General features: G+C 44.6%; 1 non-coding gene and 1 pseudogene across 1 annotated transcript; one reads left to right on the forward strand and one right to left on the reverse strand.

Moving 5' to 3' along the window:
* The first annotated feature begins 273,695 nt into the window (after positions 1-273,695).
* Positions 273,696-273,767, forward strand: TRNAC-GCA (transfer RNA cysteine (anticodon GCA)). Its single transcript has one exon. It is a non-coding gene; the product is annotated as a tRNA-Cys (tRNA).
* A 4,260-nt stretch (positions 273,768-278,027) lies between these two features.
* On the reverse strand, positions 278,028-278,933 carry LOC147698584 (uncharacterized; annotated as a pseudogene).
* Between the last annotated feature and the right edge of the window lie 9,425 nt (positions 278,934-288,358).

The raw sequence follows: 288,358 nt of genomic DNA on the forward strand, positions 1-288,358 counted from the left end.
AAGAAATTTGGACAACACAGAATCAATGCGACGGAAATATGAGATTGGAATACGAAGTGGGAGCATGGATAATAAGTAAATCAGAATAGGGGCAATCATCATTCTGATGGAGTCAAGACGGCCCCACCAGGAAAGAAATAGTGGATTCCAAGAGGTGAGTAATGAGTCTATTCTAGAGATGACTGCATTCATGTTGAGTTGAATAGAAGAAGAAATAGAGCTAGAAAAAAGAACACCGAGATATTTAATTTTTGTAGAATTCCAAGCAAAGCTAGTGGCTGTGAAAAAGTGGGGGAGACAAAATTTGGTTAAAGGAAGGATCTCTGTTTTGTCAGAATTTATTTTGTAACCTGAGACCAAGGAGAATTTCTGAAATTCGTCTAATAAAGTGGGGACTGAGGTAGTCGGGTCTGAAATAAATAAAAGAATATCGTCAGCATATGCAGACAATTTAAGATGGCATTTACCATACGGGAAGCCAGAGATGGATGGATTATTGCGTATGGAAGTAAGGAAGGGTTCAAGCGCCAAAATAAATAAAAGAGGTGATAAGGGACAGCCCTGACGAACTCCACGTTGGAGTGTGAATGGGGAGGTGAGTTGACCATTAACGAGAACAGAGGCTTTGGGCATAGAATATATCAAAGAAATATAAGATATAAATTTGGGATTAAAGCCGTGCCATTTTAAGGAGGCCATGAGAAAAGACCAGTCAACCCGGTCAAAGGCTTTCTCAGCGTCTACTGAAATGGCTGCAAGGGGAATTGATAGGGAAGGGGCTTTACTTAAAACATTAAGGAAGAGTCTAGAATTGTCCGATGTTAAACGGCCTTTAACAAAGCCGCATTGTGCTTTCCCTATAAGATGTGGTAGGAGCGGGTCAAGGCGAAGAGCTAATAATTTCGCAAAAATTTTATAGTCAACATTAACTAGAGATATAGGTCGGTAATTTTTACAGAACTTAGGATCTCTACCATCTTTAGGGATAAGGCATATGGTAGCGTCTTGAAAGGAGCCTTGGGCTGATCCAGTAGAACAAAAAGACTGAAAGAGAGATAGAAGGTTGGGTAAGAGGAGGTCTGAAAAGTGTAGGTAAAATTCAACTGGGAAGCCGTCAGGTCCTGGAGTTTTCCCTTTAGTGAGGGAGGATAGGGCAGAGGATAGTTCCGAAATAGTAAGATCAGAATCAACGGCCGAAATATTAAGGTGGGAAGTATCTGGTTGGGGTATGTTGTCAAAATAAGATTGAATAAGCTCTGGGGTGGGAGGGTTTTCCGGAGTATATAAAGTCTCATAAAAAGAGTGGAATTGTTCCAAAATGTCTGCATCGGTATGAAGAAGAACATTAGAGGGGGAATAAATAGAATCAATATTAGTTCGTTCTTTACGGGATTTTAAATAGTTAGCTAATAATTTACCTGATTTATTTCGACCTCCATAATATCGCGCGCTGCTCCGGAGGAGAAAAGAGGAAGCAGAGTCTGTGGTAAGCTTGTTAAAGGCAATCTTAGCCTTAAGTAATTCAGGAGACATAATCTTAGCAGAGGAAGTATAGAATTGATGTTCCAGCGATTTAATATGTGCAAGGGTGACTTTACGTTTTTGAAGGAATTTTTTCTTCTTTTTAGAGACAAAATCAATAATAAAACCTCGGGCTGTGGCCTTGAAGGAATCCCAAAGAATATGAGGGGGGGTATCAGGTGTAGAGTTAAGATGAAAAAATTCAGAAGCAAAAGAACGAAAAGAGGAGGAAAAAAGAGGATCAGTAAGAAGAGAGGGGTTGAAGCGCCAGCGAGAAGATTTAGGAGTAGGAGGAAGAAGGTCAAAAACAGTAATAATAGGAGCATGGTCAGAGATAACAATCGGTTCAATAGAAGAAGATATAAGGTGTTGAGAAAGAGATGAAGATAGAAAGATATAGTCTAAGCGGGAGAAAGAAGCATGAGGAGGAGAGAAAAAGGAGAAATCCATAACATCTGGGTGAGTGAGTCTCCATGAGTCTACAAGATGAGTTTGAGTGATAGTGTCAAGGAATTGCTTATGTGGTTTATGAGGAGAAAAACGAACAGAGGATCTACGGTCTAAAAATGGGTCAATGATCTGGTTACAATCTCCACCTAACAGAAAAGCATCATCTTTATATTGAATACATTTTGCTGTAATGGAGGGCCAAAAAGAGGAGTCAAAACATGTAGGACCATAAACATTGAATATCGTAAGTGGGATATTGTTAATTATTAGTTTAGCTAAAACCCAGCGCCCCTCGTCATCCTTTTCTTCTAGAACTACTTTACACTGGAGTCGCTTATGAATCAAAATGGCCACCCCATTCTTTTTTTGAGAAGCAGGAGAAAATAAAACAGTTCCAACCCACAATCGCTTTAGCTTTAAAGATTCAATATCAGATAGGTGGATTTCTTGAATAAGGACAATATCTGGATTGTAAGAGGAAAGGTGGGAGAGTACTCTTTGCCTTTTGATAGGGTGATTAAATCCTTTCACATTCCATGAAACAACTTTGAAGGTGAAAGCTTATTAAACTGATCTAAACCGAGAATTGCAAGAGCATACTGTACATGTAGTAATTCAAACTGTAGAAAAATATTAACCATAAAACTCTTCAAAAAGGAAGAAGGAAGAACAGGTAGAAAAGGAAGAAGAAAAAGAAAAAGGGAGGGGGAGAGGGGTGGGAACAGGGAAAGAAGATCAGTGGGGAAGGAAGAAGGAAGGAAAGAGAGAATGCATAGAAGACAGTACAAATCCAAAAGGATGACTGTATTAAACATACCTGAAAGGGAAAATATACACATAGGGAAGGTGGGGAGGTGGTGATGCTTTACAAGACGTACGGACCAGGATCAGGAGGAAAACCACATCGAGACCGCACAAAAGGAACATGGAATGGGACAAGGTGTTGAAAGGAGTATCCGATACATATCCGTCTGGGGAGGAAAAAGGAAAAAATTGTTAACATACAGAACATGTGACGGAAAAGCACAGGCCCAGAAAGTAGAAAAAGAAAGTAGAGATATATATAAGAGATGCCAGAAAAAGATAAAAGAGAAAAGATACACGAAAAGAGAGTGTGAGAACTGAGAGGAGAAGCAAGGAGAATACATGAAGTCAAAGACAAGCCATTAGAAGAACAAACATGTAGACAATAAAAGTCCAATTTCAGCCACTGTTCGAAGCAGAAGAGGAGGCGTCCATCCCTTCTTCACTGTGTAGAAGAAGAAAGTTCCTTAATTCTCCAGGTTCCTGAAATGACCAAGTCTTTTCTCGATAGGTGACTCTGAGAGTACAAGGGTGAAACAAGCCATATCTTGCTCCCAGGGAGCGCAGAAAAGGACGCATAGCCAGAAATTCTTTACGTCTGGAGGCAGTGACATTAGAGACATCCTGAGATAGATATACTCGTTGACCTTGCCAAGACACTTGTTTTTTACTCCTCGCAGCTGAGAGAATCAATAGAAGATCTGTGTATTTCAGAAATAAGATGATGACTCCACGAGGTTTTGAGGAGGAGCCCGTTCTGGCACCTAGTCTATGGGCTCTTTGTATACTAATGGAGGTGGAAGGTGGTAGGTCCAGAAGTTTCGGCAAGAAAGTGGTGAAGAAAGACACTGGATTATCCCCCTCAAGATTTTCCGGCAAATTGTAAATACGGAGGTTATTCCTCCTATTGCGATTTACCAAATCTTCTGTATGCTTTTGGAGTGAGAGGACCGTTTTTTCTAAAGTGTCTATACGTTGTGTATTGGACTGAACTTCAGGAAGGTGCTGTTCAACAGTAGAAAGACGGGCATCCATATTTTCCCATTTATCCTTTAAAAGCTGCATATCTGTACTCGTTTTTTCAATAAATGGGCGCAGCGCGCGCAGTTCCTCTAGAATTTGGTCAGTAGAAGAATTTGAAGGATTGTCTTCTGGCGTAGGAGAATTTTGCTTAAGGCGTTTGCCCGCTGGAGCAGGTGGGGAAGACTTACTAGTGTTGGTATGAGCCAATGATGATTTTTGAGACGTCATTTTCGTAGATGAAGTGGCTCTATTTGTACCAGATGAAGAAGCTCCTGAAGTACTCCCCGATGGTGTGAAGACAAATTGGGGTTTGCGTAATCTGACCATAGAAAGAAATGATCGTGCCACAATGTAGTCTCAATTCCCTGAGAGACAACTAAAGGTGCGTGTGAAATGTTCCAGAAGTATCTCCAAAGATAGGGTGAAGCACCAAGACGTAACTAGTTTGAGAAAGCGTCAGGGAATTAGAGTGAAATAGGTAGTGAGTACAAAAAGGAGGATGACTAAAATGGGAGCATATGGAGGGGCATCCTGAAGTAGCTGAGGCACAGGAGAAATGAGCAGAAAGTCTCAGAGAAAGTTGTTGTCATAGCGCCATGAGGAAGAAATTTAGGAGAAAAAGTATTACAGAGCGTTGAGCATGTTAGGGTGTGAAGAACCCAGCTGTCAGGGGTTGAAGCGCCGTAAAAACTGCGTATTTGGTCGTGTCCTCTAATGTGGAAGAGGAGAGAAAAAAAATGCAATAAAAGAGTCTTGCACAATATATATAATTCTCACCCCTGAAGTGAAGTCGGCGTCTTAAAGGTCGTTGGTGTCCAGTGACACGTCGTGTAGTGACAGCGTCTGTCAGCAGAGGCTCCGAGGCTCGGAAGAGCTTCAAAATGGCGGCTCCGTGAGGGGCAGGGAAATCATCGCGGAGAGGGGCGAAAACGGCTCCACAAGCGCTGAAAAGCTGCTCCGCTGATTCCGCTAATGTTCCGCAAGCCAAATCCGGCGACGGTGCTCAGTAGCGGTCCCGTTTACATCGGGAAAACACGCTGTGAGGTGATCGATGCGGCGGAGCTCCGTACCTAGCCGGCCATCTTGCGCGGCATCCAAGCCACGCCCCCTAAACTAAATATTTTAATATCTGAGTATTTGTTTGGTGTGTACTTATTTTTGTATATTACTGTAGAGTTTAAATCATAGATTTGCTTTGGCCTGGGGTCCCCAGTGTCAAAGAATGACTCAGTGGGAATCCCCGGATTCCAGTAATGTTTCAATGGGAGTCTGTAGAAACCAAAATGTTAAGACCCACTGGTCTAAGTATTAAGGGACTCTGGCACAGATGCATCAAGCTGAAATCTGCTCGCAAAGGGGCAGATTCCCAGAATCTGCCCCTTTGCGACCGGTATTTTTGCATTTGGGATGCATCATCCCAAATGCAAAAATCGCAATTTAAGAAATTGCAAGATTGCGATTACTTGCAGGAATCTCAAATTGAGATTCCTTAAATGCAATGCATTAAAGTTAAAAAAATAGCGATTTCGCTAATAGGGGTCACAAATTACCATGAAGTTGAACTTCATAGTAATTTGCAAAAACTTTGAAAAAGGCACTAAAGTGCATTTTTCAAAGTTCCATTTTACACACAAACATGCCCATAGGGCATGTGTGTGTGCAAGATGTACCCATATGCAGATTTCAGGGGTGCAACAGGGTGTCCTTTTGACGCCCTGGCACGCTTGAAATTGCAATCTGAATTTGCGATTGTCTAATTGAGAATCGCAAATTGAGATTGTCTTCCAATTCATTCCTATGGGCCTCTAGGCCCATAGGAATGAATGGGGAGGTATTCCTTAATTGCGAGTCGCAATTTGCGAGTCGCAATTAAGGAATTTTAAGAAATCGCTATATTTTAAGCGAGTTCTTCTTGCATAGCATTTTGCTATTCCTTATTAGCGAATCGTTATTTTTCTCTAATAAAGAATCACAAAATGGATGCTTGATGCATCTGGGGGTCTGTTCTCTAAGATATGATGTTCTTGCAGTTTTTTTTATACAAAACAAAAAAGGAGTTCTTAGGATCAAATGCTTCATAGGCATCGCCTGTTGAGGTTAGTATAATTTAGAACTGTGAAGTGAATCTTTAATAAAAAAATCATCTTGTCACATTGCTCCTGGCTCTACCCACTCCATGCCACCGGCGGGGAATGTGCCAGTCTCTGTAATTATGGAACAACATCAGTAAGCTTATTTCAAAACGCATTATCAGGAGATTGTTCGTCTAGAACACCGAACCCGGAATCGGATGATAATAAGACAGCTACTTAAATAGTTTTCTGCCTAATTTAGCTTTAATGCAGCTACAAATTGAACCTTCTAATTGGCAGCGCACAAAGATATCCGGAGGAGCAAGAACTGATGGAGCGGCGGCCGGGCGAGTAACATGCGCTGGAAACCGAAGCACCCAAGAGGCCGCTAAAGAGCGCATTTAGGAACCTCTGCGGGCACGCGCGAGCACTTTCCTTTAGACACCAGAACAAGGCTTCCTGAGGAGAAAATCCCCACAGAAACAGTTTGTCACACAAGCGTCGACGTGCAGCCTCGGGGTGGGTACAGCCTGAGTCACATCTCACTGAATAATAGATGACACGGCTTTTATCGCGTCCAAAATCTGTTCTTCTCGTGACCCTTGACTGTAGAAGGGCATGGTTCAAACTCAGGCCCTATGCCTTGCTCCAAATACTCATCTATGTGACTGGGTAATTCGGCGACATAGTGGCCAGTCTGTTGTTTTAGAAAACGTATTCACTACTGTTTACCTCTGCCATTTTGGTTCTGTTAATGTCATTTCCTGTTTATATAACAGACAGTGGACCTGGTGATGGCTTCGCCGAATATTATGTGGCCAGGGATGGACTTTACAAATGGTTCTTTAGAGGTTTCGATCTCAGGCCGCAGTCTGATTTGCTAAGGGTGGATGTGCAATCACTGCAGCGGGTTCCTTTCCTTTTGCGCTCTGCCTAAAGGAATGCATGGATGAGTGTATGAATAATTTAGGACTACTGTAAGTGATGCACATGCTGAACTGCAGGAAAACAACGTGTTCGGAGGCCTGCAATGAGCCCTGCAACTTATCTACTCTAGGAGGGGAGCTGGATGTTTGGCAGGGTCCCACCTTTACCTCTTATAGGAGTCACAGTCCCCTTACTCTAGTGCTTCCTGCCTGAAAGGAAGCACCATCCAGTTTAGGCGCTGAGAGAAGGATGGCCAGGCCCCATGCCTTACCTCGCAGGTTCTCCCTGTCATGGAGCAGTCCACCAAGGGCAAAGGCGCCTGAGACGGGCTGGAGTTCATTGGAGAACAGAGCAGGCCAATCAGCACAAAGTGCTTCCAACACTGTGGGTGAGTTACCGGTTACCACAGGGAGGAGGCACACAACTTAAGGTGGAGTCGCTCCCACACACACAACACTTTGCCATTGCCTCCTACCTTTGTATTCTCAGATCCCTGGAGGGTCGGGGTGACAGAGGCGTCAACAATATTATTCCTACATCTGCATCAAAGACAATTGTTGTGATGCACCATCTCAGGTCACCAGCCAGAGAGATAGAAACAAACAAATTTCTAGGAAAAGTAAGATCATTGCCACTCATGAAGAGCTGAGAGATCCTTGCGGGAGAGATAAGGCAGAGAGAGAATAGTTAACGGGTGTTAGCCCCCCGGCACAAAAGGGACAATTAGTGAGAATGATTATGTGCTTTCTGTGCGAGTGAGAACTGGGCTTTATGAAGAGGCGATGTCATGTTTAATTTTCTTATTATTTTGCACCCTGCTAAGACAGAATACACTGTATTTAAACAATGAGAAGTGTGTGCATTACGAAAAATATTACACAATACAATCAGGTCTATGTGGAATGCCTGAGCTTTGGAATGTGCATAAGTTCTGTCTAGCTTTGTTTTTATTAAATCGTATCCTGAAAAAGATTAGGGGTTATGATATACGAGGAGGTGTAAATAATAGGACCAGTGGAGACCTAGGGTTAATTTTTAACAGTTTTACCTGTTTTCGATTTGTAGCCTTTTATTTGCAACCATGAATGTTATTCAATTTGTGCCTTGTTGACTCCAGTGCAAACCTTTTGAAGGCGCTGAGGGTCAGGGGTTATCAATGACCCTGTCCAAGAAAGGTCTTACTGGACAATTTATCTGATTCTTGAACAAGTGGGTGGCTCCTTGTGGGGGCCTGGCGTTTGGGGTGGTGGAGGAAGGACCACCTTGGCGGTCAGTAGACGCAGAGGATTTTCCTCCGCCTCCTCACAGAGTGGTGGTGATGGTGCTAGCTTCAAGAGGAGGTCATAGTCAGATGCAGCAACCAGCCAGATGACTCCTCAGAGCCATTCTTAGCGCGGAGCAAGGAAGTAATGTGTACACATTCAGTACTCCAGTGGCTCACTCAGATTTAAATTTGTGATCAAAAAGCGGTTTCATTTCGAACCTACTCATGTCTTCATCGTAACAATAAAGACAAATCTAAACTGGAGTGGCCTTTCTGAAAATCACCAGTTTGGTTTCTCAATTACTGGTACCTTTGCTCAAGATAAAGGCTGTAGGGAGTCCTTCTAAAGTAAATTATCACTTTTGTGTGTGGCACTCGCCTCGAAACTTTTAGGATACGGATTATTTTTGGTGTAAACTGAAGCAGAACGTTCTTGTGCATTCTTTAACTTGTCTATGAAAGGCTCTGTTGGTCAAGCAGATTTTTAAGTTCTTATATCAGCTCATCCGGAAACCAGCAGTGGCCTTTAAGGCTAGATTGGCATAGTTCATATTTAGCAACACAATATCAGCTGGCTTCATGACATTGGAAGGCAAGCAGCTATTTGCATTTCCTCTCCTGCACATGCTAAATTTTCCACTTTTAGATGGGAAGGAAAATACAAAAGGAGGAGGACAACGAGCAAAGGTACTAAGCTGTGTTGAGGTCACAAACCATGTGATTCACACAATTTGAGGATTTCACAAAATGTGAGGATTTGCGACTGCAAAATGCCTTTTTGGTATTCACTTAAACCATTTTGTGAGTCAGTATTGGATTAGCAAATAGCAACATTGGTTTAGAAATTGATTATTAATGGTAATTTGGAAGGGCCATGTTTAGGGCTTCACTTCCAAACTGCGATTGAGTGTCAAACAAGTCAATGGTTTGTGATGCATTTCCAATTGTAAACCAGTGAAGGTTTACTGACACCTCAAAGGAGGGGGGTAAGTCATTCACAGAGAAAAGGAAAGGAGTCCCATTGAGATGCCTTCTTCACTGCAAATGGTGAAACAGTGTATGCTGGGGAGTGGGCAATGGTCCAAAAGACAACTGTCAACTCTCAAACTTAAAAAAAGAGTAAACTTTTCTTTTTGAATGCAGCCCAGTTTACCTTAAGAAAACGAGATGCATAAAAATCAAGTTTACATTACAAAACGTGATTGCCAACATGGTGGTCTGCTGACCCTAGCACGCCACCAACCCAGTGATGGCCTCCAGTAGGAGTAAGTCGCAATCTGTGACCTACATCTTGAATATTCATGAAATAGGTTGGATTTGCGACCCATATGGATGGGAATTTTGTGAACCAATCAATTAGAATTTGCAAAATCAGAAAAAGTTGGTGTGAAATTTGCAATCAGTTTTTGACAATTGATTCTTAGTACGTCTGGCCTGATGCTTCTAGGTCTGGCGGTAGTGTTTTTTACCAGTCTCAGTGCTTACCCAATCTATATGAAGAGAGGACAAAGTTACATTTCCATTCCAAAGTGGTCAACCTAAATCCATGAGTCTTACTAGCTGTTTCATTCTAACCAGAATTCATGATGTATGGAGTTTCTTTTGTCAATCAACCAAAGAGTTCTCTGAGGTGGTTTGCCTTTCACAGCGAAGCACGCCCTGCGAAGCATGAATGGTGAACGCTCCATTCACTGAAGGTGAGATGCGTTAATCCATTGCTTTAGTGACCCTGATGCGAATATGCATGTTCTGTTCACTCTTCTACTCCTTTGCTATGACTGCTTTGAGAGACCCAGGGAAAGTATGAGGCCACCAGCACTCAGGACACTTACCTGCACCATTTCACGGCCCCATCCTTTGGTTGCCTCTTTGCCTGTCTCAGCACCTCTGTAAGGCGTAGCCCATGTTTCCACTTCCATTTAAATGGGAGGGAGAAATCAAGCATTGTGCTGTAGTCTGCCATATTAAGCAGCTGAGGTAGCAGAGGCATATCTCAGCCCAGGAGGTGCACCGCCCAATAGACTGCCCAGACATGAGCACGAGGAGCCCAGACTAGCGATAGCCTCCAAGAAGGAGCACATTCACGGAAGACAATGACTGAAGCAGGAACACTGCACTAAGTATTGAGTACCGGCAGTGCCTGCTACAAGAGGGAGATGGAGCTTGCTCTGCGGTGTGGGCAGGACAGGACACTCTTCCAAGGGGGATCAGGAGATGTAACATACTTATCCGGAAGGTGCTCCTGGTTAGGGATCTGAAGCTTCCAGACCATGGATGAAAACAATTGGTGAAACACACTACTGCTAGGATTTCAAAGTTTGCAGGCCCACTTTTTGTCTTTATAAGGTCAAAGGGCATGCTGTGTCACCACCATCCTGGTATCCAACATAGCGCCAGCACAATCTCTCTTTTAGACGTTGTCATTCCCATGGCCCATATGTTGGCCCATAGTTAAGGCCAGCACCTCCTTGAATTGCCATGTGCTTGGGCAGGTTTGTTGCCTGCTCATTATCAACTCCATCTGTTATATTTCCTTTTGCACCCACAACATTCACAGAAATACACTGGGCTATATTTGCATGCCATATGTTCATAAGGCGAACAGCGTATACGACAGACAGGCAGCAGGCTGGGAGTCACGGTGTCACAGAAAACCCATGAAGAGAGCGGTGCAATACGTGCTTTGTTGCAGGGACATTTTTTCCTGAGTGTAGTTGTGAGCTTCTTATTGCTAAAAGTGGATGAGGAGAGAATGTTTGCTACACTGCAACGTTAGGGATTCTCTTCCACATGCTATTTCCTTTCTTACAGTTATCTCTGTGACGCAATAGATCCTAATATTTTTTGTTACAGAGCTGACTGAAAGACTGCAGTACAGGAGTAAATGTTTATATCCATGTAACTGCAGATCTGGAGCCTTGTAATGCACCCAGGTTACTGTTCTCTGGTTAAACAACCACAAACAGGAGGCAATGAGAAATTCCCGCTTACACTGCCCACCTGCCTTCAGCTTAACCTGAAAAGTCTCAAAGGGAAAGTAAGGTCAGCTCTGTCCACAACAGTAATCAGACTGTTTGAAACTTAAGTCAAAGAAGGTAGGATGGGAGACAAGAGTGGGGACCTACAAACATTACAAGACTCAAGACTACAGGAATCCGTCCCAGTCTTTGGATCTGCTGCACATGCAGGACACAGCCTGAGAGAGGAGGAGGCAGGTAGGGCCAGACGGAGACATTTCTGAGATGGTCTCCAATACCAGGCATCAGTTGCGGTCAAAGACACAAAACATTGCAATTCTACTACTGTTGCATATAGAATAAGTTACTTGCTTCCGTCCAGGGCACCGAACCAGGTTGAATGTATGGGGCATACTAATAAAAGGTCAATACAAATGCCATAAATATATAAAAACAAAATAAACAGACCTTAGGAACAAAAAAAATTAGACATTTAAGACTGGGCCTTCGGAAACAGTTCATACAGTAGATGGGGTTCAGGCAGGTAGACAGATTACATGGATTAGAAAAGAAGGAACACATAATTGTGTATGAAGATCTTAACATGGGCGGGGAACTTAGGCTAAATACTCGAGCAGTGAGGAAGCATGATTATAACAAAACAATCAAAATAGAATTACTCGAATGAGGGCTCAAGAGAAGGATAGGGAGCCAATAACCAAAAAGAAATGTTAGTGGGATTAAGCACGGAGAGCACTAACAAAATGTACATGCAATTATTAGGAAATAATGCGGAAAATATCAAGTACAGAAAATAAAATTTAAAGTGACAGCACGTTAGCAGGGAAGCCAGAACAGGGAGCAAACACAGGCAGTTGCAGCAACAGGAGAAAAGGATAGAAGAGGACACACGCCTTTTTCTTAAGGAATTTGGTATGAAGACTGTTGTGATGCTTCTTTCATCCAGGAAAGCAGGAGACAGGAGACGGAGGCCTTGTTCAGGTAAGTTTATTGGAAGAAAGCAACCTGGCATACGGGCACCAGAAACAGAGGGACCATAATCACAACCCAAATCCTGAGTCCGGGGGTCTCTGAAATCAGAGTCAGGCATGAACATAGCACCAGAGCAGCCCTCAGCCCTTGAAGCAGGGATATGAAACGAACCACCCTTCTGATAAAGAGCGACATTCCTAAGGTTCCACCTGTCGCCACCTTCCAGAACAAGAGAAAATTTGCTGATGGAAACAACACGAAAAGGGCCCTTAAACTTATGCAGACCAGCCTTAGTTCTGCCAGACTTAACTTTGACCCAATCGCCAACAGCGATCCTCCCGGAAACAACAACAGGAGAACTCTTGCCATCAGACAGTACCCAATCCTTTAACCAAGCAGGGACAGCTCTAGAACCTGGGGATCGCCCACGCATGACTTGGAAAGGAGACATCTTAGTGACACTGTGGAGGGTGGTCCGGTAAGACCAAACCATGTCTTGAACCAACCGTCTGGGGTCTAAATTGTTGGCCAAAGCAAGTTGGATGGTACCTTTAACAAGACAAACTCAGGGCTGGAGAAGACGTCGCGGAATTACCAGGTTGCTTTTCATACGACGAAGCCGAGTAAAGTAGATCCAAGCATCAGGAAAGCATCGCCAAAAATGTTGTGATGCTTCTTTCATCCAGGAAAGCAGGAGACAGGAGACGGAGGCCTTGTTCAGGTAAGTTTATTGGAAGAAAGCAACCTGGCATCCGACCACCTCGACAGCGCAGGACAACTGTCAACTCTCGAGTGTCGTGTACCAGATGTTCCACACGGAACACAGAGAAAGAGCAGAGCGAGGAGAGAATCTTAAGAACAGGTAAGATTCCAACATAACAAAGACATAATGTGTAAACAAAGGATGAAATACAAGAAGCAAAGGGAAGCAAGGCACTCAAATGAAGCCCTAGATTGTGAGCATAAGTTGTTAAAGAATAAGAATATAACAAGCACTTCTAAAACCAATATGTTTGACTTTTGTATACTGTAAGCGGACGCACAACTTACATGCGAACATAGGTCATATATATTCATATAAAGGCACTCACAGGACGATGGGTGTTGTCTTACATCACTCACCTTCTGCAACACAATCTCCTCCATATACGGCAACCTCACCCCTCAACCAGACCACATCACTGTTGTAATTCAACTTAACATCATGGCCAAAGAAAGAACCCTGAACTTATAACCCTCCATCGCCAAAGTCAAAATCACTGCTTCAACGTATACTATCCATCTGGAGGCCCCATCTGACATTTACCTTCACCAAAGGACTCCTACCTTATCAGTAAAGCACTAATACTCTTCTGCAATACCTCCATTGACTCAGCCATGTTCCCAGTCACCTGGAAACAAACCACCATCGCGCCTTTGCTCAAGAAACTATCAACTGACCCAGTCACGCACTCCAACTTCAGAACCATCTTGCTCCCGCCATACGGGGCCAAGGACTTAGAGAAACTAATCAATCAACACCTCACTTGCCACTGCAGCAACCACCAGCTCCTGCTGTCTGGATTCAGGCCGAACCACAGTATACAAACAGCACTCATCACCATCAAAGACAACATCCCCATAATCATTGATAGAGGAGCCACAGCAGCTCATATTCTTCCAGACCTCTCTGCAGCCTTTGACTTCATCTCATACTCCATCCTCATCAGGTACCTGCACGAGATTGGCATCCAAGAACCCGCTCTCCACTGGATCTGCTCCGTCTAAACTGATAGAGCACAACAAGGCACCTTACTCCTCGGAAGCCCGCAAACTCATATGTGGGGTCCCTCAAAGTTCATCGTTCAGCTACATGCTCCTCAACACAGAAATGATCCCTCTGACCAACACCAACCATTCGCACCTCAACATCCTCTCCTATACTGAGGGCACACAATTCATACTCTTCCTCTCAGACCCCACACAAGAAGCAAGTTTGCTGCCTGCAAAACCAAAGTCGCTAATTGGATGAAAGCCAACTGTCTCAAGCTCAACAAGACAGAAGTAGGGATCTTCAGCAAAAACACCTTGCCATGGGACTCCAAGTAGTGAACGGCAGTACTTGAACTCTGAGATACACCGGGCATCCACACCAGGAACCATGGAAATATAGACTGCAAACTGGACCTGACCTGACCGTCTGGATCTTGTACTCAGCGGCCGCTCCCACTCGCTCCTCCTCGCTCCCTGCCTGTCCAGAGAAAGTGCCTCGGCGATTTCCTAGCGCCTGGTATCGTTTGCATTGATTTATTTATTTATCTGTGCTCAGTGCTCCTGCGTAGCGGTAAAATAATTAATTAATTTGCGCTTGACTGAATTTAGGCATTTCTGAACGACGACTGTGCCCCTGCTTTGTCCCGCGCTACCCTACCGCCATTTGCTGTTGTTGTTGTGTTTACCTTGTCCCCGTGTCTCCTCCCCGCTCCCGCCTCCCAGCGAGACCCTCCCACACTCCGCCCCCCTCCACTATCCATTTATGGACAGATGGACCTACGCGCAGCGACCACGCCGAAGGTGCGCCAAAGGTAAGCCCGTCTACGCCCGTCCGCACCTGGACCGCGCCCAGCGCCATACCCCCTGGCCCTCGCATTGCCCAGCCCTCCCGCATTACCTATGATTCCACCACCCTCCTAGCCCTTAACCCCGGCCGCTCCCCCAACTGCATCCAAGCCGCTCCTGGACACACCCATGGACCTTTCTCATGCTACTCCTGCAAATTCAGCGACACCTACATCTACTCCGCTACGATCACCCCACAGACTCCCGATCCCAACAACCTACAATGCATCTTGCTCAACACCCGTTCGGTCCACAGGCACGCCATTGACCTATGGAATCTACTAGACACCATCTCTCCGGACGTCGCCTTCCTAACAGAAACATGGATGAACGCCTCTTCCGCCCCAGACATCACCATTGCCATCCCAGAAGACTATCGTCCACAAGAAATCCATCCACATCTCAACCAGCTCTGACGTCAATCTCGCCAACTCTGAACACCTTCACTTCCAGATCCACACCGACCCCAAAACCACACTCAGAGGCACCCTCCTTTACAGACCTCCAGGACCCCGCGCACAATTTAGTGAGGACATCACGGATTTCATCACTCCACACGCGCTCCCATCCAAAGATTACATCCTTCTGGGAGACCTCAATTTTCACCTTGAAAAGAACAACGACCATAACTCCACCACCCTTTTGGACAACCTCGCCAACCTCGGACTTAAACAACTGGTCACTTCCTCCACCCACATTGCAGGTCACACACTCGACCCTATCTTCACCTCCAGCAACCATGTCTCCTTCAGCCACACTACGGCTCTCCTCTGGACTGACCACAGCTGCGTCCACTTTACCTACAACAAGCCCAAACCCAACAACCACCCCCAACCAACTCTGCAAAGAAACTGGAACAAAATCACCATCGACCAGATCTCCTCATCGCTTCTTCTAAACGCCCCTACCTACTCCTCAAACCCCGACCAAGCCGCCACCAACCTCACCCTATGGTTATCCAACAGCGCCGACATCCTAGCACCACTGAAAAAATGACAAATCAAACTTGGCAGCAAGAAAGCCTCCTGGTTCAACGATGATCTTAAAAAAATCCAAGAAACTCTGCCGCTCCCTTGAGAAGGCCTGGAAAAAAGACCCAACCACCAGCACCAAGGAAGCCTTCAAAAACGCCACTCGCACACACCACCAACTGATCCGAACAGCCAAGAAAACCGCCTTCAAGGACCGACTTGATAGCAATGCCCACAACAGCAAGGAACTTTTCAACATCGTCAAGGAATTCACCAATCCCTCTGCCAACTCCAACGACATCACCCCCTCTCAAGCCCTCTGCGACTCCCTAGCCTCATTCTTCCACAACAAAACTGCAGACATCCACAACAGCTTCGACAACCAACCCGGAGACCAGCCCACCCAACCATCTGCTGGACCTTCACCACCCTCGAACATCCTTAATGACTGGAACCCAATCTCCACTGAGGACACTATCCGCCTGATGAACTCCATCCACTCAGGATCCCCCACAGACCCATGCCCTCACCACATCTTCAACAAAGCAGACTCCATCATAGCACCGCACCTCAGAGACGTCATCAACTGCCCCCTCAACTCCGCCACCTTCCCGGAAAGCTGGAAACACGCAGAACTCAGCGCCCTTCTGAAAAAACCCACAGCGGACCCCACCGAACTCAAAAACTACCGCCCCATTTCGCTCCTTCCATTCCCGGCTAAAGTCATCGAGAAAGCTGTCAACAAACAGCTCGCCGCCTTCCTCGAAGCCAACAACTCCCTCGACTCCTCACAGTCCGGCTTCCGTGCCAAACACAGCACTGAAACCGCCCTCATCGCAGCAACAGACGACATTCGAACTCTACTGGACAATGGAGACACAGTCGCCCTCATCCTCCTCGACCTCTCCGCAGCCTTCGACACAGTCTGCCATAACACCCTTCTACGGCGCCTCAGAAACATTGGAATCCAAGGAAAAGCACTAGAATGGATCACCTCGTTCCTCACCGGAAGAACCCAGAGAGTCTGCCTTCCACCATTCAAGTCAGAGGCCACTGAAGTCATCTGCGGCGTGCCACAAGGATCTTCACTCAGCCCCACCCTTTTCAACGTATACATGAGCCCCCTCGCGACCATCGCACGCCAACACAACCTCAACATCATCTCCTACGCGGATGACACTCAACTGATCCTATCACTCACCAATGACCCTCGCACCGCCAAAACTAACCTACACGAAGGAATGAAAGAAGTTGCCGAATGGATGAAACATAGCCGTCTGAAACTGAACTCTGATAAAACAGAAGTCCTTATCTTAGGTACCTCCCCCGCTGCATGGGACGATTCTTGGTGGCCAGAAGCCCTTGGAAAAGCACCCATCCCGACAGACCATGCACGGAACCTGGGCGTCATCCTGGATTCCTCACTTTCGATGTACAAACAAGTCAACGCCGTCTCTTCATCCTGCTTCAACATTCTTCGCATGCTCAAAAAAACATTTCGTTGGATCCCCACCGAAACTAGGAAAACGGTCACCCACGCCCTGGTCACGAGCCGACTGAACTATGGAAACACCCTCTACGCCGGTACTACCGCCAAACTCCAGAAAAAACTCCAACGAATCCAAAACGCCTCAGCCAGGCTCATATTAGACATCCCGCGTAAAGAACATATCTCTGGTCACCTGAAAAACCTCCACTGGCTTCCCGTCAATAAGAGGATCACCTTCCGGCTCCTAACCCACGCACACAAAGCACTCTACGAAATCGGACCAGAATGCCTCAACACACGACTGTCCTTCTACTCCCCCTCCCGCCAGCTACGATCATCCAACCAAGCCCTTGCCACTGTACCTCGCATCAACAAAACCACCATGGGAGGTAGATCCTTCTCCTACCTGGCAGCTAAAACCTGGAACTCCCTTCCCACTCACCTTCGCCTTACTCAGAATCACCTAGCATTCAGAAAGCAACTTAAAACGTGGATATTTGACAAGTAATTCCCCTCCCCTCCTCAAGCGCCTTGAGACCCTCTGGGTATGTAGAGCGCTATATAAATTCTTTGACTTGACTTGACTTGACATTGCCATAACTGTATCCTGCTTACATAACCTGAAGATGTAAAAGGAGTTTCAAATGGCTTCCAAGCAACACCAGAAAACTCATCGCTCAAACCCTAGTCACCAGTAAGTTGGACTACTGAAACTTCCTCTATGTTAAGATCACCAAGCAACTCACCATAAGACAACACCCCATCCAGGATTCATTCTCAACCTCCCGCTCAGTACTCACAGCACACCAAACCTCAGGGAGAACCACTGGATCACAATACACAAACACGCTCATTTCAAACTCCTTACACACACACTCAACAACTTAGGCCCCACCTGCTTGAACAGTCGCATCAACCATCCAGACACCTCTGCTCCACAGGACTCCAACATGCACACAACCCACGCATACACAGAACCAGATCAGAAGAACAGGTATTTTCTTATATCACTCCTAAAGTGTGGAATGACCTCCCACTGCCTTCAGAGCCTCCTACATATTATTTTCTTGAATTCTGCAAGTAGCTTTACAGTTAAACAACCTTCCCAAGGCATGGCCAGGCACACACACATGCTGAGTGCCAGGATACATTAGCAGGTGATCGCGCGCTTTACAAAAATACACATAATTGTACACAGCAACAAGACTGGCGTATATATCACAAAAAAACAACAGACTTATAGGCATCCATGCACACAATGACATACAAGCATTAAAGAACACCACACACATATAAATACAGAACCACATACCCACAGACACATAGTCAGACTATAAACAGGACAACACATACACATTCAGACATGGAAGGTGGTATGGATGAGTAGACAAATGGATGTATGGATAAACAGAGGCACAAGGATAGTTTTATAAATACAATTTTGAATGTTTAGCCATTCTGCATACCAGATCACATTTAAGTTGGAGAAAGAAGTGTTGGACAGAGTTGTCAACGCTAAGCAGCACCTTCTTCTAGAATACGAAATGGAGAAAACTCTTAGGTGATAGGAAGATGGTTTTCAGATCCAGTAGTTTTTTTATAAGAAGCACCCTCTCCTTGTGGTCTCAACATAAACAACATGAGTAGACTTGTGTAAGGCACTCTATTTGTAGCCTAAAGTATCAGATGTCGTTGCCATACCTGCATTGAGGCAAGAATAAGTCACTCCAGGATAATGAAATTTCCTTTTGGGAAAGACAGTACAGGTCAGGTCCCATCTGCAGTAAAATCATTAAAACAATCAATGGTCATTCTCATGATTAAAAGGCGAGAAAAGATGAGATTCTGAATTTCTCTGCATAAGAGATCTTGTGACTTAGTGCCAGCTGGAAACAACTAGCCATGGTGGAAAACTATGAGGTAGAGACAACTTTTCTCCTTTAACAATTGCATCCTTTCCAAGACTTAAGTTATCCCTTGGAACGGGCATGAACAACCTGAGATGGTGCTAGCCTACTTTGTACCATGTTCAACAAGCAAAACTCTGGAAAAGAGACACTGCATCCAACGTCTTCACAGGACCACAGCTATTTTCAGGAGGTCATATATTTTCAGCTTCAGTGGCAAAGAAGCTTTGCAGGGCAGGTTACAACCTTTCCTGCATGAAGAACAAGAACGCATCCGGAATCAGGAGCAGCATCTTCAGAGATTGAAAGGGCAAGTCATCAACTCCCTTAAATGCTGCCCTCTGAAGAAGTGAGTGACACTTTAATGTAGAATCTTGTGTTTACAAGAGAGCCTTGTTGTGGTGAGTGGATTTCTAACATTGGAAAAGGGGAAAACATTGTTGCCTGATCTTAAACATAACCATTTGGCATGATTATTTATAATGTATGTACCTTTTCCTCACAGACACTACATTAGGAGTCAAGTCAAAGTCAAAATTCAAAATAAGCTTCATTCGAAAACACATTGTGTATCATAAAAACTGCATAAAACAACATCTCTAATTAAAAACACCTCGTTAAAATAGAAAAACAGATCGCTAAATTGAGGGAATAAAAACAGGCGTAATCCTCCCCAGCAGAAAGTAAAATTCCTACAGCTGCTTCCTACGTCTTATCACAGCCGATAGATATTGTGACAACACAACACTTATGTACAGACTCTGTAGCATTTGCAGATAGGTAAAAGCTGGGCGACATTGGACAAATCCAAGTTGTTTTAGCAGCGGCTTAATTAGACATTTTCGCAGCTCTGTATAAAACAAACAAAAAAACAGAATATAGATAGTGAAGTTCAGAGGCCCAATTATTAGTGTTTGGAAAAGTTGTTAAGTGATGAAAAACGTCTAGCAGGAACCTAGTCAAGACAAATCTGTCCCGATGGTTGATTAGGTTAGCTAGGTACCGTGGAAAATCATAACTTGTCAAAATTACCTATTTTTCCACAAAGAGGATTTCATGATCTCAGTAGATAGCCTCAAAAACTCTAGTAAGGAAAAACATTTTAATTTTAGGGCTTTGCTTTGAATGCTGCTGTTAAGCTCCGGATGGCCAAAAAACTCGGAGTGGCAAGTGTTGACCAAAAAGTCATGCACAAATCTGAGCCAAGGGATTTTCATTGCCGACGTAGATCTGAGACAGTCCTCTATTACAGAGCGATTAAGCGTAGTATGTTCCGAGGACCAGATCTTATGTCAGAGCAAGACTGGCTGGACCTTAATCATATCTGTCAGGTATGAAACTCCCAATTCAGAGTGACACATGTAGGTAGAACTACATTTTGGGAGGGCAAGAAGATTCCTTAAAAATGCATTTTGTACTCTCTGAAATAGTTCGACATTAGCGTATCTCCAAAGCTCGGACCCGTACGCGGCAGCCGGTCTACATTTAGCCTTATAAACGTGCAGCATTTCCCATGGATGTTTTATGCCCAATAGCCTGGCAAAGTCCAAAAGAGATGTGATACTTTTAACAAATTGAGGCCCCCTTGACTTAATTGCATAAGACCAGCTTCCATTTTTACGGAATAAATGCCCAGAGCATTCAAGCATTTTTGGAGGCGCAAACGGTGCGATTCCTTAAAATCGGCTGTTTGCGATTCCAAAAATGCTTTTTGAGATGCATCATTTGTTTTTGTAGAAAATCGCTAATTTTGCGATTTTCTAAAATGCGATTGCATTTAAGGAATCGCAATTTTGCGATTCCTTAAATGCAATGCATCATTTTTAAAAAATTTGCGAATTTTCAAATTGCAAGTGCAAATTACCACGAGGTTGAACCTCGTGGTAATTTGCAAAATTGTTTAAAAATGCACAAAAATGCATTTTTTAAACTGTTAAGTTACAGACACACATGTCCTTAGGACATGTGTGTATGTAACTTTTAGGTAAAAGTGCATTTCATGGGTGCAGAGGGGGGTCATTTGGACCCCCCTCTCCACCCTTGAAATGCTTTGTTGAATTGCGATTTCAAATTGCGAATTCGCAATCCCCCTTCATTCCTACGGGCATTTCAGCCCATAGGAATGAATGGGAATTGCGAATTCGCAATTTGAAAATCGCATTTTTTATGCGATTCGGAAAAAATTGCGATTTTTACCGAATCGCAAAAAAAATGCGAGAAAAATGATGCATACCAAATTGCAATTCCTAATTTGCGATTTGGTAAATTTCGCAAATTAGGAATCGCAAAAACATAGTTTGATGCATCTGGGCATAAATACCTAGGTAGGAAAATGTATGTGTCAATAGTATCTTTGAGCCCTCTATAAAAATGCTGCCCTCTGAAGAAGTGAGTGATACTTTGATTCAGAATCTTGTGTTTACAAGAATTCCAAAGAGCCTTGTTGTGGTGAGCCGATTTCTAGCAATGGAAAAGAGGTAAACCCTGTTGCCTGATCTTATACATAACCATGTGGCATGATTATTCATAATGTATGTTACCTTTACTTCACAGGCACTACATTAGGAGTCATTAAGTCGAGGATATTAACATCGCTAAGTTTTCAGTCTTTTGCTTCACAGGTAAGTGACTTGATAAATGTTTTATGTGACTGACAACAAACGTGTGCGTGGTGTGTGCGTGCGTGCCTGTCTGTCAATGTATTCCTGCTGTAAAAACGCAATGGAATGACTCCCGAAATAAATGCTTGCAAAGTAACAACTGGTATGTTCTGCACATTTCATAGGTTATTTGCCAAGAAGATGCAAGTGGTAAACAGGAACCTTTTAGACCAGCAGCACTTTAACCTTTTGATGTATGTGGCCCCCCTTTGAATCACTACTGGGAACCAGGGACCCCGTCTTAAGCAATGTGTACCATTTAAACCTCAAAATATTATACAAAATACTGAAACAATCATACATGAAATAAATACAAAAATTGCGAAATAGTTAAGTCACAAACAAAAGGATATACAAAAATCGGCATTTTAATAGGAAAACTAGAGCTTTTTAAAACTGTACTTGTATTACTAGAAAACAAAGCAACTTGCTCACACTTAAAACATAACTTTCAGTCTTTGCGCTTGATGTATACTGTCTTTGTGTTGGTGCATACCACTGCTGCAAATTATGCCAACACCTGTCCATAATAGAATCTGTTTGCTGTGTCCTCCTCCCACAAATCAAGATAAGGACACCAGCTTAATGTTTAGCCTCTAATTTTAGATGACGTCACATTTTTTTTAGTTTTCAATTTACTTTTTATGTATATATACTTAATGAATCTGCTAAAATTACTTAATTTTCTGAATAGTCGTGGACCCAAGGTTTAGAGCCGCTGCTTTAGACGATCCCAGAATCCATCCATCACCTGAGTGCTTAAGGCATCTCAATTGAAAATATACAATAGGGTAATAAAGTGCACAAATCAGGCACACAAATTACTGCAACTATTAATCCCCTTGATGTGCTCTCGTCAATAAACTAGAAGCATGATCACTGCAAGCACACAGCGCAAATTTAATTTGTGTGAGGTGTCATGTCGCCCTTGCCTGACCCTGATGTTCATGCTCTCCACACCACTGTAGTCAAGCTATCCTGGCTGAAGACGGCTGATAGCCAGAAACCGGTCCTAGGATGCTTGATTTCGGTCCAGGGAAGACATGGCTTGGCAGTTCAGGCTGGACTGTTCCCATGAGGCACAGGGTCAAGGCTGATTTGCATATGGCCATGTCTGAACTGGGGTGGTGTGGAGTGCAAAAAAACGATGGATTTAGGCCCAGATCTCTGTACTGGGGTGAATGTATGACATTGTTCTGCATTCTGTCCATCAACTGTTGTTTTTGCATTTGTCCCCCCGAGTGGGATGGGTATGCTCAGACGTGAGTCCCATGCTCTCCACACCACTGGAGTCAAGCTATCCTGGCTGAAGACAGCTGATAGCCAGAAACCGGTCCTAGGATGCTTGATTCCGGCCCAGGAAAGACATGGCTTGGCAGTTCGGGCTGGACTGTTCCCACGAGGCACAGGGTCAAGGCTGATTTGCATATGGACATGTCTAAACTGGGGTGGTGTGGTTTGCAAAAAAACGATGGATTTAGGCCCAGATCTCTGTACTGGGGTGAATGTATGACATTGTTCTGCATTCTGTCCATCAACTGTTGTTTTTGCATTTGTTCCCCCGAGTGGGATGGGTATGCTCAGATGTGAGTCCCATGCTCTCCACACCACTGGAGTCAAGCTATCCTGGCTGAAGACGGCTGATAGCCAGAAACCGGTCCTAGGATGCTTGATTCCGGCCCAGGAAAGACATGGCTTGGCAGTTCGGGCTGGACTGTTTCCATGAGGCACAGGGTCAAGGCTGATTTGCATATGGCCATGTCTGAACTGGGGTGGTGTGGAGTGCAAACAAACGATGGATTTAGGCCCAGATCTCCGTACTGGGGTGAATGTATGACATTGTTCTGCATTCTGTCCATCAACTGTTGTTTTTGCATTTGTCCCCCCGAGTGGGATGGGTATGCTCAGAAGTGAGTCCCATGCTCTCCACACCACTGGAGTCAAGCTATCCTGGCTGAAGACGGCTGATAGCCAGAAACCGGTCCTAGTATGCTTGATTCCGGCCCAGGAAAGACATGGCTTGGCAGTTCGGGCTGGACTGTTCCCATGAGGCACAGGGTCAAGGCTGATTTGCATATGGCCATGTCTGAACTGGGGTGGTGTGGAGTGCAAAAAAACGATGGATTTAGGCCCAGATCTCTGTACTGGGGTGAATGTATGACATTGTTCTGCATTCTGTCCATCAACTGTTGTTTTTGCATTTGTCCCCCGAGTGGGATGGGTATGCTCAGACGTGAGTCCCATGCTCTCCACACCACTAGAGTCAAGCTATCCTGGCTGAAGACGGCTGATAGCCAGAAACCGGTCCTAGGATGCTTGATTCCGGCCCAGGAAAGACATGGCTTGGCAGTTCGGGCTGGACTGTTCCCATGAGGCACAGGGTCAAGGCTGATTTGCATATGGCATTGTCTGAACTGGGGTGGTGTCGAGTGCGAAAAATCGATGGATTTAGGCCCAGATCTCTGTACTGGGGTGAATGTATGACATTGTTCTGCATTCTGTCCATCAACTGTTGTTTTTGCATTTGTCTCCCCGAGTGGGATGGGTATGCTCAGATGTGAGTCCCATGCTCTCCACACCACTGGAGTCAAGCTATCCTGGCTGAAGACGGCTGATAGCCAGAAACCATTCCTAGGATGCTTGATTCCGGTCCAGGAAAGACATGGCTTGGCAGTTCGTGTCAGGATTCAGCCTTGATCGCGCCTGCCGAACGTCGGACTACAGTACCCATGATCCTTTGCGCCACATCCAGGAAGTACTTCTGCCGCCTGCACACGCTTCTCGTTGCGTGTTATTCCTGCTTGTATCCTGATTGCCCCTGCTGTTCGTCTTTGGATTTCCCGTGCTGGAGTGTCTCTATCAGTCAGCGATTCCTCGAATCACGGTAGGATTCTCGCCGTATTTCTGTGGCCGCGGAGCGCTTGCCTCTCGCCGCGCTGCCGTTTTGGTATTCCTGTTAAAGACTGTTTCGCTGGAACACAGTAGTACTTGCTACGTGTTGCCGGTATTCTTATCTTCGTCCTGGGAGTTTCGCGAAGTAGCGAGCTCTAGTTTCTTAGCCTGTTAGTGAATTTCCTGATTGGTCTTCCTCGGAGAATTTGATGTCTGCATTTTTGTACTATTGGTGATACACGCAGAGTGCAGTAGTGAGATTAACTACGCATTGCCGTGTTTGCGTTCTTGTGCTTTTTTGACGATCCTTATGAGGAAATAAGGACCTGTGCAGAACGCAGTGGTGGACGCAACTACGCGCTACCGTATGTTGTAGTTACATTCATATATATTCAGGACATTAAAGAAAGGGAAGGAAGCGGAGCAATGTGGTGGACGCAACTACTCGCTACCGTATTTCGTTTTGTTTGTTCATTATAAAACTGTTACCTCTTCTCAGATACTCTTCTTATTTCGTTCTAACAAGAGCGGAGTGTTGTGGTTCTTTCATCCTACGCATTGCTGTATCTGTGAATTACTATAAGGAGTTAAATGGTCATTGGATATACAACTATATAAAGAAGTGGTTTCTTTTCTGCCTTTCCTTTCAGACCCCATGTTACCGTTTTTGTCCACTCCTGCCTGGGGCAGGTTGTCAGCCTTGGGTTAACACATACATGAGACTCTCATAGTTTTCAGCATGCATGTTTGATGAATCTTGTTTGTATCCCAATCAGGTGTCCACAGTGGAAAGTAGAGTGTGACTAGACATTTTGCTTGATGTTATGGTCTTATTTTATGCAGGTATACAAATTTCTTTTAGTGAGAATATCTGAGAGTAGCCTTGCAAGTTGTATGATATTTATGAAGATATCTTTTGTCATTTCAGGTTTTTTTCTCCTTTTCCCTGCTGACCCTTCCCTTTCCCTTCCTTTTTTTTCTATATTTTTTCCCTCACCTAATGGCTCAAATACTTTGTGTATTGACTTCAAAGTGTTTGTGACGTTTGGGGGTGGACCATTGCATGCTACAACCGGATTACGTGGAGCGTAATCTGACAGTTCGGGCTGGACTGTTCCCATGAGGCACAGGGTCAAGTCTCATTTGCATATGGCCATGTCTGAACTGGGGTGGTGTGGAGTGCAAAAAAACGATGGATTTAGGCCCAGATCTCTGTACTGGGGTGAATGTATGACATTGTTCTGCATTCTGTCCATCAACTGTTATTTTTGCATTTGTCACCCTGAGTGGGATGAGTATACTCAGACGTGAGTCCCATGCTCTCCACACCACTGGAGTCAAGCTATCCTGGCTGAAGATGGCTGATAGCCAGAAACAGGTCCTAGGATTCTTGATTCCGGTCCAGGAAAGACATGGCTTGGCAGTTCGGGCTGGACTGTTCCCGTGAGGCACAGGGTCAAGGCTGATTTGCATATGGCCTTGTCTGAACTAGGGTGGTGTGGAGTGCAAAAAACAATGGATTTAGGCCCAGATCTCTGTACTGAGGTGAATGTATGACATTGTTCTGCATTCTGTCCATCAACTGTTGTTTTAGCATTTGTCACCCGAGTGGGATGGGTATGCTCAGACGTGAGTCCCATGCTCTCCACACCACTGGAGTCAAGCTATCCTGGCTGATGACAGCTGATAGCCAGAAACCGGTCCTAGGATGCTTGATTCCGGTCCAGGAAAGACATCGCTTGGCAGTTCGGGCTGGACTGTTCCCATGAGGCACAGGGTCCAGGCTGCTTTGCATATGGCCATGTCTGAACTGGGGTGGTGTGGAGTGCAAAAAAACAATGGATTTAGGCCCAGATCTCTGTACTGGGGTGAATGTATGACATTCTTCTGCATATAAATCAGTTTTTAGGATTCCTAGACAGAGTCCACGTGCCAATTTAAGATTGGAATTCGGCTTAAGGAATCAGTTTTTGGTGCGTCAAGCAACTTCTTAAAAAGATTATTGGCATTATCTCGATCTGATGAGGGCACATTGGCCCACATGTGCTGGCGTGATATCTCGAATGGCAAATATTCTAGAAGCTGGCAGGGTTATTTAGCTGAATGCCTCTTAAAATTTGAATGCTCTAAATTGGAAAATGAAATAAGGAATAAAATGGTTTATAAAAAATGAATTAATTCAACAGTTGCTTTGTTGTCAGAAGTGTTGGATAAAGATGAGTTAAGAAAAAAAACACTTTTGGTCTATAGCCAATTCGTTTGATAAAATGTTGGCTCAACCTTATTTACTCTTTCATCAAAAACCCCTAATTAAAAATAAATTTTTGTTATTAAGGTTTGGAATCTATCCAACAAAAGATGGAACCCCTAAATGGGAGTCCAAATGGGCATCAAATATTTATGGGCTTTGTGGGCAGTATGATGAAACCTTGCTGCATATGGTAACATTATGCCCAAAACGGAGGAACAGAAAAAAAAATTAAAACCTATTTTTAAAGAAATGGGACTCAGAACTTGTAGATCGGCATTAATATTCTGCCTGAGCGGTGTCAACGTTCATATTATTCAGCAATTTGTTCAATTCATTTTTAGAGTCGAAAAGAAATTATGTAAAGTCGACAACCAAAGTAAATGTTAAATTTTGGTATGCCTTTAAAATGAGATGTTGCTGTTTTTAAGCAGTCGATGGATTATTTTTATGGCACTTTTTATCCATGTTATATTAGCTGTTGCTAGAGTATTCTTTTTTATAGAATGTTCCGCTTATTATGTTTACTACTTTTATTCAATGGCAAATATGCACTTTAACCCCATTTTAGTATTGATTCTGTCTTACAAGTGTATTTTAGTCGGTTTTAGTTTTAGATATTTGGGATACTGTTCTTTTGCTTTGTTGCAAATTTTTATTGAATAATTGCCGCTAGCCTATCGTACTTAATGCACTGAAATTTTTGATATTTGAACATTTGCTGCTAACTAATTGCACTTAATGCTCTGTTCACTTTATGATGATAGCATAAGTCACTTTAGCATTGTTTTTGCAATATGACAGTAATAGATATTCTGTAAAAACGTCACCGACCATTTTTGGCTAGTACACTGTATTTTATTCTCTGCTCTGTAAGCACATTGCACTTTATTCTTGAACCTGTAGATTGCTACCTAATCTGTGTAAATATTGGTAGCACTATAATCCCTAACTGGAAATAGTTAATCAACTATGGTCAATTTTTATTTTTGCACTGTATTTCTGTTTGGTCAATTAGTTATTGTGTTTGGTTTATATTTGATGCTTTCTTTTTGTAATGGTTTTAATTAATAAACAAATAAAATACATCATCATCATACTGGGGAAAAAGGGATATGGCGATTGCAGAGCTAGAATAAAGAAGCTGCCAAAAGAGCTCTGAGGTGCGACTCTTCCTTGGGGGTTGGGGGGGGGGGGCAGAGTATATTACACTGGCGATGAGGGTGGGATATTGGCAACCCACCCCTTCTACTCCCTCACTGCGAGCGTGCAGCTGAAGATCAGCCTAATTAGCCGACCATTAAAGTAATGGGATAACCCACAAGGTACTGACCTGGGTATCAATCGGTATTTAACAACAATGGTCCAAGACCTCTATAGTTAGAGAAACTGAATCAATCAGTAATCAATCATTGATTATATAAATTTTGAGCATATACACATTAATCAGCTCTATCCAATGTATGCATATATTCATAAAAACACAAAGGCAACAGCATCAACTTGAGATACAAGAGCAATATTTTAATCTATTGTCTCTGGGTCAAACAAAACACATATTTCAGGTTATAAATCAATACGAAATATTGGTTGCCCCGAACAGAGCGTGCAGCATAGCAAAAGTGTGCAGTAAAATGTGGTGGGGATTAGAAAGAAAAAGAAATTCAAAGAAGTGACATAAAATATTCAAATTGGTTTATACAAAGCAGTAACGGATCCACATTCAACCGTACTGCACAACCTGGCCACTCAATTAATACAAAGAACTCTCTCATAGATTATTCAGGACAAATTATATGTCATTATTATCTGCACATAAATATAGAGAGAAAGGTGGTCCTGGTTTTTAATATATAGAGCGTCAACATTTCGACTCGTCTTAGGGCCTTGCAGTTATTTGAGCCTGGGCCATGCGAGTCTTCATCAGGACATTAGAACCGGGGCAAACAGGGATTATAGATGACCCTACAAAGGAGATGAATAATTTGTGTTTAGGCTGTTGCGGAACATGTATATCTAAAAATGCTGCCCAAAAGTCTAAATTGCTTATCCATAAAGGAGAAAAGGTGGTGATAATTCCCACGTAAAACGGATAGTTTCCAATCCTATAAAACAATGAGCACCGGGATCTCACCAAAATTCAAACAAAAATATAACGGCTATTGATTATTATCAAACAAGGCCAAGGTAAATTCCTTAAGTTCTCATATAGGTGTATGGGCATCACTGTTTGGTTGTTAGAAAATATCTGTAAAATAACGATGGAAAACTTATATTAGGACCCATGTCCACGCTATTATTAGTCAGAGAGTTGAGAGAGCATGTTGATGGGAACTAAAGGGATTGTTACCTGTTTATTAGTACAACTGCTAAGGAAATCCTCTTCTTTACTATCTGTAGCCCATCCCAAAAGGTGTTTGTAAATCCAAATTTCAGACACCCAGAAGCTGGAATATTTAAAAGGGTAAATATTCAAAGCGCTGTCCTGTTATAAAAGCGCTATCATGTTTATAAGGGAATCCAGTATAGAGAGGAGTATCCTCCACCTAGTGCTCACCGTATTTGTCTGTTTTCAATCAGTTCACCATACTCCAGGGACAGCGAGCAACTGAGACCGAACGGCTACTAAGACGCCGATCGAGAAGGTAGAAACCAAAAAGGGACTATGTTACGTGTCCCGTCTGAGCTAAGCCACATCGCTTCTCGTAGTTCTAAACTCACTATGTCCAAAAGATATCACAGTGGTCTAATAAGCAGTTGTATTCGATACCATAAAATTGGGAAACTTAATGTGGTTAAAATCGCCTCTTAGAAGAGTCATAACCGTGTCAGCCATCTTAGATTGGGGTGATACTAGGTATATTTAGTCAATACACCCCCTAGTTATTGTACTAACGCATTACGTGGCTACTAGCGCCGACTTGGATAATTAGCTCACCTATTGACATGCCATCGTTATGCCTTAATCATGAGGCATTCCAAAAGGAATGTCCCAAATTTCATTCGATGGCAGCCATGTTGGAAAGGTACAAATTAGATCAAATAAATTGTGTCCATAGTTATATTCAATTATGCACATAAGGAATTATCCCATTATATATATAATTTCAGTGATTACCAGAAACACAATTTTTCATATCTCACATTATTTGCATCGAATTAGAATTGGCCATGATGTAATTGGACCTAGCCATCTTACAGGAGGGCAACCAGCGATCAAGCCCACATCTTAGGCGTCGTGAATCCAGATATTAAAAAAGCCATTATTAGATTAAAAATCAGGCCATCCCATTGAAAAAGTCATAAAAGGCCATAATCACTTGTAGTCCTTGTAGCACGGACCAAGGTAACTTGAGTTGAAGTATACCTTTCAGGCCAAAACATTATATACATATATACATTTGACATAACATAAAACATTACACATTAGTACACATTTGATTGCAGTCCATCATAACATTAAACAATGAATGGTCATGTAGTACAGGTTACGGCTATGTCACAGCTCATCAGATGTTTATAGGAATGCCACCTGTCTATTAATCTCTTCTAATTCATTCAGCCCCTTATTGACCGTGTCTAGATGGTGTATCCATCTACATTCCCTTTTACTCAATGTGCTGTTTAAGTCACCACCTCTTGGATTGGCTCTCACCTTTTCAATAATCCACCACCTTAGACTATTGGGCTCATGTTCAAAAGTGGTGAAATGCTCCACTAGGGGTGCTCCTTCAGTTTTACAGCATATACGGCTGGTGTGTTGGAGGATACGACATTTGGCTTTTTGGATAGTCTGGCCAATATACATAAAACCACAGGGGCATACGATGGCATAGATCACCCCTGTGGTATTACAGTTCCTGTGTCCCTTCAGCGTATGTACATGGTTGTTATAAGTGAATGTGGTACATTCTGTGGTGAGGGAACATACTTTGCACGAACCACATTTAGTATGACCTATCACTGGGGGGAGACCCCATAATGTGTTTTGGGTAACTGTAGCCACTGTTGGTAAAAGGGATTTTATCAGGTGATCCCTAATGTTCCTACCCTTTCGGAATGCATGGAGTGGGGGCGGCAGTCCCTCTACTTCCTCTTTAACCAAATGCCAATGTTGATTTATCACTTTTTTAATTGCATTTCTTTTGGTGTTAAAGGTAGTAACACACACCAGTCTTTCCTCAACAGGTCCCTTTTCTTGCACATTTAACAGATGTTGCCGATGATTGTGCCAAGCACGTTTACGTGCCTTTTTTAACAGGCGCATTGGGTACCCTCGTTCACTTAGCTTAGCAATGAGAAGTGATGATTCATCGAAAAAATCCTCTTTTTTGGTACAGTTTCTCTGCACCCTCAGGAATTGCCCAAAAGGCAGATTATTCCTGAGATTGCGGGGATGATGACTTGAGTATCTAAGGAGCGTGTTCCGTTTACTGCTCTTCCTGTATAAACTAGTGCAAAGGCACCCAGAGTCAGCCTTTATTTGTATGTCCAAAAAATTAATTATGACATTGTCCGACTCCAAAGTAAATTGGAAATCAACAAGTCGCAAATTCAACCACTCATGAAAATGTGCGAGAACCTCCTTATTCCCTTCCCAAATCAATAGAACATCATTGATGTACCTAGCCCGAAGGGAAATGTGGTTACGATATGGATTGTTCTCATTCAAAACATAGTTGTGTTCATACTCACTCATCTGGATCGTATTGGCGTCCATCTACCAACTGTATCGTCGCCATAGTATCTCGTAGATAGGTGGGAGTCGCAATTGCTGTAGGCTTTAGGAACACATCAATATATTTACACAGCGGTTCAAGCAAGGAACCACACCCTGATATAATGGGTCTCCCCAGGGGGTCTTCCATCCGTTTATGCACTTTAGGGAGGGTACATATTGTAGGCATCGGTGGATGTTTGTTGTTCAAAGAATCATATTTATTTTTAGTGATAAAACCATCCAGCAACGCTTGGCTAGTTATGGCATTAATGGTTTGACTAATCACTTTTGTCGGATCTTTTTTCAATAGCCTGTAATTCCCTTCAACTTGTAACTGTGAAAGAATCTCGGTTTTATATTTGTCAGTACTCTGAACGATAGCCCCGCCCTTATCCGCAGGCTTTATTACAATATTAGTGTTGTTCTTTAAGGTATAAAGAGCAGCTTTTTCTTGTTTGCTCATATTATACGGCACATATTGTCTAACTGCCAGAGCCTGATCCACATCCCGCATAACCACTTGCTCAAATGTTAGGATTTTATTATCAACCAAATGGGAAGGAGGATTAAATTTCGAGGGGGGTCTCAGACCACTTGCTGAAAAAATTGGGTTGTGGGGAACATTATGGAAATAGTGTCTAAGGCGCACTTTTCTAAAGAACTGCTGCAGTTCAATCCTCAAGTTAAAGTTATTAGGCATAGATGTAGGAACAAAGGATAGCCCCTTTGATAGCACACTCTGTTCATCCTGCCTCAACTCATAATCCAATAGATTGATTACAGGATTATCTGGTCTATGCGCTACCATCTGTAGTGCTGGCGTCTCGTCTTGATTTCACCATGGGAGTCTTGCTGGAATTGGGGTTGTTTCTTCCCCCTGCCTGTTCCCTGATTCCAAGTCACACTGCGTGCCCCCCTGGGTCTCCCCCAGGGGCGGCCTCTGCCGCGTGGGCCCCACCATTTGTCCTTTATGTATATTGGCCAGACTATCCAAAAAGCCAAATGTCGTATCCTCCAACACACCAGCCGTATATGCTGTAAAACTGTAGGAGCACCCCTAGTGGAGCATTTCACCACTTTTGAACATGAGCCCAATAGTCTAAGGTGGTGGATTATTGAAAAGGTGAGAGCCAATCAAAGAGGTGGTGACTTAAACAGTACATTGAGTAGAAGGGAATGTAGATGGATACACCATTTAGACACGGTCAATAAGGGGCTGAATGAATTAGAAGAGATTAATAGACAGGTGGCATTCCTATGAACATCTGATGAGCTGTGACAAAGCCGTAACCTGTACTACATGACCATTCATTGTTTAATGTTATGATGGACTGTAATCAAATGTGTACTAATGTGTAATGTTTTATGTTATGTCAAATGTATATATGTATATAATGTTTTGGCCTGAAAGGTATACTTCAACTCAAGTTACCTAGGTCCGTGCTACAATGACTACAAGTGATTATGGTCTTTTATGACTTTTTTAAGGGATGCCTTGATTTTTTATCTAATAATGGCTCTTTAATATCTGGACTCACGACGCCTAAGTTGTGGGCTTGATCGCTGGTTGCCCTCATGTAAGATGGCTAGGTCCAATTACATCATGGCCAATTCTAATTCGATGCAAATAATGTGAGATATGAAAAATGGTGTTTCTGGTAATCACTGACATTATATATATAATGGGATAATTCCTTATGTGCATAATTGAATATAACTATGGACACAATTGAATTGATCTAATTTGTACCTTTCCAACATGGCTGCCATCGAATGAAATTTGGGACATTCCTTTTGGAATGCCTCATGATTAAGGCATAGGGGGAGACTTACTAAATCGGAGGGGGGAGGCGAGGAGGCCCCCACTGCAGCCGCCACTGCCAGGAGTCAATTTTTGCTTCCCACAGCGCCGCCGCCCCGGGACTACATCTCCCGGCAGCCTCAGCGGCGGCGCTGCATTCTGATGACACGAGAGCGCCAGGAGGCGCCTTAAAGCAGCACTCTGCTCGGCGGAGCGGGGGGAGACTTACTAAATCGGAGGGGGGAGGCGAGGAGGCCCCCACTGCAGCCGCCACTGCCAGGAGTCAATTTTTGCTTCCCACAGCGCCGCCGCCCCGGGACTACATCTCCCGGCAGCCTCAGCGGCGGCGCTGCATTCTGACGACACGAGAGCGCCAGGAGGCGCCTTAAAGCAGCGCTCTGCTCGGCGGATTGGCGGAGTGGGGGGAGACTTACTAAATCGGAGGGGGGAGGCGAGGTGGCCCCCACTGCAGCCGCCACTGCCAGGAGTCAATTTTTGCTTCCCACAGCGCCGCCGCCCCGGGACTACATCTCCCGGCAGCCTCAGCGGTGGCGCTGCATTCTGACAACACGAGAGCGCCAGGAGACGCCTTAAAGCAGCGCTCTGCTCCGCTTCGCGGGACGCCAGGCGAAGCCCGGGCAAAGGGCGGGCCCTCTGTGGCCCTCAGAGGACCTGAGGAGGACGGGACCGGCCACCCCATTTGACTCTTTCATAGGAGGAGGTACTGTGATGCTTCTATTTTATTGTGTAATTCTGGCGTTTCCATCACTATCATAGACATTATGTCCATTTGGGAGGAGCTCAACGTCCTGTGTGGCACAAACTACGTCCCTGATACATTAACCCCCCCTATTATGGGCACTAACTGTGTTATTTCTAATGGCTTCCCACGGGACCTAGCTTCTCCTGTAAATAAAGAGCAAAATCAAGTAAACGCTTTGCCCCTGGATCTCAACATTAGAGGGAAGCACGACAGCGAAATTGACAATGAGAACAATGCAAGTACACTAAATCTGTGCACCAGCCCAATATCATCTCCCTCTAACCCAACAACATCAATGGAGGACACGGCTGCGGACAAATTAGACGACCCTGTCTTGTCCCCCCAATCGACTTTATTGGCCCAAATTGAGCAACTGTTGTTAGCTGTCATTTCACCCTTGGTCATAATAATTAACAACTTGGGGGACAGGCTGACTAGCATTGAGGAATTAATCAAAAAGAATTCTCCTCCAACTAATATAATGGCTACATCCGTCTGCCCTAATCCTCCCATCGCCCCCGAAAAGCATAAGTCTGTTATATGTAAGAACGGTGAAACTCAATTACAGCCTCCCAATATACCTACCCCAACAGGCCCTAAAGTAATTCTAAAACCTGCGCTAAAAACTCACACTGTGGCTAGAGCCGCTCCGGTAAGAATGCCACGTATCAACTTACCCCCTGAAGCCGCCCCATATGTGTCTGTCCTCTCTGGGGTCCCTGCACTCAGTCAGGGAACACATGAGTCACAGCATGACCTGCTAAAGACGGTCATTTTCTGGCTACAAAACAATAGACCTTTGCCACCTGAGCTAGATGGTGGTATCCTGAGTGTCAGGAGGGTAGGGTGGTTAGGTACGCTGCCCAAAGACATCGCTGGGGACCTGGTGCTAATTAAATTTAAGAACAGGAATATCGTCCCCTATTTACGATTTTGTCACCCCAAAGAAAGACATGGCACTATTCGCATTTGGGACTTGCCCGATTTTTACCCAAGCTTCCCACATATCCCGTTACTTAGACCAACGATAAAGAAATACCACTCCTGGGGAAGGGGACCCCGTTCCTATAGCGCAACTTACCTTCTAGTCTCTAATGGTTCTGAACTTTTGTCCAAAAATTGTATTTTTAAGACCCCACCACTAAGAGGCCACTCGTGAGTTCGAGTCAAACTGACAGGGTAGTATGTAACTGACAAGTATATAACTGATAGAGGTTTGCTTAATGTTCTTCCCCGGCTCCTCAGTATGTACGTACGACTTTTTGTTTTAGAGCTGTTTTACTGATATTGAAATCTTTCCATATTGATTAGCTGATTCGTTATACCTATTTAATCTTGTTTTATTAATTTTGTTATGAAATGTCAAGGTGTTTATTTATGTATTGTTGGTGCTTTTATGATTTTTAAACTAAAATCGAATAAAGCTTATCTGAACTGAACTGAACTGATTAAGGCATAACGATGGCATGTCAATAAGTGAGCTAATTATCCAAGTGGGCCGTTAGTAGCCACGTAATGCATTTGTTCAATAACTAGGTGGTGTATTGACTAAATATACCTAGTATCGCCCCAATCTAAGATGGCCAACACGGTTATGACTCTTCGAAGAGGCGATTTTAACCACATTAAGTTTCCCAATTTTATGGTATCGAATACAACTGCTTATTAGACCACTGTGATATCTTTTGGACATAGTGAGTTTAGAACTACGAGAAGCGATGTGGCTTAGACCAGACGGGACACGTAACGTAGTCCCTTTTCGGTTTCTACCTTTTCGATTGGCGTCTTAGTAGCCGTTTGGTCTCAGGTGCTCGCTGTCCCTGGAGTATGGTGAACTGATTGAAAAGGTGGAGGATACTCCTCTCTTTACTGGATTCCCTTATAAACATGATAGCGCTTTATAACAGGACAGCGCTTTGAATATTTACCCTTTTAAATATTCCAGCTTCTGGGTGTCTGAAATTTGGAATGACAAAAATCTTTTGGGATGGGCTACAGATAGTAAAGAAGAGGATTTCCTTAGCAGTTGGACTAATAAACAGGTAACAATCCCTTTAGTTCCCATCAACATGCTCTCTCAACTCTCTGACTAATAATAGCGTGGACATGGGTCCTGATATAAGTTTTCCATTGTTATCTTACAGATATTCTCTAAAAACCAAACAGTGATGCCCATACACCTATATGAGAACTTAAAGTATGTACCTTGGCCTTGTTTGATAATAATCGATAGCCATTATATTTTTGTTTGAATTTTGATGAGATCCCGGTGCTCATTGTTTTAAAACTATCCGTTTTACGTGGGAATTATCACCACCTTTACTCCTTTATGTGTAAGCAATTTAGACTTTTGGGCAGCATTTTTAGATATACGTGCCCGGCAACAGCCTAAACAACAATTATTCATCTTCTTTGTATGGTCATCTATAATCCCTGTTTGCCCCGGTTTTAATGTCCTGATGAAGACTCGCATGGCCCAGGCTCAAATAACCGCAAAGCCCTAAGACGAGTTGAAACGTCAACGCTCTATATATAAAAAACCTGGACCACCTTTCTCTCTATGTTTATGTGCAGATATTAATAACATATAATTTGTCCTGAATAACCTATGAGAGAGTTCTTTGTATTAATTGAGTGGCCAGGTTGTGCAGTACGGTTGAATGTGGATCTGTTACTGCTTTGTATAAACCAATTTGAATATTTTATGTCACTTCTTTGAATTTCTTTTTCTTTTTAATCACCACACACATCTTACTGCACCCTTTTGCTATGCTGCACGCTCTGTTCGGGGCAACCAATATTTCGTATTGATTTATAACCTGAAATATGTGTTTTGTTTGATCCAGAGACGATAGATTAAAATATTGCTCTTGTATCTCAAGTTGATGCTGTTGCCTTTATGTTTTTATGAATATATGCATACATTGGATAGAGCTGATTAATGTGTATATGCTCAAAATTTATATAATCAATGATTGATTACTGATTGATTCAGTTTCTCTAACTATAGAGGTTTTGGACCATTGTTGTTTAATACTAATTAGCGCGACAGCGCGAAAAGAGCACAAAATGTGATCAGAATCGCGTGGAGAGTCACACGCTGCCTGAGCGCTGTGCCAAAGACTGAAGACACGAAAGAGGGTGAGTCCAGAGCAGCGACTACCCTTGTGAGAGGCAGTGAGAGAGACTGAGGCAGATATAAAGGATAAAGACCCACGTCCTCCCCCAGCGGCCATCTTTGAGTCAGGCGCCGTCCATAGAATAACACTGGCTCTCACCCCGGCGGCCATTTTGAAGTCAGGAAGTTCCATAAAACATTAAAAAAAACAGTGAATTTCAGCAAATAAAGCCTCGCCTGGCCTGGGGAGCCTGCACCCCTGCCCAGGATGTCAAGTAGAAGCTGACACTTCACATACAGTAGCCATGGGATCCGCCCAGCAAGCCCCGCAACCGCATCCAATGTTGCTAGGAGTGTCATATCTGCGCCCGCCAGAACCCCTAGAGCTGACTTCTGGGAACAGCATGGGGCCCAAATGGAAAAGCTGGGCTGAGGATTTTGAGGACTTCATGACGGGGTCTCAAGTGCAAGACTCCAAGCAAAAACTGATAGCTCTGCGAAACCTGATAGGGAAAGATATCGCACAGATCATCAAAGAATTGCCTGCTGCCAGTGCCGCCTCATACGAAGATGTGAAAGGAGCTCTAGATCGGAAGTTTCTCCACAAATGAAACTTAGACTACGAGCGGTATACGTTCAACCTTGCGTCGCAAGAAAAGGACGAACCAATGTGTGACCTTATTGCTCGCATTTGGCGCCTAGCCCGACATTGCTAATTCGACACGTTCAACACCGAAGACGCGCTGCGACTGCGCATTATTGAAGGGTGCCAGTCAGAATCACTACGCCGCCGATTGCTAAAGAAACACTACATGCTTGAGGAAATAGAGGAACTCACGCGCATCAATGATCAAGCGGAAGACCATGCCAAGAAAATGGAAGCCAGCAAGTCCGAGAAAAAGGAGCAAGCTTTCCGAATGCAGTCTCACACAGACTCGAAGCGCCGATCCGACCGCCGCAAGTCGGGAAGACCGACACAGACCTTCTGTGCGACCTCCTCGAGCACCGGAACCCGAAGCAGTCGGACAAGCAGGCCAGCCTCAAAATGCTACAGATGCGGACAAGATTACCCACACTCCCGACAGTGTCCTGCCATAGGACAGCAGTGTCACAGCTGTGGAAGAGAAAACCACTTCGAAGTAGCCTGTCAAACACGAAGGTCGGAAATGAAGACAGCCAAGTCAAGCTCAGAAACCGGCCACCATGCAAAAGCAGTGAGGGGAAGGAAAAGCCGCTCATCCAGCTCATCAAGGTCAAGCGCCCAGTCAGTTAACTCATACAGATCCCGGAGGTCGACGTCCTGGGAGTCGTCGTCTCCCACACCCGTCTCGCAGGACAACGATGAATATGTGTGCATGGTGTCAGACCCGGACAGATTGAAGAAATACCCTAGATTGAACATCCACATAGGGAGTCACCCCACCAAGTTTGTGCTAGACTCAGGAGCGTCCTTGAACTACATATGTGCCATGGAATACCAAAGCATGAAACCTCGGCCAAAACTGGAACCGGCCGCTGTTCGAGTTTACACCTGGATGTCCAGGAAACCACTACCATGCCTGGGACAATTACGCACGACTCTGACCTATACGGACCGACAGATCCAAGCTCACATCCACGTGATCGAGGGACCAGACGCAGCAGATTGCCTTCTCAGTCTGCCGACAGCAGAACGCCTCAAACTTGTTGAACTTTTATACACTGTAGATGACTCCCCAGACATTGTCAACAAGTTCCCAAATATCTTCAAAGGCCTTGTGACGCTCAATCAGTTCAAAGTCAAACTACACATCAACGAGCAGATATCACAGATAGCGCAACACCACAGGAAGGTGCCGTTTCATCTGCAACAGGCAGTAGATGACAAGCTACAGGACTTGCTGAGGATAGATGTCATTAAATGATCCACCGGGCCCACTCCCTGGGTATCACCAGTAGTGGTAGTGCCCAAGAAGGGACAAGACAACAAAGTACGCTTGTGTGTGGACATGCGTGCCCCGAACACGGCTATTGTGAGGGAACGACATCCCGGACCCCATATCAGTGATATGATTGCTCGCCTCAATGGGGCAACTGTTGTCTCGAAGCTGGATCTGAACAAGGGATACCACTAGCTGGAACTACATGAAAAATCCCGCTACATTACCACCTTTACCACCCATCAAGGCCTGTTCCGCTATAAATGTCTAAACTTCGGAATATCTTCAGCTGCTGAGATATTTCAAGAAGCTATACGGCGGGTAATCCAGGGCATCCTGAATGCCTTTAACTACAGTGAAGATATCCTGGTCTTTGGGGAAAATCAAGCGGAACATGACAAAGCCTTAGACCGAGTGTGTCACGCCTTACTCAGTGCTAACCTCACACTCAACCCGGATAAATGTGAGTTCCACAAGTCCACACTAAAGTTCTATGGACATATCTTTTCAAAAGATGGCATGAAATCAGACCCTGAGAAAGTGGCTGCCCTCGCGGACACTCCACAGCCACAAGACATTAGTGACCTCCGTTCATTCCTTGGGATGGCAAGCTATTGTGCCCGTTACATTAAAGGCTATGCTACCATCAGCTACTCGCTCAGAGAACTCACCCGCCAAGGTCAACAATTCCAGTGGTCACCTGCGTGTGAACATGCGTTCAATAAAATCAAGAAGGCTGTGAGCACTGCTCTCAATTTAGCATACTTGGACACTGAAATCACTGTGGACGCCAGCCCTGTCGGTTTGGGCGCCATCCTGGCACAGTACAACAATGAAGCGGACCAACGTCATGTTGTCGCTTATGCCAGTCGTAGTCTCACTGACAGGGAGAAAGCTTACAACCCAAAAAAGAGAGCCTCGCGGTTGTGTGGGCCTGTGAACATTTCCACCTGTTTGTATAGGGGAAACATTTCTCACTCATCACAGACCACCAAGCGCTTATCACCATCTTTGGCAACCCACGGGCGAAGATGCCCCCACGAATAGAAAGATGGGGTCTACGCTTGTAGGACTACATCGACACCATCGTCCATAAACCTTGAAAGGCAGAAAACCCAGCGGACTACATGTCACGGCACCCACAGTCTCACACCCTAGAACGATGCTCTGTAGCAGAAGAGTACATTCACTTCATCATTGACAATGCATGTCCCCCGGCGGTGCCACTAGAAGCTATTCCTTTTTTTACGCCCGATTTTTTGATGAGGGCTGAATGGCCATACAGAAGTTTCATGCTACTTAGGATTGCTTTGTATTTCTCTTGCATTCCCCCAATCTTGTTGGGCAGCCCTTACCACGGGTACCGCAGAAAAAAAAATCATGTTTTTGAATTCATGAAAGACTGGTTTCCATCATTTTACTTCACGGTTTGCATTGGGCTGTATGGCCTTTACAACTGATCCACATTTGTTATAAGCCTTGTACTCAGCCAGCTACCACAACCACATTATCTTGTTAATTTCAGGCTCGGCCGGTACAGGTAAGAGCGGTGAGGTGGGGGCGAAGCAGAGGAAGGAAGTCGACAGACAACGGGATGGGGAAAATAAATAAATAAATAAAACCACTTACCTTGAGCTCCCTGCATCGCCGACTCTGCGTGATTTTATTTATTTTATTTTCCCTATCCCGTCCTATGTTGACTCCCCCGCCCGCATCACTGCACTTACCTTTACCAGCCTCGCCTGGTTAATTTAATGAAGCCTATGCTCTGTCTTTGTGTGGCGGACCGTAATCAGAGTTGGGCCAAAGTTTTAATTTAAGGAGAGGTGTCTTCTCTTTCACTTCACATGATCTTTAAAGGTGAAAAATGCTAAAAAATAAGTACTTGCATGTTTCACTATACTAATTCAACACTAATCCTCAATGGGTCTGTTGTAAACTATTTGCTTGCTTATCTTGTTTACTCTATGGTCTTTGCTGTACTCTATGCCTTTTCTACCTGGTTCTAGAATTGGTATGTTACTGTGTGATTTAATTTCACATGGAAGGGTATTCCATAACTTATGGGCAATTGAAGAAAAAGCCCTACCGCCCCATTTACTCTTACAGAAACGAGGTACCACCAGGAGGTTCTTTGAGGAAGAGCGTAAGACTCTGCCCGATACATAGGGTAGCAGCAGTTTCTTGACACCCCCGCACCCTTACCAGAGAGTGCACTGTGGGTCAAGCAGAGCGTTTTGAAGATAATCCTCGATTCAATAGGATGCCAGTGTAAGGCCTTCCTGGCTGCCGTTGCTGACGCTAATCTGGGAGCGTCCAGAACAAATTTGGCTGCCGCATTTTGGGCAGTCTGAAGACGCAGTATCAGGCTCTTATTCATGCCGATGTATAAGGAGTTACAATAATCAAGTCGCGAAGCGACAAGTGCTACCACCACTTGCTTCCGCGCCTGAGGGGACTGATAATGTTTTATTTTTCGGAGTATTTTAATGATACCCCAGCAGGTAGCAACAGTTCTGTTAACCTGCAAAGTCATGGAGAGGGCGGGTTCAATCAATACTCCCAAGTTCTGTGCTGACTCCGTAGGAGTAGGACAGGTCCCCAGCGAAGGCGGCCACCATTCAGGTGACCAGATGTTATTGTTATTGTTAGGGCCAAACACCAAGATCTCAGTCTTCTCACCGTTCAACTTTAGTGAATTGTATGAATTGTAGATCATCCACTGGGACACTGCTTCCATGCAGTTCCTAAAGTTGAACGGTGACGAGCCACCCAAATGGGAGAAGGACACCAGGATCTGTGTGTCATCAGCATAAGAGATTACCTCCATCCCACAAGATCTAACCAACCTGGCAAGCGGGGTCACGTAGATGTTAAACAGGGTCGGACTTAATGCCGACCCCTGTGGGACCCCACATTGCACAGGTAGGGATGGAGATAAGAACTCTCCCAGCTTAACCCTCTGTACCCTCTGGTCCAGAAAGGAGGCCAGCAGACTCAGAGCCGCCCCTTCCACTCCTATCTCCCTCAGGCGAGATGTTAAGACCGAAGGGTATAGGGTATCGAAGGCGGCTGTAAGGTCCAAAAGGACCAGGACGGTGGTATGTCCCTGGTCTACCTCCATACGGATGTTATTCAGTACGACCGTAAGGGCTGACTCGGTACTATGGTGTCTCCTGAAGCCGTGTTGGGATTGATCTAAAAGACCCAAGGAGTCAAGAAATGCCGCCAGATGTTGATTGAGGTGAGTCTCCAGCATCTTTGCCAGAGCTGGGAGCAAAGAAATGGGGCAACAATTCTTAAGCACCTCGGGATCTAGTGTGGGCTTCTTTAGGAGGGGCTTGACCACCGCACTCTTCCATTGAGATGGAAAAGTGCCCTCTCTCATAGCCCTATTCATGATGCCCAGCAAAGAGGGGAGTAGGGAGTCTCTGCACTCCTTCAGGACTTTAACGGGGCATGGGTCCAATGGGGACCCCGACCTTGTCTTATTTAAGAGCAGGTCAAGCTCCTGATAGGATAGAGGCGGAAACTCTGACAGACTCTTAGAGGTGGTAGGAAAAACCTCCTTCGAGATCGAAGAAGAGGGGACGGGCGGAGGAGGGGTGACAGATCTTTGAGATTCAAGATTCGAATAGATGTCCACAATCTTCGAGTGGAAAAATCCTGCGATTTTGTCACAGAATTCCTGGGTGCTTACTACAGGGTCCTGCATCTGTAACGTGCAGAGCAAGTCCACTATTTTGAAGAGATCCTTGGGAGAGGAGAGAGCCATTGTCAGGTTAGTAAAGTACTCTTGCTTCACTCTGATGATCTCCATCTTGTACTCCTTAAGGAGTTTCTTGTGTTGATCCCTCTCCTTAACGTTCCAACTCGTCCGCCAAAGCCTTTCTTGCTTCCTGCACCCCTGTCTCATGAGCCTAAGAGGCTCCGAAAACCAGGGTGCAGAGGGTTTCTTTCTCGCAGAATAGCAAGAAGAAAGAGGGGCCAGCACATCTACTGCTGCACTAATGGCTTTGGACAATTACGAAGCGGCTAGATTGATATCCTCGTAAAGGTCAGCTTTGTAATTTTGCATCAGTGGGGCCAACGAGGTGCTCGTGATTTTCTTAAAGTTCCTCCTAAATTTGGTTTGACTAGGGACACTGGTCTTAACAGGCATCAAGGCGACCAAAAGCTCCAAAGGGACAGCAAAGTGGTCGGACCAAGCCAGTGGGATGGGATCGTCTATTTTGAGCCTATCGTCATTAGAAAAAACTGTGTCCAGTATGTGACCCGCCTGATGAGTAGGGTGTTTGACCAGTTGCACGAGATCACATGCAGATAGTGAGTCCAAAAGGTCTAAAGAATCTTTAGAATCAGGGTTGTCTAAATGAAAATTTAAATCACCCAAAACTGTCAAATTGGCAGATCCAAAATAGGGCTCTAGAATATTAAGAAGAGACTGACTAAAGTCTCTGCCTAGTACAAGCACACAGGACACAACTCTCACCATTGAAGTTGATGTAGTAGTAAATGCAATTAAAAATGTGCTTTGGGTAAAGCTCCAGGTCCCGTTGAGGTACCAGCAGAATTTTTAAATCCAAACCAGAACTGTGGGCACCTCTCCTGACAAATGTTTTTAGGAGAGCAATTAAGGGTCAAATTCCTGACTCCTGGAAGACCGCCATAATCATACCATTATATAAAAAGTTGGACAGTCAATTTCCATCTTGTTACAGACCGATATCAATGATCGATTCAAGTATGAAGATTCTCCGAAGGGGGCTTTTGGAACATTTGAAAACATGGTCCACTAATCAAAAAATCCTGTCAAACATCTAATTTGGGTTTAGACCATGGGTGGGCATACTGACCAGTGCCTACATTTTTAGTTACTATTAGGGAACTTTGTACTGGAAAAAAAGGGCTCTCTTCATTGGCATTGAGAGGCCTGTCTAGTGCCTTCGACCTGGTAAACCGCTCCAAACTTTGGTCTCTGATGGAATCCATTGGGGTTGAGCCCAATCTCCTATTGTTGATTAAATGACTGCATGACCTGACAGTAAAAGTTTGTTATGGCTTGCAGGAAAAAAACTGTCCCCAGATAAAATGCACATAGGGGGTAAAACAGGGATGCATCCTTGCTACCTTCCTTTGTTTATTATATATTAATGGAATTTCACATTTTTTAGCAGAGGTATGGATGGACATCTGGGGGTCTGCAATCACAACTCTGCTCTAGAGGGTTGAAAGTCATTTTTTACAGAGATTACTAGTGCCCCCAGGGACCACCACATTGATGTGCCGTGAAGAGCTTGGCCGTACTTACCTAGAAGATACACTGGCTTTGCTCCATTATTGTTGTGGATCAAGACCTGGACAAGTCCAGAGTCAGAGCTGGTCTGTTCATGCATTTTCGATTGACTCGCCCTGAATGGGGCAAGGCGAATCCCCTGGGGCACACACTTGAAGGAGACTTTTGAATTAATCGGTCTGAAAGAGTCGTTCACGAATCCTGATTTGATTACCCCAAAAATTAAAGAGGAAGTCAAAACATGTTATTTTAAGGTTACAAAATGCACAGTCCATGGTAGTAATTGAAAGATACTTCACAATCTCAACGACAGCCAACGTAGAACCATACCTTATCTGGGTCACTAATCCTGTATATTGTTGTTATCTCTCTCTTTGTTGACTTTCTATGATTCATTTTAAATTGGCCTTCCCTGTTCAATGTGTTTGGACACATGATCTACCTCATTGCCGGTGTGACCAAACTACGAAACAAAGTACTTGCAACACCATTTTATTCTGCCCATTATATGCGGACCCTAGAAATGAATTTTTAAGACCTGTTCTACAGACATCCAACCAGAAATCCCATGCGGATGGCCTTCTTTGCAAAATCTTCAAACAACAGATGTGTGTTTTTCCGTTCTCAACTTTATTAGGAAAGCGATAGCAATCAGAAAAAGATATGAGAGGATCCCACTTTGATACCGAGAACACCCTTCCCTCCCCTGTATTAGTACTTTTTTTAGTATTTAATTAGCCTGTTAGCTTTCTAACCTGCTTAATATTTTTAAGATGTTATAAAGGTCAATGATGCATTGCCTTCTTTAATCTGCTCCTTGTATACTAGTATTTTTTAGCTCTCTTTTTATGGAAAAAATGATGTTATAACAATCGTATATTTTATGAAAAGTAATTGCACAGTATATTTTTACTTTTGACTTTCATGGCAAATACAGTTTGATTTGATTTGAGACAAGATAACAAGAAAGGGATCTAGTCTAGAGGTGAGAGAAAACTCAACTCTATACAATAATGGATCACAGCACTTGTGTTATGTGACAATGGATTTTATTCTTAAGGAACTATGAAAAAACATATACACCCATTTTCATCATGTCAGGGGGCACATTTCTCATTTTCAAATTGCCAATCAATAATGCCTTACTTGAGCTTGCCATACACTAAGACATTATAAGCCACACCTCTTACCCTAATAAGGATGTTACATCTAGCAAAAGAGCTTCCATTATTGAGCCTGAGAGAGGCCTGAATGTTTGAGTATCAAAGCTAGCTCAGGAAATGGAAAGAGGATCTAGCAACAGAAATTGACAAAGATACTTGGGGAACCATATGCTTGTGGACAGCTACAACCTCAATTTGTACATAATAGGAAAATGCATTCAAAATCCTTACCAGATGGTATTTTACCCCAGCCACAATGATGGCTATGTTTAGGACCACCCATTTGTGCTGGAAAAATTGCCAACAATGAGGGTTGGTGGTCCTGCCTTCTTGATCATTCGATCTGTGTGGCCCTGTTGAACCTTATAGTGGAAATCACAGAAATACTCTCTACTGGACTTGTTGATCATAATGCTATGACAGAATTTACCCTGTGTCTTCCCCCATAGGCGGCTTGCTCACACACTTCTTACTTGCAGTAGGGTAATGTTGGCACATAATTGGAAAAACACTCCACCCGCTCTCTCTCTTTTCTACCCCCCAAATCATTCATAGTCACTTATGAAAGTCATTAGCATTAGTAATTTGTGTCATTAAACTTATGTTGTGTTTTGTTGCAACTGAATAAGCCATCACTATATGACAAAAAGCAAGAAATAAAGTTTGTAATAAGAAAAGGTACCTCAGGAAGGTTGTGGGTTTTGAGGATCACTGCAGCACTTTCTCTTGTCTTCAAAGATTACTCTAGGCATTCAGAAATGATCTTGATCAGTTCTTAGGACTGGTTTTACAGTACAGTTCTCTACAAGACCTATTGTTACCATTTCTTTAAAAATATACATAGAGTGGGTTTTGGCTTCACCCAGAGGAGTATCTCTCTCTCTCACCTCATGGTATTGGAGGTCTGGGGTTTCCTTCTGCCTCATGTAGAGGAACTATTTTACATTACAAAAATGCATCAAATCACCACATATTAAGATCTTTATCTCAAAAGCCTTGTATGCAGGAAGAAGTCACTTCTACTTTGTTTTTGTTCACTGGAGCAGACTTAGGGCCCGATGTAGGTAAATCTCATCGACATTTAGGCCCTGCGCCAATCAAGATCTCAAGCATTCCCACCAGCAACTCCCCCAAACCCCAAGCCAGATCCTTCCTTCACATTGTGCTCATGGAACATCAGTGGTCTCCAACATAAAATGATCAACCCAGAGACGCACTCCTTCATATTTGGGCACACAGTAATTGTTCTCAAAGAAACATGGGCAACTGGAAATTGGCCTATGACCGGCTTCATTGAATTCTGGAAACCGGCAATTCGAGACTGCCCCAATGGGCACCCTAAAGGGGGCCTGTCGATCTATGTCTCAAACAACTTAAAAGGCCCTATCACGCCATTAAACTTTGACGAAGACTGGCTACTTGGCGTCAAAATCGACTCATGGAGCAAACAACGTCCACTTCTACTCCTCAACATCTACATTAACCCGAGTACGCGTACAAAAAAGGTCCATCTAACTTGCTTAATGAAAATTGTGTGCAACCTGGCCGCGGATCAACCTTATTCTGATTGTATAGTCTCAGGGGACTTTAACACCAACCTCTTTCAGGGCAACACAGCAGACCACAAAGGGCTTTTTCCATACACATTCACTGTGGCAGAGGCACAATCCAATCCACCAAAACAAGCCTACTGTCGTCTGGGAGAATTGTGCGTGCTGCAACTTTATAGTGCTGGATTTCTGGTAATGAATGGCAGATCAACGAATGATACTCCACCAAAATGGACCTAGAAAAATGGTCGCAAACAATCTTATTTAGATTACACCATCTGTAATTTAGCCCTGCTCAAACATCTGAGCGACTTCACTATTCTACCTCGAACGGAAAGCGACCACCGACCCCAGACTGTCACCCTCCATGTAAAGCCAGAGTACCATAAACCAGCCTTAACAACATGTACAGGAACATACACTGAAAACTTGAAGCGCCTAAGATGGAGTGAAGACATAAGCCCTAATGTTATGAAGGCAAGTCTGGCTCTCACAACAGGCGGAATCGACCCGGCGCTCTCACCAACTGTTGCATGGTCGACGCTTTGTTCACAACTGATAACTCTTTTTCCAGCCAAACAGCATCTCCACAAGGCTTCTTCCACTCGCCAGTTCTCAATCTCAAACCAAACGAGGGTGCTGAAGAAATCCAGAAACAACGCCTTGCAGGCTCTTACGAAATCCCCAGGAAACAACGAGCACCTAAATGTGTATAAAACCGCCCAAAAATCATTTAGGCAGGCCACACAAAAAGATAAACAACTCCATCAAAGTCAATTCTGGTGCAAACTTATATGGTAGAGTAAAAACTAAAACGCAAGAAAATTCTGGGCTTTAATCAACCGTCATAACTCCAGCTCACTTAGCTCTGGGTCAGCAAACATTCAAGAAGCCGACAGGTCCGCCTTTCTTATAGACCACTTCAGGTCCCCAGAGGGTACAGTGTCTCTAGAAACATGCGCTCCTAACCCGATGGATATAAGCCAGAGCAAGAGCTGGTGTAGGTCCATTGGCTGTTTAGACCCCCGTAGCGATGTCATGCAGATCACCCAAGAAACGGTTACTAAAGTCCTGTTAAAAGCAAGATCAGACGGAGCCCCGGGCCCAAACGGCCTACCACAGAACCTTTTTAAATCAAATATTGTTCTCTGGTCGGGTTACCTAACTAACCTCTTCAACTTCGCATTAAGAACTTCAAATATTCCGGGTTCTTGGCGCGGCGCAATAATCCATCCAATCTACAAATCAGGCTCTCACGCCTCCCCAAACAATTACAGACTAATTGCTCTCTTAGACATTGAGGCCAAGCATTACGCAGGCATTCTTTTGATGGAGCTGAGATCATGGGCGGAACAGAACAACCTGATTCCAATTAATCAAACCAGTTTCACAGCCAAATCTGGCACCCTAACTAACTTATTGACATTGTCCATAATTGTAGACAAAGCATGTTCAACATCCAGGGCTGTTTTTTGTTGTTTTGTTGATTTTAAAGCCGCTTTCGACCAGGTTCCCATGGAAGTCCTATGGGAAAAGCTAAAAAAATGGGGGATCCCGGACAAACTTTTGGAGGCAAGCATTCAATTACACTCAGGCACATGGGCTCAAGTGAAGTTGGGGTCCGGCACACATCTCTCTCGGAAAATCATGACAACAAGAGGTGTCAAACAGGGATGTGTGCTGGCCCCTCTTCTTTTTAATCTGTTCATAGCAGACTTGTTGGCGCCTCTAAATGAAATAAACAGTCACCCACCCAAGATGGGTGGTTCGCCAATAAGCAATCTCCTGTATGCCGACGACCTGGTTCTCTTTAGCCTCACACGGGTGGGGTTGCAAAGGCTCTTGGAAAAATTATATAACTACACCACCGCGAACAAATTTAGAGGTTAACCTAAAGAAAACCCAAGTGGTCATTTTTGGAAGAAAACGTAAAGTCGACACTGGCTGGTTGTACAGCAACGCGAGCCTTGCGATAGGTTGCACCTACAAGTACTTAGGGGTTAACTTTGACTCTAGGGCTAACTTTGTCAAACAGCGTAGTGAGATATCAGCAAAAGCCATGATCCTACAGGTGACCCTCTTTAAGCTCTCAAAAAACCTGGCTGGCCCAAGTTTATCACCTTTATTGGAGGTCATGAGAGCAAAAATTGGGCCGTCCTTGTCATATGGCATTGAGATTTTTAGGGGTAATTTAAACACCAACCTAAACCAACATGTGACTAAAATTTATAAAAAAAGTCCTCCATTTGCCAAAAAAGGTATAGAGTCAAAATATCGAGTTTTTATTACCGACTAGACATAATATCGAGTAAAAAATAAAGAATAGACATAATATCAAATAGACATAATATAGACTACCAAAATATCGACTAGAAAATGTTAATATCGAATAGAATGGACATAATATCAAATCAAAAATATAGAATGGACATAATATCGACTATACAGAATATAGACAACAAAAATATCGAATTTAAGGTAAGTTAATATTAATTTTTAATTTTTGTGTAATATAATTCTGTAGCGGGTAGTGGGTTTGTAGGAGAATAGGGTGGGAAGTAATTTAATTATAATTAATTAAATATTTTTTTTATTTATTGGTATTTATTTAGAATTAATTGTTAATTGGTAAATAATTAAAATACAATTGGTAATTAATTTTAATTGATTAATTGATAAATATTTTAATTTTAGTAATTTATTTTCTGTAGTGGGTTGTGGGTTTATAGGGGAATAGGGTGGGAAGTAATTTATTATAATTAATTAAATATGTTATTTTATTTATTGGTATTTATTTAGAATTAATTGTTAATTAATTATTAATTGGTAATTAATTAAAATATAATTGGTAATTAATTTTAATTGATTAATTGATAAATATGTTAATTTTAGTAATTTATTTTCTGTAGTGGGTTGTGGGTTTATAGGGGAATAGGGTGGGAAGTAATTTAATTATAATTAATTAAATATGTTATTTTATTTATTGGTATTTATTTAGAATTATTTGTTAATTAATTATTAATTGGTAATTAATTAAAATATAATTGGTAATTAATTTTAATTGATTAATTGATAAATATGTTCCTTTTATTACATTATTTTCTGTAGTGGGTTGTGTGTTTATAGGGGAATAGCTTGGGAAGTGATTTAATTGTAAGTAATTACATTTATAAAATATTGTGTTTGTGTCTAATTTTATATTTATTTATGTATTGTAAATTAATTTATTGGTATTAGTAAGTAATTTTTATTATTAGTTAATTTTTATTTGTAATTTTAATTGATTAATTAATATATTTTATAAAAATGTAAAATATTTTAATTATTTTGTAATTGGTATTAATATTTATGTTATTTATATTTATCTATGAAGTATTTACTTTCCCAACTGTTGCACTCACTGGAGTGGGAATAGTAATTTTCAACCCTACGCTATCCAACGCTTTCCCTACTGTTGCACTCTCTGGAGTAGGAATAGTAATTTTTACCCCTACGCTATCCAACGCTTTCCCTACTATTGAACTCACTGGAGTGGGAATAGTAATCTTTACCCCTATGCTATCCAACGCTTTCCCTACTGTTGCACTCTCTGGAGTTGGAATAGTAATTTTAACCCCTACTCTATCCAACTCTTTCCCTACTGTTGCACTCACTGGAGTGGGAATAGTAATTTTGATCCCTACGCTATCCAACCCTTTCCCTACTGTTGCACTCTCTGGAGTAGGAATAGTAATTTTTATCCCTACGCTATCCAACGCTTTCCCTACTGTTGCACTCACTGGAGTGGGAATAGTAATGTTTACTCCTACGCTATCCAACACTTTCCCTACTGTTGCACTCACTGGAGTGGGAATAGTAATGTTTACCCCTACGCTATCCTTCGCTTTCCCTACTGATGCACTCTCTGGAGTTGGAATAGTATTTCTTACCCCTACGCTATCCAACGGTTTCCCTACTGTTGCACTCACTAGAGTGGGAATAGTAATTTTTACTCCTACGCTATCCAACACTTTCCCTACTGTTGCACTCTCTGGAGTGGGAATAGTTATTTTTACCCCTACGCTATCCAATGCTTTCCTTACTGTTGCGCTCTCTGGAGTGGCAATAGTAATTTTTACCCCTACGCTATCCAACGCTTTCCCTACTGTTGCTCTCTCTGGTGTGGTAATAATAATTTTTACCCTCTCACTATCCAACGCTTGCCCTACTGTTGCGCTCACTGGAGTGGGAATAGTAATTTTTAACCTTACGCTATCCAACGCTTTCCCTACTGTTGCGCTCTCTGGAGTGGGAATAGTAATTTTTACCCCTACGCTATCCAACGCTTTCCCTACTGTTGCACTCTCTGGAGTGTGAATAGTACATTTAACCCTCTCGCTATCCTACTGAAAGAATATTGTATATGTTTTGTTAATAATATGTATATATATATATATATATATATATATATATATATATATATATATATATGTTTTAAAATTACATTTATTTTTTAAAGTTACATTAATTATTTCTCAATTTTACGTTAATTTAAGTATTTTAAATATGTTCACATTAATTTATTATTATATTACTTTTAATTTACTTTTAAGAAATTTAAAAAATTCGATATTTTGACAGTCTATATTTTTTACACTCGATATTTTGGAGTCGATATTTTTGTACTTACCTGTTTGAAGATAGGAAGTCGATATTTTTGCAGTCGATATTTTGACTTTGATAATTTGTCCTCTCGATATTTTGTCTGTCGATGTTCTGTCTATGATCTGCCAAAAAATGCATCTGCTGCCCAGATCAGACTAGAACTGGGGTTACTAAATTATGAAGTCTCTAACATCGGCTCGTATTTAAACCTCTGCCACAAACTTAGACAAGCACACACAGGCTCATTAGAATCACTGTTTTGGTTAGACATCTCCGAGAAAACCCCAGGGGGCTCGTACGGTCGCCTTTTTAAGGACTCCATCTGCGAAATGTCAGCGGGCGACCTATGGGCCCTCAACCCTAGCAAAACAGCCTTAAGAGATGTGTCAGAACGAGCTCTCTTATCATTGACAAAGCCCATTTTGCCAAAAGCAGACATGCATGGGCAGTTATGAAGTCTTATGGGCGGCTATCTCCTGCTATCTACCTGCCCTGTACTTACTCCCTCTATTTAAAACTTAGCTTTACGGCTATTAGACTGGGTGACTGGCAATTTTTAAAAGACTTGCCCTCTTGGCGTCGTACGTCAGAAGTTTTATTGTGCAGAGGGTGTGGCAAGACAGCTGAAACCTTGGAGCGCGTGGTCTGCCTCTGCCCCGCCCTTATATCAGAGCGCAGACGCAAATTGAAAACGGAGTGGAACAGGTTGGGTATTCGGTCCTGTAGACAGGCAATCATTGCAGCACTAAACCCTGAAAACATAGCTTTAAACATGGGCCTCACAACCTACATACACTCTGCATATCGTATCTTTATGCATGCTTCTTCCATTTAAGCAAGAGTTTAAATTATATTGCACTTTATTTCCAAGCTGCTAAATCCGTTTTTTTTGGACCGCATTTTACCACAACCTGCTGCTATTGATGTTTTGCTGCTGAGTTATATCTGATTTTATTTTGTCATAACCTGTATCTATTTGCAGAACATCTGATTGCTTTTACAAGCCCAACATTGCTAATTGTCGGTATCACATTCCTCTTCTGTTTTAATGTCTCGTTTAAACCTACGCTGACTGCGCTTTTTAATCACCCATATGCAACAAGAACCCGCTCAACGCTATTTGGAAGATTCTCTTTTAACCATTGTTGTTTTATTGGTTTGCTTTTTCTTAATAATGTGTACTGTTGTCTGAATTATGGTTGCGCTCTTTTATGGATATATCTTTTTATCCAAATAAATATTATTATTGTTATTTATTCATTTACCGACTCTAGAATACCGAATTTTACCGATTCGGTATTCTAGATTCGGTAAATGAGATGTAGGAATAATTCAGTAATTTTTACCGAATCAGTATGATTCGGTAATTACCGAATCGGTATTTACCAATTCGGTAATTGCCATTGATTCCTATGGGCCTTGAGGCCCATAGGAATCAATGTCAATTACCGAATCGGTAAATAAAGATTCGGTAAAATTACCGAATTGTCAAGGGGGACAGGGTGTCACTTTGATACCCTGTTGCACCCCTGATTCTGGCTTGTGTGCCATGTGACACACATACAGGCCCTTAGGGCATGTATGTTGCCATGTGACACACATACATGCCCTTAGGGCATGTGTGTGTGCCACATGGCACAGGTGTACATGCACAGATGTGCATGTACACTGGAATTCGTTATTTACCACGAAATATTATTTTGTGGTAAATAACGAATTCTTAAGGGCCTGTGGCACTGTTTTCAGTGCCACCTACATCTAGATTTACCGATCGGTAAATTTACTGATTCTGTAAATTTTAGGCCCCCTACATATCAAACACCAAATACCAGTCGGTAACGGCCGAAATCGGCCGTTACCGACCGGTATTTGGTGTCCTACATCTGGCCCTTGGTGTCCTACATCTGGCCCTAGATTCGATAATGATTTAGCCAGTGGTCAAAATTAAAGCTAGACCTACTGGCTTTGCCAATGCTTGTTTGAATGTGCACTACACAGCAAAATCCTGCTGGAAACCTCTATGAAAATCCTGAACACTTTGTCCTTTCTTTGTGCGTTGGTGAAGGGATTAATGCAGCCTTTTTCGTGCTGAATAACAACATCATTCAAAAGTTTAGATACAGCGTCCATTCACAGCATTCTCTAAAACCCTGCTAAGCTCATTTATTAATTCACTATCTTTTCCAGAAGGCAATATGTAGTAAAATGCTGGGGTGCAGAAGCCCTGTGTCACCCTACTTTTCATTTCACTTCTGTAAAGTGTTTGCTATTATTACACTTGCAGTATTTATATAACTCAACTTTGTTGGTATGTTCATATGCCACAGCCATCAAATTATTATATTCGACAACATAGTGAAGTAAAAGTAAATGCTTCTAAAGCTGCCAGAAGCTCTAGGTTATATCATGAATGTACAACAGGAAGGAAAGCATACTTATTATAACTTCATGTTTATTGGCATTTTATCTGCAGCATGTGTAATCATTACAAAATGCTGCTCTTCACGTCTTTCCTTTTAGATTCAATTAGCATTGTAGAAATTGTTTTGATAGGATACATTATGCACAAGAAGTAATTACAAGTACTAGAATGCAGACATATTATTCTTTTTGTATATCCAATTCAATGTAAAGAATTGTGGGTTTAATCCTTACAACAACAGTCTGCCACTGTATCACAGTGGTATTCCAGGAATTGAAAATGGCGGGGGTGGGGTGGGCAATAAAACCTAATACCCAAATTTAGATCAAGCATTCGGCTACGGTTCAAGTCAATATAGTATATCTGACAAATGAACATGTATATGCTGCTTATGGTACTAAGGTGTACTAACATTTAACAGTCATGTACATGATATTTATTTGTTGGGTCCTGCTCTGTAACACATTTCTCTTTGTGTATGCACACACTTTGTCGAATGCAATATACTATGATAGCTGTGGGGTTCCATAATTGGCTCTAGGTGTGGGGTGGGGGGGGGGGGCAATGTTCCATATCTATTAAGCTCACCCACTTGAGCCAATAGTTTGTACCAGTGGTCTGTAGATGTAGTAAAATGGTGTCAGCTTGTTTCCCTTTATGAAGCACTAGTTAACATCCTCTGATAGGGGCCACTGTGAATTTCCACTTCATAGTGACGAAACATTTCACCAATAAGGAAGAGAGGTCCAGAAACCTAGAGATGGCCCTGTCAGTTGCAGATAAAGGACATTAGCCAGTATGCCATATTCAGGATTATACATATTTATACTTCCTGGCATTAGCTTCAGAGTACATGTAATTTGCATCCAATATTCAACTATGGGCATTCCCAAACAATATGCCATAAGCCAGACTTCTCACATGAACCTCTCTGGCATGTTGATGTCATATTGTGGTATATCTTAGGTAGTGTGTCAAGAGGCAAGTAAGTACGTTCTATCCATGATGCATTGTATATATTTTAAAAGGGAGTTTCTAGAGACATTGTGGGAATAAACCTATTGTTCCACTTCTTGTCATTGACACATCTTCCCAGATCATCATTCCATGTATCTATAATTTGGGATGTGTGATCATTCAATCTTCATTACAGCTTCTTGTGAACAAATAATTAAATGTCTCCCCTTTCCTACTGTGTAGATGCTACGCAATATAATTCCAAGTCTAGATCCCCAAATTCTCCTTTGTCCGTGGGGGATTGACTTTAGAAAGTACCCCTCATCTTCTTCCATGTATCCATAACAGTTCTTACAAGGGGCTATCTAATTCCTTAAAGATAGAACATACATTGCGGAGTATGGACATATAGGACCAGCTTCAAGTTATTGTCCTGGATTAGGGAGGTAGAGCGGTGGGGAAATGAGTTGTTAATTAATTCAAAGAGGTGAAATATGGTGGAGAACCAGGATTAAGTAAATAGCTAATTTCTCCATCAAGATATATCTTCATCAGTAAAAAATGGGCACACAGCAGCAATACCTTCTCTCTGTCTGGTGATGTGAACCCTCTTCGAACAGGAAGAAAATAGAGCTGTGATCTAGCAAACAGGTTGCACAGAAAGTTGACTGTCTAAACAAACTTTTAAAATCAGAATCAATGTATTAAATGCTGGCAAAGGTGTAGATAAACCTCCAAGTGGCTACTGTACAAATCTCAAATATTACAGCATTTCTCAAGAGGTCAGCAGTGAAGCACTTAATAGCCCACAGAAAAAAATGGCAGCCTCCATTATCTGCCTGCAAGAAATGCACTTAACAAGAGCAGACCAACACACATTGAGGCACAAACTCTACCCTAACGTAAATTGCTTCTCATCCACTACACAGTATAATGGAGTAGCTCCTTCTGCATTACAAAACACCCTTTCAGATGTTATATTGTGCTCAGGGGCAAATGGGAGACCACACCTATGACCAGAGTAACAGTCTATGCCCCGTACGATTAGTATAATTCCTGCTCGAATATTTTACACGTCTGGCGATTTTGCCACTGGGGAGATAATTGTCACGGAAGACTTCACCATGGTATGGGATAGTAAGAAAGACAGATCTGGGCCAAATCGAAGTGACATTGGCCCTTTTCAAAACAACTCAAAACCACTCAAGCTCCATCGGTCTGCGAGATGCATGGCGTGAAAGACACAAAAAGGACTGCAACTATAGATTTTTCTTCCATGTACATCGCAACTATATACACCTCAGACTGGATATAGGGGAATCCATTGAGGAATACTTTGAGACCAATGATAACACAGAGCCTTCTCCGATGACCCTATGGGACGCCTTTAAGGACACTTTGAGGGGAAATTCGTGTCCATTATTGTCACCATTAAAAAACGTTGCTTAGCCTTAACCCAGACATTGCACTCTGAGATTTGCTCGACAATATAGCAATAGGAACGTAGCCCTACACTTTCCCTCATGATACAACTGACATCACTGAGAGGTCATCTAAGAATTATTGTAACCAATAAGGAATAAGGCAGAACTCACCTTCCTTCACTTGAAACAACACTCCTATTAGACTCACAATCAGATAGTATCCTCTCTCACCAGATTCCTCTGAGAAAAAATAGCAAACTCCTATTTGTGCACGGATGGGACCCTCCTACAAATGGAATCAGACAAGTCGAGGGATTTTTGGAACCTATATGACTGCCTTTACACAGCTGACCGATGCTTTCCCATGGCCCAACATGACTATATAGATCAACCCCACCGTAGTAAAATCCCCACTTCATATGCAGACCAATTGAAGGCCCCTATACTACAGTTTGAAGTGAAAATGGTTATGCAGCAATTGATAGCAGGGAAAGCACTGGGTTCTGATGGCTACAGCAGAGCCACTTACAAAGCTTTCCTACAGAAACTACTCTCCTGACTGACTTCCCTTCTCAATATATTTGCCCACAGGGACTACGTCACACCTTCCATGATGGAAGCAGTGATATCCCTTATCCCAAAATCTGGTAAAGACCCTAAACACTGCACTTCCTATAGGCCGATTGTCTTACTCAACCTAGATGTCAAACTGTACACCAAATTATGCACCCAGAGGTAGACAAATGCATGATAATATCTGTAAATTGTTCATGTTACTGAAAAAGTGGTTTAAAACGCTCCGAGCCACTTTGGACATCGAAAAGGCCTTTGACCGGGTGGACTGGAATTTTCTGAGACAGTTTTTGTACAAAACATGTATGGGACCTCGTTTTAATTCAATGATAACGACCAATTCTGCAACACCCACAGCCAGAATAGCCCTTAAAGGCCAGATCTCTAACCCTTACAAGTTGATGGGAGGCACAAGACAAGGCTGCCCTTGTTAACCTCTCTTTTTTGCTCTCAGTTTAGGGCCATTAGCAGCCCACATTAGAGCAACTGAAGCTATAAAAGGGATATGTTTCAGAGAGGACAAATATAAATTAACCCTGTTCGTAGATGAAGATCTCATCCTCACCTTGAATGATCCCGCAAGTTCTCTAAAACACGCACCCTATCATCTACATACCTTCAAAACTCTTGCAGGATACAAAATAAACATATCCAAATCTGAAGTGCTTCATTTCAACCTTCCCAAAGAACGTGAAGCAGACTTAAAAGTGAAATTGTCACTAAAATGGACTCCCACTCAGATTAAATACCTTGGGATTTATCTGATACCCAGAATCCAGGATATGTGTAGGGCCAATTGCCCTCTACTATTAAACAGAGCCAAACATGACACCTCACTTTCTATCTTGGATGGCAGGATCAAAGTAATTAAAATGAACATGTTGCCCAGAGTCCTGTATTTATTCCAGGCCCTCCCAGTCCTGGTTGAGAACTCTTTCTTCCCCTTCCTATAGACTTCTGTAAATAGGTTCATATGGAGGAACATGAAACCACAGGTCCCCGTGAAATTTCTGCAGCAAAGCAAACAGCAGGGGGACTAGCTTTACCAAATTATAAGTTATATTATTACGCAGCCCAGCTCCGCACCATAGTAGAATGATCTAAACTGGAGACAGAGTTATCATGGCCTCATATGGAAAGAGCAGTTATGACACGCGCACTATGTGAAGTGATATGGCAATGTAATCTCACAGAGCTTGCAATGCATATTTAAGCAAGCCAGTGGGCACGACCCTCTGGATCTGGGGCACGGTTAATAAACATGGAAACTCTAACAACATATCCTCTCCATATGCACCAGTATCTGCAAACCCAGATTTGACTCAAGCATTGGGGAGATCTGTCATTGCACAATGGCACCCTAGGGGGCGGTAGATACAATTCAAACTTATTCCATCACAGCGACATAAAAACCTTTTCACAATGTAAACTAGACTTTCAGCAGGCAAAAATGGAAATACTAAGATACATGAAATTACAACACAGTCTAATGTACCCAACTAATGAATGCACAATGACACCAGACAAAACAGCATTTTGGAAAATTGCTGACCACGCTAACAAAATAGAGAGGACACATATCTAATTATATGTTACATTGAGGAACAGTAGCCCTGCACATAACTGGGTTAACCTAAATAAAAGAAACTGACTACTACACAGAACAATTGAAGATAAGGAAAGAGACCGGTTGTGATCAGACCTAAACAAATGCTAATTTTCCTTCAAAACTAGAGAGATACACTACAAATTGCTCTATAATTGGCACTTCTGTCCTTCAAACTACACAAAATTCTTCTAAGGTCTAGTCGTATGTGCTGGAGAAAGTGTGGTCAAATAGGCACTTTTGAACATATTTGGTGGTAATGCCCTCATATCCGATCATTCAGGAATGAAGTATCCAAAGCTTTGTTGGAGATGAAGAGATTCCCGCTACCCTCCATATCAGCCTTATTTTTACTGGGGCTGATACCCCTGAGCTTAATCGTATAATGCTTAATGACAAAGGAATAAGCTGGAGCTGTCCAGGAGAAGCAAAATGAGCCATAGCATTATTGTTAAAGAGACCAGATCCTCCATTGTTTTGTCAATGGTATGGTAGTCTCTGGGACGCAGTAGAGCTAATTAGCAACATTAAAACATGAGCAATGTGCATTTAGGCCTGTTGGATTCCTACGGTAGACTCTCTCTCGAGGAGCCTTCCCTACACGGTATGCTTACCACGGCAAGAGCTTTGAAGATTTTCCACTGACTGTCTGAGGAGACGAACTGGACTGACTGTAAGTGTATTTACACTGATCCCACGTGCGAGAGAGAACACATGAGATGGATACAAGAGAATGAACAGGAAGGAGGTAAAAGAATGAAGGCGGAAGGGAAAGGAGATGATTGGGAAATGAAAGCAGGTTTAAGAAATGCCAAGTGACCTCACCACAAAAACTGCAAAGGTTTGACTGCCATTCCTCTCAACATCAGGAGGAAACCCTACGCATCATTTCAAATGCCACCAGTGCAATTTCAGCTGCACCGCCAATGCCCTCTTGCATAAACATACAGGTGTCTATTTTTGCATGAGAAAAAGTAACTCACAAAAAGTTATCCTGGAGTACCTACTCCCTGTAAAAGTCGCTGATCTCCAGGCTTAACTGGAAACATTTGTGAACGCGAAAACGCCCAAGTCAGGTGGGAAAACTGTGTTTTTTAAGAGTTAGTCTCTGCAGCACACATGGGTTTTTCTATTTGAATGTATGAGCAGCAACTGCTACGGTACATTTTGAAGCTGTCCTCAACTTAAATGAGAACAAAATATCTGAAAGTTCATGCTGGTATTTCACCTCTTCCAGAGTACTATGTACAACCGGTGGGATAGCTTAGTGAGTCGATGCGCCTGCTGCGGCCACCTGTGGGTGCATTGCTAGTAATCACTTTGAATCCTGCTATGTTCACCTCAGTTGTTCATCGTTCTAAGACTGAATACATAAGAACCACTAAATTGGAATTGTACTAACACTGGACGGTTTCAGCACTTGAGTGCAACACTTCTGTTGATCTAAAACCACACCGTGGATAAGTCAGTTAGGGCCCGATGTAGGATCCCTAATACCGGTCGGAAACGGTCGATTTCGGCCGTTTCCGACCGGTATTAGGGTTTTCTAATGTAGGAGCATGCTTTACAGAATCGGTATTTTACCAAATCTGTATTTACAGAATCGGTAAACACCGAATTTTACAGATTCGATAATTCAGATTTTGAAATTACCTACATCTGCCCCCTTCCCATTTACAGACTCTTAAATACCGAATCGGTAAAATTCGGTATTTAAGAGTCTGTAAATGGGAATTACCTACATCAAGCCCTAAGTCTTCACTGCTGAAACATATGGTGATCCGAGTTTGAAAGCCAACAGAGCTGCCTCACCCTTACATGCTTCCAAGGTTGGTACATGGAGTACTATTAAATTGGTACTTGTATAGCCTGTTATCTAAAGCATATTGAAACATCAGAATTAAAGTATGAAGCGCCAAAAATACAAGTTATTATTAGATAGCTTCATCAGCTTGGCTGGAGGCACCAGAGTATAGTAAAGTTTTTGTCGCAACTCAAAAAAATAAACACATAACCAATATCAGCCTTTAGGAATACCATTTGCGATAAACGCATACTAGGATGTTTACAGGGCCACTCGCTTCACTTAATTGTCACCCTAAATTTGGAGGTCAACAACTTCAAGAAAACTATGATCTCTTTAGTCTAATGACATCCCCTCACATTCACCCTGGCCTTCCAAAAGGATACTCCCCACCCCATCAACTGTGCACCTCACGGCTACATGGTAAAAGCAGCCTTCTTGTAAAGTTGCTCATTCAACAAAACGCAAGCTGATAAATGAAGGTCTTAATTCTCACAATTGAATTATTAATTTGTAATCTCAAATCTCTATCAGCAATTGTGTTGCTTATCTTTTTAAAAAAAACTTTATTTACCTTTTGTTTCATACAGTTAACAAACCATAGGATCATAACAGATATTACATTTCAGACAGCATTGATGATAATTCTCAATCTATTATCAATATTGACACTATCTATTTCTCAACATCAGTCAATTCTGTATCCACTGCTTAAGCAAATATAGGCTAAGGTCGCAAATGTATGTACTTGTAAGGCCAGGGATTCCGTGTGCATGTCTAAGTAGATCACCAAATCGGGAGAGTGGTCAGGGTCGTCTTGTGTTTCTAGAAGATATGTTTGGAGTAGTAGCCAAATGTCTCTCGGGCGTGAGGTAGGTGGTTGAAGTCAATAGTATAGTTCACTATTGGCACTACAATATATCAAACTAGCAGTCCAGCACTTCAGTGTCGGAGGGTGTTTACCACCCTGTGTTGCTTATCTTGATAACAGCATTAAATAAATAGAAAACAACAACATTGCTAACATCAAGGAGAAATGCTGCCACCTGGAAGGCCTATGTGGGAAACTTGGCCCTGAGGAAGACATACTGGCTTACCACATCCATCGACGAGGTAAGAAAAAACCCTTCTGAAAGTCTGAAGACAGCACTACAGTCATGCTGTAGCTAGCATTGGCAAAGCCAATAGTTCTCACCTATGTAAGTGCTACTGGCTTTGACAATAGTGTTTTAGCCATGTTGTAGACCAGCGTGGCTACTGTTCAACATGGTTAACATTTTTTGACACGGTGGAGAGTGCCATGGAGTAGCATAGAGTAACATAAGGTGGTAGTGTGTTGTAGAGTGCAGTGTCATATAGTTTAGTGTCATAGAGTATAGTGTTGCAGCATCATAGAATGCAGTGGAGTAGATTAGAGTGGTGCAGAGTAGACAAAAGTGGCTTAGAGTGCAGTGGCGTAGAGTGCAGTGGTGTAGAGTAGAGTGGCATGGAGTGCAGTGGTGCAGAGTAGAGTGTAGTGGTATTGAGTGATGCAGAGTAGAGTAACACAGAATAGAGTGGCATAGAATAGATTGGTGCAGCGTAGAATGCAGTGGCGTGGAGTGCTGCAGAGTGCAGTGGCATAGAGTAATTCAGAGTAGGGTGACGTACAGTGTAGTGGCATACAGTACAGAAGAGTGGCATAGAGTACAGTGGTGCAGAAAAGAGTGCATTGGCATAAGGTACATTGGCATAGAGTGCAGTTTTGCAGTGTGTAGTGGTGCAGAGTAGAGTGGCATAGAGTACAGTTGTGCAGAGTGGCGTAGAGTGCAGAGACTTATACTGCAATGAAGAAGAGTGGCGTAAGTGCAGTGGCGCAGAGTAGAGTTTGGCAGAGTAGAGTGTAGTGGTGCACAGTAGATTGGCATAGAATGCAGTGGTGTGAAGTGCATTGGTTTTGAGTAGAGTGGTGTAGATTGCATTGGCGTAGAGTACAGTAGTTTAGAGTAGAGTGGAATAGAGTGCAGTGACATAGACTACAGTGGCAGTACCTAGAGTGGAATAGTGCACCATAGAGTGGAGTGGCACAGAGTAGAGTGTTGTAGAGTGAATTGTTTCAGAGTAGAGTAAAGTGGTGTAGAGGGGAGTGGTGCTGGTAGAGTGCATTAGAGAGAGTGGCGTAGAGTGAAGTGGTACAGAGTTGATTAGAATGACATAGAGTGGAATGGTACAGAGTAGTGTGACGTGGAGTGGGGTAGAGTTATGAAAAGTGGAGTAGCATAGAGTGGAGTGGCGTAGAGTGGAGTGGTGTAGAGTTCAGTGGTGTAGAATACAGTGGCGAAGAGTGGCATAGAGTGCATGGATGTAAAGTAGAGTGGCGCACAGTAGAGTAGCGAGGCGTTGCATCAAGTGGCATAGAGTGCAGTGGTGCAGACTAGAGTTCAGTGACACTGTGTGGAGTGGTGTAGAATGGAGTGGCGTAGAGTAGAGAGGTGCAGAGTAAAGTGCAGTGCCATGGAATGGTGAGAAGTAGAGTGGAGTAAATTGGACTATGCATAGTGTAGTAGCACACTGCCACTACAGACAACACATCTTCAATTGAAATGACCATTACATTTGCACAAACATACAGTTTTACTAATAAAAGTATACAGAACACAAATGATAATGGGTGGAAATGTCACCACCTAGTGTACTGATTTGTTTTGATCGTATTGTTTGTTTCCACTACTTTTCAGAATTACAAAAAATTTCCTTTATTTATGCTTTCCTAATTCTGATATACTTGAAATGTCTGCACAGTTCATTACAGGCATTTAAACTTTGTGGTGTGGTAGAAAAAAGCCTTTCAAAGTAAGATTGTCTCATAAATCCTATCATTTTGAAGTCACAGAAAGAAAAGTAAATACCAAGCTCTCACTGAAGACAGAGCCTGGCATTTAAGCTCTAACTTTGAATGCCCAGCAAATGTGACAAGATGAAAACAAGATTGTCTGGGGGTCAAGACCTGCCCTCTAAAAAGCCCCGTAACGGACTTTCACTCTTACCAACAGGACTGGTACGAGCCCTTTAAGGATTGCCTGGACTTCACGGAGGTTGACTCCGCCCCTATGACACCGGGGTTCGTGGGCCTATCAGGATCGGCCCCAGGGGGAAGAAAGGCAGACCAGGAAGATGCCGGTGTGTGCGTGTCCCGAATCGAGTTGGAGTGGAAGACTGGTAGCCGACGGGAACCCACCTTGACCGACGCCACGGACCTGGAGGACGCCGGAGGAGAAAACGAACGTGAAGTCACGGACCTCGAAGACCCCAGCCGAGAGAGAGCTGACCCTGGAGCCCCGACCCAAGAAGAAACAGAAGTCGGGAGAAGCGGTATCCGAGCCCCGAAGCAAGAGACCGTTCCGGAGGTAGCAGCCTAGGAGAAGCCAGGAGGCCTCCGTTCCCACGCACCGCCCAGCCACACGCAGGAAGATGCGTGGCTAATCCAGGTACGGGAACGTTTACGTAGCCTGCTTAGTTTTTAACGGGGAGGTACTGGGTGACCGTGAAAGGAGGGAGGGACGTATCGGGGCACCATTTACTGTTGAGCACTGAACACCGCACTCTCGGGTTGTAGCTAGGTGCTTGTCGAACTGGTGATGGTTGTTGCCTTCTTCACGAATGTTACCCTCACCCCCTTCCCCATAACCGTAACAAATTATTGAGCTGTGAACTAACAGCCACGTCTCCTTTCCTTTGCTTTATTTGGGCGCGAGACGGAGAGAAGTGATCCGACAAGCCAGGAGACAGAAGACCAGAAGATGGACATTAGCCCCTTTCCTAAGTTACTTCATAAATGTCTTGGATCTAAATAGACTAAGCCTGATAAAAACAATTACTGAGCACTTCAGTGTTGGCTCCTTCCCTCCTTGTGAACCTGAAAGGTTACAAAGATTTAAAGGCCTGTTTTGGACAGCCTAAGACAAATAAAGCCAGCAAATAGAAAACAAGCAAATGTGAGTTACAAACCACAAAGCCAACGGTAATCAATGGGTGGGATGCTTTCTCAGGGAAGCTATCCAAATATCCCAAGATATCTTTAGCAAACCAGACAGTTATGCTGTCTAGTAGGCTTTGATGCCAATTAGGGTGTCTCAGGGTGTCGCAGGGAGTTTGTACCCTAACACCTTTCTAGGCAGATTTCCTGCTACATAGCAGGCTCCGAAACGTTCAAAACTTAGCAGCGAGGCTTATTTTTTATTAGAAAACACATGAGCCTTCCACTAGCATGGCATAAAAATAGCTACACATGCTGCCTATGAAAGTTTATATAATTTACCCATTTGAATCATACATAAGGCCATTCAGTCCATTCAGACCTTCATACATCAAGACCATAATCACCAAACACATAGAACCCAGATAACTTAGGTCATCAACCACCAGGCTCAAGGAAATATCACAACTATGCCAACTGTGCTGTCATGGTCAAAGCTTCTCTTTTTCCTTCAACTTTTATGGAAATGCCAAACGGCACCTGGGAGAGTTGACTCTGACTGTTTCAAATTCAGAAAAAAACCTCAAAAACTATCGGCTTTTTTCCGACCTTTTTTCAAGCCTTATTTCCCATTGATACTTACCCATACTTGTTGTCCCCCTTGCTGCCACCCTCCCCCGCACAATTTGAAGCAGTAGTTTCCGACTTAATGAGCATTCTACAAACAACCAATGAATAATAAATTTCCTGTATCCTTTCTTGGATATACTATACAAGTTTACTTGTATCAAATTACAGAGCACAGATCTTGACCGGCCTAGACATCAACCATTTACATCTTAACAGCTTATCCACTGTACATGTATTTTACCCAATTAGGTGGAATTAGGTTGCAAGAGTCGAATGAATTAAACAAAACAGTAAGCATGCATCCAAACAAAAAGAGTTTAAAATGTACAAGTTTCCAATCATTCCATAACATTACTAAACACGTGTTATTTGAAAAATAATATGTTCCTTTATTATACAGGAGGGGGGTGGGCGCACTCTGCCTCACACTCCAGCACTCAGTTTACCCCGATGTATCATAATAAATGCAGTGCATGATAACACTTTCTTAGGTGTCAGGCTTTAGTTTTTCACCCTTGTTGGTGCAGCCAGTGCTGTGTATCTCTAGACACGTGTTTCAGAATAATTGTCCTTCTTCAGTAGAGAGTAACACTATTTTGGGGGTGCTGGAGATGCTGCCCAAAGTCTTCTCAGGTCTTGGTGAGACTGTGTGCTCCCAATCCACATTCCACTTAACTATACACATTTACTACGAATCACAGAATAAATTTGGCAATGCCTTAAAAAACATTTAAACCTCTCTCACATAAATTTGCAACAACCAACTATCCAACAATAAAGTGGTATGCATTTTACCTAGTATTTGGAACAGTTAAATGCTTGCATGTATGCAGCATTAATACGTCTAGGCTTATTAAACTAAAAAATAACAGATATCCCTAAAACGAATGCTGCACATATTTTCCCACCACAGAAGTATTCAAAAACACCACTATGCGTATTGTCTCTAAAGAGCAGCACAACATAACATCCACTTACTAACCACCATTAACGTCTTATGCCCTTTTATCTTGCTTTTCAGCAGGAAACTTGTTACATTTCATCTTAGCTTGCACATCCAATCACATAAATTCTATTGAAGAACCATTCTCCATCAGCTAAAGTTATTTTACTGGTTGTACCGATCCTTGTAAGAATTCAAAAACTGTAATGATGGCCCCTTCTTAAAAATACACAGTAGTGTAGAATCACCTTTTAGTTTGGTGTGTGACATTCACATTTCTGTGAGATCTCCCCTGGCTGAATAAGGTTTAGGAGCTCTGGGCCCTCCAAAAAGTGTCCTACCATCTTGAAAGGCCCTAGACCAGGGAACTGTGAGATAGTAAACAGGGAAAGTAGAAAGGCTGGGCTGTCGTAATTATTTTGAGATTGGGTTAGAGGTTTTCACCAAATTCTACTTAATATGCATTAAAAAATAGTTTCCAACCAACATCCCCTCAGAATATAACAGCAACTGCAGAAGGAACATATTGAGTTTATTTGTGGACCTACCTGAAGGGAGTGTTGTAGTGTGACCTGCTCCTGATTTGTACCCAGGGACTGGAAGTGTTTCCCATGAGTTAGTTAGCTGGCCTCCACGACAGAGAATGCTGAATAATAGCATAGCCAGATTCCCATTTGAGAGTGACTGAACTAAATTCTGCAAGAGCCTTTGTTGGTGTGAGACCTTCTCAAAAGGAGCTGTCCATGGAAGTCTGGGTGCTGAAAGACAGAACAAGAGGATGTTATCCAACACTTGCAGAAAAATGGGACTAAAGGAGGTACAAATTAACCCTGGGCAAAGCTACGCTCGCGTAGTTTGCGAAGTTTGCGCTACTTCGCACTACGCAAACTGCACGTAGCACAGTGCAAACACGCGAAGCGTAGTGCAGCGGTCATTTTGTACTTGCTCGCAGCCCTCAACGTCAAGTTGGTGACAGCGAGCAAGCAAAATTATATCCTGGCGAGACTTTTTCCTCGTTCGCGATCAGCAACATCAAATTGCCAATCTCGAGTGTGGAAAATAAACCTCCCGGTGAGATTCTCAACGCAGGGAGGTCAGGTTTCTCATTGCGAGTGGTCGTGTATGCTCGCGACCGCTCGCGATGAAAACCTACCAGTCCGCATTGAGAAAACTGCAGCTCGAGTAAAAATCTACTTGAGCGGCAGTAAAAGACAGCTTGCACTGTGCAAGATGGTGTTTTCAATGACTGCACAGTGCGGACACGCATCCGGCACTGTGCAATCATCGCGAACAGGGTACTACGCAGTTCACGTAGTGCTACGCGCAGCTCACGTAGTGCGAAGAGTACTTCGGGTAGCTACGCTTAGCGCTACTTTGCGAACTACGCCCAGGGTTAGTCCAAATATGACTCAGTCATATTTGTAACACCAGAGGCCTGGGATAAAGAGCCATGGCTCACCATCGCAGAGTATGCAAGTTCATGAAACCCTTGTCAGCTACATCATCCTACCTTTTACTTTTAAAAACCAAAAAAGTAACTAAATCCGAAAGTACATTTTGGAACATGGAAAACGTCTGCCAAGCAATCACGATGACTACAGAATCTAGCTTTGTCATGCTTGGAGCTTCTGGAGCCAATACTGTCCTTAAGGGACCCTCATCAGCTATAGCTCCCCGCTGTACTACAAAGGAGTCTGATTGCCAGGAAAGTTACCAAGCTTCAAGGTAAAACATTTAACCAGTCCAATCTGCTAAATTTATTTATCAGGGTTATCCTAAACTCATATCTACCTGCACCCTGGTCAACAGAAATCACTATCTTGTGTTGGTGCATTGACTTTTCTAGAGTTTTTTGCCAGAACACTTTAAACATTCATATGACTGATGGTTCCCTTAACCCGATTTTGACCTTTGTTGTGTTATTTTCCTCATTTAATGCTATTCCTTTTTCAATAAATTGTTCAGTGAATTGTATTGTATTATTTGTTTTTCTGTCTAAATTATTGTTTTGTTACATATGTATTACTTAACATTCCTGTCAAAGTGAAAATCCTGCTACTTTAGGCCATGTCTATAAAGGGTTAAATCATAGCGGCATATTGCAATATTGAGTTGGTGGTTGTGTAATACTTTGTTTTCAGGAGAATTAAACTGTATAGTTATGCCATATCAATCACATTTCTCTTTTTTTGGTGTTTTCTCCAAAATTAAAAAAACACAATTTCACACCTAACATGCTGCTTAGCAACACTAATCCCTGGATCTGGATCTTTTTTCATTTCTAACCTACAAAATCATCATAGTCACAGGAGCCAGATAAAAATTAACTTACTTAAAAAGTGCCATTTTCATTTAAAATTTTTTGCAAGGCATATGTAATATATTCTGCAATCTTGAAAACGATATACTTGTTTCTATATCAGGTTGTCCCTCAGCACATTTGGCTGCTATTGTTGGGATCAGTAGCTTTTTTCTTAGGGGTAAGCAAGTATTCAAGAGCAGGAGTATGAGAAGTGAGATTGGAGTGAATTTGAATGGACAATAGAAGGCACAAGTATGTGTGCGGATAGTTGCACGCACTAGTCTCTAAACATATAAAAGATGTTTGTGGAATGTTCCTTTTTCAATTATTGAAAGAAAACCTGTGCTTACTCTGAAAAATGTCAGTCTTCTATTGATGCCATGCCATCTTGTATGAGGGTAAGACTCTTCTGCTACATCATTGCTTACCCTTCGCTAAAGTTCGTGTTTGCTTGTCCGGACATGTCACTGCCTACATAAAATGAGAGCAAAAATTACTATAAAGAAGGTTTGGGATGATTCCACCTCGATTTCCCTTACCACTGCAAGGGCCTCTGGAATCCAACAGATTGGACTGGACTGTTATGAAGCAGTAAGGTCAGTGGTGTGACCTCAGGCATACATGGCTAGGATTCTTGTGGGAGGGCAGTGGCCTGCCGCCTGTTTTGTATTTTATCCTGGCCCACACAGGGTGTCAAGGCTTTCTACCATTTTACCCATGTCCCGTCAAGAGATAGTCCAACAGGAGATTGTCTGCCTTTTGGTGACTACTGGACCATTAAGGGTATTGAGATGCAAGCCCCTCCTAGAAATTGCCCTCTATAAGGTTAGGGAGAGTAGGCAACATTTGCTCTTTTAAAATGTGGCATAGGCTCTGTTCTTCATTCTATCCATCAACTGTTGTTTTTGCATTTGTCACCCCGAGTGGGATGGGTATGCTCAGACGTGAGTCCCATGCTCTCCACACCACTGGAGTCAAGCTATCCTGGCTGATGACAGATGATAGCCAGAAACCAGTCCTAGGATGCTTGATTCCGGTCCAGGAAAGACATGGCTTGGCAGTTCGGGCTGGACTGTTCCCATGAGGCACAGGGTCAGGGCTGATTTGCATATGGCCATTCTGAACTGGGGTGGTGTGGAGTGCAAATAAACGATGGATTTAGGCCCAGATCTCTGTACTGTGGTGAATGTATGACATTGTTCTGCATTCTGTCGATCAACTGTTGTTTTTGCATTTGTCACCCCGAGTGGGATGGGTATGCTCAGACGTGAGTCCCATGCTCTCCACACCACTGGAGTCAAGTTATCCTGGCTGATGACAGCTGATAGCCAGAAACCGGTCCTAGGATGCTTGATTCCGGTCCAGGAAAGACATGGCTTGACAATTCGGGCTGGACTGTTCCCATGAGGCACAGGGTCAAGGCTGATTTGCATATGGCCATGTCTGAACTGGGGTTGTGTGGAGTGCAAAAAAACGATGGATTTAGGCCCAGATCTCTGTACTGGGGTGAATGTATGACATTGTTCTGCATTCTGTCCATCAACTGTTGTTTTTGCACAGGCTCTGTTCATGGCACTAACTGTGATTGCTGTTACAATTGTCATCTCATACATAACCTCACAGAATAATCCTAGCTAGGTAAAGGTGATCAATGAGTACAATGGGTAGGGAAACCTAATGTCTTTGCTTATGAAGAAAGGAAGACCTCACGCACCCTGAGGTGGTATGCTTCATCATAGGAACCATTGTCACATCATCTCCATGACTGTATATCTGTAGGGTGCTAAATGCGCAGAGTAACTTAACTCACACAGAGAGGTTGAATATAAATGAATATTTGGGATGAATTGAACCCACAATGAGAGGTCAACACGTTTCTGCCTGTGTTGCAGCCTCCAAAGAGATGTAAAGGCATTCATCAGGGCCAAAATAGCCCATCTCTGCTCCTGGTTCCAAAAATGATGTAATGGAAAGTGTAGGAATATATGTTTAGATACAGATAGTGTCCAAATCGTCTTCGCAACAGTCCAATGGCTGCAAAACCTACTCTTTATTGGCTATATGTCCCAACTCTGCAGTCAGGCAAACGTTACCTGAAAATATTTATGCCCCTGACATCCGTGCTCCATGGAGTACAGGGAAGGGGTTATGCATTTGATAGGAGGACATACTACCCAGGCTCTTAATCCTCCTTATCTCATACATTTGATGTGAATGGTCACCTGAAACTGAACTCAGAAGAGATGGAGGTCCTCATCCTCGGCTCCACCCCATCCGCCTGGGACGATTCCTGGTGGCCGACTGCGCTGGGAGCTGCACCGACATCCACCGACCACGTATGCAACCTGGGGTTCATCCTCACTATCTATAACCCTGCAAGTCAACGCCGTCTCCTTCTCCAGTTTCAACACCCTCCGCATGCTTCGCAAGATCTACAGATGGATCCCCACCGAAACCCGAAAGATGGTCACCACGGCCCTCGTCAGCAGCAGGCTGTACTACGGCAACGCCCTCTATGCGGCAACCACGGCCAAAAACCAGAAAAGACTTCAACACATACAGAACGCCTCTGCACGCCTCATCCTCGATATCCCCCACCACAGCCACATCACTGCCCACCTGAGAGACCTGCACTGGCTCCCCGTCAACAAGAGGATCACCTTCAAGCTCCTCACCCACGCTCACAAAGCACTTCACAACGCCGGACCAGCATACCTCAGCAAATGACTCACCTTCTGCACACCGAACCGCCAGCCGTGCTCCGCAGACCTTGCCCTCGCCACCGTTCCACGCATCCACCGAACAACCACCGTCAGCAGATCATTCTCCCACCTCGCCGCCAAGACATGGAACACACTCCCCATCCACCTGCGACAAACCCAGGACCTTTTGACCTTCAGAAGACTTCTCAAGACCTGGCTGTTCGAGCAGTAGCAGCACTCTCCTCCCCACCTCCCCCTCCCCCTTCCCATATCCCCCCTTCCCCCCCCCCAGCGCCTTTAGACCCTCACTGGTGAGTAGCGTGCTCTATAAATGGATGGATTGATTGATTGATTGAATGTGTAGCAGGAGGTAGCATTCTTTTAAAGGTTACAAAGGTCTAGCTTATGTCACCATCTAAGTTTCTTGGCTTCAGTGTATTTATGCACGTTTAGCTTAAACACCCGTAGCCCTACTTTGCCCAAGGGCAGGTCGTGCTTTGTATGTAAATCGAATGAAGAAATCAAAGCACTCACCAACAAACACACACACAGAACCTGCATCCAGTACAGATATGCCTTTTACTACCAAGATAAACCACATACAAACATCAAAAAGGGAGCATCCCACAAAATATTGCATGTACACAGACCAAAGATAACACACCCATCCATCAACACTAGGCTTAGACTATCTTTTATTAGCTATATTTGTAGCATAATACTAAACTATTTGACCTCATTAACATTCATACCAACCTACTGTAATTCAACTGAAAACTTCAGAAAGATATTCTAAAAAATAAAGGACTTAATTTCATAAAATGCTTCCCTTCATCTTGCAAAAACTACATTGCACTGAAATGTAAGTACTGTAAACTGACTGCTTACAGCATTTAGTCATCTGTGCTAATACACGGCTGGTACTCGTTAGGTAAAGTGGCATTTCCTTATTAAAAATATCAGTTACCACTTTCAGTCTTTCAAGGCACTCACTGGTAAAGAGCTTTAAACCCAAAGAAGAGAATATACCTGTGTTTTACCTTCTGAATATTCTGTCAGAATGTCTATATTTATTATGTACAAACAGTACAATGCTCCTAAAATGAAATAAATCTGTCCTTTACTTAACCTTGTTTTGTTTAGAATTTTAATTTGGGGCACAGTAAGATAAAACAAGTCAAATACAGAAATAAGAAAATTCTACTTGTAAAATGTTGCTATATTAAAAAGATGTGCCATGTCAATGGCATGTGTGCTAATACATGCATTTCGTATTGCCACATTATTTGTACAATGAAGGTAGGGAAAAACATTACACATTTTGAAGAGAACTCCCTTCAAGTGCAGATTTGGTTTTCGGTTCCAAGTTGAAAAGGCAGCCACTGTTAGCACGCCCTTACTTTGTAGCTCAGAGTAAGGGTCTTACTACAGAGTTACAGACATTGCACTTGCGGGCAATGATAATTGCAAAAAAATAAAAAGGCAGATTTTAAGAGTACAGAAATCTTGTGCATACAATATCGGACCAGTAGCCCTACGCACAGAGTTATAGAAAATTATGTGACTAAAATGGCAGTATGATTATGGCAACTTTCCAAGCATTATATGCTTGACACGGTAAATGTGTTGGTTTGTGTCCTAAATGCGTCCTTTGTATCAAATGAAAAGTAGAGGTTATTGAGTGGTAAGAAAGAACATTGCAGGGACATGTGAAATAGGTTCGATATTTTACAGAAATGGCATAATGACCACAGCGTCTGCAGAGCTTTGCCATTGCCCACCGTTAAATTAGTAAGGAAAAGTGTCAAACATCTTTGAGTTTAGCCACAGTTCCTTGTTTAATCAGTAGTATATTTGTGAGAGTGAAGCAAACCATAACATCATAAATGCAATCAGGTGCGACAGTAGCTCTCCAGGGCCGGGCTGGCCTTCAGGGCAGTCTGAAGGTGCCCTACGAGCTGCTCTGACCGATGAGCCATGGGACGATTTTCAGGCTGTTTTTGGGCCTGTTTTATGTTCTGCTGGGGCGTTTTTTTACCTGTCTATTTCCTTGATATTAAAACAAACATTGCCCAAGGCAAGCTCAAAGCCATACAGTCTTATGTGCATTGCATGTTACTAATAATACTGCCCCAATTTGCAAACGTGGGCTATTTTTTTAGATATCTAATTTACTACCGGGGGAGGGGGATTACTTTTATTCAGGTGCCTGAACCTATTTTCTGTCCCAGTCCACCCCTGACAATCTCCGAGCATTGTCGCTGCCTCTTGTGAAAGCAGCAGTCTAGTCATGAAAGTTGAACATTTCCAGTTGCAATCAGTGTCAGCTGTTAGCTCTACCTAGTGGTCAGCAAACCAAGGGGCATATTAGCAAGGTCCCGCGATAATTATCGCTCAGCGCTTTTAGCGCGAGGATAATGATCGCAGGCTAACGTTGGATTCCATCGCGGAGATAGCGTGCCATCAGCAACGCTTATCTCCCAAGCGATAGGAATCCATGCGTTAGCTGGTAAACAGTATGATTATCGCTGGAAATCCAGCAATATTCACACTGCAACCAGCGAAACCTTGCTGATAGGGCAGGGTGATCTTAGCCATGTAATTCACCTCCTATTGGATTACATGTCTCAGTCTGAAAATTACTTTTACTGACCCAGGTCAGAGAGTTCTTAGGGTATACCCCATTGCAACTCAATAATATAAGTCTGAAAATTAGCAGGCGTAAAAAAGCATTGTTAACCGTGGTTAGTGCTGCTTTTTTTTGTCTCTAACAGGGTTAGCTTGAAGCTTGATAATAGGAGAAATGTCGCTCTCCTAATATTTTGCTCTGGAAAGCCCACTTGCATCTCATTAGAGATGCAAAGAGAAGCGTAGTGGAAAAGGGTGTTAACATGCGATTTTGCATGTTAGCACCTTGTTGTTGATAGGGCGATATTTTTATCTCGGCTTCTTTGGCTTTTAAAGCCAAAAAAGCAGAGATAAAGCACTTCATTATATGCCCCCAAGAAAGGCTCGAGTCTGGCTCAGCCCAAGAGGATTGGCGAGCCAAAATACAGCCCAGTCAGGCATCCATGAAACTACCTTTACCCTCCCTATTAGACTATTAAGTGACAAAATCCCACTATGTGTCAGCTAAGAGCTCAAAATTAAAAAAATTGCTTTTCTGATGTGTGTTTGCAGATTAAGGGAGATTAAATTCTTGTGTCTCAATGATCTACGGGAAACCAGAGGCCTCTTTGTTCGGCTAATCATTGTAATTGCTGTCATTGATGTACAGACCCTCTCCCTATTTGCTGTTTAACTCAAGATAAAGGCTGTGGCCTTAACATTAAAAGCGTCTTCCGCCTACCCTTATGCTTATCTGTGTACTTTTGACCAAGAAACACATTTTGACATTTTATACACAGTATCAGATTAAATGAGCATGTGATATCTGTATTTACTGACAGCATGAAATAATTGAGCACAAAGCAATGCCGTTTAGTGGTAAAAGGAAGATTATAGGGAGATATGTATCCAGTGGCTGAAATGCACAATGCGCAAAATGGAAACTTTAGTTCATAATTCGGCTAACCCGATGAGAAAATTGTGAGATTAAATACAAATCACTTTACTTCACTATGTCACATTTTAATTAAGCACCGTATTGTTTAATAGACCATGTAGCTCCATGTACAAGAATAACAAGGGGCACATAAGGTGCACAAGGCAAACTGACAGATAACTCCTGGGCCGCTCATGCCAGTGTTGTCATGGTGATGAAGTGGAGGAAGACTTTGTGTTTAAACATGTTTGCAATTAGCAGATGTCAACACAGTGATATAATATAATTAAATTAAGTGAAACGTGTTCTAGAAATAACCTACTTTTAATTTGAAAGAGTCTTTACCATATTTTTACTTGACATTGAGCATATCATTTACCAGAGGAATCTTTTGATGGACACGCTCGCCAATTCACACCCCTACCCAGTGGTTAACTTGTAAAAAAAATCATCAGGAGGCAGCTTGCACAAGCCTATTTCTCCTATTAGCACTGCCTAAAACAGAGTCAGCTACTAACTATGAAAGTGGGTAGAGGATATGGTGTAATGGCCAGAGCTTCCGACTTTGGAGCTGGGAACCAGGTTCGAGTCTCGGCGTCGGCTCAACATTCTGTGATTCTGGGCAAATCACGTAATCTCCTCATGCCTACATAAATGAACGTGTGATTAACTTGTGCTCATGATAAGCGGTGGTGTTGATGAGTAAGTGCCGGTGCTGAGCACCTGAGACCACAGGCTCAAATTTAGCACTGGGGGAACAAAAAACTACATTTGCACAATGTATGTTCAGACCTCGCACAGGATGTTCAAGGTGTCATGATAATGTTCTTACTAAGTAGAATTTGTAAGCAATGTAGTTTCAGAGAAACAAATCCTGCATAGTCACGCACATAAATGTGTGTTAAAAGTCATCGTGTGAAAGACACAGCAACTTAGGAAATGTGTACATGTAAAATGGCAGCGTTTCCCCCGGGGCTTAACGAAGACACATGACACCCACTCCTCAGACATAAGTTGACTAATAAGCTATCTAATAATAAGAAAGCTATGGTAAATAGTGTTACAGCATATGCATAAAAAGTCATTATAAAATCTATCTAGAACTCAAATTAAAAAGGCAATCATACTGTTTGAAAGCCAAAGCACACAGAATGCCTTTATTAAAAATGTAAACATATAAAAGCAAATAATTTTTTAAAAAAAATCAATTTGAGATGTTCAAAACAGGCGGAATTAAAAGCACCCACCAAATGGAATTGACAATTATTTGTGTTAAGCAAGGTAGACACAACATTTCTGTTCCTAGCAACAACAGACGATGATCCCAGAGGCACACCTCGGAGCAGGTTTATAGAGCAAATGTGTTCCCATCCAACCCCCACGGCAGCCGCTGAGATAGTCACTACAGCCAGTCGTGGTTTCACCAAACCAGAGCCAAGACCCAACTCACCAGGTGCATAAGCATCCCAGGAAGGCTCACAGAATGCAGCCAGGAGCTAAGGAATACTCAGTGGACAGCTACACAATTGGCCTTTAAAGGGTTGATCAGTACATGTATGTCAAAGGCTCAACCAATTGCATTCCCAGGCACAAGTCCAAGGCATGCTCAAAAGTACACAGCAGACAGCGGAATATGGGCTGCATGCATTGAAGCCAAACAGGCCGAAATGATAAGACCAATGCTCATTCAGTTCTCGAAGAAAAGGTGCGTTAAAGCAATGTACAATGTGTTCACAGTACAGTAACACATGTGGTAGTGACAGCTCCATTTGTTGCTGAAAAGGGACATTCATTGAGGAGCAGAAAAAATAAAATCACAGCCCTGACAATCAGGAGCAGGACCAGTGGAAGACCTCTAAAAATGCTTGGTTCTTCTTTTTATGGTTGTCCTTGTTCTACGGGCTATACGAGGGTTTTCATTCCTCAGTGACATACTGGGACCTGCATTCTCCGCAATTCATATTGCTATCCGGATGGACATGATCACCCAGATCGCACTCTCTCCCCTTGGGGAGCGTGCATATTGCATTGTCATGCCTGTGTTTTGTACTGAAACCAATAAAATAAATTTAAACATAAAAATGCTTCAGAGCATCGAGTGCATAAAGGATGGAATGATTCCGAAAACTATCTGGGAGGTGCTAACCAACCCAGAGCCTATGCTTTTAAAAAGGTGCACAATTCCTGTCGTATCAAACATGTTAAAAATGTGGTGCACCAGCACTCCAAAATGTAGTGAGAAAGTGTGGAGTAGCGACTGTATCTCTGAAGAGGACCTTTCAAACTGAATATCAAATGTCTCCTAGGCAGATGTTTAGGCCAGTTCTTTCTGAAATAGTAAGGCTTTCAGTTTGCTCAGGACATCAAACTGCACGTTGGTACCATTTATCGAAGGCCAAAGCATCGCCTCCTTAACTGTACGGTCAGATGGAAACAGTACTTGTGTACAATAAGTGAAAATGGAAGAAACTGTCTCCAGATAGGCAACCCCTGCTTCATTCCACAGCAACGTTGACTGTTCAGCATCAGGTAACTCCCGTTAGAGAGCAATCCGTAAGCCAGACTTAACACGACTGCCGGGAAACCTTTCAAGTAGCAAGATACGTTTCCCACAGAAGCAATACTGACCTCGTGAAGCAAAATAAACATGCAGACTAAGGATCCTCTTAAAGTATTCTCACCGTCTGATCGGCTGAGAAACACTTCAGTTTTTCCTATTTCGATACCGAAATCTGAAAGGTAGTTCCCAATACTTCTGTACAAACCCTTCCCCCAATGCTTCCTATTTGCCCACTTGGTGGTAATGAAGACAGTAATGAACAGGAAATGTCAAAATTGGCAAAGTGATGTACCCATGAAATATACAATCCATGGATGGTGTTTCGGCAATGGTGAAAGGTAATTTCTCTAGATTTTCTATGTGTAACATAGTGTATTTTGAATCTTAGTGTGCCATAGATATCTGATGTTCTGTAAGGTAGGAAGGGGGAAATAGACTTGTGACATTGATATGACACCATGGCACATGACCAGAACGTAGTGTTTGAAGTGTCCAGATCAATAGTAAAATAGACTGTAGCTATGATTGCCCATGCTGTCTTGTTGAACAATGTCTATTGCCAATGACACTATGTTTCCCAAAGAGTATGTTCTAGAGGATAAGGTGGCCATACTGTTGTCAACCACTGCTAGAGCTTTTACAAAATTGGCCCTGTCAAACTTGTGAAACTTTCCATATTTCAGTGTATATTGCATACAAGAAGCGTTTTTGATGTGGTTTTCGAGGACCTAATAAATGTCCTTAAGTTCCAGGTCATCAGATGAAAGGTACACGTGTTTTTTCACTTGAGACAGTGTTGAGGTCTTTAGCCAGTCAAGGCACAACTTCCCAACACTATAAGTTGTCACCATCCCCGAATGAGTTCAATCAATAAGGGGGATGTAAAGCGCAGCTACTCACCCTTGAAGGTCTAGAGGCGGGGGGGGGGGGCAGCTGATCCATCTGGGTGTGGAGGTTCAGTCCAAGAGCCAGTTCTTGAGGTCCATCCTGAACTGGGTCAATGATGCAGATTGCCTGAGGTGGAGGGGTAGGGTGTTCCAGGTCTTGGTGGTGAGGTAGGAGAAGGATCTTCCTCCTGTTCTGGCCTTGTGAATCTGTGGGATGGAGGCCAGAGCGAGTTTCGCAGAGCAGATTTTTCTGGCGGGTGTGTGGAAAGCGAGGCAGATATTCTGGTCCTGTGTCGTGGAGCTTGAAGGTGATTCTCTTGTTGATAGTTGTCGGAGGTGTTGTGTCATGTGGTTGTGGCGGGGATGTCGAGGACCAGTCTTGCTGTAGTGTTTTGGATGTTCTGTAGTTTTCTTAGATGTTTCTGGGTTCTGCCGGCGTAGAGTGGTTTGCTGTAGTCCAGTCTACTGGTGATAAGTGCATGGGTATCCTTCTATCTGGATTCTGTGGGGCAAATCGAAGGCGGGAGGTTGTTACGTTGGAGCTACGGCTGTGGCTTCTGCTATTTTTAAAATTGAAATTGCTGTGGCTTCTGCTATTTTTAAAATTTTTAAAATTGAAATTGCTGTGTTTTTATCTTGTGTGTGACACGCATCTTGGGGGCACTGATTCTGCTCCTTTAGCATTTTTAGTCAGATCTTGACATTACCTTACTGACGTTCCTAACATCTTGTGCACTCGCTCGGTACTCCTGGGAGCAGAGGGGGTCGGGAACAGAAGCGTTTCACTCGTGCTATCTTCCTCAAGTGGGGGGTCCGTCCGTGCGAGCGGACCCGCCATCTTGGAAGTAGTAGATCAGCAGAGTGGCGGTCTACACTCTAGCATTCACAGGGGCAAAAAAGCTGATGCTGGAGCGAACGCGCTGCTTATGAGGGCAGCTCGAAGGCGTGAGGTTGTTACTTTGGAGCTACGGCTGTGGCTTCTGCTATTTTTAAAATTGAAATTGCTGTGTTTTTATCTTGTGTGTGACACACATCTTGGGGGCACTGATTCTGCTCCTTTAGCATTTTTAGTCAGATTGTGCCATTACCTTACTCACGTTCCTAACATCTTGTGCACTCGCTCGGTACTCCTGAGAGCAGAGGGGGATGGGAACAGCCGCGTTTCACTCGTGCTAATTTCCTCGAGTGGGGGGTCCGTCCGTGCGAGCGGACCCGCCATCTTGGAAGTAGTAGATCAGCAGAGTGGCAGTCTAGTCTCTAGCACTCACGGGGGCACAAAAGCCGATGCTGGAGCAAACGCGCTGCTTATGCGGGCAGCTTGAAGGCGGGAGGTTGTTACGTTGGAGCTACGGCTGTGGCTTCTGCTATTTTTAAAATTGAAATTGCTGTGGCTTCTGCTATTTTTAAAATTGAAATTGCTGTGTTTTTATCTTGTGTGTGACACGCATCTTGGGGGCACTTATTCTGCTCCTTAGCATTTTTAGTCAGATCGTGACATTACCTTACTCACGTTCCTAACATCTTGTGCACTCGCTCGGTATTCCTGAGAGCAGAGGGGGTCGGGAACAGCAGCGTTTCACTCGTGCTATCTTCCTCGAGTGGGGGGTCCGTCCGTGCGACCGGACCCGCCATCTTGGAAGTAGTAGATCAGCAGAGTGGAGGTCTAGTCTCTAGCACTCACGGGGGCACAAAAGCCGATGCTGGAGCGTACGCGCTGCTTATGCGGGCAGCTCGAAGGCGGGAGGTTGTTACGTTGGAGCTACGGCTGTGGCTTCTGCTATTTTTAAAATTGAAATTGCTGTGGCTTCTGCTATTTTTAAAATTGAAATTGCTGTGTTTTTATCTTGTGTGTGACACACATCTTGGGGGCACTGCTCCTTAGCATTTTTTGTCATATAGTGACATTACCTTACTCACATTCCTAACATCTTGTGCACTCGCTCGGTACTAAGTATGGGCGGAAAATCCGTTCCGCTCGCGGATTTTGCGGATTTTCGGTAAATTCGCAATCCGCGAGATTCGCGAATTTCCCGCAAAATCCGCAAATCCGCGAGCAGCGGATTTTATGGCTTGCTCGCACTGTTCGCGTGAGTTCACGGCTTCCCAGTTCAACTTTGCGCCCCGCGAATAAGCACTAAATTGCAGAAATACGATCTTAGCAAAACTGAAACTACTTACCAGGTTCAAAAGTTCAAGCTCATCATTAGTAGCCATTTCCTGTAGTGCTTCATGAGGGGCCCCTCCAGAGTTCAGTTGCCTACTTGCAACTATTATGTGACCCTGCTCTGACCCTCAGAATAGTTACACATATGCCACAAAGATCCTGAATTACAGCTAAGGGAGACTAGCAGGAGCCAGGCTGGAAGTTCAAATCCAGTGACACATTAATCAGCCCCTAATTCATTGTTGTCAGTTGGGGCAGGGCAGGTGTTGTAACTAATTTTGCAACAATGAAAGCACTTAGCAAGTGCAAAAGATCACTAATCAGGAAGCACTAAGGAAGCAGGTGCCAGCTAAAAAAATATTCTGTGACACATTAATCAGCCCCAAATTAATTCAGGTCACTTGAGGCAGGGAAGGTGTGCTTTGCTTTGCCACAATAATGTACACTGGACAACCAGAGGGTGCTGTGATGAAGCAGAGGGTGGCATGGGTGGGCCAGAGGGTGGCATGAGTAGTCAGAGAGTGGCAGTGGTGACAGAGAGTGGCAGTGATGAAGAAGAGTGTCCCAAACAGGCTGGACACGTAGAAACAACAAGTTCGCAAAACTTGCGACCGACAGGTAAGTTCCCGTTTGCGAAATTGTACAAAACCCTCGCGAACTGGCAGAAACCCGCGCAAACACAAAAAAAAAAAAGCCGCAAATTTGCGAGAATTTGCGGATTTTGCGGATTGCGAGTTCGCAAATCCGCAAAATTCGCAAACGCGAGATTCGCAAAATTCGCCCATGCTTACTCGGTACTCCTGAGAGCAGAGGGGGACGGGAACAGCCGCGTTTCACTCGTGCTATCTTCCTTGAGTGGGGGGTCCGTCCGTGCGAGCGGACCCGCCATCTTGGAAGTAGTAGATCAGCAGAGTGGCGGTCTAGTCTCTGGCACTCACGGGGGCACAAAAGCCGATGCTGGAGCGAACGCGCTGCTTGTGCGGGCAGCTCGAAGGCGGGAGGTTGTTACGTTGGAGCTACGGCTGTGGCTTTTGCTATTTTTAAAATTGAAATTGCTGTGGCTTCTGCTATTTTTAAAATTGAAATTGCTGTGTTTTTATCTTGTGTGTGACATGCATCTTGGGGGCACTGATTCTGCTCCTTTAGCATTTTTAGTCAGATCCTGACATTACCTTACTCACGTTCCTAACATCTTGTGCACTCGCTCGGTACTCCTGAGAGCAGAGGGGGTCGGGAACAGCCGCGTTTCAATTGTGCTATCTTCCTCGAGTGAGGGGTCCGTCCATGCAAGCGGACCCGCCATATTGGAAGTAGTAGATTAGAAGAGTGGTGGTCTAGTCTCTAGCACTCACGGGGGCCCAAAAGCCGATGCTGAAGCGAACGTGCGCAGCGGGCGCGCCAAAGGCAAGCCCGTCTGCGCCCGTCCGCGCCAAGGACGCGCCCAGCGCCCGAAATGCTGCTCCTATAGAGTCAGGTCAGGGCCCTGTTGATGAGGGAGGGACAAGACGGTACACCGGTAATGAACTTATTATTATTGGTGAGAGAGGACGTGACAAAGGGACCATCTTGTTGTCTCACATGGCTTCTCCAGTAGCGGACGTCCTGAAGGGTGACTCCTTAGTTGGGGGGCTTTTGAACGTGAGGTCTCTCTCTAAACACTGTGTTGATATTCAACTGGTGTTGGAGACCCACAAACTAGATTTTGTATGCATGACGGAAACCTGGATGGTGCCAGGCTGTGAAGTTGATGCTGGGTATGCCTGCCCACCAGGGTTTAAAATGCAACATAAGCCCAGGATTAGTGGGAGGGGGTGGGGTGGGTGTGATTTTTAGAGATACTATTAATTTGAATGTCATTAACATGGAAGAGTGTAATGGCTGTGAGTTATTTGGCTTCTCTAATAAGATTTCCAGAGACCTGTTTTGACATGTATTATCTGTTATAGACCTCCGGGAGTCTTTGCGCTTGCCCAGCAGCAGGTGCTATTGGAATTATTTTCAAACTTGGCTGTCAGTCATACACATTTGGTGATTCTCGGGGACTTTAACCTTTGGCTGAATGGCGCCCTGAATACAGGCTTTCTTAATTTAATCCACTCGTGTGAGGCTCTTGGTCTTTTCCAGCGTATTTTACAACCTACACACAAAGGAGGCCATCGGTTGGATTTGATCTTTTCCAAGATCAACCTCCTCACTATTTGGGATGTGCTACCCATGGCTTGGACCGATCACTCTTTGATTAAGTTCTTTGTAAAGACTGACGCGCTTATAGCAGGGTCATCTGGTCAAGTAAGGGAATATGTTAGTAGGGACTGGAAGGACCTTGCTCGGAAAAAAGATGTGTCACCTACGTTTATGTTTGAGGAGTGTTTCACCCCGCCTTACAGGCGGAGGGGAATTACGCTGCCTTCTGCGCGAAGATCACTTCAGTGTTGGATACCTCTGCTCCTTTTAAACCTCATACAAGCAGGGGTAGACCCTCTGCTCCTTGGTTTACAGACAGCCTCAAAAAATTGCGGCTGGAATGCAAACAAGCAGAGCGAAAGTGGAGGTATGCGTATCTGGACAGGGACAGGATGAACTGGAAAGCCAAGCGAGGGGAATATAAGAAGGAGATTCATAAAGCCATGGTGGAACACTTCTCAAAGGTTGATTCTTGACGCCCCGAATAGTTCTCGCAGCATTTGTAATATCTTAAATAATCTTACCAGTTCAGAGTGTGTCAAGAACGATTTCCCCCCTTCGCAGGAACTCTGCGAGAACTTAGCTAGGTTCTTCCAGGATAAAATCAGACTGATCATTGATGATTTGGGGGTGAAGCAACAACAACCTCTGGTAATAACTGACTGTGGCAGCTTGTTGACTCCCGGTGCTCTGTCTGCATGGGAGGAGTTGAGCCCCTTGCAGAATTTGCAAAGCTGTCTGCGGAGGAATTCAAGGAAGTGGCTTTTGGCATAACATCTGGATCTCTGCTGGACCCGCTCCCCTTAAAAATCTGGCAGGAGTATGAGTCTGAGCTCTTCCCTACTCTTAGGCGGGTGTGTAACCAATCACTTGCTACGGGTAGGGTTCTACCTCAATGGAAACAATCGATGGTGACCCCTTTATTGAAAAAGCCCTCCCTTGACCCGGACTGCCTTAAGAACTTAAGGCCTATTTCGCTCCTACCCTATCCTGCTAAAATTGTAGAGTGATGTTCAATTTGGCTTTCGTCCAGCTCATGGCACCGAGACGGCCCTTGTGACTGTACTTGATGAGCTTCGTTGGCGGGCTGACAGGGGATAGGCAGGGGTTTTGATCCTGCTTGACCTGTCAGCCGCCTTCGATACGGTGAACCATGATATTCTGCTGGACAGGCTGAGAGATGTTGGAGTGGTGGGGAGTGCCCTTGGGTGGTTTGAATCCTTCCTTCAAGGTAGAGAACAAGCTGTGTCCCTCCCTCCCTTTCAATCTGCCTTTTCCACCATCTCGCATGGCGTTCCACAGGGCTCGGCAGTTAGCCCAATTCTTTTTAACATCTATATGAAGCCCTGTAATGGCAGAGTTTTTGGCTTTATTTAGCAGTGATATAGATCATTAGTCTTGCTCGCATCTAGTATAGGTATTCTTAGCCTGTGTTGGTCTTTTTAAGCCCTTTTTTCCAGATCTAGAAGAGGATAGCTGCTTAAATATGCCTTTATTCTTGACTTTAACCTGTCTATTGCCTATTGGCTTTGACATATTAGACACATTGGTATGGTTTATGTAGGTATTCTGACAGAGCTAAGGAGCATTTCACCCCTTTCAGGCCTACAGGCCTAGAGCTAGAGGGACTCCATCTTGATGAAGCTGAGAGGCTTTTCAGGGCAAAGGCAAAGTTTATAGTTATAACTGTTGTTCGCCCTAAGCGGACCGGAGAGAACCGGCCAGAGCTGAATCTAATCAGGAATTGTTCCCGGGCTCAGGTCTCTAGACGAAACAAGCAGACTGGTCACTGTGGGAGCGTCTAGCGCAAGGAGCCTGGTGCATGGGATTGGTGGGAGGAAGCTGCTGGCTGGAACTTTCCATGAGGAAACAGCATTCTATATCAGTGAAGTGCAGAGGCGGAGTCAGCCAGAGAGTCAAGCAGAGAGGGAGTCGAGCAGAGGGAGTCAAGCAGAGAGTCCAGCAGTGGAGTGGAGTTGGCAGAGAGAGAGAGGGTTCAAGCTGGAGAAGAGCTGAGTTGAATAGTGAGCTGGAACTGAAGGAAGCAGTCAGAAGCAGTTGCTTATCAGGAGGAGGTGTGAATAGCTGGAGTCTGAAGTAATGCCTTTTAGAAGAGACAGAGGAGAGATCGTGGACTAACCTATGGGAGCAGATGGAGTTAATTGGACAGTGGCGCAGAGACAGAGTGAATAAGCTAGTGGAATGAACGGTGATCAGAGCGGCAGGAACCATTAAGATTGAAGATGGAAGGTGGAGACAGTTCGTGTGGGGGAGAGGAGTCCAGAGACAGAGTGATCAGCGCAGAGGTGTACCCAAGAGTGCAGGAGGGAGAGAGAGTCTGAGATGAGCCAAGGCACAGACGAGAGAGGAACCCAGATGACAGCTAGAACAAGACTTCACACTAATCAGGTGATATTGTTTTCATCACATTAGTTACACTTACACTTTATGTCTAATCTTTTCCCTTTCAGCGGAGTGTTCCTGTTATGTTTAATCTTTTCTCTTTCAGCAGTGTGTTCTACCTATAGTCTTTGTCAGTTCTGTGTAAAGGTTTATATTGTACTAATAATAAATGACCCCATTAATTAGTGAATTAGTGTGCATGAGTTCTTTTATGATAAAGTTATCCTGGCTTCAAGCCAGTTGCTGTTGAGCCACTGATGGATCAAAAAGGGGGGTAGGAGCGCTTAAATCAAGAAATAACTCAGTCACATAGTGTGTATATCTTTATCCCCATACAGTGAGGGTAATCACTCCTGATAGGTATTACTGTTTGAACAGATGCTACCCCTGATCAGGTAAGTAATAGTGAGGGAGAGAGGAGACTTGCAACCAAGGGACTAAGTTAGTACACCATCCCATACTATTATTGTAGTAGCAGACCCTTAGTGAAGAGACTTCCCAATATATATATATATATATGTATAGGTGTTCATAGGAATGTGGTCGTCGTTGATATGCGGCGTTAATGAGAGCACTGGGGAGGATTACCAGTGTGGATACCCACTGGATTGTGGCTTGAGTAAATGAGAGCACTGAGTGGGAGATCAGTGTGTAGTTTTGCAGGATTGCAAACAATTTGGAGAAGAGAGCATTGGGTTCTGCAGGCCCGTGTGTAGACGCACCGGATTGTGTGTCATATCTGCCCTAGGGTAGAACGGTCTGGGTCAGGGTGGCCGCGAGACCAACTGATGTGAATAAGTGTGGTGTAGGGTATGGATATCCCTAGTAATCAGTGAGTATTCTTAGTATCCCTATAGATTTAGTGGTGTTTTTATTAATATGAGCTTGTATATTGCGAGTTCCCCATCCTCAGGTAGGTACCAGGTGCCTGGATAGGTGGTCCTGAGGAGGGAAGGTGAGTACGTTCTGGCTGGGTTGGAGGGGCCCCTGGGGGCTGATCCCACCTACTCAGAAAATCCAGACATTACATCTGGCGTAGTCGAACAGTTTACGAACCCTGTGTGCCTGGCCATGTGCTTAGATTGTTTCCCATGTGTTGTGTGGGAGTGCCCTGAGCGCCAGACATTACATCTGGCGTAGTCGTCATCTTACGAATCCTGTGTGATCTGGCCATGTGCTTAGATTGTTTCCCATGTGTTGTGTGGGAGTGCCCTGAGCGCCAGACATTACATCTGGCGTAGTCGTCATCTTACGAATCCTGTGTGACCTTGCCATGTGCTTAGAGAGTTTCCCATGTGTTCTGAGGGAGTGCCCTGAACGCTGGTTCCATCTGGCGTAATGTTGCAGTTTATGTAGCCTGTTAGACCTATGGGCTTGAACAGTTGCAGCGTGAGGAGAGTGCATTACATCATGGCATTTGGCTTATTCAGTGTGGAAGGAATGGTTTTCATCTTGGTGTTTAAAGTGTCAGAGTTGAAGGATGGCATTACATGAGGAAGCCAGTTACATCTTTGTGATGGTTCAATTGTATAAATGTGTGTAAAAAATGCTTTTAAATTGCCCATTAAATTGCTTGCTGCATTTGCTTATGCTGTGCAATGTGAAATGTGTTCATTGTAATATGATCTGTGGAGTTCTTTGAATATAGCTCCTTGTAAATATGACGTGTGAATAGCGCCATGTTAATGTGGCTTGTGAGGTGCATGTTCTCATGTTGATCTATTGTGTTCCTTGTGCATTGCGCCTTGGATATATTGTTTGTGAAAAGCTTGTCTTGTAAATATGGCTTGTGAATAGCGCCATGTGGTCATGGCTTGGACAGGGCATGTTATCATTACGTTTGGCAGGAGAGAGCTGGATCTCTCTCGGGTGCTTGGGGATAACGTTTTTGAAAATATGTGTACGTGTCATCTGTAAACGTGAAGAAATGTGCTCATGATTTTCCCATGTATCCATGGACATTGGGGAATGATTGTGCTTGAGCTGCCAAAGGGTTAATATCTTGAGTTGAGATGGCAGTCTTTATTTTTTTTTTACATGCTGTCAACATGCATGGTTATCTGACCTGACTATAAAAGTCAGTGGATTATTTTAAGGATTATTTGATGGTTTGATTTTGACTTTTTTTTTGATTCCTTGGTCTGCCTATGTGTTTTGTCAGTTTCTTGACGGAAAGGTACCATCTTGTGCTTTGCAAAGGGTTTTGTTCATTTCACATTCTTTTTGAAATGCGTCTACGAATTTGTGTGGGTTTGCCTTGGAACTGATGTGGTTATAAATCAACCAGTCGGATTACGGAGAGAGCTGTGTTTTTTTTAAATGAGTGAAATGTTAAAAAGATGGCCCGTTAGAGTGCACGCTACGGAGCTGTTTTCATTAATTATTTCTTTGAGGGTTTCCATCTAGACAGGAATGTGCTGGTTGCAATGATCACAGGTTGAGTATAATCAATCTTGCCCGACAGTGCATGGTAACATGTGCTTTTAATTAGTGGAAGGCAACCATGTGCCTTTGAAAGAACATTAAATGTAACATTATTATTTTCCCAAATGTAAATTAAAATGTATGCTTTTATAAATGTGTCAGCAAAACCTTAAATTAAATACAATGTTGAAATGTATCTGCATTTTATGTTGTTTTACAAATTATTTCTTTTTCAGCAGCTGACAATGGACCATGTTAATTCGTTTTTTTCCCAAATGCAGAATGTATAATCTTGTGTGCATAAGTTAGTTGCCCCTTTCTAAATAAGTGCCCATATTTTAAATGTCTTGCCTTTAGCTGAATTAGTTGGACAAAAGTCTTTTTAAAAACTGGAGCTTTTAATTGGCAATTACACTGTAACAGAATTGTTTTTTTTTAAAATGCTAGCTTTCGTTGGTTAGCACAAATCAGGCATGAGAACAGGCAAAGGTATTTGTTTGTCAACCTTGGCAGACCAGCTGGTTTGTGCAGACGAGTTTTTTTCCTTCATTCTGCAAGTTTCGATCACGTCCCTGTTCGTTATGATTGGCTACAATCCAATTTTCTTCCGCGGATGGCTTGTTTATTTAAGGGAGGGGCTGGTTTAGAGAGGCTCATCATATGGCAGTGTTTCAAGTAGCTTCATACTGTAGCGTGGCTCCTGCTCTGAAGGGAGGGGCTGGCTTAGTGTGGATTAGGGTATGTTAGGCCCTACGCAATGTTATTAAAAGTTAAATTTTGAATGTTTTTAATTAATTAGGATATTTTCTTTTCAATAATGAAAGGCACCCAGGGTGCTTTTTAAATGGAAAATTTTATTTTGCAAGAATAATGATACTTGTTCTCTTGTTTCTAGGATTGCTGAAGTTGTGGTTGTGCGTGGGTCCCTCCCCCTTCCACTTCTTTTCTTGTTTTAGCTTTTTACTTTCATGTTTTTATTTTAGTTTATTATTTTTGGATGATGGAATCAGACCAGACCAGACCAGACCAGACCGGAAGGGTGATGGATGGCCGCATTGGAGGAAGTGTCCGGATACCGAGGATGCAGGGTGGTGGCCTACACTGAAGACTTTGGACTGAGTTACATAATTGCTTGGCCTGCATTTTTTGTTGACATCACTACGAGCAGGCCCCACTTAAAAAAAAAAACCCACATACATGTTTTATTTGTTACAGAATTTTAAAAGGATTTGATGAATAATCCCTTGGACAAGCAGGCCCCACTTTTAAAGCAAAAAACATGTCACCTATTATAGTTTTTCTGTTTTCTTCAAAACAGTTTTTGCCAATGAAGGACTTTTTTGAATGGTGGTGCGCACATGTGTTCCACAGTATGATGTAAAATGGTTGTTTTGTTGTTCTAAGCTTGATGTTACACCAGCTATCTTGTAGAAATGGGGTTGTTTTTTTTTTTTACTGTTCTTGCATTTTCACCTTGATTGATCAAAGGGTGGTTACCTTAAAATTTGGATTGTTCTGGGTGGTGTGTCTTTTAGTATGATTATGTATTAATGTTTGCCCAGACCTTGAAACTGTACTTCTCAGATTTCACCCACAAACAAGCCCCTACACCAATAGTTTCATGAGTCATCATTAGCTTAAGTTGCCTATAGTACGTAGAGCTCATTTAGGCCCTTTGTTGTTTTCCCATTAGGAGTTGAAACACATTTAGTTCTTAAGTTGACAATAGTAGGTAGGCCTCATTTAGGCTTAAGTTGTCCGAAGTAGGCCCCATTTAGGCCCCTTGCTGTTTTCATTCAACACATAAGTCCCTACATCACTAGATTTCACCAGTTATCATTAGAAGTTGAGGCACATTTAGTTTTAGGATGCTTTGGTTAGTTTCTGTTGTTATCAGATCCAATCTCAGATATGTTTCGGCATTCAAGTCAAGGGTGCTTTGATTTGTTTTTAGGTTTCTATTCCCTACAATTGAGTTTCAGGTGGAATTTCCTTGGGTTGTCATTGTTTTTAGGGAGTTTTTTTTTAGGTTTTGATTTGTTGATAGATTGTGTTGATGTTTGTTTATCTAGATGTTATTGTTTATAAGATGTTCGCAAGATAAGGATCTAAGGGTGGATGGCAGAGATATTTAGCAGTGATATAGATCTTAATCTTGCTCACATCTAGGATAGGTATTCTTAGCCTATGTTGGATAGATTATGTTGATGTTTGTTTAGATGGTTGTTGTTGTTTACTGATGCTCGCAAGATAAGGATCTAGGGGTGCAATGTAATGGCAGAGTTTTTGGCTTTATTTAGCAGTGATATAGATCATTAGTCTTGCTCGCATCTAGTATAGGTATTCTTAGCCTGTGTTGGTCTTTTTAAGCCCTTTTTTCCAGATCTAGAAGAGGATAGCTGCTTAAATATGCCTTTATTCTTGACTTTAACCGGTCTATTGCCTATTGGCTTTGACATATTAGACACATTGGTATGGTTTATGTAGGTATTCTGACAGAGCTAAGGAGCATTTCACCCCTTTCAGGCCTACAGGCCTAGAGCTAGAGGGACTCCATCTTGATGAAGCTGAGAGGCTTTTCAGGGCAAAGGCAAAGTTTATAGTTATAACTGTTGTTCGCCCTAAGCGGACCGGAGAGAACCGGCCAGAGCTGAATCTAATCAGGAATTGTTCCCGGGCTCAGGTCTCTAGACAAAACAAGCAGACTGGTCACTGTGGGAGCGTCTAGCGCAAGGAGCCTGGTGCATGGGATTGGTGGGAGGAAGCTGCTGGCTGGAACTTTCCATGAGGAAACAGCATTCTATATCAGTGAAGTGCAGAGGCGGAGTCAGCCAGAGAGTCAAGCAGAGAGGGAGTCGAGCAGAGGGAGTCAAGCAGAGAGTCCAGCAGTGGAGTGGAGTTGGCAGAGAGAGAGAGAGGGTTCAAGCTGGAGAAGAGCTGAGTTGAATAGTGAGCTGGAACTGAAGGAAGCAGTCAGAAGCAGTTGCTTATCAGGAGGAGGTGTGAATAGCTGGAGTCTGAAGTAATGCCTTTTAGAAGAGACAGAGGAGAGATCGTGGACTAACCTATGGGAGCAGATGGAGTTAATTGGACAGTGGCGCAGAGACAGAGTGAATAAGCTAGTGGAATGAACGGTGATCAGAGCGGCAGGAACCATTAAGATTGAAGATGGAAGGTGGAGACAGTTCGTGTGGGGGAGAGGAGTCCAGAGACAGAGTGATCAGCGCAGAGGTGTACCCAAGAGTGCAGGAGGGAGAGAGAGTCTGAGATGAGCCAAGGCACAGACGAGAGAGGAACCCAGATGACAGCTAGAACAAGACTTCACACTAATCAGGTGATATTGTTTTCATCACATTAGTTACACTTACACTTTATGTCTAATCTTTTCCCTTTCAGCGGAGTGTTCCTGTTATGTTTAATCTTTTCTCTTTCAGCGGTGTGTTCTACCTATAGTCTTTGTCAGTTCTGTGTAAAGGTTTATATTGTACTAATAATAAATGACCCCATTCATTAGTGAATTAGTGTGCATGAGTTCTTTTATGATAAAGTTATCCTGGCTTCAAGCCAGTTGCTGTTGAGCCACTGATGGATCAAAAAGGGGGGTAGGAGCGCTTAAATCAAGAAATAACTCAGTCACATAGTGTGTATATCTTTATCCCCATACAGTGAGGGTAATCACTCCTGATAGGTATTACTGTTTGAACAGATGCTACCCCTGATCAGGTAAGTAATAGTGAGGGAGAGAGGAGACTTGCAACCAAGGGACTAAGTTAGTACACCATCCCATACTATTATTGTAGTAGCAGACCCTAGTGAAGAGACTTCCCAATATATATATATATATGTATAGGTGTTCATAGGAATGTGGTCGTCGTTGATATGCGGCGTTAATGAGAGCACCGGGGAGGATTACCAGTGTGGATACCCACTGGATTGTGGCTTGAGTAAATGAGAGCACTGAGTGGGAGATCAGTGTGTAGTTTTGCAGGATTGCAAACAATTTGGAGAAGAGAGCATTGGGTTCTGCAGGCCCGTGTGTAGACGCACCGGATTGTGTGTCATATCTGCCCTAGGGTAGAACGGTCTGGGTCAGGGTGGCCGCGAGACCAACTGATGTGAATAAGTGTGGTGTAGGGTATGGATATCCCTAGTAATCAGTGAGTATTCTTAGTATCCCTATAGATTTAGTGGTGTTTTTAATAATATGAGCTTGTATATTGCGAGTTCCCCATCCTCAGGTAGGTACCAGGTGCCTGGATAGGTGGTCCTGAGGAGGGAAGGTGAGTACGTTCTGGCTGGGTTGGAGGGGCCCCTGGGGGCTGATCCCACCTACTCAGAAAATCCAGCCATTACAAGCCCTTAATAGCTGTCATCAAACACTTTAAGATCGAAATCGTGAACTATGCTGATGACACGCAGCTGATTCTGTCCTTGGAGGGGAATGATTCTACCTCCCTGGAGGAATTCCACAACTGCATGCGAGCTACTGCAGAATGGCTGGGAGCCAATTCGCTGCAATTTAACTCAGGGAAGACCGAGGTGCTATACTGCCCATCGGCCTAGGATAAGTCCTTCCTTACCTTGTAATTTCTGGCCGGAGGACCTTTCTTCATTGGTCCAGCCGGTGAAGGTAGTTCGGAACCTGGGTGTTATGTTCAACAGTGACCTTTCCCTGGAGGCGCAGGTCTCTAAGGTGGCAGCTAGTTGTATGATCATTATCCGCCTCTTGAGAAAAATCTTGCCACTGCTACCGCCTACTGCTTGGATAGAGGTGGTACGCTGCACCGTGCTCAGTAGGTTAGACTACTGTAACGCGTTATTGCTGGAATCCCCGAGCTACCTCATGGATAGGCTTCAGAGACTCCAGTCTGCAGCAGCTAAACTTGCCTTAGGCTGGCCAACGAGATCCTCCTCTACAGCGGCTCTGGCTCAGCTGCACTGGCTTCCAGTGAGGGAAAGGGTGACCTTTAAGTCCCTATGTATTCAAAGCCCTTCACGGGACGGGCCCAGTCCGACTTCAAAGGATGTTTTTGTGGTATGTACCGGCCCGTAACTTGCGCTCCTCCTCGGCCAGGGTGGTGGCTGTACCCAGGTTTAAAAGATCTAGAGCGGGAGGCAGATCATAGAGTGTGGCTGCGGCCAAGCTTTGGAACTCGCTGCCTACTGAACTTAGGCAGATTAACTGTCTTCTTGCCTTCAGAAGGCAGCTAAAAACTTGGCTTTTTCCCCGTTCCTTTTAACTTTCTTTTAATTCTCTTTCTAATTTTCAGCCTCCTACCAGCCGCCCTTCTTTTTGCTTTTGATGCTGTCAGCGCCAGGATGCCTCTTGAGATGATAGCGCGCTTTACAAAAAAATAAATAAAACCATCTTAATGTCTTACGAAGCAGGCGGAGCATGTGGAAGCAGGATGAGGATACTACAATGACTTGGTGTTTCATTGAGAGGCAGGAGTCCAGAATGATGCCAAGGTTGCGTGCATGGTCCGTAGGGGTAAGAGGGGTTCCAAGTACGGTGGGCCACCAGGAGTCGTCCCAGGCTGAGGGATGGGTCCCAGGATGAGTACTTTGGTTTTGTCCGAGTTGAGCTTGAGGCAGCTGTCTTGGAGCTGTCTTGCATCCAGGTAGCTGCTCCCTTCTTTCTGTTGCTAACGTTGATTCTGGCGGCTGTGGTTTTTTGGTGAGGGAGATGATCAGCTAGGCGTCATCAGCGTAGGAGATCATATTGAGTCCCTGGCTTCTGACGATGGCTGCGAAGGGAGCCATGTAGATCTTGAAGAGTGTGGGGCTCAGGGAGGAGCCTGGAGCACTCCACAGCTGATCTCTGTAGGTTCTGAGAGGAACAGGGGTAGTCTGACTCACTGTGTTCATCCAGTCAGGAAGGAGTGAAACCAGTCCAGTGCCTTGTCGCGGATGCCGGTGTTGTGGTGACTCGTGATTAGGGTGCGGTGGAAGATGGTGTCGGAGGCGGCCAAGAGGTCCAGTAGGATGAGGGTTGTGGTTTCACTCTAGTCGAGGAGGCAGCAGATGTTGTCGGTGGCGGCAAGGAGTGTGGTCTCAGTGCTGTGGTTACTTCAGAAACCGGATTGGGGGGTGTCCAGGACGTGGTTCGCTTTGATGAGCTCGGAGAGTTGAGCGTTGATGGCCTTCTCGATTACTTTGGCTGGGAAGGGGAAGAAGGAGATAGGTCTGAAGTTCTTGAGGTCTGTCGGCTCGGTGAATGGTTTCCACAGCAGGGGGTTGATCTTGGCATGTTTGTAGTCGTCGGGGAAGGTGGCGGTTTCAATGAAGCAGTTGATGGTGCAGCGAAGCTGGTGGGAGTTGGAGGTGGCTGCTCTATGGAAGATGTGGTACGGGCAAGGATCCGATGGGGCTCCTTAGTGAATGCTCTTCATGATCTTGAGTGTGTCGTCTGTGTTGAGCGAAGTCCAGTTGAGCACAATCTGTTGGGGTGCGCATGGTTGCGTGTAGTGGTGGTTGGTGTAGTGGTGGAGTCTTGGGTGTCAAAGCTGTCATAGATATGCCTGATCTTCTGGTGGAAGAAGGTGCTGACTTTATTGCAGAGGTCTTGGGAGGGTGTCTGTGGTCTCGCTGTTGGGCCTGGAAAACTCCTTGACTATGGCAGAGTTCTTTGCTATTGTGTGCGTTGGCATTTAATCTGTCTTGGGCAGTTTTCTTTGTGGTTTTGAGAAGTGTGCGTTGATGGCGGATTTGAAGGTTACGTGGTTTTCCGGGGTTTTCTCGTTTCTCACCTCTTCTCGACTCGTGGATGGTGGAGGTGAATCAGCTAGCTTTCTTAGAGTGTTGCTTGCCTGGTGTCTCCGTGAGGGGTGCCAGACTGTCGGTGCAGTTAGAGATCGATTATAGAAAGTTTCAAGCTGCGGCGCTGGTCTCTGTTGTTGTTGGCGGGGGGGTTGTGCTGAGGAGGTCGACAAGACCTTTTTCCGGTAACGTTGTTCTGGCTGCGACAGCGGCCATGAGGGCGTTGGTGTACGGTGGGTAATGTACGCAGTGGTGGTTGGTCCAGAGGAATTTGGTGGTGTGGCTGTAGGTAATGTTCCCACTGCCGGAGAATACGGGGTTGGGTGTGTTACCAGCTGTGTGGCTCAGTGTGGTCACTAGCTGCTTGAGTCCGATATTGGCGAGGTTCTCTATTAGGGTGGCATTGTTCTGGCCACTGGGGTTGTGTAGGTGTAAGATGAGTGCTCAGACTGTATGTACAGCATGTCCGGCCTGTTTGTCTTAAATCCCTCTATGTCATCTAGGAATATTTCCTGACATCCATTTGTGTCTAGTGGGCGAACTAATCATTCCTTCCAATTGGGGCCTGATGAATTGTATATGCCATTATGTAGCATGGTATCCAATGTATCCTCACTGTATTTGGGAAATTGCTGTCAGTTCTCAAAATGTGCAAATGTGGGAATGAGTGGTGTGTTCAAATCTTTCATATTATCTAATCCAAGACTTGTCGCTTGTTGCATAGTTTTATCCATGAAATAATTTCTTGTGGTATCAGACACACACTATAAACAAGTCCTCGGTTCTCTGAACTTGGCAGTCTTTTGTCCCCAAATTGATTTTACATTTATAGTGTCCCTCCAAAAGTCGAAACCTTGTAGAGACAGCTGGGAAAGAAAAGATGCAGAATATATCAGCTTGGTCTCAGTCAGCATATTTTTCTTTGCAGGTGTAGGTGCAAGCCTATAATAATAAGAGGCAGGGTCAGATGTATCAGACACGTAAAAATAAGCAAACTTCTGTGCAAATGTGTGTGAACTTCCCGTGGCGGTGTTGGGCAATGTTCCCATTGTGCGTAATTGAAAACAGCACTTAGAATACTTGCATTAAGCAGAAAATTATGACTGTAATGTTGAAAACAAAACTTTCCATCATGATTAGATATACCTTCATACAATTCTTTAGAAGAAAACACTGTACAATGCTCTAGATCTTATAGAATGTCATGCTCTGTATAAATGTCCCAATTGTCAGGAACACTACTAGTGGTAATGACATTATTCAATGATATTTTAAACAGGTATTGAATTTGAAAAAATTCAGTGGGGCCATGCACATCATATGATACCCAATCCCAAACAACCCATCAGGAACTGAAATGGCTGAAATGTTCATTAGGGAAAGGTCTCTTCATTCTCTGTATGATGATAGATGTGGTTTAACCCCTTCGCTGCTCATGACGAGCTCAGCTCGTCATGAGGCACAGTGGAGCTGTGCTTATGACGAGCTGAGCTCGTCGTGAACAATGGGGTTCGACGAGGCTCAGCACAGGAGGGGAAAACCATTAGCAGCCAAGGTGTTAAGAACCAAGTTCACCAGTTGTACTACAGAGCATTCTGGGGGATAGTGTCCATTCGGAAGTAGGAAAAAGTCTGTCACAAAACCAATCCAATGGACCAGGAAAAGTAACAACATTGTAATCCAAAGGTGTAACCATGAAGAAACAAAATATGTCCTTTTCAGCCAAAGATAGAAGAAACACACTTGAAAGGTAGAGGTAGCAGTGGGCCATACAAATCTGAAGAGAAATCATCAAAATCGATGAATTATCCAGAGGCAGCCCAATCTATTTTTGGCAGCTCAGCAGGTTTTATAGAACTGGGAGCAGACTTGATCTGTAGTGAATCGATGTTGACCGTATTCTTTTCAGGTTTCCAGATTGAATTCATGTTTCTGTCCTAGTTGACTGTACAGTTGCTGGTAGAAGGCATACTTCATTGTTGTTGATGGTTGTCTCTCATTAGAGAGTAGATGCTTCATTAGTTATTAAAAGTTCCATCCAGACTTCTTGCATGGCAACAAGAGGAGGCAGGTAGCTACCCAAGAGCCCATGTGGCTTACTGTTGAGAATCGGCCACATAGTGTAGTTTGATCAGATCAATGGAGACAAATATTTTGTCTTTGCGGCTGGAAAGAGGCGGAAGAAGTCAGTTCTGGAACTTTCAAGACCCAGGACTGGTACAGGGTAGGATGTTGCAAATTATTTCATGTCCACAATTTCCTCCCTGACCAGATACCCAACCCTCGGGACCCAGGCAGGTCTTGCCAGTACTTCCTTCACTTCCCCAGAACTACACAGAGTTCTCTGCTTCTTTATTTTGTATAATTTTTGTTTCACTCTATGCCTGAAAGGGAATTGTTTTGACTTATAATGGGTGCTCCCTTGTGTCTGGAAAAAGCTGCACCTCTCTGAAGAGCTCTAATGAGAGCAAAACATGTGTCAGGGGTTGCTTTTTTTCATTTCAAATCCAAAGCTGTAAAACTGTGCTTGGAGTGAAAAAAGGCTTTGGCAATTTTATAGCTCAGCAAGAATAGCACTGTGCTAATCCTATGCTTAAAATGTTTGCTATAGAAATGGTAAAAGACTTTGTCCCTTTCTATCTCGGTGTGGATGGCACTGCCCTAATCCTACGCTTAAAGACTTTGATAGGAAAGCAGACAGTGGAGGTGAGCAAACGTATGTGCATATGTACAAGCCCCCATCGCCACGGGAACGTCACTTTTTGTGACATTCCCATTGCGATGGGGCCTTGCCTTATGTATAAGGCAGCGTTAATCCACTTAACGTGGCTTAACGCTGCCTTGTACATAAGGCACCTTTTCACGCTATGTTTAGCATGAAAGGGGCATGCAGTGGGTGTTGCGGTGGGCGTTTCACAACACCCATTGTATTTGACGCTGCCCCCTATGTACAAAGGTGTCGTACATAGGAGGCAGAAGACCAGAAGACCAGGAAAATCTTTAAGTGAGTGTAACAGTAGGGAAAGTGTTGGATAGCGGAGGGGTAAAGATTAATATTCCTACTCCATTCAGTGCAACAGAAGGGAAAGTGTTGGATAGCAGAGGGGTACAAATTACTATTCCCACTCCAATAACTGTACCAGTAGGGAAAGTGTTTGATAGCAGAGGGGTAAAATTACTATTCCCACTCCAGTGAGTGCAACAGTAGAGAAAGTATTGGATTGCGAAGGGGTAACAATTAATATTCTCTTTATAGTCAGTTCAAAACTAAAAACAAAATATTTAAAAAACTAAATAAATAAAGATATAAATATGTTAAAATTTAATATATAAATATATTTAATCTAAAAAAAAACATATCATAATGTTAAATACATATGACAAATACCTATAAATATTATATTAAATAAGATCAAAAAAAATTTCAAACAAATAAATATTTTTCATTACAAATCATTTAGAAACAAAAACATTACTATATAAATTTACTTTTTTTTATTTTCTACCCTATAAGACCACACAATTCACAAACCACATCTAAATTTATAAAAAAACATGTACTTCCATAATTAACATAATTAATTACCAATTTAAGAAATATTATAATTAAAAAACAAATTAAAACTCATAAAATGTAATTAACTTCCCACACTTTGCTCCTATAATCCCCACAATGTACAGCTAAAATAAAACTGTAAACAAATTAATTACAAAATTTAAACTTATTTTCAATTAAAAAACTAATAGTATTTAACAACTAATGATAAAGTACGTAAAATGGATTTACTCTCCTCCCTTTACCCCTATAAAAGTAAAATCCACACAAAAAAATATAAACAAATATCCTAATTAAATATTACTTAATTAATTAATAATATTCAACTAATTATTAATTGATTAAACATAAATTGTTTCCCACCCTTTACCCCTAGATACCCACAACCCACACCTAAGATTAATTAAAAAATTTCCATATTTAATATTCAATTGATTAATTAATATTAATGAATAATAATATTTAATTACAAATAAATTAGTTCCCACCCTTTACCCCTATAAATCCCACAACCCACACATAAAATTAATTACACAATTGCCATAATTAATTTACAATCAATTAAATAATATAAATTATCACTTAATTATTAATTCATTTAAAAAAATGACTTGTCAACCTTCGCCCTTATAAACCTCATAACCCACACCTAAGAGTAATAACACAATTTCCATAAATAATTTTCAATAAATTAATTCATATAAATTAACAACTAATTATTCATTAATCAAAAATGTATTTCTCATTCTTTACCCCTATAAACCTCACAACCCGCACCTAAATAAAATAACACAATTGCCATAATTAATTACCAATTAATTAATGTATTAATGGTAATTAAAAAACAATGAATAATTAATTTCAAATTAATAAATTTATCACTATAAAATTTCAATTAAATCAATATTATTAAATTTTAAAAAATCATTAATTTATTATAATTAAATTCCCTCCCTATTCCCCTATAAACCCAAAACCTGCTACAGAACTAAAAATCGCGACATTTAATTAAAATAAAATTGATAACTACTAAAAATGTAACACATATATTAAAAAACATAAATACTTATACAAAAAAAGGACATCACATACATTTACATAAACCAAACTACATAACACTAATTAAAAAATAGATATTGTAAAGAACTATGGGGCCCATTAGGACGGCGGGCGGATCGCCATTTTCGTCCACCCACCTAACATTTCCTTCCTCCATATTACGATGGCGGTGGGGACCCAGGCGGACGGAAAGACCAGCCCCCAGTTTTCCGCCGGTAGGCAATCAGCCTGATTACCTACTGGGCAAAAAAGACCTGCAATACGGTGGCGATGCCTTGCAGGCACCGCCATCCATATTACGATGATGGCGGTCCCATGCCTTTCCATGGTGGAGACTCCGCCATGGAAAGACATGCAGAGAATGCCTTTGGGGGCCCGGTGCGGGCCCCAGGGTAATTGTTTGCTGTGTGTAAGGAAGTTGGCTCCCTCTCCAGCACTGCCGCTCCTTTGGAAGGCGCTGTGGAATCCTGCGACCGGGTGGCCCAATTCTTTGCAGATAAAGTGGGGAAAATGTATTCCTCATTTCCGGTGGAGGCTAGAACAAAAGGTGTGACAGAAGATGCTACTGTAAAATCTGAAGGAACTGAGTTACTAGTATCCTTCAGTACTCCCCAAGAGGATATCCTAATCGACAGCATCCAAAATTAAAACAGGCTCCCCCAATGATCCGGCGCCCGCAAAAATACTTAGGGAAAGTATAAATACACTGGAACCTCATATACGCCATCTGCTGGATCTATCATTTGGATCAGGGAGTGTCCCGTCAGCATGGAAAGAGGCAGTGGTACTCCCGCTGAAGAAAAAACCTAACATCAGTGCGGAGCAACTAGATAACCGACGGCCAATCTCCCTCCTCCCCTATTTCTCAAAAATCGCAGAGAAAGTTGTCAATAAGCAATTGACAGAGCACATCGAACCCTGCAAACTTCTGCATCCAACTCAATCAGGTTTTCGGGCGTCATATTCGACCTAATCTGCCCTACTCCTGTCAACAGAAACCAGCGCAAGTTGGTGGATGAAGGCCATACCACAGCACTGATGCTTCTGGATTTGAGTCGCAGCTTTCAACACTGTAGCACATCACATCTTGTTGCAGTGTCTGAAAAAAGGGGGAGTGAGTGGCAGAGCTTTGGAGTGGCTAGAATCGTTCCTCCAGGATTGCAGCTTTCGAGTTGCCCAGGGCCCACATCGGTCGAAGGGTGTCAGGCTGAATCAAGGAGTGCCCCAAGAGTCTAGCTTGGGCCCCACCCTTTTTAATTTCTATGTAACACCAATAGCAGAGATCACTGAAAGTTTTGGGGTTCAAGTAGTAACCCATGCAGACGACACCCAACTTGTGGTGTCTCTTGCGCAGTCAGACGGGGTTAGCAGCCAACAACTTCTCGATGTGCCTTCAAGCTACAGCAGCCTGGATGGCCAATAATTGCTTGAAATTAAATGCCAGCAAGACAGAGGTGCTGGTGGTAGGACGTGCACCATCTGTGTGGACATCGGCATGGTGGCCGCAGGTGCTGGGGCCTTTACCCTCGCCGAGCGAACAAGTCAGGAATTTGAGTATCCGGTTAGATAGCAAAATTTCCTTTGAGCAACATACTACTTGTGTGGCTGGTCAATGCTTCGGTATTTTGAGGAACATGCAGAAAACACTGGATTTACTCCCCACTGCGGCCAGGAAGACCCTGGTCCATGCTCTTGTTACCTCGAGATTGGATTATGGGAATGTCTTGTACTTAGGAGCCAATATCAGATGGATCACCAGGCTTCAGCGGATACAGAATATGGCAGCCCGCATGATTTTGAAGCTACCTAAAAGAGCATCATCTAAGAAGGCCCTGGAATCCCTCCACTGGCTTCTGATCAAAGAACGGGTGCTCTATAAAACCCTGCTGATTAGCCATCGCATCATGCAGGGGAAGGGGCCATACTATCTTCTGGAACTGCTGAGCCCATATATCCCTGGCTGCGAGATCTTCCGGGAAAGGGCTGGTGAAGGTTCCTAGGTTTAGAAGAGCTCGGATGGGTGGACGCTCCTTCCGAGTACAAGCTGCTCACCACTAGAATAGACTCCCATCCTAAATGCGTTTAGAGACTTCGGAACGCACTTTCCGGAAACAACTAAAAACCTACCTCTTCCCTCCGGTTAGAGAGTGAGGAGATTAGTAGGAGAGAAACGGGTGGGGATGCATTGTCTGACTGACTGGTGCTAGCCACATTATAGCGCGGGGACACACTGGCCTCAGTGTAACCAGGCTCTCTATAAAACTTATTATTATTGTTATTATTATTATATCAGGCTGAGTGGCAGCACTTCTTCTCTGTAAGTCTTTTGTGTCTTGTTTAAGTTATGGCATCCTTTACACACCGCAATTATTTACAATGTCGGTTACTACATTGTTTACCTACAGGAGTTTCCTGACTTGACACATGTTGGTTTACGTTTTCCGTTTTTTGCCAAAAACACGGGTAAGATAGTTTGCCTTTGAGCACATGCATTTTCACTGTATTGATAATGAGGTTTATTGACACGCACTTTTTTACTTACAGAAAATATATCGCGTTTGGGTAAGCGTTTTTTATAACAATGGTTGATGTAACCCTTTATCATTTTTATTGGGCTATAAGGACTCTGTTTAGGCACTTTATCAGTGACGGACCTCTGGTTATTATTTGGCAGGTCACACTAGGACCCACGCGGATTATTTACATGTCGTTTTATGTATCATTTTCTGTTTTCTTCACTGACACGTTGGGTTTGACCTTTTTTCTTCAGGATCTTATGCTCTTTGTTAATAGAAGCACACTCCTTTAGTTCTAATCTTCGATTTCTGCATTTCAGAATGACAGGTTGGGTTTAACCTCTTTCCTCTTTAGGATTTTATTCTTCTTTCAATAACAGCACATTTCTTCAGCTCTATCTTTCTACTTCGTTATTTTAGAGTGCAAATTCCAGTTGCATCAATATGTAATCAAAATATAATTGTGTTGTAGATCGCTGTGGAGGACTGCAATACTGTTTCAACTTTTACTGCAAGGATTCTATACTTATCCCCTGACGAAGGGTTCAGCAAAGAACCCGAAAAGCATTGGGATTGTTTCTGTTCGCAAAATGCCATGCATTGTATTTAGACTGTTATAGAACCTTATCACATGTATAATGTTTATGTTGTAAGCAAAATTTAAAATCATAGCAGTTTTTGCTGTTACAGATACGGATACTTTGATGAAATTGTTTTGAAATATAAAAACAATATGAATAGTTACAATTTGTGATATATATTTTTATTTAACAATTATGGCACATATTGTGGGAAATTAAAGAGACATTGGTTGTCCAAAAGCTGTGCTCTATCTAGACTGTAGTGTTCCTACAGCCCTCCTTGGCACCTCGAGATCAAGACGAGGTCCCACAGTCTCTCACTTCAGCTAATGGGGTTCACTTTATCCTAGAGGGATTCTTGGCTCTACACCTACATACATGCTAGGTACAATTAGGTACATCTAGTTAGGGTCGTATCGTAGGAGTACGCATTTTACTGTCATGTATTTGCATACTTGCCTAGATTCATCGTTTTAGCAATATGGTAGAAATCTACCATCCTTTTTCTCTGTTGGTCCTTATAATCATTTATATCTGTTTCTGTCTAATGGTTGTTTCCGCACACCTATTTTACACTAGGATGATGATGGATCAATAAATACTTATTGAAAACTTTCCCACTGTTTATTCTGTGTTCTCTCTCTGAGGCAAAGTAAGCACGAGTGACTGAGCGAAAAGTACTGTACTGTTTCCACAATCCCTTGCTGATGGGACAGAGTTTTAATGTACTATAGTTGCCAAGAATTATCCTCTCCTTGTTAAGAGGCACTGAAAGCTAGTTGATATACAGGCTAACATACCCGGTGGGTGTGTCTGGAATCAGTCTATGTTGTCTAAACACGCAGATCCCATACACGTTTATAGGAACTACACAACAATTTAATATTATTTACAGTCATGCTGGAGTACATCCACATTTACTCCTTAATTTAATTGAAAACAATTCCTTCTTCTTTGTATTGTCATTTTACGAGTGTAAAGCAAAGGTCTATTTATTCTCAATAATGAACCCCTTACAGAATAAAATACCTCTTTGTGAGAGCACTCTGTCACTAGTGAAAACACAGCAATGAATTGTGTTTCAATACACTATAAATAAACTGTTATAGTTGTTTTTTATATGCAAAGTGTTCACTGCATACAAAGAAAGCTGATGTTCAGTGTTTATAGTACATTGGTTTGAATCTGTCGGTGTTTATATATACATATGCAAAGCTAACTTTCATTCTATTATGCAAATATGTTTGTAACAAAATGTGGCCAGATTTTGAAAAACTCCAGATAAAGCAAGACGTTGGGCTTAGGGCGGTCTTGCTAAAGTTGGATGTCTGGTGCTAAGATGAATAAAATTAGTTGGGTGATGATTTATTGTCTGAGGCATGTTGATAAAGAATACAATTGTAGTACTGAGTCTAAGAGCATAACCACTGACAGCGGCAGAAAATGTGCAAGTAACATAAAAGGAATGGTGATGAACTTTTCAACACATATAAACATTCCGCATATACACACTCCGGACCAAGGCCTAGATGTATCAAGCCTTTTGCGAATTGCAAAGGCCGAAATTCGCATAATTTCGGCCTTTGCGAATCGCAAATGGTATATTTGCATGTTTTGGCATGCACCAAAAAGTCTCAAATTAAGGAATCGCAATTTTGCGATTCCTTAAATGCTATGTATGTAGCATTTTTCATTTGCGAATTTTGGTTAAGAAATCGTAAATTAACACCAACTTGTAGTTGATGTTAATTTGCGAATTCTTTTAAAAATGCACAATTTGGCATTTTTGAAGGTGGCATGTGATGCACACACATGCCCATAGGGCAAGTATGTGCGCCATATGCACACACACATGTACATTACAGGGGTGCCGCAGGGTGTCCTTGAGACACCCCTGCACCCTTGAAATTATTCTCAAATTGCGATTAGCAAATTGCGAATCGCAAATTGAGATTAATTTCACAATCATTCCTATAGACCTCCTGGCCCATAGGAATGAATGGGAAATTATTCCTTAATTGCGAATTCGCAAATTGCGAATTTGCAAATAAGGAAGATTAAGAAATCGCTAAATAAATAGCAATTTTTAACATACATGCCATTTTGCGATTTCTACATAACGATTCCTTAAAAATTGCTATTTAGAAATCGCAAAGGGGTATGTTGATACATCTACCCCCAAGACCCCAAAGCTGCCCCAGACTGAACTGTGTATAACAAAGTGTTAATACTTATCAAGAGGTATTATATTTATTAATGGTCAAACTACTGCTGCATCTTGATTGCAAGCAGCTGACGCTTGTTGCAGATCGATTGTTTACAAACAAGTAGCTGAAATGTGGTATGGTTGAGAGACCAACGGGTGTGGGGATAAAAAATCCGGAAGTAAGCATACGAATGGATTATTATTATTATTATTACTCATGGTACGAACACACACTTCAGTATCCACCCAGGTTGAAAGTATACATGTATGTAGGGAGCCAAGCTATTCCATGAGGCATTTTTAGCAATTAGCGACTCATGGCAGCTTCCCAGGAAACACGGGTTCGACTGGACACTAGCGTACCCTGATTCTGCTTTCAAAGAGACTGATAGACAAATTAGAGTTCAAGTCAGCTTCAAACAAGAAGATGCTAAGTGCATCTACCTTTTTCACCCCATCCTATTCCCTAATAATTATAAACAAGGTCGTAAACGTGTAAAAATCGGAAAAAACTATATTAGTTCCAGTTTCTTATAGCCTTTGTTCGCTAGTGATGTTTTCTTTAATGCCACCTGCTACAAATTCACATTTAATTTTGACTAGCAGCTCAAAAGGTTGTTATTGTAAGTGTGCTCAAGTGTCAGAGTGCTTTCTCTTAACGATTACTGTGTCCATCGCCCACTCTCCTCTTTCCCGGGTTTTCAGAGAGTTGACAGGCCTAGCATTTTCACACAAAAAGAAAAGAAAGGAGAAACAAACATTAGCTGTACTATATTACTTTTGCATCAACACCCTTCTCACACACGTCAAACACTTTTGTTATAAATGTTGCACATTGCCACTTAAATATACTAATAATGGAACATCTCTGACATACAGTGGCCGAGTATGTTTATGCAAAATATCTCATCTACTTAATGCAAAACAACTACATTTAGAAAATTACATTTGATCTTATCCCTGTGTTTCCATTTCACCAAATTAAGTAAACCTGTGCAAATTACTAATGTATGCTAATCCGTTTACTCAGTTGAACAAATGGTGTGATACTGGACCAATTTTCCATTCATCTCTGTGTTCTTGTGCCCCAATATGTCAACATTTGGAGCTCTTGGACACATGATAATCCCCAGTATCAACCATTATAGATTAACTGAGCAAATGTTCTTGCCTTCCTAATTAGTTCCTAATTAGTTAATACATTAATGATGGTAATTAAAGTGCTCTTATCCTTTTATGCCGCTTTTGCTCTCATATTAGGTGGTTACTCTGTTGTTTTGATTCTAGAACCGTTGGTTTTATGGTTGTATGTCAAAGTTTTGAGCACGAAAATATCTTTGCACTGAAATGTCGTTCTCAAAATATCAAAAACAAACATATCAATTTTAGTTAGATTTAATGTAAAGTTCCTAAATATCAACTACCAGAACACCGTGGTCCTCCATATCAACATTATATTAGTAAGAATATATGTTTAAAAAATATATAAATAACAATTAATTTTATATCCCAAAAACTGGGCAAAGAATGTATGAGAGACTAAATCGCTGGTATGGAGTCGACGGTTTGGTAGTTGTCTACAGGATATCGTCTGCTTATAAGAATGCTTTCACTGGGCCTTCCGATATCTCTATGCCAATAGTATGACATGAAGTGTGGATTGCTACAGATAGTCTCAGTCCCATTTGTCATTGTGTAGAACTCTGTTGATTGTCTTATAAGGTTGCCATTATGTCTTAGTGGTAGACCTCCATATCCGAGTGCTCTACGAAATCAAGGCAGTTAGCCAACTCCTCTCTGCTATCGGACTCTGATCTTGTCCTCATCATTTATTAAGATGGTGGTTGTTCTAAGAATCCAAATTTGATGTCAAGACTGGGTAGATGGGTACACCTTAGAAAAAACACTTCCTTACATATTAGTATCATGGGAGGAGTCTGCCAATATGTGGATCGCATGGCACCCAGGTGTTGCACCCACATATTGTTTCCAAAGTATCGAATAATGCAAATATCATGTCAGAACATCCTGAAGTCAAGAATATTGTGCTAATAATTAAGGTTCGAATATTATTTTTAAGTGCCTTGTAGTATTATAGCGCCAAATGTACGTCTGTTTTAACCACACATATGCCCTTTTTAAGCATGTACTAACCCTATTTTGCTTGTTGGTAACTTATTACCGACTTGCAAAAATAAGGTTTGCAAGTCCGTATTTGGAAGCGGCATGCCAAGGGCGTCCCTTCCTAATATTGAGTCGCAGGGGGATGTATAATTGTTTTGCAACCGGAAGGCAGTCACAAAACAATCACAGGTTACCACCTACTTGTAGTAGGTGGTAAGCCAGTTGCAAACGGGAAGGGGTCCTAAGGGGATCCATTCCCTTTTGTAGGGAAGTAAAAAAAAAAATTGCGAGCAAGCAGTGGTACTCTTAATAAATGAAACAGAAACAGTTAATTTTCTTTTTAAGACACATCACCGGAAAGTATTTTTTAAAAAATTGTGCCCAGCAGGTCTCAATTCCGGTGTTTTAGCAATTCCCAATGGGTCGCAAATTGAGGCCCACCTCATGAATATTGATGAGGTAGGTCAATTGCGACCCCTTTGGGAATTACAAAACGTGTCTGAGATACATTAGTGCATCGCTTTTTTTGACTTCCTAATTGCGTTTCACAACAAGACACAATTAGGAAGTTGCAAAATGCTTCGATCGTACATGTGGCGCTAAGTTGCAATATAGGATAATTTTTTATTATTTTGTTGTGTGGTTGTGTGTTATTGTGGTGGTGCGGTGGCAGTCAGAGACTGCCATTGCGTCAGTCTGACTGCGGTATGACAACTATGGCAGTCGGACTGCCATAAGACTGCTGCAACTGCCAAGGATCCACGAAACCTGGCGGTGGCACGGTGGTCAGAGGCTCCAATATGCTGCCAAGCATATATGGAGTTTCCTACCGCCCACCACAGTTTTCTTGGCAGTGAGGCCACCATGAAAACTGTGGTGGTGAGGAAACAAAGGGAACTCTACAGGGCTCTCTGTTGTCTTAGAGCCATAGGATGCATGCAGGGGGCACATGGTGTGCCCACCTGTCTGCATGCATCCCCTTTCCTGCACAGCATGGACTACACAGTCCATGCCATGCAGAAACGGGTTTTGGCACCCCAATTGTGGTGCCTTTTTAATAGGCACCGCAGTGGGAATACCAAAGAACCTTCCGCAAGACCACAAATTAACTCGTAATCTGGCAGGTGGCCAGCGGTGAGGTTTGGCTGTGTGGAAGCGGGCGGTGGTTCAGTGGCCCACTCCCACACAGCCAAACTCTTAATCAGGCCCTTAGAGTGGGAATAGTAAATCAGATCCCATTCAAAGTCCAACAGTTCCCTACTGTTGCTCAGGTAGAAGTGCTAATAAATGACATCTTCTACTATTGCCTACATTGAAGTGGTAATATTGAACTTGACCCCTCAAAAATCCAACACTTTCCCTACTTTTGTTTATGGTGAAGTGGGAATAGTAAATTTGACTCTCCAAGGTCCAACACTTTCCCTACTGTTGCTTAATTTGGAGGTGGAATGATGCATTTGACCCCTCCAGAGCCCAACACTTTCCTTACTGTTGCTTACGTTAGAGCAGGGTTCTTTAAACTGTGGGGCGCGCCCCCCCTGGGGGGGCGCGGCACCATCCCAGGGGGGGCGCTCGCTCCACTCCGATCTTCCCTTTGTGCCCGTTCCTTTGTCTGGGTGATTCTCCCAGGAGGGGGCCAATTCATGAAGTCAACAGCTTCGGCTGCAGTGCAGGCAAGGAGTCTCCTATGCTAACAAGCACTGGCGTTGCCAATAGGTCTCGCAGTAGGAAAGTTGGAGCTATTACAATTGCAAATAACAGTGCCTTTTTTTTTATTTTGCATGTTTAAAACATAAAGGGCTTTGTGATTTACAAAACCAATATCTCCAACTTTCCTACTGCGAGACCTATTGTGCACTGCACAGTGTGTGTGAAAGTGGCACTGCGTGGGTGTGAGTGGCTTTGAGTGAGTGTTGTTGCGTGGTTGAGTGGCGTTGCATGTGTGAGTGTTGTTGCATGGGTGAGTGTTGTTGCATGGGTGAGTTGCGTGTGTGAGTGGCGTTGTGTGTGTGAGTTGCGTTGCGTGTGTGATTGGCATTGCATGGGTGAGTGTGGCGTTGCGTGTGTGAGAGTGGGCTTGCGTGGGTGTGAGTGGCGTTGTGTGTCTGAAAGTGGTGCTGTGTGGGTAAAAGTGGCACTGTGTGAGTGGCGTTGCGTGTGCGAGTGGTGTTGCGTGTGTGAGTGGCGTTGCATGTGTGAGTGGCGTTGCATGTGTGAGTGGCATTGCATGTGTGAGTGGCGTTGCATATGTGAGTGGCGTTGCATGTGTGAGTGGCGTTGCGTGGTTGAGTGGTGTTGCGTGGTTGAGTGGCATTGCGTGGTTGAGTGGCGTTGCGTTGTTGAGTGGCGTTGCATGTTTGAGTGGCGTTGCATGTGTGAGTGGCGTTGCATGTGTGATTGGTGTTGCATGTGTGAGTGGCGTTGCGTTGTTGAGTGGCGTTGCATGTGTGAGTGGCGTTGCATGTGTGAGTGGCGTTGCGTGTGTGAGTGACGTTGCGTGTGTGAGTGGCATTGCGTGGTTGAGTGGCGTTGAATGTGTGAGTGGCGTTGCATGTGTGAGTGGCGTTGCATGTGTGAGTGGCGTTGCATGTGTGTGTGGCGTTGCATGTGTGTGTGGCGTTGCATGTGTGTGTGGCTTTGCATGTGTGAGTGGCATTGCATGTGTGAGTGGCGTTGCATGTGTGAGTGGCGTTGCATGTGTGAGTGGCGTTGCATGTGTGATTTGCATATGTGAGTGTCTTGCATGTGTTAATTTATATTTTTAATGTAATGTGTGTGTGTATTTGTGTATTTCTATTGGGATTATAAGTGTTTAGTGAATGTTTTTAAACTGTGTTTTTTTTTGTTATGTAAAAATGTCGTACGCTATGTATTTCCTTTACGTTTGTTACGTAAGGGAGATTAGCTTTCTAGTTTTTTTTTTATTGTGATGTAATGTTTAGTGTGACGTAATTTCTAGCCAATCGCAGCGCTACGTTTTGTGACGTAGCGTTGCGTTTGACGTGCGTCACCGGGGAATTTTCCAGATTGGTGCGAATGTTCGTGCAGGAAAGGCGTGTTCTTCTTTCGTTCTTTTTGCTGCGTCGTTTGACAGGTAAGATGTAATTTTTTTTAAATTTTTTTTTTATTTTTGAAAACCTTTATTTAGCACTGGTCATAAGACAAATACGGGCCTACAACCATCCGGCCGGCCTCGACACTTCTTAAGCTTGGTAGCAAATTATACGTCCACTCGGTAGCACGTCAGCACGTAGAAGCATACAATATGTGTTACAGTAAATCCACGTGCACCCAGTGTCAGGAGGTAGTAAGGTTAATTTTAAAATAATTTTTTATATAAGGAGATACAGAAGCTAGAACGGATCAGTGTACAGAACATCCATCTAGGTAATAAACAGGTAACGTCCATCAGGAGATTCCACAAACAGTAAACATATCTAAAATGGCGGCACAGAGCTAGAACCACAGGATGATGAAACATAACGAGTTGTGCCCCAGCCGCTACCCTGCTAACACCAGACCCACCCACCGACCCAGGAAAAAGCACGTAAGAAAGAAGAACAGAAAAAGAGAAAAAGAAGGCCCATAGAAACAAAAAACGAACCGAGGAAGACCCCCCACCCTACACGCATGCCGAGGCTATGGCCTACCCCCCCCCCCTAGCAGTGTGTCTGTCGCCCCAAAAAGAGTACCCGAAATGTAGATACAAGTAAAGAAAGAAAAGAAAGTCCATAAAATCACGTTTGAGCATAGGGAGAGAGAGAAGAATACACTAATCAACTACTCCCAGGAAAAGGAAAAGCGGGGAGGAGCCCACCCAACAACCGAACTCCCGGTCTCCCTCGCCGTCAGTGTCTCCTGCGCCATGCACAACACAGTGCCAAAAAACTATAAACCCGGTAGATCGGAATCGGTAACACCCAGAACCTCAGTTCGGCCCCAGTCCGCCCCCCAACAGCAGAAGTAGACATCAGGAGACTACGACAGTGACATGAAGCAAAAAACAGGACATTAAGACAACTCAGCCAACGTTACAGAATGTTTTTCAGTCCGGGTCTCCGCCAGCCGATCCAACAAAAGCGACGAAAGGCAATCCATCAACCCTGTCCGGACCGGCAGAATTCCTCCAGGCCTGTCCATTGCTGCGAGTCACCTTCAACCAGGACAAAGAAGCAAGATGGCCGTTCACGAGGAAGGGGAACGATGAAGACTCCTATTGCCGCAGGGTCACTAACACTGCAGTAACGTAACACAGGGGCCCCAGTGATAGATGCTGCGAGGGGGACATGTGACAGGGAAAGTGAACAGCCGGGCCACGATGGAAAGCGTGTAGGCAAAGTCAGAGCTTCCGAAGTAGAGGGAGCCTCTGCAACTGTAGCATCGTCGACGGGCAAACACACAACAATGTAGCCAGGAGAACGCCTCACCTCCGTCCCCTTAGTCAGCAACATTGTATCTCCTCCAGGATGAAACAGGGGCGGCGGGGGACCATCCAGCCGGGGTCGCCCCGCGTCGGACATTGCCTCATCAATTTTCTGCACCAGTGCCCGGGCAGAGCTCCGCATTGCAGCTTTCAAATCCACGAGGGCGGCCAGGATATCGCCGCAGGTCAGGTCACCCCGTGTTAAAAGCCGGTCCGCACTATCCCGCTGCACCCTCGATACGGTCCTCGGCACAGGGGCATACGGTTCCACAGTCACTGTAGATACGAGATCAGCCAGCGTCTCGTTAGGAGGAACAGGCGCCATTTCCATCCCCCCGGCAAGCAATCAGTGGTGAAACGGGGGCGACCACGGTGACCAAAGAATCAGTGATGCAGCCGCCGGGGAAACTCCGTTTACAACTCGGAGGCGGCACTGGGTGAGAGCCCTCTACGTCTCCCGCGAGCACCGGCCGTCCACAGCATGAAAGGCGCACCAAAATGGAGTCCGCCCGTATTTCTTCAAAGTGGCAGAGGAGAGCTATTCGTGAGGGGCTTCAGCGTCATCCACTCCACCAGCAGCACGAGAGAGAGTCCGACCCGGATGGAAGGGTCCGACTCCGGTCGCCCGGACAGCGCTCTACTCCCCCGTGGTCGTCAGCTTCACCCCAGCTCTTCTCCCCGTCCACGTCCCTCGGCGTCCAGCGGCGGCCATCTGCGCAGGGTCCGGGGGAAGCGCCGAAGGTCGGAGAAAACACCGATTCTACCGCCAAATCAGCCGGCAAAGGTACCAGAAGAACGCCAATAACTTCAGCGTTAGCATTTCACAGCTGTAGGACGGCGCAGGTCAGGATAAGTGAGCAGGATTGCAAAAAGAAGCCAGACGGCTTGCGAAGCCGGGAGCTCAAGCGTCTGTCCCGTCCGCCATCTTGGCTCCTCCCCCGTAAGATGTAATTTTTAAAACATTTAGTACATGAAGCTGAATGTATTATTACTTGTGTTTATATACTTATTAAAGAAATTATTTATTAGGATGTATTATTGATGTTTTTGTATTGCGACTTGTGTATTTTATACCGTCTGTACTTAGACTATATTTTTGTACTGTTCTAAACGATAGATCTTCTAATAATTGTAATGTTTTAAATGTTATATATAGCAATGTATATTTTCTTATGTGTCATGTTTTTTAAATTTCGAACGTTGTTATATTTTTGTATGTACTTGCTGATTATCTTTGGAAATAGTAGAAGTTCTTGAATGGCAAACTTTTGATTATGTATTTATGTAGTATATGGTTATGTTTATTCCTTTTATTATGTATTTTGGTTATGTATTGGTATTCCTCCCTTAGCGTATGTGCGAGTTGGTGCAACATAGTGTTATTTTCAAATATCCATTTTTATAAAGATGTTGAATGTATTGTGTTTTACTTGGTATTTTCCTTTATATCTTTTATTTTAATTATTATACTTTTTTTTATTAATTTATTAAATGTTCTCTTTGTGTGTTGTTTCTATGATCTCTACATTTCACTGAGTGAGCTGCTACGATTGACATGTAATTGTAATATTTTCGGTCGTCTCTTCGCCCTGCATTGACTTCTGTTTGCGCGTGTCGTTCTGGTATGCGGGTCCTGAAGTCTAGTTTGTCCTCAGCTCGCACCGTGTTTTTTTGTAATTCGCAACAGCCTTGTATTTGGCTCGTGTCTGTCTCGTATCAGGCTATTTTTGGCGCTAAGCATTGTGCTAATTTTTGTGCTGTTTTTATTTTTTGGTTCAACGTATTATGTATGCACTGTGTCTGTTTGTGTGTAGTTTGTCTGATCTGTATACTTCAGTGACTGAGCTGCTACGATCGACAGGTAATTGCCTTTTTTTAAAAAAATATTTAAAGAGTGCCTTTGTTATTTGTTACTCAGAATTGTGTAAGTTTTCATTGCTGTGAATGTAATGTAATTCTGGAGTTAGCAATTTTTTAGGTCGCACTTGCCTTGTGTGTCTCTTTTCTTCTTATTTATGCTATCACTGCCTCGTATTTAAGTTGTCTGTTCGCCATGCATTGACTCATGTTTGCTAGTGTCGTCCTGGTATGCAGTTCCTGTATTTTAGTTTCGCCTGAGCTCGCACTCTGTTTTTTATTTTATGTCGCACTTGGTTTGTCTTTGGGTGGTGTTTGACCCGTATGTGGCTTGTCTCGTCGCTATGCTTTGGCGTTTTTTTGTTGCTGTTTTTTATTGGTTTAGTTAAACGTATTATGTATGCACTGTTTATGTTCTCTTAGTGTGTTAGTTTTGTAATCTCTACATTTCACTGACTGAGCTGCTACGATCGACAGGTAATTACTTTTTTTTTTAATATTAATAAAGAGTGCCTTTGTTAATTTGTACACTTTTTCCTCTGAATTTCCTTTTTGTGATGTGCATGTAATTATGTTCTTGGGTCTTTCTTTGCTCGCACTTGGCTTGTGTCCGGCTCCTTTCTTTTGAGTGTGCTTTTTCATGCTATCAATGGCTGCTATTTAGTTCGTCTCTTCGCCATGCATTGAGTTATGTTTGCGCATGTCGTTCTGGTATGTGGGTCCTGTAGTCTACTTCCGTCTGAGCTCACATCCTGTAAAAAAAATTTTTTATGTCGCTGTTGCTTCGTTTTCTTTTGTGTTTCGCCGTACGTGTTTTGTCTCGCCGCTCTGCATTGTCCTTTGTTGTCTCACATTAAATTTTTTGATAGGTAGTATGTATGCACTGTTTATGTTCCGTTTCTGTGACGTTTGTCTGGTGAGTAATGTTGTAGTGGTGATGAGTGGTGGTGATGAGTGCTGCAGTGTCGCTGTAGAGTGGTGTTCAATGATTACCACCACAGCATAACTCTGCACCACAACAGTAGCACTTCTCCCAGCAACGGCATCAGTGAGCTCCAGCAATGCAACACACAGCAATAGCACCTTATTATTCTGCACCCCCACTGTACCATTGAGCAACAACACGGCACCACTCTGCACCACCACAGGTGTATTTAGCACACCCACAGTCTCATTCATACATACTACAGCATTACTGAACTGCAAATTAGCATGTTTTTATACCTGTAATTGTGTCTGCTATGTTAAAATCTCTGTTGAAAGCGTGCACTTATGGCCGGTGGTGTGTATGCCTGTTGAAAGCGTGGACTGCTGTCTGTGTGTGTATGCCTGGTAAAAGCATGAACTGATGACTGTTGGTGTGTGTGTACGGCTGGTGAAAGCGTCCATTGATAGCTGTTGGTGTGTGTGCCTGTTGAAAGCGTACATGTTCTGTTTGTGTGACATTTGTCTGCTGAGTAATGCTGCTTTGGTGATGAGTGGTGCTGTGGTGGTGATAAGTGCTGGTGTGTTTTTGTTTTGTGATAGTGTGTTGTTGCTGAATGATGCTGTTGTGGTGTTGTAGAGTGATGGTGGTGTGTTGCTGAGTGTTGTTAGTGTGGTGCTTAGTAATGCTGTTGTTGTGATGAGTGGTGCTGTGCTGGTGATGAGTGGTGCTGTGTTGGTGTTCAATGATTACCACCACAGCATAACTCATCACCACAATAGTAGCACTTCTCCCAACAACGGCATCACTGGGCTCCTCCAATGCAACACGCAGCAAGACCACATTATCATTCTGCACCCCCACTGTACCATTGAGCAACAACACGGCATCACTCTGCACCACCACAGGTGTATTTAGCACACCAACAGTCTCATTCATACATACTACAGCATTACTGAACTGCAAATTAGCATGTTTTTATACCTGTAATTGTGTCTGCTATGTTAAAATCTGTGTTGAAAGCGTGCACTTACGACCGGTGGTGTGTATGCCTGTTGAAAGCGTGGACTGCTGTCTGTGTGTGTGTGTATGCCTGGTGAAAGCATGCACTGATGACTGTTGGTGTGTGAGTACGCCTGGTGAAAGCGTCCATTGATAGCTGTTGGTGTGTGTGCCTGTTGAAAGCGTACATGTTCTGTTTGTGTGACATTTGTCTGCTGAGTAATGCTGCTTTGGTGATGAGTGGTGCTGTGGTGGTGATAAGTGCTGGTGTGTTTTTGTTTTGTGATAGTGTGTTGTTGCTGAACGATGCTGTTGTGGTATTGTAGAGTGATGGTGGTGTGTTGCTGAGTGTTGTTAGTGTGGTGCTTAGTAATGCTGTTGTTGTGATGAGTGTTGCTGTGCTGGTGATGAGTGGTGCTGTGTTGGTGTTCAATGATTACCACCACAGCATAACTCATCACCACAATAGTAGCACTTCTCCCAACAACGGCATCACTGGGCTCCTCCAATGCAACACGCAGCAAGACCACATTATCATTCTGCACCCCCACTGTACCATTGAGCAACAACACGGCATCACTCTGCACCACCACAGGTGTATTTAGCACACCAACAGTCTCATTCATACATACTACAGCATTACTGAACTGCAAATTAGCATGTTTTTATACCTGTAATTGTGTCTGCTATGTTAAAATCTCTGTTGAAAGCGTGCACTTATGGCCGGTGGTGTGTATGCCTGTTGAAAGCGTGGACTGCTGTCTGTGTGTGTATGCCTGGTGAAAGCATGAACTGATGACTGTTGGTGTGTGTGTACGGTTGGTGAAAGCGTCCATTGATAGCTGTTGGTGTGTGTGCCTGTTGAAAGCGTACATGTTCTGTTTGTGTGACATTTGTCTGCTGAAGAATGCTGCTTTGGTGATGAGTGGTGCTGTGGTGGTGATAAGTGCTGGTGTGTTTTTGTTTTGTGATAGTGTGTTGTTGCTGAATGATGCTGTTGTGGTGTTGTAGAGTGATGGTGGTGTGTTGCTGAGTGTTGTTAGTGTGGTGCTTAGTAATGCTGTTGTTGTGATGAGTGTTGCTGTGCTGGTGATGAGTGGTGCTGTGTTGGTGTTCAATGATTACCACCACAGCATAACTCATCACCACAATAGTAGCACTTCTCCCAACAACGGCATCACTGGGCTCCTCCAATGCAACACGCAGCAAGACCACATTATCATTCTGCACCCCCACTGTACCATTGAGCAACAACACGGCATCACTCTGCACCACCACAGCCGTATTTAGCACACCAACAGTCTCATTCATACATACTACAGCATTACTGAACTGCAAATTAGCATGTTTTTATACCTGTAATTGTGTCTGCTATGTTAAAATCTGTGTTGAAAGCGTGCACTTACGGCACATTGTTTCTAAAGTTGTTTCTAAAGTTGCTTCCCTTGCTTTCTTGTTTGCCGGAAAAAGGCGCCTTTCGGTCTCTTTAGTTAACATTTGCATTTCCCAGCGGATGGCCGACAACAGATTAGAATCTTTACGACTGTGATGAAAGCAATTCAGTCTCCTGGGGTGGTTAGGCCCCAGACGTTTGGCTCTGGCCCCCTCCCCACCTTACAGAGGGGAAATGAAAGCAGAAAAAAAAGAACTTGTCGTGCATGAATGTGAAAGAGTCTAGAGTGTTTGTTCTTTTAGTGCGTATTTGCGCGAGTGAAAGGCAGAAACGTGCAGATGAATGAATGAGACTGAAGTTTAATAAACAGGGGGGGATAGGGTAAGGCAGGGTGGGTATGCTTCCAAGATGCACGTCTAAATGTTGTGAACGTGTGCGTGTTTCCCTGGGTGAATGGAAGAAAAATGATAGAGTCTGAGGGCTGTTTGTGACTGTTGTGCGTGTGGACGGGCCTGATTGGGATAGGATAAGCAAGAACCACGACCAGAGAGATGTTTTTGGTGGACTGTTTGAGCATGTTGCCTTGCATGGTGAATGGAACAGAGAGATGATTTGGTGTAATTGTTTCAGCAATTGAAAGACAGGGTGTTATGCTTTAAATGAAAAAAAAGTGCACGTCTGAATATGAAAGGCAGAAACGTGGAGATGAATGAATGAGACACAAGGCAGGGGGTGTTTGCTTGCAAGATGCACGTCTAGAGTGGGTGCAAGGGAGAGGGGAGAGGCATGGTGAGCTGTGCTTGGTGTTTACTCAGAAGGACCCTGCAGGACGTTGTAAGTGACAGCGCAAGTCACCTCCAAATATATATTTAAAGAAGATGCGAGGGCGCCATTACTTAATGTTAAAAGAAAGACAAAGATGTGTCGGAAACACGGTGCCACTGCACCTGCTGCACGAACAGAAAGCGTGTCTCTGAAAGAGTGTGTGCAAGGGAGAGGGGAGAGGCATGGTGAGCTGTGCTTGGTGTTTACTCAGAAGGACCCTGTAGGACGTTGTATGTCACCACCAAATATATATTTAAAGAAGATGCGAGGCCGCCATTACTTAATGTTAAAATAAAGACAAAGATGTGTCGGGGGGAGAGGCATGGTGAGCTGTGCTTGGTGTTTACTCAGTAGGACCCTGCAGGACGTTGTAAGTGACAGCGCAAGTCACCTCCAAATATATATTTAAAGAAGATGCGAGGGCGCCATTACTTAATGTTAAAAGAAACACAAAGATGTGTCGGAAACACGGTGCCACTGCACCTGCTGCACGAACGGAAAGCGTGTCTCTGAAAGAGTGGGTGCAAGGGAGAGGGGAGAGGCATGGTGAGCTGTGCTTGGTGTTTATTTCGTGTTTGCGTGGAGAGAGAGGGGAGGTGCTGGTGTGGGAGGGGGGAGTTGCTGTTGTGGGAGGAGTGCTGAGTGCTGCTACGGCAAGGCTGTGTTTGCGGGGAGAGAGAGTAGAAGTGCTGGTGTGGGAGGGGGGAGTTGCTGGTGTGGGAGGAGTGCTGCTACAGCAAAGCTGTGTTTGCGGGGAGAGAGAGGGGAGGTGCTGGTGTGGGAGGGGGGAGTTGTGGGAGGGGGGAGTTGCTGGTGTGGGAGGAGTGCTGCTACGGCAAGGCTGTGTTTGCGGGGAGAGAGAGGGGAGGTGCTGGTGTGGGAGGGGGGAGTTGCTGGTGTGGGAGGAGTTGCTGGTGTGGGAGGAGTGCTGCTACGGCAAGGCTGTGTTTGCGGGGAGAGAGAGGGGAGGTGCTGGTGTGGGAGGGGGGAGTTGCTGGTGTGGGAGGTGTGCTGCTAGGGGAGGAGAAGCCCTGGCCGTGAATGCTCGTGCATGTTTGCTCACGTGATTCACGTGAACTGCAAGAAAACCGCGGCTGAAAGCCCTTAGTTTGAAGAGAAAATAGCCAACTTGAATTCTCCCCATTTCCCATTCCTGCGGAATGGTAAAGGCGAGACCTAGGAAAGCAAACAAACAGACACGCTTTCAGCTTTAGCAGAGGAGACCCCTTGCCTCCCACTGCAGCTGAAGCTGTCGACTCCGTGAATTGGCCCCCTCCTGGGAGAGTTAGCTCTTCCCAGAAGGGAGAGAAGGTTTCCCTAGAGCAGCGATTGCCAATCTGTGCACCGTGAATGCAAGCCAAGGGCGCCGTGAACAGATGCACACCAAGATAGTTTTCGGTAAAAGAACAGACGCATGTATTGTAATTTATAGTGCTACAATTAGGCTAAAGTGTGTACAAAAGACTTGTAGATAAAGGCATACCGAATTTAGAAGTGATAGGGGGCACGAGACGGCACCCTGATGACACGTGGAGCAGGAGACGTGAAAAGAACACCAGGCTGCTTTGATGTAATTGAAGTGTCTGTCCCGTGAGGATCAGCAGAGTGTGCTATACAGGGAACTTGAGAGGAGAACAGATAGAGCGTGGACAGAGGCGCCAATAAACTCTCTCTGAATATGCAGGTAAAAAACGAGAGTGGGCTTACCCCTCTACCTGCAGAGGTGAGCGCAGACCTGCTCTGAGACTCCTCTACCTCTGGCACTCAGAGAGGTGACGGTGCTAGCTTCTGTGGCTTAAGTTACTGCGGGGAATGAGATTTTAATATCTTTTCTGATTACTTAGATACCTATCTCATTCTTCCTTTTTGGATCGATTATTATCTGTCATTGAGTAAAAGACAAACCCCGCATAAGTTAGATCAACCCCATAGACTGACGCAACTCTGAAGAACCACTTACGACTGATAAAGTTTTAAAAGTTTAATATAAAATCAAGATCAGTTGCATATACAATCCTCTCAGGATAAGATTCAACAAGTATACAGGAACTAAAAGGAACATGAATTCCCTAAAGAACCTAAGTCTACAAAAGAATACAATCAATATCAATTCCAGAATCAGCAGATTAAAAAGCATAGACACAAAGTGGATCCGTTGTGTCATCTACAAAAAGAGAATAAACAAGTTAAATCTGTCCCTACTCTATACTAGGTGACATCCCTACTTCGCAAGTTCCTTACCTAAAAAGGTGTCAGCAGTTTGACTTCCAAAGAAGTTCAAACTCTCTTAGCCTCTAATGGTAACTTATGTCGAGAAGCAGTACCCTCTCTGCCTACCCATCCGCTCTCTAAGGGTCCTCGGCCTACTGCTCTCTTGCGCTCTGCTCTTTTCTCTCAGGCCATCTGCTCATGCCATCTGCGCTATCTTCTCCCCGGGGTGCTGTCCCTAAATACACAATCACAGTATGGGTGGAACGCCCCTTTGACGCCCACCACGTACACATTCACATGATGTCATTTCTGGTTCTTTCCATAGCTTCATCTCTTCGCGTCGTTCGTTAAGTTGACCTTGCTTCTTAGGCACCATCTTCGTCTTCGTGCTGGTGACTTCATTGACATTCCATTTGACACTTTCAGAGCAAAGCCTTTCACCTCAACAGAACTCTATTCTTTACGATTGTGATCATAACCTCCTTTGGTCCTGTGAACGGTCATTTCTAAACAAGACCCCAAATTCCAAGCGTCTCTTATCTCACTTAGGCCATAAACTTCGTCCAGCATTGTCACCTTAAATCTAACAAGACCTTTGACTCTTGGCTCGCACGTTCAGATCAAGGCTATCCCCTATTCCTGTGAGCCCACTAAATTACATGCAGCAGACTACACTCTTGCGAACCCTTGGTCAGCTAGGTTAAAATCACATATGACCACACTATTCTAACATTCCTACAAACTCTTCTACACAGTATAACCTTTAACACACATTTATATATAATCGAATTTAGCAAATCATTGGTTATACTTGAATACATGTTACATAAAATACATCGTTTATATTCTCGTGTTCTTACACCGTGCTATATACTCTGCACATTTCTTCGCTTTACATTTCGCCGCTTTCTCCGTTTAATAATTACATACGTGAATTCTGTTTTGCACGTTCTACTGTTCGTAAGCATTTCTATACATTTCTATATTAGCCCACTATGTATACGGGCCTTTCTAATTCTAATGCATATTCTAGAGTAAATGCAAATATTTCCTATTACTTTGGTTACATCGGCTAAGTTTACGCTATAAGTGCTACTTCACGTTACAAGTTCTACGTTTGCGTTATATGCTTGTGAATATGGTACAGATATACTTTTCATTCAAATTGCGCTCTCTCATTACCTAGTAACTATTGAAACAATATTGTGAGATTTAGGCAAAAAGTATGTGGCGAGAAGAGCAGAGGGGCTTTCCTCAAGAAGTCTGTTGAAAGTCAGGCACTTTCACTCAATTTTTTAATAAGCACTTTGTTCCTTTTCTGAAACAAAAGCTTTGAGAAGCAAGCACATAGTGTCAGGCTGCACCCATTTGATGTAACTCTCTACATACCACTGAACACTGCTTCAGCATTCTCTGCTCCATAATCTCCAACACAATGTTCGACCCTGGTGCCTCCCTTACACCTCCCTTGCAATCAGAGTCCTTCAGCTATGCGACCTTAATACAATTATCTTCTTTCATTTTCATAACTGCACCCTCATTCCCATTTTCCTTCTGCACATTTCCAATTCCAAGTAATTGTCTCATCCCTACTATTTTATAAAGACCTTGAACTAGGATAATCCTACCCCTACTCACCCTGACTTTAAATTCACCCAATCATCTTACACAATCCACCCTCGCATTCTTCATTTTTGCACATCCTGTCCCACCTTTTTCATCAACCACTTTTTTACTAACTTTGAATTAGTCTCTCTTTGTCTCAATATGCACTGTATTTGCACAAAATCTATCTACTACATCTTTCTCTACATTTAGCCTGTTTTTCCATGCCATCTTTATGCAAAAGCACAGCATGTTTTGAAACCCAGTTGATTGTAAGAAAGCTGCTTTTAATATATTCTAGTGGTATTTAAAGTAAAATCAATTTCCTTTCCTTGATCTGGAAGATCTCTGTCATATTTAACAGCAGTGACTTTTTGACATCTCTTTGCACTGTGGGTCATTCGGTTTTACTGACATAGTATACTGGGGATAACATCTATGATTATAATACCTTCATCCCAATAATTTTCACAGAGAAAAATGAAAGTACTCCAGAGGCCGGATATGTATCACCGCACCCGCCAAAAAAATGTAACATAGTGGGGAGCCGCAGCCAAAGGCCCATATGTCAAGGGAGCCGCTGGTTGAAAAAGTTTGGGAACCACTTCCCTAGAGGGTTTAAAACACGGGCGGGGTGGGCTCTGGCTCAGGGCCCCTGCCTTTCAAGGGGGGTGGGAGTGAGGGGGAGGGGGTGGGGGCGGGAGTCCTTCAGTTATTTTGGGAATGGAGGGAGAGGTTGCAATCCGGGTTTGGGCCATGAATCGGGAAGGTGGGCTCTGGTCTGCGGTCATCAACTCATGAGGATCTTTGTGTGGGGCACCGAAGTGTCTGTGTTTAGGGATGTTGGTCTGCAGATTCGAATTTGAATCATCAAATGTGTGAGGGATGTCGGGTGGAGCCGGCCACCAGACATTCGTTATGTTGCCATGTGGGTGAATAGATGTATGGGTGGAGTGGTGGATGTATGGGTGGAGTGATGGGTGGAATGGTGGATGTGTGGGTGACATGGTGGATGTATGGGTGGGGGGGTGGATGGATGAGTGAGGGGATGGATGGTTGGGTGAAGGGGTGGATGGATGGTGGGAGAGAGGATGGATGCATGAGTGGAGGGATGGATGGATGGGAGTGGATGGATGTGTTTATGGTTGAAGGGTATATGGATGGGTGGAGGGATGGATGGATCAGTGAAATGGTGGATAGATCGATGGGGGGTGGATGCTGGACGAGTCGGTGGGTGGATGGATGAGAGAGGTGATGGATGGATGGATTGATGTATTGATGGACGAAGGGGTGAATGAATGAACGGATGGATGAGTGAAGAGGTGGATGTGGGGATGGATGGGTGATTGAGGAGGGTGGATGGACGGGGGGATGGATGGAGGAGTGAAGGGGTGGGTGAGAGGTCAATGGATGGATTCATGAGTGGATGAGTGGATGGATGAGTTGATGGATGAGTGGGTGGATGGGGGAAGGGTGGATGGAGGGATGGGTGGCTGGGTGAGGGGGGAATGGAGACAGAGGGGGAGGATGGATGGATGGATGAGTGAGTGAGGACATGGATGAATGATTGCCAGAGTGGAGGGGCAGGTGTGTGCATAGATGGGTGAGGAGAGGAGCATGGAGATGGATGGGTGAGAGAGTGCATGCATGAGTGGGGGGAGGGTGGAGAGCGGGAGGGATGGATGGGTGGGTGGATGGATGAGTGAGGGGTTGAGTGGGTGGACGGATGAGTGACTGGGTGGATGGATGAGTGGGTGGGGGGATGGCTGGATGGGTGAGAGGGTGGGTGGTTGGAAGGATGAGTGAGTGGATGGATGGGTGGAGGAGTGGATGGATGGGTGGAGGAGTGGATGGATGGGTGGAAGAGTGGATGGATGAATGGAGGAGTGGATGGATAAATGGAGGAGTGGATGGATGAGTGGGAGGATAGCTTGGGTGAAGGGGTGAGTGGTTGGATGGATGAGTGGGTGGATGGATGGGTGGAAGAGTGGATGGATTGGTGAGGGGATGGATTGGGTGAAGGGATGGATGGATGGGTGAGGGGATGGATGGGTGAGATGATGGATGGAGGGATGGATGGTGGATGGGTTTGCAAGTGGTTGAAGGGGTTTGGATGTGGATGGAGCACAGATGGAGGGAAGGAATGAATGGTGGGGGAGTCGGTGGATGACAAGGTGTACATGATGGATGGGGAGGGTTGTGATGACTTCCTTTGCCTTGGAGGATTGTGTTTTGAGCTGTGTGGTATGCCTCTGTCATTTCACCACACCCACTCACAGGCCTGCAGTTTGCTAGGCACTCTTGTTGTGTTGAGCATTGTTTGCCGGATATGGCCCGTGGTGTGCGCGTTGCAATCGATCATGTGGTGTGCCGGATTCCCGAGGTTTCGGTCGGTGGTGGGGGGGCCCAACATCCGGGGGAATTCAGCTGGCGGGGCTCAACCTGGAAAAGTTTGAATACCTCTGCGTTAGAGTGAGGATAGTAAATCTGACACCTGCAAAGTCCAACACTTTCCATAACTGCAGCTAAGGTTGAAGTATGTAAAGCTGATATTTGTGCCCTCAATATTTTTGTGGTGATATTTGTATTGCCATGTTTTTTAATGGTGATTTTCTCATATAACTTGCTCTTCATAATCGATGGACCTTTATTTTCTTTCATCACCATCAGGATTTTAAGCACCTGCTGGTGATGGAGACCTTTGGTAATGGGGAAAGGTTTATCATCTTACTTCTGCCTGCATAGTCTGCATGTGCTCTTGTATCTCCAGGGGTTCAGTGAAAGTGATGCCTGTAAGGCGTAGCAGCAAATCAATTAGGAAGTCCATCATGTCATCTTTTTTGGTCTTTTCTGGGACTCAGTGTAGTCACAGGTTAAGGTTATCCAGACAGGCCCTGATTTCTAAATCAATAGGTGTCATATGTTTAGATACCAGTAACAGATACCTTTTCATCAGCTGGTTTTGTACATCACTTTATTTTCCAGTTTCTCCATCCTCAAGATAGGTCTGCAACTCTGGTGTTGAACTTAGTAATATGTAAATGTACAGAGCCATTCCTGTACAATACGCTGTGGCCCACGTCATATTTTAGTGTACCCCCTGTGGTTACTGAAGACCATTGGTCCCTCACCTTCCAGTGCACTTTGTCACTTCTCTCACTCCCATGGGCTGCGCCTTCCTCTGCCCTCAGTCTCCTGTCAATCCTCACTTCCCACATGTCTTCTCTGTGCACCATGTTCCTGCTGCCCCTTGACTCCTCTCTTGACTCTCTGGTCTACTGTGTACCCCTACTCCAATGATTCACCTGGCCCTCAAAGCCCCCCCAAATAGACCTCTTCTGCCCCAACCCTGCTCCTGTTACCCCACAAAAAACCTGCTTCACTGTACACCTCAAGAAATGCAGATGATCAGAAGCCAGAGTAGCAGAGGTTAGAACTTTCTGACACCAACCATCCCCCTATTTCTGAGAAACGGTGCTGCTGGAGACTTTGGGAGGTTAAAGACTGTGACAGGACAGTCTCCTGCAGTGACAGGCCACAAGATGGTGTGGTATTTTTATGACAGGCACATTTTCTGCCCACCACAAAAACAGTGCAAGTTTTGAGGTGTCAGGCTGCAAATGTAGCTTTATTTTGGCTGCACTTTTCCAACTGCAGCCACAAAATCTTTGGGATCTGAGTAGTAGAGTCCTATTTAGCCACAGTCTTTGCTCTAGAGAGAACCTCTGGAACAGTAGTTGTCTAGCAGATCGTGAGAGTATCACTTCATTGAGGGGAAGAGGAGAGCCCAAATTGCCATGATTTGTTTCCATGTCTGATGAATTCTGTATGTTTACAGGACCACCAGACAGAATTTATTATCAAATGTTTGGTACTTTACCGCGTTGTAGGCCTCATAGAAACCAATCGCATTTAAAGGAAGAGTTTCAGTATGCTTGAGTCTGACCCACAGTAGCAATTCAATTCACCCCTTCACAACTCGTCATGTACTGTAAATAACTGCGTCCCACTCCACCTTTGAGCGTAGATGAATTCTAGGCAGACCGTCCATCTCAGTTTTTCATAAACTGTGTTCCAGGCCTCACAAATGACCCAGTTTGGCAATCTTGTTTACCATGTACCTATCCACTGGTCATCTGCCACAAAAAAAATGTATATTGCCCCTCTTCTCGCTGCTAAAGATATCTTTCATGGTGTTGTTCATGCATGGTCACTCCTAACCTTATCAATTAGGTTCTCAGGAGTCACCCCCATTAGTGTACTCATATGATGCATGAATTCATAAAAATCTCACAGTTAAGGTAGCTGCCCTGTTATGGTGCTCAGTATCCAAGTGCCAGGTCTCACAACTAACGCAATGAGGCAATCAGGTTCTGATTCACTCTCCTCAAGCTTCAGATGCTTACTAGTGGGTGCACACTATCCCCAAATGACTTGTTTGTAATTTGCTTGTGCATAACAGCAGCAGGGCAGTTGACTCAGTATGAAATTCAGACCTTTTGTCTGGCCGAATCAAGCATACCAGCTGCGAGGTTTGTGCCTAGTTGCTCCCTCTCTCTCTGGCTGCTACAGTTTTCCTGCTGGTTGGCCATCCAACCTCAAGTGCTCAGTCCACTTTCTTGTGTCTCAAGTCTCCTCCAAACCTTCCTGGAGCATCTAGTTGATCTTCACCCCTGTGCTGACTCCTAGTGGGTTGTCTGTTCTGTACTGCCACTGCTGGTCTCCTCCACTGAGCCCTCCCGTCCAAGCGTATTATGACGAGCAACGCTTCTTCCCCATGAGCTAACCTGTTGCGTACTGAATTTCAGGCTAGGTATTGTGTTCGTAACTGAACCGGATCCAATCAGTCTAGGGTCATCTGGTCCCTCAAAGTGTCTTTGAATAGCTGCCATGTTGCCTGAGGCCAAGCTTCAACAATCTCCAAAATTACTGCTAACCAACACATTAGGAATAGTGTTTTACAAAATACTCTAATATTTTAATAAATTCAATATTTAAATAAATATAAATAAACTGTTTGTACAAAGTATATATATTTCTTAAATAGTTGCATTTAATTTATTTGAAATCATTTCCAAATACGCAAAAATTAAAAGTTAAAAATGAAAAAAGTTCTCAAAACATTATGCAGTTAATTAATCATTAGCAAATAACTATGCACCCAAATAGTATAACTATCCATTATGATTTATTCCTAGAAATAAAAAATAACTATATAACTATATTTAATACATTTAAATGTCAAATAATAATTCTGTAAAAATGTATTAATGCATTAAAATTGTAAATAATCATTTAAAATAAATACAAATATTATTTTTTAAATAAACATTACCCCCTAAAATTTCTCAAAACCCAGATCTAAAAGAAAACTATAATAAAAAAATACAACTTCACAACCACATGCATATGAAGAAGCATATAGAACTGAAGAATAGAAAATTACATTTTTTTATTTATTAATTATTGATATTTTTTATTTGACATAAAACGCAATTCATCCAATCCCCTATTCTACCCCACAATCTAACAAATATAGTTTCTAATTAAAAACTAAACATGAAATCAAATATTTAAATAACGTAACAGTATAGCAACATATTAAAATTCAAAATTAAAAATGTATATAATAACTAGACTAATCAAATAATATCAACTCATATAATTTCCTCTGATGGACCGTGAATCGCTTCAAACCATCTCGGCACTCGTAAAGAGAGGGTCGCCTAGTGACCAAGCTCCACCTAATATTCTGAAACAAGTGTCCGAAACAGTTTTTCCGGTCATCCTTGATTTAATCAATGCCTCCCTTCCTACTGAAGTGGTCCCACCCTTCTGGAAAAAAGCGATGGTGAAGCCTCTTTTGAAAAAACCTAGCTTGGATCCGGACCTACTTTCGCCCTATTTCGCTCCTCCCAGAGATCAGTAAAATAGCAGAGAAATATGTCAACGTGGAACTTTCGACATACCTGGAATCCCACCACCTCCTCCATCCCTTGCAAACTTGCTTCCACCCACATCAAGGAACAGAAACCGTGCTGTTGGCTGTTGTCGAAGCATCAAAAAGGATTCCTGATGCTGGAGGTTCAACAGCGATCATCCTCCATGACCGCAGCGCGTCCTTTGACACGGTCAACCACTAAATTTGGATCCATCGTCCCAGAAGTTTGGGGGTAACCGGAGTAGCCATAATGTGGCAGCAATCTTTTTTGGAAGAGAGAGTCTTCCAGGTGTTCGAGGGTGATGTTACCTCAAAACCTCTGCCTCTCCATTGCGGAGTCCCTCTGGGGTCGACCCTGAGCCTGTCCCTTTTTAATGTCTATATGGCTCCAGTTGAAGAGATTGTGCTCCTATTTGGGGTCCATATAATAACTTATGCTGACGGCACTTATTTGGTCGTAGCTCTAAACCACTTGGATAAGACCTCGGCTGGCCTCTGTCCCTGTCTAGAAGAGGTAGTCAGATGGATGAATCAATCTTTCTTAAAACTAAATGGTGACAAGACTGAGTTGATCATTCTTATTAATCCATCTCTCTTCAAGACATGTCTTACGGCCAGCTTGCATGGGCCCTGTCCCAGTCCCTAAGACCCAGATGAAGAGTCTGGGTATCTGGCTGGATCAAGATCTCGGCTTTCTTGTCCAAGTGCTTCCACATCTCCCCTTCCAGGCAATAAAACTTATGGTACAGGCAATTATTCTCTCCCGTCTGCACTACAGGAATCCAGCATCGACCTTTACAAAACTCCAAACGGTGCAGAATTGTGCTGCGAGAATCCTTGTGGGAACCCCGAACCGGCAATCTGCAAAGCCCAACCTGTGGTCCCTTCATTGGCTTCCTGTACAGGAGAGAGTCTATTTTAAGGCCATGTGCATTACCCACAAGATGTTAACAAGGAATGGTCCCGCGATCAACCACTCCCTGGTCCAGCCTTATTTAGCCAATAGAAGCTTTGCTCAAACGTTCTAGTACTGGCTGTAGTTTGCAGGATTAAAAGAGCTAGAAGTGGTGGCCGCCTATTCTCTTATAATGCTGCAAAGCAGTGGAATACTCTCCCTCTCAGCCTACGTAAGGAATCTAGCCATCTAGCCTTTCGGAAATCATTGAGGACCTGGTTCTTCCCCTAAGTGTGCCGCGATGCCCCTCTTAGTTACTGCCATAGCGCGGGGATGCCCATGGGTAGCAAATACTATTTCATTTCATTCATATATACTTGATTTGGAACACTGCCCAACCAATACCCCAATAACCTCTTCAACCTGAAATAAAAAAGAATAATTAAAAAACTATGAAATATATAAAAAAAATTATTTAATAAAATATAATATTAGCATATTAATCTACTAGCAATAATTATTCCCTACTTACCAAAGTTTCAGTACACCCCGCGACTTGAAAAGAAATAATAAAAGAATTAGAAGGAAACATGTTAACAAATAATTATATAATTTAAAATTCATTGAACATTTAATAACATTACTAATCTGAAAAGTAGAATAATAGATTCATCAAATAGTACTTAATTTTAATTCTCAAGTCAAATAACACCGAAAACAAACTGTGACTGGGTCGCTTAGTTTGAAGAACCAGAAACTACTGGAGGTCTTGACAGTTGAGCTAGAAAGCTTTCTTATTTTACGCTTGCAATGAAACACCCTGATAGACCCGTCAGCTCTGTCACTACCCAGTCCAAACATATTAGAACTAAGTCTTCTAATACAGCAAACCTGCTGATCAGTGACCCTCACAGTAAACCCAATAATTCAACCAGTAATACATCTTGTAGCGTTATGACTACAACTTTCTGTGAGAAAATACCCAAAGACCCATGCTCTACTTGGCGCATGGCCCCACCAATAAGTAACACATTGGAAGGAAACAACCTCAACATCGTGGTCATTACATTGCGTTACTGTTCTGACCGACTTTTTCGGCCCTTTCTTGAGGGAAGGTGATTGGAGGTGACTTTAGTCTGCTATCATTCTAAGAGAAGGATTAGAACCGTAACTAGAGCCTATTCACAAGGCGTTTTGACATCGTCCCGTACCCTTTTCCTTAGATCAGGGCTTATAAAGCTATGTTAAGGGATAGATTCATTAGTATTAGTGATAATCCGTCCTTTTGTAAGAGTGTTAGTATACTTTCCATGGAGTTATGCTTATTTCGGGCCTTGTAGGCCTCAAACGGGAGAGACTCCATCTTTCTTTCTGCCCCAGCAGCTTGAGACACTTCTAGGTCAAATGTAATGTTTTAGTTATGAGGTGTTGTTCGTTTGGAGAGAACCGGCTCAGGCTGGCCCTTATCGAAAGACTGTATTTTTCTCCATGCCGAAGACATAACATCAGGCCGGCTGGCTGAGAACGTGTCCTTGGTACGGGGAGGTACAAGAATTTGGTGGGCGGCAGGTTACTGGCCGTAGCTTTCCATGAAGGGACAAGCTTCCATATTAGCGAAAGCATGAGGCAGCGAATCAGTCAGTTGGTAGGCGGCAGCTAGTTGTTAGCATCAATGCAATTAATTATTCCAAGGCAGACAGTCGCCATTTTGAAGTCCGAGGAAGACCGAGAAGCTGATACTCTCTTAGAAAGATTGAAGTTATTTTAGTTGGAACAGCTGGTGAGCTTTGACATTAAGATCAGAGCATACCGAGTGAAGCAGTTAGTTGAGGGAACGAATACCAGAGTGGTAGAAACTGAGTTATAAGATCGAAGCTGAGAAGTGAAGACAGTCCGTGATTGAGAGGAGAGAGGAGTAAAGCAGAACAGCTAGAGAGAAAGCAGCTCATGAGAGGAAGGTTCCAGTGACTTGGAGGGAAGCAGAGGAGACAGAGCATAGCGGTGCAGACGTGTATCCGTGACTGCAGAGGTGTGACCCTAAGACGAGTAAAGGCACAGACGAGAAGGGAACCCAGATGACTGCCGAGTCCAGACTTCATATTAATAAGGTGACGTCGACCCTTTCTTATTAGTGTGCACACATTCTAACCTTTCATTTTCCTTTTCAGGCTATATGTTATAGTATAGTATTATATTGTTATTGTTATTGTTATGATAATAAAGATACCCCAGTTCTTAGTGAACCAGTGTGTGTATATACTTCATTCTTATACAGTAAAGTTAGCCTTTCTTCTAGTCAGGTGCTGTTGCATGAACGGATGCTACCCCTGATCAGGTAAATGGTAACTGAATAATGAGGGAGAGAGGAGCCCTTGAAATAGAGAATAAGTTGTACACTGTGTAATTCGGCCATTCTTGTATGATCCATAATATTGTAGTATTGTACCTCTAGTGAATAGGGAGAGATTCCCCCAACATGAAGAGCTAATGGTATTCATAGGAAAGTGATCGTCGTTGTAAGGCAGCGTTAATGAGAGCACCAGGGGGGATACTGGTGTCTATACCCACAGGATTGTGGCTTGGATGTTAAAGAGAGAGCATCAGGGAGGATACTGGTGTCTATACCCACAGGATTGTGGCTTGTCAGTCAGAGTGTAATGGTAAGTAATCAGAACTGCCCTAGGGTAGATTAGTCTGGGTCCGTGTGGCCGCGAGACTATATTGTATGACTGAGGTATTGTAAAAGATCCAAGCATGTATATTGCTAATTCCCCATCCTTGGGTAGGAAACATAGATACCTGTTGTAAATAGGTCCTAAGGAGGGAGGTGGTTACGTTTCGGCTGGGTTAGTGGTGCTCTGGTGAGCTGATCCTATCTGGTCCGAAAATCCGGTCGTTACAGTTACCTTTACAATGAGGTTGTTTCAACAACCGCGCTGTTACATCGCAGTACATTACAAGGCAAATCTTTACAACAACTTTCTCTAGATGACGCTCTAAACTAAGGAATAGTATAATTTCCTATTCCAACACCCTCACTACTATTGCACACACTGGAGTTGGAATAGTAAGTTATACTATTCCTAAGTCCAGCACTCCATCTAGAGCAAGTCGTTATAACAACTTGCGTTGTAATGTACTGCGATGTAACAACGCGTTCGTTGTAACAACCGCATTGCAATCGCATGCGTTGTAAACGCATGCAATGTTACAGTATATATTCCATTTCTGACGTTACTGTGATAAGTTTTTCTGTGCCTCTAATATAAAATAAGTCAACAGAAATAAAAACAATTGCTTTAGTTAATATTACCAACACTGATCAAGATGAGTCTTCAATAATAGAATTATCATCTACCCTAGAACGATCTCAGGCAGATACTACCATCAACCAAAATAATTCATTGAGTTTTGAGACCCCTCAAATATCCAGCATTTGCAGGAGGTGATACAGTCAAGCGGTACTACCACAGGTAGGAACATCAATAATTATTCATACTCTAGATGTGACTTTGAACTTGTCTTCTTGAACTTCACTCTTACAGCGACAAAAAAAACCCTTAGGGCCCAATTAGGAGTCAGGCAGTCTAAGGGCCACTAGACTTGTGCTGGTCTGGCGTGGCTGTCCAGCCACCGCCACACCAGCGGTCCACCTTCCCTATTATGACTTGGGCGGTTGGATCACCATGGGCCAACAGCCGCTACCAAGGAACTTCATTACCTGGATGTGGAACGCCAGTCCAGAGTCATGCAGAAAATTGGGGTACCAACCTGCACTCCTGTTAAACGATGTGTAAACTGCTGTAATCAATTGATTCCAAGCATGCTGCTGTGTGCTAAAGGTCCAGCCTAAATAGACCTGTGATGCTATAATGTCAAAATGAGGTATGGAGAACTCCGTACCTATCACTCAGCGCACTGTTGTAAAGTCCCTGGAGCTTCTACCAGATTGTGTGATTGTACAATGGATACAAACAAAATCTTTTAGTAATCAGAAACAGAATTATTTAATACATTATGCTGAATTGCAGAACATTCTGCAAGTATCTTTGTTTCAAAACACAGACTAAATCACTCATTTGAAAATGTGAATCTCGTATGAACCACCGTTCTGTTGTGTTCCAGATATTTTGTCACAATATAAGGGAGGTACCCTAATCCTCGGAAAAGGGATATCAACATAACGGCAAACGTTCCCTTTTCCCAAGTTTGAAGAGAAGACCCTAAGACTAGTGATTCGGATAAAATAAATCTGTTGTCTAAATGTATAAGGACAACAATACATTTCCAAGTTGCTAAAGTACAAAATCATGTGTGAAGAGAAACAAATGTAAATATATAAAATCAAACAATATTAAAAAGGAATGCTTATAAAAATGAGTTTATTAAAAAAGTTTTAACAAAAATACCACAACATTCACTGTAAGTGATCAGCTAGAGCACACTGTTTTTACATTATTAACAAACCTTTGTCAATTTACAAATATTACAAAAAAGAAAAACAAACTGTCGACGCGGCGTTTCTGTGATAAAGTATTTCGGCACCTTATTCAGGACAAATAGAGCAATTTAAAAATCTGAATAACAATAAAAAAAAATGTTAGAAGCAAAGAACATTCCTTTTTTTGTACAAAGAAGGAGAACACACATTTTTTTTAGCAACTTAGAAAAATAGTTCTCATTGAACTTTTATCAAGCTATATCACGGTTATTTACAGTATCTGAGGGTTATTTTAAGATTTCATTAAAAAAATAGCAGCACCATAATGCTGCCTCACATGAATTATTTAGTATGAATATTAATATTCATCGGGCTGTTGCTACACTTATTATATTTGTTTGAAGAGGTGGTTCTAATTATAATAGCAGGTCTACTTTTCTAGGCAAAAGGTTGTTCAGATATCCACTTTACTGGATTCTGCCAATTAATATATTCTACAAATCTCCCGAATTGAATAAGGTGAGAAATCGCAATGAGAACTAGAAATGATAGGGTACACGACCTCAATGGGCAGTTTATAAGCCAAGGTCTCTTATTTTCTTACTTTACAGTGAACTGAACTTTTTTCTAAAATAAAGTGGACCATCAACAGTCCAAGTCTGCAAAGAAATAGTGGATTATACAGGTGGGAAGATGTCTTTTTCAATGAGGTTTGCTCCATTAATATTTCAGCTAAACCAGAGACTAAGAAAAGCGACTGACAATTTTTTGTACAGCTATTTATGGTGTAATACACTGAAAAGGAGACCCATAATTTAATAATATGTGTTTTTAAAGAAATACAGAGTATACAGGTGGGTGGACTAATTCACAGTTCACTTGTAAAACTTTTTTTTATCAAACGGACTGAGAAGAGGTTATGATTTTGGTGTTGTCAACCTTTTCAGGAGCAGTAACAGTGTCCTCAAGGTAGTTAAAGATGACACATGGGAAATTGATTCCCCCTGATAGCCAAATATGATAATCTAGAGGCTACAGAGTCACAACCACAGGTATGTCATGTTAATATTAATATTCATACTAAATAATTCATGTGAAGCAGCGTTATGGTGCTGCTATTGTTTTAAATAAAATCTTAAAATAACCAGTAGAACCCTCAGATACTGTAAATAACCGTGACATCTATATTACTATTATAAAGAGAGAACTGTGTCCTTTGAGCCAGGTAAACTCGAAAAGTACACCACCAATCCAAACACCCAAGACATATTTGAAAACCTCAGGACAAGCAGAAGGACATAGGCTATTAAAAATAAAAAATATATGTTGTTTAAAAAATGTAGAAATAAAAATAAAGTAGTTCTTTGCAAGTAGCGCCGGCTGCGACTTCTGAGTGATGACATCATTTGTTCTCCCTGGCAACACTTCCTGAAATGGCGGTGAATCGTGCTGCCCGGGGTGTCCGAGGCTGTGCAGCTCTGCGGATCGTGCCCACGTGCGTGCTGACATCATTTGCGCTCCCTGGCAACACTTCCTGAAATGGCGGCGAATCGTGCTGCCCGGGGTGTCTGAGGCTGTGCAGCTCTGCAGATCGTGCCCATTGACGGAAGATCGCGACCTGCTGGGAGAACTGCCGCTGCCCTGCTTGCTGCTGGGCGAAGTGGCGACCTGTGCGGGCGGGCCGCCTGGAGCGGGACCAGACAATCCCTTAGAGCGCTGACGGGGGTGAGTCCTGTAGTGACTGGCGCTGCTTCATGCGCGGGGAGCGGGAGGTAGCAAATGGTGAATTACAGGAGGAAAAGCGCCTGGAGCTGGACCGGCGGCTGAGGTAAGGTTCAGGCTGTCCGGGACACGGGCGGGAGGGGGCCAGGGCCGGAGGGCGGAAGGTTAGCCCTGAACAACGGCGGCTGATGTAAGGCTCAGGCTCCGGGACACGGACAATGTCGTGGCGGGCGGTAGTACACGCAAGCCTGAAATGCTGCCCCCAACCCCCTTCTGCCCCGGGCAACGCTGGGGCGGGCTGCTATTAGGTTAATAAAGGTTAAATGAGAACTATTTTTCTAAGTTACTAAAAAAAATTGAATTTTCTTTGCTTCTGACATAGTGTTTTAATTGTTATTCAGATTTTTAAATTGCTCTATTGTCCTGAAGAAGGAGACAAAATAAGTTATCACCGAAATGCTGCGCCAAAAGTTTGTTTTTCTTTTTTGCAATATTTGTAAATTGGCAAATATTTTTTAATAATGTAAAAACATCATGCTTTAGCTAATCACCTACAGTGAATTTTATTGCATCATTGTTAAAACTTTTTAATAAACTCATTTTTATAGGCATTCCGTTTTAATATTGTTTGATTTTATATATTTACATTTGTTTCTCTTCACACATGATTTTGTACTTTAGCAACTTGGAAATGTATTGTTGTCCTTATACATTTAGATCACAGATTTATTTTACCTGATTCACTAGTCTTAGGGTCTTCTCTTCATACTTGAGAAAAGGGAACATTTGCTATAATGTATCCAGATGTTTTGACATAGATAAAATGCGAATGCAGTATGTGAAAATTGCCTGTGTTTATTCATGAGTGAGTTGAATAATCTGAATATGCAGTGGATTTGAATTTGACCCATTCTGTGATTTTTGTTCATAGTAAGACAAATGATGTGGTATAATTGTTGAATCACAGAAACAATGAACTGATTTTGACAGCAAGATGCATGTTATAAGACGGAGATCAAAAATAGGTGTAGAACGATGTCCTCTTTCTGTTTACACTAACACTTGGGGATGTCATAAAATCTAAACTGCTTATGGAAAAAAATGGAGTTTCATGTTGTGACTTGCCTATTTCTTTGGCCTCGTTTGACGAATCTTGACGAAAGTTTCCCAAAAATGCCCCGTTGATTCTTGTTGCACATGGAAAGTTTTGGGGTGATCCATCAAGCAGGGGCCGAGAATAAAAGGGGGGAGTGTCAAAAAACATGCTTTTCCCATGTTAATTCCCATAGGAATTGAGACACAACTTCAGCCCGGACTGCTGAAAGGAATTATACCAAATTTGGCAGAAAGGTATCTGTTGTGGATTGTTCCCGGCTTCCTGCCACATTAAAGTCTTAGACTTATACTTTGCAACCGGGACCAAATAATTTCTCCCTGCAAACAAAGCACCTTCTTAGTAGTGTCATGGATTGTCACTGGCTTAAAGGGGTTGTTAAAATGTGAAGGTGCAATTTAATTTTATCTAACCGAGATACATTATGCATGCAAGAAACATGGAGTACTTAACCTGTACCAATTGATTGGTTATCGAGAAATCTATTCTTCTGTAATAAAGTTCAGAAAATGTTGGTATCCATGGGAAGCAGAGGTGTAACAATAGCCCCCTCAGCCCTGAGGGAGAGGGGGGGCGAGCTCCAGCGGTCCCCCTCTGGCACTGTACAAGGTTTGGTCTGAGCGCTTCTGACTGGGTCCAAAGCATGGGAGGCCCCCTCTATGTTTTTTGCAAGGGCACCCCCACAAGTTCCGTTATGATACTGTCTATTTACATATCAACTACAATTGAAACAAACTTAATTTCATACAGGTTGTCATATTGGACAAATGTTATTTTACATTGATAAACTTTTTTTGATAAACGTTTATTTGACCGCACATAACAGAAGTAAAAAAAAACAACTTAGGAAATTTTGCATAGAAATTTAAAATTTGTTAAATTCCCACTTGGGTTTGGAAGCAATCATCCTAGGCAACTTTAAAGAGAATGTGTAGAAAACGTGGTCACTCCGCCTGGATAAATCATGTGCACCTAAATCTGTGAGAAGTAAACATGGAAACCAAGTACCACTAACTGTTATAAAAACTTCCAATATGCTAGTTTAAAGGCTTGTAAAAAATTCTTAGGTAAAATGTTTTCACTCATCATTACCAAGGCAGAGGGGCAACACAGCAGTACCCACCTCAAGTGCATCCTGCTCAACACCCGCTCCGTCCACAGACATGCCATCGAACTCTGGAACCTCCTCGACACCACAGCTCCAGACGTTGCCTTCCTCACGGAGACCTGGATGAACGCCTCTTCAGCTCCCGACATCGCCATCGCCATCCCAGAGGGCTACAAGATCGTCCGGAGGGACCGAAACGCCAACCAGATGGGAGGAGGCATCGCCATCATCCACAGGAGCACCATCCGTCTCAGGACCAGCACCGACGACTCCCTGACCACCGCCGAACACCTGCATTTCCAGATCCACACCAACCCGAACACCACCCTCAGAGGCACCCTGATCTACCGACCCCCTGGACCACGCACACAATTCAGCGAGGGCATCGCCGACTTCGTCAGCCCACATGCCCTCCCCTCCGCTGACTACATCCTCCTGGGAGACCTCAACTTCCATCTGGAGAACAACAACGACCGCAACACCAGCACCCTGCTCGACAACCTCACCAACCTGGGACTCAAGCAACTGGTGTCCACCCCCACCCACCTCGCCAGACACACACTCGACGCTGTCTTCTCATCCAGCAAGGACATCAACTTCAGCCACACCACAGAGCTTCAATGGACGGACCACAGCTGCGTCCACTTCACCTTCAAGAAAACAACGACCCACCACCACCAGCAACAGACCGCCCGCAGAAGCTGGAACAAGATCACAGCAGACCAGCTCGCCACCTCCCTGAGCCAGCACCCTCCTGCCAGCTCAGCGAACCCCAGCCAGGCCGCCGACAACCTCACGAAGTGGATCAGCAACTGCGCGGACGAACTCGCCCCACTGAGGACCCCGCCCAGCAGACCCGGCAGCAAGAAAGCCCCATGGTTCACCGACGAACTCAAGAGCTCCAAGAAGAACTGCCGAGCCCTCGAGAAAGTCTGGAGAAGGGAACCGACACCGGACAACAGGACCTCCTTCAAACTTGCCACCCGGAAACACCACCAGCTGATCCGCGCCGCCAAGAAAACAGCATTCAAGGACCGGTTGGACAACAACGCACACAACTGCAAGGAACTCTTCAACATCGTCAAAGAGCTTTCCAACCCCAGCGCAGGAAACAACGACATCACCCCATCGCAAGACCTCTGCAACTCCCTGGCTTCATACTTCCACAACAAGATCGCGGACATACACAACAGCTTCAACAACCAACCAACGCACACCATGACCGAACAACCACCCCCCACCACCACCCTCCACGCCTGGACCCCGATCAGCACCGAAGACACCATCCGCACGATGAACTCCATCCACTCCGGATCACCGACCGACCCCTGCCCTCACCACGTCTTCAACAAAGCCGACGCTGTCATCGCACCCCACCTGCGAGACATCATCAACACATCCCTCGACACCACCATCTTCCCCGAGAGCTGGAAACACGCCGAACTCAGCGCCCTACTCAAGAAACCAACAGCGGACCCCACCGACCTCAAGAATTACCGCCCCATCTCGCTCCTCCCGTTTCCAGCCAAAGTCATCGAGAAGACCGTCAACAAGCAGATGGCCGCTTTCCTCGAGACGAACGGATCCCTCGACCCCTCACAGTCCGGCTTCCGAGCCAACCACAGCACCAAGACCGCCCTCATCGCCGCCACCGACGACATCCGAGCCCTGATGGACAATGGAGAAACAGCGGCCCTCATCCTCCTAGACCTCTCCGCGGCATTCGACACGGTCTGCCACCGCACCCTAGTACGGCGTCTCAGCAACGTCGGAATCCAGGACAAGGCGCTGGAGTGGATCACCTCCTTCCTCGACGGGAGAACACAGAGAGTCCGCCTACCACCGTACAAGTCAGAGGCCACCGAAGTCATCTGCGGCGTCCCCCAAGGATCATCTCTGAGCCCCACCCTCTTCAACGTCTACATGAGCCCCCTCGCGGCCATCGTACGCAAACACAACCTCAGCATAATCTCCTACGCCGACGACACCCAGCTGATCCTCTCCCTGACCAACGACCCCGCCGCCGCCAGAGCCAACCTGCACGAAGGGATGAAAGAGGTAGCCGGGTGGATGACGACCAGCCGCCTGAAACTGAACTCGGACAAGACGGAGGTCCTCATCCTGGGCTCCTCTCCCTCCGCCTGGGACGACTCCTGGTGGCCTCCCGCCCTGGGCACCGCACCCAAACCGACAGACCATGCACGCAACCTGGGCTTCATCCTGGACTCCTCCCTCTCCATGACCAGGCAAGTCAACAACGTCTCCTCGGCATGCTTCAACATCCTACGCATGCTACGGAAGATCTTCTGGTGGATCCCCACCGAGACCAGGAAGACCGTCACCCAGGCCCTCGTCACCAGCCGACTGGACTACGGCAACGCCCTCTACGCCGGGACCACCGCCAAGCTCCAGAAGAGACTCCAGCGGATCCAGAACGCCTCAGCCAGACTCATCCTCGACATCCCACGAACCAGCCACATCTCCGGACATCTGCGAGACCTTCACTGGCTCCCCGTCAACAAAAGAATCACCTTCCGCCTCCTCACCCACGCACACAAAGCCCTACACGACCAAGGCCCGAGCTACCTCAACAGCCGAGTCAACTTCTACGCTCCCAAACGCCACCTCCGATCAGCCAACCACGCCCTCGCCGCCGTCCCCCGCATCCGAAGAGCGACTACAGGAGGAAGGTCCTTCTCCCACCTGGCCGCCAAGACCTGGAAATCCCTCCCGACCGACCTGCGCCTGACCCAAGACCACCTCTCCTTCAGGAAGAAGCTGAAGACCTGGCTGTTCGAGCAGTAGCGGCTCCCCCCCCCCCAGCGCCTTGAGACCCCACGGGTATGTAGCGCGCTTTATAAGTGTCACTGATTGATTGATTGATTAGGATGACGGGCGGACTTTGTCCGCCCGCCATCCTATCGGATAACGGGACCGCCCGCTGTAAGGGCGGGGGTCCCCTGGGGGGAATTAGGATGCGCCCGCCACAGTGACGGGCGCATCCTGTATTATTAACATTGCGGCGGGTGGTGCTGAATGCACCGCCCGCCGCAATATCAAAAATACATGTTGTGCATTTCAAAGGACAACGTGACAGGCACCGCGCGGTGCCTGCCACGTTGTCCTTTGAAATGCAGGGGGTACCATAGGTACCCCCTATGTGCACCTCCCACCCCCACCTCCCCCCGGAGTCCTTGGGGGCCCGCAACGGGCCCCCAAAGTAGACTCCACATGCCTTTCGGCATTGGAAAATGCTCATGGTAATATGTCTGGCGGTGTCTGATAGACACCGCAACCATATAAACCCTTTTAGCGGAAAAGCGGCGGACGTTCATTCCGTCCGCCGCGGACCCCCCAGCCATACTAATATGGCGGGGGTCATTCCGGCAAGGATGGTGGGTAGATCGCCTTCGCCAGGCCGGCGATTCCCCCGCCATCCTAATGGGCCCCTTGTTGTTTGTTTCATGTTCACTTTTCCCCATTCTCAAGGATTTTAAAGTGACAGCAAGAATTGAAAGTGATCACGTTCCCATTATGGCAGATTTTGATTGTGGGCTGGTTCACGTCAGTCAAATGAGCTTTATTGGGTATCAGGAGGGTGTGTTCCACTTAAAACTGTTCAAATGGAGCAATAAGAGCTTGGAAAAACTAAAATTATGGCAACTTTTGCCAGAAAATATAGACTTATTATTTTATGGGCAAATATGAATGATTCATTTCACCTACTAATGTTTTTGCCAAATGATAATGTTTTAATGATTAAGCTAATTGTAACAAAAAATCCCCCTTGACTCTCAATGACAATTTTACAAAAAAACGATAAATGGTAGACCCTATCCTTACTTCATATTGATGGAGCAAGGACTCGTAGAAAAGAGACTTGCTCGGACGCAATCCTCTCATGTAACCTTTAACCCTGTATTAGCCTCGTATTGTGAAAATTCATATGCACAACAAAAACTACACTTAAGAAGAAGCTTGCCTATGTGTTTTACTAACCAGTAACTCGAGTGTGATTCTAAAATGTCCGTTAACTGAAAATCTTTAGTACACATGCGTCTACTGCACCAACTTAGTATGACGTACTTTTACTTCAAAGGAATTTCTTGCACTTGCGCAGTTGCTGACAAGATGGCTGCTTTGAAACTCACATGCTTGGCAGCTGCTTTGCTGAAAACTAAAACAAGTTATTTTACTAATGCTTACACAGGGAAAGCATTAATAAGTAAATGGGGTTAGAATTGAAATAGGTGGTATACAGTGAAACCGTTTATTTTTTAAATTAACATTTGTTTTTCAGACTTTATTATTAGTACGTCTTTGGGCCTCCCAAGCTTGACAGAAGTAAGCAGACGCACGTGATTGAAAGGTTCATCCACGCCTGCCCATTGAGAGTGAATCCAGAACGATGACTACAAACTTAAATACAAGCCAAGGCTACTGAGTATCCTGGCCTGGGAACCAAGTGGTGAAGAGTTCACCAGGATGGAAGAAACTGTGAACGCTATTATAAATGTTGCAAAATAATGTGAATGCGGGTGGGAAATAAAGTTTGAATTAAGAATTAAGGGGATGGGTTTATTAACATAGGGCTATGTAAGCATGTAAGCATGGTGTGAAAATCACCTCCCCTTTCCTGTCCAAGCAGAGTTAGCAGTTTCATGATATTGAAACATTTTTGGGAGGTACGTGAATATTGTAGGTTATAATTGAGGTAGTTCTTAGTTAGAGAGACGTCGGTGCTGAATGCTGCAGAGACCAAGATACTGTCGGAGTGATGAGAGATGTTGAAGAAGAATTGAATAGCAGAACCATATATCTTAAGGTAATTAATTTAGAAGAAGATCGCGGAAGAATCTTGAGGAGGAAGAGAGTGTCAGAGAGGGGTGCTACACAAGCGTCAGTGATAGAGAGGTCATCTGTTCTGTCCTGATTCCTGTCCTGAAGCCTTCGGTCACCAGATCTTCCCTTGGGGACCCTTCCCAGCCCCTTGTCCAGTGGGTTGGTTTTCATACCATACTTGGTCATTATAACTATATGCCTATGTGCCAATGTCCTTTTCACTCTATCCTCTCCTTTGATGCATCAACATTGCACAGTAAAATTGAATGTATTTGATAATTGATTTATTGAATCATCCTTCCATGAATAGACGGAGACTATTCTGTACTTTGTAAGTGATTCACATGAATTTAATCTCTTAGATAAAGATTTGAAACACTTCCCGACTCTGTAATCATTTAACATTTACAGGTAAATTGATCTATGTCATTTCACCATCAACTAGTTCAACTAATGGTCCATCGACCAGAGGAAAGAACTTTTTGCTCAGTGAAAGATTAGTTAGGAACCAGATGTAACTAATCTTGATATGGTAAGAATTCAAACAATTGACCCTAGCGGTTTATTACCAGGATGTTGTGAATGTGTGCATTGGCCCAGGTGAGTATAATGTGTTGGGTTACCTGTTGCTGGTAAGCTGCTGGATCAGTATGAAATATAAGCTAATCAAACTGCACAGACAAATCAGAAATATCAGTTCCTAACTTTGTTAACCGAAGCTAAAAATCAGCTAGGGAAACAAATATTTTTTCGTATAAATCGGTATTGGTGCACAAATTCTCTAAGCATAGAGACCAAAGAAATTGCAGCAGTATGTGAATAACTTAGACATTACTAATGGTACATTCAGGGAAAACAGGGTTGGTTTTCAAGAATGGAAATCACATATCACCAATTTATACTTTTCCACCGAATATAACAGTGCTCCAAATCGCTGAATAAAAACAAGAAATAACATTTGAAATGCTCAAGAAAGCTCACATAGGGTAACAAGTCCCACTTGACTAATAAGATCTTAGAAAATGTAGATGCACCGAAGGCCCTTGTCCTAACTGTCTCCCATCTTCCCTTTTTAAATCTGACACCGACTACTGGTAACATTGGTTAACCCAAGTCTATAATGTGCATTTCTCTTGCCCATGTTTACGGATTCCTGGCAGGGCTCTAACCTTCATCCTCTATTTAAAAAGGGAGATGTCAGATTTTGGGGTAAGATCCCACACTAGTCAGTCAGGAAATTGGATATGGAGATTGGGGCAATGGAGATTACAGTCATGGACGACAATAGCTTCTGGAGTAGTGAATGAAACACGCTGCCTCTGCCACCATGGGACCAATAGATCGCACATATAATTCAGTTCCCACACCTTTTTAGTTTTTTCTTTTTTTCATTTCTGCAGTCTCTCTTCTCCTACATCCTTGTACTGGCCCTGTTTTAGCTTTTGAATGGATCTTGGTATTTTGAACTTGCTTTAGTTATCCCCTGTGATGTGGCTTAGTAGGATAAGAATCTGTTTTTCACCTGACTTCAGATTTCCCTTATCAGTTTGGCAACTCCATTTCAGCTCTACGGTGGAGTGGAATGGTACTTGTCTTCAGTTCTCAGGCAAGTTTACAGGTTTGCCTAGGGGGATAGTTTCAGCAATGCTTCACCTATACCGGGTAAGCTACCTCAAGTATTGCTACAGTACCTACCGGTGAAAAGACCCCTATTTCCTTATCTGAAATTCACTGTTGTCTCTTTTCTCTCTTCACAGGGAATTATATCACTTCCTTGTGACACTGTGCCATCCTGTATTTCAGTGAGTCCAATCTGGGTTTTCTACCAACCATTGTTCTGGAAATTAGTGTTCTTTTCTTCTTTTACCTCACACCCCTCCTAATCTTTTTAGAATTAGATATTCCCTCCTTACTTGGTGTGTGATACAAGATGAGACGATAGGATTACCCTTCAGCCAGGGTAACAAGGGTTGTGACCTAAGATGGACTGAACTATTGTCCTATGCTCTTCTAGAAGTTGAGGCAATGGTGTATGCCAGCATACTCTTAAACTAGTTGGCAACATTTGCAGAAGAAAGACAGATAATCCAATTTCCCTTCTCGTAGGGTAGCGCAATTTTGCCCATCCTTTACACAAAACAGATACGCCACAACTTCATAACTGATACATAACATGATTGTGCACTTAGCACGTTTCTCGTGTGGTCTAACAACATTAAAATAAGTGTTGCATTTTACATTATAACTAAAGTGCATTTACTCAAACTGTGTTCAACCGTATTACATGAGATATTAATAAACCATCCATACTTGGGGCCTGATTATGAGTTTGGCAGTGTGGGAGCAGGGCAGGGTGGCACACCAAACTCCACCGCCGACCGCCCACCAGTTGTAATCTGGGAGGGTTGTTCTGCTGTGGCTGGCCCACGGCTCTGCCTTTCAAAGGAGAGCCCTAGAAAGGCAGAGCCAGGAACAGCCACTGTGCATTCCAGCCAGCACGGCATGGACGGTAAAGTTCATGCTGTGCAGGAACTGGGGATGCAGAAAGACAGGGGGGCACACCATGTGCCCCCCCCTGCATGCACCCATGTGCACCGAGACATCAGGGGGGCCCTGTAGGGCTCCCTAAGTTTCCTCACTGCCATCCTTTTCATAGTGGGCTCACTGCCATGAAAAGGAGGGCAGTGAGAAAACGTATAATATGCTTGGCGCCACTGACGCAGTGGTTCTCTGGAGATCTGAGCACCGTACTTGTAATAGAGCAGTCGGACGGCTGGTGTGGCAGTCCCCAACCACCACCGCATCTTTGCCACGAGTTTGGCGGTTCCATGGACAGCCAAACTCGTAATCAGGACCTTAGTAGACATGTACTTACAATAAAGATGGAATTCGACTTTCCTAATGTGTGCCTTAATACATTGAATCTCATTAACAAAGAAGGGTCTGGCTCTTAAGCAGCAAGGCTGAGCTCACTTATACTACAATCAAAAACAATTGCCAATACTGCCAATAGTTCCTATACTATGTCCTCTCAGGTATAAGAATGGACCATCACTATACCATAAAGCTCATAAATTGCTTTTTATTTTGGAATATTATTTCATTTTTTAGAAAAGAACATTTATCAATTAAACATATGTCCAAAACAAATCACAAAAATCCCACAATTAACTGTAAAAAATACTAGACAGTAAGACACAATCACATCAAACATTCGTAGACACACATACTACATTCATACACATACCTCTATAATACAATATATACTGTAAACCAAACAAAACAAATTGTCACAGGAAAGTACTTTTTCCTATAAGAATGTGAATATATACAATTTTATACATCTTATAGCATTTTATTAGAAATGATCAACTTGCATGAATCATAAACCATGAACAAATATCATTTGTGCTAGAAAAAATATAAATGGTGGTTTGGTTTATCTGAAGGTCTACGCGGTTCGAACCCCACCAATGAGGGGGTTCTCATCAGGACCAAAGCCTCACTAGAGAGGGAGAGAAAAAAGAAGACTAATCACAAACCTTTAAAAATGAAAGCAGTACTTCTAACTTTATAGTTAGGGCGGCGGTGAAAAGAGAACCCAAGGCCACTTTACGACAAATTATGGGACTGGCCCCATTATAGGCCACCACAAATGTGGCACCTGTACATGCTGTGAAAGCACTGTAGAAGGTGCCCTATTCAGCCATAAAGGAACGCATTGGAAAGACGATACCTTCTCCAATTGCAAAACCAAGTTCGTAGTTTATGGAATCACATGCCCGTGTGGATTGCTCCACATAGGGAAAACCAGTCAGGAGATACGTCAAAGAATAACACATCACAAGTCACGGATCCGCAAAAAAGTGGAGACAGCACCGCTCGTCAACCATTGGACCAGAAAATGTCACACGGAAAATGACATAAAATGGACTGTTATTGCAAATGTAGAGATGGACCCACATAGAGGAGATAGAGAACAAAAATTGTCTAGAAGGGAAGCATTTCTAATAGTTAAATTTGATACGGCGGTATCAGGATTAAACAAGATTTCAGAACCATATAAATTATGAGAGATACATTTCATGAGTACACATGTCCACGTCATAGGACATCTTCGTTTTATCTGTTCTGCAGATGTTCACTAAGGGTTCTCAATGATTCTAGATACCTCATATGCGGATTTTGGCCGATCAAGATACTGACTGAAGTGATCTTTGTTAGAACTCTTTTCTCCATACATGCAATATAAATTGAAGGTTGTTACGACGAATTTTAGCTTGCCCAACCATTCATCAAATAGGAATATGAGTGAGCATATTATCATGTGGACAAATGACGAAAACCAAACTGCTTGCTTGGATCAGTGTGAATTGTTTCTGCAGACACGGAAAGAATATCACAACTGTTGTCAATAAAGCTCGCCCATTCAAAACAACGACATTGGGAATCCTATATGACTCGTTTAAATCGCACTTGTTTTCATCAAGTAAGAACGGGCTTTAGGAGCAACTACATCGCCCAGCAATCCAAGCGAAAGTTCATCTGATGATACCACGTGATTACTCTCTTGGCCATAACCCGCCCAGGACTTAGCTCCATCAGGCGCATTGATTGGCCATATTTGTTACCAATTCTGAGAGAGGCAGGCTTTCATCAAGTCAGGCCCACACTAATTTATCTCCAATTGTTGAGTAACACCCGCATCATCTATTGTGTGGCCAGTTTTTTAGTGGCGGCATGTAGAATTAAGACAAAAACTGTGTCATCAAATGCTTTATCTTAATTAATTGCATTTTTACGCTACCTTATCCCTAACTAATTGCATGGCATTCGATTACAAGGGTTTTGCACTATTTTGTAAATATATGAATTGCTTGTTTTTATGCATGTATGTAATTTTTATGCCTTTTATGATTTTAACAAATCGAATAAAGTGTATTTGACTGACTGACTGATTGGCCATATTCGCTTTGAGACAAGAGATCAGCCTTCGCGCCACTCTGCCGGTTGGCTGTCCGATGAAACTAGCATCGATCAGTGTGCTCGTTCGGACATTATCCATTTTACTAACTGAGTGCTTTTCACCCATCAGGCGACAGAACATAATCCATTGTAGAGACACAGCCGGGAACGCGGGCTCAGAGACAAAGAACGGCTACCTGGTTTGGCGAGGCGTTGCGTTGCGCCAAAAGGGACTGCAAACATGCAGAAAGGCAGTGGAGAGTGGCATACGACGACCGGATGAAAGAGGCCTATCTCGCGAAGAGACGCGCCTATCACAACAAGATCCGGATAGAGAAGGCCACATACTATGCTGACAGAATCCACGAGGCAGAGAACTCGTCTAGGGAACTGTTCAGCATATATAAAACTCTGGCTACCCCAAAAACCTCTACTTTAGAGGAAGATCACTCAGTAGCAGCATGCAATCGCATTGCGAACTACTTTGGAGATAAAGTGTCTAAGATCTACTCTGCTTTTCCCCACATACCTCCTGCAGCGGAAGTGTCAGCAGACTTATTGAGTGATGAAGCCGATCAAAATCTGCTACTTAATTTCACCACCCCTTCACCGGTGGATTTAGTTAAAATTTGCAGATCTGTTAAATCTGGCTCCCCTCGGGATCCCGCCTCCCCAAAAAGGCTGGGAGACAGTCTGGAAACACTAGAACCTTATATCAGACACTTGCTAGATATCTCCTTCCTATCCAGCTCCATACCAGAGGACTGGAAACAGGCTGTGGTGCTCCCCCTACGTAAGAAGCCCAACATTAGCTTTGAGAAGTTAGATAATCTTCGCCCCATCTCCTTGCTGCCTTACTTTTCGAAGGTAGCGGAGAAGGTGGGAAATAAGCAGCTAATGAAATTTGTGGAAGAAAGCAACCTCCTTCACCCTACGCAATTCGGGTTTCGGCCGCGTCACTCTACGGAGTCTGCCCTCCTTAGGGCTACCGAAACCCTCAGGCAAGGTGCTGATGAGGGACAAACCATGGCCTTAATCCTCCTGGACCTCAGTGCGGCGTTCGACACTGTAGCACACTCCATCTTGCTACAGTGTCTGGGCAAAGGCGGGGTAAGAGGGGCAGCACTGAAATGGATTTACTCATTTCTTGCAGGCCGAGGCTTCCAAGTAAGGCAGGGCGACCATTACTCTGAGCGCATCTCTTTGGATCAAGGGGTGCCGCAGGGCTCGTCCCTGAGCCCAACTCTTTTTAATCTTTATGTTGCCCCGATCGCTTCCTTGGTAGAGAGTTACGGCCTCCAAATGGTGTCATATGCCGACGACACGCAGTTGGTCATCTCCCTATCACGTGCGCCCGGTCCCTCGGCGGACATCTTCAGAGCTTGCATGCAAGACCTCGCGGCCTGGATGTCCGCCAATTGCCTCAAGCTCAACGGAGGCAAGACCGAGGTACTGGTGGTGGGGGGAGGCCAATCGGCGTGGACGTCGGCGTGGTGGCCGTCGTGCTTGGGTCCAGCACCTACCCCTTGCCAGAAAGCAAAGAACTTGGGCATTTGGTTTGATTCTGACCTTACCTTTGGTCCCCAGATCAATCAGGTGGTTGGATCATGCTTTGGGACCCTCAAAAGTCTCAGGAAGGTTTTAAAATTCTTACCTATCAGAGCCCGCCAAACCCTGGTGCATGCATTACGTCTAAGATGGATTACGGCAATCTTCTCTACTTGGGAACTCTGGAGAAGAATTTGAGCCGTCTTCAGGTTCTCCAGAATGCCGCTGCCAGACTAGTGCTTAGACTACCCAGAAGAGCAGGCTCCACAGCGGCCCTCCGGTCTCTGCACTGGCTCCCGATCTGTAGCAGGGTGGAATTCAAAGCCCTGTGCACGTGCCACCGGATTATCAACGGGAGAGCTCCGCTCCCTTTGAAAGGATTGCTGACACCCTATGAGCCGTCTCGCTCTCTGAGATCTTCCGGCTCAGGACTCCTGGCAATTCCTAAGGTGTCCAGAGCCCGGATGGGTGGAAGATCTTTTAGGCACCTCGCAGCATCCAGATGGAACAAGCTACCTATGACGCTGCGATTAGAACCTTCAGAAACACTCTTTACAGCCAAGCTGAAGACTGCTTTATTCACACAGTAGTTTTTCTGCATTTGTAAGTTCTGGTAGGTATCAGCTCCTTAGCGCGGGGACACGCCGCTGTGCGTCACCAAGCGCTCTATAAAACCCCTTAAATAGAAATAGAAATAGAAATAGAACGCCGTTTTTACAAGGTAATTGACATCGCGCTCCGGCGCTATTTCACAAGTCAAGTACTCATGCATTGAGAAGCTCCATATATGTCTGTTCTCGTTTTTAGAAACTGCAGATCTAACGATTGAATCCATTCCTTTGCCGTTCCTGCCGGGCTGTCTTCTGATGTAAGTTTTGTAATACAATCCAGCCGTGAAGCCAATCCGCTTGTGTTTTGTACGAGATGGCACAATGGCAGTTGCTTTCCCTTTCTGTCTTCTCTTGTTCTCTTCTAGAACTATCACTCCCCACTTTCCATCAGTTGTTGGTACACACCTCATGGAGGTAAGCAGTTGCAGGTGTTTGCTCTGGTGGAGCTTTATTTAGTTTCCCAATAACAGATAAGTTTTTGATTAGTGCTTCTTTTTTCTCTCCCTCTCTAGTGAGGCTTTGGTCTTGATGAGAACCCCCTCATTGGTGGGGTTCAAAACGCGTAGACCTTCAGATAAACCAAACCACCATTTGTATTTTTCCTTGCAAAAAATGATATTTGTTCATGGTTTATGATTCATGCAAGTTGATCAATTCTATTAGAATGCTATAAGATTTATAAAATTGTATATATTCACATTCCTATAGGAAAAAGTACTTTCCTTTGACAATTTGTTTTGTTTGGTTTACTGTATATACTGTATTATAGAGGTATGTGTATGAATGTAGTATGTGTTTCTACGAATGTTTGATGTGATTGTGTCTTACTGTCTAGTATTTTGTACAGGTAATTGTGGGATTTTTGTGATATGTTTTGGACATATGTTTAATTGATTAATGTTCTTTTCTAAAAAATGAAATAATATTCCAAAATAAAAAGCAATTTATGAGCTTTATGGTATAGTGATGGTCCATTCTTATACCTGAGAGGTCATAGTATAGGAACTATAAGCAGTATTGGCAATTGTTTTTGATTGTAGTATTAATACATTGAATAACATTTACTCTTTTGATAACTTCATAGAAAACATCCTCATATATATAGAATATGATTACTCTAGAAAGACAAAAAATGTATGTAAGGTGTGCACTAATATTCCATGTATTGCAATAAAATTGAGCTCTTAGACATACTTACATGTATACCTTTGAGGATTTTCTGCATGCCACATGAAATATTGTTCTACAGTATTGAAAATTTGTGTTTAAATGGCACACACATATTAAATGTGAACTCTTGCTAATAATTTAAGTTGACATTCTAGGCATGTATTTCACCATGCTGCATATAATTCTGTTTTCCATTTTCTGGTAACATGCAGGAGCGGCCGTCTGTGCAAGTAAGAGTGGTGGGGCCGGGTGGAGGGGGGAATTCAACAGACGATGCAGAGGGAAAAATAAATAAATAATCAATTTTCCCTCGTCATCGTCTGTCGAGTCCACCCCTCCCCCCCTCACCCCTCTGCTCTTACCTGCACTGGCCACACCTGCAAACATATAATTTCTTGCAGGTATTCACGCTCATTTTTAGTTGCAGAATAGGTACATTATTGTACTAGAAGTAGAGAAAGAGCCTTAGAGGAAGACCTTGACAAAAGAACAATGAGGGCAAGTACGTTAACAGAAAGGCCTATTCAGCAATGTTTCCATGTAACCTGAGGGTGAGAAGGTGATGTTGTTCCCCTGTTGGTGTGGGATATTTGGAAATTGTTGCAGTCTACAACTTGAGAAGGGGACAAAGACAATAGACGTGAGATATGCAAAGGGGTGTTGTCCAGATACTCTTGTGTGTTATAACTCAGTGTTCACCCCGTCTGACTTCGGAATTCCTTTCCAGACCTCCTTTTGGATGCTTCCAGAACTTTCTTAGACCCTGTAGTTTTTCTTAATTCTTTGCTGAGATTTCCTTATCAAAGAAGACTCTTGAACGAGCTTCTCAAATGCCGAAACCTTCCTACTATATTATTCCTTCCTTGCGCTAAATTTCCCCTACCAAATTTTGAAATTCTTTAGATCCACAGAACCATTCTCTTAGCTTGGACTCTGATATGGCAAATCTAGATTTACTAATGTATAGAGGAGATAATTTGAGACTTTTCTCGGAACATCCAGTTCTTTTGTTACTCTTTAGTTTTGCTCTGACTGAGTTGCTTGTTTGCCTAATTTTAGTCTGCCTCAATTTCTTCGGGAGGTTGGCCTTCTGTATCTTCATAGGATGGTGCTAAGGGTAATTTACCTAAATTTGATTTTTAATTTGTGATACATTTCTTAACTATAGATATCGATTCCTGGTCCTTATTGTGTAGCCAAATGGGTTACACTGTTAATTGAATTTTACTTGTAAAAACAGTAACAGGTAGATTCATCAAGCTAAATTGCGCTCGCAAACGGGCCAGATTCTGAGAATCTGGCCCTTTGCGAGTGCAATTTTTGCATTTGGGATTCATCATCCCAAATGCAAAAATCGCTATTTGCGAAATCGTATATTTGCGAGGAATTGGATTTAAGGAATCTCTATTAGAGATTCCTTAAATGCAATTCATTAACCAATTTGAAATTGCGAATTCGCAATATTTGGTCGCTATTTACCACAAAGTCTGACTTCGTGGTAAATTGTGAAAAAATAGAAAAAGCACTTTAGTGCATTTTTCTCTGTTGCATGTTACACACACATATGTCCTTTGGACATGTGTGTGCGCAACACCTGTGTAAATTTGCACTTTCCTTTGGACACCCCTGGCACCCTTGAAATCGCCATCTTATTTGCGAAGGAATACTCCCCATTCATTCCTATGGGCCTTTAGGCCCATAGGAATGAATTGGGAGTTATTCCTTATTTGCGATTAGCAATTTGCTAATCGCAAATAAGGAATGTGTAGGAATCGCAATTTATTTTACGATTCCTACATGAATCCCGTTTTGCAAGTCTGTAATAGCGATTCCTTATGAATCGCTATTAAAGACTCGCAAAACGGGTCTTTGATGAATCTACCTGTAACTCTCCTCGCCCCTCTGTGTGGATAAGAACGGTCCATTGGAGGGCATATAGGAAGAGAGTGGGCCTGAGAAAACGCTGTATCACTGGCCTTTGGCCAGATTGTAGCACAGAAGCCAACACAGTAGTATTTAGGCTAATGGCCCATCTGAGAGTACAGTTACACAGGCCGTTTGTTGTTTACACGTTGCATTTGATGGTGTCCACCTTTGTATCTTAAGGAAAAAGCTAGCAGATGGGCGCATCCCCTCCACATTATTTGCAACTATAATCTCCGTTTGTTCTGACACATGTTACATAAAGGTAGCGGACGACACAAGAGTATATAAGCAAATCCAATCTAACAGGGCAATTACGTAAGGATGAGTCCTGGCACCAAAATTGTTCAGTCTGTACAAAGGACTCATTGGACAGGCTCTTATTCAAGCCAGATGATTTCCTCCAACAATTGCAAAGCACAAAATACAGATCTTACAGTATGCTGAAAATCTTGTTATCCTTAACCAGACACCAAAAGTCCTCCAAAGAGCCCTGAATACTCTGCACCAGAGGTCTTCAAAATGTATTGCTGTGAGCCCCCTAAGCAATATATTTTGAAGTTGAGCCCCCCTACAAAACTATATGGCAAGGAATTGGGGAGTGGGAGGAGCAGGAATAATCACAGAGGGTGGGGATCATGAGATCATTTCAGGCGTGCTTTTCTGTAGCTCGTAATCCACACTAAAGGTGAGATAATAAAAAATCAACAGCATCAAACAAGAACAGAATCGATCAAAACCCTACTTCACGTAATTGGGGTGTTGTGGGCCCCAATGCACTCCATCTGCTGCACTAGTGATAGCTGTAGCCCTGAGAAGCAGGCTAACACCTCTTCTTTTGCTCCTTCCCCGTCTTTTGTCTGACCATCACTTCAATTTCGAAACAAGTCTTGTCTCTTTCTGAAAGAAAATGAGCTACTGCATGCTGCCCCCCTTTTTTGTGCAAAGGGTGCCATTTGCCCTGATGCTAGCAAGGAAAATGAGCTCCCATGCCCACTTTGTATTGTAAAACATTCATAGTTATGATGCAGTGGGCCCCTGGGCAAAAGAGCCAGTGCCTTGCTGTCGCCTCTGATGGTTGTTAACATGGGCTGCCATCTCACACCACCCCTCTCCCTCCCATCTCTCTTCCTCCCTCTCCCTCCCATCTCTCAGTGTCTCTCTCCCTCTTTGATGCCCTCTGCTTCATTTTGTCCCCTCCCTTGGGCCATTGTTTCAAGGCTCAAAGAAACACGGGCACAACAATTATTCCCTGCAACTGCAACACCAATGATACCTACAGCTCTGTGAAGCAGGCTGTCTACTCTGCCTGCCCACTAAACAGGGCCATTACTTCGAGGCCAGATGCCCAAAGCAGGCTTTCCACTGCTGTGTGTGAAAAAACAACAAAAACACACATTTAGCCCTCCTCCTTCCCTGTTGCTTAGGACCTGTTCTGTATGCAACACTGGTGACCTGGGCCCTGATGTAGCAAGGAAAATGCACTCCATGTTCTTTTTCATAGTTAGACTGCCATAGCTGGGGTCCAGTGCCCACTCACAGAGGGTGGGGAGGGCTCCAGCGCTGTGAAACAGATAGCAGAGAACTAAAAAAGAGGCATACCTTCTCACCAAGGTGCCTGCTACCTTAAAGAAATGTAAATGTTTGCATTGGTGAATCACCAATCATGATGGCTGCTTTGGAGACAATGTAGCTTTTAATCAATGCATTCACTCAGCTTCATGGTGACAATATTTATCCTGTTTGAGATGTACTTTATGTGTCCGTTAAAAGGATTGCACTGTTTTAATGGACACATAAAAATATTTACACTAGATATAGTCTGAATGCTTCTCACTAAAATGTGTATTTTTAAAGCACTTGTTTTTTCTCAAATGGGATTTTGCAGCACCCTGTTTTATACATTGTAATGCAATTTTAAAATAATAGCATTCACAGTTCTTTCTCTCACAAATTGGGTCCTCATAGCACTATAAACAAGTTACTATCCTTCACTACACCAATCAGGATTTAATTATATGACTCTCTGGTCACACACAAAGACATCTGCAGTATTCACATTTGCCAACTGAGGTTACATAATATAAACAGAATATTCTCCTTTGATTAGTTTAACTTACATTTATTTTTAATTTGAGGTGTGTGCCTGTTTTTATATGCAGTTACCGAAGGTGAAAAAAAAACAATTAGATACTGGATCGTTTCTCTTTTTAGCCATGTCTTTGACATTGACTTCACACTCACTGACCCTGCCCCATAAGACTCAGTAGTACTCATTAGTATCATCTTTCATTATCTTGTTTTCAAAGTGTTTGGGTGTTTGTGATCAGTTATTGAACGCAAATAATGTCTAACATTTTTAGGTGTTCCCTTCTCATATTTCGGTAAAGTGTTGCATTAACATTCCTATGCTATATTATATTTCGTGTGATTTGCAGGCATGTAATCGCCATTTCTACTGGAAATATTGTTAAACATTATGAGACGTAATAAAAGTGCTTTGTATTTACAAATACTCACATTTCTGACTGAACATTCACATTGTTATTGTAATTATGATAACTTTGTTGTACTGTAGCTAGTCTTAATCATAAGCCACTTCTTTTCAGCTAGACCTTGGTTGCTTGTCCACTTCTACCCAGAGAGCCAACACCATTACTCACAGCAAACACCAGTACTCACAGCTTTGATTGTTCTGGACCGTCCCTGCCACTGATAGGATTGCGGAAAAAGTCTGACAGGCAGACATACATTTTTAATAAAACTTCTACATATATAGCTCTCTCTTACACACACACACATGCACACACACACACACGCACACACGCACACACACACACTCTCTTCCTATGTATTACTCTCTTAGATGCACACGGGGAACAACACTTACAAATATGTTGCTTTCTCTAAGACACCCATAAGCAAACACACATTTTTAATAACCCTGCTACATATATAGCTCTCTTTCATACACACCTACTAACACAAAGAATCATAAACAGAATACATGTATTGTACGATTAATTAAAATCATTACAACAGCATATCTTTCAACAGTAAAATACGGTGAACAGACAAAATATCGACTCCAAAATATCGACTGGACATAATATCGAGTTTTAAATATAGACTGGACAAAATATCGACTGGACATAATATCGACTACAAAAATATCGTTTTTCAGGTAAGTGAAGTAATATCGACTGTATAAAATATAGATAGCAAAAATATCGAATTTTTAATAATATATAATACTTTATAGTGTATTTTTATGTAATAATATGTGTGAAAAGTGTGTATTAATGTTATAAAATATTTTATTAAATGGATTTTGTTTTTTTAATAATTGCGTTATGTAATTCTGTAGCGGGTTGAGGGTTTATAGGGGAATAGGGTGGGAAGTAATTTAATAATAATTAATTAATTAATATATGTTTGTAAATATTTATAATTAATAATTAATTGATAATTAATAATAATTAGTTAATTAATTAATATAATTTTGTACATATTTTGAATTAGTAATTCATTGGTAATTGATTAATTGTAATTAGTTAATTACATTAATTAGAGTACATTTAAATATATATAATTTTGTGTTATTGTTAAGTAATTAATTGGGAAAAATAATATTAATTATTAAAATAATTACAGCTAATGTGCTAATATATTTACTTTATTGTTATTGTTAATTAATAATTATTTGGTAATTAAATAATATTGATACATTTTGGGTAAAGGAGTATTTTTAGGGTTCAGGGTCAGTTTTTAGTTTTTGGGTAAAGGGGCATTTTTAGGGTTCAGGGTCAGTTTTCAGTTTTTTGGTAAAGGGGCATTTTTAGGGTTCAGGGTCAGTTTTCAGTTTTTGGGTAAAGGGCCATTTTTAGGGTTCAGGGTCAGTTTTCAGTTTTTGGGTAAAGGGGCATTTTTAGGGTTCAGGGTCAGTTTTCAGTTTTTGGGTAAAGGGGCATTTTTAGGGTTCAGGGTCAGTTTTCAGTTTTTGGTAAAGGGGCATTTTTAGGGTTCAAGGTCAGTTTTCAGTTTTTGGGTAAAGGGGCATTTTTAGGGTTCAGGGTCAGTTTTCAGTTTTTGGGTAAAGGGGCATTTTTAGGGTTCAGGGTCAGTTTTTAGTTTTTGGGTAAAGGGGGATTTTTAGGGTTCAGGGTCAGTTTTGGGTTTTTGGGTAAAGGGGTATATTTTAGGGTTCAGGGTCAACAAATAAGATTGTAAAAAATTATTTTTATTATTTTCACTTATTATTTAATTATTATAATTTAATTTAAGTATTTTTAAGTATATTTTAGTAATTAAAATTTAATATTAATTTAATTTAACACTGTTTTTAATAAAGTCGATATTTTTTACATCTATATTATTGTTAACGATATTTTGTACTCGATATTTTTGTACTTACCTGTTTGTAGATAGAAAGTCGATATTTTGTCTGTCGATATTTTGGCAATGATATTTTTGCAGGTCGATATTTTGGCAGTCTATATTATTTCAGTGATCCGTAAAAAACAAGTAAAAAGTACAGAAAAAAAACACATGCTTTTCCTACTGGAATACAGAGGAAAGCAATCCAACTCTTAAAAGAGAAATCAACAATTCCTTAATGCCATTCAAAGGCTGTATCTATGGGCAGGCAGGAAGGTAGAGAACTCACTCACATATGAGTGCAATCATATGTTTATTTACTGGTCCTAGAACCTGTTAGATAAGCAATCTTCCGTCGATGTAATCTAAGTGCTTTGTAATGTATAGCAGTCAATTTTTAAATGCTGTATTGAACCAACTAACGCTTTCCAGGCATATACTAAGCATGTCCGATTTAATGAGGCACTCCACAAGTAAGATGAAAACTCTGCAATGCAGCCATAGTTCCATCTATTTTACAGGAAACTGCCCACTTCTTAAAACAGAAAACAATAACACGGCATCATTTAATACTATATTTATCACTGAGCATATCAAAAGCAAACAGTCCTCACTTTTTTGGGGGCCTTAACTGCTGCATGTAAATGAAGACAGCCTGGAAATGTGCCTTTCACGCTTCCAGGCCATCTTTATTTACATGTAATTGCAAACCCATTTGTGCCTCCTTGTGAACAAACCCTCGGCCACGGCCCTCAGGGGGGTGTGCCCCACAGTTTGAAGACCTCTGCTCTACACACATACAAATTAATTAATAAACTAGCAGTCAATCAACCCCAAACTAAAATATTGGCTTTCTGAAAACCCAATACAAAACTCAACACCAATTGGTGTTTGGGCCCAATAAAGTTAAATCTGGCAACAATATAATTATCTAGGGTTCTGGCTCTCTGACACACTCTTTCCAAGATGTCTCCTATCCACTTTATGTTTAAATAGTTTTATTCTTGCAGCAAAAAGACATCAAAATATATTACTGACTCAGCGTCAACATACCCCCTTCTCAGGTGCATTGCAGCATTTTCATATAATCTAATAGAACTAGTGCAAGAAAACGAAACCCCCACCCGCATAACTCCCACCCCCCTCTTCCTCCACCTTAAACCCCCAGACCCGCCCCCCCCCCCCCCCCCACCCCCCTTCGGGTGCCTGCTCATTCCGGAACCAAAGGAGACCCAAGTATCATCTGCTGCATTTGACTAACTGGGGGTGATCATCGATTGTGGGGTTCCCGTCAGCCTCAACACTCTAAGGTATTGGGGGCATGTAATACAAGTGAATTCCTGTGATAGAAGGGCAAAGAACGGTCCCCATATGTCCCGAAATGTATCGTCCCCTGCACTCAATGCTGAGAACAGGCGCTCCATACCCAATAGACCCCAGATCCTATGTAGCCAGTCTAACCTATGTGATATTCTATCAGTACCCCAACACGCTAGAATAGCTTGATGTGGCTATCAGAGTGCTAGTGTGATTTGACTGCCTCGTCGGGACTGGAGTGGGTAGGTAAGGGGATGAGGGAGTCCCGCACAATGTACGATGTGAATCTAGGTAACTGGGCAGAGAAGCGTGTATCAATGTCCGGGAGGACATCCTACCAGAATCGTGACAACTTCGTACAATCCCTTATATATTTGTAAGTGGGCCACTCTCTGTGAGGCATCTCCAGCATTTCCCTTCTTGTGTGGGATCTATTTGGTGTGGGCAAGATGGGGTTAAGTACCAATATGTGGCTATTTTCACAGCGGTATCTCTGCTTACTATGTTAGGTGATGTGCGCCTAGCCCTGTTGTAAATACCCCCCATTCCTGTGAGGTTAGCTCTCTACCCAGCTCTCGCTCCCATCTCTGTTGAGATGCAGACTTGCCCCCGCACCCTGGGCCTAGTAGCATTTTGTAGAGGTCCGACACTAATCGTTTACCGGAGGTTCTGCTACGGAGCCACTTCTCATAAGCCGTTGTGCGGCTTCTCTAGTCCCATCCTATGCACTGTAAAGAGCAAAGGTGTTGCCCTAGCCTTTCTATTGTGTAGAATCATTGCCCACTTATGTAGTGCCTCAACAAAAGGCATTCTGAAGATTCCAAATTCCAAATTGGTACTTTTATTAACGTACAGTCAAAGTACCTGTCCAGAGGGAATGGCCTCTATCTTAGACCTGTTACAATGTGATAAATAGAGATAAGGATGACCCAATGACCCCTTGAGAGCTTTGGTTTGAGTAAACAACAACAAAGATAATGCAAACAAGGGGATCATGCACCAAAAACCATTTTGCACAATGATTTCTACCACAGAATGAAACATTCATTACATAGTTAAGTCATGCTTATACTGTTTGTTATAAATGAATACTTTGGCATAGAAAGAGAAAAATCAATAAAGAAAGACATAAATCTATATATTTCAGTATGCAGCTCTTGGAAATGTGTTTTAGACAATTCTAAGGAGAGGGTCGAGTAAATGCTGGTCCAGTCATGTCAAGAAAAAGTCTAAGGCTATTCATTCATTGAAAACTGATGACACAAATGTGAACACCGCAGTCGAAGTCTGTGAAGAAGCAAGAAGAGGGACCATGTCAATGTTTTGGTCTCTTGGTTAATTAATAAGAGAGATCATCTTCAGGACTATAGTAAGAAGATATTAAGAAATCCATTTGAAGCATGGTCCAAAGGTATCTTGATATGCAAAGTTTTTTAAAAACATTTTTTTATTGGCATTTTATACAAATCGTCACACAGGATACAAAAAGGAAAGGAAGGAAGACAAAATATCAAAGGGGTCCAGATTATGCGGTAAATAAGTCCAGAGTGTTATCCACTGGCACTCCAAGCGATCATGAATACTTTTGGCTCAATGTGACTGACATTTTACACACCTAGTACCCTTCTCAGTGCCTAATACACCATTCACTGCAGTCTAAGAAATTGCTCACATCATCCAGTAGTGACTACATTCTCCAGTGCTTGCTCCACTGTTACAATTATATTACATCATGTATGTGGGCAGCCATCCAACGTCGGTTCATCGTGTGCAGGTACCACTCCTATATGTGTACATACCATACTTATAACGTAATTCAAACCATGGAAAAGAAAGGAATAGGAAAGGAAAAAAAGGAACTTGTGTAGAGGAGTGGTGTAAATGTGGTAAATCTCTGGAACCCAGGGAAGTGATATCGGGAACGACCCACGAGCGGGTCCCGGAGGGGCCCCCTCACTGCAGGTATCCCTCTGGCACCTGGCTAACAACCCCCATGCAGACCAAATCCCATGCACCTCCCCACTTGAATCAGACCCCCAGAGTCCGGGAGACCTCGGGAGAGTGTCCTGTGCAGCATTACCGTGTTGGGATCCGTGACTTGACCCACCCTCCTCACTACTAGAGCCTACGGGCTCCCACTCAGCCAGTGCCATACTCCACTGTTCGGCCATTCGGCACTTTCTCGTTCCCTTGGCTTCCTCCCAGCTTAACACTTTGGCCTCTGCCCCAGCCCATGAGATAACATCTCTATTTCAAGTTGTGAACCGTGGCCCCTTCGCAGACTTCCACTCCATCACTATCCTAACTTAGCGAGACCCAGCGCAGGGTCTATCAACCTGTTCCTGACCTTGCGCTTAGGCAGCCTGGGAAAAAGGCCCAACAAACACATCTGCATCGTGGGAGCCAACACCCTTCCCAATGCATCTTTGAACTTACCCAACATAGCCTCCAAGAAAGGATGTAACCATAGGCAGTCCCTGGTCAGGTGACCAAAATCGGCATCGGGTGAGCACATCAGGGGCATTGTCGTACCTCCCCCCCATAGGTCACATTAAGTCAATGGGGCATCATGTAGGACAAAGGTGTGTAGTTGAATTGAATATATTTCAAACAGGTATTCCGGGAGATCTTTTTAGGATATTGCAAAACCTTACAACACTCAGAGTCGGTAAGGACTCTGCCCCCGATCCTGTCCCATCTTGTCCGCAACTCATCGAGGGGGCTGACGGGTGCTTTTAGTAAAGTGGCATAGAGCCATTTCACTAAATTTCCTGTAGTGCCATGGGTGAATAAAGTGTGGAGAACTGGGTGCGTGTCAGATTCTTCCCTTCCGCCACCCTATAAATGTGCGAAAGTGCGTGTCAACACCTCATACTATAGGAACTGCCTGGGAGAGCACTCAGCTGTCAACAAGCTCTTCAAATGGAATCAATGCTTTGCCTAAGTAGCAGTCCCCAACATTGTCAGCTCAGCATCTGACCAACGAGCTAGTTGTTCACTTGTAAATATGGATCGGGGTCGCCGTGTGGCAGTCCCACAAGAGGCAGCATGGAGGAATACTTGGTGGATTTCTGCCCTCCTCTGTGACATCTTCTCCACATCTGGAAGGCCGTGCACTGCAATAAGGAGTAGTAAGGGGTAGGCATAGCCGGTATCAGCAGTTTTACTGTCACTAACTTGGGATTGTACGCCGGGTCCAACAGGCACATTCCCTCCTCGTTTACTCCCTCCACCCATTGTGCTATCCACTGTAGCTGGGCAGCAGCATACAGAATTCGAAGTTCGGCACCCCTATCCCTCCCTCCAACATAGGGCACTGTAGAGATTTCAGAGACACCCTCAGGTGCCCATCTACGCACACCAGATCCCGCAAGAGGGAATTCAGGGTGCTTTACAAAGAAATATAACAGCTGGGGAAGCATCATCATTTTGGACAGGGTGATCCGAGCCATGATGGGTAATTGTAACGTGCGCCAGAAATGTATGCAGGAATGAAGTGAACGCAGTCCCCTGCCCAAGTTCCCTTCCTTCAAATCATCTAAAGCATGGAAGATGTGAATACCCAGGTATTTAAAGGTGCACTGAGCCCAGAGTATGTTAGCCGGCAACGTCTCTGGTCTTGGCAATGGCCCTGCTATCGGAAACAGATACATCTTGGATTTATTGACCCGAAGGCCTGAGCAGTGCAAAGTCATCCAGGATGTGCAGAGCCAAGTACGTACTCTGAACTGCCTCTGTCAGCTATAGCAGCAGGTCATCCGCGTACAAAGAGATGTGGTGCTGCCTCCCACCCAGCGACAATCCCAGGCCGTCCCCTCCCAAACTAATCCATTCTGCAAGGGGTTCAATAGCCAGGGGAAACAGGAGTGGGGAGACCTTTGCAGGGACCCCGAGATATCTATATAGCCTAGAAAAGGTTCTGCTCATCTTGACTCTCGTGGTGGGTGAAGCATAAAGAAGCTGCACCCACTGCCCCCAATTGTCCCCCGGATCCCATGCGCAGCAGTAACTCAAATAAGTACTCCCAGTCCAATATGTCGAAAACTTTCTCTAAGTCGACTGACAGCCTGATGCAGAGCTGGAGCTTCCACGTGGTAACGTAAAGAGTAGAGCCTGCAAAGATTATAAGAAGTGCTGCAAGAGCGTATAAACCCATTTTGGTCTGGGTGGATAAGGGACTTCAGCTTACCTGCCAGCACCTTCCTCAAGAACTTAAAGTCCAGGTTGAGCATGGAGAGAGGCCTGCAATCTTTCACTCCAGCATCTGGCTTTTTGGAACTTGGGAGAGGGACCACTAGCGCCGTCTGGGTGGAGTCAGGCAACCCCCACCTTGTATGCCCCTGTAAATAGCGTAACAAGATGCGGGGCTAGCGTGTTGGCGAAGCGCTGATAGAATTCGGCCAGAAGGCCATTAGACCCCGGCATCTTACCAGGCGCCAGCACAATGGCGAACTTGACTTCCTGCAAGGTTATCGGGTCCCCCAACTCCTCCCGCAATTCAGCCTCCAACTTACGGAGCTGCAGAGGGCCCAAAAACGCTGTATATTGGGCAAGGGGCGTGGCAGGAGCCTTATGCAACCGTACGTAATACATCAAGAAGGAATTGTTAATTGCATCCGGGTTGTGCACCACGTTCCCCAATTCTGTTGTGTAATAGGCGCTCCTCCAGGTAATCCTTGTAGTTGTAGCACCCCAGCCTGCCTAGCACGCCGTTCTATCGTACACATGATTCCTGCAATGTCACTCGGGCCACATTATCCGTACCCTGGAGGTTGTCTAGTCTGGGGATAATCCCCTCCAAATCCGAGAGTTCCTGGCGAAGCTCCCTATGGACCCCGCCTATCTGACCCATGCAGTGGCCCTGTACAACCACTTTGAATGCCTCCCACTCCACCTGGGGTGAGGAGGCTGTGTTAGCATTAATGGGGAAGTATGTTTCAACGAGTGTGAGCAGGAAGGCCTGATAGGAAACATCGTCAAGCAATGACAGATTCAGTTTTCATGTGGGGATCGGGGGACGCCGCCCGGGGGCTGATGTGACATTAATAAAGGGCTATGGTCCGACAAAGTGCGCCCCAAGTATTCGGTGTGGGAGCTGGAGCCCTTAAAGGCCATGGAGCAAAGGAATGTAGCAAGCCTAGTATGTACCTGGTGGACCGATGAGAAGAACGAGTACTCTCTGTCCCCAGCATGCTGCAGTCTCCAATTGTCCTAAGGCCCCGGTGGTATATCCAGGTATGGAAACCCAGTGCCGTACAGTGCAGCTCTGTCCCTGGGAGGGGCAGGTGGGAACGGTCAGCAGCAACATCTGTGACACAGTTAATGTCGCCCCCCAAGATTAGGTGAACTCTGAAGTGGTGAGCCAGGGAGGCGGAGAGGGACTCCTAGAAGCCGACCTAGTGCTGATTGTGTGCGCATACATTGCCCAGGGTCACTTCATGTCCCGCTAACCTCCCTGTGATCAGGGCATACCACCATTCTGCATCAAGCCATGAATGTTCAAGGGCAAAGGGGACCCCAGGTTTCACCCAGATCAACACTCCCCTGGTAAAGACAAGAAGGTGGTCGCAAAGACCTGACCCCTCAACCTCCTCTTCAGCTTCCTGGCCTCCTCCCTGTTAAGATGTGTCTCTTGGAGGAATACAATGTGCACGTCCCTTCACCGCAGATAAGGGTAAACGTTGCGGCATTTGGCCATTGTTCCCATACCTCGAATGTTCTGTGTCAGGAAGCATACAGTGTTAGGTGTGCTTGCCATGCTTGCAGGAGCTTGCCTTTCAGAAACATAAGGGGAATGTGGGACCCCTCCCCGCCCACTCTCTCCTTCATGCACAACTACCTTTTACCAAGTGACACCCCATGTTGAACAACTCCTCAACCCCAGGTCAGTATGACAGCGGTCACTCGCCCAAACAGCATGTGAAACATAGCCCTTAATGAGGCCCTAACTATCCCCAGGTGTAGTGGGCCTGGCGGGGCTACGCGGAGGGCCACGGAGTTGATAACAAACTCTGTGGCGATCCCCTACGCCACCCGCCTCCCACCCACCCTATTAGCAATTACTTACAACTTTGAAAAAATGACTTAAAGTAAATAAAAAACACCTTACCGTAGTTGCAGCGTGCCCGGGCTGCCCTACTCCTCTTTATCACGTTCTCTGTGAAAACAGTGAATTCGCGCACGCCCGCGCATGCCCATTTCTCACGGCAATTCGTCCATAGACACCAATGTCAAAAGTCAGAGGTGCACACCCCTGCGCCACCGCAGCTCTCCTCGGTGGGACCCACCAAGTCACAGGGCGAACGACCCATCCAGGCCACAAGGGTCCATCCTGGGAAACTCCTATGTATCTGCCGTTCTGCAGAAGAGTTACGGTTCCCACTGCGCCTCCACCCTAATCCAGGTCGACTCCGGGCCTCCTCCCATGCGTACCAAGGGGAGCAGACTTGCCAGACTCAGTCCCCCTCTGTTCCCCAGGGTATAGGATGTCCTCCAAACTGGCCTCAGTTGTCCCTCCAACGATCAGAACCCGATCTCCATCAGCAGGGCACTGCAAGCCCAGGTCTAGGCCCTGGGGGAAACCCCCAGGCAGAACTCGCACCTAGGAAGGACACGAACCCCCCTAGCAGCCCCCCTCATCCACCTGCAGGATCCAGCTGAATCACATATCACGTGGTGCCGCCTACACTCCCTCATGGTCAGCAGGGACTTTATGGACTCCCTCGTCACGAGGGGCGATGGCAGGACCTGCACTCCAGCCCGGGCTCCGAACACACCACCCGCCTTGCTCCTCACCTCCGGAGACAGTGATGCGCTGTGTTCATGTCCTTCATGGAAGTGCCATATCCGCAGTTGTGGCCCCCACAATGCAAAGCAACCTCCCAGACCAGGGGCCCGATGTAGGTTGCCATTTAACGGCCGGTAACGGCCGATTCGGCCGTTACCGGCCGGTAAATGGGTTTTCTTGATGTAAGGGGCCTTTTTACCGATTCGGTAAATTTACTGAATCGGTAAAATACCGAATCAGTATTTTTACCGATTCGGTAACTTCTATATGTAGGTGGGACTCTTCTGAGTCCCAAAGGCCTGTCAGATTCGGTATGTTACCACCCAATCCAATTGGGTGGTAAAATACCGAATCCAGGTGTGCATGCACATGTGTGCATGCACACCTATGCCATGTGACAGACAGACATGCCCTTAGGGCATGTCTGTGTGCCACATGGCACACATGCCTGTATTTGGGGTGCTAGAGGGTGTCAAAGTGGCACTATCTGAACCCTTGCTGCAATCGGTATTTACCGAATCGGTAAATACCGATTCGGTAATGCCCATTGATTCCTATGGGCTTCTATGCCCATAGGAATCAATGGGCATTACCGATTCGGTATTTACAGAATCGGTAAATGCCGAATCTCAACAATTCGGTATTTACCGAATCTGAAATACCTACATCCCCCCCTCCATTGTACCACTTCTTAAATACCGAATCGGTATGATTCGGTATTTAAGAAGTGGTAAAATCAATTTACCTACATCGGGCCCGTTCTTACCTGGCGCACCACTAGAAGCATTCGTTCTCAGTAGTATTACTCCACTCAGGCCTGTAAGCGGGGTGAAAATAGTGGCTGGGGTGGTCTTTAAATGGAGCGTGGTTTATGTAATTAGGAGCGTGGCTTAAACATGTAAACTACATTTCTATGATTTCCTAAGTGTGCCATCTGAACAGTATTTTGGTGACTCTGAAATTTTTGTTATTGCATCAGATATGTAACACAACTGACAGACTAAAACCAGCCAGAACTTATGACCTTGTGATGATTTTGATTTAAATAACTAATATTGGAAATGTTTTAATTATGTGACTGAATTGTTGAGTTCTGTGGAAGGGGCCTTCAAAGTCTCTAAATTACGCCCATTATATTCACTCAATTTTAGACATGTATGCTCTATTTCTCTCTGCGCCCTATAAATACACAAGTAAACCTTACCGGCTATTGGAGCAGCGATATTGTATATGTTCTCTGTGTGTGTGCCTCTGTTCCCGGTTTTCGTGCCTCTGTTCCCGGTTTTTGTGCCTCTGTTCCCTGCTCGTGCCTCTGTTCCCTGCTCATGCCTCTGTTCCCTGTGCCTCTGTTCCTGGTTTTCGTGCCTCTGTTCCCTGTTCGTACCTCTGTACCCTGCTTGTCATCCGGTGCTTGTACCTCTGTTCCCTGCTTGTGCCTCTGTTCCCTGCTCGTGCCTCTGTTCCCTGCTCGTGCCTCTGTTCCTTGCGGATGTATGACGTTAGCACGCATACTATTACCACGCATACCTTTACAACGCGGTATTTACAATGAATACCGTTACAGCGCATAGCGCTTTGAGGTGCTGGATAGTGGTAAGTATAATTTTATATTCCAACTCCAGTCCCCGTGAACACTAGGGAAGGTGTTGGATATAAAATTAAACTTATTCCCTATCCTAGAGCGCCCCCCAGCGCAATGCGTTGTAATGGTATGCGTGGTAATGCCTGCGTTGTAATGGTAGTGCGTTGTAAAAAATGCGTGCTAAACGTTGTATACCGTTCCTTGCTTGTGCCTCTGTTCCTTGCTTGTGCCTCTGTTTCCTGCTTGTGCCCAGCTTGTGCCTCTGTTCCCTGCTTGTGCCTCTGTTCCCTGCTTGTGCCTCGTTCCCTGCTTGTGCCCTGCTGGTGCCTCTGTTCCCTGCTTGTGCCTCTGTTCCCTGCTTGTGACTCTGTTCCCTGCTTGTGCCCTGCTTGTGCCTCTGTTCCCTGCTCGTGCCTCTGTTCTCTGCTCGTGCCTCTGTTCCCTGCTCTTGCCTCTCTTCCCTGCTTGTGATCCGGTTTTCGTGCCTCTGTTCCCTGCTTGTGATCCGATTTTCGTGCCTCTGTTCCCTGCTTGTGATCCGGTTTTTGTGCCTCTGTACCCTGCTTGTGCCTCTGTTCCCTGATCGTGCCTCTGTTCCCTGCTCGTGCCTCTGTTCCCTGCTTGTGCGTCTGTTCCTTGCTTGTGCCTCTGTTCCTTGCTTGTGCCTCTGTTCCCTGCTTGTGCCCAGCTTGTGCCTCTGTTCCCTGCTTGTGCCTCTGTTCCCTGCTTGTGCCTCTGTTCCCTGCTTGTGCCTCGTTCCCTGCTTGTGCCCTGCTTGTGCCTCTGTTCCCTGCTTGTGCCTCTGTTCCCTGCTTGTGCCTCTGTTCCCTGCTTGTGCCTCGTTCCCTGCTTGTGCCCTGCTTGTGCCTCTGTTCCCTGCTTGTGCCTCTGTTCCCTGCTTGTGCCCTGCTTGTGCCTCTGTTCCCTGCTCGTGCCTCTGTTCCCTGCTCGTGCCTCTGTTCCCTGCTTGTGCCTCTGTTCCCTGCTTGTGATCCGGTTTTCGTGCCTCTGTTCCCTGCTTGTTATCCGGTTTTCGTGCCTCTGTTCACTGCTTGTGATCCAATTTTTGTGCCTCTGTACCCTGCTTGTGCCTCTGTACCCTGCGTGTGCCTCTGTACCCTGCGTGTGCCTCTGTACCCTGCTTGTGCCTCTGTACATTGCTTGTGATCCGCTTTTTGTGCCTCTGTTCCCGGCTTGTGATCTGCTTTTTGTGCCTCTGTTCCCGGCTTGTGATCCGCTTTTTGTGCCTCTGTTCCCGGATTGTGATCCGCTTTTTGTGCCTCTGTTCCCGGCTTGTGTGTGGCTCTGTGTGGCTCTGTCTGTGTGTGTGTGTGGCTCTGTGTGTGTGTATGTGGGTGTGTGTGGCTCTGCGTGTGTGTGTGTGTGTGGGTGCAAATGCAATAGGTCTCGCATTTGCGAGAGATTAAGCTATTGGCATTGTAAATGACAATGCGATGTATTTATATGTTTTAAAAACAAAAATAAGCAATGCCAATAGCTCTAACTTTAACAAGGACAAGACCATTGCATTGTAAATGCTTGTTTGAACTGAGAGCAGGCAGGAGGCTTCTCATTTCTGGAGACTGCAAAGACCGTCCTGCTATAACACAGTTCTTGGGGACAACAGCGCAGGAGCCATGCCGCCTATGCTGGCCGCCATCCGAATCCTTGCGATTCTAAAGCACCAGCACTCGCAGGCAGCTCCCAGGAGCGTGTGACCCGGCATGGAGCTCACTGGTGAGAAAAAGACAACGGTCCTTGTGGAGGCATCACTGTGGTCTAGTCAGTGAATGTGCTAGCTCGTTAGGTATGCTCCCTTGATATACGTGTCACCCTTGAGAAGGGAAGTGCATCGCCACCACAAACTGAGGTTCCCCAGGAGAAACTAGCAAGTCAGCTGTAGCACAACCCTCATTGCACTGTGACACCAATGCTCTTGCAAACGCTTCCACTGTGTGTCTATAGATTCACCCTAATTCGGGACAAGGAGCTACTCCCAGCCCAGGATATAGCAGCGTCGCACGCTCCAGATACACAAGAAATACCCATTCACCTGGAGAGACGCGATGCCTGGGCTGAAGCTCCGGGCTCAGCACTAGAAAGCAAAAGTTGGCAGGTATTATCCCACTCACGCCTTTCAGTACCAAGAAAGCATTCTGCGTGCCTGAGCGTGACAATCCCACAGCTATTTTCATTTTTGAAGCATGACAAGGGTCTGCCGTTCTGAGGGTGGCAGACAGTCCTCTTAAGTTAAATATCTATTTCATGGCGCGTTACTGCAAAGGGCAGCTTCTGTCGTTCTGGGATTCTGCTAGTCCAAGGGCACACAGCATATCCCGCCCAGAGCGGTGTGTCCTTAACCCTCCGTGAAATGACTGAGAGCAGAGAGGGGAGGGATACATTCACAGAAAGAGGGTCGCCACCAGGGCCGGACTGGCATTTGCGGGCACCAGGCATTTCCCCGGTGGGCTGGAGGGGTGGGGGCCGGTTTTATGGCCGCAGGGGGCCGCTTTTCTTACAGAGTGTCGGTTTTGTAAAATCGGCCCTCTGTAAGAAAAGCGGTAGCAGTGCTTTGCGGTTAACAACCCTCTCCCCTCCCGTTACCAGGGCCGGTGGGGAAGCAACCAGCCAGGGCTGGTTGCTGGTCTCAGTCCGGCCCTGGTCGCCACAGTGAAGCATAAAGACTGCTTTACATTCTATAAAGGTAATTTAGGCAGATGGGGGCACACAAAGTATGCACACACACACACTTACTGTCTTCCTTCCATTGTCACATTGCCTCATGCTTCCCCCATCAACTCCATAATCATATCCACTAGACCCCCCATCCTCTCTACTAACTACTGTGTATTCACTCCAGCCACTGCCTCTCCACACCACCTACTGGATTTACTTCACCAACTGCTGTGTGCCCATCATCAGCTTCTGCATTCCCAATTTTGACTAATTTAGCCACCCATCATCTATATTGCCCTCATCAACCTGTATATCCACCTCACTTGTGACTGTACCTATGCCACTATTTGTGACCCCAGTATGGCTTTCATTTCTATTATTCCAAGTCCCCAATCCATTATCTTAGCCACGCCCATGTCATTGTCTCTTGTGTTCATTATCAGTTTCCACATCCATGTAATGTCAACATCTTGTGTTCCACTCCCAACAACCTCAGTCCACCCTTCTGTTTCTCTTGTTTGTACTGCTGGCTGTTGGCTCATGCCAGCAGGTCCTGTTTCCATCACAGGATCAGTGTTCATTGTACCTGTTTCCACATCCATCATGTGGCCTGAAGTGGTGAGTGTGTGTCTGTTTCTATACGTTAGTGTTTCTGTATATGATAAGTGTTAGAACTGGCTATTTCTGGTAGGCTAAGGCTGACGCCAAAGCCAGGCAGAAACCGCCATTCTAGTCAGGGCAAGGAAGTCACACGCCAAGATAACCCCTGCTCACCCCCTTGGTAGCTTGGCACAAGCAGTAAGGCTAAACTCGAAGGCAATGTGTAAAGCATTTGCGCCAGCGCACAACAGCAACAACATACTAGGCACACCACAAAAGAGACTCCACACAAGGTTATTATAAAAATAACTTTTGTATTGTAAAAACACATCAGATAAAATCACACATATACATTGTGCCAACTGGCACGGGCAATATTCACATGGGATTATTTACAAGACAGGGCCACATGGGCCACTGTCATAATCAGAAATAGTACTTTTAGAACTTAGAATAAGTAAAGCACCAGTTAATAGTTATAAAATACATCCAGTTACTACTGGGAACAGGTACCAGGACCTTACTAGGACCACCTGTACTAAAAAGAACAACCACCTAAGAATAAAATACATTTAGGGGTATACACAAGAACACATTACCCATGATGCATGAAACACATTCAGAGGAGTAATAAAGAGAAACACATGATGCCTAAACATTCAGAGGTGTTAAGAATAAAGCACATGATGCAATAAAATACATTCAGGGTGCAGCGCAAGAAGACACATGATGCCTAAAACATTCAGAGGTGCAGCGCATGGAAAGAAAGACACATGATGCCTAAAAACATTCAGAGGTGCCAGAACAACACAATAGCGCAAAAACACACAGTAGGCAATTACTATTAAAAACATAGAAATCACATTGCGCATAACTTACATAAGCCACCACCTGTGGCAGTCCCTAGGCCAACTGGCCTTGTTGGGGCTCAGACGCCCTGAGTCTCAATGTCAGGGTGCGCTGCTATGCAGCGCCAGTCCAAGCACAAGCCTAAACGTAGCAGGTGCCCACTACTTGCTGGGCACCTGGGCATCCCAAAACCTAAACGGTGCAGCTGCCCACTAATTGCTGGGCAGCTGGGAATCATCAAAACTGCGCCAGGGTCCTCACTGACCCTCAGGCGCAAACTGCGCCAACTGTTGAAGCACACAGGCTCTGAGCTCACTCTACACATGTTAGAGCCACACAGGCTCTGGAAACATATGCCCCAAACGTTGGAGCTCTCAGGCTCTGGCACAAAACATGCCATCAAGGAGCCTCTCGGGGCTCTAAACAAAGCATTTCGCAGGCAGGAGGGGGCGGGCACCGGCAATGTGCCCCGACGCCCCCTTTAACTAACATGGCCCCCGAAGCCTTCTCGGGGCTCTACACAAGCATGGCCCCCAAGCCCCTCACAGTGACTTCTGAAACAAATGCGGGCCCTCGGTGGAGCCTATCTGGGCTCTAGACTACGTTGGGGCGACCCGCTGCCAATCGGGGCCGCCCTGACTCTGTGCCTCGCCACATGAAAGGGCCCTCGAGCCTCGCTGGCTCATGACTCCAGGGAGGGTAGGCGGAGTCCCCCTCGGGGGACTCGGCATCACTGGAGGCCCCCCCGGGCCTCTTTGCGGTCAGGCGCTCACTCTGGAGGGGGAGGGGCGGGCACCGGCAATGTGCCCCGACAGTCCCCTCCCCTTCGATGCACTCACCGGGTCTCGTGGAAAGCGCCAGACTTCTTCTCTCTCCCCGGGGCTCTCCCTTCACTCGGGAGCCCCGGGGAACCGGGCAGCCTGCTTCCTGTTCTCCTTCGTGCCGCCTCGTCTCCCGGCCGCACTTCCTCTCTCTCGGGCTGTGGGGGCGGGACTTCCGGCCGGCCGCGCTGCAATTGGCCGGCCGGCCTAGCACTTCCGGGTCGCCGCGGGCAGCGCGGCGGCCCGTTTCAGGGACTCAGAGGCTGGGGAAGAATTTACCAAGGAGTGGGCTCCCTCAAGTAGAAATTTAAAAAATAGCAAATAAGCGAGGTGGGCACTCGCTAGGGCCACCATAAGCAGGGTGGGCACCTGCAAAGTAAATAAAGCGCTCCCAGCGCTAAAGGGCAAGAATAAGCGCTCCCCAGCGCTAGAGCCTCTCCCAAAGTCCAGGATCATCAAAGATGGAGCAAGCAGCTCCCAAGAACCAGGGAAAAGTCCATCAGGTGTCCAGGGGCTGGGCAAGGTCCCCCCATCAGCCCAGGCAAGGCAGAGGGTCCCCCAGAAGTCCTCCAGGCATCCAGGGGCTGGGCAGCGCCCGCCCCTGGTAGATTCAAGTCAGAAACAAGAACATTTTGGAAGGAGACACAGCCCCTTCTTAAACACAGAAAAATCTTTGAAGTCTTTGTGTAGGCAGTGTGAGAACCAGCTAGAACTGGTTATAGGGAAGTCCTGTCAGTATCAGGGACAGAGGTGACAGTCACCCAGCGGGAGGTGGAGCCAGCTTTGTAGTCAGGCAGGCACAGCCCTTCACTATCAGGTGCCATCTCCTCCCACTTCCCTGGCAGCAGATGCTGCCTTTCATCCATGGGCTGACTCAGACAACCTCCTGGGCTCTCCAGCCCCTGTCACCCTCAAACCAGACAGTCAATCCACAAGCAGGCCCAGGCACTCCTGACCCAGGCTCACCAGCCAATTCACACGCCAGACACAAATTACACAAATATGCCAACTTCTAAAAGTGGCACTTCTAGACTAGACACAGTCATGCCATATACCATTTCGCAGCATTCAGTCTCACGAGTTCTCTCATACCAAACTCACCCCTGCACTCCCCACACATCAGGAACTACCATGGGCATACATATTTCCCATTCATTCCTACGGGAGGGCAGGTCACTCACCACACATACACAGAGAGCTCAAGCACTTTACACTGTACCACAGTGAAAAAGTGCGCAGAGGCCTAAAATCACCAACACCAGGTCACAGAAACAGGCTAGGAAAAAGCAAAAAGTCTAGGGGTGAACCTGCCTAAAGGGCCGGGTCCAATAGTAATTGTGTATGGGGCCTGCAGCGGGGTGTGTTTATATGTGTTCACGCATATGTGTATGCCTGTGTGTGAGAGAGTGTGTCCAGTTGTTTACTGTGATTATTCATGGTTGTTTCTATGTGCGCGCAGGTAGTAACTGGTGTGTGTTCTTGTGTGTGTGTGACTCACTTGTTTAGGTGTGGTTGCTCATGTGTGCGCGGGTTGTAAGTCGTGTGTTTGTTTGCAGGGTTGTTTGTAGGCATGTGTATGGTGGTGAGTGTGTGTTTATATACAGGTAGCGTGTGCATTTCCAACCCGCGTCCCAATGTTGTCACATGGACATATATTATTCACTGGCTGGCGTCTTTGATGTGCTGGCTTCAGAAAACAACTTTCAGTATCGAATACTGGAGAAAACAACAAATTTCAAATGTTAAAAACTGAGGCACGAGCGTGTGCCCCCGAAGCCTTCTCGGGGCTCTACACAAGCATGGCCCCCAAGCCCCTCACAGGGACTTCTGAAACAAATGCGGGCCCTCGGTGGAGCCTCTCTGGGCTCTAGACTACGTTGGGGCGACCCGCTGCCAATCGGGGCCGCCCTGACTCTGTGCCTCGCCACATGAAAGGGCCCTCGAGCCTCGCTGGCTCGTGACTCCAGGTAGGGTAGGCGGAGTCCCCCTCGGGGGACTCGGCATCACTGGAGGCCCCCCCGGGCCTCTTTGCGGTCAGGCGCTCGCTCTGGAGGGGGAGGGGCGGGCACCGGCAATGTGTCCCGACAGTCCCCTCCCCTTCGATGCACTCACCGGGTCTCGTGGAAAGCGCCAGACTTCTTCTCTCTCCCCGGGGCTCTCCCTTCACTCGGGAGCCCCGGGGAACCGGGCAGCCTGCTTCCTGTTCTCCTTCGTGCCGCCTCGTCTCCCGGCCGCACTTCCTCTCTCTCGGGCTGTGGGGGCGGGACTTCCGGCCGGCCGCGCTGCAATTGGCCGGCCGGCCTAGCACTTCCGGGTCACCGCGGGCAGCGCGGCGGCCCGTTTCAGGGACTCAGAGGCTGGGGAAGAATTTACCAAGGAGTGGGCTCCCTCAAGTAGAAATTTTAAAAATAGCAAATGAGCGAGGTGGGCACTCGCTAGGGCCACCATAAGCAGGGTGGGCACCTGCAAAGTAAATAAAGCGCTCCCAGCGCTAAAGGGCAAGAATAAGCGCTCCCCAGCGCTAGAGCCCCTCCCAAAGTCCAGGATCATCAAAGATGGAGCAAGCAGCTCCCAAGAACCAGGGAAAAGTCCATCAGGTGTCCAGGGGCTGGGCAAGGTCCCCCCATCAGCCCAGGCAAGGCAGAGGGTCCCCCAGAAGTCCTCCAGGCATCCAGGGGCTGGGCAGCGCCCGCCCCTGGTAGATTCAAGTCAGAAACAAGAACATTTTGGAAGGAGACACAGCCCCTTCTTAAACACAGAAAAGTCTTTGAAGTCTTTGTGTAGGCAGTGTGAGAACCAGCTAGAACTGGTTATAGGGAAGTCCTGTCAGTATCAGGGACAGAGGTGACAGTCACCCAGCGGGAGGTGGAGCCAGCTTTGTAGTCAGGCAGGCACAGCCCTTCACTATCAGGTGCCATCTCCTCCCACTTCCCTGGCAGCAGATGCTGCCTTTCATCCATGGGCTGACTCAGACAACCTCCTGGGCTCTCCAGCCCCTGTCACCCTCAAACCAGACAGTCAATCCACAAGCAGGCTCAGGCACTCCTGACCCAGGCTCACCAGCCAATCACACGCCAGACACAAATTACACAAATATGCCAACTTCTAAAAGTGGCACTTCTAGACTAGACACAGTCATGCCATATACCATTTCGGAGCATTCAGTCTCACGAGTTCTCTCATACCAAACCCACCCCTGCACTCCCCACACATCAGGAACTACCATGGGCATACATATTTCCCATTCATTCCTATGGGAGGGCAGGTCACTCACCACACATACACAGAGAGCTCAAGCACTTTACACTGTACCACAGTGAAAAAGTGCGCAGAGGCCTAAAATCACCAACACCAGGTCACAGAAACAGGCTAGGAAAAAGCAAAAAGTCTAGGGGTGAACCTGCCTAAAGGGCCGGGTCCAATAGTAATTGTGTATGGGGCCTGCAGCGGGGTGTGTTTATACGTGTTCACGCATATGTGTATGCCTGTGTGTGAGAGAGTGTGTCCAGTTGTTTACTGTGATTATTCATGGTTGTTTCTATGTGCGCGCAGGTAGTAACTGGTGTGTGTTCTTGTGTGTGTGTGACTCACTTGTTTAGGTGTGGTTGCTCATGTGTGCGCGGGTTGTAAGTCGTGTGTTTGTTTGCAGGGTTGTTTGTAGGCATGTGTATGGTGGTGAGTGTGTGTTTATATACAGGTAGCGTGTGCATTTCCAACCCGCGTCCCAATGTTGTCACATGGACATATATTATTCACTGGCTGGCGTCTTTGATGTGCTGGCTTCAGAAAACAACTTTCAGTATCGAATACTGGAGAAAACAACACATTTCAAATGTTAAAAACTGAGGCACGAGCGTGTGTCCAGCATTGCAAGGAACCAATGTGCCTTGCACAAACAACTTCATGAAACAACAAGAATTGGCATAGCCAATAGGTCTCGCTTTTAGGACCTTGTACGTATTTAGTTATGCAGCACAATATCCTTGGTGCAATAACATCAACTGTTGCATGGCTAAACACTTATAAGGTCCCAAAGGCGGGACCTATTGGCTATGCCAATGCTTGTTTGGATTGGCGGGCGTCCTATGCCCCTGACTCCAGTGTGCTTTTCGCTCTTGTGGTTTTCCTTTGGTTGTAAACGTGTGATGCCCCTGTCTTGTGTTGGCCCTGGCTACAATATACTGTGCCACATGTGATTCTCTTCATGGGGGCGCCCCTGGCCTGGTGTTGGCCCTGGCAGTTAAGTGAGACGACTTTACATGTGTTCTCGCACCCCCACACGCCACTATTCTTCGCGCTTCGGCGGCCACCTGCAGTGCCATGTGGGCTTGCGCTACTCTCGCGCGGCCCCTGCCCCTCTGTTGTATCTGTGCTTTCTGGGTTAGCGGGCTCCAATCCAGGTCCTCCCAGGCTGCCTCATGGCCAGAGATTATACGCATGAGCCTTATTGCCAGGGCTGGTGTGGCTTCACTTATGCAGATTAGCCATGTGCTTCTGGCTTAAAGGTCTTCCGCAGAAAACTGCTATTCCAGTGCGTGCAGGGAAGCGCCCATCATCAAGGGACGACAGCGGGGGTCCAAGTGCACCTCCAGCCCTGCTGCACCGTCACCACTCACTGCTGCTGTCATTCACCCGTTGCCAAGACTCTGCTCAAAAATTCCCTTGGCTCCAGTTCAAACAGGAGTACAGCTGGGATGTGTTAGAATATAGGCAGTCTGCCCTCGATTTGACAACAGTTATAAATAGCTGTACGACTTCCATAACTAGCCTGCTTGGAGGTAAAATACAGGTCATTACTGTGAGAATTGACTGTGTTTTTTGTCGGGGAGAGGGGATTCGGGAGGGGGAGGCCGAGTTGCTTTCTTGTTGTCGAGCCAAGTGCGCTTTTTCCCTCCTGATCATCCATAATTAGGATGCAAGACGCCAAGTCAGGAGAGGTGGAGTTGGGGGTCTGCCTCAAGGAAAGGGCAGCCATCGGTGCGGCTGAGTCAGGCAGCGGATACACTGCACGTGGCCTTAAAAGATTTACCGCAACTATTACAGCAAAACACGTCACAAAATACACTAATTACTACAGTAGGCAATCACAAAGTACACGATAATAAAAGAACATATAACGCCCTACCAGCTGATCACCCGCGGTACAAATACGAATAGTACATAAATGCCTGACAAGCAAAGATGGCAGGTTCACTGCGCTTTCGAAGGCTAATGGCGAGAACATAAAGATACTACACTCAGTGCTCCTAGAAACATTATCACCTCTTTTAAATGTTGATTATAGGGCAAATTTCTTCTCTGCACCTGGTACCTATGCATGCTTTCACTCTGCCTGCAACATGCGTGCTCTGCCGTATGCTCTTTCCAAGTTTTCTTGGTGCTCCCTGGGATTCGCTGTCAGTACTATTACAGCATTTTTTTCTATTTTGCATTGAGTTGAGTTACTAAAGTCTTAGATCTTGGTGTCTTTTAAAAGAAGCTGCTACAATGACTGTCAGTTTTGATGTCCACAACTGTCTGCAAGTGCATTGCAGTTCCATTAAGAATGAGTTCTTGATTCACATCTTTAATTTGTGTACACCAACTCATCGTGCTAGTTTAGTTTTTTGCTACTATGTTAACAGGCTATTACTATACAATTTCACTGCATAATGTGCATGTTGCCGGATCATTGTGTGATACAAAAGATGTACTACCACGAAAGTCTAGAAGATGTACCAATAATTGTTTTACTTCGAACAGTGCAAGACGCACAGTGTTTACCTCGCCACTCATCCAAATTTGGGATTTCCCTTGTGGGAGCGAGCAGGGGTGCCATCTGTTTCGAATAGCGATCAAGATAAATAAAAACAGATTGCGCCGCTGCTCGCTCCCGCAAGTGAAATGCCAAACGTGCACGAGTGGCAATACAAACCAATGCAAAACATGCACGCGTTTAAGCAAAAGTCCTGAGCGATGGCAAAAGGTCCCCTCCAACGCAACGCTTACGCGCTGCATAGGTGAGACCTAAAAGCAGTAACTGGATACAGGGTCGCAGCTGCCCTGACTGACCACAGAGTGTACACAACGGGCTTAATGTACGGTGTTAAGATATATACACATAGGTGTGCGAAAAAGACATTCAACAACGCTGGTTTGAGGGCACACACACAGGTGTACATACGCACAGGAACATATCACTTAAAGCTCTTCAGTAAATCCAACCTAAAATCAACACTTTATAGGAAACAGTGTTCTTAAAAATAGAGCCGCTCTATCTAGCTCGTTTCCTAGATTAATGTGAAATTGTATCAATTCATTAGCTATATACACACACTCACACGTATTACTTATGCGCTTCTAATCTTTGGTCTTTCTGCTAAAATTAATAGCTTGTGTGTATATTAACCTACTACTACATCAATAAACTCACCCTATATTGCAATAATCTGCTGCATCGCTAAATACTTACAAGGTCCCAAAGGCACAACCGATTGGCATTGCTCATGCTTGTTTTCCTTCATTTTTCTCTTTCTAGCTCAAAGTAATAGCTTATAGCAAACAGTGCAAGCATCCTTTGACTATGTAATTAATATTTAATTCCATGGCAGAAAGCATTGTTTAAATTACGTTTGGTGAATGATCCACTTGTTTGGATTATCTTTGTGGCTGTTACAATGTAAGGCATACAAAATGATCTTTCATCTGCCTCGAAGCACTCAAAGGTCACAAATTCGATTAGAATTTGATTGCTTTAAACTAGTTCTGCAGTGTAAAAGCATATGTGACCAACTTAAAATGAACAAGCATTTACAATGCAACGGTCTCGCCTTTGCAAAAGTTAGAGCTATTGGCATTGTAAATGACAATTTTTTTATGTATGTGTTTGTTTTGAAAACAGATAAATAAATGGCATTGTCATTTATAATGCTAATAGCTTAATCTCTCGCAAATGTGAGACCTATTGCATGTGCAACCACACACACACACACACAGAGCCACACAAAGAGCACACACACACACATAGATGTGGTGGAAGTGGATCTGGTGGATGTGGGGGTGTTGGATCTGTTGGTGGTGGATGATGTGGTGGTGGATGTGGTGGTGGTGGTAGTGGATGTGGTGGTGGTGGGTGTGGTGGTTGATGTGGTGGATGTGGTGGGGGTGGATGTGGTGGTGGTGGATGTGGTGGTGATGGATGTGGATGTGGTGGATGTGGTGGTGGTGGATGTGGTGGTGGTGGATGTGGTGGTGATGGATGTGGATGTGGTGGATGTGGTGGTGGTGGATGTGGTAGTGGTGGATGTGGTAGTGGTGGATGTGGTAGTGGTGGATGTGGTAGTGGTGGATGTGGTAGTGGTGGATGTGGTAGTGGTGGATGTGGTGGTGGTGGTGGATGTGGTGATGGTGGTGGATGTGGTGGTGGTGGTGGATGTGGTGGATGTGGTGGTGGTAGATGTGGTGGTGGTGGATGTGGTAGTGGATGTGATGGATGTAGTGGATGTGGTGGATGTGGTGGATGTGGTAGATGTGGTGGATATGGTGGTGGTGGATGTGGTGATGGTGTTGGATGTGGTGGTGGTGGATGTAGTGGATGTGGGGGTGGAGGTGGATGTGGTGGTGGATGTGGTGGTGGATGTGGGGGTGGTGGATGTGGTGGTGGTGGACGTGGTGGTGGTGGACGTGGTGGTGGTGGACGTGGTGGTGGTGGACGTGGTGGTGGTGTATGTGGTGGTGGTGGTGGATGTGGTGGTGGCTGTGGTGGATGTGGTGGTGGATGTGGTGGTGGATGTGGTGAATGTGGTGGTGGATGTGGTGGTGAATGTGGTGGTGAATGTGGTGGTGTTGGATGTAGTGGATGTGGTGGTGGATGTGGTGGTGGTGGTGGATGTGGTGGTTGTGGTGGATGTGGTGGTGCTTTTAATTACTTAAAGTCCCGCCATACATTGACAACAATGTGCGTGTCGAGTGGGATGTCCGCTGAAAGTTTACTTCCCAGACTATTAACAATAACAGAGCCTGTCGCCCTCATTGAAATAGGCACGTGCTGGTGGCAGTAACAAAGCCACCTGTCCGTAAACACTGAAAGCCACTGGTTTTAAACCCAACACATATTTAACCTCCCAGACACCAACAGCCATTAACCGTGCAATATTTACAGCTGCCTATTTTTCCATGATCTCAAGGGAGGGTTTGCCACAGAAAAGATTGTTTGTTTTCCCTATTGGTTTTTACCGGGTTGAGCAGTGAGCTAAGATGGGCCAAACGAGAAATACAAACGTTTGACCCAAGGGGCCATTAGGAACAGCTGGTTGTTGAAAAATAACTTCGCTCTGCAAAAAAAACACAAGACTTTTAATTTTCACAGCTGTGAGAGCAGGGTGGAGCTCGCCGCTGATCTTGGGGTAAAACCAATGGAGCTGACGAGACCAGGCAGTGAGTGCTCAGCACTTCGAGCCGAGCTAGCCGCACACTGCTCTTGGGGTGAAAGCACGGAGGATGACAAGAGCGGGTGCCTATAAAATGAAGACATCCATCAAGCAGAGACTGTGCTAACGAAAATGTATACTTACTCGTGCCAGCCTGGCAGACTGAAGGCTCTGAAGCAGGGAAGGGGCAGGGATCCTCCAGGGGCCAGGACTCTCGCAGATCACCCCGACCGTGCCACGTGCAGAGTCTGGACACCTAACTCCCCGGTTAAGTTGGTCCGTGTAAGCAACCGAGAGGAGGGGAGAGTCGTGGCTGCCTGCAGCCAGCATTGTTCTGCTGTTACTGCCCGAGCTCAGGTTTCCCGCAGCCTGCCTGCCTGCTGCAGGAGCTTTCACAGGACACAACCTGCAAAAACGTGTTTAGAGTGGCGCTGAAGAGGGGGCGCATAGTAATGCGGGCTGCACAACTCTTACTGCGTTCACTCGTGGTGCCTTGGCGGGGATTGCTGGGCTTGCTTGTGTGCTTCCCAGAGAGACAGGAGATTGGGAACGCGCGCGCGCGGCCGGCGCCGATCGCTTTCCTGAGCGTGCGCGTGACATCTCCTGTCTCCTGGGAAGCAGACCCGGCAACAATAGTATCGCGCCTGCGCGATGGCATATGGCTTCGCCATATGCATCGCAGGCACGAGACCTAAAAAGCACTGCTGCAAAACCGGCACCCAGTAGCAAAACCGGCCCACACCACTCAAAAACCGGCCCACACCCTTCAAGGCCACCTGGACAAAGCCTGGTGCCTGCTACAACCAGTCCAGCCCCAACAACTACCTGGCTTGGGTATGGACAAAGTCTGATACAGAGGGGTGGGCAGTAGATGGACAGAATACAGTTTGGGGTTAAATTTGAAAAGCAGTGTTCCTGGTGCGATAGGAGGGAAGGGGCACAGGTTAAGTTTTAAATTAGCATGGCGAGATGACACAAAACACCTGGAATGTGTTGGACAGATTGCAAAACAGAAATCATGCTCTGGGTAAGGGGCACAACACTGGTTTATTTAACACTAGGGGGTGCAGATTGCTAGCAATTTTTATATCAGGCATTAGCCAGGACCTTCTGAATGTGCTAAAATTAGACATATAACGTATGTATGTGTGGGGCTATCAGTCAGCCCACTTCATTCATTGGTCTCTTCACGTCTTTCTTCCACCCAATAAAAACACACAACTTGGGGCAAACAGTCAGCCAATTTCAGCCATTGGCTAGCTTCACTACGAGTAATGGCATTCTGCTATTTCACAAGGAGGTCGTCCATACATAAAGTAATTCCCTCAAGTTTCAGGGACTACAAAGGCAATGTGTACTTTTTGAGACCCAAAAAATAGTTTGGCATTTAGTAATTTGTTTTCTTTAAAATTTATAATGGTCTAGCAACTTTCCTTGACAACATTTTGCAAAAACCTTGACCAAAAACAAACTTTTAAAAAGCCAGAAGTCCGGCAGTCAGACCAATGTTTTGCCAATGTTTGTTGAAACTGGAGCGAATTAGGGAAGCAAGTATGTTTCAGATGGAGGAGGGAGCAGTGCTACAGGAATTAGATGATACAAAACTCTATAGTTTTATTAAAAAAATCAGGATATCTGTAGGTCTGGGTACTCTTTGGTGACTTGCAAGATCTTAATCATGCATAATTGGGTTAATGTGTCCCTGTGAGTAAAGAAAAAATGCCGAAATAAAAGTATACCGATGGTGACAGCCCGAGGAAACAAAAACGTAATCATAAAATATTAAGAATGACAACAAATAGCAGAAACACACCCTGGTCGCATGTAGCTGTGCATTGGTGAGGCAGGAAAAGAGAGTCTGATGTCATTCGTCAAACCCAGGTGGGAAGAAGGGTGCAAGATGTTTCTTGCTGCCTCCCATCCACACTTGCATAACCAGATGCACCAGGAATGGATAGTCAAGAGAGCAAACATTCATCCTTTTAGCTCCTTGTTGTTTGATTACCTCCCCAAACTGCTCACAGGCCAGCCTTGCAAAGGGCACAGTATTTGTGAAAGTATAAGTACCGAGCCCAAACTTTTGGTCATAAGCCCGCAGCTAGGGCTATTGAGGTCAGGAGCAATTAATACCAAGGGTGAGTAATCTTGATTCCACCCCATGGCTCTTTCATACACCACCAGACACTCCCTGTCCTTTTATCTCAGTCCTGCAGGGTCCTGTTTTCTACCTTCCTGACATTATATTCAGTTTTTCTCTTTCTCTTCATGTTGTTCGACCACTTTTGCTCTGGGTCAAAGTCTGATGAGGAAAAATAAGTGCTGGTCCCCAAATCTGCAACCAACAGCTCATACTAAGCACTGAGAGAGTCCTTTTTTTGGCTTCCTGACCTCGTTCTTTCCCACCACATCAGATGAATAGTCACAGTGCTGACAAGACATACTGCCTACAGCGGTGGGCTACCCACTCGTCTTGGCATTCCCCCCCCCCTCACCACCTTAGCCCAGCCATGCCCTGTAACAGATCACCACTGCCTAAGGCTGCTCCCCTGTTATGCCCACTTCACTGTATCCAAAGACACTGGCAGTTATAAGTGTGTGCTCTTCCGACAAAAAGTCCCATTCTAATACCATCTCTCTTTGCTCGCTTCTGGTCTTTAAATGCTCACAGTTAGCACGATAGAAAATCCTACAGCTGAACTGGGTCCTTGGTTCACGCTCACATGCAGCCCTGAAGAGCACAGTTTGTCAACTTGGAACGGCACGGACCGCCATTCCTTAGTAACGAGCCGTAGGACGGTTGCTGCGCTGCACACACAGAATATTACACCAGCCGAAGCATTATCGGCTTTTGTATGTGACTGCGCTTTGCATATCAACTGTGCACCTTTGCGCACACTATTTGAAAAACACACACCGTAATAAATTCATCAGAAACACACCTACCTGGGGACGCGCGAGCGCGTCAACCAAGATGGCCGCCGCCACCGGAGCTCCGTGATTCCTAGGAGCTTTTAGCTCATTTTTACGACGAATACCTGCATAAAACCCAGCGAAAATACCGGTGCTTGCCTCCTGAAGCCTCTCCTCACCTGTAAGTTCTTTTTCTGGCGATTTTGGTCGACGGTGGTTTTCTCCTCACCTCCCATGCTCCTGCTCCATACTGCTCTTCGAGGTCCTGCCGAGATTGTGAGCCTGGGGGCGGAGAGTTAATTAAGAAAGAGGCTGGCTTGGGCCTAGCTCCGCCTACAGCTCTGTTTAGCTGCTGCACCTGGGTTTTTCAGTGTTTTTATGCTGCACTGGTCCATATTTACAACAATTTTCCTCACTTTTTGAGGTAATTTTGTCTCAAGTATATTTTATTCATATTCAGGAATATTTTTTTTCTCCTCAAAATGGATTCAAAAAATCCTCCCACAAATAAAAGGAAGCAGCAGGTTTCCCCTCCTCCAACAAAATCTAAAGTGGTGGAATCCTCGGAACCTTCTTTGGCTCTGATTTTGGAGGAAATTAAAGCCTTGCGTTTAAATACTGACTCCATTGCCTCAGAAGTTAAAAATGTTCGTAAAGATATGGCTTCTATGTCCATGAAGGTGTCAGATAATACCATTAAAATCCAAGATAATAAGAATAAGTTGGATGCTTTCACACCTTTAATGGCAAGAATTATTCCAATGCATTCTCAGCTGTTGGACTTGGAGAATCGTAATAGGCAATACAATCTGCGCATCTTTAATTTGCCTGAAGAAATCGAAGGGACCAATTGTCGACTTTATCTTGAATCTCTTTTGCCTGGTCTCTTGAATATTAAATTTGCAGAAAAATTTGAAATTGATAAGGCTCATAGAGTTCCGTCACATCGTAATCCTCGTCATTCAAAGCCAAGGCAGATGATATTTAAGGTCCTGCGTCATCATCATCTGGTTCTTATTCGGAAAGCTGTTCGTGAAATACCATCATTGCTGGTGAATGGAACCAAAATCTTCATCCATCAGGATTTTGCTAAGGAAACTGTGGCTATTCGTAAAGAATTCTCTTCTCTTCGTCCACAACTGAGGAGCCTTGGCTTCAAATATGGACTATTTGATCCCTCTACAATGCGAGTCTGGAAAGACAATATCTATAAATCTTTTCAACGTCCAGAAGATCTTCGTCTTTTCCTTGAGCAGCAGGTTCCTCCATCAATGGATACACAAGACCCTAATTCTTGACTGCATCTCGCTGAATTCTTTTGGCAAGTTTATAACTAAATTTCTTTATGGGCTCCAACGGTAACTGGCCATGCTTGAGGAACGGGTGTGCGTTTCCTTGTCTTTATTTATGTTGTCTGTTTGTGCCTTACTCTCTCTTTTTTGTTTCTCCATTTCCTATTTTTCGATCAGAGTTACTCTCTTAATCTGTCTTATCCTGTTCTCTTCTTGTTCCTATTCCCTTATTTTCCTTCTCTTCTATCCTAATGGCTAATGTTCATAATCTTAAATTTGTTTCTCTTAATGTAAAAGGTTTGCGACATCCAGTAAAACGTTTAAAAATTTTAGATTACTTAGGTAATTCTAGGGCTGACATCTGTTTTGTCCAAGAGACACATGTTGATGATAAAGTTTTAAGTTATATGAACAAAAAATGGGTGGACTCTATTGTCTCTTCACCTGCTGCAGGTAAAAAGAATGGGGTCGCTATTTTCTTTGCCAAAAGGTTGCATTGTCAGCTCTTGCATAAGATCTCAGACTCTGATGGTAGATATATTATAGCCAAAGTTAAAATTCATGACTCTGTTTTCTTTTTGATTAATGTTTATGGCCCTACGTCAGAGGATCCTGTTTTTTGGTCCACTGTTACGTCTGAAGTTTTAAAGTTGGGAAATGCTCCACTGATTTTTGGTGGTGATTTCAATATTTTTGTGGATCCCTTATTGGACAGAATGTCTACATCTCGGTTTCGACCGTCCAGGACCTTTCATGCCTTTAAGACTTTTCTTCAAACCACCAAGTTAGCTGACATTTGGCGATTACACCACCCAACTGGTAAAGAATTTTCTTTTTTCTCCAATCCTCATAATTCCCATTCCAGAATAGACTATTTTTTCCTTTCCCCTTCCCTTATTGAATTTGCAAATGACCCTACCATTGGTACCATCGACATTTCAGACCACGCTATGATTTCTTTTGTTTTAAATGTTTCCTCTTCATTTACTAAGCAGTCCAGATGGCGTATGAATTCCGACATTGTCCTTAATGACACTCATAAACCCAAAATTCTTCAGGCTATTCAGGATTATTTCACTTTCAATTCAGAAGGTGCTACCTCTATTACCACCCGATGGGATGCATTTAAAGCCTATATTAGGGGCACCACTATCTCTATCATGGCTCATGAAAATAAGAAGTTTAACTCACAGGTTAAATCTTTAGAGAAGCAAATAGCTCATTTTGAGCGTTTATTTATAACGTCTAATGATCCCCAATATAAAATAAAATTGCAAAAGCTAAGGTATGAGTTCAATGCTATTCTCAGCACTAGAGCAGGGATACAACTCTCTAAATCCAATGCTAAATTTTGTTTTAACGCCAATAAGTCTGGTAGACTTTTGGCTAATTATTTACGTATTAAACGAGACAAAACTCAGATCACTTCTATCAAATGCCCTCAGGGTAAAATTGCTTTTTCCCATAATGAGATTGCTAATGAGTTTTTGAATTTTTATTCCACTTTATATAATAAACCAGATCCTTGTGATGATTCTTTAATTGATTCCTTTTTACAACACTCTGATTTACCTCACATTTCGGCCTCTGATAAAACTAAGTTAGATTTACCCATCACTAATGAAGAAATTTTCTCGGCCATTAAATCACTTCCAAAGAAAAAATCCCCTGGTCCTGATGGTATCCCTGCCGAATTTTATAAAGAGTTTCAACATCATCTTTTACCTTTTTTGCACCAGATTTTTTTTCATTTTTCCTCATCAGGTACCATTTCAGGTTCTTTCTCTGAGGCCTTAATTGTTGTACTTCCCAAACCTGATAAAGATCCTACCCTTGTTGCTAATTATCGGCCCATTTCATTAATTAATCAAGATTGTAAACTATATGCTAAAATTATCGCTTCCAGGTTAGCCCCTATCCTTCACTCAATTATTCACCCTGACCAATCTGGTTTTATGAAAAATAGATATTCTGCTAATAATACGAGAACGTTATTGCATGTTATTGAGCAAAGCCCCACTCATCTTAGTCCTGCTGGTGTTATGGCATTAGATGCTGAAAAAGCTTTTGATAAAATCCATTGGCAATTTCTATTTAAAACTTTGTTATCTTTTAATTTTGGCCCCTCATTTATTCGTATGATTTCTGCTTTATACTATGCTCCCACAGCTCGATTATTTATTAATGGCCAGATTACTACCCAAATTTCTCTTTTCAGAGGAACTCGTCAAGATTGTCCCCTCTCCCCTCTTTTGTTTTTACTTGGTATAGAGCCATTTCTTAATTGCATTCGAAAATGTGATAGCATTCAAGGCATTAATATCAATGATATTACTGTTAAAACTTTAGCATATGCTGATGATGTGTTATTATTTATCAGTAATCCTGTTTCCTCTGTTCCTTTTTTGCTTGATAATATTTCTAAGTATTCTACTGTGTCAGGTTATAAGTTAAATGTTACTAAAACTGAATTTTTTCCACTAAATATGTTATGTACTCCCGATATGCTACCTTCACCAGATATAGTTTGGCAAAAGAGCAAATTGAAATACCTAGGAATATTATTTTCATCATCCCTTCACGCTACTTTAAAATTAAATTGTGATTTCCTTCTAGAATATATTAAGCAAAAAACATCCAAATGGTCCTCCCTTCATCTTTCTTGGTGGGGGAGAATGGAATCTATTAAAATGACTATTGCCCCTAAATTATTTTATTCTCTTGCAATGATTCCGACTGAATTTCCACTCAAATTTTATAAAGATGTTGACAAACTTTTATCGAAATTTTTATGGAATAACAAGCCTCCCCGTATTGCTTATAAAAAATTAAAAATCCCTAAAGGTCATATTGGTTTTGCCCTACCTGATTTCCTTTTGTATCATAAAGCGTTTATCCTTAAACAGAGTTCGTTATGGTTTAATATATCTCCTATGCTTACTCCCCCTATTTGGTTTCATATTGAGACATCCCTTGTTAAACCTTTTCCTTTATTATCCCTGTTAACCATGTCTCCCGTATCTAAAATTGTACATTCTTCTTCCATAATTAAATCATCAAGATTAATTTTTAATGATTTAGATTCCAATTTTGAATCCCCCTTACTTTCTACAGTACATTTGTCCTTATGGCATAGTGCCTTGATAAAATTAAATAGGAATATTTCCTTTTGGTCTTCCTGGATTGCTACAGGTATTTTTTATCTTGGAGATGTTTACATGGATGATGAGTTTATTCCATTTATTCAACTCCAATCGAAATTTAATCTGCCTTTATCGGATCTGTCAAAATATCAATATCTCTGTAATTCTATTTTAGATTCCTTCCCCAATGGCATTCCTTCCAAAATGACAGCTGATTTTATGCTTTATGTTAACACTGTTACTTTATCTTCTAAAGCGGTGTCTGTATTCTATAAAAAACTCACCGTATCCTTAGGTTCCAATGTTGATACAATTACTACTTTTTGGAATAATGAGTTATCGTTATCATTGCCAAATGATTCCTGGTCATTAATATGGTCCCTTTCTATTTCTGGATGTTTACCTGTATCTATTTATCAAACTAATGCTTATATTTTATTTAATTCTTTATGGACACCATTGCGTTTATTTAAAGCTCATTTATTACCATCTAATCTATGCTGGCATTGCAATTTACATCCTGGTTCCTTACGTCATATGTTATTTGATTGTCCGACTATTTCGAAATTTTGGTCTGAAGTATGGAATGTGATACAGAAGATTTTACCTATTTCTGATTTGCTCTCTTATAATTTAGTTATATGTAAATCTGTTGTTTTGAGTGTACCACTTGATGATATTGAAGCAAAGTTATTTAATTTTCTGGTATCGGCTGCGTTAAAATCCATCACTTTTTGTTGGAAGGATGCTTCTTCCCTTTCAGTCCATGCTTGGTGGTCCTGGATTATCTTTACAAGAAGAGGTGCACAATTGTCATTACAAGGTGTTCGTCATAATTCATCGACTTTTCAATCTTTCTGGTCTCCTATAGATTCATATGTACAGTTATAAATATTGTTGTTTTATTGCTCATGTAGTATTGGTAACTCTACTTATTTAAGTATTTATGCTATGAAATGTATATTTCCCTTTCCCTTCTTCCTTCCCTTCCCTTCCCCTCCTTTTCCCTTCTTATGTTTTCCTTTAACTGACAAATTTTTCCTTACAATCAATTTTATTGATGACTGTATATTTATGATTATTCTTTTTGCTTCTTTGTATTTTAATGAATTTCTTCAATTTTTTGTATGTCTTTATGTACTTCTCCTTACTTAAAATTCAATAAAAACTTACTGAACAAAAAAAAAGAAACACACCTACCTACTCAGTCAGACAGTGCGTGTGGGAAACCACAGGGCGGTGTATGTTCTGCTTCTAGGCCTGTAGACTTGCAAGCGTGTATTACATTCTGGTGAATACATGTTATTTTTTATTTCAAACAGTCATGCATGAAGGATTTCATTATCAGGACTGTTCTCAAACAAAGGCACATTCTTCTGTCTGCTCACTTTAAACCGAATCGCATGAAACGTACACTCACATCAACACAACCTGAAATACAAATGTAGTCCTTTTCGCCCACTCATCGGTAGCTTTTGCTCTTCCAACGTAAAAGCTCGGTTACGCAACATTTATCGTTAACACTTGGATTCTGAGAGGACAGCTGTGAGCCGCTGCATGGCTAATTTGCATATGTGTGTGTTGCAGCAGGGACCCTCAATGCACGCTGGCAAAGACAAAACACGCCTCTGTCTGGCAAACATACACAAAATCAAACATTCTGGAGAACACCACCCTAGGTTATTTCTACGTGCTGGGACTCTTCCTTTAACTGCCAATTGGCACGTTACACTACTATGGATAAGTAATGAGTTTTTAAATGATTATTGTATTTGTACAACTAGCAGAGTTTACAAACCGAAGAAAAACTGAGGTGCAAGCTGGACTTCCTTAAACCATTGTAACAAGTCAAAACGTGTGTGCGGTGTACATAGAAATATGCACTTTATTCAAGATGATCAAGGGTCAACATGCCTTTGTGAACACAGTACATATAAATGTGCCAGTGGAGGGGGGCCCATCCGTCTTGGGTGTGCAAAACGCATGTGAGCACACGTACAGCCAGGGGGGCTGTGACACCGTGAAGACTCCGACATTTTTTGTGGAGTTGGTGTGTTGCAATATCCATCTAAAAGGGATGGAGGGAAGCCTGGATTCACCTGGCTCAGTTTTGGTTTATTTTTTATTTTTAAGGCAATGGAACCTGCCATGGTCCACTACACGCATACTTACAACTGCAGGGCTCCCACTCAGACAGGGAACCGAATGACAAGCTTAAGAAAAGTGATTCCGTACGTGTGGCTCTCTGCGAGCAGGAATGGCCCGACACATTAGGAGCCCCAAAGGTCACAACACACATGATTCCTGGTAAATTGGACGCGGGTTACTGTAGTCAAGGGCTCATGAGCTCATCTCGAATCCCGATCACAGCTTCTGTTATACAGTGCACTTTGTTTGATGCATCTGTCTGCATTTGACGCACTACTGCTTATTCTGTGCCTCTATATTATTAAAAGATCCTTGATGTGCTTTGATGCCCAAAAGGAACTACATAAAAAAGATAATCATCACATTAAAATTGCCAGAATTATCAGAGACAGGAGATTGGGAACGCGCGCGCGCGTCCGGCGCCGATCGCTTTCCTGAGCGTGCGCGTGACATCTCCTGTCTCCTGGGAAGCAGACCCGGCAGCAATAGTATCGCGCCTGCGCGATGGCATATGGCTTCGCCATATGCATCGCAGGCGCGAGACCTAAAAACGGGACTCATTGAATTGAAGGCTGTACAGGTTTTATACTCAGTTATTCACAAGAATTATCTATTTCCAAATCCATAGTCAAAATATTTGGTACTGGCTAAAGAGATCTGAAAGCAGAAACAATTTGGGCTGATAATCCATCCAAATGTTTTTGTTTTTTTAGGCCACGATGAACTTGCAACTGAAACTCCTCTTGCAAGCGGCAGATTGTGCCAGCTTTCAACAGTCCAAGAATGTCGACTGGCAGGTAGCTTCATATGATTCATCAAAAAAGCAATTTTATTTGTGTGAAGATCTTAGCATATCTTGTCGACCGAGCATAATTTGAGTGCATTTTATATTCTTCTGGAGTAGTCATTTTAGAGTATCTTGGCACCATCAACCAATTTAAGAAAAAGTTGTAAACTCTGCAATTACAAGTGCAAAGGACTTTTGCATCTGCTCTACTGCTGTCCGGAAATAAAAGCGGCTAGCTAAACAGGTTTTCATATCTAACGTGATATCCATCTGTTTCTACGGTTTGCAGCACTACCGGAACGCTGCAAATATTACTCAGCTCATTTGTGTTTCAATTTTTACAAACAGTTTTATAAAACGTTATCGCACGATTGACATATACTTTTTACCTTTTCATTTTTCGGCAGTGTAGACATGTAATCATGTTCTGTTATTTGTCTAGACTTCAATTACATTGTTTCCACTATTTATTGATGTCATGTAGTATAAAAAAAAGAGTGTGTTAATTTAAATTTCGTTGCAATGATTTTAAATAATCTACAATAAATATATGTTCATTATGGAATCTACATTTTATTTAAAAGCCTAGCTACCCAACCCTCCCAATAAACTCCACAAACAAAAATAAAATAAAAAATATATTATTGCACATGTAAACAAACAAATGACAATAACAATTGAAATAACAATAAAAAAACAAATAACATTAATTAACATATAGTTTAAACAAACAGGGGTAACAAGCTCTATATAAATGCAAATATTTTTCCCTCTTCTATCACGCCACTAGCCTTCTCAATTAAATTAACTGACTAATATACACAACTCAAATTACTTGCATATTTTACTATACAAATTTACCACTAACGCTTTATGGGTTCTGGAGTAGCATGCTACTCGCCAAAAAAGCGCTTTGACGCTTCATCAGGGGTAGCAGGGGTAGCACTATACAAATGCAATTACAATACAATACAATTTCAATCATGGAATGTTGCGGAAATAATCTATTAGAATAGAAATTCTGCTGCTGGTAGTTGCAGCTTACTCCCCGCTACTCCCTAAATTATATTTATGTTTCACTGAATCTAATAATTTTGATCTACTTGGATTTAACATAGTGCTATATAGGAACAACAGTCCATTTGGGCCTCTCCTCAACTATCTAATGCATTATGGAGTTCTGATTGAAATTAATAAATTAATTCACGATTTGGGCTTTAATTTCTTCTCAGAAATAATAATGATGTAGAAATCTATAAATTAAAAACACTTCTGGGGCCCATTAGAGGCTTGTCAGTACAAAGGGCTGGTAGTACTGGGTTCATTACTATTATTGGTGGTATCACTAGTTTAGTTAACAGTGATTATGTGTAACAGTTTTAAGATTGGGATGATATGCTAGTCCCTATATTACTGGGTCAGTTACTGCATGTTTTCTTAAATTCAGGGACCTTCTCACTCACATACTACACATGCTTTATGCAGGTCACTTACAAAAGCAAAGGGATTGAAGTCATAAGCCAAGGTAATCATATTTTTAGTTCACATTACATATGTTTAGTCCACATTACAGACATACATAACATCTACTAACTAATGCTAGCAATGGGAAGAACTGGCTTAAATGTTGGCATTTGGTCAAATAGGGCAACGGGGAATCAGAGAATATACCAGGTAATAACGTTCCACCTGAACTTTGGGTCTCGCAGTATCAGGCCCAATTTGCCTCCCTGACAAGTGCCCTAATCGATTATCCAGAGTTTTTTTCTGACGTTGTTCTAACTTTTGATATAGGAGAGATAGAAAGAGTTTTAGACGGTGTCCCAGCAGATTGGGCCCCTGGTCCGGACTGCATCCCGGCCGATATATACAAACATGACAGGAAGAACTGGATCAAATACATTAATATTATCATAAACACCTTGGCCAGAGGTGCTCCAATTCCCGAAACTTGGCGTGGGGCGGAAATTATCCCAATATATAAAAAAGGGGACCGCGCTAGTCCAAGCAATTATAGTCCGATAAGCCTAATTGACACCTTGCAAAAAACGTGCCTAGCCTTGTGCTAGGTAGAGTCAACGAATGGATAATTGACCAGAAGGTACTGTCTACCTATCAAGCGGGTTTCCGACTACATGTCACCACCATTGACCAAGTCTTTAGATTTATGATGATCTATCGGAGTACTGTGATCCTATCTGGGGGGGACCCTATATGCTGCATTTGTTGACTTAAAATCAGCATTTGATTTAGTGCCTCATCATAAGCTATGGGATTCCCTAAAGAAGGCCCGGATACCATCTGAGCTTTTATGCTTTATCCTTAAATTGCATAAAGCAAATTATGCACAAGTAAGGTGGGGACAACAGGGCGAATTAACTGATCATTTCCCAGTTAATAGGGGAGTGCGACAAGGGTGTGTTCTAGCCCCTACCCTATTCTCCCTATTTATAAATAAGGTAATCTCTTACTACACCAATTTTCCATCTGATGCTCCAACACTTGCCGGATCTAGGGTTCCACTTCTAATGTTTGCAGAAGATACTCTAACCTTGTCCAAAACACAATCTGGTCTGCAACGTGCCCTAGACAGATTTACTGTTTTCTGCAACAACCATGAGCTGGTAATCAATGTAGAGACAACAAAGTTCATGGTGAGGCATAAACACATAACAATAAAGGGAAGAGTGGTAATGAATAATGCACCTTTGGAACAAACTGATACCTTTACCTACCTAGGAGTAACTATGGGTAGGAGGATGAACTGGAAACCCCAATTGGATTTGCTAGTCTTCAGGTATAATCAGCTAGCAGGAGCTCTACTAAAAGAACACCAACTTTCACATACTAAACCGGTGGGGCCCGCACTAGCTATGTATAATAGTAAAATCAGGGCATCCATAATCTATGGTGCAGAGCTCTGGGGATTCGATAACTTATCTCCCCTAGTTGTTGCACAAAACAAGTTCTGACTATCGTTAACCGTCCTGCCCCAATCTACTCCTATCAAGTCCCCACTGTTAGACTTAGGTTGTACTCCATTTGATGAGGATACAGGATTTAGACCCCTATCCTACTGGAGAAGGCTGTGGACGACACCAGAGCTAGCATTTTATGCCAATGCAGTAATGTATATTAGGAAAGCAGACATGTCTTCGAAAATCATATGGTTGCAAAAGCTTATGGGCACATTGCTTGACATGGACCTTGGCCACCTGTGGGATGACCCAATAAGGAACTCGTTTCCTAATAAAAATGAGTACAAAGCACTCTACTGGGACATGACCAGTAGGAAAACTATGTCTCGGGTGAGTAGTAGCTCCCTAATTGGCATTTTTATGGAGCATAAGCTGGTCACAAGAGCAGAAGCTTAGTGGAACTCTATCACAAGACCAGGTGATAGGAAGGTATTTCACCAATTTAGAGTGGGCACTCTTCCGTTGAAATCTTTCACTGCAAAATGGAACGATGCTCTAGATACTCATTGTCCCATGTGCTCCTCTATAATAGAGACAATAGCTCATGTACTGTTTGTGTGCCCAGCATATATTGGTCCGCGTGACAGGTGGCTTAAGCCGATGTGCTCTAAACTTGGCACCAAATCTTATGAGATTGCTTTGCGTATTTTGAAAACTAATAGTCGCGAAGACATAGCAATTGCCAGGGCAAAATTTCTTAGCTGGACCTGGGCATTACATAGAACAAATCTGAAGGCTGCCACAGTATCCCTACCATCTTCTTAATTATGTACATCTGGCTGAGTGGCCCGTCTCTATGATAGAATCCTGAGTAAATTGTCTTCTATATGGTTTTATTTCTTTTTAACTCTAAACTATTAAATTATTATGGTTTGGATTTAAATTTTTAGATACATGTTAGGAAAATCTTCGACAATGATGATATTTAATCTTGCACTGAACTGTATCATTTTATGGCATGGATATGGATAACATACCCTTTTATCTTTTATAATTGATTTTTTTTTCTCAGGGAATTTAACTGGTATGTTTCTCTTTTTTATCATTTCTACATGCCAACACAATATTATGACACTTTTTATGTTTGTATTGTGTCTTTTATGATTGAAATTATCGACTAAAGACTAACATGACTTGACTTGACTTGACTTAACATCTACTAATGAATCCAACTGAGAGAAGATTTTAAATTGTATTCTTTGATGTAAATCTGTTGTAGGAAAGTGGCGCTTTAGCATGGTTACCCGCTACTTTTTGCTGTACATCAGATGCAACCTGACTTGATGTACCCTGGGTCCCTGTCAATCAGGTTCCAAAGGCCTGTGTTTTGTCCCAAGACTGTACCTTTCTATCCACAATTGGCACATCCTTGGCCACAGGTAAGCCCCTTGTAAAAGGTACAAAGGGTACCAAGGGCACTGTGACCAGGGAAGACTTCTAAGGGCTGCAGCACCTATTGTGCCACCCTTAGAGGCCCTGCGCCTTAACACACACGCACTGCCACTGCAGGCTGTGTGTTTTGGTGAAGAGAAAAGTGAAGAGTCGACATGGCACACATCTCTATGTGCCATGCCTGCAATCCACTGCCTAAGGCCTAGGTAAGTCACCACTCTATCAGGGTGCACTAGCCCTAAGGTTAGAGTACAGAGGCAGGAGCCCTGTGCCCCTACAGTGTCTAAGTCCATTTGGTATCACTAAGTCCATTCTTCGACATTGTAGAGTGTATGGTCTGAGTGTTGGTCTTTATGAACTCCACAGCTCCATAATGGCTTTACTAAAAACTGAGAAGTTTGGTAGCACACTTCTCAGCACATTAAACTCACACTGATGTCAGTGAGGGATTTAATGTAAAAAGCATTTAGAGGGCACCTTAGAGATGCCCCCTGAAAATCGACCAGACCTGGTGTGGTTCCTGAATTGCTGCCCGCCATTTGCCACCACCAGACAGGTTTATGGACCCCTGGGTAGAGAGCCTCCACTCTCGGAGTCCAGAAACAAAGTCCATCCTTTGCAGAGATGTCATTCCTCCTCCACCATGATAGGCTGGGTCCATGAAAGGGGAAGCTTCAAAGGCCTGCCACCTTTGGATGCTGTCCCTGCCTTTTGCTGCCCCCAGTGACTGGCTTTCATCAGTTCTGGCCCCCACTTTGGGAAAGATAATCGGTGGGAAATCCAAGCAAGGAAGAATGGTGTGCTCACCTTTGCCAACCCCACCCCTCAGGAGGGTGGGGTGAGGTGAAGCACACATCTCAGCTCGCTCAATCTTGAAGATGAGGGGGCCGGGCCAATTAAGAAGAGGCTCATGCCCCCTCCCACTGGATTGTGGCATAATAGGGGGGACCCATCCTAAGGAAGGGACCCATTGGTTCTGACCTGCACACCCCTATACCGCCTTAAATTTATCATTTAGGGGCAACCCTGAACCTTACCTCCTCCGACTGAAGGAAGACAGAAGAACGACCAAAGAGCTGTGCTGACCCAAGAAGGAGAAAAGGGCACCAACTGCCTTGGCACCAACCCTACCGGCCTGTCCTGTACACCACCTGCCTACAGCAAGAAATCCAGTGAGTCCAGCAGCCAGCAACCCCCAGAACCCGGAGGACCTTCCCACCGGATTTGCTCAACCAAAGACTCACCTCCAGAATCCGGATTCAGTTGACTCTGCGATTCTGCACCACTCTGAACCAGATGCCCACGGCCCGATTTCGAGTGGCCCAACAACCCAAGGAGGTCTCCCCAGTGATCCTGTCCTGGGATCTAGTGATCTACAACCTCTCTCAAGACTCCCGACCATGCCTGCAGCCTCAACCTGAAGGGTCCTCCCGACCTTGGCCGGAGCTGGTGAGAAAACCTGTTGCCAAAAGACACTCCTGTACCCGGCGCCCCACGGACTTGGGTGGCCCAACCAACATTGTCCAGACATCCCCAAGGCCCCAACTTACCTCTTCAGCTGGTGGTCGCCTTCAGGAAGTCTCCCTGCCCTAGCCTTCAGCATCTTTCCGAAACGGAAGGTCTCCATTGGAAAACACAGTGTCCCCGATGTCCGTTTTGCACCCTGCACTCGGCCGCCTGAATGCCGCTGGTGATGCAGCTCCTGTGCTGGTCGTTGGCCTCTGCAGTGCTGACCTTAACCCCAAGAGCTTGGCTTACCAGCAGTCCATAACCAAAGGCTCACTTAGCCCCATTGGCTAACATTGGGCCCCTTCACTCTGCACCCGGCTGCCCCAGGCCACTGGTAGTGCAACTTGAGTGCCCATCTAGACATTGGGGAACCTTGGTCCAAACCCCCAGAGCTCACCCTCGTGAGTCGAGTACGTACCTCCAAAATCGATAACCATTTTTCTCCTATAGGAACTCATGTTATAAGGTTTTTGGCAAAAATGTAAGTGTCGAACTGCTAATGTAGGGAGAAAAGTGAAATCAATTGCAAAGTATAAAAAGTCGTACTTACCTTGTATTTAGAGTTCCTGAGGTGTGAATTCTAGGCATACCACCCCCAGTACTCAAAGTCATCCAAAGTAACCCAAAAGTAATCTGAAAATACTTGCTATATGATACAAACTGCATTTAAAAGTGATACAACCCTGTAACAATTGTAATTTGAAGCACAACTGCATTCCCTTGAACAGTCTTGCATTTTGAAAGTACATATTACACACCTGCTTGGTCCTAAATTAAAACATAAGTATGTTGTTGTATTCTTGTAAAAAGTATTATGAGGTATTCAGGTTCCAGCTAGTTGGAACTTGGGTAGTTGAAGGTTCTATGTTTGCTTTCAAAAGGAGCATTCTCTCGGGGACAGTTGGTTCCCTGGCCAGCTGGGGAGTGTCCGTTTATGTTGGCGTGTCCGCCTCAAATAAAGAAGGTATGCTTACCTGCATATAGAGGTGCTCGTATTTCTTTTCTACAGTCATTTGACGATGAGGATGGGATGGAGCACAACAAAATGAACAACTGCACAATACGACCCATAGGAGTATCCAGAGCCATGACAAGTCAGTCCAAGAAGGCGCCAGGAAAAGATTGGAGTTATACAAGTATACCTCCACTCGTCTAACAATGACGTCAGCTGAAGTTCCTTATGAGTGACGTTCTTGGGCACTTCGTTTATGCGCACTACTTGTATCCATAGCATACGGCAACTCTTCCCTAAACGTAACGTGCATAACCATGCACGGCGGCCCTTTCTGTTGCCAGCAAGTATGTTTTGTAAGTTTCCTGTATACGCAAGCAGCACGCAATGAGGCTCCGACTTCCTCAGCATTCGCAAACAGCGAGGGGAGCAAACTACTCTTTGTCCATCCTCGTCTCTCACAAAAAAATTGGTGGCGAACAAGAAGTGTTCCTGAGCTCACAAATTGTTCTACAGCTGTGCAGTGAGTGAGCTATTCACTATTCCTGGTGTTTTCTCCCATACATTATATTAAAGCAGTACTAGCAGCTTCATAAGACATTTCTTCACATATAGAGTTTTTTAAAATACGCCTGTAACTGTGATCAGGTCATTTCCACAATGTGTTGCTCTATTAATATTTTTAAATACATATATTTTAAAGTCTCCTTCAATATAGCTTCATAATGGGCGCATCGCAAATTGCAGTAGTTCTACCCCATGTTTTTTGTCGCAATAATTTTATCCCATGTTTTTGTCACAAACCAGTCTACCACCAGTTCCATGGGAGAATTGGATTTAAATTTTCAAATAATATTTGGATCCTTTGGATAGACAGGCGTTTATCTCTAAGAGAAAGAACGCGTTATTGCTTAGTACTTTGGGCTAGTAAGGGCAACGCATTTTTAGGTAACTTCCTCAAGCTCTATAGACCAATGGGCAACTTATGCCATATGAATATAAGGAGGCAGTTTGTAAGTTGGAAGCAAGATATGCTTAGGAAGAAATCCCTTAAATGTAAGTTTAGCATTATGACTGATGAATTAATTAGAGACCATTTGATTGTTCAATGCCACAACAACAAAATTCAGGAAAGACTTTGGGCAGGCAAGAGCCCTTAGTTAAAGACTACTATTGAAGTGGCCAAGGTTGTTGAACAATCTGACTGTTGCATGAAGGAAGGAACTAGAAAAACGTAATTGAGGAAATGAGATAGCGGAAGTGTCAGAGAATAGTATATGTGAGGAGCGGAGAGTGGTACTCGAGATGATGTAACGAGTGGAGTGGCTGTTGTAAAAAATAACAAAAGTAACAAACGTGTGGTTGAAGAACCGGGATTTAAACCCAGCGGCGCCAGGGGCACGCCCAAAGCCTTCGGGTTCACCTGTCTTAGAATACAGAGACACGGGATACTTCTTGGTGGCGTCAAAGATCAAATTTATTAGCTGCAGCCAGTAACAGAGGTCCTAGAAGTACAACACGGTGTATGTTCTCAGGAGACTGCTCAATTTTACAAAGCAGGTCGTCCCTTTTTATGCCAAAAATTGTGCTTCAGGCAAACATTCCTTATTTACAGTTGACCAATCCCATGTATACACGACCAAAGCATTGTATGATGACAAACCCACATTTCAGTTGTCCAGCCCATAATTAATCATCAAACAAACCCAAGATAAACATTCTTCTTTAGACAAGCCGGAGAAGCCCATAATAAAAAGGCCCGCAGCCCACATCATAAATATACCATAAAGAAGGAACAGAAAGAGATAGAAGTAGGATAAGGCATGTTTGTGTGCAGTAAAACTTTACAATGTCCTGTGCTCTGATCCTTATCTTGATCAGCTAAAGGGCAAGAACTGGTTTGGCAAGGTCAGCTTCAGGCAACAGGGTCAGTTCATTCAGGTCAAACAGAAGTCAGCACAAACTCAAGCTAAGGTGTATGTGTCCTAAAGACTTGTTTGGCCACAGTCATCAGCCTATGTGAGGGCAATCACAAGATGGCTGCCATGCACAAAATGGAACCCAAGGGTTTCAGAACGAAATCGTCAACTACACAGTGAATCCATTGGTGTAACATGACGAAAACACTCATGCTTGCTGAGCTCACTGTTTACAGTTCGTTGTTACCAAAATCGTAACGGAACCATAACCTTTATGACCCAGGTTCAGAATTCACGGAACCTCAGACCCTCCTTTTGCCCTTACATAGGCAATAACCTAAACTCACGTCAATCAGAATCCAGGTCTATATTCATCAGATCATCGAGATGTTGCTGTAGCATCATCCTAGTACTTAGTAACTCTCTCTGGATAGGTCTCCTCGAACACGAAGTAGCACAAAGGCCACATATAGCAGGAGCACACTGTATACAAAGACAGAACAGGAAAAGAATCGCTAGAACCATCCCAATGATCATCAGAATCTTCCATCCCCAAGTGGATAACAATTCCCAAAACCATCCCATCAACGACCAATCTCCTTCGTCCACATGCACAGACTCGGAGATCTTATGTAGCTTGGAAATGGCTTGGTACACTGTCGGAGCATTGTCTGGAATGAAAATGCAGCAACTCAATTGGATCAGTTTACAAACCCCTCCTCTATCTGCAAGTATGACATCTAACGCAACTCTGTTCTGAAGAGTCATAAGGCGATCCGATTGGAGCTCAGCAGTCAAGTTACTAAGGGCACCGGCAGTTTCAACTATGGTAGACTCAACCACTCTCGTCAATTGCCGTATGTTCCTGCTGTTAACCATAGGTCCCCAAAACGGCAGAAAACCCTTCAGAAAATCTCCTAATTCTTGTCCTGCAGTATCTTCCTTACTGAAGACACCTCTAACAACTCTCGTCTTGTGGTAATCTGCCGCAGCTGTATACGTAGGAGGCAACAGGAACGAGACAAAACATGTGCCCGAGAAATCAGGGGGCAACCATGTATACGCTCTATCGTAACAGACAAAATAGGTACCCTTAGCTGCTAGAAACGATGGGGAAGTCTGGGACGCAAAAACATACGTCTCAGTGCAAACACTCTTCCCTAACTGAGCTCTCGGATTCTTGCCATTACCTTGCAGACAGTAATGACCCTGATGGGGTACAATCCAAATCGGAGAGGATCTTTTCGCTCGCCGGTTCTCACTCAGACTAACTCCATAGTTAAGTAGTGTGGCTCACTGGTTAGAGGCGGCAGACCCGAGAGCAGAGGACGGCCCGGGACCAGGGTTCGATTCCCGGCGCGGCAGGTTTCTGGACCAGGGTCAGCGGACTCGATAATTCTCTCCCCTCGGTGCCCACTCTGATCAGAGATCACACTCGGCAACTCTGGGCATTAGCTTGCCTCATCTTCACTAACGGCCCCACCAGACCGCCGGGGATGCCTGGTCTCACCCTGGAGATACCCATTAAGGGACCATCTCTCAGGGAAGCCAGGAAGGGTTTCGCAGCGGTCGAAGCGCCTTGGGACCCTCCGGGTAAGTAGTGCGCTATATAAATGCCTATACATACACATTTACATATCCAGTGACGTTCCATCCAATATACGCTAGCGTCTCATCTCTCGGGATAGTCTCATAGGAATCTATTCCTCTAATCTTATCTACTATTCCCTTAACTAGAGCACTATTCTTCGAATTATCTTTCACAGAACGTAGGGGGTAGACTTCACGAGCATAGATGAACATCGTTTTCTATGCCCACACAGAACCATTGTAGCTGAATGGCAGGACCAGGTAAGGAATACCTTTATCAGTAGTATGGGGCATAAGGCCACACACCCAACAATTAGTCGTGTTCACTACTAGCTGGTGTTGGTGCAGAAGCTGAACAAAGGAGTTATTAACGAATTCCAATCTCCTAATGGACTCATGTTCAGGCAGAGGGTGAAAAGAATGCGAGGAAACAGTGGAAGAAGGTATAGGTTGTGTAGTGGGTGTAAACGTCACTTTGAAAGAGAAAGTCACATACCCTATTAAAAACATCATTAAACTAAACAGCATCAACAGACATAATATTAAAAAACATTTTCTGCTCATCACAGTACATATTTTGCTCTTAAAGCTAATTCTTTCAACAGGTCTCTCCATCTTGAAAAACTCCATCCTCTAACCGTGCTGTTCGCGGTGGTTGGGTCTTCCATGCTAAGGAATGCGTCTGTCAGTCCAGGGAACGCCCTAAGACCAACCAGAACCGTCGACCTAGTGTCTTCGGCTTGCACTCCCAAGTCTTTGCACCGCGACCTTACAGCTGAACCAGGATGGCGGTTCGAAAAACAAAAATCAGTCAAAACAGTTCATCGGAGGAGAGAGCATAAGTTCAAAAATAGCAAGGAAAGAATTTCATTTTATTTGTCCCACGACTCTTGGTCGCAAATTATAATGGCCTTTGCCAGGCAATGTCTGTTCTCGAAACAAGAGTTCAGGTTCGGAAGTGTCCAAACGATTCGACGGAGGCACAGCTTCTTGCAGAAGATCGTCGCTTTCTCGTTCAGATGTTTGTCCCAATCAAACGTGCATCGCTAAAAGGAAGAAAACGAGGCACGATTTCAGTCTCTGAGTCAGGAATACCATCCTGGACCCACCGGTCGTACGGCAGAGGCAAAGGGGCCCTCTTACAATGTACACTGTGGATCCAGTTCTTTTTACTGCGCACTCGCACTGCTGATCGTGTGGACAGTAGCACCAAGTAGGGTCCAATCCAGCGGGCGGATCGTTCTTGGTCCGCTGGAAGTTTTTCACGAAAACCCAAGAGCCAGGTTCAATAGCATGTCCTGGATCTTCAGATGCTTGTGGCAGTGTATCATGAACCTGTTGGTGCAAAACACGCAATTTAGCCTTCAATTCGTAAAGGTAATCAAGCAATACAGGGTGCTCTATCTCACTGAATTTGGTCGGCCGGGGCATTCCCCATATATTTGCTGGGCGACCAAAAACGACTTCGTAGGGACTAAGTCCCATTCGTGAATGCACAGTCATCCTTGTTGACAGAAGTGCTAACGGCAAGGCATCGGGCCATTGTAGACCGGAGCTCGCCTGAATCTTGGCTAGTTTTAGCTTACGGGTGCCATTATAGCATTCTACCAAACCAGCTGATTGGGGGTATTTTGCAGCATGGAATTTTTGGTGGATTCCTAAACCATCACACACTCTCTTTATCACTTGACCCACAAATTCACTTCCATTGTCACTCCACACAATTCTCGGCAAACCAAACCTAGGGAAGAATTCTTTAACAAGGGCTTTAGCTGTGGACAAGGCAGTGTTATCTTTCAGGGGATATGCTTCTACCCATCTCGAAAAGGCACAAACAACCACGAGCACATACTTTAAGTTGTTGCACCTCTCAATGTGGATGAAGTCTAGCTGCAAAGCCTCAAACGGATACGTCGGAGGCGCAAAATGAGCAGCTGGAGTTGGAGTTCCCTTGCCAGGATTGTACATCAGACAAACCATACAGTTCTTAACCAAATTCTCTGCACACTTTGGAATTCCAGCATTTTGCCATACTGGAGCCAACAACTTACAAATCCCTTTCACACTGATATGAGCCATTCCATGCGCCATCGTAACCACTGGAAGCACATACGCATCGGGTAACAACCATCGTTGATGCTCTGACAACTCAACCCAACAACCATTCAAGCCTTACTTTCTCTCCATTCGCTCAACTCTTTCTCTGTAGCTTCAGCTTGAATTGACTTCACACTCTCTATCGTAGCTTCACACATACTTCTATCCGGAACCCATCTCGCCGGACCCGCAACATACATTCGACTCATCACATCTCTCGCAGTTTCTTTCGTGACTTCATCTACAAACGCATTACCACGACCAACATCATCAGTAACTTTCTTATGCGCACTGCATTTCACAATCGCAACTTGCAACGGCAAAGTAAGTGACTCAAGGAGCTCATTCACCAACTGACCATGATGAATCCTAGTCCCACGTGAAGTCAGGAACCCACGCTATTTCCACAATCGTCCAAAACTATGAGCCACACCAAACGCATATTGGCTATCGGTATACACAGTCACTCGTTTCCCTTTCGACAACACACACGCTCTTGTCAATGCAGTCAACTCTGCTGCTTGCGCTGAATTATGTGGGATACGTGCAGCTTCAACAATCATATGCAAAGTCGTAACAGCATATGCCGCAGTCGTATCACCATTCGGAAGATTGAAGCACGAACCTTCAACCCATAAAGTACCATCACATTCTGCAAGAGGAGTGTCCCTAAGGTCTATCCTCCCTTTCGTTTCTTCCTCTGTCCTAAGGAAGCAATCATGCTGTTCAGAAACATCTATCTCAACTGAAATCGGCAACAACGTAGCTGGATTCAACGTGTTGCATCTCTTTATATGCACATGACTCGCTAAAAGTGTCAATTCGTAACCTGACAACCGAGCACTAGTTAAGTGCTGTGTCTTTGTTCGATTCAATAAGTTATCCACTGCATGTGGAACCATTACAATCAACGTATTGTCCATTACCAAACCAGCAGACTGTCGAATAGAGACTGCCGCTGTAGCTCTCAAACAACTCGGCAACGCTCTAGCTACCGGATCCAAAGTCGATGAAAAATACGCACATGGACGTTGCTTATCGCCAAACTGTTGAGTCAAAACTGACAATGCACATCCCTCTCTCTCGTGGACATAGAGTGTAAAAGGCTTACTGTAGTCGGGAGTACCCAACACAGTAGCCGAACACAACGCATCACGCAATTCTGAAAAACTCTTCTGACATTCTTCAGTCCAAAGAATAGGATTCGGAGTATCCTTAACAGTAAGAGCTATCAAAGGTTTCGCAAGAAGTGAAAAATTCGGAATCCACTGTCTACAACATGACGTAATACCCAGGAAAGCGCGTACTTCTCTCTGTGTCGTAGGCACACTCATTTTCGCAATAGCTTGAATTCTTTCTGGGGTCAATCTTCTTCCCTCCTTCGATAAGAGGTGACCTAAGTAGGTTACTTCTTGTCGACAATATTGCAACTTCGAAAGAGACACCTTATGATGGAAGTCAGACAAATGACGCAACGACAAAGTAGCTTCTTTACAAATCTCTTCATTGTCAATAGCAACTAACAAATCGTCGACATACTGAATAAGAGCAGCACCATCTGGTAAGACAACCGTATCAAGCTGTGTTTTCAAAGCCTGACTATAGATGGATGGGCTCTCACAATAGCCTTGAGGAGCGCGTTGAAACTGGAAACTTCGGCCTCCTAAAGAGAAGCCAAAAATATCCCTACTCTCCTCGGCAATCGGGATGCTGAAGAAAGCATTCTTCAAGTCAATCACCGAAAACCAAGTAGCAGAAGCTGGAATCAAAGTCAGTAAAGCAGTGATATCCGGTACAACAGGGAATTGCGGAACTACTATCTTATTCACCTCACGAAGATCAATCACAAACCTATATACAGGCGGCTGTGAAGAATCAGTGCGTTTCAGAATAGGCAAAACCGGACTATTGCACACAACACCTCTCGTTTCTTCAATCACACCTTTCTCAATCATATCATAGATGATCGCCAAAAGTGCTCTTTCACCATCGCTGGAAATCCGATATTGGGGAATACGAGGCAATCTAACATTCGCTTTCAGCGTCACAACATATGGCGGAATCTCCAAAAGACCCACATCATTAGGACCAGTAGCCCAAAGAGAATCAGGGAGAGAAGACAATTCAGCTGGAAGTCGATCTTTAGATAAATACATCGGAGAGATCACTCTCTTACCCAATGTAAGCTGTACTCCTGAAGGAGAACAATGTAGCGTCGCATACAATCTCTTCAACAAATCCAATCCCAACAAGTTCTCACCACAACCCGTCGTCAGAATGAGGGGTGCTTCAAATTCATAAGGTCCAACAGAAAGAGACAAAGGACTAGAAATCGGATTACTAACTGGGGCGCCAGAAAAACCTACTGAAACATTCGTTAAGCCAGACAAAGGTGCGCCAGGGAGTTTAGAGTGCATGATAGAACTCTTTGCAGCAATGTATCCAACAGAAAAGGCTCTGACACACCTGATGCAATCACTTCAACATAAGGTCCACTCTGATCTACTGGAACTGAAACAACTCCCTCTCTTTGTCTATGGCTGTCCTAGCAATCATTACCATCCATATTCTCACCTTCAATGTAATAATCGTCCGCATAGTACTGAGCCGTCCTACCAAACACACCATTCTGCTGAACAAAACTATTCATCGAATTCTGTGGAGGCAAGGGACGCGCATTCTGAGACACACCACGTCCTCTACCTCGCGGAGCTTGCTGAACACCTCGACCTCTCACACCAGAAGCACCATTCGTGCGCTGTAACAGAACCGGACAACTAGTCTTGAAATTACCCTCTTCTTTGCAATACGCACACTGATTAGGGCCTACAGGAAAACGCTGTTGAGAACCTTTGCGAGTTTCTCTGATACTGCTGAGGTTGCTGATAATCACGCTGATTATTACGAGGCGGATACGCTTGCTGTAAAAGAACCTTCGTCTTTAATTCTTTAGTCTTCTTGTCGGCTCTATCTTTCTCGTCCTTATCTCTATTCTCATAGTACTGGTCAGTAGCCAATATCTGCGCTGACGAAGAGACAGCCCAAGAACTCTCAGAATCCTTCAACTTAGTGCACAATTCTGGAAGCAGATTATGCACAAATTTATCAACAAACAACCATTGACCACCTTCCGTACTCATGTCCTGACCACTACGGTCGATAAACGTCTCTTCAAACCTAGTGAAGAAGTCAGACACACTTTTGTCTTTCTTCTGCTTACATGCAGACAATTTGTCCCAGTTGACACGCATAGCAGGCATCAAAGTCTTCATATAATTAATAATCCTACCAGGGAGTTATGCAACTAAAGGCCCAGGTTTAGCACCACCAACCTGTCTGCCATCTGAGGCACCAATATTGGCCCATGTATCACCTAATTCTTGCGCATGATCTGTATGACGAATCAATCCCCATAAAGGCTGTGGAACTACATTTCCAAATAACATGTCTATATCGGCTAAATTCATAACACATGAATCTGCAGTCTGTGATAATTCCTTATAGTACCCTGCAGGATTTTTACGTGGATCAGGCAAAGTCTGCTTAAGGGCCAAAACTTCAGCTCGCTTCCATAGAACATGTACCCAAACACGCTGAAAATGAGCCGGTACAGCTACAATACCAGCAACAGCATCGCCCTGAACTGCTTCCTTCCACACCGGAGGAACCTCTCTCATTGGATATTGTCGCACTTTTCTCCTAACAGAAGGATCAGGCTCAAACAATGACTGAGAAGGAGACTCACTCCTAAACGACAACAATGTCGCAACTGCTCTTTCAATGTCAACACCCACTATAGTTCCCTTCGCAAACTCAGACTGCACACGGAACAACTCAGGCGGAGCCTGTCCCAAATCACCATCTTTCCATTCTTCACGAAGGAAAGTACACATTGCCCCGAAAACATATCTCTGTGTCGGTGCTTCCCATTGACGGAAGACACCCAAAACAGACTCAAAATTATACCTCAAAGGATAAGTAACCCATTTACGCGCTAAATGATCCAATACTGACCGCTCATCAGGACCAGGCAATTGGCTACGCAATTGTTTACGCTCTGCAACAGGGGTCATACCCAATGACCCAAAAAGAGGAGAAAAGAGACCAGTAACAGTATCGGTCATTCTCTGTCGAAAAGAAAGAGGGGGTGACAAAAGAACAGGGGGAAAAACAGGATGAGACAAAGTATGCATAGGAGTAGTAGCAGAAGGAGTAGACAATACAGGCATAGGAGTTGGAGACGAAGCAGGTAGAAAAATCGGTGGCCCTGGAGAAGGCTGCACCAAAGGAGTAGGAGCCAACTGAAGAGGAGCTGGAGCCAACTGAAGAGGAGCTGGTGGTGGTACAATAACAGGATGCAAAGCAACCGGAGGTTGCGCAACTATAGGTTGCGGAGGTGCTGTAGCACTCTGCACATAAGGGGGTGGCGAACTCAATAGATGTGACATCAAAGAATCTTTCTCAAGGTCCTTCGCTGCATCCTGCTGAGGAGGCGGCAAAGCTGGATAACATTTATCAATCGCCAGTTTACGTTGCCTTTGCAACTGCTCACTTGCTTGTTCTTCTTCGTTATCTCTAAACTGTATAGCAGCTTGCATTATCGAAATACCCTTCTCTCTTTTATTTCTCTTTGCCAATTTAATTTCTTTCTGTTTGGCTTCCTTTCGCCAGAGGCGGAAAGAGTCAAACATCGCCGGCCGGGCTTTCTTCTTGAACAGTTTAACTTCTAGGGGGCCGATGTAGGTAGGCCGTTACCGATCGGTAACGGCCGAAAATACCGATTTTGGGCCCTTACCGATCGGTATACTGTCATCGAGATGTAGGGCAAAGAAAAAAGTCCAAATCGGAGCGAAAACCGATTCGGAATGAGTACCGAATGGAAAAGAATCCGATACGTACATACCGAAAATCGGATATTTAACGAATCGGTAACACACCGATTCGGATGCAAATACCGAATCGGTCCATGTACCGAATCGGTAGTGACACCGAATCGGAAAATAACCGATTCGGTCCATGTACCGAATCGGTAGTGACACCGATTCGGAAATTATCCGATTCGGTCCATGTACCGATTCGGTAGTGACACTGATTCGGAATTAAGCCGAATCGGTCCATGTACCGAATCGGTAGATACACCGATTCGGAATTAAGCCGAATCGGTCCATGTACCGAATCGGTAGATACACCGATTCGGACATAAGCCGAATCGGAGAACCTACCGATTCGGAAGAATCACCGATCGGGAAATTCCCCGATTCGGACAGATGGGGAGATGTAGGGAGGCACAGAAACACCGATCTCGGCTCAAAATCGGTAGAATTCACTCGGTATTTACCATGGATTACAATCAGGTGGTAACCAACTCCAACCCATAAAAACAGCCCCAAAATGCATTGCAACTTGCAGGATGGCAGCTTTTTATGTCATTGCGAGGCGGCTACGGCTACAGCAGGAAGGACAGAGGGAATGGCAAAGAAATGAACAGGTCTACAGACAGAGGATAACCCTGTTCATGCTCACAGAGGCAGAGATCCTACAGAGACACAGGCTGGACTCTGACACCATTCTTGAGCTCATCAGGGACCTCAAACCATTGTTGGACCACCCCACCCCAAGGGCACACGCCATCCCAGCACACGTCCAGGTGCTATGCAGCCTACACCTGCTTGCGTCTGGCGGCTATCAAAGTGGAGTTGCAGCGGTAGGAGGGGTGACCCAGAGCAGCCTGTCAAGGTTCTTCCACACATTCCTTGACGCCATGATACACAGGATGGACCAATACATCTCTTTCCCTGCAACCCACGCAGAACTGCTACAAACTAAAGCTGACTTCTACCAGATGGCACAATTTCCCCAAATCATTGGCTGCATAGATGGCACGCACATTCCGATTTGCCCACCAGCTGACACAGAATACATATACCGCAATCGGAAGTCTACGCACACCATCAACGTGCAGGTGATCTGCAATGCGAAGTGCACCATCACAGACCTGGTAGCAAAATTCCCAGGGAGTACCCACGACTCCTATATTTTCCAACAGAGCAGCATCTATGCACGGCTGATGGCTGGCGAATTTGGTGAAGGATACCTCCTAGGTGAGACACATCATCAGACCCCCATAACACAAAGTAGCTAGGTGTAATACATGTATGCATGTGTGTAATGTTACCCCTTTTCCTTCCAGGCGACAGTGCATATGCCCTCCGCTCTTTCATACTCACCCCCTACCTCAACCCCTCCACACCCAGCCAAAGGAGGTATAACCGGGCCCACAAAAGCACAAGGAATGTTGTCGAACGGACCTTTGGCATCTGGAAAAGTAGATTCAGATGCCTGCACAAGAGTGGAGGTGCAAGGCAGTATACCCCCATCACCTGCTGCAAGATCATAGCATAGTTGTCTGACTACGAGGACCATGACGACGACGAAGCTGTGCCACTAACACAGCCAGCTGGGGTGTCTACGCCAAGTGATGGCAGATACAGACGGGAGGAGATTACAGAAAACTATTTCTGAGTGAGTACAGATGCACAGACAGGTAAATGGTTGTGGTGAAAAGCAAATTTTAATACTGTTGCAACACCGTTACTGCACTGATGTGCAACAAAAGAAAATGTAAAAGCTAAGAAAACAAAAGTCTAAGGTCCGGGTTGCCTCACCCGCCCTTGCAAGCCTACTTCTTGGAGCGCTTGGCAGCCCCACTGGGGTGTCCCTCACCCCCTTCAGAATGTCCTGCGGCTTCTGCGGAGCGCCTGGTGCGCCTGCGCGGCTCTGACGTAGCGCTGGCCGGGCTGCTGCGGCTGCTGCTGTCCCCAGCATCCCCCAGGTCCAGGGCTGGATTGGCGGCAGTGTTTGAGATTATCATAGCCTCCATTGCTGTAGTGATGCGGGCCATTCCCCTGGTTATCTCGGCGGTGTTTTGGGTTAAACTTGACTCCATATTGGCACCGCGCTGACACAGTTGGGCCGTTGCAGCAGCAAGGCGGCTAATGGAGCGGTTTTGCACGCGGGCATCCCGCCTGCGCGAGAGCTCATGCTCCTCTAGTCTGCCGCATAACTGAGTAATGGCAGTGGTCAGCCTGCCAAGACCTGCTGCTACCTCCTTGTTAGTGTCCACAAAGGCCTTGAAACCTTTCACCATCTCGCCCATCTGCAGGTTGTGCTGGCGGAGCTGGCGCTGGCAGGCCATGATGGACTTCGCCTGCTGCCGTTGGATTTTCACCATGTTCCCTTCAAGGCCCTGGAAGACACTGCCCTCCGGAGCCGGCGCTGCAGTGCTGGGAATGGCACGCCGCCGGGTACTGCTGCTGCCGCCCTGCTGTGTGGGCTGGGGTGCCACTGGTGTGGGTGTGGCGGTGGCCGGGGCCTGACCCCCTGCTCCCAGGATAGGGTTTACTGGAGCCACAGCCATAATCGTGGCAGGAGGTAGTGTAGGTGCAGGGTGGGCCCTTGTGGGAGAGTTCTCTGGGGAGAACAGCAAGGGGGGTGTTCCTGGCATTTGTGGGGAGTGAAGTAAGTCATAGTCAATTGCCAGGTCTCCCTCAATACCCAGCCCAATGGTGTTGTCCTCCTCTTCCTCGGCAGCCTGACTCGTGCTAGGCCCTGCGACTGCACTGGTAGTTGGTGGTGCTGCCTCTGTTGCCTGTGGTCCTCCGCCTGATGGTGCCCCTAGGTATAAAGAAGCATTTGTAAATTGAGTGCCGATGTATTACAGTCAGTACAATTAAAGCATTGCACATGTCCTTGCATCTCCTTTGAATGTGTTCCACTGTTTCCTATCTTGTGATTCTGCACTGCCATATTTTGCTAACTTCTGCTGACTACATATACCATGATGCTTTTCTCTTGTATGTTGGTTACAGTACTGGGCTGGGGTTTGGCTGTGCATTGTGTCTAATGGGGAGGTGTCTGGTAGGGTGTGTCATGATGCGCATGCTTCTTACCTGTAGCTGTGGCTCTGGCTGAGCTGTCCAGGGTCCCGATTCCGGTCACGCTCTCCCTCTCGATGGTGCTGGACACCAGTTCCTCCAGCTCAGTGAGGGGTGGTGCCGGGTTCCTGCCTCCACCTGTCCCTCCAGCTTGCCTCTGGATCTCAGCCATCTTTTGTTTGGTCAGGCTGCGGATATCGTAGAAGCGTTTCTTAAGGTCATCAATGGACCTGGGGGTGACACCTACAGCATTGACCTTTTCTGCTATCTCAACCCAGAGCCTCTTCTTAGTGCTGTCCGGCACAGTGAGGGACAGCTTCCCGAATAGCTGCCTGTGCACCCTCACCACCTCCTCCACCAACACCTGCAGCTCCATGCTACTGAACTTTGGCTTTCTCTTCTGGCCGGCCTTCTGGCTCTCACTGGTGTTTGCCATCTTGCTCTCAACAGTTCTCTGCCTCCTGCTCCCACTGCTGCTCACTGTGAGTGTTCAGCTCAGGCTGGCTCTCCAGAAAGTTCTTAATTAGCTGCACCTGCCAGGGTTGCCACTCCCTGCTTGGGTGGGGGAGGGGGGATCCACCTCATTGGCTGTATCGGCTTTTACCGAATCGGATTTTACCGAATCGGCTTTTACCGAATCGGATTTTACCGAATCGGCTTTTACCGAATCGGATTTTACCGATTCGGTTTGTTCAATGCATTCCTATGGGCTTTTTGCCCATGGGTGTGTTTTCAAACCTCCGAATCGGTAATTGCCGAATCGGATTTTACCGATTCGGCTATTTCCGATTCGGTGGTAGCCGATTCGGTACTTTCCGATTCGGTCCGTGTCGATTCGGTACTTTCCGATTCGGTCCGTGCCGATTCGGTACGTAGCGATTCACAATACCGATGCCGACCGATTCGGTATTATTTCGCTGTTTTTTTCCTACATCTCGTTTTCCGATTTCAGAATACCGATTCGGCCCGCCTCGGTATTTTGAAATCGGAAAATCCCTTTTACCTACATCGGGCCCTAAGTTATCTAAAATCTCCGCATCATAACTACCATATTGGGGCCACTTTAGGACACCGTCCTTCCTAGTATATCTAATCCATACTTCATTATACGTGATGGGGCCCACGCCATGTTTTAAATAGAGCTCAAAGGTCGGAGTTCCAATCGGAGGCACCGGACACGAGTCCTCCAATCGGGAATCCCTATTACAACCACAACAAAATATCTTTCCAAGTCTGCTAAGACCAGGCATCTTCGCTCACTAGTCTAGCTTCAAACTTCAAGGGAATATCGAACATGATAGCCTTGTGAATACACGAGTCCCTCGGCTTTGGAGCTTGCAAGTCCCAAATCAAAGATCCCAAGGGATACCCAAAAAGGACTGGGAGACACTCCACTCATACTTGACTGAAGTATCGATGACGTCGCCAGAAGACCCGTCTATCGTCTCGCTCTACAAATCACCAAAGGGCTCCAAGACAGGGCGACAGTCAGGGCAGCAGTCCTTCGTAGCCGTCGGAAAGCGGGGAACCTCGCAGCAAAGACTTTCGGACCACGACGACATACAGGGGTCGATGAAGTGGTAGGCCTTCCTCCAGAATTTTCACACGAAGCTCCTCACGATCTTCAGGCTTGGACCGGTAAAGCTGAAGTCGCCCCACGTTGGAAGCGCCAACTGAAGAACCGGGATTTAAACCTAGCGGCGCCAGGGGCACGCCCAAAGTCTTCGGGTTCACCTGTCTTAGAATACAGAGACACGGGATACTTCTTGGTGGCGTCAAAGATCAAATTTATTAGCTGCAGCCAGTAACAGAGGTCCTAGAAGTACAACACGGTGTATGTTCTCAGGAGACTGCTCAATTTTACAAAGCAGGTCGTCCCTTTTTATGCCAAAAATTGTGCTTCAGGCAAACATTCCTTATTTACAGTTGACCAATCCCATGTATACACGACCAAAGCATTGTATGATGACAAACCCACATTTCAGTTGTCCAGCCCATAATTAATCATCAAACAAACCCAAGATAAACATTCTTCTTTAGACAAGCCGGACAAGCCCATAATAAAAAGGCCCGCAGCCCACATCATAAATAGACCATAAAGAAGGAACAGAAACAGATAGAAGTAGGATAAGGCATGTTTGTGTGCAGTAAAACTTTACAATGTCCTGTGCTCTGATCCTTAATCTTGATCAGCTAAAGGGCAAGAACTGGTTTGGCAAGGTCAGCTTCAGGCAACAGGGTCAGTTCCCTCAGGTCAAACAGAAGTCAGCACAAACTCAAGCTAAGGTGTATGTGTCCTAAAGACTTGTTTGGCCACAGTCATCAGCCTATGTGAGGGCAATCACAAGGTGGCTGCCATGCACAAAATGGAACCCGAGGGTTTCAGAACGAAATCGTCAAATACACAGTGAATCCATTGGTGTAGCATGACGAAAACAGGTGTGGGATTAGTGGTCATTCTGCTGATTCGAAGGTCTGTTTTGCTACGAACAAAGAATGTTTGAAGTGTGTGCGACTGGTGCACTATGCTAGGATGTGCAAGAGTAAAACATGTGGAACTGTGGCTGTAGTTTCCTATCAGTTAGCGATGAGAAGTGAAAAATTTGATAGGATATTAAATGTTGAAGATATGGAAACCGAGAGAGAGGAAAGGAGAAGATTGAATAGGCCCAAAGCTATTTTTTGGTGGCTCGAAGGAATGTTTCTCTCATGGTGGATACTGGTTCTAAATACACCATCATCCCCAAAACCTTGAATGAAGGCCAATGGGAAAATAGAGTTTTACTGCCCAAAGACATCTCAGCAGGAGGGTATAAGGGTGAGTCAATTGATATAATTGGATACTTTGAAGCTAACATCTCATTTTCAGGTAGGTCGCTCAAGGGCAAAGTTTACGTGGCAGAAGAGGCACCCCCATTCTCGTTTTTTTTTTTTTTTAAGACCTTTATTAGAGGCAAGTAAGGATTACACAGCTTTTACGCCTACAACCTGTGAGAGCAGGCCGGCAGCAACAACAGGCGGTGTCATAACCAACAGGAACTGTCTGGGGAGGATCAGTTAATTAACACAGCATGTCGCCTACAACCCATCTGGGCCGGCCGCGATGCAAAGTGGTTGAAGCTGTCAAAGGAGGTGTTATTTCGCAAATAAACTACTGAGCCGTTTTCAAACATTGAACATTTAAGGTCACATTTTCTTCTTTTTGTTCTCTAAAACAGTTCATAGTGAACTATGAAACCAATGTGGCTGACCCCCCATTCTCGTTTGGGTCCACCAATATGATCTCTACATCATAGTCAAAATAAGGGCTCCTACACAAGTGATGGTAGTTGAAGATGAGGGATTAGGGGGTGTGTTACAGGGGGCTGAGGTTGTGTTTCAGGAGAAGTTGGGACAACTCAAAGGATACATGCACAACATCAAGTTGAGGAAGAATGCAGTGCTAGTAGAGCACAAGTTGAGAAGGGTGCCCATGGTTGTGCGAGAAGAAGTCAAGGCTCTCATATGTGAAATGTTGGATGGGGGTGTGATTGAACCAATAGAGACTTCTGAGTGGGTTTCTTCAGTGGTCATCATGAAGAAACCTGATGGAAGGCTCAGATTGTGTCTGTACTTGAGGTCATTAAATCTTTGTAAGATTGCCACACCTTTTCTTTGCCGAATATAGGTGATTTGGTTTCTACCTTGAAAGATGCAAGGTGGAACTCAAGAGTGCATATCATCAGATAAGACTACTTGAGGTGTCTAAGCACCATACACCCTTCATCACCACAGAGGGAATGTTCCCGTTAACTCGTTTGCCGTTTGGATTGTCATCAGTGGCTGGCGTATTTCAATGGATGGTAACAGACATTTTCAAGGGGATAGGGAATGCAATGTATTTCCAAGATGCCATCCTAGTTTTTGGGAAATCTGTGGAAGAACACAACCAAGTGTTGTAATCTGTTTTGCATAGGATAGTGGATGGGGGTTGAAACTGCGTAAAGATAAATGTTTATTCTTGACAGAGCAAATAGAATACGTGGGGTATACTATTTCAGCTATGGGTATTAAATCTAAGAAAAGCTTACTTAGTGCTTTTGAGTTTGCTCCTGCCCCTACCAATAAGGATCAGTTAAGATCCTTCATGGGGCTAATTGAGTATTACTTAAAATTTGTGAACATTATTTCTGACAAGACTATGTTGAGGTTTTTGTTAAAAAAGGAGTGACTTTTGAGTAGGGCGCACAACAGGAGGAGAGTTTTAGTAACATAAAGAAGGAGATTTGCACAGCAAATTTGTTAGTCCTGTTTGATGTACAATTAAGATCAAACATTACAGTAGATGCCAGTGCCACAGGTTTGGGAGCTATCCCCTCCCTGACCCATTGGGGAGGAGAAAGGACTGTGGCGTTTGCATCTAGAATAGTTACATCAGCTGGACAGAATTACTCAGTAATAGAGAGGGAGGCTTTGGCTGCAGCATGGGGTATGGAGTACTTTTGTGTGTACTTGTGGGGTACCAAGTTTTTACTTAGGATAGATCACAAACCCTTGGTGAAGCTACTGTCTCCTGGCGAAGCTGGAAAAGGGTCTGCTAGATTGGCAAGACTAGTTGCCCAAATCAAAGAGTATCATCAAAATTGTGTACATCCAAGGGTGGAGAAATGTGCAAACTGACTGCTTGTCCAGATTATTGCTAGTTTGGAAACTTGTTGATGGACCCCTGGTGTGTGAGTCTGAGGTTGACAGCTCTGTTGCATCAGTGGATGATGTAGTCTTGGTTGGAGAAGGAGCGTTTACTGCTGTTGAATGGCAACAAGAAATGGAGAGGGATGAAGTGCTTAAGGAGTTGGTGGGCATGATTAATCTGGGAGATAGAAGGGAAAATTGTCTTGCTATATCTGTGTGCCCTTTTGTCAAGGTGTTGGATGAATTATCGCTTTGTGGTGAGAATGTGATTATGAGGGGAAATAGTTTGATTCCCCCTTTTGGACTGAGAAGGAAGGTGTTGACTATGGTTCAAGAAGGACATTTGAGGCAGGCGTTGACCCAACGTCGCCTCAAGCCCATTTTTGATGGCCCAGCATGGAAGAGCAAGTGGTGGGGAGGAGTGCTTGGTGTGTAAGGAGGGTGAGAAGAGATTGAAAGTAGGATCTAGTAAGGACATGGGACACAGTAATAATCTAGGTAAGCCATGGTATAGCATTTGCCTAGATTTTATTGGTCCTGTGTACGAATTACCCGTGAATAGCAGGTTTGCGTTGTGGTGGTGGATGTATTCTCAAAGTGGCTCTGTGTGAAGTTCTTGAAGGAAATCACCACTGAAAGCACCATCAGGATTTTGGGTGGACTGTTTCAGGAAGAAGGTATTCCATCTATTTTCACCACGGACAATGGGACACAATTAGTCTCCAGAGATATGCAAATATTTTTGAAGGGGTGTAGCATTCTTCATCATCTCACCACATTGTACAATCCACAAGATAATGGTCTTTGTGAGAGAGCGAACATATTGGTTAAGGGGTGATACAAATGGTGTGTGCCAATGATCTTGTGGTGTGCAAATTGGCAAATGAAATTGTTTGGGCGTACAGCAAGGTCCGAGTTTGAAGTCCCCTTTTGAGCTGATGCATGGCAGGCCTCCTGGATCCAAGTTAGTTGCATGGATAAAAGAGTGGGTGTCGAGCGGTGGTAGGAGTGGAGAGTTTCATGTTGCCCTGTGTGTTGCAAGCCAAGTCGGTACTGGAGATTTGGTGAAAGGCAAGACACGGAGAGTTGGTAGGGGTCTTTCTAAATGTTTGGGGCCTTTTAAAGTCAAAACAGTTATTAGTCATGGTGTGATGTTGGAAAATGGTGAGAGATGCTATTTTAGGCACATCGCACTATATTAGAGAGGTGGAGTGACTCGTGTGAAGAGGCACCACAAAGCAACGGTTTTGTGTTGGCCCAGAACATGGGGTAAACATGCATGAATACCAGTGGGGAAGTTGGTCAAGGAGAGAGGTGTAGTTCTGGGACTTTGTCATTGGGATGTACAATCGTTCTCCAAGATATTGGGGGGGGGGGACGCCTCAAATACAGATAATTCATACCTGGATATAGAGGTCCTCGTCTTCCTTTACTACATATATTTTCGTTATACTTACCTAAATTGATCTGGATTCTGTCTCTGAGAATGTGTATCAGTCCTTGTTTTAGTGAATACATTAAATGCTTAAAACACACCTTCTAGATAAGCGTAACTACTCACCCACACTACCACAAAGAGAGCAGTTAGCACTTACCCAATTTAGCCTCTGCTATACCTCTGGGGACCTAGACTCTGTGCACACTATACCTCATGTTGGTATAGTACATACAGAGGCAGCTTCCTACATCTGTGAATTGAAGAACATCTGTTATCTTGACTGGTAAAATATATTTCTAGTCTTTAAGATTAGTGTATATCGGCAGTACAAAACATGGAAGTACTTTTGGGATTTGATGGGTAGCCTATGGCCATCCATTTTGCTTAAACCTTCACACCTACTCATCTGTTAGACTTATTTACCTCATCCTTTGGTTCACCTCCTTTACCAATTATTGAGAACATTCTTAATATTGCTTTCTTTGCTTTATCTCTTCTAATGAATCGGGTCTGCTGCTAACTAAATTAGGACACCTCTAACCACTTCTTCACTCAAAGCACGTCACCAAAATCTAGCATTGTTAGGCGTCTATGATTGCGCAGTGAAATACCACCTTGAGCACAGATCCGAATAGAGTCAACAAAGTGAACATGGGCGCGTTGCTTTATGTACCAGAATAGTTACCAGTGATGAGTCAATGACTTTAAAAATAAGCCTAAATTATATAATTTTAAATGAAGCAGCCAACCCTAAAAGTGACAAGATGAAGCTCTCTTCAGGGTCAGACATCATTACCAAATCTATGTAAAAGTAGCAACAAATTATTTTCACTGAATTGCTCTCTAGTCCTGGTCTATTAGTGCCCTGCTATCTGACTCTCACCTACATACACAAACAGACCACCTTTGGTTTGTGTAATCATTACTTTTTGCACCTTTAGAGAGTCCTTTGTAAAGCCCATGATTCACATTTCTGTTATACTTCCACAATCACCAGGGTAGGAGATATGAACATTTTCATACAGTTCTCTATTGCAAAATGTTATACAATTTTGGTAATGAAACAAATCTTTTAGTGGCATGTTGTTACATGTTTGCAGTCTATTCTCTGTATGTCATCCTTGCTGATAATACATTGAGTAATAGGTTTTTAGCTGTAGCTGTGATCTAGAGGTGTGGCGCCGCGCCAGGGCGACTGACGCTTGAATCTGGGGATCATGGTTCGATCCCCGGCTTCGGCGGCAGGTCAGCCCAGCTCCATGTGACTCTGGGCACAAGATTGCTTAATCTTCCCGACGCCCCCCAGCGCCTAGAGACCCTTACGGGTGATTGTGCGCTTTACAAATGTGGATTATTATTATCCTCACTACAATTCCTTTTCGCACTATGAAATTCTCCATACAGAATGTCCAACAGTGCGGAGTCCATGTCAATTTTTAGGATGGTCACATAAAATACACCTACATATGATGAATCTAAGGGTTTCCTGAAAAATTGCTCCAGCCCTCCTGGACCTACGCTGGAGACCCCTCCCTGCTCTAGAAGGTGATCAAAAATAAAGTTCATGTTCAGTAGAGCCCGAAGCGTTTGGAAACTCCTGGGGGCTTATTTACAAGCCCCTTGCGCAACCCTTACGTCACTTTTCCCATGTTAAAAAGGACGCAAAAGTGGCGCAAGGGGCTTGTAAATCTGCCCCCTGTTCTTTATGGTCACGTAAAACCCGGGTAGTTGGTTAAATGCGTCGCAGCATGCACTCCTGACAAACTGTGTCGTGATAATAGGTCTTGGTTGGTGTAAGTAGCAGTAGCAACAAGTTGCTAGATGTGTTGCAGAGTTTATAAATAGAGCCCGAGACGCATGATGGCCTGCCACCAGATTTCGGACAACATTCAGCTTTCAAAACCTGGTCAGTTCGCTTTTAATTCTTTTGCAATTTACCTTTTGTAGGTCTCTCGGTTTAATTTCGCTGGGGTAGCCTTGTTTGACACTAAAAAGGAGCGCGTGTATTCCCCTCGTACTTTGGCGCGCTGTGGCCTGTGCTCTGAGGAGCCTTCTGCTTGGAAGGTGGGAAGTTCTGCCCGGCCATGCGTGCCGGAGGAAGGCAGCAGGGTTTCTTATTTTAGCTCCAGTGTGACGCAGAGCGAGAATTAATGGCCACACATTGTTTGAAGTGCAATTTGTCAGGAATCACACGCCCATGGGGCTTCCTTCACTACACTTCCGGCCGCCGTTCATTAGCCCTCCCGCTGAGCCATTATTGCGCATTAAGCCTGCCTCGCGGTGCACCCCGGCTTCATAATGTGTTGATTGATTCCCTGTTGGACGCCTTTAATGGCTGGCGTCGACCATGGAGTATTATGTGTCTCTGCCCTGAATCCATGGCCTGCAGCTCTTGTCCCAAACCGGCCCCTTCTGTGAGAATCTCCACTAAATCCCAACGCGTTCCTTTCACTAGAAGGACTTCCTGTATATTCTGTTTATCGAAGCGCTTGTGGTGGTGCAGGGGAGTGCTTTTGTTATTGAAGCTGTGTAAAGAAAGTTGTGTTGCATTCAAATGTGTTCTGTGATGACACTGAATGCATTAATGTACAACAAGGTTACATGATTGTATTAAATATCTGCTTTCACGAATATGCAATAGTATTATGGGTAATTTAGCAATGGGGTAACCTACTTCACCTTAGTATACAGAAATTCACCCAATAGATTGAACATTTATTAATCAGTAATCGTTCTAGGTCCAAGTTCTCATCTTGATAAGTCACTTACTCAAGGAGGCAACACCATCCCTAACTCCGGCCCTCCGGACGCGTTACCCTATAGCAGTTGGATATTGAAGGAAATTGGGCTATTGTTTGAGAAGGGTAGAAGGCCCACCCAGGCTAGGCTTGTCAGGGTGAACCACAAAAGTCATTAAATTAACCTGCACTTAACTCTCTGGTAGTGTGGCACAAACAGTCAGGCTTAAATTAGAGCAATGTGTAAAGTATATATACAGCACACAAACAGCAAATAAGTTAAAATCACAAAACAATAAAAATCCTAAACCTATTTAGAAAAAAATAAAAATAAAATGATACTAGAATGGCAAATATACGGTCAGTAGAACCGTAGATAATTAATTTTAAATTCTTAAATGGAAAATGCAACAAGAGGCAGAAAGCACCAACTGCGGCTATCTGGTCAAGCTGGACCAGCATAAAGTCACTAGGGGTGGGCAGGTTTTTTATGACAGCGCTCTGCAGGGAGTACGGAGCTCAGCAAAAAACTCTGATTCTGGCACGTGGTGGAGTTTGCCCCCGCCACCCATCCCTATGCTGCTGCTAAGTCCGCTTCTACGCCTAATGTAAACATCACGGGATTGCCCATCTATGCTCCTCCTTTTCTCATCGGAGGTCCCCAGAGCTAAGTGAATTCTCTGGGTGGAAGTTCTGGCGGCGAACTCAGACGAGCTGCGACGATGAAGGTAAACAGCCTACCCTGGCAGCCAAGACATGCCCGGAACTGGGAAATGTTGCAGTCAGTGGGTTGAGTTGGTCTTTGGGGTGATAACCGAACTGCTTCGAAGTTCTACAGTGGTACATTGAGGGGGATGGAAGTGGAAGGAGACAAAGTAAGAAAAGCCGAGCTCAGCCCCCCTCCAATATGACAGCCTCATGCTCTCTGAGGTATGGGGTACAGACAGATTCCATTGCAGGAGCAGAAAGCTCAACAGGCATCCTCTGTATTGCAGCAGGGGGCAGTGGAGCTAGGGAGACTACAGATCATGCGCCTAATGCAGCAAACTGCACTGCCATCCTGCATAGTATGCATTTAGCTGTAGGCAACGTTTGTCGTAGACCCAATCTGCCGTGGTTTCAACAGTGTGTCATCCTGAATTTTAAGTAGACGTCCTGAAGAACCGGGTTTTAGAACCCAGTGGCGCCAGGGATAACGCCCGATGTCTTCGGATTCCCCTGCCTCGGCAAACAGAGACACAGGACACTTCTTGATGACGTCAAAGACCAAGTTTATTGGCTGCAACCAGGAACAGAGGTCTACGAAGTACAATACGGGTTGTTTGCTAGAGACTGCACAAATTCAATGAGCGGAGCATGGTCTTTTATGCCAAAAATCACATTCCAGGCTAGCATCAATTACATACAAACCAACCAATAAGAACGTGACATTTCAAAAGTAGCGCATGAGGACAATCCCACTTTCCGTTGTCCAGCCCACCAGACATGACCAAGCACATTCCAATATCCTGTTCGATCAGGCCGGACAAACCCATCGTAAAACCTCGACCCAAATCAGTGATTCAGCCATAAAGGAAGGAACAGAAACAGATGAGAAGCAAGATAGAAGGGTGGGTGCGTGTACCATAAACTCAGCAATGTCGTGCTCTTTGATCTTTATCTGACCAGCTGCTTAACAAGGAACTGGCTCAGTGAGGTCAGCCTCGGGCAAGGGAGTCAGTTCGGCCAGGTCAAACAAGAGTCAGCTAAGGTGTACGTGTCCCAAGGACTCGTTCGGCCACAGTCATCGGCCTATGTGAGGGCAACCACACAAGATGGCTGCCACACACAAAATGGAACCCGAGGGTTCAAACGAAATCCCTGAATACGTAGTGTTCTCATTGATCGATTAAGACGAAAACACTCGTACACACCGCACTCGTCATTTGCGGTCCGCTGATACCAAAATCGTCTATATCCGACGACCTTTATTGAACGGGTTCAGAATCTACGAACCACGGACCCTCAAAGTCTGGAACCACAGTCCAGCTCTTAGAACATGTACTTGTCCGGCTTGGAACCTCAGTGTGTGACTTTGTTGTGCCTATTATACGTGCCTCATTATTTTGTGTTGACTGTTTCTTAAACTCAGTCATTTTTGTATTTTACAAGTCCGCATTGTAACTATTTGAGATAGACTCTGACTAGGCGGGTGCAGGGGTGGAGGGAGCACCAGTACTTATAAGTTACAATGGTGCAGTGTGCTTACAGGCTCAATAATAGGGCGGAGCAGAGCTCCACGCAATTCCACTGAATTTTTATGCAACTCTGCGGAATTCCATCCTGTGCAACTCTGTGAACTCCGTCTACCCCTAAAAGTCACAAGTTCAGGCTGCACACAGGACAGAGTTAGGCCTGCTGGGAGTTGTACCTTTGTGTCCTGGAGGTTGAGGTACAAGATCCTGCTTCGGTCTACGCTGAACTGCGTTGGTTCTGGTGAAGCATCTGGTTAGGGTCATGTTGTTTCCACTGTAGTGAGGTTGTACGTAAAGTCAGAGTTTAAATCTTGCAATTACGCGACTGTTCCAATCATGCACTTAGGTCCAACTTGTGTCCTACTGTATGCGATGATTCCAATCAAGCTTTTCACAAAAATTATATGCGAGAAATTGGGTTATTAGTTGAGGGAGTGGAAGTATCACTCAAATAAAAAACACAATCCTTGTCAGGGTGAACCACAATAAATAACTAAATGAACCTGTTCTCAACTCTCTGTTAACTTGGCACAAATCAGTCAGGCTTAACGTAGGATCAATGTACAAAGTATTCATGCAGCACATAAACAATAATAAACTGAAAAAATAACCCAATAAAAATCCTAAATCAATTAAGGAAAAAGTACATGTTAATAAATAAAATGACATTAAAATGATCAAATCCAAAGAGTAGTACTGGAAAAATAAATTTTCAATGTTTTAGGTGAAAATGGCAGTGACAGATGGTGCAAGTAAGAACGGTAGGGGAGTCGACAGATGACTAAAGAAAATAAAATTTAAAAAAGAACACCACTCACCTTCTGCTTGCCACATTGCCGAGGTACGTGGTTTTATTTATTTAAAATTTCCGCCCTGTGTCTTCTGTTTGAGGTGGGTACCTCACACAGTATAGTCTGTTTGAGGTGGGTACCTCACTTAGTAGAGTCAGGTTGTATTCTTGAGCCAGTTTGCTTCATAAAAATGTAAGTTATTTGCTCTTCACTTGAGATAGCTTGATGGGAATGGTGATCAGAAAAGCAAAAGGCAAGGCTGCATTCCTTTCAAAAAAATATATTTTTATTATCATTTACCAACAGTGAATGCATAGTACAAAGAAAAGAACAAGCAGGATAAAAACACAAGTAAAACAGCCACCCACCGACCCGCCCACCGCTAAACAATGAGATGCCAGTAAAGATTTAATTACAGCTGCCATAACAATGCTAAGAAACCCACGAGAGAATAGAAAGAGGAAAAGAAAAGACAAAACAAGTATACCCAACGCTGTACGCTGCCAGCTGCCATCTGCCATCTGCCAATAAAGTGCCAAACTGATTACATCTTAAAGTGCATCATGGCTACCCTCAGCTAATCCTGAGATCGACTCATTTATTTATTTATTCATTTATTTATTTATTTATTATTGCTATTTATTAAGCGCGAACGAATACCCATGGGCGTCTCGGCGCTAAAAACCAACTACATGAGTCTCAGTAAATGCCGCTATGATATTATTGGTTAAAGAACCAAGGGGCATATTACCAAGCAATAGCGATAATTATCGCTATTGCTTGGTTAGAGACAAAAATTTACCGCAGCACTGCGGCGATTTTTACCGCAAATAAACCTTGGTATTACCAAGGTTTAACGCAAATGCGGTAAAAATCGCCGCAAAGCATGAATATCGCTGAAAAGTCAGCGATATTCATGCATTAGCGAGCTATTGCTCTTAGCCATGTTATCCACCTCCCATTGGATAACATGGCTAAGAACTGCTCAGGGCAGGTGTTAGCTTTTGGAGATATTCCCGCTTAGCGCGAATATCTCCAAAAGTTGGTAATAGGAGATAGCGATGTTAGCGACTGTTTTCAGTCGCTAACATATTGGCACGCCCACTTTGCATCTCATTAGTGATAAATATCACTGACATGCAAAGTGGGGCCCAAGATGGTCGCTATCTCCTACTAGCTGTTGCTAACTGGTGTTAGCGGCAGCTAGGTAATAGGGAGATAATTTAAAGCCAAAAAAGCGGAGATAAACCCCCTTGATAATATGCCCCCAAGTCTTTAGCTGTTTGCGAAAAAGCAAAAGCGTGGGACTTGTCCTTATTGACTGTGGCAAAGTATTCCATAACTTGGGAGCAGAAACCAAAAAGCGACGATCGCCCCAGGAAACTGTTTTTGTCCAGGGCACCACTAGTTGATTCAAGGTGGAGGAACGGAGTTGTCTGAAAGGGATATAAGGAATCAATTGATCCTTAAGAAACTGCGGTCCCTGCTTGTGGAGTGCTCTGTAAACTATACAAAGCCTCTTGAACTTAATCCGATTATGGATTGTCAGCCAGTGATAGTTCCTTATTGTCTCTGAGATGGATTTAAATTTAGGTGTTCTTGAAAGGAGTCTGGCCGCTGCATTCTGTATAGTTTGCATTTTATTAGTCACACGAGTCTGGGCATTTACAAATAGACCATTACAATAATCCAGAGAGGATAAGACTAGGGAGCTTACTAGAGTTTTTCCAGCTGAATCAGGTAAAAAAGGAAGAATTTTCCTCACTAGTTTAAGTTTGTGACAGGCTATTGATACTATTTTATTTGCATGAGCCATAAAATGTAAGCCGTCGTCAAAAACCACTCCCAAGTTCCTCACCTTAGAGACCGGTTTAGGAAGGGTTCCGAAGGATGAGGGCCACCAGACTGAAGACCAGCCTGGTGAGAGTGGTCCAAAGATGACTACCTCTGTTTTTTCAGAGTTAAGTTTGAGACAATTGGAGGCCATCCACTCTCCAATTGCTAACACAGCTCCTTGAAAACGAATTGCCACCTTGTCTCCATCACTGTTTATTGCCAGAACCAGCTGTGTATCGTCTGCGTAGGAGGTTAGGCTCATCCCATAGGCTTTGATGACTTTCGCCAGGTCCGACACATAGATATTAAACAGTGTCGGACTTAGGGATAAGCCTTGAGGTACCCCACACAGCAACGCCAACTGGGATGATTGGAAAGATCCCACGGAAACCGCCTGAGTTCTCCCAGCCAAAAATGACACCAACAGATATTTTGCAGCCCGTTGGATACCCATTTTACCGACACGGTCGACCAGGATCTTATGATCGACCGTGTCGAAGGCTCCAGATAAATCCAGCATTACCAGGACAGCTGTTCCTCCCTGATCCCGGATGACTATGATGTCATTGGCTGCTTTAATTAAGGCTGTTTCCGTACCATGGAATTTGCAAAATCCAAATTGGGTACTGTCCAGCAGATGGTGTTTCTCGATGAAATCCGAAAGCTGATGGTTCATAGCTTTTTCAGCTAATTTTGCTAAAAATGGGAGACTCGCTATGGGTCGATAATTTTTTAGCTCATCCTTATCCAAGAGAGGTTTTTTTGAAAGTGGCTTTAAAAGGGTCTTTTTCAAAATATTGAGGTAGATCCCCGATTTAAACATGGTGTTACAGACTTGTGTAATAACCGTCACAAGGGAGTCCATTACCGGGGGCAGGACTTTGAAAGGACAGGGGTCCAACGCTGATCCAGTTTTTATGGATGTCATAATCTCCATTGTTTGGTCATCCGTGAGGTCAGTAAAGTAGGTAAATAGTGAGTGAGGGGGAATGTTACTGGTGGGGTTTAAGATGACATCTGTTTTAGAAGAGAATGCTAGATATATGTCATTTACTTATGTAAAAAAGAAATTTGCAAGCGCATCACAGAGTGATTGGGAGGGAGGTGGTGTTAAATCAGGAGCATTTCCAGCAAGTTGCTTTGAGATCTCGTAAAGGTGTTTGCTGGAGTTTTTTGCCTTCTCAATTCGTTCGGTAAAGAACTTCTTCTTTGCCTATACAATCATGGATTTATAGGTTGCAAGAATTTCCTTGTAACTTGCTTTGCTCTCTGGGTTGTAAGATTTTCGCCAATGCCTTTCCTTATTCCTACATAATTGTTTCTGTTTCCTTAAATCGTCGGTGAACCATGGGGCCGAGGAGAATGTTTTAATAGGTACTAGTGAGTGTGTAGCTTACCCCAGCCAGTCCTGATATTGGCGAATGGCAATATTGGGATCCGTGGCTAAGGTAGGGCGAGTAATGTCCAATAACTCTTTTAAATCTGCCTTATTTATATCTTTCCAGACCTTCAACGATTCTGGTCTGGAGAAGGTGGCTCTATGAATGGGGCTCTCCGTTATTGTAATTCTGCTTAAGATAGCAAAGTGGTCGGACCATGACATGGGGAGGATGTCTGTTATACAGAATCCCTCCAAATTGGAGAAAATGCCGTCCAAGATATGGCCAGCCTCATGGGTAGGGGATGTAACCAATTGATGAAGCCCCCACGTTTCCATGTCAGTTAGTAGGGAGCGGGTGTCTTTGTCATCGAATTGCTCTAAATGAAAATTCCAATCGCCCATGATTGTGTAGGATTCTTCAGTCACTAATGACTCCAATAACTAGCCTAAATTAGAAAGGAAGCCTATACGTGCTCCTGGAGGTCGGTATAGTAACACTCCATTAAAATTATAGGACGAGGTTAACTTGATTGAAAAAATGTAAAGCCTCGCAACATAAAGAGGAGATGGAAGAGATCTTTACTATGTAGCTATCCCTGGTAATTATAGCTAGCCCGCCCCCTCTTTTGCCCTTTCTGTCTTGACGATAGGCCTTGTATCCTAGCGGAACCGCTATCACTAGATCCGGATCAGATGCATCATCCATCCACGTTTCCGTAATTAAAAGGATATCTAGTTTCCTATCTGTAATTAGGTCCACTATTTCATGTCTATGCTTTCCCATTGACCGTGCGTTAATAAGTCCAATACCAATATTGGCCGATTGTGACGGGGCGTCCGGTCAGGACACGACTACCTCAACAGACTGGTGGTCCGCCACCCCACTCTCACCTTGCCCCTTTTGCCCACAGCTGCCACCTTGTCCATGGAATTAAGAACCGGAGGCAGGCTGGCAGGACGATAACAACACGTATGGTCCCTTTAAGTTCCCGGACCAAGAGGAAGAGGCCCCGCCCAAAAGGAGGAAGCAGGAAGGACACGACGGACGGCGTTTCCTTGGAGGGCGTGGAAGACGGAGAACGGCGGTGTTCGAGTGAGACCGAGCGGAAAGAGATCGGGACCGACACGCCAGGAGGCCAACGTTTCCACGCTTCGCCCCGCCACGTTCCCACGGGAGGAGCGTGGCTTCAAGAGGTACGGGGTAGTGTGGTGGCTGGGTCGGGCGGAAGAGTCAGCCCCGTGTATAATTCTGTAAAGCCCCTTGTGTAAAGCTATCCCAATCCTTCCCTCACGTGCACTCCTACCTCACGAGTTGTATAGCGTTTACAGTACACCACTGGTTTCCCTCACTCCCGGCCCTAACGAGTGTTATCTGGTCCAACCAGTTTTTCTGATCCACTTTTCCTTTCTTTACGGTACCGGAGCGGAGGAGACCCGAGCGGAAAGACGTTCCCTGTCTGGACCATCTCGTTAGCTGAGCAAGCTGGAGCAAGATACTTTTCCTTTGGACCCCGCAGCTCAGTCCCAGGAGCGAGCAGCACCTTTGCTTGAAAAGACTTATATTCCAATAAAATCTTCCCTAAAACCTTTACTCAAGTCACCGGTGTTTCTGTTTCCCCGAAACCTCCAGCCAGTCCAAACCCAGTAGCAGAAAACCCGAGTAGCCCAAGCCCCTCTGGACACCGATTTAGGCTGGGGCTTTGCCGTAGGATATACCTTGTTGGTGAAGATGGGGATGACGGTATCGCATTGAGGACAGCTCAGTGATGGGGAATTAAAGGCCAACTCCAGGGCATGCCTCACACAGTGACCTGCTCTCATGGATCGGGCATTGTGCACCGGGAGCTGTTCCTCGATCGAAGTGGGGATTAAGGACACCAGCTGATTACTCTGTCTACATTGCTTGCCTCCAGGCGCTACTCGCATTGTTCTGACGCTCCCTGCTACAGTGTTGCAGGGGAGGTGTTAGAAAATTCAAAAGTCAGGATACCGGGCCGAGGAGTGAAGAAAACCGGCCCGAACGCTAGATGTTCGGGAGGGATTCATTCTCCCTCCTCCACCCAGGATATCGGTAAGGGAGTAGGCGGGAGGGAAACAAAATCAAGAAGGGGCTGTGGATGAAGCAGGGCATAAGGCTACTGGGACTGAGAGTAGCACCAGGACCCGGCCATAAAAGACTGGAATACATGGTCAATCCCTGATTTCTACTCTGTTTTCGACCAGCAGCAGGACAGCAACAGTGGATCCCAAGGTTAGTAAGGGGCAAACAGATCACAGAAAAAGTGGGGGGGGGGGGCAGTGGATGCTTCCCCCCTCCATCCCCCCCGGGAGACTCATTGGATTTGAGGAGTCTGGATCGTCCTAGTCCTGAGCAGAATGAGGCAGCTGATGGCTTCATAAGTAACCCTATTAACGGCATTGAGGGCTTAACAGAGACAGCGCCTACAGTGGCCTCCGGTGAAATCGCCAATAGAGATGTCTCTAACAAAGCGATCGACCATGAAGATCAGAATCAAGATGATCGCAAACAGAAGCAAGTACTCAGGGAGATGCCTGACACAATTTACAGCTACAGATCAGCCTTTAACGACAATGCTGCAGGACTTTTTCTGGAGAAAACTTTAGAGCAAGGGAAGGTGGTAAATGAATTATCACCAGGTTTAGCTAAGTCTCTTGATTCCGCTGATAAGTTTTTCTCATTAACAGACGAGTCAGATCTGTCGAATATTGGAGAATCGTCATCATCATCTCTAACCGGTGAACTAGTCTCAGATTTATCTTCTAGGACGTTCCGGAAGAACCAATCTTAGCAACACAGCGTAAACGAGAGAGAAGATTTTGGGGAAAGAAAAAAAAGGAAAAGAAAGGGCGAGCAAGTGGAAACACATTTAAAGGAAGTAGTGAGGACAGACCCTCGGGCAATTTTCTCTAGGATTATTTACTGTTGCAGCTAACGCTCTCCGGGGGAGGAGGCTTGAAAGATCTGTCAAAGAAAGCAAAGTGAGAACTTCAGATAGGCAACCGCAAACCACCACGGTTGAGGAGGGATCTCTTGCAACAATTTTGCATAACATACGGCAAGTCTAAGATGAAACCAAGAACTCAAGTCGTTGAGCGAGGCTTGCTACTAAGAAGCTGCATGGGACTGTGAAGAAAATTAATAAAACCTGCTCTGGCATTGCCGGTAGACTGACCATGGTAGAGGAACGCACCAAACATTTGGAGCCCGATGTCAACATATGAAAAGCAAAGGAAGCTTCCCAGGCTGCAACAATGGCCGATGTTTTATGGAAATAGGAAGAATATGACAACAGGTAGAGAACTAACAATCTGAGTCTCGTATGGATACCTGAGGGAGTGGAGGATTCTGATATACGTGCTTACATTATCTCCCTTTTCAAAGGCGCCTTCCTGGAGAAGACTAGGTGGGATTGGAATACAGAAATCCAACATGCCCACAGTTTTCCCTTAATGAAGAAAAAGTCTTGACCCAGCGATGCCGAAAGACCTAGGGCGATCCTGGTGTATTTTGGGAACTTTCTGTTGCGGCAAGAAATACATGACCAAGCTCGTCCTAACTCAAGGAAGATCTTCAGGGATGTGTCGTTCTTGGTAAAACCTGACTTCGCCCATGCCACAGTAGAGAGGCGATGGCGGATGAGACAATTGTTTAACCCTTTCCAGCAACACAGAGCGGAAGTCTTTTTGCTAAACCCTGCTTGTCTAAAAGTGTCTTATAAAGGACAAACACAAAGTTTTAATTCTGAAATTAGTGCCCAGGAGTATCTGAAAGAAATAGGGGGAGGAAGCAGCGATAAAATATTGCTTAATAAAAGCAGCTTGGGATTCATGCTATTTATCCTCTGGAGACAAATTATATAAATTGGGAGGGGGTTCTCCTAGGGATAATGGAGCAGGATCAGTTAATTTAAATTGTTTTTCTTTATGATTAACTTTTCTGAATATCTTCCTTTTTTCGTTCACCTAAGGGGGAGTATGGGTCAGGGGCAACCGGAGATGTATTTTTCCATAGACGCCATCCTTCAGGCTCTTGGCCTTATTGCTTTAACAGCCGCATTCCTATTGCTTTTTTCTTTTGAATAAGTAGCATATAGCACTCTGAGCCTTGTAATTTCTGGGTTAACATTATAAATATGTGCTTAAATCCTGCAGCAATCAAAGCCGTCTTGGCTAAAAGTCAGGACTGGTTGAAGTTAAAAAGAGAGTGAACAGAACAATACAGGGAGGTTCCAATTGCGATGTTCGTCTATGGCGTTTCAACTCTTTTTTAGGTCGAGCATTCGAGACCTCATGTATATAATTTATTATATACTTATTATATACATGTATTATATATGTGTATGTACTGTGTGGGCTCTGGAAATCAGCCCTAGGACTTGTCTGCTTCCGCTTAGGGACTTTTTTTCTGTTCTAATGCCTCTAGTTAACGCTCTTGATAGAAAACGACCAGCAGAGGCCAGTATTATTATATACTTATATGTGTATGTACTATGTGGGCTCTGGAGATCAGCCCTAGGACTTGTCTGCTTCCGCTTAGGGACTTTTTTCTGTTCTACTGCCTCTATTTAGCTGTCTTGATAGAAAACGACCAGCAGAGGTCAGTAAAATACCAGAATTGCTTTCTGCTGAAAGACTTTCTTTTTTTCTTTTTTTGGCAACTACTTCTATTTAACTTTCTTGATAGAAAACGACCAGCAGAGGTCAGTAAAATACCAGAATCTCTTTAGCATTCTGTAGATTCCAGTCCATAAAAATTGCCTTTCACGAGCATCAGTGGACAATATTTTTTTCAAATCTTGTATTTTTAGTGATATGACCACCGAAGGCCCTGATTTTATATTAAAAAATATAATATAATATAAAAACAGAGCTTTGGAATATACCATTTCCCGCTGAATGGCAATATTCCTCTCCAATTGTTCCCATACCTGGCGTGTCACGCAGTTTGGTGCTCACTTTCCCTCCATTTTAAAGAACAGTAGATGTTTCAGCACCCAGGCTAATGTGCTGCATGGCTACATACATATAAGGTCCCAAAGCATTGCAAATGCTTGTGGTTAGTAGGCCATCTTCAGGACTATAAGTATTTGTGGAAGCAGGGATCTTAGTATGAATCAATGTGGACAGAATCCATTTCCAGAAGAATTGCAGAGCCTAGACGTTGGGTCAAATATGAGATTTATCACCAGAAGAGCCACTCAGAGGCAGAGTGCAGGCTTCCTGTGTGTGTCCTCAGATTGACAGAGAATACAGGTAACACGTTGTTCTGTTTCCCAGGGTGAGGACATCAATGTGTTTTGCCGTTGCAGGAAATCAGGCTCTTTAGTTGGCAGCCAAATGGGGTGCAATGGAAAATATATTAATTCCATCTATCTAATTTTTTATCTAAAAAATGTACCCTTCTGTTGCTTAATGTTCACTTATCTAGGCCAATGCGTTTCAATTTAAAATATAAGCTGGACTAGCATTCTATTATCAAGAAACTGCCATAAATTTGTCAGCGACGCTCGTGGTGGATAGAATATGTTAATGAGCCCATGCCAAGGCAAACACTTTTCACTATACTTTTTGCTATACGAAAGCCAAACTATTGATCCGGTCAATGCTTTTGTAGTTCATTGATTACCGTAACTTTAGTCATTTTTAAAGGCTCAAATAGTCATTGTTTTAAATGTTCACGTTTCAAGTTAAGAAAACGTTATCATGATGCAGATTACAAGATAGGGTTAAAACGTACACAATATAAAACGAGAAAACAATCACTCAGGTAAGACATGCATGACAAAAATACCGGCGGGTCCTTTAAAAAAAATATATATATGGTAATCACTAATTTAATACACCTATATTAAGTTGGGTAAAGTGTTCACTGTCAGGCGAATGCTCCATCAACCCACTGGGATGCTGCGACTTCACTCCTGTACTCGCAATGGAAGATCTGGGGGGGGCGGCGGAGGAGGAGGAAGGCTGCACACTCCAGCCCTGCTCAGGCTACGTGTGGAAGTTGTAAATAACTTCCAGCTGCAGAAAGGAAGTTGTTGACAGTATATAATTTCCTGTCACATTCAACCCAAAGAGGTCTATAATTTGTGGCAATGTTATTGCAAAGCCGACCTCTTTCCCATGAGTCATCCGCGACGGAAATGGCAGCCGCTGCGAGGCTTCTGCGGTTCGAAGCACGGAAACCTCATGAGAGGAATGCGAGGGAGAACCTGGAACTTTCCATAACCCTGTCTGTAGATTTGTGTTCTGTGCAGCTGCCATATTGCGGTAGCAAGGCGGTGTGTATTTTACAACATTCAAGGGATTTTAATGAAAGACAATTGTAGTGGGTTTTGTTCAAAAGTGTAATAAACGCAAGTAATTGGCAGAGCAGCAGAGGTAATCAAATAGAAAAAGAGAATATTTCTGAAAGAGTGTTACCTTGGTGGAAATCCAGTTGTCCAGTTGTGCATGGTTCATCGAGCATTCAGGTAATAATTTTGGGAGTTTCAACGTCATGGCGAACGCAATGATGATGAGCATTCCAGGTGACTCCTCCAATCAGCCTCCCTCTTCATCGCACACACCCCACGCGCATCTATCGCGCGTACAGCGGAGGACGCTCCCTTTCATACCGGGCAGCCAAGGCCTGGAACAACACCCTCCCCCCTCTGAGTAAATAATATATTTAAGGAAAATAGGCATCGGATAGACTTAGAATGTGGGACTTCTCCAAATGTTTCTAACATTGAGTTGGATTTTTCCAGGTCAGAACCCTAAAAATCCACTGAGTGCCAAAGAAGAGAATTATTCTGTGTTTAACCATTCGTTATTCTTTTTTCAAATATGTGACAAATATATAGGCATCATACTATGGCAGTCGGTGTTATGCATAGAGTACCATTGATCTGTAGGGTACAATCTGCCACAACGTGAAGTTAACTATTGGATTTACAATCAAAACCATCGACGGTAGAATTGCAGGTATCCAAGATCCAGTGTGAATTAACTGCATGCTTCAGGAAAGAAGAAATGAAAAGCAAAAAGGACATGAAACAGTAGAAAACAAAAAAGCGAGGTTCTAGCATTCCCTTTTTGACCCACCAACAGTATGCAACCCATGCATCCAAAAATCGAGTCTCATATTTACCCCTGTAAATTTTCCCTAACCTAAGTTCCTAAGAGACACTCCTACAAACTTTCCCAGTAAATCAATAGTTTGATATATTATCTTCTCATGTTTTGCTATGTTGAACATATCCTGCAGACATACATCAATAGAGGACATGCTGTTTCTTTTACACAATCGTAAAATCTCTAGTATGGCCACCGGCAATGATGTTGCAAGCCAATTCTTCTGTTGACGTGCAGTTTCCGACATCTATTGTTTGATTAGGCAGTGAAACCAGAACCCCACGTTTCTCTTTATCCCAAAATACGTGTCCTGTTAACAGGTTCTGGCATTCCCACAGTAAGTGTACACTATTCAGCTTTACCCACACCACACCTCCACCATCTGCCTGTAGGGCTGGGACCGGCCTTCTGTAACCTCTGTGGACTCCAGTGCCATTTGTGAATGTTTTTAAAATATACAAACTTTATTCTAGGTTCTTGTAAATATTTAGAATGTGAGAGTAAAGTCTTTGAATCGTCAACTGTATGGTCAGTTTGTAAAATTGAAACCAGACTTCCTGAAGAGAAGTAGATAGATAGCCTGGAAACATTGCTATCAATACCTTATACAGTGAAGGACTGGGTTCTTTAAGACCCAGCGGTGCCAGGGCACAACACCTGAAACCTTCGTGGGTAACCTGCTCCGGCATACGAATCACAGAGACACGGGACACTTCCTTCGACGTCAAAGATTCAAGGTTTATTTGCTGCAGGGAACACAGATATCACAGGAAGTACATCGAGTGTAGTTCAGGGAGACTGCTTCAAATTGGTTCTGTGGATCGCTCCTTTTATACAGTTTTTACCCATAGGACAACATGGCACACAAAAGTTTACAACCCGGTTCCCACCATTATCCCCCAGAGGGGTCGCTTTGGTCACTTTGAAACACATGAGGTCCGGAACATAAGTGCGGAAACATTTGGCGGTTCCCAACTGTAAAAACCCATCTTCCCATTAGCAAATTCCAATCAGCAGTAAAACAGATCGAAAATAGGAACAAGGACAGGTGTAGAGGAAGACGGAGACAGTGGGGAGATCGGAAAAGGGTGTAAAAGGGGAGGTATCGAGAAACACGAGATACAGGCATCAAAGGGACGTGCCTAATGAGATGCACGGCTGAGACAATAAGTCCGTGCGGCAAGATGAGCCTCGAGCGGCGCCATCTGCTTTACAGTAGCATCCCCCTCGTCATAAAGACGCTTACAAAGGACATGTGTCTTCCGCAAATATCTTGGGAGTCCCAGGGTCGCGAAGCGGACAGCGTCCGTTCGCTGGCTACTTGAGGGCAAGAGACAAAATGGATGCCGTATCTAAGATGGAACCCGTGGGTACAGATGAAAAACCCACATAACAAACGAACGGTTTAAGTTAGCACAGTGAAACTGCGCACACTTACTAAACTCGTCATTTGCGGTTCATAGATACCAGACTCGACCATATTCGTGCGAGTCGAAAACACCACTTACGATTGTCACGGAACCTCAGACGCTCCTTTTGCCCTCATGTAGGCAAGCACTAGTCGGAATCATATTCAATATTCATCAGACCATCGAGATGTTGCTGTAGCATAGCTCTGTCCAACCGAGTCCACTTGGTAACAGGTGGCTGTCTCATACACGTTGTAGCACAGAGGCCACATAAGGCAGGACCACACTGCACACAAAGGCAACACGTGAACAGGAACACCACAACGACTCCGATGATCATCAGAATCTTCCAACCCCAAGTCGACATCAGGCCCCAAAACCATCCAAGTAGCGTCCAATCCCCTACATCCACGTGTATGGATTCGGAGATCTTATGCAACCTCGAGATGGCTTGATAGACAGTTGGAGCGTTATCTGGAATGAAAATGCAGCAGCTCGAATGGATCACCTTACATACCCCACCTCGATCTGCTAAGATGACATCTAAAACCATACGGTTTTGTAACATCATAAGTCTATCCGCCTGAAGTTCTGTGGTGATATTACCAAGGGCACTGGCAGTAATATTAGCTGTCGATTCTACCACTCGAGTCAACTGTCTCAGGTTCCTACTATTGACCATAGGTCCCCAAAACGGGAGGAAACCCTTGAAAAAGTCTCCTGCCTCTTGACCGGCAGTATCCTCTTCGCTAATTACGCCTCGCACAACTCTAGTCTTATGATAATCTGCATCTACAGTGAACGTCGGAGGCAACAAATTTGCAATAAAGCATGAGCCCATAAAGTCAGCGGGCAACCACGCGTATGCACGATCATAACAGATAAAGTATGTACCCTTGGCAGCCAGAAACACAGGGGACGAGAACATCGGCAGAATGTAATTTTCAGTGCAAGCACTTGCTCCAAGTCGGGCTTGCGATCTTCGGCCACGACCCATGAGACAAAAATTACCAGTGTGGGGTACGACCCATATCGGAGGCGAGCTTTTAAGCTGCTTTTCGCTAGTGAACGCACTATATTCACCTCTACTTAGGACCCTATAGGCCTGTACCTCTTCTTCGGGAATAAGCGAGGGATCATAGATATCACTATCTAAATCCTCTATTGCTATCGACAAAGGTTTTTGATACGAGGTAGGACCAGAGTAGGGGGAACGTGGTTCTCGAATGGGGTGGAAACCCAGTGCGCTTCGAAACATTGTCTGAAATGCTCGAGCAGACCCTTGGGAACTATACGGTAACACCAGATATGGAATTCCCTTATCCGTAGTATGTGGCATCAACCCACACACCCAACAATTAGTAGTGTTAACCACTAACTGATGCTGATGAAGGAGCTGAATAAAGGAATTGTTGCGGAATTCTACACGTCTAGCCTGTTCGTGTTCCGGTAACATATGAAAGGAATGGGGAGAAACAGTAGAGGTAAGTTTAGGGTCAGGAGTAGGAGTAGGTGCAGCAGAAGGTAAGAAGTAAGACATCGTGTAATACACCCCACCCGCCAATAATGCAGAAACAGTCAAGAACAATACAAACAGTTGGAATATAAAACATTTGGTACGACTGAGTTGCTGCAGCTTGAATCTGTGAACCTGAGCTCCCTCCAAATCATTCAGCTTCGAGAATGCCATTCCCTACGACCGTCCGCAACGTTTCTTGACGCACTTCGTTCTGTGTAGCAATAGTCAATCCCTAGGAGTTCCCAGGAACCGACGGCCTTTAACCTAGCGTCAAGACCTACTATCCAGAAGGAAGTACGCGCGTGGCCCTACGGCCTTTAATGCACAATATATATGCAACACAAAAACAATGTCTCTCAGCTGTGGAAGCAAAAAGTGTAAGGAACGAAGCTCAATGTATATATACAAAATAATTACAATGGTACGAATGTTCAAAACTGATCACGGAAAACGGGATAATGCAGTTGTCAATACAACAAAGCAGGATCTTTTATTAGTCTTTAGTGCTAGATCGCAAAAAGTATCGAGTTTTCCCAGGACGTGTCTGCTCGTCAAACAAAGGATCCGTTGAAGAGACAGCGTCCTGCTGATCAGTTGAGTGTTCTGGTCTTGAGTCTTTCGATGCTAATTGTTCAACAGTGTCTTTCTGCTGCGCTGAGGATTCTCCAACAGGCTGTGCGTCGCTGAAAGGTACAAACGCCGGCAATGTTTCTGTTTCAGTTGATGCAATGCCTCTCCTTACCCACGGGTCTGCCGGCAAAGGGATGGGGACTCTTTTGGTATGGGTGGCATGCACCCAATTCTTACGTCCCTCGAGACGAACGGCAGTCCTCGTGGCCAGGAGCACTTGATAGGGTCCGGTAAACCTCGGGTCCAGGTTATTCTTGCGTGAAAAATTTCTCGTCACCACCCAGTCTCCGGGCTGGAGCTGGTGGCCTGGACCCTCCGTCTGCGTCGGCAATGCGTCGTAAACCTGTTGGTGAATTAACCTCAGTTTAGCAGTCAAGTCATGTAGATAATCGATCAACATTGGGTACTCAAGATCACGAAAAATACCTGGCCTAGGAACCCCCCACACATTCGCAGGACGACCGAACACTATTTCATAGGGACTAAGCCCTACTCGGGAGTGTACCGTCGTCCTAGTTGACAGTAATGCTAAAGGTAAAGCGTCAGGCCACGAAAGACCAGTCGTAGCCTGAATCTTCGCTAACTTTAGTTTAAGGGTGCCGTTGTACCCCTCAACCAAACCAGCTGACTGGGGATGATTGGCGCTGTGGAATTTCTGATTAATTCCCAGGCCCTTACACACACTCTTCATCACACTACCCACAAACTCACTTCCGTTATCTGACCACACGACTCTAGGCATTCCATACCGAGGAAAATATTCCTTCAGCAGGATTTTCGCAGTAGACAAAGCAGTATTGTCTTTGAGAGGATAGGCCTCGATCCATCGGGAGAATGCGCAAACCACAACCAAAACGTATTTCAGGTTATTGCATCGCTCCATATGGATGAAGTCCAATTGAATCACCTCAAAGGGGCATGAAGGGGGAGCAAAACTGCCAGGAGGAGTTGGGGTTCCTTTGCCAGGATTGTACATCATGCACACCATACAATTCTTCACCAGACGTTCAGCACATTTCGTAATGCCATCATTCTTCCACACAGGAGATAGCAACTTGCAAATACCTTTCGCGCTAATATGTGCTAACCCATGTGCCATTGTCACAACAGCCAGCACATACGCATCGGGTAACATCCATCTTTTCTGATCAGACAAATCAATCCAACAACCATTCGCATCCAACTTTCCCGTACTTTCTTTCCACTTCGTCTTTTCAGTGTCGGTGGCTTCATTCTGGATTGCTTTCACACTTTCGATAGTGTCTTCACACATGCTCGATTCTGTAGGCCACCTAACCGAACTCGTCACATACATTCGAGTGCTAAGGTTCCGGGCAGTCTCCTTAGCAATCTCATCCGCAAACGCATTACCACGACCAACATCATCCGTCACCTTACGATGCGCACTACATTTAACAATCGCAACTTGCTTAGGCAACGTCAGTGCATCCAAGAGATCATTCACAAGTTGTCCATGCTGAATCTTCGTGCCATGCGACGTCAAGAAACCTCTCTCTCTCCACAATCGTCCAAAACTATGTGCAACACCAAACGCATATTGGCTATCGGTAAACACATTCACACGTTTCCCTTTCGCTAACACACACGCTCTAGTAAGAGCAATCAGCTCTGCAGCTTGGGCAGAATTCTGATTTAATCTTGCAGTCTCGACAACCGTATTCAACGTCACAACAGCATAAGCAGTAGTCACATCGCCATTCGGCAACTTAAAACATGACCCATCCACATACAATGTACCGTCCGGATCTTCCAATGGGGTGTTTTTAAGGTCCACTCGACCTTTCGTTTCTTCCTCTGTCCTCAAGTAGCAATCATGTTCTGCTACTTCATCTGACTCTGCGCTAATTGGTAACAAAGTTGCCGGGTTCAGAACATTACAACGTTTTATTTGAATGTGGCTTGCCAACAGCGTCAACTCGTACCCAGACAACCTCGCACTCGTCAAGTGCTGAGTTTTCGTTCGATTCAAAAGAGTATCGACTGCATGCGGAACCATCACCGTAAGCATATTATCCATGACCAATCCTGCTGATTGTCGGATGGAGACCGCAGCTGCCGCTGTTGCTCGTAAACAACTCGGCAATGCTCTAGCTACTGGGTCCAAGGTCGAGGAAAAATATGCACATGGACGTTGCTTACCACAAAAAGGTTGCGTTAAGACACTCATAGCACAACCTTCCCTCTCGTGAACATATAACGTAAACGGCTTACTGTAGTCAGGGGTACCTAACACAGGAATCACGCGGTTCAGAAAAACTTTTCTGACATTCTTCCGTCCATGGTAAAGGAGTTGAAACATCCTTGCACGTAAGAGCCACTAATGGTTTCGCTAGCAATGAAAAATTAGGAATCCATTGCCTGCAGTACGACGTGATACCTAGAAAGGCACGCACATCTCTTTGGGTTGTTGGCACAGCCATTCGGGCAATCGCTGCAATTCTCTCTGGGGTCAACCTCCTTCCCTCCTTTGATAATAAGTGACCTAGATAGGTTACTTCTTGACAACAATATTGGAGTTTAGAAGGGGACACCTTATGATTCAAGTCACAGAGATGTTGCAGCAACGACACTGTAGCAATTTTGCAAATGTCCTGAGTATCAGCAGCCACCAATAAGTCGTCGACGTATTGGATTAAGGCCGCACCGACCGGCAACCTAAACGCATCCAGTTGACCCTTCAAGGCTTGACTGTAAATCGATGGACTTTCACAGTAGCCCTGAGGAGCGCGTTTGAACCGGAAGCTGCATCCACCAAGAGAGAAACCGAAAAGGTCCCTGCTCTCCTCGGCAATCGGGATGCTGAAAAACGCATTTTTCAAGTCAATCACCGAAAACCATGATGCAGAAGCTGGAATCAGAGTCAGTAGTGCCGTGATGTCAGGCACAACGGGAAATTGAGGAACCACAATTTTATTCACCTCCCGTAAATCGATAACAAAGCGATAAACAGGCGGTTTTGAAGGATCAGTACGTTTTAGAATGGGCAGCACAGGGCTGTTGCACACGTTTCCCCGAGTCTCTTCAATAACATCTTTCTCGATCAGATCATAAATGATCGCTAACAGTGCTCGTTCACCATCAAGAGAGATACGGTATTGGGGAATACGTGGCAAACGCACATTAGATTTCAACTGAACAACATAAGGGGAGATATCAAGTAGGCCCACGTCATTTGGACCCGTTGCCCACAAAGACGCAGGAAGAGAACTCAATTCCGGTGGGAGCTTATCGAGAGACAAGTACATGGGAGAGACAACCCTCTCTCCTAACGTAAGCTTTACACCCGCAGGAGAACAATACAAAGTCGCATACAAACGTTTAAGCAAATCCAGACCCAAAAGATTTTCACCACAACCCGTAGTCAAAATCAACGGAGCTTCTAGCTCACGTGGCCCAATTTTAAGGGGCAAAGGGCGCGAAACTGGATTGCTAACAGGGGCGCCAGAGAATCCAACGGAAACATTTGTTAAGCCAGACAAAGGTGCGCCAGGGAGTTTCGAATGCATGATAGAACTTTTCGCTGCACCAGTGTCCAACAGAAAAGGCTCAACGACGCCCGATGTAGCAACTGCGACGTAAGGCCCTCTCTGATCAACCGGAACTGATACCACTCCCTCTCCTTGTCTATGGCTGTCCTAGTAATTACTGTCGTCAGTTCCCTGATCGACGTAATAATCGTCTACATTGTACTGCGCAGATCGTCCTTGCGACGATCCACGTTGATCGAAACAATTATTAGAATTGGATGAGTTATCTGAGCGATCGTTCTGAGCACCACGACCTCTACCACGTGATGCCTGCTGCGAACCACCACGACCTCCTCTAGTCGAGTTACCACTATTACGTTCATTCAAAACAGGACAATTGAATTTAATGTGACCCTCTTGTCTACAGTAAGCACATTGATTGTACCCTAACGATGATCTTTGGGAGGAGGAGTCATTACGAGTTTGGGATCGGTTTGATTGCGACTGTGATCTATTTTGTTGCGAATTATTCTGATTCGAACGTGGAGGATACGCTTGCTGAAGCAACACTTTAGTTTTTAGTTCCTTCGTCTTTTTGTCAGCACGGTCGTTCTCCTCTTTCTCTCTGTTCTCATAATATTGTGCCGTAGCCAATATCTGAGCTGAAGTAGAAACGGCCCATGCACTTTCCGAATTCTTTAACTTATTGCTCAAATCGGGCAGTAAGTTCGAAACGAATTTATCCACGAACAATCTTTGACCACCCTCAGTACCCATATCCTGTCCACTATGGTCGATGAATGCCTCCTCAAACCTCGTAAAGAAGTCGGAGACACTCTCGTCCTTTTTCTGTTTACATGCTGACAATTTGTCCCAGTTCACCTTCATAGCTGGCATAAGAGTTTTCATTAATGTTATTATTCGTTGGGGAAGAGCAGTAATCATCTGGTCGGGTTTAGCACCACCAACTTGTCCGGCATCTGCCGCTACAATGGCAGCCCAATCACCGCCTAATTCATTCGGATGATTCTCCTGCCGAATCTTAGCCCATACCGGTTGCGGTACGACATTGCCGAACAACATATCGATATCGGAAAGATTCATTACCGTAGCATCTACGAGCTGCGATAATTCTTTGTAATACCCTGTAGGATTTTTGCGAGGGTCAGGCAAAGATTGCTTCACCTGTAACACTTCCGAGCGTTTCCATGGGAGATGTATCCATACTCTCTCAAAATGCCCCACCGTCGTCGGAGGTTGAGCATTAGGATTAGGTGGTATCCAGACCGGTGGAACTTCTCGCATGGGAAATTGGCCAGACTCGTCTGGTTGTTTTTCAATATCCTCAACGAACAATGCATGAGGTATCGGAGCGGGACGAAAAGATAGCAACAGCTCAACAGCACGTCGAACGTTGGTATCCACTATCAGCCCATTTGCGAACTGAAGCTGAAGATCAGACAGAGCGGTGAGCACCTCGTCAGGCGCATCGGCCGCTATCTGATCATGAAGGAACTTACACATTTCGTTGAACACATATCTCTGGGGTGGTATATTGAATTGACAAAATGTTTCGAGGACAACACGGGGTGGACTTCTAAGAGGATTTACCATCCAACCCATCGCCATATTATATAGCGCAACGCGTTCTCTGTTTCCAGGAAGCTGACTACGTCTCTGAGGACCATCAGAACCAGCGGACCCATGAACAGGTCCGAGCGAATGAAAGAAGCTAGCCGCAAGAGGAGAATTGCGACTACGAGTAGAGGGAGAAGTATAGGACACAGGACTAACAAGAGAAGGAGTAGAAACAGAAGCAACAGCAGGGGTTAACAGAGCAGTAGCGGGAGCAGGAGTATGTGGAAGTGGAGGAGCAGTAGGAATAGAAACAGACGAAGGAGCAGGAACAGTCGGAAGAACGGGTGCAGGTTGAGGAACAGGCAAAGGAAGAATAGGTGCAGGGACAGGTACAGGGGGAATCACAGGGACAGTGGTACCCTGTACGTACGGAGGTGGCGACTTCATAAGATAAGACATTAAAGGATCCTCAACTGGCTCTTCCTTCTTTTCCGACTCCGTAGGCAAAGCGGGATAACATTTATCTACTGTCATACGCTGTAGTCTATCAAACACTTCCTTATCCTTAACCTCCTTGTCACGCTGAAACTGCTCTGCTTTCTTCACTATGGTAGCAACATTATCTCGCTGATTACGTTTAGTCTGCCTGATTTCTTTCTGTCGGGCTTCTTTGCACCACAACCGAAAGGCATCAAACATGGCCGGCCTTGACTTTCTTTCGAACAATTTAACCTCTAGATTATCTAAGATCGGGGCCTCGAAGCTACCATGAGGTGGCCAACGAAGGTCGCCGTCCTTCTTCGTATATTTGATCCAATAATCATTAAAAGTAATCGGGCCTAGCCCATGTCTACTATAGAGCTCATAAGTGGGAGTTCCAACCGGAGGTATCGGACACGAGTCCTCCAGTCGGGAATCCGTACCACAAGGCCTGAAACAACTGAACAAAGTACTGCGACCAGGCATCTTGCACACTAGCCGAGTTTCACAAACTTCAAGGGTTACGGGATTTACCAAGTCCCAGCAAAGAACAAAACCCTCGGTTTTTGGCGGCTGCAGTCGTCAAACAACACAACAAAGTACGCTAGCAAAGTGTCACCGACAAAAACACTCACACAGCGTTAACAACAAAAACACTCGCTAAAGTGTCAACAACCAAGAACTCTGGGAGCGACCCACAAATACTTAACTCAAAGATCGATGGCGTCTCCAGGAAGGCCCGTCAATCGTCTCGCTATACCAAGGTCTACGCCAGGCGCCAAAACAGGTCTACAGTCAGGGCAGCAGTCCGTCGCAGCCGTCAGGAGGCGGGAATCTTCGCGGGAAAAGTCTTCGGGCCACTTATTTCGACAACAGGATCGATGAAGCGGAGTGCACCTTCCCTCGGAGATTTCACACGAAGTTCCTCACGATCGTCGGGCTTGGACCGGTACCACTGATGCAGCCCCACATTGGGCGCCAACTGAAGGACTGGGTTCTTTAAGACCCAGCGGTGCCAGGGCACAACACCTGAAACCTTCGTGGGTAACCTGCTCCGGCATACGAATCACAGAGACACGGGACACTTCCTTCGACGTCAAAGATTCAAGGTTTATTTGCTGCAGGGAACACAGATATCACAGGAAGTACATCGAGTGTAGTTCAGGGAGACTGCTTCAAATTGGTTCTGTGGATCGCTCCTTTTATACAGTTTTTACCCATAGGACAACATGGCACACAAAAGTTTACAACCCGGTTCCCACCATTATCCCCCAGAGGGGTCGCTTTGGTCACTTTGAAACACATGAGGTCCGGAACATAAGTGCGGAAACATTTGGCGGTTCCCAACTGTAAAAACCCATCTTCCCATTAGCAAATTCCAATCAGCAGTAAAACAGATCAAAAATAGGAACAAGGACAGGTGTAGAGGAAGACGGAGACAGTGGGGAGATCGGAAAAGGGTGTAAAAGGGGAGGTATCGAGAAACACGAGATACAGGCATCAAAGGGACGTGCCTAATGAGATGCACGGCTGAGACAATAAGTCCGTGCGGCAAGATGAGCCTCGAGCGGCGCCATCTGCTTTACAGTAGCATCCCCCTCGTCATAAAGACGCTTACAAAGGACATGTGTCTTCCGCAAATATCTTGGGAGTCCCAGGGTCGCGAAGCGGACAGCGTCCGTTCGCTGGCTACTTGAGGGCAAGAGACAAAATGGATGCCGTATCTAAGATGGAACCCGTGGGTACAGATGAAAAACCCACATAACAAACGAACGGTTTAAGTTAGCACAGCGAAACTGCGCACACTTACTAAACTCGTCATTTGCGGTTCATAGATACCAGACTCGACCATATTCGTGCGAGTCGAAAACACCACTTACGATTGTCACGGAACCTCAACAGTCCAGTTATTACTTCTTTATATTGACCCCATTTTTAGATTTTGCCTGAGATAGCGCTTGCCCTGTTGCTTGCGACACATTTTATTGTGTACTTACATGGGGCTTACAGCTTCATGGTTGGCTTCGTGGCCACTCATTTCTTTGTTTCTCTTTGGTCACCATGTGCCGGCTTCACTTCTTCTTCATGTGTTTGTCCCTCCCCTTCAGCATGGCCCAAGTTCCTCTTTCTTGCCCCTTGTCTTTCCACTGCTGGTGTTTTCAGAGCTTGTTTTGTATTTTAGTTGCAGCACTCTGTAAGAGTGCATGTTTGCAAGCCACAGACACTGGACAGTGGGGTTGGTTCTGAAGCACTGCTGATTTTGATTACATGGTGAGATTTGATGGGTTTGGGACCAAGTAACAGTCCTGGTCCAGACCACAAACACATTTCAAGACCACTGGCCTCTGCCCATCAGGGGAGATATGGAGGCGCAGCGATTGCTGGCACCTTTCCTCCTCCAGTGGAGTTTCAGTGATAGTAAGCAGGTAGTGTGGGCAGCGATCTTGCCCGGTCTGCAGCACATTTGAGCTTTTTCTTACTCACTCTGCTTCCTAGAGGGATGGGCTGCATCATAAGGCTTAGTGCCTCCTCGGTGCACTACCGCTGTGTCCCTGAATACCTATGTGCTCTCCGACAGGAGTAAAATACAGCAATGGCTTTTCTGGCTCTCCACCTCCTCACCCACAACACCTAATTAGTGCCTCTCCTTCTCCACCCCAAAGCTGCTAACTTTGGGTGTACTCATTAACTGGGAGCATGAACATTGGGATCCTAGAGAATTTGTGATAGCCCGGCAGGGAGGTGGCTCAGAAGAGCCATCAAGGCTGGCGTAGGGTCAGTTGTTGGCCTTGCGATCAAGTGCCGCAGTCCCGCTTTACAGTCGCACACTTATAATTGTAAACACTGCGTAGCACACAGAGGCTGTGGTTGCTTTCTTTTCTGTTACACACATGGGGTCATATTTACAAGGAGTTCACGCCAACAGTTCACGAAGGTGTGCCTTCCTGCACATAAACAATCACCCTGCAGGGCAGGCAATCTTGCAACATTGCGCAAGGGAGCCTACGCTGGTGTTCGGCAGCTTCTTTAGCACCAGCGCTAGGGGAAATGCAGGGGTGCGCCGCATTCTTGTAAATAAGGTACATCACAACGTTTTGAAAATGACGGAGCATGACATTACCAATTTTGGCGTAACACCACATTCCGCCAGTTTCTAGTAAATATACCCCTCGTTATCCCGGTGCGGCAGCATGTGCACAATCTTCTCATATCACATACCATATGTAGGTCTCTTCCACTGACAGCTAAGTGGACGTCACACAAAGGATCAACATTTCGATTTGCAGTTCACATGATACTAGTGCATTGGTGTAAGTGTAAGTGTAAGTGGCTAAACATGTGAAAAGTGATTATTACAACACACATGGTATTTTTAGCATTAAGAAGGAGAGGGTACCTGTGGGCAAAGCACCACTAGAGTCCATGAGGCCTGATCAGTGGGTCCGAATCTGTGTCACAAAATTAAATAATATTAAAATTAATACATTGAAAAGGTTATAAAGTATATACAAATAAAGAAGCAGAATTGAAACAGTGAAAACTTTTTCTGTATTTGATTGTAAATTCAATAAAACATATTCAATATGTGAGCATTTGTTTAGTGAATTCTTGTTTTTTGTATTTTTGTGTATTGTTTCGAGGTTTACATCATAGAAGTTGTTTAGGCTGAGGGTCCCCAGCTTCTAATAATGACAGTGGCGGCTGGTGAAATTTGAAAGCACGAGGACGTAAAAGATGGGGATGAATGTTGCAGAATGAGCGAGCAAGCCTGACGATCATAAGCAGGGTTCGGGAGAGGTTCTACCCAGGGAAAAGTTTGAAAAAAGATTGAGCAAATGGTGTGTTATAAAGCAAATTTGAGACACCAAAAAGGTTTAAAAAGCATTGTGAAAGTGTGGACTTTAAATATTTAAACATGTTGCACTTAGCTATGTAACTAGTACAGAAGTATTACACGATCTTTACAAGAACCTTTCTGACATTTTCTTCATACAGTTTAGTTATGACACAGTAAAAACATTTAATATGATAATGCTGTAGCTGCTCTGTAACAGCAGTGTATTTAGAATCAAATATTGATAACTGAACAGATATTTTCTTTTCTAAAGAAGGTTTAAAAACTTAGGGCCAGATGTACGACGCCCAAAATTGCGCCTCACAAACTGCGAGTCTTTTGCGACTCACAATTTGCGAGGCGCTATTTTGGATGTACAACAGTGTGTAACACACTGTTAACGATTCCCAATAGAGTCGCAAATTGAGAGGCTCATAAATATTAATGAGCCTTTCGCAATTTGCGAACCCATTGGGAATGGCAGGCCCTCCCAGGTATGGTGGCATGCTGGGCTCAGCAGACCACCATGGCTGGGACTGCTTTTAAATAAAGCAGCTTTTTTTTTATGCTGCTCGTTTTCCTTAAAGGAAAACGGGATGCATTTAAAAAGAAAAAATGAAACTTTTTTCTTTCATTTTTTAAGGGCAGGACCACTGCCAGCCATTAAAAAATATTTTCCCCAACGTTTACAAAGGGGAAGGGGTCCCCTGGGGACCCATTCCCTTTTGCAACCCCATTACCACCCTCTTAAAGAATGTGGTAATTTGCAAGAGTTTTGTGACTGCAAATGCTAAACATTTCATTTAATTTCATTTAATGTAATCTTTATTTCGGCTATTTTAGCCATAAAAGATACATTTTAACACAACACATTATACATATAAATTGCCGAATCAATTTGAAGCAAAAACTGTACATTTCAGACAAGAAAACTTACATTATACTTAGTAAATACACAGTCATTTGGAAGCAGAAAAAAAACAACATCCCCGTTAAAAAGGCATGAAAATGAAATTAAATATATTAACAGTTTCCATCTCTAACGCATCTAGAAAACAACCTAGCCTGTATCAGATATGCACATGTAAATTATCTATAGATCTAAGGCCATGATTTTACGTGCATACCCAACATTCAAAAGGAATCTGCTAAGACAAAACACAATAAGGCGTCTAGTGTCAGTCTTAACGATCCTATATGCTTCCTGATATGCGCGAATGCCTAAGGCTTTACACAGAGGTTTGATCCATTTTTTCCTAGCATGTTCATAGGCAGTACAAAAGAACAATATGTGAATATCGTCTTCTTTTAAGTTTAAATCACAACATGTACAATTTGTATTTTTTGATTGACCTTGAATCTTATCCCATTTAACTAGTACTACTTTTGTTTTCAATATACCATATCTGAATTTTAGGTACAGGCTTTTTGCTAAGGCTGGTTGTATCTCATTTAAAAATTCCTCGAACAATGGAACATTCTTAAAATCAAGAAAACTACGAGTAATGGACCCACAAGGAAGATTATTTTGGTAATGGTGTATTATATAAAACCAGAATTGATTCTTAACCTCAGTCTTACATCTTTGGGTCAAGCTTGCTGGGTCATCCCAATAATGAGCAAGGCCTATTCGATGCAACCAATGATTAACATGATTAAGCCATGAAATTGTATTATAATCATCCAGACTCCTGACTTCTATAATTCCTTGTCTGTAATCTGTGAGTTCTGGAGTACTCCAGATTCTAACCCAAACCAACAGTGGCCTAAGTAACGCGATATGATCCGTTCTTTTCATGTTTAAATCCAAAAACAAAGGTACAAGGGGTGTATGTCTGGGCATCTTCAATAACCTTCTAAAAAAATTATTTTCGCAGTTCATAAAGATGTTACCTGCTTTTATGCCCCAGATTTCTGCTCCATACAAAGCACCAGACTGCGCCTTAAATTTGTAAACTTCTAGTGCTTGTGATATGGATTTACTTAAACTGGCCCCATGGCGCTTTAGGATTGGTAGAGAGCTCTGATTATATATGGTTTTGCTCTTTTCAATTTGTGTACTCCATGAGGTTTTTGAATCTAGGGTAACACCCAAATACGAAAAATTTGTAACCAGATCAAGCCTTTGGTTATTTAGAAAAAATTGTCCCTTAAAAGTTTTATGTGGGTTTATAGACATACATTTGTTTTTTTTCGCATTTATTTCAAGACCTTTAGAATCACAATATGTTTTAAAAGTGTTCAATAGGGTTTGTAGGTCCATGGGCGTTTGCGAGATCAGGATAGTATCATCCGCAAATAACAAGGATGGGACCCTCACACCGTTTAGTTTAGGTGAGTCGTTACTACACCTATCTAGGATTTCTGGGATGTCGTTGACAAATAAAGAAAAAAGTGTAGGGGCCAACACACATCCTTGACGAACCCCGCTAAACATTTGTACATGGGGTTGCGCTTGCTATTAGGAAGAGAACGCCCTTTCCTAATAGCGACTCACAGCCCCAGCCAAAATAGCAAGATGCAAATAAATTGTGACTCGCTATTTTGGTATGGTACATATCTCTATAGGTTTTTACAAGTGCAAACGGGTTCGCAAACCCGTTTGAGCATGCAAAAACCGTTGTACATCTGGCCCTTAAAGAGTAAGAGGCTAAACATGTGAAAAGTGATTATTACAACACAGATGGCATTTTTAGCATTAAGAAGGAGAGGGTACTATCAATGCTGAATTATTCACACTTGTCACTACTAGCAATTACGCATATTTTTAGCACTGTAACACCCTGACAGAACAGAACACATGGCTACGCGGGCCGTGGAAAAGAGAAAAAGTGTGTAGTGGATGGTATTAAGCACAAAATAAATCGAAGCATGACAGAAACAGTGAAACACATCCTAACTGCAATTTTTGGATACAGAAACAACATTTTTCAACCATTCTCTGAGCTGAAAGTGAAGGCAGCGTGCCCGTGATGACGTTTTGCATCTGTGTACAGGCGCAGAATTACCGAAATTACTCTGATTACTCTGACGTAACAGAAACTGAGCACAGGCCTAGTGGTTACCCATGCTGGGTCTTGTCATATCATAATTCTAATTATAGCTGTTTTAGGAAATGAGAGCGTTTTGAAGAGAATAAGGGCATTTTAATGAAACCACTGGTGAGAGTATGTGGCATTACCGCCAGGGCTGCTGACTTTGAAACTGGGGAACCAGGTTCGAGTGTTGCACCCTGATTTATCAATTGTTCACGCAACGCAATGCAGCAATACACCTTGTTTTGCTGTGTGAAATAGAGAGGGCAGGAAATGTGCTCTATCAAGATACGGTGCATTCCTGCCCTCTAACTGCACTGGGGCACAATCTGCTGCCTATCGCCAACACAGGCATCCTTGCCTAGGGTGCAAGGGTGGCTGTGTTGTAGGCAAGATTATTTTTTATAAAGGAAGGGACACCTCCCATCACAAAAACAATCCTCTGAGGCAGAATGCACACACTTAAAAAGAGGAAACAGTGAGGAGAATAAAGATATTTCTCTACATTACCCCTCCCTTGGGAAGGTGTAGCATTCGGACACATTCCCAGGTCTACCAGTATTGGTAAGCCTGGGAATGCTTCAGAATCCATGGGTGGATGCGTCGGAACACCCACTCTGCACCCATGGTACACCTTCCCAGGGCAGAGTAATACAAAGCAGCAACTTATGCTACACAAGATGGCCTTGCTCGGCTTGGCAAATTTGACTAATGGATTACGTTGCCATTGCGGCACCTTGCGTGATGCAAGGCGATGCAGTCCATCCATAAATCTGGCTTTCGGTGTCAGCTCAATCTTCTATGATTCTGGAGAAATCACTGAGGGGCAGATTTACAAGCCCCCTGCGCCACCAGTACGTCACTTTTTGTGATGTACTGGTGGCGTATTTTCCTGTTCCATATTTACAAGGACAGGAAAAGCCACCCTCTGTGGCTTTTCCTGTCCCTGTAAATATGGCCCCTTTACACGCAGCACCTTGCGTTGAAGGGGCGTTCCATGGGTGTTGCTGTGGGTGTTCCCACGCAACACCCATGGACCAAGACACATTTCCAGATTTACGAGGAATCATAAATCTGGAAATGCGTCTGAATGCTACGCCAGCCTAAGGTTGGGGTAGCGAGGTGCAAGGAGGAACAATGTTTTCATTTCTCCTCGTTTTTTCCTCTTTCAGTGTGTGCTGCATTCTACAGCATGCATTGAAAGAGGAAAATGCCTGTAGTGATTGTTTTTGTGCAGGAAGGTGCCTCTTCCTGCACAAAAACAATCTCCCCATGATGCAGGCATCCTTGCACCATGGTGAAAGGGTGCCTGCGCTGGCGCATGGCAGCAGTTTGTGCCCCAGCGCAGGGGAGAGACATAGCCTCGTAAATATGCTGCATTCCTGTGCTTCGGAAGTGACACAGCGGGCGCAGCCAAAGGGCTTGCGGTGCTACGCTGCAGCACTTCCTCATAAATCTACCCCTTAATCTCCCCTTGCCTAAAAAAAATGAATGTGACCTTATGTAATGTAACTGTTGTTTATGTAAAATGCCCAAATACCTTCACATCGAGTTTGCGCTATAAAAAAAAGCTTCAGTTAGGAGAAAGAATTACTATAGCTGGCACATGCGAGCTTTTTAACATTTTCGCTTTCAATCAATCAATCAGGGAATTGTAAGCGCGCTACTCACCCGTTAGGGTCTCAAGGCACTGGGGGGGGGGGAGGGGGAGTATGCAGCTCCGTTCAGCCAAAGATCCAGGTCTTGAGGGTCTTCTTGAAGGTGTTCAGGGAGGGGGCACATCGTATGTCTGCCTGTAACTCGTTCCAGGTCTTGGCTGCGATGTGGCAGAGCGATTTCCTACCAGCTCTGGCTCTGTGAATGCGTGGGGTTTCCGCCAGTGCAAGGTTGGATTCTTTTGGATACGTTGAAGTTTATTTTGTGGTTGAGGTATTTCGGTCTGTTGTTGTGCAGGCATTTGTAGGCATGAGTGAGGATTTTGAAGGTGACTCGTTTTTCCATGGGGAGCCAGTGGAGTCGCCACAGGTGTTGACTGATGTGTTTGTGCTGGGGTATGCCAAGGATGAGTCTGGCCGCGGTGTTCTATATTGTTTGCAGTTTGCGGAATAGGGATTTGTTGATGCCGGCATAGAGTGTGTTGCCATAGTCAAGTCTGCTGGTGATGAGTGCATGGGTGACTGTTTTTCTTGATTCGGGGGGATCCATTTGAAGGTCTTTCGGAGGATGCAGAGGTTGTTGAAGCAGCTGGAGGTGACTGCGTTGACTTGTCGGTTCATAGTGAGTGAAGAATTGAGTACGGTGCCGAGGTTCTTGGCGTGGTCTGACGGGGTAGGTGGGGTTCCGAGGGCGGTGGGCCACCAGGTGTTGTCCCACTCTGCAGGGGTGGTTCCCAGGATGAGGACTTCTGCCTTCTCGGCGTTGAGTTTTAGGCAGCTGTTGGTCATCCAGACTGCCACTTCTTGCATTCCTCTCTGGAAGTTGAGTTTTACGGTGGTGGGGTCTTTGGTGCGGGAGAAGATGAGTTGGGTGTTGTCGGTGTAGGATACGATGTTGTGGCCATTTTGTCGGACAATGTCTGTGAGGGGGCCATGTAGAGGTTGAAGAGGGTCGGGCTCAGATAATAACCGCTGGGGGACTCTGCAGGTGATGTCCGTGGGGGCGGAGAGGAAGGGCAGTAGTTTGATCATTTTTCTTCTTCCGGTGAGGAACGAGCAGAGGCAGTCTAGGGCAATTCCTTGTATGCCGGTGCCATGTAGTCTGGTGATTAGTGTGAGATGAGAGACAGTGTCGAAGGCTGCAGACAGGTCGAGGAGGATGAGGGCCGCAGAGTGGCCCTGGTCCAGGAGGGTACGGATGTCGTCCGTGGCGGCGAGTAGGGAGGTCCCGGTGCTGTGGTTGGCTCGGAAACCGTATTCAGAGGGGTCGAGGATGGTGTGATCTTCAATGAATCGTGTCAGCTCCCTCTTGTCTGTTTTCTCTGCCACTTTGGCTGCAAAGGGGAGAAGTGAGATGGACCGGTAGTTTTTGAGGTTGGTGGGGTCAGCCGCCGGCTTCTTGTACAGGGGCCTGACTTCGGCATGCTTCCTGTCGTCTGGGAAGGTGCCTGTTTTCAAGGTGGTGTTGATGGTGTGTTGCAATTGGGGCGCAATGGTGTTGGCGGCTCTGTGATAGATGTGCGGGGGCAGGGGTCGGTAGAGGCCCCTGAGTGGATGCCTTTCATTGCTGTGGTGGTTCCCATGGTCGTGACTGGTGTCCAGTTGGAGGTGATGGGTGGGCTGGTATCATCGGGAGGCAGGAAACTGGTTGAGGTGTCTGGTGAGTGGTCGGTGAATTTATCGTAGAGTGTTCTGATCTTGAGGTGGAAGTAGGTTCCGAGCTTGTTGCAGAGGTCTTGAGATGGGGTGATGTCTATGGCTTCACTGCATTGGTTGGTGATTTCATGGATGACGTTGAAGAGTTCCTTGGAGTTGGTGGAGTTGGTGAGGATTTTGTTGTGGATGAAGTTCCTTTTGGTCGTTCTGATTTGGTTGTGGTAGTCCGTCATGGCATCCTTGTAGGTAGAGTAGCTATTGGTTGTCTTGGTATTCCTCCAGTTCTTTTCCAGGCGTCTGTAGGTGAGCCTGGCTTCTTGGAGGTCGGTGGTGAACCAGTTGGCTTTTCTGCGGCATGGTTTGCCAGGGCTGCGTAGCAGGCGTGCTCGTCTGCGCAGTTGGAGATGCACTGTTAATGTGATCCCCTTTACCTTTCTTCCCCCCAGGTGCAGTATCCACCTATCACGTCTACTTGTCTTCTTCACTTGCCTAAAAAACTTCCCTCATTTGGTTCATACTGTTTCAAGGAAGACAAATACCTCTATCCACCAGGTAATTCAGCTTGGATCATGCTTATCATCTTTCTTGTTTCTTTTCCCATCTTCACCTCTCTCTTCTTTCTCCTGGACCCCCCCCCCCTTTTGCCCTAAACGCGCAGGCGGCATAGACGCATTGAGCCTTCACCAGGTCCTACCTAGTGGTGTCTGATATTTACTGTTTCACCACCTATGGGAACGTCCGGGGGCCTGTCGAGCTGTGAACATTAAAAAAAAAACCTCAACGTTTATTCCTCGATATAAACAGTCCTTCGTGATATTGCGGAAGTCCTTAAGAGCCTTAGTCTTTTCCCTAGTCTTTTCCCTTAAGAAAAGAGGTAAGTCCTGGGCACACCATCACTCCCTTTCCCCTGTCCACCCTCCTCCATCCTCTTGCAGGTACCTGATGCCAGGCTCATCTATGGCTTAAACATCAGCTCCCCCTTGATACATTTAAAAGTAAGGAGAAAACAGTAGAACTCTGAAAATCGCCCCTCTGTTACTATATAACTGTCCTGATGTTATTCCATATTCTTAAAGTTGGGAACTGTTTAGTATAATTGGATTGCACGTTTGTAGACACACTGGTCCTCTGCTTTGTTGATGTATATCCCTCAGGGCCATCCTTTTTGCCCCTGTAGTCCTTTCCACTGAGGAAGGATTCTAATATGTTGAGTGACTTCGTGATCAGAGTCTAGACACGCACCTTGAACTAACTTAAACATGCACATGAATTTGAATATCTTTTTATATGTATTTGTATTGTTTTTAATTATATTAATCATGAACTATGTATCCAAGAATTCCTGAATGTACATATCAGATGTGTATCAATTTATTTGACCCAAATGTAATCACCTTCCTTATCCATCCACAGTGTGCATGTCCCCACCCCTTGGTCCTCTTTGCTCTGATGAAGGTGCAGCCTAAATAGGCTTCGCATCGAAACGCGCGTTGGCGTGACCAACACGGATGGCCTCTAATGTAGCTGTCATTAACTCATCCTATCCATCCTGTCTGGCCTCCATGCTGTCAATTTAACCCTAGCAGTTCTAAAATGTATCATCTGCAGGCTATAATGTACCCCCATCGTTGTTATGTGTGTGATTGTATTATTATAGTGAGTGAGCCTGTGAGTGAGTGTATGCTTTAGTGAATGACTGTGGTGGAGTGTGGGACATGAATAAATGTTTTGTCTTGTGTAAAGTCTCATTGTAATGCACTGTTGGTTATCTGTTTTTTATTCCATACATGAATTTAAATATGAATCAGTTTTTCATTAATAAATCATTTCTATCTTTTTCAAAAAGGTGTATTCGATTTGTGTGATGTATTGTTGACTCTGATACGATTTACCTTGTCACCGCCACCATATCATTGGGATCCCTCCTTTGGGACCAATTAATTAACATTGGCAGGGTTCTCTTGTTCTATTCAGCTGTTTTCTTCCCCTTTTCCTGCCCATATTTGAATCATTTCCTTGGGGAACCCCCTTCTATTTTGTTGCTCTCTGGCTGCGGTGTTTGCGTCGGATGTCCAGGTGTGGTTGTCTTGGGAGAGGGTGGAGTTCAGTTGCTCGTCGGTGTCCTTGCTCCAGTTCCTTCGAGGCGGCCGTGGGGCTGGTTTAGGTGCTTTGGGTTTATCAACGGTGAAGTGGATGCAGTGATGGTCGGTCCAAGGTGGTTGCATTTTGTGGCAGAAGTGGACGCTGTTTCCTGTGGCGTAGATGGGGTCGAGGGTGTGTCCTGCTCTATGAGTTGGTGTGTTGATGAGTTGTTTAAGTCCGATGCTGGCAAGGCTGTCACGAAGGATGGTGGAGTTGGGGTCGCTGGGGTTGTCGAGGTGGAAGTTGAGGTCTCCAATGAGAATGTAGTTTCTAGTTCATTGATGTGATAGTGTGGGGTGCGATGAAGTCGGTGGCGAACGGCGTCCTGGGGGGTCTGTAGATGAGTGTCCTGTGGAGTTTGGTCTTAGTGCTGGTCTTGATCTGGAAATGCAGGTGTTCGACGGATGGGAAAGTTTCAATGGGGCTGCTGAGGCGGAGGGTGCCTCTGTAGACTATGGCGAGGCCTCCTCCCGGGTGGTTGGGGCGGTCCTTCCTCTGGATCTTGTAGCCGTCCGGAATGGCGGGGTTGATGTTGGGGGCTGAGGCAGCGTTGGTCCAGGTCTCTGTGAAGAAGGCGACATCGGGCGAGGGAGAGTCGAGCGTTGGGCTTCTCATGGGAATTTAATGGGATCTCCAGTGCAGCTATTGCCAAAGAAATAGTAAATTTATAGTGAAGGGTCGTGCCCCTGCAGAAGCACTGTAGAATGCCTTTAAGATTCCTAGCGCTGCAAAGCCCTCGGCAGCTTGCAGGCGCCGGACTATCCTTTGTTCTATTTCGATCGCGGGGTAGGAAACCCCTTTAACAAGAAATAAGCAGGCAGCAGACAAAGACCTGTTTTGTAGGATATAATTTAGAAACGTTTCCTCCTGTTTCTGCAAATGGTGGCAACTTAAATGACCATTTTGCTTTTTGCGTCTTTGCTCAAACAACGTCCTTTTAATACAGGGCTCAGCTACGCTCAGTCCTGATGCACTACTTGTATTTATTTTCCTGTTGATTAGAACGCGTACTAAAGGCTGGACATTAGTATCATCTTGTGACTGAGTCACGCTTCTTCTTTCCACTAAGATGTGCCTATTTACTTATTAGTTGCTATTTGAGGTTACATTTCCTTTGTGATTGTGAAATTGTCTCGATGTATCCGATTTGCTTGTTTTTTACTTAGTGTTGCTTCGTTTGGTGGTCTAAGATTCTTCTAATGAGCCTGGATGAAACGGGCTTTACAAATGCAGAGAGGGATGTTTCTCAAATGCCAACCGCGAGTGGTTTAAGCAGGGCTTTAAGTGGGCCGGGTCTCACCAGTGCTGAACACTGGCAGTTTTTTAAAGGAAGCCTCGAAACAGGTCTCTATCGGTCTCTGTTTTGTGCCCTGGCACAGGAGGTCCATTTTTTCACACTGCTCACTTCTTACTAGTGGAGAAGTTATTGCATGACGTCACGCCAGGTGAGCATTGTCGGGGAAGGAAAATCCTTGAAAGAGAGTCATTTTCTCTCTGAATTTTCCTTCTCTTTTTGAAACTCAGAAGCAGCAACATTGTCGTGGGGTCACCAGGGCTTTAAGTGGAAGCTTTTTCAATATTATATACAAGCCATAGTTGCTGCCTATTTATCTTATGCAACTAACAACCACTGACAAAGCCAATAGTCCTGACTTGTTGTAGGTATGATGTTACGTATTGGATCATATATCTGGATGCAATGACAGAAACAGCAAAGTCAGGTGGCATACTATGCTAAGCACAGATTTTTAGCTTATGTGTTTCTAAGCCACACCCTTAATTATATCGGCCACGCCCCTTTGAGAGACTCCCCAATTTTTTCATCCCACTTAAAGCCCTGGGTTTAAGGATTGACTAAGATCTCAGACTTTCATTCGATGGGGGTGAGGGGTGTCCAGCTCCGCTGCCACCTTGCTCCGCTGTCACCTTGCTCCGCTGTCACCTTGGTCCTGCCTCTGCTCACTGGTTAGTTCAATCCCAAGGTATTGCAGGGATTTTGTGGGGTGGGGGTTGTATATATCGACCTGAAGGTATCCGAGCGCTTTACCTGAGCACCGATTGTGTTACAGACGGACACATTCATTTTTGTTAGGCACAGAAACATTAAGTGGTTTGCCCAGAATCAGTAGAGTAACAAAAGTCTAAGGGGCTCCCATGCAATGTATATGGAGGGCCCCCCACTCTGGATTTATAAGGGAGCACTCAGGACTAAGTACTGTGTTGAGGGGGCCCCCTGCAGCTAGAGCCCCCCTGCACCACGGGGGATGCGGGGGCCTGTGTTATGCCCCTGCCCAGAATCACAAGATGTTGAAGGTCCCTGCCGAGACTCAAACCTGGTTCCCCAGCTTCAAGGTCAGCCGCTCTAGCCGTTAGGAGCATCAATATGTGGGGATGGTCCCTCTGTCTCCCATCTCGGGATACCAATTATCATCTTGGCAGAGGCTGCTTGCAGTAGCATAAGAAGCAGTGCTTAATTTGTAAAAAACATAAGAGCCAGGTCCCTCCTCAAGAGCCCACTTCAGCTTGCACCAGTCATTGCCCCTGCCAGGCTGCCAGTACAAACACAACTACTAACCACTACACTCCCGTAAGTGTGACAATTCACACTATTCCATGCCCCCAAAGCTATAAGAATGGCTTGAGTGGCAGGTATTAATCATATTTTTTATCTAGAGGGAATTGACAAGCAACTGTTGTGTTCACTTCTATATTACACAAACATCTGTCATAAGTACCGGTTTTGACAATTATGTGCCATGTCAAACACGGTACACATCCGGTTCAAGTTGAGCACTGATAAGAGGAAGGTCATGCCCCTGCTTTGAATTTGGTTTGAAGGTAGTGAGTTTGAAAAAATTAACTTTCCTTTAAAGGGCAATGTACAGTGTTCCTGACCAGGGCCGGACTGGGAACCAAAACCAGCCCTGCTGGGGTGGGGCCAGCTGTTTGCTAGAGCCGGTTTTGGCAGATTATGTTACAGGGGGCCGATATTGCTGGCCCCGATAACAAAAACGGCCCCCAGGGGCTCAAAACCAGCCCCCACCCTGGCAGCCCACCGGGAAAACGCCCGGTGCCCGATACAGCCAATCCGGCCCTGACCACGTCTTTCGCCTTTCAGGTGTGAAGGATTTCTATTTCTGTTCAGTTTTTCCAGACAGGGTAGTTTAAAAAATTATTGTTCTTGTTACATGTCCGACTATTTAGTCTCAGAGCCGCTTTTCAGACACCTGCTATATGTCCTACAATGTGTTTACCAGCTGCAGTTGCAACATGGGCTATGGTTAGAAAACTATAGGCATATGTACAAGCTCCTATCGCCACAGAAACGTCACTATTAGTGACGTTTCCGTGGCGATAGGGGCTTCGCCTTATTTACAAGGCAGCATTAAGCCACTTAACGCTGCCTTGTAAATAAGCCCCCTTTCACACTACACTTAGTATGAAAGGGGTGGGCAGTGTGTGTTGCACTGCGCGTTCTACCGCAACACACATTGATTTTGACACCGCCCCCTATTTACAAGGACAGCGTAAATAGGAGGCAGCTCCAAAATTAAGACCTGGGAAAACCTGGTCTTAACTTGGCGAAATGAGGAGAAATGTTTTATTTCTCCTCGTTTCTGCTTTTTTCATGTGTGCTGCCTTGTGCAGCACACATGGTAAAAAAAAACTCCTGGGATTGTTTATGTTCAGGAAGTTGACCCTTCCTGCACATAAACAATCTTTTAAAAATAAAATTAATTTTGCAACTTCCATGTGTGCTGCATTAAGCAGCACACATAGAAGTGGTAAAATGGCATTTCAAGATTGTTTATGTGCAGGAAGGGGGACCTTCCTGTACATAAACAATCTTCCCCTGCACGCAGACACCCTTGCACTACGGTGAAGGGGTGCCTGCGTTGGCAGTGGCACTACACTGCTAAGTGTAGCGCAGGGGTAAATGCAAGGCTGCACCATATTCTTGTAAATATGGTGCAGTCTTGGTTTCTGAAATGGTGGAGTGAGGCGCTAAGCCATGACGACTAACGCCTCACTCCGCCACTTCTTTGTAATTATCCCCCGATTTTCACTGCATTCTGCCCTTTTAAACACCACATGACCAGTAGCGGCCGGTGTTGTGGACGCAGGGCGGGCAGGCGGGGAGAGCGAGGTTGGAGCGTAGGTGTTTTGCCGGTGGGCAAAAGAAAAAATTATAATAATAAAAAAACTTACCTGTAGCCAGCCGTGTCACACTCTTCTGCTCCTCTTCTAGCAGGCACAGGCTCCTAGTCTGGCCTGCAGCCAATCCTTGAGCTGCTCTCATGCATGAGAGCAGCTTCAGGATTGGCATGAGTGCCCTTGATTTGCACTCACAGACAGACTGGGAGTCTATGCCTGCTCTCTCCAACCCAGCAATGCAGCTGGGTTGGAGTTAGCTTCAATGCGTATGATGGCTTGGCCTGCCTGAGATGACCTGCCAAACCGTCTTGCACACTGAAGGGAGTGCACTACCCCTCCTCTTGCCATCCCCTGGCCCCGCCCCCATAACTCGGCAGGAAAGGAAAAATAAAATGAGTGTTTACTATCGTTTTATTTTTCCTTTCCTGACGTTGTTGGGGGAGCGGCGCTCCTCCACCATAGCCGAGCAGCCGCTGCTGCACATGATGATAGTCTTTGAAACAAATTCCAGGTTAGTGAGTTAGTTTCAACAAATGATTGCCTTCTTTATTTTGGGTGGAACACAATTCACTTTAATCTCTTCTTTCCACCAGTTACAGTCAACACTATCCTGTATTTCGTACAGAATGCATCAGTCATGCATATTGGTTTTATAAACCTCATGTGTTCATTTTCCTGGGTTGTTTCTTCTCATATTTAAAACCAGCAATTCACTTTTTCTGGATGGCTGGAACAGGCGATCAATAGGTGCAGAAAGCCAGATACTTTGGGGCTAGTCCTAAAGTTAGGACTACTAACTTCTGTGAATACCGAAATGAGTAAGTGCCTTCTGTGAATACCAAAATGAGTAAGTGCCTTCTGTGAATACCAAAATGAGTAAGTGCCTTCTGTGAATACCAAAATGGTAGTAAGTTTAGGATTTTGTCTTAAGTTAGTTCTGTGAATCAGGTCCATCGACTTTCTGTCCATTTCTGAGCTCCATACTGCCGTCTTGCACAGAAATGGGCTCGTAGTTACAAGTAGTTATAAGGACAGTCACGCAAAAGGATCACAATTGCCATTTGATTTTTCTTGTGCTTCAGCACCTCAATGATTTACATGGTTCACATTTATATTGCAACAAAGCAAGACATTTTTGTTTACTTACAGGGGGCTTAGTGTGCAGCCATTGCTTACCATTGGTTGGCTTCATCATCGCCTTCATCTTCTTGCTTCTCTTTGGTCAGCGCGTACCAGTATCACTTCATCTTTGTGTGTTTGTCCCTCCACTGGAGCATGTCCCAAATAATGCTTCCTTACCAAATGTCCTTTAACTGCTACCACTTTCGGAGCTACTTTTTCCTTTCAGTTGTAGAACTCCATAAGAATGCATGTGATGGCAGGCCATCTATCCCCCCCTCTTCACTGGCCTCTGCGCCTGCGTTCCTCCAGGGGCGTCTACCTACGCTCTCTGCCCAGGGCCACCATGAGCCTAGAGCTGCCCCTGCCCTTGTACCCCTCTTAAATTGTCATGTTTGTCCTGTCCCTCCTGCCCCCTCCCCGCATTGCTTGCCCTCTCCCCTGCTCCTCGCCCACACTGTGTTGCCTGCTGCACTCCTGCGTTATGTTCAGGGCCGGACTGGGAACCAAAACCGGCCCTGGCAAAGTGAACGGCCGCCCCCCCGGGGGATTGGGGGTGCCATCAAGCTCTTTGCTAGGGCCGGTTTTCGGCCGATTTTGTTACAGGGCCGATATGCTGCAAAAACGGCCCCCAGGGGCCCAAATAAGCCCCCTCCACCCCCACCCGTGCGGCCCACCGGGGGATTGCCCGTTGCCCGCTACGGCCAGTCCAGCCCTGGTTATGTTGCTTGCTTTGTCCTCCTCACATCCTCTGAAATTGTATTGCATGCCCCACCCCCCACTTGGACACCTCACGGGTTGTGTTGCTTACTCCAACCCCACACCTCCTGTGTTGTTTTCCCCAAGCCTCCCGCTTGAAAAAAGAAATCACTATTACACAGCCAGCTCTGGCCACATAAAAACTCTTATTTTCCCTAACTTTCAACCACGCTGCTGTACAACATGGCTAAAAGACATTGACCAAGCCAATCACTCTCACATAATCGAGAACTATTGTCTTTACCAATGCTCATTGGATATGGGTAAGGATAGGAGAGGTGCCTGCGTCTGCAATCTGATAACCAATAGGCCTTATTAAGCAACTTTAATGCCCTTATTTTCCCACTCTGTCCAGGCGAGTTCTATTCAGTCCATGTGAAAATCACTGTTATTCCAAAGTGGAGCATCCTTGTGTATTCTGCTATTGATTCCACAATTAAAATACATTAAAAAATAGGGGAACTGTGATCCTGAGTGCAGTGGAAGTGGGATCAGCGAGCGAGGGGCCAGGTGAGGGGGAACGGGGCAAGGTTAAGGTCGTGGCTAGAAGAACAAAATAGTCTGTAACTATTTTGTTGTTCTTTTGCCTTAAGGTAACTGCAAGCTAAACAAAGCTGCAGGAAGTGCAATTTGTTAGGTCATGAAACCTCAGGTGGTTATTGTGATGCCTGTGTGTAACCAGAGAATTAATGGATCAATACAAACCTTTATTTGGTTTTTCAAACCATAAAAGAGAACAGTACATCAATACATTCATCATCAAAATAGGAAATACCTTCCATAAATTAAAATATAACCTTACAATCCATTCATTGGTTCCTATATAAAAGCAGAAATACATCAATAATAATAATATATATGGTACAGTGGAAATACACCCATAGTAATATAGACCGTACTAGAGGTAATAAAAAAATCATTATTCAGTCTAAGACTCTGCATTATAAAATAAATGACAGCTGAGCAAATATCAATAGACTGTAGTTGTAAGAATAGCAAAGCCTGTACACATTGCCTGAAAAGATGTTTCTTGAGCAGTGATCAGACAGCACAGCCTTGACCCCCGGTTACATTTATAGAAAGATAGAAAATGTAGGGCACTGTGGGTCAAACAACCATCACACGGGCAGTGCACTATCCCAGATGGTTTAGTGCACTACCCATTCAGGCTAAAATATATCCTGGATGAAACATCCATGTACAATTGTCTCCGAAACTGAATTAAAGTCTGATCCACCCTCATGTTTAACATGATGGAACATAGCTTTGGATGTTTCACAGAGGCGAACCCACTGCTGAGATCCATGAAAGACAGGTGCACCAACGCCATGGTATATTTACCTATTATTAGGTGTATGTTTATACACTGCTCCTCGGTGCCCCGGCGTGGTATCTTCTGCATACCCCTGTTCCTTCCCGTTGACATTGGAACCATCCATCCCCAATGTACTAGAACCAACATCTATTGCTCAGGGTAGGACGGTTTGTGAGGAGAGATTATTACCCGGGCTGTGACTGAGGGTGCTTCAATAAAGAGCTTCTCTTAATTGACCTGGATTCATTATATTCTTCATACCAATGTTACACTGGCCATGAGGTTAATCAGGCAGAAGACACCTAAACACGCCATTTCCATTGACAAAGATGAGATTCTCCACCCTGGCTTTCCTAAAGCCAGAGTGGTTGTCCGTAAGGTATATTTGTCCTACAACCTTAACCAATTAGTCTAAGAGTGAGATTGAGCAGTAGCATTTTGGGTTTCCTCTGACTCCTTTTTAAAAAATATTGGCAATAATAGATTCAGACCACAAACTAGGAGGACCACACTTGGCCACAAACCTTAAAACGTTTGGCAGGACAGGCGCCCAGAAGTCAGTGTTAGACTTAAACACGTCTAAAGAACACCATCGGTGGCAGGGGAGCTTCCACTTCATCTCATATTAACCACTAGCAGTACCTTGGCATAATCACATATTAACAGATTCCTCATTGTTGCATCAGAGATAAGATTTTTGTCAATAGAGATCATATCAAATGGAGGCTGGCATATTGGATGGAGGCTGGGCATAGATGTCCTCCAAATAGGTTTCCCAAGTATTCTCAGTGATGTAAGCATCCATAAATGGTGCTGAAGGCTCCATAAAGAAATGCAGCAATAATAACCTTCCAAAAATTGGTGATGTCACAATAATCACAGAAAGACAAGGCATCTTCGCTAATCGTGGTTCTCCAGATCTGAATGGCATTTTATAATTACGTCTACGTCTTTGAAACTCATCTTTGTATCTAGGAGACTTAGCAAGGTCCACCCAGGGGTTTCTATGCTTGTTTGTACATGCTCGGTCCAACCAACCTGAGTGGTTATCCCTCAGAGGGCAATGCCGGCCTGTCAACAACCTCTTGACAGCGCTAGAGATCCCATAAAAGGCACACTTAATATTGTTAACTTCTTCCCCATCCTGTAGTCAAACCATAAACCCATGGAAATTCTGGCAAACTAGGTCATCGATTAACTGGTAAGTATTCACATTACACCATTTAACCACGGGTCCGTTTGTCCTGACCACCTCAATATTCTCCAGTATGACATGAGTTATATCCACCTGAGAGCTCAATTTGAATTTAACTAATAGAGGATTAAGATTGCTGATACACGTTGGAAGGGTGTTAAAATCAAAAGCATTAAGACACAAATTATAAAATTAAATAAAATCTATAGTAGTAGTCATACCCTGCTGTGAAACATCAGTACAGATTAAACTAAACGAGACCTATGGCAAAAATCATGAGCAAAACTAAGGCTATATTTAACAACCAATTATTCAAAGCCTTCCTATACGGGTTGTGATCAAAGTGACATAGGTCCTCCCCAGGAAATCAAGCATCCCACACTCCTGTTTAGGCGGCTAGCTTGGTTGCCCCTTTATAAATGACACATACACGGACTCGGATTGAAGTAGAAAACATTGTTTCATGACCTGTATGAACACTTTAAGCAGATTTATAATTAACAAGTCTGGAGCCAACTCTGGTGGTCCATATGTATGCCCAAACTGGCATTGCCTGTGCCTTTTTTTTTAGAACCCCATACATTCATGTCTCAAGAAGCGAAGTGTGGGCATATGTAAGGTTGATTAGCCATCTACATGGAAACAGTGTGCAGCCAAAATCTCTTGAAAACGGCGAATGTTAAAGCTCCCGAGGAGAAAAATCAAGTCAGGATTATCCAATTTGGTAGTAATACTCACCACATTCCATGACAAAATTTAAACTTGGTTTCAGACTGGAGTCAGAAGCATTTCCTTTCTCCTAATGCTAGTAATCTGGAAAATAATCTAGCCCTGGAGAAGGAAGCTTGAGTTCTAAAGATGGCTCTATGGAGCTAAAAATAGGATCCCTATGTGCCCAAGTAAATCAATAAATTTAGTTAACACTGGGTCAAGAAGGGCTAAACTGTTAGAAGTCACAATATTTCAAGCCTTGCCCACTGCCCCGTAAATCCTTACTTGCATATGACTTTGTGGAGGTTTTTTGAGATTGCTCAGTCTATAAAAGTAACCTAGAGGAAGTACTTCAATCTCACCCTGTACTAATGAAAGGGATTTAAGCTATCCAAGAAGACAGGCACAGTGATACAAGGTCCACAATTCACCACAACACAGTTCCCTGGACAAGACTTAGGGCTAAGGTCAACTCATTCAACTCTTCTCACCATGATGCTATCCATACTCAGATGCCAGATATTACCCACCCATTTGGCCAACCAATGCATTACCTTATCCTAAACTCAGGCCAGACCTCAGATTGTCCGTGCCGAAAAGGGGGAAGATTTTAAGAATATTAGCATAAGGTGGCTCACTGGTTAGAAGCGGCAGACCCGGAAGCAGAGGTTAGCCTGGAACCAGGGTTCAATTCCCGACGCAGCAGGGTCTTGGGTCAAAATGTCCGCAGACTCGACAATTCTCGCCTCAGTGCCTACTCTAACCATGGGTTTCACTCTGCAAATCTGGGCAATAGCTTGCTTAATCTCCACAATGGCCCCTTCAGCGCCGGGGATGCCTGGCTTCACCTTGGGGGTGCCCAGGAGGGACCATCTCACAGGGAAAGCCAGGAAGGGTTCCCCAGTGGTATACAGCGCCAGGACACTCCGAGATGGAGTCACAGTGCGCTTTACAAGTATACACATTTTTTTTTTTATTTTTTTTTATGCAGTGGTGTCTTTAGGCGTCGGATCCGTGCTGCAAGACACACTCGCTGTTGAGAGGGACCTGCACCAAGGGGCTTCAGGCACCAACTGGGAGTCAGTCTAGACAAACCCAAGGGTAGGCACAGCCTTTGAGGGTCTCAGGAACCCGTTGGACCGTAACCTCCACTGGACTCGGGCTGTACGTCATGGGTGCAGAGGTACTTTGAATTGTGGGCGGTGGTGCTCGAAGGCACTATCTTTGTCTTTGGTTCTGCAGAAAAGGGGCAAACAGGGCAGCAAGGCTACTCTCGATGTTGGTCTCACTGTAAATGTAGTCCCTCGACGTACAGGTCAGTCTTCCTTGGTGTTGGTGTCCGGTCTCGACACGACAAGCCTTGGTTGTTGCAAGGAGTCTGGTCCCCCAGGTATTGGTACTGTGCAGTTCAGGTCGGTCCTGGCATCCCCACACTTGGAGGGAGGACGGATCGGACCTGTGGGATCACGGCGACCTCCTCCTGGGTGGATGCAGCATCTGTAGTCCCAGTAAGTGGTAGGATGGTCAACCGGACTTTGCTTCTTTGGTGCATTCAGCTACAGGGGAGTAGCTCCTCAACTTTAAGGGAGTTCTCTGGTGATTCGCGAAGCACTGGCAGCCCTCCAGGTTGCCTGGATTCTGCACAGCAGTAGGACAAGCCAGTTTCTCCACGAGGTCGGGTGCAGCAGCCAGGCTGACAGGGTTGGCTCCAAATTGTTGGTGCCAAGTCAGTCGTTGCTCCTCTGTTCTCAGGTCAGCAATCTTCTTTGTCCACTCCTTCTTTGTATCCGGCGAATTTCAAGGCCTGACATCAGGGGTGCCACCCAATACTGTGTTTATGGGTGTTACAGGGAGTGTCAGGCTACCTACCTTTAGGATGACTGAACCCGCTATATGAGAAGTGAGCATAGACCTATTTCCACAAATGACCAAGATGGGGGAATTTTGATAGCCATGTTCGCTTCATTTACCCCACCTTAGGGGTGGTACTTGCCTGAGGGTGAACACACCTACTGACTAGCTAATTTTCCCACCTGTCCTGGTGCCAAATGGGTCCTGGGCAGGGGGTGGTAATGTTCTGTATCTGGGGGAATCCAGGGTCACATATCAAAGGGGATGTAGACCTTTGAAGCCTCCTACCTTGATATGCTAATTATGAGACATCCTGCTTGGAGGAGGTGATAACACCTCTTATCAGAGAAGGCATTGTTTCAGAACTCGGAGTGTGGGCTCTCACTTCCAAGAGGTCAGAAACACGTCTGTGGTGGCAGGCTGAACAGGACCAGTAAGCCGATACAATAGAGGTCGGTAAGTTGTCAGGGGGCATCTCTAAGGTACTCCTGGGTGCATGTATTAATAATTCCAATACTGACATTAGTGTGGGTTTATTAATATGAGGTGCTTAATAGCAAACAGCGGTTGAATGCGCTCGATTGGATCACGTGTCAGAGGAGGAGCACTGAGTGGCAAGAGCAGAGCGAATGCACCGAAGGCAGCAGACCCCGCCGGTGGACACCCGGGTTTTTTCCCGCGATTCCAGCAATTCCAGCAACTCCAGTGTTCACGAGTCAGCGCGAAGTGGCCACATCATCGTCCGCCCGGTAGACGAGAGAGGCGAGAGGTGAGAGCGACCGGTATGTGGGCGCTCGAGGGTAAGGGTGCAGAGACGCGAGCGCAGCTGCCGATAGAGGCGGCCGCGAAGTAAGAGCCCAGGGAGTTGACTGAAAAGCTGCCTGACTAGGTCTGATTTGCCTGCAGTACCCTGTGAGCTCCGATCGCCGCTAGTCCCCTCATGAGCTCCACCTACTTGTCTTGACGGTAGTGAGCATTTGGTACCGTAGCTGCCCCCACCACTGCTGCTTCACCCAAGCTCCACCCTGCATCAAAGGATTAGAGGCTTAGAGGCTAAGCAGTCACCTCTGGAGCCACCTCCGGAGGCTTGCAATACATCAACTCGCCCCATCTCTCCTGTACCCTGCAGGAGTTACAGAAAAACAACAGAAAACTACAGTCTTCTGACAAAACTTGTCGCATGACACAGGAGCCTTATTACAAGGCTTAACAAGGCTTAAATCATCAGAACTCATCAAAACTCATCAAATTTAGTCAAAAAAATGATAAAAACACTGCATCAAGTTGCTAGGGCGCAAGACGGAAAAAAAGAAAAAAAAAAAGGAGGACAAGCCTAATTAACCAGTTAAGTTGAACACTCTCTCACAAAAGTGACTTCAATAGAAGCGTGACTGGTAAAAAGCTCTGCAGCTCCACATAAACACTTTAACAGAAACTGCAAGAGAGGCAGAGAGTCAAGAAAGACAGGAAGAGAGCGAGGAGAACCTAAATCCAACTAGGTAAAGGGACACTAATAAAACTAAACAAAGAGTAAATGAGAGGAGTCCATAAGTTAGAGGAGTCCATAAGTCCTGTTATTATGTGCAAAAAAAAAAAAAAAACAAGGAGAATATGATTGGGTACAAACCGGCAAGCGTTATCAAGTAAAGCCTCACTTAGTAAGAAAGTTAAAAAAATTAACCTAGGTAAATCCCTCCAAGAGTCTCTCTCCAGCCCAAAAGGGGGAGCCACCTGTCCAAGGGGAGAGCGAGATGGCAGGATCAGTCCCGACACCAGACAAGATCGGCCTAACCTCAGGAAAACAGCAGCAGAAGATTAATAAATTCTTTTTTCTAAAGGACCCGGTGTCCGCACTCTTCGCATCAACAAAGGAGGCATTAAACCTACCGAACCCCATTCAGCCCGACAAGCCAAAATTATCAGGCTTGTTTGAATCTTCAAATCAGGACAAGCAGCCATTGGTACCAACTCCCTACGACGCCACTTCCCCCTCATCTGCCCCGTTCGCCGAACAACGGAAAAAACATCACCTAGGGAAAAATCCGGAAATAGTGCAGGCCCTAGTCCACAAACCAAACAGATCATCTACAGAAACGGAACTGACTAGAGGAGTGGAAATAAATAAATCCTCTACAAGAAAGAAAGACACAAAGGGTGAACATCAAATTTCACCGACTTCATCGACATCACCGGGAAAGGAACTACTGGAGAACTCCTTTAACAACATGGAATACAAGAACAATTCGGGGCATAAAAATCAACACGACCCATGTAAAGAGACAAATCCCAGAGAAACGGAAAAATGGATAAAACAGAGACTAGAAGGGGAGGATACCTGGTCGAACTCCCTCCTAGTTCCAAACGACTCAAACTTGACCAAAATCACTAAAACAACAGCAATAAAAACACTTCCGCTAGGGCCCACCTTAGCACAGGAATTAACCTGTAAGGAGCGCGGGACGGGCCTAGTGTCATCCACTCCACACAACTTAACGGAAAACAGTGGAATTCAAAGAATCCTGATAGAAGACAGTGCTAGTTGCTGAAGTAGAGAAAGTAACAGCAACATGCAAGTTCCAATTTCCATCTCATCGGCAAGTATGATCGTATACTTGGATGAACCAGAAGGGAGTGGGGGAAGCCAACAGCCTGACGCACATTGAGAGAATGCGTTAATAAGTTCATTGAATCAAGCCATAAGGGCACTCAATTATCAGTCTGACAAAATGGAGGTCCAAATCGACCTTATAAACATTATTGCAGAGCATATCGCAAATATTAGCTCCAAGGCAGACTCTATAATGGCCTTATTGGTAAACAAAGGAAGCAAGGATCATTTCAATAAAGGAAATACGGATCAACTCCCAGAAATCTTAAAATGCATACTCGGAGTAGTAAAGATAGCAAACAAGCGGAAGGGTAATCAAGACTCCCCAGAAAAAAAATCCAGCAAAGAAAGATCAAACGTCCCAAACAACCAGTCAAACCAAAAGTACAGCAACAAGGGGGACGGAAAATGTGATCCCGTCGACTACATAGAGGCTCAAAAGGCGGAAATTGAAAGCCACAAAGTTCAATTAAAAGAACATCAGGTCAACTCCGACTCTCAGCCTCAAGACAAACTAATGAAAAGAAAAAGGAAACGAGCAAGGAAGGCAAGGCCCAAATTAAAAAGTAAACAATCGACAGCCACAATACATTTCTTCTCAATATTCAAGAAGAACACAGGACAAGATTCAGAAAGGATAAATTATTTTCCGAACGTCTCCACCAACATACCGAAAGTATCAGATTCGGAAAGGTAAGTTATTCAATCAAGAAATCAATCACAGCGGAACACACCCAAGAGCCAGAACCATCAACACTCGAGGGACCGACTCAGGATCCACAAGAAGCTACTGGTACAACTAACATAAAGAGGTCAAACAAACAAACAACGACCATGAGAATATCGGTGGATGATCCCCGACAAAAACAACCAGAAAAAGACTTGTCATCTTTAAGTGATACATGTGCAACCACAGAAGTCTGTCAGTCCTTAAAGTACCCGAGCATAGAGAGAGCACGAAAGTATGTCCACGGACTCTTGGACAAAAACACAAGCATGCAGAAACAGGAAAAAAAATCTGAGCAGCTAGTGGCAGATCAGAGCCCAATTAAGATCACTAAATATGGAAACGACCGGCAATGCATTGCACAAATAAAAATTTGAGAACAAGCCGAAATTAAACAAAACACTCAAGGAGGACATGTAAAGAATAGGGAAACGAGGGAAGAGGCCCATACGGGACAGGAAACAGTTGAAAACAAATCCAACTCAGCAAGCAGAACTGAAGATCTCCAACTGGTCTCTCAAAGAAACCAAAAGAACGCCCTGGACGACATTGAACCAGTACGGTCACTTTACACCAGAATATGTAACAAAGGGCAGGCAGGACATTCTAAACAGAGGGAACATAACAAGACTAATTAAGGCAACACCAGAATTAAGGGGAATAGTCTCTCGAGACATTGTAGCAGTGGAGTTTCTTCAAAACAAAGACAACCCAGATATATGGAGTCTTCAACCCAGATATTGAAGGCTCCATGACTACCTGGGCTTCTAAGGAGTTAGCGGCCAAGATCTTCGCTAACAGATCATCATTCGAGAGCTGGGGAATAACCCTGAAGCAACATATGCGCCCAAGATATCCATATCCCCTCTCGAATAGTCCATCTTACCCGAAGCTGCAAGCAAACATCGTGCCTCTGTAGAGCCCGAGCGACATACCAGGAACTAAACTCTGGAACAACGGACAACCAAACAAAACAGACACACAAAGGAGGGCCCCTTAGGGTCGATCAGGACTGGGCGTGGATCCCAATGGCACTAAGCCAAAAGAGTTCCTAGAACAGACGCAAATTTACCAACAAGTAAAAACAGCCAGGACCATTACACAGAAAAAAAAGTTATCTGGCAAAGATCAACATGTGCTCATAAAACATACATGAATTCAGCGGTACGGACCAGGACCATGAAACCCAATCTTTCTTTCAGAATCATGACATAATTCTCTTACAAGAGACTTGGAACTTAACTTATCCTGCAATTCCGGGATTCACCGAACACCACATATTGGCAGAGAGATTGTCCAAATATGGGCACCCACGCGGAGGGCTATCAATGTATGTGTCACAAAAATTCAACTGGCAAACAGAGGAACAGGACGTGGGGCTGAGTTGGGTCCAAGTAATAAAAATCACTATTAATCCCCAGCAGCAACTGCTTATAATAAACGTTTACATTCATCCCGACCGAGCAACTAAAAACTAAAAAATGGCCACACTTACTAAGCTAATCAAAGCCTTACAAAAATCAAATAATCAATGCCCATTGATAATATCAGGGGACTTGAACTGCAATTTAATGAGTGATGGTAATAGCAGTCATAATCAGGACAAAGGTCCATCAGAAGGGCATAAATTAGTCTCACTGAGTAAATTAAAAACATTGGGATTAATAATTCTAAAAAATAGGAAAAAAGGCGACCCACCGCTGGCACCAACTTACACGAGCGGTAAAGTTATGGCAACCATTGACTTTACAATAATAAGCGACGGCCTAAAATATGCCATTGAGGACTACACCATAGTCCAGCGTATAGAAAGTGATCATTTTCCCCAAACTATACGAATGAACATTGCAGTAGCTCGGGCAGAAAAAATAACCTCCTTGTTGCAACAACCGGGGAAATTTAACCTGTGAAAAATAAGATGGAGAGGAGGTGAAACGAAAGACATCCAGGCAACAGCAAGAACATTTATGACAAAACTCGGCCACCAAAAAGATGGAGAATATGTAAAAAACTGGGAAAACCTGGTAGAGGACTTGATCCAAAAGCACTCCGCCCCTCCAGCAACACAAAGAGGCACAAAAGTGCTGAGAGAACCGTGGTATAACAGCGACTTAAGGCAGGAAAAGAGAAAAAAAAATAGCCCAGGAGTTACGGAGGCAGCTGAGAAAGAAAAAACAGGGAATCATACCAAACTGTAGCATCATCAGGAGTTTGAGAAAACATTACAGGAAAATGCTGTGGACCGCAAATGCCAAGTACAAAGAATCTATTTGAGCAAATCTCCTATTCGCAAGCAAAAAGCAAAACTCACGGGACTTTTGGGGCATCATTAACAACCTAAACAAAGGTGTAGCACTGATCCAGGACCCCGAAATTGGTGGCAGTGGATGGGAGGACCACGTGAGGAACCTTTACTCAAGAAAGGAACCTCACTCAAATGACAAGATCCAAGGAACAAAAAAGAAATTGGAACTAAGTAATCTAGCAGCTACCCAGTTTAGCGAAACAAAGCCCAAAGACCTGGAAAGCGAAAAAGGGGTTAACGAACAACCCACTTTGACTAGTTGCAACTGCTTAAAAAATTAATACAAAAGCTCAAACCAGAGGGCGCTCCCAGACCGAACGGTCTACCGACAGCAGTATTTAAATTTAATGTGGACTTTTGGTCCAAAATTCTAACAGCGCTGTTTAACCAAGTTTTCACACAAGGACAAATGCCAACATCTTTGAAAGGAAACATCATCCACCCTATCTACAAAAAAAGGAAACAGAAGAGATCCAGGGAACTATAGGTTGATAGACGTGGAAGCAAAACTTTATGCCTCATGCGTTTTGGAGCAGATGCAAGAATGGGTGGAAAACAACAACCTAATTCCCAGTGGAATCAGACAGGGGATGGGGACAACAACAAATCTGACAATTCTGGCACTATTAATGGAGAACGTGGATACAAAGAACCAACGATTATACAGGTGCTTTGTAGACATAAAAGCAGCTTTTAATCGAGTGAGCAGGTCCAGGCTATGGGGAAAGCTCAAAGAGTGAGGGTTGCCCCACAGCCTACTAAACGCAATAATAGGTTTGTACAGTGATACATGGGCAAGGGTAAAACAAGGATAAGGGTCCAGTTTAACATCAAAAATCGAAACCCAGGACGGCCTAAAACAAGGTTGTGTTTTAGCCCCCTGTCTATTCAACTTATATCTGGCAGATATAGGCAGAAACTCAGAAAAAAATCGAAAGTCACGCGCCTAAACTGGGCAACGTCCCAATCCCAATACTGCAGTACGCAGACGACATTGTCCTATTAAGTAAAACGCCAATAGGCTTACAACGTTTAATAAACAGGCTACTATCCTATTTAGACCAAGAAAATCTGGAACTGAACAAGGAAAAAACAAAAGTGCTCCGGCTAATGGAGCAAAAGAAAATCAAATTTAAATGGACAATTAACGAGTCAGCGCTAGAAGAACAGAAATCTTACAAGTACTTAGGCGCAACTCTCGGGCAAGGTAACTCAAACAAGGAGAACACCTTGGCAATAAAGGCGAAGTCACAAACACTAATTTATGCGTGTAAGAAACTACAACTAAAAATGGCCGGCCCCATCTACACTCACCTTCTATAAGTAATGGCCGCTCAAATCCTACCAACGCTGTCATACGGACTAGTCACGTGGCTTGGAAGGGAGGCGAAAATATTAAACGAATTACAAAATAAAATATACAAAGCAGTGTTTAAACTGCCACAATCAGCCTCTCCAGCACAAGTCCGCCTTGAATTTGGCCTACAAAATCAAAAATTTCGGTCTATGACAAGCTTCGTTAAATTATGTCATAAACTCCGCTCAGCCCCAACCGAGTCAATGGACAACAACTGTTGGGAAGAAATAAAATTTCAGGACAGTCAGCCTCCTACAAACTCATGGGGAACCTATTTGAGTACCTGTCTGTCCGAACTAGATCTATTAGAGGAATGGAACAAAGAAACAGACCAAGCAAATTTTAGCAAAGTAGCCAACGGCGCCGCAAAAAGTAAATCACTACTAGAGGACAAAAAAACACTGATTAAAAGGTGCCACGCCTGGACAGTAATCTCCTCCTACAATCGACAAAAACCACAGGGTTACCTAGCCACCCATTTTAGTCAAAATTTAAAAAAGATTTATATAGACTACCGAATGGGTCAGCACTATTCCAAGGACTTAAGACCATCTTGGAAATTTCAAAAAGAAAGTCCCCACTGCAGACTGTGCGGATACCACAACGAAACACTAACTCACTTGTTATGTGTATGTCCGGCACTTATGGTTTTAAGAAGACAGTACTTACGAGATATTTTCATCACTCTGAACATAAGCTCATGTCGGCAAGCTGTAATAAGCTGACTGGGAGGTACTTCTTCTATCCTGGCATGTCGGGGACTTAAATTGATGAACGAGGTAAAAAAACAGCTGCAGGAAACTTAATGGAAAAATGTAGTCAAGGCTGAGAACAATGGTCGGACCAAGGCCGGAAGATCATCGAGGCACTTATAACTCCAATAATTCTTTGACCAAGAACTTGAACTGAATTTTTTTTTTTTTAAAAGGTACTGCCCAGGGGGGAAATAACGAACGGCTTTTTAAAACTGTACAGGGAAGTTTAACAATGAGAGTACATTTTTACTGTGGGTAATTTTTTATGTTTTAATTAGAAGAAGATTGTAACGATTTTTATTAATCATGCAATAAAATTGAACTTGAACTTGAATAGCAAACACTATAGGTTTCAGTGAAGCAGTTATGTAGCTGGGAAACATGTTTTGGCCAGTTCCCAGTACAAACCTTAAGATGGCTTCCCAGTTCACTTGTACTGTCAATAATTGAACTGCTCAGCACATCGACATATCTGCTCATGCAGATATGTCCTCACATGTAGTATAATGCACCCTGCCTTAGGGTGTAAGGCCTTCAATATGGTTGACTTACAAATATTACATGTAGTGTTAGGGGACATTGCACACAGGGTGTGTACCATGTTGTGTTTTCACTTTTTAGAACTGGGCTAGCAGGAACCCAGAGCAATTCAGTCAATGTTGCGTCACATACCAGGCAAGAAAGTTAGGGACTACTGCAAAAAAGTCCTAGTTTCCTACAATCATCCAAACACCTCAAGGGCATTGTGGGACTTGAAGTCCTCTTGTGTCCCCAACAGCACAGTTCTAGAGAGTCAAATAAATTAGTCCTGGTCCGCGAAGTGAGAAATAGTGCCTTGTGTATTTATAGTGCTACGATGTCCCGGGCTTTCACATAAAGCATGGTGAACATGTAAATCATTATTTTATGAGTGCATTATACACAGTTTAAGGGAGGCTTCCTCAAGATGTGCAAAAAGATTTAGTTGCATAATTACAAGGGGAGTTACATTGCTCTTGCACCATGCAACGTGGAGCGACACAAGTTCAAAATGTGATTTATGAGGCCAGTTCGCATGGCCCTGAGTGGCTTCATAAATCTGGAATAACGCATTGCAGCATAAATTGCTGCGTTGCGTTACTCTGCCCAGGGAAGGCGTTCCATGGGTGTTGCGTGGGTGTTCCTACTCAACTCCCTGGGATTTTGATACATTCTAAGATTTACCAAAAGTTGTAGACATGGGAATGCGACAAAAAGATAAGCCTTCTCAGGGGAGGCGTAACCAGGAGAGGTCTCTTTATTTCTCCTTGTTACGTCCTCTTTTTTGTGTGCTGGATTCTGCAGCACACCTAGAAAGAGGAATGTGCCTTTCAGAATAGTTTTGTGTAGGAAGGTGCCTCTTCATGCACAAAAACAATCCTGTATGCAATACAGACACCCTTGCCCCATGATGCATGGATGCCTGCATTGGCGCTAGGCTGCCAAAAAGGAACTAACGCAGGGACGAAGGCCGCAATGCACTGTATTCTTTTAAATGAGGCGCATTGCTGCCTTTTCCCTGTCACGCAGCACAGCAAGGTGACTTAAGATGAAACAAGTACTTTGAATATATATATTTTAGTAATACACAATCAGACTGTACCTAGTGGAAATAATTTGAATAAGTGCACATTAAAAGGCCACGCTCCAGAACTCGGCAGGTAGCACACATCACCTTTCAGAATGCATCTTTGTCTCCATGAAGCCTCAGGTGACCCCATCAATCAAACCATATACTGCCTTCCAAGCAGCCTTTACATTCGCAGATTAACCAATTGAACACATTTGCATTTCTTTAGGTGGCAGTCACTCTCATGGGAAGACTAGCTTCTTGTTCAGCTCCCTGTCCCTTCCCCTCGGCTTCCCTGGAGACCCGCTCCTGCAGCAGCTCAATCTTGGTTTTAACCGTGCAGGGATGCGATCTTTTATTTATTTAAATATTTGCAGTTATATTATAGAGGGCGAATTTAGCACACGGGCATTGCGGGCATGATTACATTGCATAATGTACAGCTTTTTTTAGCAAAAAGTATGGGAACTTTCTGCAAGAAAGCATGGACATAGTTCACGCCCAAACAACCCCACCTCTCCCCCCCCCCCCCCCCCCCTCTACATATTAAGTTAATACGTGGTACGGTGTCACGGTGGTCATGATGTTGCTACGAGGGGAGCGGACTGCCGCAGCGCCTCGTCAGGGGGTACAGCGCTATATAAGTGCCAGTACAATAAATATTTAATATTCATTTAAGCCACGGGCAGTCCCTCCCCAGGGCCAGCACCAGCAGCCATATTTTGAGGCGCTGCCTCACTATTGAGCCAGCAGGTGGCTTCGGAGTTTTCGATAAACATATCTCACAGCCAGCTATGGTCACTCCCCTCCACTCCCCTCCACTCCCCTCCCCTACCCTCCCCTCCCCCAGCAGCCAGGCTGCGCCACGGCCTCTCACTGGTGAACAAACGATTGGCTTCAGAGAACAGGAAGCACATCCCGTGAGACACACGTCAGCAGTCTATAACACGGCCAGTCCACTGCTTACACCTAAGGGGGTATAGCTCAGTGGTAGAGCATTTGACTGCAGATCAAGAGGTCCCCGGTTCAAATCCGGGTGCCCCCTTCACATTTTTAGTAAAAATAAATATAATTGCAGTGTATACAATTGGAGGATTTATGTGATTAACAAGTAAAAACAAGCGTCAGTCGTATTGCAAATTGTGTATGCAGCACTGAGACGTCTAAAAAGAAACAATGTTTTTGGTATTACGCCCAGTATGTGTGCTGTGGCTCAATTACAATAAAAAAGGTGTAATAAAGTAGCACACAGGGGCACTCGGAAACTTGTGCATACAGTAAAATAGTGCGTACTTTAACACGCACGTTTGCTTAATGTGCAGCGCTTGGAGACTGTATTACGGCGTAGAGAGAGAGAGCTATACAAAGATTGCTGCTCATAATTATGCATACCGTAAGAATTGAATGTGCGAAGGAAAATAGGTGGATAAACGTATCGCATGTTTCTAAGCCCCAAAGTATGCACCGCAACACCGTGGATTTGTTGTTTTTTAAAGCAACATAGCGTGTGTCTACTGTAGCAAATCTGCGAGTGTGTATACAGTGGATGTAGTTACACTTTCACACACGTGTTTATACAGTAACAAACCTGTGTACTGTTGCAAGTGTGTTTCAATAGTAGCATTGTCACATGGCTAGGTTAGGCCTCGAAAAAACACTGGCATTTAACATATACAAGTTTAAGTTGCCTTCTTTTCTGCACAATGACTTTTGCTTGCGCATCAATGCAGGATTTGTTTCTCTGAAAGCACATTTGCTTACAAATCTACTTCGCAAGAATACTATCACAACACCTTGACCATTTAGTCAAAAGCCTAGACCCACATTGGGCAAATGTTGTTGTTTGTTATTCGTCCACGAGGCGGCATGGCTATCACAAAGATAAAAAACATTGCCAGCCCGTCTGAAGCCTCGACGCAGAAGCATGGATGGTGTTGTTATAAATACGCATTTGTGTGCTCATATTAGAGGAGCGGTCTGCTGTCATTGCAAGGTGGTCGCTGTGTCGGAGTCTCAGGCCAGCTGATTCAGAGGGCCAACCAAACTGTCAGGGCCCACAGCATTGGGCAAGCCACTCCTCCCTGACCTGCCGCGCCCGCCCACCCGCCCGCCCCAACCAGGCTTACCCGTCTGCTTACTCGCAGAGCGAGAAGCAGAAACATAAGATGGTATTTAAAATACAATTTTATGTTTCTGCTTCTCACACTGCGAAAAAGCAGTGAGGCGACGCTCCTCGCCCTAACGGAGGAGCTGCCCCTGAGTGGATTGCGATTACCCTCTGCGAGGAGGGATGTCCAACTTGTGACCAAGGAAAGGTCCTACATACCTTGCCTGCAGGTAATGGGTACTTAAATCATCCAGTAGGGGATTCTTGGCAGAACACTCACCCTAGGCAACTAGGTTCGGGAGCGCATAGTAGGAGTAAAACATACCCAGTACTTATATGCCAGCATATATTCACAGTTGGAGAACGATGGTGGAATAGTTCAATCTTTTCACAATCCTTGTATTTCCAATCACTTTGATCTGATTCTGTCTGTTAATCATTGCAGCGCTTATATTCTTTACAAGAATCAGAATGGTTCAATAAATATTGAAACACCCCTTTGTGTGCTTCTTGTGTAACTTTCTGAGTAAGCACGAGTGACTGACCAAACATGTTCTAGATCTGTTACCACAATTCCTTGGGAGGTCAGGGTTGTCAGGTTCTGAGGTTGCCCAAACCATTTGTTACCATACTAGGATTAGGGGTGCTTATGGAGGCACTGGGAGCTGGCTGGTCTATAGGTCAACATCTGCTGAGGGGGTGCATAGAATTAGTCTGTACTATCCCAGCGTTTATGTTAACCAACAAACGAACAGTTCCTACTGAGAAAATGGAAACCATACGCAGCATGTCAGTTTACTCTTACTAGTAAGTGTACAGTAACAAAAGCTTGCACACTATTACCTTTGTTTTTCTACAGCAGAACTTCAGTTTACTGTTACTGGTGTGTACACTGGCCCCAATGTGCGTACAGGATCAGTAGCCTGTGTGCCATTACCAGTGTTTCTACAATAGCACGTTTGTTAATTTTATGTACACTGGCTCCAATGTTCGTAGAGCATCACAAGCAAGTGTACTGTTACCAGTGTGTACACTGGCCCCAATGTGCACACAATATCAATAGCCTGTGTACTGTTTGCAGTGTTTCTACAGTAGCATGCCTGGTGTGTACACTGGCCTCAATATGCGTGCAGTATCAGGAGCCAGTGTACTACTCTTACCCATGTATCTACAGTAACACGTATGTTTACTGATAATAGTGTGCACAATGACACTGGCGCAGTGTGCGTATTGTATCACAAGCCTGTGTACATTTACCACTGTCTTTCTACAGTGCACATCTGTTTATGGCCAGGTATTGCCGAGTCTCCTTCCAACAGGTTGACCGTCACCTTCCGTCCAGTGACCACCGGGTATTTTACTCATCTCCCCCTTTACCCTGAGGCATATATAATAATTCAACATCCACACAGGTCTTGGAATAGGGATCGGATAACCCCGGCCATAATTTATTAAAATTAAAAATCATACTTGAAAATTCAATAATTTTCAATGCGCAGAAAACCCACACATATTCATAACTTTTTAGATTTTCCATATACAACATATTTACACTTCTTTATGGCTAACCTTAACACATATCTAATACATAGCCATACCTAACCTAAAACTGAAATATGTACAATTTTGTTTTCTGCGTATCCCGGATGAGTCTACGTGCGAGGTCATGACTGGTCTCAACCACTTGCTAGGTCCCACTTCTTACCAGAGGACCTTGCGCAGGAGGCCCGGTTGCCCACCAGATCCCTTCCCTCGGGCACCCCCTACGCCCTCCAATACTGCTTCCAAGGGACTGACTTGGGGCCCATGCGCCTGTGCGTGGATTGGCCTAAACCCCACCCCCCCCAGGCGTCCCCATTAATAATGGGATTCCTACTAAAAGATGGAAAACATTGATCAACCAATCATGACCTTACCGCCACAGGCCAGGATAGTTGACTGACTATCTGCCCCACCCTTCTGCTTACTGACAAAAGGCATGCCCTGTCCCTCGCCCCTATTGTACAAGACAGGGGACCCTAGTTATTTAGGATCATGTGAAGGAATAGACATATACTAAATAGTATATAACCTCTGTCCAGCCGGACAGGATTTTATTATTTAAATTTGTTATAGTAGTTCAAGTATTTCAACATTTATACAAAAGTGGGCACAACCTGTGACCCACAGGAAACAAGACAAAACAAGTGACAGGGTTTTATGTAAAAAACGCACAAGGCGGTCTGCATTGTTACTTAATATAGCAGACTGTGATTCATTTTGAGCAACCCATTGTTAACGACATTTCTTTGAATCCAAAACAACATATGGTGCTATTAGAGTCGACGACGTTTCGATGCAATTCAAAGATACATGCATCATCTTCAGGACAAAAACATTAAGTCATGTTTGTCTTAGAATTATTTTGCACACAACCACTGTAGCGATTTACATAAATTACGAGTGGAAAAAAGGGGGGAGAGAAAAACATAAACAGTAAAATATCCATTAGAAATTAGGCATGTCCCTCGCCCCTAACATCCAGGCTAGCATGTTTTCAATAAAATACTCATTGCCCAACTTAGAGAGGTGAACCCCGTCCTGGATAAAAAAACGGTCACCCCGGATGCACCCATGCGCAATCGTCTGCAGTCTTGGGGACCGAAAGAGCTAATCATCGTGTTATTGATTCTCTTCACAGAGGGATTCAAAGCCCACACTGACTTACTCCCCCCTCCCCCCACCATTGAAACCTCAGGATCATGTGGGACCACACTAGCACTGCCTGTGGGCACTTCCTGGCCAACCACCCCATTTCCGTGAACAGCCCCTCAACCACTCCCTTCCTGCCCAGGTGTACCAGGTCATTACCTTCCAAATGTACTATTACTACAGCGGGTGCCGCAGGAGTCCTAGCTAACAAAGCACCAAAATCATTGCGCAAGTGGCACAGTCACAATCCTTCTTGTCCATGCAGTGACACCATGAAACCCGCCTGGTGGGCCCTTTCCTGAAATTGCCTCTGAAAAAATATTGTTTCAACCTGCTCACATGTGAGTGACCTATAATCCAGACTTCGATTTGACCTGGCCTCCAGGCGGTAACCTGGAATGGTGATGCTCCGTTGACCGGCGGACAACGACTAGCTCCCCTCCTGCGGCACAGGACGTGGAAACTGCAAAAGATTGAATCAAATAACCAACCATTAGCCAATAATACTTAGAGCAGGTGTAAACACACATATCGTTTGTAACAGTCAGAAGACCAACACCCTATCCTCTGAACCTCATGTCCCTGTAGTTCCCTAGCCAGGGCACAGTGGCTGCCCCAATCCTGAAAGAATGACTACCCAATTTGGATGTATCCAAGCCTGCCGCCCCCAGCGTCAATGTCAATATCCTGCCACATGAAATTTCTTGAGAGGGGTCCCATCCTAATTAATGAGGAGTTGACCTGCGGCGCCTTGTGATCTGTAAGCCAGAAAACCCTCTACATTGCTTATTGGACAGCATGGGCTCCCTTGAGCTTTGTGAAGAATAACATGGTCACCCCTCCCGTTCTGGTCTGTCTTGGATCTAGGAATTGATAAGGATAAAGATCCCCCCTGTAATTGAACATGTGCAAATTGAAGCCCACCATGCCAATCGTGCTGGTTATATGCCACCCATTCTCCCATCCTAAAGGCACCATAGAAGGTGAGGGAAAAAGCACACCTGAAAAGATGAATCTCCCTCATGGATCTACATGCTCTCCCCAATGCCTCCATGAGGGCTGAAAATACCTCCACGCTAATCGGGTGCCGGGCATCCGGCTGGGAACCTTGTAGGCGCTGCCACCCTTTTAATGCCCTTTTGATTGCAAAGGAGTCTGTGGGATCCCTATGTCCCTGCATTTTTGCAAAAAAGTAGATTGCCGCCATGTGGCATCTGGCGCAAGCCACAAAATGTCCCCATCTCTCAATACCCTCACGAAAGATATGAGAGCCGTTGGCTCGTGCCATGCCCCCTCCCAGCCATCCCCAAGAAAAGTGCAGTAGGTGGTAAAAGCCCCTTCATAAGCCTGCGTGGTCCTGGATGCAAGGCTAGCTGCCAAGAGGTCCGATAGGTTGGGGCACCAAGTTGCCATAATTGCTCTGGAAAAGGGCATTGGACTTTCCGCTGCTCGTGGGTGGTAGGACCGGAAAACCTGCATCTTGAAACGAGACAATGCATCAGCAGCGGGGTTGAGTACCCCTTGGACATACCAGGCACTAAACAGTATGTTTAATTTCATGCATTGAAGTACTATCTCTTTCAACAAGCGAAGCATGCTCCTAAAATTAGCAGACTGCTGATTAATGCACTACACTACAGCCATATTATCAGACCAAAAAGACACAAATTGATTGCAAAACTGGTGCGGCCATATGGTTAAGGCCCCCAAGAAGGGAAACAATTCCAAAAATCCAATGTTACCTGTTAAGCCAGTGTCAATCCACCAAGCTGGCCAACGTTGCGCTGCCCATTGGGGGCCTGGAATGGCACCAAAACCCTTACTCCCAGCAGCGCCTGTCATTAGGCCAAGGTCTGGGCTGGACCTAGCAGGGCTGGGCCACACTACAGAGCCATTCAAATCATGCAGGAATGCCATCCAAATCCACATATCCTGCTTAACCTAGCTGAACAACTGAGTGTGGTGATGCTTCTCTTTCAAACCAGGCATTGATTGTGTTATGGAACGCGAAAATGGGCAGTCCATTGGTTTGATTCTTAGCGCAAAATTAAGCATTCCTACTGCCTTCTGCAGTTGATGTAAGGTGACCTTTTCTTTGCCCAGGCATGCCTCCAATGCCAGTGTGAAACCCCTTACCTTTCCCTGTGGCAGATGTGATACACCCTCCACTGAATCCAACTCTATGCCAAGAAACTCTATTTCGTGGCCGGTCCCACTGTCTCCCCTGGTGCCAGGGAGACGCCAAATTCATGCATGAGTGTACAAAATGCTTCCAAAGCTCTGCCACACTCCTGACACCCTAATGCCCCCAACAACAGGAAGTCATCCAAATAGTGCAACACCCACTAGTGCCCAGTCACTTGCCTGAAAACTCACTCCAGGAAAGAGCTGAATTTCTCAAAATAGGAGCAAGAGATAGCACCCCGCCAATGGCATGCATTTGTCTATGTAGTACTTCCCCTCTAGCTGGAATCCCAAAAGATGGAAGTCTTGTGGGTGAACTGGCAGTAAACAGAAAGCAGATTCTATGTCAGATTTTCCAACAATGTGCCTGAACCAAGTGTCTGCAGCATTGCAATCGCCTGATCCAATGATGCATATCTCACAGTGCACAGGGCCCCATCAATAGCATCATTCAGTGATTGACCCCTGGGAGCGGACAAGTTATGGATCAAGAAAAACTCCCCCGGATCTTTTTTTAGCACCACCCCCAGCGGTGAGCAAACAAAACCTTCAACTGGTATCTTATCAAAAGGGCCAGCTAGTCTCCCCAAACACAATTCCTTCAACACTTTAGCCAACGCCACAGACTTGCTATCCCTCAGCAATTGATGATTGCGGCAGCAAGAGTCTCCAGAATAGCCAAGTGCAGGAATCCTAAAGCCATCTCTGAAGCCTTCTAAAAGAGTCTGGGCTTTGTTTGGGCAACAATACTTAACCAGGGTATCAATGCTATTGTTTTTATCAGTGAGTGAGCTTTGCTAAGCAATAAGTCCTCATTAATGCTCTTAACCTCCCTTTTCCTTTGAATTTTTGAAACATTTGGATTCCGGATGGGAAGAGAGGCCACTGAAGGAACATACATGTCTGAACCTTCATGAACCCAAGACCCCTTCTTGGCACCCCCTCCTGCGCTATGTGGTGTGCCTGCTCGAAAGGACTGCACTCTTGACGTGTCTTGGCTTGGAGTTTTCATGTGATGTAACCACATGGTGACATCACTCTGATCCCAAATTAAGCCTGGATCAGATGCCTTCACCCTCCTGAAATCCTTGTCATATTCTTTCCATCCCACTCCTGTGTATTCGTCATGTGTACAGGTGATCCTATTTTGATAGCATGCCAATTGCGCGCCTAGCCCAGGGAACCGCTCCACCCGTATTACATGATAGTTGGGGAATGCCTTTATCCAGTTTACTAGAGTTCCATCAATCTTCTTCCTGATAGGCCCATCGCCCCAATCCCTTGGATAAGCCCATCCTCTCATCTTTTTTGCTTCCTCCTTGTCAACTGAGAAAGAAAACATGTTCATATATTCCCCTTTCCAGATTTTTTCTTTCACCTTCTGTGAGATGTGTCTACCCAGACGCTCTCGAGATGATTGCAGTTCTCCCAAGCCTAAACTCGGTAGCACTTGCACCATACCTCCTGTCGTGCAATCCTGCTACTTGGCATGCTCGACTTCTGTTGTGCCAGTTTTGGAAAGATCAGGGCCACTCTTGTTGGTTACTGCACTGTTTTGTCCTGTCCCGCTGGTAACCCCAGCAACTGTCTCCGATGGGTCCCCCAAAACTGTCTGGGGCACCCCGTGCTTTGCCCCTTTGCTACCAATTTCCTGGCCCCCTACACTGCATCCCCTTTGGCTAGCAGAACACCACTTCCTGCAGAAGGGATCACTGTCTCCACTTTGGCTAACCACAGCAGCACCGCTGCTAAACTGGCCACCAAGTCTGGTTGTACAGGCATACTACCTGCCAGGGACTCACAGGGGGGTATTACTGGCTGAGTCGGGCCCCCTCTAAACTGGGACCTCCATTGTGCCTGGTTGGCTGGGGACCCGCACCCCCTGGTGGGGTGACCCCTAATGGAGCTTCCCCATCCACCTCCTCTGGCTGAGATCTCCCTGCTGGGGCTGAAGACTCTAAGATCCCTGCATCCGGCAACCATGGAGCAGGCCCCCGCCTCCATGTTTGGGTTTAGATCTCCGGGGTACCGGAGGGAATGCTGCCCTGGGGGCTACCCCCGTACGTCTAGGCCTTTCTTCCGCTTCCTCAAACCCATCTACTTTCCTATGTAACTCTGACAAGGACTGCCCCATATCTGTCATCGTGCACATCAGCGCCTCTATCCAAGTGGGAACCTAACCCCTCTTCACCTTAGGCGCCATCATCAAATTCTACAGCACAAAACCAGGGCCCCATGACAAATACTGCTGCTGGCCAAATATCCCTTAATGTAGACTGCCCTGCAATCACCGCTTTATGCCCAAACAGAAAAAACACAGAGCCTTATAATGATAGTGCTCTAATTCAAAAACCACCCATGGAATACCAGTACTTGAACATTTAACCTTTGCAGCAAGAGTCCGAACCCTAACCACTAAGCCACAGGCCTAAAATACACTCCCCTACACGAATGTTGCTGCAGTTCTAGCCCTATGCACCCACGGGGCCCAAACAACTACTGTAGGTCTATTCAGGGATATAACATAGCCCCTTACCTCCCATCAAAAAACACCAGGTCTCAATCCCGATCGACCAAAAGCACTCCAACAGCCAGAGCCACTCCCACAAGTCCAATCAAGTGGGGCAGGAGAGTATTCACTCCAACCCGCGTGGCTCCTAGCTGTGGTGCAGTGTAGGCCAACCAGGAACGATCAAGGGCCGATGCTGCTCTGAGGTGCTGTGCCTAAAAAAGCCCTGTGTCAGCATTGCTGCAGTTGTTTTCACGACAGGCCTTCCTCACACAGGACCTGCAGTGAAAAAGACTCAGTCACGTGGACGGAGGCGGTTGGAGTCGTCAGCGGAGCAGCGAGGAGGAGACCGTGCTGGGTCTTCTCTTCATCTGTCAGATGGCTTCTGACAGTTGTGTGTTTTGGATACCGAGGCAGTTGCCTCATTACTCCACATTCTTTTATGAGTTTTATAGTTGCTGTTTTCGGTTTCCTTATTGATCTGTGGTACTTTGTCACAGTTGAGGTTGGTTCACAAGGTCAGCTCGGTGATGGGCCGCGGGAAGCAGTCAGTTGGGTTTGCAGAATTGTCAGCATCTTTCCTCGAAGAGTCTTGTCTTTGTCTATCCAGTACCTTCTGATAGTGTTGAGTTTTGGGTGCCTGCCGAGGCGATTATGCCGTCAGACAGTGAAAGGGTTTTGGGTGCCTGCCGAGGCGATTATGCCGTCAGGCAGTGAAAGGGTTTTGGTTGCCTGCCGAGGCGATTATGCTGTCAGGCAGTGATGAGTTTTGCGGACCAGCCGGGCGTTTGCCTTCAGGCAGTGATGAGTGTTTGGATGCTGCGTTGCTGTTTCAGTTTCACAAGGTTAGTGCTTTGATGGGCCGCGGGTAGCGGTCAAATGGGTTTGCAGAGATGTTGGCAAGTTTACTGATCAGTGGGTTTTCTTTTTGATCCAGCCCTTTGTAGAAATTCTTGTTGAGTTTGCGAAGATGGTCGTCTAGCATCTCAACGCCCAGGACTCTGTGGAGGTCCGCTATTCTTGTGAAGTTAGAAGCCCCTGCTGCAATAAGTAAGGCCTTGCTCTGTACTTTTTGCAAGTCTTGTCGATACCTCGGATGGCAGCCACTCCAAACTGGTGAAGCATACATCATTGTTGGTCGTATTATTGTGTTGATTGCTCACACCTTGCTCTGTATGGGCATCGACTTGGTCTTCAGGAGTGGTACAATACAGCCAGTTTGGTTGCTGCTTTCTGGCAGTTCTTCTCAACGTGGTTTCTCCAGCTGAATTTAGAGTCCAGAGTCACCCCTAGGTAGGAGCTGCTTCTTTTCCATTTGATCTCATCCCCATTGAGGAGGATCTGTGGGTGTTTCCTGTTTAGCTTTCTGGTGAATAGTGTTGCTGTGGTTTTGCTTGTGTTCAGGGTGATCTGCCAGTCGCTGTACCATTCAGCGAGTCTGCTGAGTGATGCCTCGAGATTCTTAGCCATTTCTATTTCGCTGAAGGATTGGGAGATGACTGCAACATCATCAGCGTAAAGAGCCAGATCAGTCTTCTTTAAGTCCGTGGGGATATCATTGGTAAATATATTAAAGAGAAAAGGTCCAAGGATTGATCCGTGAGGTACTCCAGCGAGGATAGGGCGTGTTGTTGAGCATTCCTCCTGTACCGCCACGTGGAAGATCCGTTCTAACAAGTAGCTAGACAGCAGCTTAACCAGGTAGCTTGGAAACTTGAGCTTGATGAGTTTGTAGAGCAGTCCCTTGTGCCATACTCGGTCGAATGCTTTGGCTACATCCAGAAAGACTACTCCTGTAGACTTGTGGATGTTGAATCCATGGCTGATGATGTCCACAACTCTGAGAAGTTGGTGATTTGTTGAGGGGTCTTTCCGGAACCCAAACTATTCTTTGGAGAGGAGGTTTTCACTTGAGGCAAAGTCTGTGAGGCTAGCGAGAATAACTTTTTCAAAGAGCTTCGATAGGCCTCATAGCAGACTTATGGGTCGGTAGTTTGAAGGGTCTCGTAGTGGTTTTCCAGCTTTAGGGAAAACAATGACTCTTGCCTCTTTCCAGGCTTTGGGGGAAGTACTGCTGCTGCATACACGCATTGAATATCTCTGTAAGTTGATCCACGGCAGCATCTGGGAGCATCTTGATGGCTTTGTTTGTTATTCCATCCTTTCCTGGAGCCTTGCCATTTTTTTATTTCTTTATTAGGGCTAGGACTTCACCTGTTGAGCATTCCTCAATGGTTGAGGCTTCGGTTTCTGGCAGGTGCTCCAGGTGGTGCTTTTTGACCTCTTGTTCAACTTCTGCTGCCATTTTGCTTGCCTGGTTAGGCCTTAAGGATGCTCCAGTGTCTCGGCGAGGACCTCAGCCTTGTCCCTGTTGCTGCATGCCAGGTGTGTCGTTCCTTGTATGGGTGGGTTTGGTTCTTTCTTTCCAGTCAAGCGTCAGGTCATTCTCCAGAGAGAGTTGTCCGAGTCCTTCAGGTTTGCTGTTGCTGCTTCCCATTTCTCACCTCTGTGCTGGCTTGTTTGCATCTTCAGCTGTCTTGTCAGTTCGTCGTATTTTTTCAGCAGATCAGGGGTAAGGTACTTTTGCCACTCTCTCCGGGCTTTGTTTCTGACAGCTATCGACTTCTTGATGCCATTCGGGAGGTCGTAGATGGAGCAGCGTTTGGGCTCTTGCTGGGGAATGCTGCGTTCGATAGCAGTATGGACTGCAGCTGCGAAGTTGTGGACCGCCTGATCAATTTCTTCAATGCAGCGTATGGGGCCAGGGGCCAGTGTCTCCTCCAGGCTTCTCTTGTAGAGACTCCAGTACGCCTTCTTGTAGTTGTGCCTGGTGCCCTGTTGTTGGTTTTCAATCACATCTCCAACTGTGATCAACACTGGGTTGTGATCAGATGTCAGCGCTGTCAAAGTCTCAAGCTCCATAGATTTAAATTGTGATAGGTTCTTCATGACAACTATGTCCAGGACATCAGGTTTGTACCATGCAGCACCTGGGTAGTGTGTAGGGCAAGTTGGGCCTGCCACTACAAAGTCCTTCTTCCTTGAGTGGGCAAGTAGAGCGTGTCCTTTCGTGTTTGCAGTGCGAGAGTTCCAGCACTGGTGCTTGGCATTAAGGTCTCCTCCAATTAGTGTTGGAATGTTGGGATCTAGTAAGGCATCTAGGTCTTTTGGGTGTGGCTTTTCTGGGGGTGAGTAGGCAGCAATCAATCGTAGAGGGCCTGCTAGTGTTTGGATCTGTATACCAGTTGCTTCAATGCTCCCCACTGGTGGTAGTACAATCTCGTGGTGCTTCACTTTTGTGCTGACAATGACTGCTGTTCCTCTGCCCTTGGCTCCATTGGGGCGATCTGTGCGGTACACCCTGTGGGTTGCAAGGTTAAGCTTCTGGCTTCCTTGGAGATGAGTCTCGGAGATAAGCCCAACACTAGCATCCTTAGTTTCCATCAGGTGTAGGATTTCATCTGTTTTCTTCTGAATGCTGTTAGGATTCCACATCAAGAAGAGAGAGTTTCTTTTAGTTTTTGCTGCCATGGGAGTTGCTTTCTTCACCTGGGAAAAGTCCGGCGATGATATTCACCACAATTGTCACCACAGGGTGGATGTCCATGTCTGCGACTACTTTCGCAACCTTCACAATGAGTTCCTGCCATTTGATTGGTTGAGCCTATTTCACAGGATGGTCCCGGTGTGGTTGTTGGAGGTGGGCTGACTTGCTTAGGTGCTGTGACGTCCGCGTATGTCCTTCCATCCACGTGTGCATCACTACAGCTGTCGGTTGTATTGGGGGTAGGGATCCTGTGTGCCAATGCAGGTCTGCGGTTGTAAGTCTTCCTTTGATGCTGGTCTGTTGCTGATGAGTGTTGGGAAGACTTTGTGGTTGTGGGGGTGGCTTGCGTTGTTCATCCTTCTTTGCCTTCTGCAGGTAGGGACAGCCGCGATAGCTTGCTGGGTGGGGTCCTGTGCAGTTGGCACATATTGCTGGTTCGGTTTCCCGGTTCCTTGTGTATTGGTTAGAGGTGTGCCCGCCTCCACAGCGTACGCACCTTGGCTTCTGATGGCAGAAAGCCGAGGTGTGCCCCAAGCGCTGGTAGTTGTAGCACATGACAAGTCCTCGCTTCCCTCTAGGCGTTTCTGTGGTGACGGTGCAGCTGCAGAGCCGTGTGTCACCTGAGAGGTCTGCTGGCTTCCCATCAAGGCTTGCCGACAGGGTTACTACAAAGAGGGGACATTTCTTGTTCTTTGCTTGCTGGAGAGGCGATCTGTGTTATGTTTTTGACTGGAAGTCCAAGTTCCAATAAGTCCCTGGTGATGTGCCCGAGGGATGCGTTTGCTGGGAGTCCCCGTATTACGAAGCGCTGGGCTTTCGCGCTGATCAGTGAAAAGGTGTGGTACTCCAGTTTCTGATCTGTAAACATGCTCGTCACACTCCTGTAGTCCTCTGGTGTGGTGAGCATGATCTTAGCGTGGTCCTGCCTAGGCTTGATTGTGAATGGGGAGGGGCAGTGTTCATCCAGTATCTCCACGAGGTCCTTGTGGGTGGCTAAGTTCTTCAGGATTATGGGAGGGAACTGTAGTGGCTTTGTGAGGCCTGAAGAGGTCTCTGTTTCAGGTACCTCGTGGCCCTGAAGGTGGTTGTCGTGGTTCTGGGTATGTTGGAGAACCAGATAGCGGTTTGAGGTTGCAATTGTGGGGCTAATGAGAGGTGCGCGGGCAAGCTTCACGACTTTTTCCGGTGAGCTTGGAATTGAGTTGCGCCCCTTTCTCTTTGGCTTAGTGCGCCATTCCATGTCGTATTCAGTGTTGCTGGGATGAGCCCCGATGTCTGCATCCATAGTTGATGCTGCTTGTTGGGGGGCTGTGGAGCGCCTTGGGCAGACATAATGTAATAGCTATGGGGCGTCTACGGATATAGTATCACTCAGCTTTTGCTGAGAAAAAACAAAACCACAAACAGTTTGCTAGGGGAGTCGCAAGATCCAGAGTATCACAAAGTCAAATGTTGCAAAACCACAGAATTAGTTGATGTAACATCACAAATGCAAGCAATGCAGGAGAACAGTACAGCGTTTAGTAGGTGAGAAGCGCAGGAAACATATGATGCAAAACCACAAAATCAGTTAATGCAAGATCACAAATTCAAGCGATGCAAGAAGCTATCACAGCGTTTACCAGGTCAAAAGCACAGAATCAAGTTACCAATGCAATTGAGGCAAGTACTCACTGTTTTGCTGTCCCCCGGTAATCCAGTGGCGGCTCACAGGTAGACTGCACACCACGCACGGGCCACAGCGGGAACGGTCAATCCAGGAGGGTGGGTCTGGAGAAAGCCCTTGGGATTCTCAGGTATTCAGCCTGCCCCCCTCTCTGGTGCGCAGCCTGGCCCCGGTCAAGCCAGGGAGACGCAGGCCCAGCACCCAAGAGGCGCAAGCTGGGTGGTGAGTCTAGCCCTTCTCCTTCCCCTCCTTGGCACGCAGCCTGGCCCCGGTCAAGCCAGGGAAACGCAGGCCCAGAACCTTAGAGGAGTGGGGAGTGAGAGAGCCGAGCGAGGGAGAGCCCTAATCAGGTGCAGCCATCGAATCACATGTTCTCCTCTGAATCTGGAATCCAATCCAATGAGAATTAATAATCCAATCAATCAAAATCGAAATGAGAAAATTAATTGAGACCGTGCTGCCGCTCTGCGCTCCTTTTATTGGTGGGGTAAAGCTAGGAACCAGTTCTAGCAGGTCCCGGCAGGATCTGGGACCTGTTCTGCCATTACTGCCCCCGAAGCATTTGAAAGCTTCCGGGGCATCTGCCCCAACATCCAATCATTACCCAGGGGGACGGGTGCCAGCCGCTTCATTGGCTGACACTAACACCCCCCCCCCCCCAAGAGAAGCGTCCCAGGGACCGGCACAAACCGCTATATTTGCCTCTTGCCGGAGTTCCCGTTTGGCCCTAGTGAATTAGTGTGTACAGTAACACTGATCCCAATGAGCTTACAGTTGTACAAGACTTCATTGTATTACAAGTAACAAGTGTGTGTTTGTCTGAGAGTTTAATGTCACCAGATGTCTGTCTACAGTAGGACAAAAGTGCCCAACTTTAGTCCTCGAGGACCACAAATAGATGGAAGAACACAAACAATGGAAATGCCAGCGTG

The sequence above is a fragment of the Lissotriton vulgaris genome, chromosome 8 (assembly GCF_964263255.1).
Source record: "Lissotriton vulgaris chromosome 8, aLisVul1.2, whole genome shotgun sequence".
In the NCBI taxonomy this organism is placed as follows: Eukaryota; Metazoa; Chordata; class Amphibia; order Caudata; family Salamandridae; genus Lissotriton; species Lissotriton vulgaris.